The 288,358-nt window shown below is 40.7% G+C and overlaps 3 protein-coding genes across 10 annotated transcripts; 2 read left to right on the top strand and 1 right to left on the bottom strand.

Moving 5' to 3' along the window:
* The first annotated feature begins 78,701 nt into the window (after positions 1-78,701).
* Positions 78,702-82,877, top strand: NEUROD1 (neuronal differentiation 1). Its single transcript, XM_073306070.1, has 2 exons — positions 78,702-78,810; positions 80,147-82,877. Exon 2 carries the CDS (start codon positions 80,157-80,159, stop codon positions 81,222-81,224), a length of 1,068 nt encoding a protein of 355 aa, XP_073162171.1. The 5' UTR covers positions 78,702-78,810; positions 80,147-80,156; the 3' UTR covers positions 81,225-82,877.
* Positions 82,878-92,219: 9,342 nt separating this feature from the next.
* CERKL (CERK like autophagy regulator) lies at positions 92,220-189,772 on the top strand. Of its 8 annotated transcripts, none has more exons than XM_073306063.1 (13): positions 92,220-92,696; positions 136,368-136,472; positions 148,969-149,100; positions 164,720-164,783; positions 172,400-172,542; positions 178,497-178,571; positions 179,862-180,039; positions 180,335-180,403; positions 180,792-180,820; positions 180,904-181,012; positions 184,568-184,664; positions 187,459-187,634; positions 189,065-189,772. In XM_073306063.1, exons 1-13 carry the CDS (start codon positions 92,336-92,338, stop codon positions 189,144-189,146), a joined length of 1,620 nt encoding a protein of 539 aa, XP_073162164.1. In that variant the 5' UTR covers positions 92,220-92,335; the 3' UTR covers positions 189,147-189,772. The 8 variants fall into 8 exon arrangements, with proteins under 8 accessions (XP_073162164.1, XP_073162162.1, XP_073162169.1 ...); XM_073306061.1 differs by having other exon boundaries at positions 136,368-136,607; positions 189,065-189,771; XM_073306067.1 differs by lacking the exon at positions 92,220-92,696 and adding an exon at positions 122,394-122,470 and having other exon boundaries at positions 136,368-136,607; positions 189,065-189,771.
* Positions 189,773-192,908: 3,136 nt separating this feature from the next.
* On the bottom strand, positions 192,909-248,599 carry ITGA4 (integrin subunit alpha 4). Its single transcript, XM_073306060.1, is given in 29 exon segments — positions 192,909-193,637; positions 193,640-193,682; positions 194,737-194,856; positions 195,184-195,282; positions 196,691-196,810; positions 197,654-197,779; positions 198,990-199,097; positions 200,642-200,732; positions 202,193-202,282; positions 202,647-202,726; positions 205,571-205,669; positions 208,893-209,043; positions 212,678-212,754; positions 215,185-215,334; positions 218,596-218,750; positions 223,406-223,560; positions 223,947-223,992; positions 225,662-225,752; positions 226,845-226,939; positions 230,344-230,455; positions 232,043-232,180; positions 232,276-232,338; positions 232,692-232,777; positions 236,698-236,827; positions 237,452-237,519; positions 239,203-239,332; positions 239,439-239,545; positions 247,449-247,570; positions 248,114-248,599. Coding segments are annotated over 29 exon segments (3,096 nt in total). The 5' UTR covers positions 248,299-248,599; the 3' UTR covers positions 192,909-193,578.
* Positions 248,600-288,358: the final 39,759 nt, after the last annotated feature.

Here is a 288,358-nt window from a genome sequence, read left to right as displayed (position 1 = left end):
TTGCTATTTTAACAAATACAAACAGCGCAGTCTCAAACTAGAATACGCTAAGTGGTATGAATAGAAGTCACATCACCAGAAAATGCATTACCAAACATCCATCCCATACAGCATGATTAACTCAGTAGGTTAATTTCTGATGCAGAGTCAGGATTTCCTGGCACACATTCCAAAGCCAACAGTGGGATGACACACCAGAGCAAACCCATGCAATACCTCATGGCATGTATCTACAGCATATACATTAGTAAATAATTTGTGATTATGCATGACAGTCATCTGATAAGAGCTTTATTTTTAGACCATGACGTTTTTTGTTGTTGGTTGTGTTTCATTTTGTTTTGTAAGTACGACATCCCTACTCTTCATTAAGAAAGTCTATTTTTGGCTCACAAATTTCCCCAAGGCATAACCAAACAGTGGCCCAGCAAATAGGTTAATATTTTTTAAAATATGCAACAAGTTTGAACATTGGTTCTTACCTAATTATGTTCTCTATTATTGCTGCTGGATTTCTGCTGCTGTTCCCACAAGGTAATTAAGCTGCTACAGCATATAATTCCTAAATCCTCCAAGAAAAATGAGGAAACTAAAGCTGTAAGCATAATGTGCTACATACTGTAAGAAAAATATCTGTTTCTTGGCAACTAGAAAAACAATTCATTTCAATTACCTGATTCCAACTAGTCCACATCTGCTGTTAAAACGCTAATGACAAAATATTTGAGTGCTTTGAACTACTAATAATGATATTGCACAAAGCACAGATTAGATTGCTTGGAAAAAAAGTTTAAATAATAGAGTGCACCGTCCATTTTTAACCATTTCTAAAATATTTGATTCAGTAGTTTTGCTTCCTGTCCACTTTATACCAATCTCATGTCATTGTTGCATCATATTTGCTTGCACTATAGTAGTATCTCTTACTTCAGAATTACAATGTAAAAAATAATCATACATTAGGTAGAACTCCCCATTGAAAAGTATGTAGCGTTCTTATTAAAGATAGTTGGTGCAATATAAGCCATAGATAGCAATAGGGTTAGAGGTGTTATCTAAGACTTGTCTGTGTAAGGGGACTGTTGTCCCCTTACTAACATTCAGTGGGGATGTTTTAGTTGCTAGCTCCCAGTACTAAAAGGGGAAGGGTTGATGGGGAATCAGGACCCGGAGACTGACAGCCCCCAGGAAAAATGGGGAGAGGCCAATGCTCCAGGTCAGCCTGAATGTCAGGGCAGGCAGGCTAATCAGGGAGTCAGGAGGCCAGGGAGGTCCTGTCCTCCCTGTGAGCTGGATTTGCCTGGGTCAGACAGAGTGGTAATTAATTAAGGAGAAAGCAGGGGCCCAAGCTAAGCTGGGGAGCAGAGCTGTGCCAGATCCAGAGAAAGCAGATCCTGTCCTGGGAGCAGAGTTGCAACCAGAGCCAGAGGAGCCAGAAAAGCAGCCCAGGAAGCAGGTCAGTGCTGGGAGTCACAGAAGCAGCCTGCCCAGCAGACCTGTCCTGGGAGCAGAGCTATAGCAACCGGAGCCAGAGAGGCCAGAGAAGCAGCCGAGGGAGCTGGAGGCAGAGCAGCAGCCATGCTGAGGTAGAGTGCAGCTGGAGCTAAGACAGAGTGGAGCTGGACCTGGACCTGGGGCTGGAGCACTCCGGAGCCGGGTGTCGTGAGCAGCTGGGGAGAGCGAGGGGGGACCCTGGGCAGTAGGCCCAACACAGGGAGATGCCTCAGCCAGAAGGCTCTGCAGGCCAGATTCGAAGGGGGACTGGTAACCTTGACAGGGCAGGAGCAATGCTGGGAAGAAGGGCCCTGCCACCTAGAGCCTGTGGCCACCACCAGAGCAAGTGTCCAACCCACAGCATCCCTGCAGCACAGCCAGGTCTGAGAAGAAGGCCTGGGATTTACAAGGAACAGACTCTGAACTGCCCTGACATTCCAGAGACAGTGTTTGTGATGTTCCCTGCCACAGAGCGGAGTGATGTGTTTCCTTTAACCTTTCCCATTTTTCCTTATTCTTTTTAAAATTAATTGTTGAATAAATAACTTGCATTTGCTTTAACTTGTATGTAATGGTCAGTGGGTCAGAGAAGTGCCCAGTGCAGACAGAGTACCCCGGAGTGGGGACACCTTAGCCCCTGTCCTAGGTGACCACAGCAGGGTTGGGGGTCGAGCCCCCCAGGAATCCTGGGCCCAGCCTTGTTGGGGTTCCAGACAGGAGAGTGGAAGGGGAGTCCTCAAGGGCAGGGAGGCCACTGGGTAAAGGAAGTGGGAGCGAGGACTCAGATCCTTTCACTAGCCCACTTCACCGGGTAGTGCAGAAGCCAGGAAAGTTCCCCACAAGAGCAGGACTATTACCCCCTAGGCTGAACTGTGGGACTGTGCAGATGTAAGCCCCACGAAGACCCTTCTGGCATGAACAAAAAGGTAGCTAGTGCACATTAACCTATTGGACTACGTTAACGTGCACTAGGTGGTTTTGAATTCGTGATTGCATGATCTACATAGGTCATTTAGATCACACCCCCATGGTCCAGGCTGCAGCACTGTGTAGACAAGCCCTTAAAAACTTGGTATTCTAGATGAATTCTGACTTTGGTAAATACAGTCTGTCTCACCGTCAATGGTTTTCTTTGCATGAGTAAGGATTATTCATGTGAATAAGCGCTATGAGTCAGGGTTGCAAGATTGGCCCCTGGCAATTTCAAATGGAGACTATGTTCTTGTGCGCTTCTTTCCTAAACTCTGTGTCATGCTGCTGTGCACTGTTACACCATCTGATATGTTTCATCCAGAGGTGGCTGCAGCCCAGCGATGGGCAAACAATGTGATCTTTATATTTGCATATCAGGTTAAGGAGCAAGATCAAGCTTTTATTGATAAAGTCTTTTGGGCTTCTCAGGGTAAGCATAAATATTGTGAGTATTTCATAGACAAAGTCCAAAGCATGAACATACAAAGTTCTGCCTTCCTGATTTATTTCAGAATGAAAAAGCATGAGGAGTCGCTACGGAGGAGTATTGGAGAACCCAATGACTCACTCAGAATTGCCAGCCTTGAGAGATCAAAATGCATGAGTCAACCCCCAAAAACCATGGAATTTTTTTTAAAAAAAGATTATATTGTGGGTTTGGTCTGTCTTTCAATGTCTGAACTCCCCCTGCCTCTGTGTGTGTGTGTGTGTGTGTGTCCATTAGCGTTACCCACTCTCCCAGACTCATTGGGTAAGGTGATTTTAGCCCCCACTGCAGGACCTCTCACCCCCACATCTGCCCATCCCCTGGCCAGCAATTAATCCTGTCTCCCATCCCCCCATCACTTCAACCCTCACCCAGCCCCTGTCACCAGCAGTTCAATACCATCCCTCCCTAGTCCACCTGGGGCTGCTCAGCCACTCTCTCAGGCCTAGGTGGGGGCTGCAGTAGCATCCTTTCCAGGCTAGGAGGCAGCTCCTGAGGTTCTTCTCCCCCTGCTACTCCTTCTCAGGCCAGGTGTTGCAGGGAGGGGGGCAGAGGAGAAGAGGCATGGTCCTGGCTTGTTGCTCACAGGAGGGGTGGCTGGAGGAAAGAGGAATTAGGTGGCAGCAGAAGGGACCTCTACATGTAAGAGGTGCAGTACACAGGAAACAGAATGGCATGCCCTTTCAGTCACCTATAGTAACTACACACATCTCAGTGCATTATTAGTGAAAAAGAACAAGAATTTAAATTGCTAATAACAAGGCCTCATCATAGAGAGCCAAGTTTGCAGCCTGCCTCTTAACTCTGAACATGAATATTTAATGTGTGCTTTCAGGTATGGACTCAAGTAGGACACATTAAACTGCTTTAGCAACTCCCATTTATTTGGAGCACACCAGCGAGAAGAGTTTGCAGAGTCTCAGTCATTCCTATATTCCATATTTCTTTCTAGCAGATTTTGATCCTTAAAGAGATAGATACTATTTATCACTGCAGTACTGTGCATGTAAAGGGACAACTCTATCAACTACCGTACATGAACTGCACCTGCAAATACTGAATGTACAGAAAAAAACTAGAGTCTACTTTCTCAAAATGTTCCTAACGAGTTCAAAAACAAGCTTCTGCAAATATAATCTCTAGGTGTATTTTGCAAAGGACATACTATATTGCTATTTTTTAAAAACAGCAAAACACTGTTCAGTTTGCATACATTCTTTGTTTACTAATGGAAATCTAAGTTTAATGTAAATCCTGTGCACTGAAGAAACTGATCACCATAAAATTCAAGTCTCCAAAGCTATACAAAGAGGATACTTAACCTTGGATAATAGTCTTTCTTGGGATCTTTCATTCCCATCCTCCACTTGTAATAAAATTAATATTTTGCTTTTTTATAAGATCTCAAAGTGTTTCATGAATACCAACTTAACGCTCAATTCCTTTGTAAAGTAGGTAAATACCCTACGCATTCTGCAGATGGATAAACAGAGGCACAAAAAGGTTAAGTGTTTCATCCAGGAGCAGTCAACAGAAGAGCTAGGAACAGAACCAAAGAGTCCTAGTGCCCAGATTCCCGGTCCAACCATTAGACCATACTCTTCTATTAATCCAGGTCCCCTGGATCCACCTCTCCTATTGCTAAAACACAATGTAAGTGTCACTGTGACTAGTGACATCATGGGGATTTCACAGAACACTCAGGGAGTTCCCACTTTCCTTGTTCTCCACCTTTGAAGCACTCCATGCCCACTCTGTCTCTAGGCATGGGGGGGCAGGGGAGAAAATCTCCATTATTTTCCTGCATTCCAATTCCCCTCCTATGCTCCTGCTACACATCATAGTCACTCTCAATGTGTCTGCGAAGAAAGGAATGGGATTCATGTCTTGGACCATAGCAACACTACTTGATTAGTTGGAGAGTAATACTGAGTAATGCACATTACTGTCTGTGCAGCTCTCAAACTTTGCTAGCCTTGGGAGCAAAACACCACTACCAAGAATCCATGCTAGGTTCTTGCACATCAGGACAGAACTTTACCACTGGGCTGGCCTGTGCATAGAAGTCATGGCTTTTGTAGTATATATCATACAAGATACAAACATTCATTAGTACCTTTAATATAACCATGTTTTCTACCTTGCCTGTTTTGGAGCAGTAGATGGAATTAACACATAGGTAAAGATGTATAATTTAACACTAATGAATACCATAACAAAGCTTCTCTCCTCTCCTGTTGATCAATTTCTCTTACTTTTGTCAAATGACAGATAATAACACTAGGGAAATTAAACACTGAAACCTGCAGAAACTCTGGGGACAGTATTTGTTTAAAAGCCTGCTGAACTCTGGAAGTTATGACAAAGTGCATTGTGTAAGGAAGTCCTGTAACCCAAACAGATAATATTCTGGTTAATATCATGTTAAGCCTTTACTTGCCTGAAACATCAGTTATTATTAGACTGCGCAGCAGAGTATCTACAGTACAGAACTTTTTGTTCATTTCAGCACTACAGAAACCAAAAGAAAGTCCAATAAGTTATAGATTCAGTCAAACATCAAATAGCTTTTTTAAAAAAAGGATAAAATTCTAAAAGAGGATTACTTATGTTTACTTCACCTTTGAAGAAGTATTGTTGCTCTACACCACATTGCTCCAGTCCTAATCAAATGTAGCTAATGGGTCCATACCCAAGAAAGAAATCTGGAAGTCACATGAGAGGAAGAACTGTGCAATGTATTAGTCAGGAAAATGGAGCTGATGATGCCCTTTTGCTCTCCAGCATTGTGGAAGATTTCAATGTATATTTGTTTTATTGCACTAACTGAAAAATTCATTACGGTTAAAGAATAACTGTTAAGAACCCTGCTCAAGAGTTTCTGATAAGCAATAACACAAGAGGGCGTATTGCAAAAGGGAGTTTAGATTCAGACCAAATGCATACTACTGCTGTTTGCAGGAAGTTGCTGGACTTGTTTCCAAATAGGATAGCATTACCTCAGGAACCCAAATATGACCTGCAGATCAAGAGATATGAACTAATGAAGTGCAGCTGTAACAAGGGTAGTTTTGCTTGTACATTTGGCAGGCAGTCACATTAATTTGTAAATTAGGCAGTAAAGAAATGTAACAATATTTTCAAAGTCCACCGTACTGCTTTTGAGGTTTTGTGGAACAAATATGTGTGCGTCTGACCTGGAAATATACTTGGTTACTAAATGACAGGCATTATTCCATATGTCATTTCAAATAACTACTCAAACTACAAATAAAGATGCCACAAAGACAAAGAGCTACATTTAAAAGTTGGTTTCAGAGTAGCAGCCGTGTTAGTCTGTATTCGCAAAAAGAAAAGGAGGACTTGTGGCACCTTAGAGACTAACCAATTTATTTGAGCATGAGCTTTGCTCAAATAAATTAGTCTCTAAGGTGCCACAAGTCCTCCTTTTCTTTTTATTTAAAAGTTGCTTTCAAATCCCCAAACAAATGTTACTACATAGACATAGGGCATAGCTTGCTTTGAACAAGTTGTGCAACAACATATCTGGTAAATACTTGGAGGTTATTTCTCAGTGCTGTACTACATCAATAGTTTGCATTTACTAAAGTTAAACTTACACATTGCTATGAAAAACATGGTAACGGAAGATTATTCTGCCCACCAGTCTAATTTCACAGCAATAGCTGTTACAGCTGTAGCCAACTGAAAGACTTGAATTCAGCATAGTTTTCTATCTAGACCAAGGGCCAATGAAGATATAGGATGTACAAAATACCACCCCTTTTCACACTCTGCATCGTAACCTCCTAGCTATTAGAAAGAAATTATTATATGCAGCTCGAAGGAAATAAGACCCGATCCAATGTCCATTGAAATGAATGGGACTCTTCCAACTGACTTGAACAGGAATAGGATTGGAATCTAAGGGGATGTCTACACTCTGAGCTGGAGGTGTAATTTCCAGCTTGGGTAGACATATGCGCACTAGCTTTCATCAAGCGGGTGCACTAAACATAGCAGTGTAGAGCGGGTGCTGGGATAGACTAGCTGCCTGAGTCAGTATCTAGGTTTCCAGGCAGGATTTTGTATTTGGGGAGTGTCCTGCATGCCGCCCCCTGCATGGTTGAGGCTACACTGCTATTTTTAGAATGCTAGCTCAAAGCTAGCACGCAGACATTCACCCCATCTGGAGATTACACCTCCAGCTTGAAGTGCAGATGTACCCTCAAAGTACAAGGACATTCTTTTCCATAAAAAGAAAAGGAGGACGTGTGGCACCTTAGAGGCAAACCAATTTATTTGAGTATAAGCTTTCATGAGCTACAGCTCACTTCATCGGAGGCTCACGGAAGCTCATGCTGAAATAAATTGGTTAGTCTCTAAGGTGCCACAAGTCCTCCTTTTCTTTTTGCGGATACAGACTAACCTGGCTACTACTCTGAAACCTGTCATTATGCAAGGCACGTCTTTTCTGTAGTAGTCCATATTAGTATCATTGCACTCAGTGCATCAACTGATGTTTACTAGGATAAAACACAACTTCTGTAGCAGGATTCTAGCAATGTATTACTGTATGTAAAATTCCTGACATGCCCAGGCACTTTTTACTGTCTGGGCCTTAGTCCAGTGTGGAAGCACACAGGCTATCCAGTATCAGATGGGGGGTGCCATTTTGAACAATGCACCACTTCACCCCCAATGACATGACCTCGTATACATGCTGCATACAAGGTCACGCTGGCGGGGGCAGGGCAGGGCAATCTTGAAAATGGCATCCCCTGTGTGGCATGACCTCACCCACACCATGTGTATGAGGTGGCAGCGGTGGGGGCAGGGTTAGGCAGGCAGGCCTGCGTCGTTCCCAGAAGTGCCGGAATATCTGGCCCTGGGAACATGTGAGTGGCCACCCTATTTCCTTGTGTTCCATCAGTTTGTCTGCATCCATCTGTTGCCTCTTGTCTTATACTTAGGTTGAAAGCTCCTAGGGGCAGGGACTGTCTTTTTGGTCTATGTCTACAGCACCTAGTGTAATGAGTTCCTGGTCCAGGACAAGGGCTCTACGGTAGTGCAAATAATTATAATTATTTGTATTTCTGCTTATCCTGATAAATATCTTCCTAAAGAATAAGTAACATCTCTTTCCTTAGCTGTAGATTTTTAAGCCATCTTTTTTAGCATTTTCTCAGCAGACTATGAACAAAGTTGCAAAAGCTACAAAGCTGAGGAAATTGGCTGATGTGATTACAGAGCCATTGGCCATTATCTCTGAAAACGCGTGGCGATCCGAGGCGGTCCCAGATGATTGGAAAAAGGGAATTATAGTGTCCATCTTTAAAAAAGGGAAGAAGGAGAACCTGGGGAACTACAAACCAGTCAGCCTCACCTCAGTCCCTGGAAAAATCATGAGCAGGTCCTCAAGGAAACCATTTTAAAGCACTTAGAGGAGAGGAAAGTGATCAGGAACAGTCAACATGGATTCACCAAGGGCAAGTCATGCCTGACCAACCTGATTGCCTTCTATGATGAGATAACTGGCTCTGTGGATATGGGGAAAGCAGTGGACGTGATATATCTTGACTTTAGCAAAGCTTTTGATATGATCTCCCAGAGTATTCTTGCCAGTAAGTTTAAAAAGTATGGATTGGATGAATGGACGATAAGGTGGATAGAAAGCTGGCTAGATTGTCAGGTTCAACGGGTAGTGATCAATGGCTCAATGTCTAGTTGGCAGCTGTTATCAAGCGGAGTGTCCTAGGGGTCGGTGCTGGGGCCGGTTTTGTTCACATCTTTATTAATGATCTGGATGATGGGATGGATTGCACCCTCAGGAAGTTTGCAGATGACACTAAGCTGGGGGGAGAGGTAGATATGCTGGAGGGTAGGAATAGGGTAGGAACCAGTTTGCCTGGTTTATTTGTTGAAAACAGACAAAACCAATGAGCTTCTATGAGTCCTTGTCCCCAGCATCAGAATTTGGTCTATGCTTGCAAACCTGGCCCAGTGAAACTGGAGAGGAGCTTGAAACAAATTGTCTGATCTCAGCACCCAAGTACAGACCATGATTTAGATTCAGCTCTGGCTCATCTCTACACAACACCAGACCTGTTTCCATTTTGATTTGGGTGATGACAGTGCTGCTGAGCTCAAGCTATGACCAAATAAAGCCCAGAACATCTCCAAGTTGTGGATCTAGAAAGCTACAGCTGTAACATTGCGTAGTTATATTTCAGATCACACAAATTCCCTTAGCATAGTGCCTGTATAGTTGGCTACTGTTAAACTTTTCATAATAAAACTATAAGCACTAGGCTCACGGCCAATGTTCTGCTCGTTCCAATACAGTATTTTCAATGGACAAAATACCAGGGCGAAAGTCCCATTGACATCAGTAGGTATGGCACCTCCTTACAGAATTTTTTTTTAACTAATGTTCAGGCTAAGCTCGTCTGCTCTAGGAAAGTTTTACAAAGATTACCCGAGATGCCAACACAGGTTCAGCTGCACCTCTGAACAGCCCCAGTGTAGATGCCTCCTCATCTCTGCCAGATGTTTTCAGCAGCATGTCAATTCGACTTAAGGAACTTAAGTGGTTTTTTTCGTATGTTCTTATATTTTTTTGCTAAGAGCCGAGATACAAAGATGAAGTAGTTAAAAGTTCTTAACTAAACAAACTTCCTCGTTATTATGGGCAGTTATCTATCATACGCTATACACTAGCTCCCGAGAAAGAAGCAGTTTATTCATTTTAAGCCATGTTGATGACAAAGGTTTTTGTCCCTCGTGAAGAAAGAAGAAGTACTGAAATCTGTTCTAAAAGTAGGAAGTTCATGAATTAATAAACTCGATAAGCTAAGTTTGAACTAAAAGCCTAGAGGGTCATATGAACTGTTCTATACATTGCAAGCTCTTGGCAGCAGTGGCTTGTCTTATACATCTCTAAAGCACCGCGCACACCTCCTGCTGTCTGGTACGGTATACATAATAAAAATAAATACTGCCAAGACTATTTTTCAGTATTTGGAACAGGTTCACTTCACTTTATTACTCTCCGTGAAACTGATGACAAGTTTGTAGTGAAAATGCACGGTTTTCACATCTACATTTAGAGGGCCTGAACCCCTTTCTAAGACTGGCTTTTAATATCCATATCTACGTTATAATTTAGGTATTTCAAAATTTGACAAATTTCAAATTTTTCTCAGAAGTATCATGGCTTATTTTGACTTATAGAGAGAAAGTAGTGGAAGAGGGAGAGATATAGTCAAGAGAGAGAGACAGACATCGATATAATATGGAACATACATTACTACAAGAGGAAAGACTGTCAGTATCTCTATATTATGAATGGGATATGCCATAAATTGTGTGATAAGTTTAATTTTTACATGGTTCCCACTACAAGCCATGATACCAAGTCAGGAAGCAGCCATGCCTTCTGGCTTCATCTCTAGAAGGAGCATGTGGATTGAAACTGGGTGTTGTACCCCTAAGATCCACAATTTGAGGTCCAGCCAGGACAAAGATGGAGAGGAAGTGCTGAAAAAAACAGGGCCTGCCAGATCTTTCTGCTCAATGAGAGCAGTGAGTGCCTCAAAGGAAAACCATTGTCTGCTGTTCTGGGGTGTCTTTCATGCAGTATGACCAGTTGCTGGAGGATTCTGGGTGCTGGCCCAGAAGAGATGCAAGCTAACTGTGCAATCAGATGATATCTTTTAACTAGGCAGGGTCAGGGTGCCTATGACAGTGGAAGCTCTTGATGTAGGTAGTGGAAGCTCTTGATGCATTGCTAGTAGTGGGTTCCTCTCTTGATCCTACTATTTCAAACTCCTCTTCCTCACTTAGTCACTGGCATTTATAGGAGAGGAGGCACTCACATCAATAGCTCCCACCCACATGGGCCCTCTAATGTGCTTTACTCGTACAGTCTTATTGCTAGCAACACACTTCTCAGCGGCATGTGCCTGTAAGGAATTTTCAGCCCCAACAGAAATATAAACGCAAAGCATTGTAGTTAATTTGCCTATATTGAAATAATAATGGATACAGTGTGTTATCTGCATCACCTTCTACATGGAATAGATTTAAATGTCCAGTACTGCTGAAACCTGGCTCAGTGATACAGTTCACTATGTACACTGAATAGGTGTTAAGCGAGCCTATTTAAATATCACCACTCCTGTTGGTCTATATCAGTGAGGCCTGAAGCAGAGTGCTCCAAGAGTTATGCAACAGCTTAATTAATGTCGGTATGTTTTGCTCAATAGCCCTTGAGCACATTCCTTTCATTCTTTGGCTTTATGTTTTTTAAATTGCAATTAAAAATCACTTTACTGGGAGCCCAAGGAAGTTAAAAGCCACCTTGTTCAGCCTTCTGTCATTTAAGGATGCTTTTGTGATTAAATGAACCTCAGCCAAACCTGACGCATATTCAAGAGCCTAACAGAATTCAACAGCTAAGTGTTGTTCTCTATAGCACCCTTCATAGCCAAGATAGCAAATCAATCAACAAATAATGATTTACAACCGTAATTATGCTCTCGACAACAGCTTAGACACAGTCACAACAGTCATTTCTGACCCAAGTGGCACCCATCTTGCAGGAAAGCAACCCCATTTGTGACCTTGGCAATAAGAGAGCCCAATGTAAGACTGTAAACCTATTAAACTAGCATTATGGATTGCAATGCAGAGACTAAGGCCTTGTCTACGTAACAGAGTTAAGTTGACTTAAGTTACGTTGACGACCATGTGCCACTTTAATTACATTGGTTGTGCACGTCCACCCAATGCTTCTTGTGTCGATGTACCACGGCCACAGTTGTTGCTCTTGCACTGACAGAGAGAGAATTGCATCAGGGGTAGCTATCCCACTGTGCAACTCGCTACCCTCTGCTACTGGGAAATCTGGGAATGGATTGCAGTGCATCATGGGGTTGTGCTCACTGTCCCATTATGCAGTCCTTTCCGTCCCATCATTCGATGGTCTTCCGACTTCATTTCATGCCATTTTTCAACAGCCGCTCTAAACTGTGTGCCTGCCATCTCTGCCTGAAAGCATGGATCTTGAACTGCTGTCTGGTGAAGAGTGTTATGAACACAGTGTGGCTGGTTCTGCAGTATTTCATGAGCTGGGAAACAGAAAGTAAATCTGTGGTGCCCTCCCTGCTGTGTGCAATGGAAAGAAATAATTCAAGATTGCTGCTAGCATTTACAGAGCAGCTGCACACGGTGGACCATTGGTACTGGGCTCAGGAAACAAGCACTGAGTGGCAGAATCACATTATGATGCATGTATGGGATGATGAGCAGTGGCTGCAGAACTTTTGGATGTGCAAAGCCACCTTTCTAGAACTGTGGGCAGAGCTTGCCACTGCCCTGCAGCACAAGGACACCAGAATGAGAGCTGCCCTCACAGTGGAAAAGTGAGTGGCAATCACTGTGTGGAAGCTGGCAATGCCAGACTGCTACCGGTCAGTTGCAAATCAGTCTGGCATTGGAAAATCTACCGTGGGGATTCCAGTGATGCAAGTGTTAAATGCCATTAATCACTTCCTGCTATAAAGAACTGTGACTCTGGGTAACGTGCAGGAAATAATTGATGGCTTTGCAGCAATGGGATTCCCTAACTGTGGCAGGGCGATAGATGGCATTCATATCCCAATTTTGGCTCCAGAACCACTTGCGACAGAATACATCAACCGGAAGGGCTACTTCTCCATGGTCTTGCAGGTGCTGGTGGATCACCATGGTCATTTCACTGACTTCAATGTGGATTAGTCAGGGAAAATTCATGATGCATGAATGATGGATTGTATAGAAAGGTGCATGCTGGGACTTTATTTCCAGACCAGAGGATTCCAATGGGGGATGTGTAAATGCCCATAGTGATCCTGAGAGACCCTGCCTCCCTCTTGCTCCTGTGGATCATGAAGCCGGGAACCTAGACAGGAGCAAGGAGCACTTCAACAACAGGCTCAGTAGTTGTGAATGTGCCTTTGGCAAATTGAAAGGTTGCTGGTGCTGCCTTTTTGGCAAGTTAGACCTCAATGAGGAAAATATTCCAATGTTCATAGCGGCCTGCTGTACTCTGTATAACATTTGCGAAGCGAAGGGGGAAAAGTTTCCCTAGGGGTGGAAAACTGAGATGGATCATCTGGCTGCTGATTTTGAGCAGCCAGATACCAGGGCAATTAGAGGGACTCAGTGGGGCGGGGGGGGGGGGGGGGAGGGGGCTATAGAATCAGTGAGGGCTCTGAAGGAGCATTTTGACAAACAGCACCAGTAATATGTCTTTATCTGATGCATTCGGTCAGGCAATGTATACTGGCTGCCTTAAATGACCCCAGAAATGTTTGCTTCCTGAGCTTTAATTGTACTGAGCAAATGCTCTTGCCTATAGCCACTTTGTTTGAATTTTATCAGCACTACCATGTGGATGACACAAATAAAGATTAATTTTGTTTCAATTAAAGGATAAAACACTATTTTTTCTTTTCTTTCTTTCTTTTTTTTTTTTGGCAAACAGAGGTCATGGCTATGAGGAACAATCTCTCGGTTTAGGCTCTCACAGCTGTGTGTAACTCCAGCTTTTATCATGAAACCAGTCTCTAGGGGTGGATTGCAAGGGGAGGATAGCAAGGGGAACATGTGAGGAATGTGTTTGGAGAGTTTGGGGAGGACATGGAACAGCATTCTGTATTAGCTGCAGGGGGGATCCTGCATGCATGTACTCAAAAACACTTAACTGATTTAGGGCCACAAATTCCATTGAAAGCCAGAGTTAAGGTTAAACTTAAAAGAAATCCAAACAAGTAAAGATACAACAATGCACAGATAGGGCATCTAGACAACTTTAATGCTCCTGTAGTGACATCAGGCAATAACCATATGATTAAGGCATTTTAGTATTTGTGGGCCCAGACTGAACTGTTGTTTTGGGGTTTCTTAAACTGTAAAATAAGGCAAAGTTATAATAAAACAAATAATACATTGTACATTATTTATTCAAGATCAGGTTAATATTCAAATAACATGGTTAAAGATTCTGACTTGCTGGCTGGGGACCCTTCCTCCTCTGAGTACACTATAAGGGGTGACCAAATGTCTAATTTTTAAAGACACATTAGGTTTTTGTTTGTTCATCTGGGGCATTGTTTGTTCAGTTGCTTGGGTGCCCTCACTATGTATTTCCATATCTTAAAATGTTTGGAATTCTTTAACCATAACTCTGAATTTCCTCGGTTTATAATATTTGAGTTTTAGGATTATTGCAGCATCTCTATAAAGTATTTTCCTCTCAACTACTGATGTATATACTCAACCTTAATTTCAGTTTAACACAGTTCTTGTCTGGGAATCTCTCTGTTATTTTTAATTTAAAGTTTCATGCATGTACACCAAACAAGAACCAAGAGGCATTATAAAGGTAATATTTTTAACAATTTAAGGATGTGAAATATCAGCTTCTTTTATATATTAAGTTTTATGGGTAAATATACCCATATGCTCTGGCTGCTTTGTGCCATTCTGGAGCAAAGAAAAATAGGTGGAGCATACTGGCCAGCTTAGCTGAGTTTACAGCTGCTTTGCATTTTGAGACCTGTGTAAAGTAGCAGAGTGTGCACCAAAGTTTCCCCCTCCCTTTTCCTAATTTCTCCTATTTATTGCACCTCACTGCATTCCCCTGTACACACATCCCAGTTTCTCCCTTTCTCCTGCTCTTTGAATTCTCTGCTCTCTCTCTTGCTCTCTAACACACACACACACAGTTTTGCCCGTCCTCTTATCTCTCTCCTCCACCTACCCCATGTTTCCTCCATTTTCCCTCCCTGTTGAGTAGATATTGTGCAGAGGGCAGTTTCTGAGCAGAAATATTTAGCTTTAATAGTAATTTTTGCCATCATTTTTCTTAATGGAATGTTTGTCAGAAGCTGATATGTAAGTGCAAAAACTGCTCACTTTCAAAATGGCTTCCATCTCCCCTTTTTCTCAGAGGGACACAGATTCTGAGTCAAAGCACACTCTTAAAATGTTCACCACCTCTCAGGATTTCTGAAAAGAGTGAAACCTGTGGCCTCAATCCTATTAAGAGCAAAATGGCTACCTAACTGCTCAGGATAAGCTAAGACCTCAGTCCCTTGAGAACAATGGGAGATGGCAGCCATTTTGAAAGAGGTTAATTCTATGTGGTATTCTCTAACACAGAACATTATTGACCAACCTCTACCGAAAGGAGATACTTTCAGTTATGAGGAATAATGGGGTAAAATAATTATCCTTCCCAACAAATTATCATTCCTCAAGTGTAGCCTATGCACAAGATTTCAATGAATGTTAAGCATAGGGGAAGTTTGGAGAATCTGTGTTATTTTGTTCAGATAATTTAGGACAAAGAAAAAGACTTACCCTGGTTGCTATATTTCTTAAAGGACCTATTCTTAAATTAATTTTAACTTTAATTAAAGTTCTGAGAAATTGTAAGTTCTCAGAAAATTCATTCTATACGCAGAGAGTAAGTACTGTAATTTTGGAGAGGATACACAATTCTCTTCATATGTAACAAAGTGATTGGATCCCTTCATTAAGCACAACATTCAGCTCATCCGAAGCTATGGAACTGCGAAGAGCACTTCCGTATTATCTCAATTCATATGAAGCAGCTACCTTCCACTGTTTTCTAAGTAGACACTCATGTGCCTCTGAGTTTTTATTATTAATATATTGCGGCAGTTTCCAATCAAGGATCACGGCCCCATTGTGCCAGACACTGAACAAACAAGTAACAAAGGTGACAGTCCCTGCAACAATTTCCACATCAGATGAAACAGTCAATCAGGGTGGAAGTGGGTGAGATAAAGAAACATTAAGATTAACATTTGGATGATGAAACAACATTAAGAGAAACAAAGTTTAGCAGAGAAGCAGCACAGCTCACTGCTTGCTTAACCTTTACACTGAAAGAAAATTCTTTTCCTATATTCTCAATATATCTTTCAGCCAGAGTTTTCCAAGCTTCACTAGTTATTTCAGTTTGGGGTCTACAACATAAGTATTTTCTTCCCTAGATTTTCCTTTACATGCTGCACATTGACATGTGATTGTTGCCCATACCTATTAAAATGTTGGCCTTGCTTCATATGTTCATTATTTGTATTTATGGGAAAATGAGACTTTAAAAAACATCCAATCTGAAAGGGTAAGTACAAAAACTCCTAAGATGTGCTCTCCCTTAATTTTTAATTTATTAGCATTAGAGATATACAGGTTTTCTTCCCAATTACTAGAGAGAACAAAAATTGGAGACAGTAAAAAGGCCAGTATGTTCTAACCAAAGCTCCAGTCAGTTTAGTGAATGGTACATTATGCTTCCAAAAATTGCTTATTCAACATCTGTTTTCTTTAGGAAAAGTAATTACTAGCACATAGAACATGTCATGGCACCATTTTACACTGACCTCAAGCTAAAAAAGAGTGGGCTCATCCCTCACTAGAAGCAGTAGCCAATTCAAGCCTGCTCTTGTTAGAATCATTCACTACAGTGAGGCTTTCATGTTTCTTTGAATTCAGACATTACACAAAATTCAATATTAACCTGGAAAACAGGAAGTAAAAACTGAGATGAGCCGGCTCTGTTTCTTGTCATTTTCACTCTGTGGTTTTAAGGCTTTTTTTTTTTTTTTTTTTATCAAGTAAGAGCAGATTCTTCTGTGACTTTACTGGCAGTAACTTCCCAAAAAAGAAATGATGGCTGATAGTCAAATTAGGAATGCGTTTGGATCTTAACATGTCTACTGCTTCTGAAGAGGCTAATGCTTTAAAACACACATCACCCACAGCAATGCAATTATTTAAATTATGAAGAGCCACCGTTGCTCTCCAGAGAAGAAAGTAGCTACAATTAATGCTTTTCAGTACTCTAGTTCTCTCTTCTAAGAGGCCAACACATAAGATATATGTGACTGTCTGGGTGGTGGAAGGGCTGTGAGGCTGTAGACACTGGCCTTTCAGTAGGTCAATCCAACCACAAAGAAAAGCTCAGACCTCCCTGAACAAGCCAAAGAGTCAATAGTAAAATCAAAATGCAGCTCCATAGCTTGGACCTTAACAGGAGACATCAAATAAATCAATCAGATCCTTAACTTCTATGCAGCACAGCTGACAGCTCCACATCTTAGGCCCATCAGTGTACCCCTTCTTTACCTCCAACTCCACCTCACTCCCTCCTCTTTATTCTCCCTCTCCGCTACAAAAAAACATCCATCCTCAGTCAGTCAAGGGAAGGTAGCAGGGTGCAGTGGTCAGAAAGTTCAAAGATTATGTTGAGCTGGAAAGGATTCAAAAAATTCATTCTCTTTTGAAATACATACACACAAGATGGTTAAACAGATACCGTTTTATGGGAACAAAATATGAGAATGTGACACTGTTTGCAAAATTCAGGTAATTCTCTCTCTTTTTTTTAAGTGACAAAATTAAATAAGGGCCCAAGCAAAGACCCTGAATCCAGACAAGCCCTTCAGATGTTGGGACAGAGGAGACTCAGAATCACAACTCTGAGCCTAATTTCAGTTAGTCCTATCTCTATCTATCATGAGATGAAAAACTTTAGAAGGTTCAAACTCCAGATGTGGATCTGATTTTTAAAACCTATATGCTATCTATATTCAAAACAAATTCCTGGCCACTCATTTTTTAATTTTAAAATGGTAATAAATGGGATAAAGAAATAGACCAGAGCTTCACGTTTTCACAGAGATATTGGACTAAAGTGTAAAAAACATTTAAGAAATTATGACTAATATTTGTCACCTTTATAAAAGGCCCCATCCCCAGTGTGCAGGGCAGGGTCCAAGACCAGCTTGAACAGAAACACTAAAAACTCTCACAGTGTTGAAAAAGTATAGCTTACAGGCCTCCTCTCCTCCATGCACATGCCAGGTAAAGCCTGAGAGCAGAAATGGGCCTTCTCCTGTGCTCCTAATGGAACAAGTTCAGGCTGTGGTGAACCAGTTTCAAAGCTGCCAGTCTTTTTCCTGCCTCCAGACATTCAGAACTACAGACTGTTAAAACAGTGTCTCAGATTATATCAATTGTAGTGGTAGGAACACATGGGTAGGGAGGCAGTTACAGACAGGAACCAAGCCCTTTACAGCTTTATAGATGTCAACACCAGGAATTATACCTGGAAATAAATAGGATGCCAGTGCCATCTTTGGAAATATGATATAAGCTATTTTCTGTGGTTAACCAAGGGGTGGGGAGCAGCATTCTACTCCAACCATAGTCCCCATGTGGTCTTTTAGTGTAGCCTGACATGTTTTCTGCCATTTAGCAACCCAGTCTAGAGAATTTGAGGGCATCACTTTTAACTTTGTTGTTGTTGTGATTAACGCAATGGCTTTTCTCATCTTGTTCTTAGTACAGGTGTCCATCATTATGTTTCTTCAAGAAGTGAAATCTTAAAATGAAAGGTAACAGCAGGATTAAAAATTAGAAGAAGTTCTGTTTAAAGCAGGGATCTGGAAATCAGGACTATTTCATGCTTTGACTTTGAGATACTTGCAGATTATCTTCTATGCCTCAGTTTACCCACATGTAAAATGGGGAAAAATATGTATTTACCTCTCAAAAGGTTTGTGAAGCTTAATCAATGAATGTTAGTATAAAGGGCACTGATACTCAGGGATTAAATATTTGGAGTTTTGAGTGAGAAATACAGTTTAGACAGTAAAAGATATTAAAAGATAGCAGTGTAATAAGAAAAAACAAGTCTGACAAAAAGGAACTGAAGTATGAAACACTGTGGGAGAGACAGAGAGAGAGAGAAAGAGAGAAACAGGTGAACTGTAATAAAAATTGGAAGGGCTGCAGTTGACAGGCTTAAGGGAAAGGACAGAAAACAGAACTCAGGAAATAGCAGGGAGGGACAGAATAAAAGTCTGTGGAATGATACTTCACAGCAAATGAATGAGCTTTTTATATCTGTACACACACCATTAGGAAGGGGCTGATTTTAACCATTTAAAACCAGGTTTGTCCACAACTTGTGGATGTTGAGAATTTGGTTAAAACTGGCCAATTTCTTTAAAGCTAGTCACCGGAAATAGAAGGTTGTTTAGGTTTGCGTAGAAGACTCTTCCCCTGCTGCATGTAGATCAACTACATGTTGAATTGTTGTAGCCATGTCAGTCCCAGGATATTAGAGAGACAAGGTGGGCGAGGTAATATCTTTTCTTGGACCAACTTCTGTTGGTGAAAGAGACAAGCTTTCGAGCTTACACAGAGCTCCTCTGTGTAAACTTGAAAGCTTGTCTTTCTCACCAACAGAAATTGGTCCAATAAAAGATAATATCTTACACAGCTTGTCTCTCTAACTTTATGTAGAGTAATTTTCACTAGTCTCTGAAACTTCCTCATAAATTTGCATTGATCTACCCAATACTTTCCTTACAATGGAACAGAAACTATTACACTACCCACTTCTAAATAAGATTAAAATTTTCAGTAAACTAAATACAAAGTCCAAGTGAAACTAAGGGCTTGTCTACACTGGCACTTAACAGCACTGCAACTTTCTTGCTCAGGGGTGTGAAAAAACACCCCCCCTGAGCACAGCAAGTTTCAGCACTGTAAAGTGCCAGTGTAGACAGTGCCCCAGTGCTGGGAGCTATTCCCCTCGTGGAGGTGGTTTTTTTATAGCGCTGGGAGACCTCTCTCCCAGTGCCATGCCGTGACTACACAGCCAGCACTTTAACATTGCAAATGAAGACATGGCCTTATTATTTTTAAAGGAGGCTAATTCCACTTCAGTTTGTTAACCCCCCTTTTTCCCCTTCTCTCAGGCAGAAGAACAAGTGGAAGATAATTTTTTTTTTTTAAGATTTAAATAAAACGAACATTGTGGTTTCCCCTCTGCTCCGTTCTTGGTCTATTCTTAATTATCAGTTGCCGTGTTTGTACTGAAATGTCTCTTCAAGCATGTACTAATGCTTAATTTAGAAATGTTATGTTGACTTGAAAACAATAAGGAAACAAAGCAATGTATACAAAGAAGGACTTGCAGAGAAGGTGGGCACTGGAGAATGGATGGCTCAAGGGACTGGGGCTACTGCACACCAGAACTCTACACTGCTAGCTTACTGGTTGGAATCCCAGGTCAGCAGTGAGTGAGTGTAATTACTGTTCAACAGCTGTACAGCAGATTCTGAAATTTGAGTTGGGGATTTTAGCCTGGTTCCTATCAGATTGGAATCTGCAACATCAGTGGTGAGAACAAAACCTGGATGGGAATAGAGATTCAACTGCTCTCCGGTCCCTCCAGGACAGAATTGAAGCATACTAGTGAGTCAAGATCAAGGAGCTAGTTCTGCTGCCGCTGCTCACTTATTTGCTGGAGAAAGGACACTGTTGTCAGGCTGACACCTTTCATTGGCACAAAATAATGTAACTTTTTACATTATTGGAGAGAAGTTTAAAATTCATGACCCTGGAAGAGAAATCCATCTACAGGTTTTTTATAATTGTCTCTCACCTGCATGAAGAAGGGATATCCCTTTGCTTGAGCCTACAAAGAAGTCTCATTCCTTAGTTTGTGACATCCGCTATTTCTATAGCAACAGACTGTGATATAAACAGAGGATTATAACCTTCAATGAAGGATCAAGAAGAGGAAGAAATAAGACTTGCAAGGAAGAAATGCCTGCAACAAAAGCAGAGAATATGGACAGTTACTAATATGATAAATGGCTTTTTAAAATAAGTGTTGTCTCTTGCTCCCAGCATGAGTCCTATAGCAAGAATTCCTCTTTAATAAGGGACTGTAGTTCAAAAAATAGAAAATCATGCCTCATTTGTGCTGGCGACATAATAGAATCAGAGTTTAATTTCTCGTTCAATTATTAACAGATGGCATCACTGACACTTGGGACAGAGCATGGCATTGCATTGCCTTCACTCCATTAGTGCCTCTGCTACAGGCAAAAACATCTTGAGATCAGGTCTTGGCAGGTAAATGAAAAAGGAATTGTTTTCAAACTACATTAGTTCTAGAAAATATTCCATACACATTCTGTTCCAGGTATGGGATTTTAAACAATAATTTTAAAAGAATACCCTGGTTCACCACTGAGGACCTTTAATTCTGAATTTCCTGTTTTCCTCCATTCAGTGTTTTAACAGTATCACAATCAAAACTGATCCTTAAGGAAGACCACAGACACATAGTACAATTTTAAAGAGCCTTTTGCATTGTGGGCTAGATTCACCGTTACCTTTTACCTGTGCAGTCATCTGCACAAGTACAGACTATAAAATTCTGAGTTGGAGTGGAAGCAATTTACTCCCCTTTGCACTGGTGTGCGTGACTACAGAAAGGACAGGGTAATGGTGAATCAAACCCTCTGAGCTCAATGACTTATTTCTGCTTCTACCTGTCCATTTCCACCCCATTTCCCACAGCTAGGTCACCCAGCTCATTTGGCCTGTGAGGAAGCCAGGTAAGCAAAGACTCTGGAACGAAGAAGCCAGTCACAGGGTATCTGCCTTCATAGATCCCAGCCAGAGTATGTAAGATTTCCTCCCTGCATCACTCCAGTTTACCCTGTCCACAACACAAGCTTCCAAACAGGCTGAAGAAAGTCACAGATGACAGGAGCGAAACCACTCTGGGTAGGAGTAAGGAGCAATCTAGCAAGGCTAGAGGTGTGGCCCAGTTGGCAAGAAAATCTAAGAAGTGACAAAGGAAGGAGTGGGAAGCTGAGTTAGTGGCTAGTATGGTGAGGAACAGACAAAGCAGGTCACATGAAAATCTCTGAGCTCCTAACTGTATCAAATCCAGAAGAGTGCTGGGAGAGAGCAGGCAGGCAGAAGTCAAAGTTAGGGTCAGAGGTCCAGAACCATAGAGCAAGGAGGTCAGGAAAGCCTACAGTTGCATCTGAGGTATGGAGAAGGAGATGTAAAGGTTGTAAAGATGTAAACTACAGAGGTACAAAAAGGGGGTCAGTTGTTGTGAGCAGACTTACACAATCACCAGATATGATTAGGTGATTAGGCTAGCCAGGTGAATGATGCCTAAGGTACCAGATGTGGAGGAAAAGACAAGAGTCTTCTGATGCCTAAAAAAAGAACCACTTGCCTTCAAAACAGAGATTGACTTGAAGGGATCTTTGCATGTATTATACTTGACAAGCCTCAGGTCACAGAGTTTTCTTTACCCCATTCAGGATGTTTAGCTAAGAATTATATTGTGCCTCATTATTAACCTGTATCACTCCCACGCCTGGAGCACCTTCTCTTTTCTAAAAGCTCTATTGAAAGGTCTCTTTTCAGTACACATACACAGAAGTTGTTTTTGGAACTTGCCCTATGCAATCTCAAATGCGACTCACCTGCTGCACTTGTTTTGGAGTTCATGAGGGGAAGCAGATATGCTGGGAGAACAAATGAAGCCAGACAGCAAAAGCAGCCAGCACTGACAGACTGCAGAAGTCCATGGAAGTTAACGTTGACATTTGCCTGGAGTTACTCTTTTTATTATTTGTAAAACTGATCCAACTCTTTCATCATAAATAAGGCAGTAAGTTCAAACATGAACCAATTTACTGTACAACCATTTGAAGGACTTGCAGTATTCATCTGCCCCTATATTAAAGGCCAAGTCCCACTGCCAACAGAAAAGAACTGAAAGAACTTTATGTTCCAATTCATTCTCCAAGAAGTAAAACCTGCCACAGTATCTAATCTCCCTCCTCCTCCATACACTACCCTACCCCTGCCGAGCATTCTTTTTCCACACCCCAGATATGAAAACAGATAGCAAAGTCTACAACATGCTGTTTCCTGATAGTGAGTCATTGCTCTGAGTCAGCCTTTGTGTTCTAGGGAACCTGGAAGTCTTTGAAATACATTGTTGATTTTGGCAAAATTATTTCTCATTGCTTTGAGGGAGAAACGATTTACACGCATCATGTTAGTTCTGACGTTACCTTTGAGATGAACAGGGTAAAAGGATGGCCTAGGATTTTCTTGTACTGAACATACTGCTTAGGAAAAATGGAATCTCTGTTCTGTGCACAATTGCGTCAAAAGGCAATACCTGATTAGCAAGGGTCTCCACAGAACAGTTGCACTGAGGGTTCATATGGCAGCACATATCCCACCTTTCCATCTGTACTATGTCCATGGCAGAGAACGGTGCCTCTCCTGACTGCTATTTATGACCTCTGACACAGTTCCTACAGTACTAACTGACCCCATCTGTTCTCCCTCCTTCCACATCTTGAGAGAAGAGAGACTTCCGACTCCTGAGTTGTTCAGTCTGCTTCACCACATTAACAGCCAAATCCAAATGATAGTTACAGTTAAACAAACAGGATCACATCCAATCCTATTCTAAGTGAGCGCTCCTCCAGTTGCAGGAGGAAATGTAGTTGTTTAGCACCTCTGAAAAATCAGGCCATTTCCACATAGATGCCTTTATATTTATTTTGGAGCCTAACCTCAAAGGAGCCGTATTTGACAATGTTGTCTTTAGCCCATAGCTGACAGGTTGGCACACGTTTGCTTAGTCAGGACATTAATGAAGCAATCTCTGGTGTATCAAACTTTCAGAGTTCATGTATTTTCCTTGGCTTGCCCTCTCTTCCCCCAAGGTCGGACTGCTATCTTTATAGAGAAGAATTTCCTTCTTTCTTGGCAGAGGAAGGTATCAATGTTTTTGTTAGCTTGCTTAACATTACATCAGCTGCTCATAACAAACATTCATACATGTTACCTACCTCTGCAACCGTATCCATATTACAACATCTTTAATTCATTACCTCTTAATATGATTTTTAATTTCCACCTGCAATTATGAATACATCAGACTTCTTTTGAACCCTCATTGTTTTTCCAAGTACATCCCCTCCCTCCATGTATGTTTGGATAAACACCTTTGCTCAAGCCAGGCTGATTAGCATTTTAATTAATTTCTCCCTCTAGAACTTCTCTCTCTGATTTCCTTTCTGAACTCACTTTTTTTTTTATGAACAGGTACATTAGAATAGAATAAGAATATATGGGGTGTGATACAGCATGGCCAGAGGGCGGCAACAGGAGCATGTTAGAAGGGAGCCTTATTCCCTGCAGAGGGAAGAAAGTTTGATATAGATTAATTAAAGCACCTGAAGCCAGTCACCTGATAAAACCCCCCTGCTCCAATCAGACAAGGGAAGGAGTCGAAGCAGAGCGGGTGGGTGTTGGAGTAGAGAGCAGTTTGGAGGAGTCGAAGCAGAGCGGGTGGGTGTTGGAGTAGAGAGCAGTTTGGAGGAGTCGAAGCAGAGCGGGTGGGTGTTGGAGCACAGAGCAGTTTGGAGGGAAGCAGAGGAGAGTTTGGAGAAGTGCTGTGGTGGGCTAAGAAGACCAAGGCCCTTGGTAAAGGGACACCTGGTTTATGCAGAGGGAGGGCAGGAAGCCCTACAAGCTGAAGGACAGGAGAGGGAAGTAGTCCAGGGGAAGGAACCACTAGTTCAAGCGGTTTACTGCCATCCCTAGGGCCCCTGGGCTGGGACCTGGAGTAGAGGGTGGGCCTGGGTCCCTCCCTCTCCACTTCCCTCCTCTAGGACACTAGTGGGGCAGTTAATACCCCAATTCAGGGGCGAGAAACGGTGCCCTGAACCCTCCTCAAGAAGAGAAAGCGTGAGACCCATCAAAGTAGTGCCGGCAATTTGCCACAGGGGGAAATGGTATCTTAAAGTTTGTCTAAAGCTTTTCTTTAAAAAACCTTTAAAAAAATCTTTTAAAGATTGTCTTTGTTTTTTATTGACATTTTCCAGGTAAAAGGGGGAGGGAGGAAAAACCAGAACCTGAAACATGCCAATAAAAATGAGAACTCAAAACCTTGAAAGATGAAAATATCCTTAAAAAGCTTTAAAAAAAGGTTTACCTGAGTGAGTGTTCAGAAACACTAAGACCTTATCACTATTACCAGTGTATCACTTGTTTCAAGTACAGCTAACATAAGCCCTGATCCTGAAAAGAAGTACATACGCGCTTAACATTGCGCACTGTGGATAGTGTAATTTACTCAAGACTACTCATAGTACATTCAACTTAAAAAGCTCATACAGAGGTGCAGGAATACACACCATGATGGCAACACTCAGTATTAGGCTATGTCTTCACTGACAAAGGTGTGGTTTTTCCATGAGGTAACTAATTCATGTTAGGTATTCCTCTGTAAAATCAGAGAGGAAACAATGCACCTGTAGTTTTACTGTGAGGTAAACTAAGTGGGGGGTATAGTGCCTACCTCACCTTGCTACCTTGTAGTAAAAACTACAAGTTTCTAGTCAGGATTTTACTGCAAGATAACTATTACATGTTTGTTACCTCACTGTAAGCCCCTCCCTGCCCCCACACACCTTTGTGTCAATGAAGACAAAGGCTTATCTACTATTTTCACATGATAACAGCAGTTGTGCTAGCTTGCTGTTCGCTCCCATACGCTCACAGTGTGCCTAGCGTCCCATGATGCTTACAATCACTGCTGACATCACGGGAGAGTCCTGTGCATGCATGTGTCACACAACCTTCCCTAATCACCCATTATACTAGCAATCACTGCAATCAGCTGGCATATCTCCTCCCCTCCCAAGATACAGTGTGAGAGCTGCTATCACCAGTTCTGTGACTGCAGTCACTCCCAACAGCATTGAAAGGAAAAGGTCGATGTGTGCTGCACATCAGAGCAGCCCAGCCCATGTGTCTGCCCAGTAAATAGCAGCCTGCTATATTAACTCCTCCTGAGAAGCAGTCCTACTGGCAACTCACATGCTCACCTGTAAGTTCTTAGTGAGATCAGACTAAGAAATACAGAAGCCATTTAAAGCTGGACCTTACTGAATTTCAGGGCCTGCAAACAGATTCCAATGGGGAAAAATAATTCACCAGCATGCTGTGAACTGATCTTTGAAGGCTCGCTCAACTCAACTGTTTACCTGCCCAAGAAGTGTGCGGTTTTCAGATAAATCACTGCATGGGTGATCTGATTATTACATATGTGATCTGTTCTGTTAACATTGTTCCAGACCTCAGAATTATTGACCCTGAGGAGGTAAACAACAACTTGTGACTGACTCATCTCCTGGCTGTTATCAGGCAGCTGCGAGTGAGGATTTCTCTGATGGAGGTAACAATATTAATTGCAATTTAAACACTTACCTCCTAATGAGAATCTGTGTCATTCTTGTGTCCTGGGGAGTTTTTCCACTGGAAAAGGAAAAGGGCAGAAGAGGAAAAATACATAAATACATACTGATCTTTCAGATCAGTTAACCCAGTTGCTGCAAGTCAGCATAGCTCCATTAAGGGGTATGTCTACACTGAAAATGCTGCAGCTGAACTGCTGTAGCACTTCAGCATAGACACTACGTACGCCAACAGGAGGAGTTCTCCCTTCAGTGTAGGTAATCCACCTCCCCGAGAGGCAGTAGCAAGGTCGATGGAAGAATTCTTCTATTGACCTAGCACTGTCTACACCAGGGGTTAGGTTGGTGTAGCTGGATCTCTCGGAGGTGTGGATTTTTCATAGCCCTGAGATATGGTCTCACTAGGAACTAATGTTGGTATAACTACGTCTCCCGTTGACATAGCGATCGGCTCCGGGGAGGTGGAGTCCCTATGCCGACGGGAGAAGCTCTCCCTTTGGCATAGATAGGGTCTTCACTAAGTGCTGCTGTGCTGTGCTGTGCAGTGCTATAAGTGTAGACAAGCCCTGAGAGATGTAGCTATGCTGATGTAAGTTCCCAGTGTAGACCAGCCCTAAGTCACTGATTTACACGAGCTGTAGCCCTTTAAATTTGTCTCAGGGAATGTGAAAACACCATAGTCATTTTTGTTATCTGGGTTTTAGATCCATTCTAAGGCTGTTTAAAGACTGGAATAGGACATAATAATAGAGAGGACTCGAAGAAAAACCCTGTGCTTGTCAAGCTCACCTAGCTTGGGGAGGGTGGGATGGGTAGAACAGCAGGCCAATATTTCATGCAATTTAAGTCTACCTGAGGCCCTACGTATTTTATTTCACACAAGGACCTGTAAAACCCAGGTCAAATATCTGACCTGCTTGGTATTGTTCCGTGACCTGAAAAGCGTGTTCAGAATCTCTCTTTTGTTTAACATATAGAGTGTATGTTTGTAATTGTTATTTACAAAAATAACCCGCCAAATGTGAGTTGGGTACAATGTAATGCAGTGTTGCTTTATAGACTCTGCACACAATCTAAAACAATGGCTTAGGGAGGCAGAGTTTGCACCTGTCAATTAATCTCATTCATCTGTTAGAGCCTATAACCCACTAACAACCCGCACCAGCTGCCTTTCCTCCTTCCCCCTCCCCACTTCCTTTTCCCCCTATGATTGCAGGGATGTTAACAGGCGACTTCACCTTGAATGGTCCCTTGAAATATGGGTTAACTACTTATGCTAAGCAATTTGTTTCACCTTGTATTTAGCTGTGACATTCTGAGTACTTTCCCAAACCTGAGGAGCTCTGTGTAGCCCAAAAGCTTGTTTCTCTCACCAACAGAAGTTGGTCCAATAAAAGATATTACCTCACCCACCTTCTCTCTCTAATAGCCTGGGATTGACACAGCTACAACACTGAATAAAGCCTAGTGGTGACATTTTTAATGTCAGTTTATGGTTGGGACGAGAAGAGAAGGGGGACATTGGGAATTGCTTCAGGAATGGAGATACAGACAGAGGAAAAGAGGAGACACTCAAGGGCAAGGAAAGGAAACAAAAAACCAGAGAAAGGAAGATTGGGATGGAAGACTGAGCAGAAAGTAGTAGTCCTGCATGGGAACTTATTTTCAAACTAAGGGTATGTCTATATGCAGGGCCGGATTAAGACCTTCAAGCACTGAAAAGATTATGGTGCCCCCCATATGTAATTCAAAATAAAAACAATACTATACCATAAAATTTTATTTTTCAAAATGACACAAAACTTACATGTATGCTGAAATTAAAATAGCTTCTTTCTAGATTTTCTGATTGCAAAATTCTGGATAAGTTCATCGAAGCTGACTCGACGCAGCATGTCCGCTTCCATATACAATAGGGAAAGTGAATCAAGTCTGTCCTGACACATTGTTGTTCTCTGAGGGTTTTTTATTCTTTTCAGCTGAGAAAAAGAGTGTTTTCTGCGGAGCAGTTAGTAATCATCAATGTTAGAAAAATATGTAGTGCGATCTCTGCATTTGTAAATACACATTGTATTCCTTCTTTCAGTATTGTGTCATGAAGATCAATGTGACTGATCCATTAAACAATCCCTGTTCCATTAAGCTTTGTGTGCATATAACAGTGGAACTGCCCTACTTCTCCACAGAGATTCATGTTCAAGTCAACTAGCTTTTGGGAATCTTGTGAATATTGTTAGTCAGATAAGTCCATGTCGTTTAGAAAAGAAAATCTACTTGATACTACTTTGTACACTTCACCTCTCCTCTTCATATGAGCTTCAAGTGTATCAATTATAGCGTAGTAAGTAGATATGCAAAATTTGTCTCCAGGATTCGATGCTGTTTCTGTTGCACTGCTATCATTTGCTTGTTTTTTCCTGATTCGCTTGTGGGACTGGACTTCTTTGTAGTTAGTATCAGGCAAGTTATCTTTTGATATGTCTTCAAATCATTCAAAATCATTCCTCAAAGTGTGTAAGTGGTCTGCTAATGATTAACAGAGATCTGCACATGTTTTCAAATCCAATTCTTTTTCTTGGAAAGCTTGACTTGTGTGGTAAAAGTGTTGTAAAATTTCATTCCACATGAATACAAACTCTAGTGCTTGCATCTTGTTTGCAATGTTTTCTGCCTCTCGTATAGTTTCTCCCTTTTGTGATTGGTCTTCAGCTATACTTTCTAATGCACCCACAATCTTTGATTAGGACTCCAGAATTGCACTTTTTGCCACTGCATTGCCTCCCAGCAAGTATTAGAAAGAGATTGCAACACATGATCATTGCCCAAATATGTTTTAAGAACTGCTTTTTTTGAAATATCAAATCAATTTTTTTAAAAAAAAAACTTTTTTTTTTGGTGACCCTTGCTTTGCTGGTGCCCTAAGCACGTGCTTAGTCTGCCTACTGGGTAATCCAGCCCTGCTACACTGGTTGAGTTACATCGCCGGCAGCTACAGCGCCACTCAGAGACCACCAAAGGAAAACCGCTGTTGTATATTTACACTGTCAGCTGCCTGCGCACTAGTGTGTTCACACTTGCAGCAGTATTCGGAGCAGTGCACTCTGGGCAGCCATCCCACAGAGCATCTCTTCCTCTTCTGCTGCTAAGAGCTGTGGGAAGGTGGAGGGGGTCACGAGGCATCCTGAGTCCTGTCCCAATGCCCCGTGATGTATTGCTTCGCATCCCAGCAATGCCTGTGCTTCCGTCTGCATTTGGCGCCATCTTTCAACAGTTTGTGTACTGCGCGCTCTGCCTCTTCGGCCTGCAGAAATGGATCCCGAACTGTTGACCAGTATGTTGCTCGCTCTCACTAACACATCACGAGCAGCAGTGGAGTTATTCCTTAAACTACAAAGGCAAGAGGAGCGTGACATTGATCTAGCCATGCATAGTAGCTACAACATGAGATTGCTTGTGGCATTCAAGGAAGTGCTGACCACAGTGGAATGTGGGCTTTTGGGCTCGGGAAACAAGCACTGAGCAGTGGGATCACATCGTCATGCACATCTGGGATGACAAGCAGTGGCTGCAGAACTTTTGGATGAGGAAAACCACATTCATGGGACTGTGTGATGAGCTCACCCCAGCCCTGTGGCACAAGGACACGAGAATGAGAGCTTCCCTGTCATTGGAGAAGCATATGGCAATTGCACGGTGGAAGCTGGCTACTCCAGACTGCTACCGATCAGTCGCTAACCAGTTCTGAGTGGGAAAGTCGACCGTTGGACTCATGTTGACGGAAGTGTGCAGGGCCATTAATTGCAACCTGCTCCAAAAGACCATAACTCTGGGCAACGTGCGTGACATTGTGGATGGCTTTGCAAAAATGGGATTCCCTAACTGCAGAGGGGTGATAGACGGCAGGCATATTCTAATTCTGGCACCAGACCACCTAGCCGCCGAGTACATTAATCGAAAGGGGTATTTCTCTGTGGTTTTCCAGGTGTTTGTGGATTACTGTGGGCGTTTCACAGACATTAACGCAGGCTGGTCCGGAAAGGTGCATGACACACGCATCTTTCAGACCACTGACCTGTTCAGGAAGCTGCAAGCAGGGACCTTCTTCCCAGACCAGAAGATCACCGTAGGGGAAGTCAAAATGCCCATTGTGATCCCAGGAGACCCTGCCTACCCCTTAATGCCGTGGCTTATGAAGCCATACATGGGGCACCTTGACAGCATCAAGGAGTGGTTCAACAACAGGCTGAGCGAGTGCAGAATGACTGTTGAGTGTGCTTTTGGCCATTTAAAGGCCCGCTGGCGCAGCCTATATGGGAGGCTGGTCCTGGCCGATGACAATATTCCTATGCTTATAGCCATGTGCTGTACGCTCCATAATATTTGTGACAGGAAGGGTGAAAACTTCACTCAGTGCTGGACCGCTGAGGCTCGGTGCCTGGAGGCTGAATTTGAACAGCCAGAGACCAGGCTATTAGAGGGGCACAGCATGGGGCCATAAGGATCAGGGATGCCTTGAGGCAGCAATTTGAAGCTGAAAGCCACTAATTGTTGCTATGCACAGGAGTGCAGTGTTTGTAATCCTAGGAGGTGATTGGGTTTGGTGCAGACGACGCACTATGAAGGTTTAAGAAAATTGCCTGTTGCTTTGCTCTCTATTAATGAAATAAGATTGCTTTCAAACCAAAACAATTTGTTTATTAAAAAACAACCACCAGAGGAGAGAGACAAATTAAAAAAAACACATCGGCACTGTGGGGAATGCGGGAAAGGAAGGTCCCAAGAAGAGGTGAGGTCCCTGGATGGTTAAAGATTTGAGTATGTTCAAGTATTGTATGCAACCTTGTCCTCTGGAGTACAGTGCAGCAGGTACTGGGTTAAACTGCAGCGGGACGGGTGTTGAGTGCAGTGGGTACTGGAAGTCCGCAGGGCTGGACTGTGATGGGGCAGGAGTGGAATGCAGCTGGTACAGACTGGAGCCAGAAAGTTGATAAGAGTGTGCTGGCGCTGTCTGGGGGGGTGCATGGGAAAGAGTTTTGCAGCAGCGGCAATGCAGGGGGGGGCAGGTGCCGAGCTGCTCGTTTTGCTGTGCTAGTAGAGCCGCTCCACCAATTCTTTTTTTTCGGCCGCGGAGTGCACCATGACCCCAGGCAGACAGTCCTCTGTAGTTCTTCATGGCTGCTTTCTAATTCTGTGCAGCCGTTCAGATGGCAATAACGAAAAGGGAGGTTTTGAAGCCAAAATGCAACATTTTACAGAATCACTATTGTTTGCAACACCCATGTCACTGATTTAAAACACAGCCACTATTCAGATACTTGTCACTAACTGGCTGACCCCAGGCAAGCATACATGAGCCCCAAGACCCCCAAAATGGTGAGTAACTGCAGGGTCAGGGGAAATCAGTGTTCCAGGACCATACTGTACACTGGGCACGTGACTCTTGGGAGTGCCGGTGCTATGGGAGGGGGGCCTTATAATCATTCCTATTCCCACATTTTCCACTGGCTGTGTTCATTATGGAAGGTATCTCACTGCTGAGGGTGAGTAGGGAATCAAGGGAGGGTCTTCTCCAGGACTGCGGCTTCAGCCCTGGCCCTTATGCGGCTCGCCTGTGTGCAGCAATGGTCCCCCCCCACCCAGTGACGGCAGAGTGGCATGGGAAAGTTACCGTTAATGGGGCAAGAAACAAAGCAGTTCTGCTAAAGAACCTGCTTCAGTGGATTGCCCAGTATGTCCATGCAAGTTTCCTGGAGATCTGAAGCAGATTCCCGTGACATGAGGGAGTCAATCAGCAGCCTGTTCAGCCACTCAGACTAGGCATGTGGTGGTACGCACATCATACAGACACAAGCCTGCTTTCTGAAACCCTCCTGCCCCTAACAACTCGCTTCAGCAATTCCCAAAATCAAATCCACTTATCAGGGGCCTCCTCTCCTGTTTGCACTTCTTCAAGATCCAACAGCTGTGACTGGCTAGCTTCCTCCAGGGCAGAGAAGAGATCCTGGCTGCATGCATCTCTGACCTCCAAGTCGTCCTCTGCCTCTGGGTCCCTCTCCCCCTCCACATCCTGGTCCAAGATTTCCTCCTCCTGGCTCGGTCCACTTTCCACGGGCACGCAAGCCACTGAAGTATCCACAGTGGCCTTCGCATTGGAGGTGGGGTCGCCGCCGAGTATCGTATCCAGCTCTTTGTAGAACTGGCAGCTCATGGGCGCAGCACCGGAGCGGTGGTTTGCTTCCCGCACCTTGTGGTAGGCGTTCCGCAACTCCTTAAGTTTGACCCTGTACTGCAGTGTGTCCCAATTGTGGCTCCTTTCTGTCATGCATTGTGAAATCTGTCCATAGGTATCATAATTCTTGTGGCTGGAGCGCAGCTGGGACTGGACAGACTCATCTTCCCAAATGCTGATGAGGTCCAGCAGCTCGGCATTGCTCCAAGCGGGGGATCGCCTGGTGTGTGGAAGAGGCCTGGTCACCTGGAAAGATGGGCTGAGACCACTGCATGCATCACCGAGCAAACAGGAAGGGGACTTTCAAAATTCCCAAGGAATTTAAGGGATGGGGCTCACGGTTGGTCAGCTGAGGGCAGGGCAGTAGAGTTCAAACCAATGACCAGAGAGGCGAGAACAGGCATTGTGGGACACCTCCTGGAGGCCAATTGCAGCGCTGTAATCGAGCAGGGTGTCTACACTGGCACCGTGGTGCTGTACCCCTGGCACAGAAAGCCTCTCGTCAGGGAGGTTTTTTTATAGCGCTGCAATTGTGCAGTTTCTGCGCACTCAGTGGCTTGGCAGTGTGTGCACCTGGGGAGTTACACGGCAGAAAGCTGCTTTACGGTGCAGAAACTTACCAGTATAAACAAGGCCTAAGTGACACTGAATGTGAAAACATGGGGTTATGGTAAATAAACAATGATAAATAAACATGGTAAATATACAGTGATAACTAAATGTTTAGCTACCATTTAAAGACCTGATTCTACTCTTGATTTTTGTGACTACCTCCCACATCATGGGTAGGAGTTTCATGTACTTAGGGGAGTATTTCACCCTAATCTTACATCACAGCCCTAATTAAAAATGGAATCCAGCCCCTTCCAACAGATGAATTTGCTACCTCTGAGCTGGACCAACCCCAGTAGTGGCTAGCATTGCTGTACATAGAGCAGAGTGAAGGAAATCACTTGTGTGACAGATTTAGCCTCGATCAGCTCATAAAGTTTTCCTGAGCAAGTGGCAATTTCTTTGCATTTATCAGTTATTCAAAATCATTTGACTTTAATAGATCTTTCTTAAACAGATGATTAACTGGAAACACTTAGGGTGGGAGTCAGATTTCGCTATTTGTGCTGTATTGGTAAGTTGTGAATGGTCAGATTGGTATGGTTTCTGTTCCCTTATTGGATAAACATTTTGATGCAAATACTCAGAATTACAAATTTGCCTTGAGTCTTGAAATTCTGGGACCATTTGTACGACTAAACCTTGATCACTCACATTTTCAGCATGTGCATGTATCCCTCCAACACATCAAGGATCTACATCCTATCCTGAAGGACGACCCATCACTCTCACAGATCTTGGGACACAGGCCAGTTCTTGCTTACAGACAGCCCCTGAACCTGAAGCAAATACTCACCAGCAACCACACAACAGAACCACTAACCCAGGAACCTATCCTTGCAACAAAGCCCATTGCCAACTGTGTCCACATATCTATGCAGGCCTAATCACATCAGCCACACTATCAGAGGCTCGTTCACCTGCACATCTACCAATGTGATATATGCCATCATGTGCCAGCAATGCCCCTCTGCCATGTACATTGGTCAGACTGGACAGTCTCTACGTAAAAGAATAAACGGACACAAATCAGACGTCAAGGATTATAACATTCAAAAACCAGTCGGAGAACACTTCAATCTCTTTGGTCACTCGATTACAGACCTAAAAGTGGCAATTCTTCAACAAAAAAACTTCAAAAACAGACTCCAACGAGAGACTGCTGAATTGGAATTAATTTGCAAATTGGATACAATTAACTTAGGCTTGAATAAAGACTGGGAGTGGATGTGTCATTAAACAAAGTAAAACTATTTCCCTCCCCCCCTACCCTCCCGCTGTTCCTCAGATGTTCTTGTCAACTGCTGGAAATGGCCCACCTTGATTATCACTACAAAAGGTTTTTTCCCCCCTGCTCTCCTGCTGGTAATAGCTCACCTTAAGTGATCACTCTCCTTACAGTCTGTATGGTAACACCCATTGTTTCATGTTCTCTGTGTATATAAATCTCCCCACTGTATTTTCCACTGAATGCATCCGATGGAGTGAGCTGTAGCTCACGAAAGCTTATGCTCAAATAAATTTGTTAGTCTCTAAGGTGCCACAAGTCCTCCTTTTCTTTTTATTAATGGCAATCTTTTCCTCAGTATTAGCCCAGCTCTAGTTTCATTTCCCTATACCTACTTAAATACATGCCTTGATTTATATTTTTTTACATCCCCCGAATAATCCTGGAGACCAGTGACAAAATGATCTGAATAACTTGGGTATTGTGACAAAGCTCGGTCCTTGTCTCAGTGGGTCCTGCGTTTCCTGGCAGGTTTCGCTAGCCTCACAGGCTCACTGTGACCCTCCATGTAGCCCTTCTCTCTCTAGAGGCAAGGGTCACAGCCTACTGAGCCATTTTCCATCATAAGCCAGCAAGGGAGGTGAGGAGAAGCCACCCTCCCTCACACAGTCTCTGTTGTCTCCCAGACTCAGTGATTAATTGGGGATGGGAGTGGGGAGCCCAGGCCCGCCCTCTACCCTGGGCTCCAGCCCAGGGATCCTAATAGTAGCAGCTATGGTAGCTGACTTTTCGGAAATAGGACGTGTACAATTCCCTGGGCCACTTCCCCACAGCAGCCCCCTTCACTGTTACCTCAAGGCCTTCTTCCTTGCATCTGATATGGTTTGTACTGCTTAGTTCCTCCAACAACACAGCTTCTTCCTACAGCTCCTGACACAAGTGCCTAACTGACTAACTGGGAGGCTTTTAACTAGTTTCAGCAAGCCCCTAATTGGCTTCAGGTGTCCCAATCAACCTAGATATCTTCCCTACCTTCTGGCAAAATCTAAATTGGCCCCAGGTGTCTAAATAAACCTGGAGCAGCTGCCATTTACTTATCCTGGTTTCAGAGTAACAGCCGTGTTAGTCTGTATTCGCAAAAAGAAAAGGAGTACTTGTGGCAGCTTAGAGACTAACCAATTTATTTGAGCATAAGCTTTCGTGAGCTACAGCTCACTTCAACAGATGCATACTGTGGAAAATACAGAAGATGTTTTTATACACACAAACCATGAAAAAATGGGTGCTTATCACTACAAAAGGTTTTCTCTTTCCCCCCCCACACCCTACTCTCCTGCTGGTAATAGCTTATCTAAAGTGATCACTCTCCTTACAATGTGTATGATAATCAAGGTGGGCCATTTCCACCACAAATCCAGGGTTTAACAAGAATGTCTGAGGAACAGTGGGGGGGGAGGAATAAGCAAGGGGAAATAGGTTACTGTTTATAATGACTCAACCGTTCCCAGTCTCTATTCAAGCCTAAATTAATTGCATCCAATCTGTAAATTAATTCCAATTCAGCAGTCTCTCGTTGGAGTCTGTTCCTGGGTTAGTGGTTCTGTTGTGTGGTATGTGGTTCCTGGTGAGTATTTGCTTCAGGTTGGGGGGCTGTCTGTCGGCAAGGACTGGCCTGTTTCCCAAGATTTGTGAGAGTGTTGGGTCATCCTTCAGGATAGGTTGTAGATCCTTGATAATGCGTTGGAGGGGTTTTAGTTGGGGGTTGAAGGTGACGGCTAGTGGCGTTCTGTTATTTTCTTTGTTGGGCCTGTCCTGTAGAAGGTGACTTCTGGGTACTCTTCTGGCTCTGTCAATCTGTTTCTTCACTTCAGCAGGTGGGTATTGTAGTTGTAAGAATGCTTGATAGAGATCTTGTAGGTGTTTGTCTCCGTCTGAGGGGTTGGAGCAAATGCGGTTGTATCGCAGAGCTTGGCTGTAGACAATGGATCGTGTGGTGTGGTCAGGGTGAAAGCTGGAGGCATGTAGGTAGGAATAGCGGTCAGTAGGTTTCCGGTATAGGGTGGTGTTTATGTGACCATCGTTTATTAGCACTGTAGTGTCCAGGAAGTGGATCTCTTGTGTGGACTGGACCAGGCTGAGGTTGATGGTGGGATGGAAATTGTTGAAATCATGGTGGAATTCCTCAAGGGCTTCTTTTCCATGGGTCCAGATGATGAAGATGTCATCAATATAGCGCAAGTAGAATAGGGGCAAGTGATGCTGCTTTTTCACAATTTCAGCCCGTGCACATCAGCGGAAGCACTCTATGTAGAAGTCCAGTCTGCTGTCTCAACCTTCAGGAGGAGTCCACCTAGATTCCTTCTTTTTGTAGTATTGGTAGGGAGGTCTCTGTGGATTAGTATGTTGTTCAGAGGTGTGTTGGAAATATTCCTTGAGACAATATATACCTTCAAATCAGCGGCACTGCTTTGGGTACCCGCATGGCCCCACAGTATGACAACATTTTTATGGCTGCCTTAGAACGCTTCCTCAGCTCTCATACCATGTATGTATACCGGAAACCTACTGACCGCTATTCCTACCTACATGCTTCTAGCTTTCACCTTGACCACACCACACGATCCATTGTCTACAGCCAAGCTCTGCGATACAACCGCATTTGCTCCAACCCCTCAGACGGAGACAAACACCTACAAGATCTCTATCAAGCATTCTTACAACTACAATACCCACCTGCGGAAGTGAAGAAACAGATTGATAGAGCCTGAAGAGTTCCCAGAAGTCACTTACTACAGGACAGGCCTAACAAAGAAAATAACAGAACGCCACTAGCCGTCACCTTCAGCCCCCAACTAAAACCCCTCCAACGCATTATCAAGGATCTACAACCTATCCTGAAGGATGACCCAACACTCTCACAAATCTTGGGAGACAGGCCAGTCCTTGCCTACAGACAGTCCCCCAACCTGAAGCGAATACTCACCAGCAACCACATACCACACAACAGAACCACTAACCCAGGAACCTATCCTTGCAACAAAGCCCATTGCCAACTATGCCCACATATCTATTCAGGGGACACCATCACAGGGCCTAATAACATCAGCCACACTATCAAAGGCTCATTCACCTGCACATCCACCAATGTGATATATGCCATCATGTGCCAGCAATGCCCCTCTGCCATGTACATTGGGCAAACTGGACAGTCTCTACGTAAAAGAATAAATGGACACAAATCAGATGTCAAGAATTATAACATTCAAAAACCAGTCGTAGAACACTTCAATCTCTCTGGCCACTCGATTTCTGATCTCAAAGTGACTATCCTTCAACAAAAAAAATTCGAAAACAGACTCCAACGAGAGAATGATTCGAAAACAGACTCCAACAAGAGACTGCTGAATTGGAATTAATTTGCAAATTGGATACAATTAATTTAGGCTTGAATAGAGACTGGGAATGGTTGAGTCATTATAAAAAGTAACCTATTTCCCCTTGCTTATTCCTTCCCCCCCCCCACTGTTCCTCAGACATTCTTGTTAAACCCTGGATTTGTGCTGGAAATGGCCCACCTTGATTATCATACACATTGTAAGGAGAGTGTTCACTTTAGATAAGCTATTACCAGCAGGAGAGTGGGGAGGTGGGGGGAAGAGAAAACCTTTTGTAGTGATAAACACCCATTTTTTCATGGTTTGTGTGTATAAAAACATCTTCTGTATTTTCCACAGTATGCATCCGATGAAGTGAGCTGTAGCTCACGAAAGCTTATGCTCAAATAAATTGGTTAGTCTCTAAGGTTAGTCTCCTTTTCTTTTTACTTATCCTGGTAACAGAGATTTGTTTAGCCTGGGGCTAATATATCTGTCTCCAACTACTTTTCTTTAGCCATCTGGCCTTGCCCCGTCACACTATTTACTGGAAACTTCCTCTTTTCCTTTGGATACCATCCACAGGATTCAAAAGTTAAATCAGGCACATCTTGCTAATTAGGACATTTTCCCAACTTCTGAGGTTCTATCAACAGGCTTCCAGTGTGCCAACCAGGAAAGTTTGACGTAATCAAGTACCTATGGTGTGTTTCTGATATGCTTAGCGTTATCTGCTTCTTCGTGCCAAAAATCAGAATGCAACTTTTAAGGCCACATCCTCAGCTCGCTGGAAGTCAATAGAGCTGTGCCCACATACTCAACTGAGCTTATATGCTTAATTCATTGTGTGAAGGTCAATCCTTACAACAGAAAAGCATTCCTCAGCCGCACTGTTCAAGAGTTTCATGTTCTTAAAAAAAGAAATGTGAACAGAAATGAAAGACCTACTCCCATTTGTTCAGAACTTACTTTCCCTTTATTGTGCATTTGTTACATACTATTGTTAACAAACAATAGAGATGTTTATAAGGAAAAGACTTTTTGATATATTTTTATCACAAAGGGTCACATGAAAACAACACCATTCATTTCAATTCCATCATAACCTACACTTCCGTACCACACCCCCAAAAGAAGTGAAATCTATTTGAGCAACTCCCCCTATCCTCCCTTATCCCCTTTCTCTCACTCACTCCCACTCCCCTCCCACCCCTCACCCCCAGAGCTGGAAAAATAATCTTACTGTAATATATGCAAAACACAACCAAAATGAAATAACTACTTATAGTTGATGTAACGGGTTGGTCTAATGGACCAGGAAGTCCCTTCCAACCCTATTATCTATGATGAACTGTACATTTTATTGACCAGGGAATATACAGTAGTGTAATTAGCTTTCACTTAAACAATTACGTGGCTGTCATTTCCCATCTAAAGGCAGGAAACAGCACAAGAGGGAAGGCATGTTGGAATTAACAGGAATGGCTCACTGTATGGAGAACCGTTAACCCTACAAGGGCATGTTTCAAACATTGCAAACAGTCTGATCAAGACACCACATCAGCCAGGGGACTGCTACATTTCTAACTTCATTAACATTGTCAAAGATATTTATCAAAGCCAGAGTTCCTGCTTAGAGTGGGCCCAGGAAATAACGGCTCAGCCCCCATTCCTCAGCACTCACACTAACCACCCACTCCTGTACACCAGGATCGCACCACTACACATGGGACTGTCAATTCAGTTTTTAGGAAGGGGTCAGAAAGATCATTCTTTGCCCTCTCCACCCCAACTTAAATCACTCATGTAGTATGGGGGGGGCTGGCTGGAGAAAGAAGATTGGTATCAACAGCCCGCTCTGCTCCGCCAAAAGCACAACCTAGGGCCTATGCATCAAGCTGGGGTTGTGGGGCCATATGCTCCAATGGGTGGGGGGTGCATTTTCAGCTTTTTCTCTGAGATAGAGTCAGAGCCAGCACTAGGCATAAGCAGACTAAGCAATTGCTTAGGGCCCCGAGCAGCTCAAGGGGGCCCCCTATTAATTATTAGTATGTGTTGTGGGGGCCCCCAAAATATTCCTGTGTAGGGCCCCCAATGGGCTAGCACCTGCACTGTACAGACTTCAGAATAGCCAACAACATAAGTACTTGATACAGCCCTGCTGTCCTGTCCCACTGTTACAAGTCAATAGAACTTCTCTCAAGGATAATTAATAAAGAGGGATAAATGCAGTAAATTAACCTAGGAGCTATTGGCCCGATTTTCAGAGATGCTATTTATGTGTTACTAGTTTGTACAGTGTAAAATTTTCAAAAAGAGCTTAAGTAACTGAGGAGTCTATGTCCTAATGTCCTAGGATTTCAGCTCCTAAAACACTTAAGTGCTTTTAAAAATGGCCCTAATCCCCGTGTGGCATCATCAGGCACTACTGCAACAGGAATAATAACGTTGCTGAGCCACAGTTGCCATTTACTTCAGTCATCTGTAAACGGGGTAATAATGCTACCTCCTTCACATGGCATTGAGACTAGTAACTAGCAGAGCTGGGCAAACCCTTTTTCCACTAAAAACATGCAGATCGTGTTGAATGAAACATTTAATGAATGTGTGTCAATTTCAGCATATAGTTTAGGCCCAAGAAAAGGGAAAAATTCAGGCATGTAAAAGTGAACTTTTCCAACATTTTCAAAATGTCCCAGTTCTCTAGGTTCGATTCCCAGGAGGAGAAAGGCTCTTTTCACAACACAGAAGAGGAGGTGGTGCCAGCCCCCTTGTACCCTAGACCAGTGGTTCTCACAAGAAATTTTTTGGTGTCCTCAGAGTGCGGCCACCAACTCTTGCTGGTGGTCGCTCTGACAATTTCTCCTAAAATACTTAAATAACTTTAGGAAAAGCAAATAAATATGCACATATACACATCCAAATCATTGTAATTTATTTATGTTGGGAATTTTTTGCCGACTCAGTAATAAAAACAATGTACAGTTGTCTCCATTCTTTACTGGATCTAAATAGAACAGAAACAAAATAAGGCGCTTTGCACATTCTTGTCTATTTTGTTGTTGTTTCTTTTGCTTTTTTGCCTGCTTTTTAAAAAAAAAAAAACTTGCTAGCCAGTAAGGCGGCTGCTGCTGTAAAAACTGATATATGTATATTTGTATGTATCACTTTTCACAGCAGACTTACTAGCTAGCTGGGAGGCAATGAAAAGTGATATTAACAAATATCGCTTTTCACAGCAGACTCACACAGCCCTGGCAAGCCAGGGGACAAATTAAGCCATGGATGGAGAGGTAGGTAGGGAGGCAGTGGGGGCCATGGGTGATGGAGGGAGGAGGGGTGAGCCCGGGCTGGAGCCCAAAGCCCCCGGGCTGGGGAATGGAGCCTGACGCCCTGCAGCCAGAGCCTGGCACCTGCCACCCCAGGGCTGAAGCTGGAAGCTCAAGCCCCACCACCCCTGGGAAAGTGAGGAACTCACACGAGCTACCTGCTCCTCTGGCATTTGTGGCTGCAGAGGAGGGCAGGGCCCAACCCCTGCTGGCAGCCCCAGGGAAAGGGCCACTTCTCCCCTCCCTGCCACCACTACCCAGAAGGCTGTGGCCATAAGAAAAGCCTCTGGTGGCCGCATTTGAGAAACACTGCCTAAAGCCCAGTGGCTTGGACCTCATTGGGGGAGGGTGGGTGTAAGAACCTAGGGTTCAAGACCCTGCTTCTGAGCAGGGATTTGAACTTGTTCTCTCACATGCCAGGTGAGCTCCTCAACCACAGACTTATTGGATACCACCACCTTCTCCTCAGTTTTGTGAATCTAGCTTTCACTTTATTCACTTTATTTTAAAATGGTTACAAATGCCACCAACATAAACAAAATGTTTCACCCAAAACATTTTTTCCAACTTCTCAATTCACTGCAAATTGCAAAAAATAAATAAAAAAATAGGTTTGGGGTTTTTTTTTATTTCTTTTGAAAAACTAGTGAACCAAAAGAATCACAGCTTTAGTAAATATTTACAGTGCTTTAAAAACTTACAGAGTAAGCTTTTGATCTAGTTGAGAATCAGCTGCTCCTAATTCCCCCATTTTAAAGTATCTGTCCAAATTCTCAGACGCTTTAATTTAGGATAGCAGATTTACTCCAGCTGAGGAGCACAATCGCTAGCAATGAAAGTTGTTATGATGCTGCACGGGATTTATGTTTTCAAGTGAAAATAAACCACCCTCTGAAGTTAATTTAATGCTCCCGAAAAAGATTCTGGTTTGTCTGTCCTGGAGTCTGAAGTCCTCTGTTTGTTCACTGAATGGATACAGCACAGGAAGTACAATGCAAACTTCCTTACATTATCCCACATCATACCTCAACCTTTATGTTGACATACTACATTATGGTTAGAGCAGGTTACTACAAACTCACAGCCTGCAGACCATCTGCGGCCCACGAGCCTCCCCAATGTGGCCCGCGGGGCTCTAGCAGTTTTGGGGCCAGCTCTGTCCCTTGCCCCCACCTGCTGCCCGTGGGTGCTCGCCCCTCCCCAGGCGATTTACAATGGCCCAGTGCCCTGGCAGCGCAGCAGAGCTGAGTGGCGCCTGCCTGCTCACTCCACATGTCTGCCGGCCCCGGGGCAGGGGGGGAGGCTGTGCCTCCGCGTGCTGCCCCCCCCCCGTCTCGAGCACCCCTGTGGCCAATGGGAAGCTGCGGGGGCGGTGCCTCGGGGCAGCAGCGTGCAGAGGCCCCCCCAGCCCGCCCTGCCTTGGAGCCCCAGGTAAGCGCCACACCTTCTGGCCTCCTCCCAGAGCCTGTACCCCCACCCCCACCCCTTCCCACACCTCCCCTCCCATCCCCAAACTCCCTCCCAGAGCCTGCACCTCCTTCCCCTTCCCACATACCACCTCCCACCCCCAAACTCCATCCCAGAGCCTACACCCTCACACCCTGCCCCAGCCCAGTCTCCACCCAGCACCCAAACTCCATCCCGGAGCCTGCATTCCTCCTCCCACCCAGAGCCTGCAACTCCACCCCCTCCTCCTGCACCCCCACGCCCTGCCCCAGCCCAGAGTCTCCACCCAGCACCCAAACTCCATCCCAGATCCTGCACCCCAGACCCTGTCCTCCACCCAAACTGTCTCCCAGAGCCCAACCTCCCAGCCCTTCTGCACCCGAACTCCCTCCCAGAGCCTGCACCCTAATCCCCTACCCCAGACCAGCCTTGGGCGGGTGGGGGATGGAGTTTGGGGGGGCAGAGTTTTAGGGGGCATGAGTGACATTATTGGCCCGCTGGGAGGATTTGACGACTGGCACTAGCCCTACGGTAAATTGAGTTTGAGACTCGTGGGTTAGAGATGATTTTGCTCTCCACTTGTATTCAGATTTTAGGGCTTTGCTAAAACTGCCAAGAAGGGGTGTTAATTATAAAAGTAGTTTTTTTATGCTAATATTTGTCTTCTAGGACAGCAACAGAGATCACCAACAGCTAATGAACTTTTAAGAAACAAAAGTGTTTTCAGGTAATAGTACTTAGTGATAGAGAGCATTCAAAACAATAAATCAAAACCATCAGAATAAAATACATGACACAAATTTAGCTGCATTACAGGGAATGTCTATGGGTGTATCAGGATGTATGACTAAGTAGCAAGATACAAGAAATGGCAAGTATAGAGGCTATAATACAAGCACTGAGCACCATTGTTTTTAAACTAAATGTTTATCAAAATTTTCCATGAGTAACCTCTTGCTCTTTAAGTACCATTGTTTATATTCTTTGATACAGATTATAAATACATCCAGTTTATTTAGCTCTTCCAGGGGTTTCAGTGAAAGGGATGATGTTTGTTCTTACTATATAAGAATGATGAGTTGTAGAAGGGGTGAAATAGATTTTTTTCTGAATGTGCAAGATGTATCTATATGCTGTTATAACTCTACTTGTTCAAGGGAAAAGTTTCAGTCTGCTCTTAAACCTGCAGTAACACTCCTGGAGCTATTTCGACTAGACTTTTTCCCTTTTATTCCCTCTAGCATATAATACATGGATTATATATTTTTCATTTTTATAACACATTTACCCTTGTGCTCAAGTGGGCACAACTGCATTTAAGACAATGTGGTTGTGCAAAATTCACTTCATAGACAACAGTAGCGTTACATCTGTACTGAATTTAGCTCAGTGTATGTTTTTTTTCAGGAAAGTAGACTGAACTATAGAAAAATGTCTTGTCTAAGGTCATTCAACAAGGCAAAGTAAGAAACAGAACTCATGAGTCCTGATGATCAGTCTTCTTTTCCAACTACTGCAACACACTCAAGTAAATAAAAGAAATCTTGATTTTAATGTGTGAGGAAATTGGAGAGAAAAGTTCTAGGCAAGAGGACACAAGAAAACAGACTCCTGTTCTATTTGGAGCCCACACATTCACTGTTTGACTAACTTCTTAGTCATACATCCAGAAACACCCATAGACACTCCCTGGAATGTAGCTAGATTTGTGTCATGATTTTGGTACAACATGGAAGGGAAATTCATCATCATGAGGTTGTCCTGAAATTTATAATCTTGATTTCTGAAAGAAAACACTATTCTGACAAACCTGTGGCAGCTATCATGCTTTGTACTTATCAAGAACATCGTTTGGATCCCCAAGAGAGGGAATACAGCCCCTTCCCTGCCTTCCCATACTGATGAATTCACCTGCAATTCATGCATCAAATTCATCCCCAGCATGATTCCATTCAAATTTAGAAAGTTATTTCAAGGATAAATTTTCCCCATGGGCCTTTCTCATTTATCATAAGATAAAAATCAAACAGACATTTTAAAAAAAACATATTGTATAAAGAATAAGCCATAGTGGAACAAAACTAAATTAACTCATAGTGTTTTAAACTGGAGAGATAAGAAGTTCTGAAAAAGGGAAGATGAAAGGCAGCTTTCTTTTCACTCAAGAAGCTACTAGCCCATCTTCCATGTTTTTAAGGAGCATAGGAGGATGGAATTTACTGTGACATATATAGTCTTCCCTTACCTTTAAGGGATTAGGAAAAAAATGTTTTTATCTTGTTTCCTCTCTTCACAAATATTCCATTATTTATTCTCAGATACTATGATCACAACTTTACAAAACTCAGTGTTCAAGTTTATTTGGGCATGATGAAACCTCTTTTGGATTAGTTTTCCATGGGCTGGCACTCCAAGACTTTTGAGTTGAGTTTCAGCTTCATGGTAGACACAATTATTGCACCTTCAGCTTCTTTCTTATATACTGTTCTCCAAAAAGTCAGAGTGCATTTTGGTCTCTCTCTTTGATCTCTCTTCTCAAAATGCTTCCCTGACCAACCTGGCATACAGCAGAGTAAATCAATGGTGCCATTCAATCACAGCTGATCAAATGAGGTCAGATCTTCAAAGACCTTCAGAATTCTTGAACACTGATAAAAGATTGCTGTACCAGATGTTCCTTGATGTGCTATAACATGCTTGTCTTGTAGGAGACTATTACTAGATAATTATGTGGAGAAACTAGAAAGAGGATATAGAAAAGCTATGCAGAAATATAACTAACTATCCGCAACTCCACAGCCCAATGGATGAATAGAGCATCCAAAGAATCAAATTATACTTTGGAAAAAAGTGGAAATGTACCATATTTACATTTCTGACACAATCAGTTGATAACTCTACTGCCAAATGATTAATTATTCTACCTAGAGCATTCTGTGTTACCCATAAAGTGCTGCAATACAGTATACCTACCCAACAGCCTTAAAGGATGAACCCTTTCAAAGCAAAGACACTCTACCTCAGCCTCACTACTACTTTATGGATGAAAAACACTTGCCTGATAAATACTACAGAGACATATTATGATGAAAGCAGATCTAAGCTGCTTTTTCTCCAGTGAGGCATTTCTAACAAGAACAGGTTTCAGAGTAGCAGTCGTGTTAGAGTATATATATATATATATATATATATATATATATATATATATATATATATATATATATATATATAATTAGAGGAACCTTCCAAACCAGAGCCAAGCCTCTGTTCTTGTGAACCACTGACAGCACCATTCTAGTAAAATGAACCAATAGATGCTCCTTCTTCCCCATTGTGGCTGTTGGAAATTATCTGGGTTTCTCAGTTAGTCACTTAGGACAGGTGGACTTTTGTTATGCTTATTAATTATACCATCAGGGTATATACAGCAAACAGCTAACTGTGAGGGAAGAAAAGGAAATGTGAAAGAAGAGCCCTGACAAATGAATGGGGTAAATCTATTTTAGCCTGTTCATTTGATTGTTGGTTTGTTTTAAGTAAGAGAAAGTGAGAGAAATAACAGCTTAACTGTGTGAAATGTGCAGGCTCTTCAAACATCATGGGTCACTGTGTCTCGCATGCCTCTACTTACCAACATGTAATGTCCCCTCTTGCTGCTCTGAGCAGTGCCTGGCGTCTGCTGGACACTGATGTCCACTAATATATTTGCAATTAACTGTGTAGTGAATTATTTCCTCTCTTTAAAAATAGCTTTCTGTCCCCCTGCTGTTACAGTAATGATCATGTCACTGTAATATGAATACATTATTGGGATGAATGTATAGAAACTGCTAGAAAGTGAGTGAAGCAAAAAGTGAATTTGTCTAACTCCTTCAGTTGTTTTATTCTTCTTATCCCACACAATAATACCCTATCATAGAATGGCTTATTAACCACAGACCACAAGGTTAATAAGTACATCAACAAAACAAATGTACTAAATTAAAACAATGCATTAACATTCATTAGTATTTCACTGTTGATTCCAAAACATGCTGCTGTTGCATTATTATGAGGCGATAATTGTCATGTCCGAAGATAGGGCCATATGGCTCAGCAAAGTCCTCTGGGAGAGTCTTCCATGAACAAGGATTCTGAAGGAAATGCCCAAATGCAAGAGAGCTTTTGTCACCACATCCAGCTCATCTTAAAGACTCAACTACTTTTCAAAATATATATTTTTAATATGGAAAAAGTCAGCAATAAGAAATCAGCTATGAAATAATGGGATTTCTCCCAGGTCATAAAATTCAGTCTTTGCCAGATCAGGTCCTACTAGCCCAGCAAAGAAGAATATCCTGTAGCTTCTTGAAGGAAGCTTATACACTGAGTAGATTTTAATGCCTGCAGGTAATCAGCCACACTGATTTACGTTTCAGATAAAATGCAGTGCTTCTCTGCCTGACCCTATCTCCCTTAATGACAGCTGCCCCCTGTTAAGGTTTAAATTGGAGCCTCCCCAGCTAAAATCATGAGCTGCTACAATTTAAAATAAAAAGCCAAGGTTCTGTAAAAATTCATATCTTCTGTGGCTCAACACAGAGGGAGACTTGCATCACACACTCCCAGAGGGTTACACCATAACTTGTTCTTTTCCTTTAAGTCCCTTTTAAAAACCTATTTCAAGTCTGCCTTATAGCTCTAATCAAAACAATATTAATGTTTAAAATATTTTAATGGAAAAGATGTATATGCTAGCCTCCCAATCTTCCTATCTCTTTTCTTCTCTCTGTTAACTCTTCTTTGGTTGCTCTGGTCTTTACTTACGCTCTGTACCCATGAGGAATCAAAATGAAATGAAAGTAACTCTATATGGGATCAGGGTTCTGTGCTGATAGCTGCAGGATAGGGGCTTTGGATTAAAAGATGTTCTAGAATCTAATTTTCCCCTCCTGTTCTGTGACATGCCAAGCACATCTCTGGACCTATATAAGTAATAATAAGAAACTCACCAACATTAGTGAAAAAACTAGCAGAGAGTGAACATTTGCACACAGTTAAATGCATTTAAATGCATTTGACTAGTACTGATCTGCATTCCTGTTTCAGATATTTGTTCTTTTTCCTTGTCCCATCACAGCTGTTCCCTCTGCCTGAACCCTCAGCAAAGCCAGGCGCCTGCTTGTTTGGAGTGACCTCCAAGTCAACATGACTTCAAGAAACCCTGGGATGCCTTTATCTCTGGCTGACTCATGTGTGCAATGGATTTTTATTAAATTGCTGACATGTTTACAGTTTATGATTTTGAAACAAAGCTTAGATTACACTGCTGCCTTTGTATTTCTACATATCTCTGTAAATTAACTTGAAATTACCTAAGGCGTTTCACTCCCCCCCCCCAATTGTACACACTCTTTGTCTAGCTCTATTACCCTAGTTCTAGCTGGAGTTTTGTATTTAATGGGCATTTTTTGATGCACTGGTTTTGAACATGTTTGCATAATCTGGTTTCTACGGTACGTTTCTATTCACCATCTGCTTGACTGAAAAATATATTTTTCAGTTAACAGACAAAGCCTGGTAGTGTTTCACCTTTTGTTTCCTTCCAGATGCAGTCTTGCAAACACAAGAGGGACCACATGCAGCTGTCAGAGGAGTAGGACAGAAACTTTTATTAAACCCTCTACTCACCTAAGAAGTAGATCAGCCCCACCTGTATGTTCTCAGTGGACCTAGATCCAGAAAACCTCCCTTCAGGGTGTGGAAAGAAGGGGAGAGCTGCAATTCTGGGTCACGTTTCTTGGGGATGGCCCTTGAGGTTCTGTAGAAAGACTGGTCTTTCGGTGGGATGGGACTGTCTGCTCTCCATGGCATTGCTTTTACACAAGAGAACATTGTAAATATTAACATTAGATATACTGTTTTGAAAACAATCCTTCTGGCTAATAATATCCAAGGTCAGAACCAACCTCTAGGTGGTCAGAAACTTTCCAGAAAGGCTTGGATGAGAACAGTGTTACGGATGATGCATAACAAGATGTCTGGTTTTGGATCTTTGTAAACCACAGCTCTCAGGAGGAAAAGCTTCTGTTTTTCACAGCTGCATGAGGCAGTGGAAAGGTCATGCCTGTAAGATCATATGTTAATGAGAAAAGCTGAAAGTAGGATATAGATAGCTAAGCCTAAACCCAGTAGAGATGCCTAACACTAAAAATTAAGCACCTGCCATTACGCTTCATCACCAAGCGTTGGGTGCACCTGAAGATGATAGCAATCTACTGCAGTGATCATTTCACAGCAGCCTGGCAACACAAGATCAACAGCTAGCCGAGCTATACAAAATATTTTCTGAAGACAGCGTGGGGTGGCAAGATACTGTAGATACCAAAGGCCTGCAAAACAGATTGTTCTCTACACTCCACCTTTTCCTCCCATTCATTAGTGAGACTAGATTGCCATCCACTGGGGCCTGGCAACTTGCTGCTGTCTTAGTAGAGTTTGGCAACTCAGCAAGTTAATGCCATGAGTATCAGGCAGGATCACATACTTATGCAAAAGAAGAAAACAAAGCTGTTCACTGACGATGCTCTCAAAGAAATCAGCTCTGATAGTAAGGGATAATTATGGTGCCTGAAGAGCTTCACTCATCACATATGCTTGCCTGGAGACTGGTCTCTGGGAGTCTTGCTCTTAATTTTAATGGGAGTCAAATCTGGCACACAGAGGGTAGTCAGTTTATACAATACCAATACAATGAAGAAAGTGCTATGTGCTGTGTCCTCAAGCACTCTCTTTCTCTCTCTTCCTCAGAGTTTCCTGCCCTGTAGTGACACAGATACACACCTGATCCATATTACCAGTGCACAGAAAGACGCAGTGTCAAGTTCTCAAAAGTACTCCTTTTCAAAAATGACCTGTGCCTACACACATTTTTGTACTGCTTTAGCTCTCTTCAGAAATAAATGTAGTTAAAGCAGCGCAATCCTCTTTGTTAAACGGGTACGCACTGCTACTCACACCCTGGTAGTCCAAACTGCAGGGCAGCGTGGACATAGCCTTAGTCTCACTATGGGGCAAGACCTTAGGCACCTAGGCCTTTGAGGATCTGGGCCCTAAGTGTTTAAGTGATTTTTGAAAATGGGTCTTGGGAGTTTTTGAACATTTTATCCATAATCTAAAGAACATCATAAAACTAAAATGCCAGATCATGTTCTGTTTCTTTATATCCAAGTTCTGCTACGAAAAATAAATCAACCACAATCCGTTACCTGTCCTCTTTTAACTGAGGGACTACATTTGCTTCAGTAGTGGAATAAATGTAATGCTCGATCTCTTAATGATTAACTTACAGTAGTTTACCAGCAGAATAAAAAGCGCAGAAATGGAATTTTTCAGACCTTTCCCACATCTGAAAAAAATGTAAAGAAAACAGTGACAAAGGAATGCTTCATGCTGGATGGGACATCAGGGAGATAACCCTACACTCAGAACAGATCTACCTCAAATAAATTGGTGGAATTTTACTCTTGTCTTGCTTAGTGTGAATGGAGAAAGCATATGTCACACAAAGGAAAACTTGTTGTTTGTCACACAAATCTTTCTGAATGTGAAATCTCACAAGGGTATCAAACTAGGTGCAATTAGCCAATAAAATATGACAAATCTGACACTATTACATAATAAAGACAGTGCCTGTGGATTAACTCAAAGGCTAGGCCATCAGCTACTATGTTGTATTATTACATGCTGATACATAGCCTGGTGGATTTAGGGAAATTTAGAAAACTCTTTTCAATTTTTAAAAAATAGATGTAGTTTAAAAAAAAACCCCTCAAACTACAAGTAATCTCATATATTCTTCCATCCTAAAAAAAAAATGGCTTGTGACAGACTTGTAACATGGAATCACAGGGAAAACATCTATAAGAATTATATTCATGTTTCATGGTGTGGCAACAGCTGGATCTGAGCAGCTGAAGAGAATATTCATAGGAGGCCCAGGAGAAGCAAAACAAAACCCACTTTGGGGCTTTTGGCTTGTTTACAGGGTTCAGCCTAAAGAACACCAACCAGAAGGGTATCTCACCATATTCTCTTATGCAATTTAGCAGCCTTTTTAAAAAATCCACTCGTATATCACATCCCTTGATTACTGGTCAGCAGAATGCTGTTTGTTATCTAATCAGAGTAGCCCTGTCCCTTTTCAAAGATCAGGCTAGGCTCAGTTGCACCTGATTGTCTCAACTAAGGGGGAAACTCCCAGCAGGGACTCTAAGACCCCTGCTGGCAGTCAACTCACACTGCTGTTAGGCTCTGCAAGGCCTTGTCCTAAGGACAGCACGGAAGAAGGTGTGATGGGGCTGCAGGGCCCCTCTGGGATAGCCAGCATACCCCGCTACACATGCTTACTGATTTTTAAATACATCTTAATCCATGAAAAGTGTTAGTGCCCTACAGTTGCAGCTCTCATAGTGTCTGCTCAAAGCCACGTATCTCGGACACTGGCTGCTGCAATGTGGGGGCGAGGGTGGAAATCCCCTGCTTCAGTAAATCTGGATTTTAAGTTAAACATATTTTTTTTCTAACTGCAGCTAAGTCTCATGATTTTTTAAAGCCATAGTCACGGAGGAAATTGCTTAGTGAAAATCCCTGTCTTCCTAAAAAAGACAATTTCTCATTTAGGTAAGGACTGCTACCAAGGGTCTGCAAGCAAGGATGGAGTGATAAGGGAGGGACATAAAGCTCTCTTTAAAAGACCAAGCTATGCCTCAGTAGCAGTAACCTGCTCTACAGCCGTATCACCTCAGGTTGTGATCAACTCTTGCAAGCTACGCAGAGTTGGATTTGGTCAGTAGTTGGAAGGCAGTTTTGGTGCTCAGAAAGTGGCATTCTCCCTAGTCAGTGCCACCCAATGCTAGCCTGAGACTCTGGGCTGCTCTCTTTCTTTAAGATGAAAGATAAAACTGAACTCCTGACCACTTGTGGTTGTTAAGGTCACTTTTTCTAAAGGAAGCCTCTAATGTTGCATACTTGGTCGTTTGCATGTGCAGAGGGAATGTTCTGTGAAAACAAAAATTCTATTACTCGCATGTGTAAAATCTAGTATGTTCCAAATTCTTTGTACAAGTGATTGTGGCCACACAGAGGGATTATGTTGAAATCTCTTTACAACTTTGGTCTTTTTCCTGTAAGTGTGGCAGTTGGCCCTGGCACCATGTTCAAATTCAGTGTGGAAAGTTCCTGGCACATTCTGCATACCTGAAACGCCTCAAGCTAGAGACTTTTCATGAGAGGAAAATCCTGCCACATTCCTCTGTGGAAAGTGTTGGATACAGTGGAACCCCTAAGGTTCTGCTATGCATTGTGGGGCTAATGCGGGGGGCCTCTGTAGTGGGTCTACACTATGTGCCACGTGCTAGTGCTGTAGAGGAGCTGTGTGTGCCCTATTGAGTGAATCCAGGATAATACAGATCAACAGTCCAGATTCCTAACTGCACTGAAGGCTTCCCAATAGGTTTTCAAGCGTGGCGGGTGGAGGGATTCCAGACTCCACCGATGTCCCCAGGGCTCAGCCTATTTACTTAAGCTCTATGTGCTGAGGATAGTCATAGTCCCCTCCAGTTATTTTCTGCTGCATACATTACCTGTGTAGTGTTAACAGTTGCCATATTCCACTCCAGAGGTGGCTGCCTTTAAGTGAGAGTTCAAGGTATCTGGATATATAATTGTATCTTGGAATTTGACCAATGGTCCGTCTCCAACAGGCTGTCTCCCATGTCGCTAGTAAACCCAAGTAGCCCCAAGTTCCCAGTACAATATATTTTTATCTTTAAGTATGACCTCCACTACACATAATTTGTGTGTCCTTTAAGTAACGGTCTAAGACATGTTTCACTTATATATCATTTGTCAAGTGCTCAAGATCAGGCTCATGGATATGCAGGCTAAGAGGAACAATTGGATATATATCATAGGCTCCAATCTTGGCTCTTAATCAATAAGCTCTTTGGCTCCAGTCCTTCAAAGGTTCATGCAAATGTTTAACTTTAAGCATAAGAGTAGTTTCATGGAAGTGAATGAGACTATTCATGCTTAAAGTTAAGCAGGCATGTATGTCTGAAGGATCAGGGCCTTAGGGCTTGTGTACACACAGAAGTTCCATGGCTTTAATTTAAATTGGTTTAGTTAAACTAAAGTAATTTTTATGTTTGGAGTCTCATATCAATTTAAAACTGTTTGTATCCATTTTGCTTTCATTTGTAAATTTATTATTTAAAACCACTCAAACTGAAATAAGAGTTGTCACACAGCTTTTTGCACTGATTTAACTAAATCAATTTTTAAACCAATTTAAGTTAAACTGGGGCAATTTTCTCAAGTAGACAAGGCCAATAATGAAAACCTCTTTTCAGTGTGCCCAGATTCTGCACCCGGCTAAACATCCTGAAAGATCACTCTTCTTCTGAGAGGCCCAGGGGAAAAACCACAGGTGCTATAATCCTTTGGCTCAAAGGGCTGAATTCAGGGTCAAGTGGAAGTCTGATCTCAAATTATTTGCTTTGGGGGGTTAAAATCAAACATACATTAAAGGAATACAGTCTCCTGAGTTTAATAGATGGAGGCAATTACAGCAAGAAAGTTATGAAAGTAAATTAAGAAAAACAAACAGTGTTGACTCTTGAAGAATGCCTACATTGCCAGTAACTGTTCAAAAAGTGATTAGACTGCAAAGGCACTTGACACATCCACTGGTCTTTTTGAAGCCTGACTAAGTGGAATATGCTCTATTTTCTCTCATTAGCAATTTGTTTATGAATGCCCACTTCTGTGGTTATTAGATCCCCCTTTGTTAGAGGCTAAATGTACCTCCTTTCTTTTCAAAATCCAAAGACCACCAATGTAAAAGCAGCCTCTGTAAAGCAGCAGGATGTTACAAGATGCTCACTTTCATCCACTGAGACCAATGAAATGTGAAGATCAAATGTTAAAAGGCATTAAAAACATACATCTAAACCCAAAATTGATCTTGCCATACGTTTGAGGCTTTCACCACATGGCACCACCAAGTAAGAACGTATTTTACTGTATAGAGGAGGAGATAATTTTCCCATATCATTATAGCCCTTCCGTCGTTTCTCCACGAACAGCTGGTGGCACATAACCATCACTCACAATTTGTTATGCTCCTTCATCTACCTTTTTCAATTTGCACACGTTCATTAAATTTTCTATCATACAAATTTCTTGTTTGCTTTAAGGCTGTGACCTGATCATTTTCCATGAAGCCTGTAACTGCAATCTTGTTCTAGCTCCTGTTTACTGCATGCAAACTGTTAATTCTTTGGTTCTTTAACTTTAAAAACTAGATAGAATTCACTAGATCAATAGATAATAAGGTAGATTTAAATGGAAATCTTTGGGGACTCAATTTAAATATAACGTTATGCAGGCATGTATGTACTATTTATTTATTTTCTGTACCAGTACTAGAGATTTGCACTTAACAAATAATATTAATTCTTAGGAGAGATGACTTTGTTTTTAGGAAGGAAATAAAAATGTATTGTTTGCAGGGAGTTGGAAGTGAGGCCAGTTATGGTGGAGCCAAAGAGACAGCTGCTATTCATGACATTCTCTCCCCCGATGCAGAGCACACCCCAAAATTGCAATACAAACAGGGAAGAGTTAATGCTCACTGAGCCATCATTATCATTTGTGTGTCCACTTCCAGCCCATGAAAGTTCTATTGGATGGTCTGGGAGACAACAGCCACTGAGGGAGTGCCTAGCAGCACACCTTCAATGGAGCCATTTTGACATGGGGTCAGGAGACCTGAAAGACCTTACAGCAGAGCAGAGGTACAAGGCCTCAACATAGAAAATCCTTGGCTGCTATAGTTCCCCTGGGATCTGTGGGTCTGGGGATGAACCGCTTGGAACTACTAGGAAGAATGGGGGCAGCATTTGTCTCAGTCTGCAACAATAGGGACACCATTTGATTACATGTTATGCATGGAACTCTACACCATATGAACCTGATCTGTATACTATAGAGAGATGTTTATGAAAGATTGTGATTTGGAGATGCTCCCTCATAAGGGACTGTGTTTGAATGTGAGAATTTGGAGACATGCCCTGGAGGTGGAGGTTGGAACCACCACAAACACTCCAGTTTTTGTTATTAAAGTTTTATTCCTTTCTCATTCCCTGGTTTGCTGTTTAATGAACCCCAAGATTGTTATACTTACCATGTTTACTTAGACAAATCTCCCATTAACTTCAGTGGCTGTTGGGAATAGCTGTAGCTGATTTCTACCACAGGAAAAAGGACTGGATATAATCTTATATGTATGTTATATATTGACACATTGTAGTCCTAATCACTGGATGGCAAGCTTACATTTGAAATGATTTACTGCAGTGGTGCTTGCATCTTTTGTAATACATAACTAGGATTTTTTTAAATGTGTTGAAACACATCTCCAGGCTCTTCAATAATTTCTAATTCCAATTCACTTTAAGTCTTAAAAAAAACAAACAGGGACAGCAAATGTGTTACTTGCACCACAAAATACAGTGTAACATCTAGAAAGGGAGAAAGCAAACCAAAAATAAAATCACAAGAGAAAAAAGACCTTAGAGAAATATAAACATTAACTGCAGCGCCACCAAGTGTCAAAAATAAAAATATCACATATCTAAATTCCTTAGGAAGATCAATATTTTGGGGCACATTTTTCAATTTTTGACACCTACATTCATATTTAGGCATCTAAATAAAAATGCCTTTTTTCAGAGGTGCTTGATGTAGATGCCAAAGTCTGAAAATCATGGCCTTTATGCCTAACCAAGACAATATAAATATTTTAAAGAAGAGTATAAATAGCAACATGTAAGAGAATACAGTTTGGGAGAATTTGGGATTGTTTGGACTTTAGCAAAACCACAAGGACTTGTATTGGTTCATATCTTGAATTGGTAACATTAGTACTTCCATCTCTGGATGGGTAACTGTGGATATAAACAATACTTTTTTTTAATCATTTGTTGGGAGCACCTTTTAAATTTGCTATTAACATGAACAATCGCAACTACTAGCTGGAATTCTCACCAAATTCTCTAAATGTTGCTACCATCTCCCCTCATCTGCATGGAAAGAAGTCCTCATTTGCCTGTCAGTGAGCGCAATCCTACAGTGGAAATCTAATCCAGACATGTCCAGGAAGACAAGGAATGCACACTCAACAAAGTGAATGAAAGAACTAAACACTTCCACATTTAGAAACCAAACTCTGATATCTGGGAGAGGAAAGAGCTAATGTGTGTGAATAGGGATAAAATGTTCTTTTCTAAATATGACCTCAAGTTCCGACATGAATTAAGTGACACCAATGGGCATTGGTGCCACCAACAGTATTGACATAAGGAAAGAAGCATGAAAAAGACAAGGAATAATGAAAAGTTCAGAACTAAAGATGTGTGATAAAGTTCTCCACTCAATCACTTTACTTTTGGCACATCCCATTCACCTTTCTTCATCTCTACAGCACTATTTAGGGCATGATCCAATGATAATTAATGTCAATATTTTAAAAACTGGTGCCTCAAGTTAAACTCGCAGGGTGGCCTTTTAAAAAGTGCACAGCGCTAGACTATCTCTGCCCCCGCTAACATCTGTGGTAAAAAAACTCTCATTAACTTTCATGGGAGCAGAGTTAGGCCACTGCTGACAGCTTTTAAAATTCCCAACTGCAAATCCTTAGTTTAATGTCGATATATGAACCCAGGAGACCCATTTTAGGGACCCATTTTCAAAAATGTTGGCCTACTTGATTTCAAGGAGGGTTGGTTCAGCCATTTTGGTTATAATCAAGTCCGTGTGCGCCCCACAGTAACCTGGACCTAGATGCTGGTAAGATGAGGCCTCCTGTATTCAATAATACAGGAGACTACAAATCCTGTGTCAGCTTCATGTAAATTTAAAAGAGAAGGGAGTCGTTGAACTATTAAAATCAAGAGGGTGATCAGTACAGTATTCTGCGTTATTTAATCTCATATTACAGTCAGTGTACTATACTTTGCCTCACATTTTCAGTTTACAGAGTGTGCCAGAATTTTGTCCTGAAAATGAATACTTGCATGTGAGGGGGAAGCTGGCAGTGGTAGTTGGCATCCAGGAAGGCATGAGAGGTGATATGAAATTGTCACCCAGAAATCCATTCATCATTATTATTACTGCTGATTTGTATTATGGTAGCATGTGTGAGCCCAGGTCAAAGATTAGGAACCCACAGTGCTAGTACAAAAACAGAACAAAAAGATGGTACCTGCTTCGAAAAGCTCACATTGTAGGTATAAGATGAGAGGCAACCAGCGAATACCACAAACAGTGGGGGGGGACACAAAGTGCCAATGAGATGCGGGTGACAAGCAAAAAGAAAAGGAGGACTAGTGGCACCTTAGAGACTAACCAATTTATTTGAGCATAGGCTTTTGTGAGCTACAGCTCACTTCATTGGAAGCATTTCCACTGAATGCATCCAATGACGTGAGCTGTAGCTCACGAAAGCTTATGCTCAAATAAATTGGTTAGTCTCTAAGGTGCCACTAGTCCTCCTTTTCTTTTTGCGAATACAGACTAACATGGCTGCTACTCTGAAAAGGGTGACAAACAGCACACCAGCTGCCTCGCTCTTGTCAAGGATTTTGTAGGCATCACAACAGAGAAGAGTTTAAGGGAGGACAAGGCGGTGGCTTTGTGGAGAGTTCCTTCCATGTATGGAGGAGAGAGTACAAGTGTGCTTGACAGGGAGGGAATTCATGTTTCTCTCTCAGCCTCCTGCATAGGAGCGGAGGAGATGTTATTACATTTGGAGAGAGGGCTTGAACTCCTAAATCCTTACCTCAGCTACTCTTGAGAGCAACCAACTGCCCCTGGTTCAAGTCTTCAGCACTGTTCAAAGAACAGGGGACATGCGCAGTAGCTGAATGTTTCTGCTAAAGTGGCTTCAGTGAACTAATTAACAAGATGCCGTTTGAACGGACATCACTAGGGTTAGAGCCAGCACCCCGGTGAGACTAAGGGAGGTAGCTCATCCCTCTCGCAGCTATTGCTTCAGGCTGCCTGGAGACTCTGGGAAACAATCGTGTGGTGCTTTGCACTCACTTTACATTTGGAAGGTTAACTTCACAATCAGAAAGGGTAACAACATTTTTTTAAAATGACTCTGGAACCCGCTCGGTAGCAATGGGTTGATTCTGTGGAAAAGTCTGTGGCCATAAGATCACAGGATATTCTGGGCACTACTTTAAAACTTTCCAGAGCAGGGACCTAGTCTTTTTACTTTCCTGACTGTCTAATAAATAATAGTCATGAAGGAGAGAAACCTGAGATTTTTCTGATTAGCCCTACTACACAGAACTATCCTGTTAAAACAGGGAGATGAGGTAATGGAAAATTCACATATTCTTGCTCAAACCATTGGATTGCTTCACATTGCAGCAGCTGGTACTGCAGTGGCAACAACTAAAGGGTGCTATTTTGTGGGAGATCTTCCTCTGCTGGCAATAGTCTATGACAATGGAGTTTTACTACAAAATTATACACCTTTCCCATCACTCATTAAAGGTCTCCAATGTATATGCCCTATATGTGGGTCTTGAAAACTCCAGTCTCTGGCCAGATGTTGACATATCTGGAGGTTCCCTTGGGGCCCTGGATCACACAAGACAGGCATGCTAATTGGTCTCTACAGCAGCTCCAAGGGAGTTACTTACATGCTTCTCCCTTGTCAACATCTGTCAGGAACTACACATTAATAACTCTGCCATCTTTTCTCAGGTGAAGGAAGAAAAAGGTGATGATGATTGACAGCCTTTATATTGTCAAACAATGTGAGAGTCTTAGTTCCCCGCTATTAGGTTTAGTGTGTGCAGGTAGAAGAAAGATGAGATGGGTATAAAAATTGTACACACACACAGGGTAAAACCAAAAGAGGGACTTCCTGCTCCCCAACACAGCCTCTGCCAGAAGTGCTTCTTGAGCACAGATTAAAATCTGTAGAGCAAATGAGGAGTCACAGCCAGCTCAGGATAAAGCGAACAGCCTCATGCTTCACATTCCTGCAATGGTCAAGTGCTGCAGTTCCCACACCTGCTTGCTCCTTGTTCTATGGTATTTTCGCTAATGCCGGTGCACTAGGTAGTTTATAGAATGTGGTTTTACCTAGTATTTTTCATATTGATACTAAAACACGTTACAAATCAGTGAGTTATTAGATATTAGGGAGCAAACCGTGGCTGGTGTAAGCCATGGCTACATTTACACCAACTGAGGATCTGGCCCTGCAGTAAGGGTTTCATTGATTTCAATTATCTTTAAATCAGACCTTAATTGTTCAGGCAAATGCATTATATGTAGAACAATAGCTCAGACACAACCTTAGAAATTAAAATGTCATTCACTCCGAGTCAGACTATAATAGGCCCTGATAAAGTGGTTCTCACTCCCAGTCTTCAGAAGATCCAGGGGTTTTTTAACCCACAAGTTACAGGGGGAAAAAAGCTCTGAACAGTTGACAGCTATTGAGAGAATGAATCTCTGCTTAGTGGCTCATCTAAAGAATAAAATGTCTCCCAGCACAAACCCTCCTTTGGGGTGCAATACAGATACAGCCTTGCCTTTCAGAACAAAGGTAACATTTTCAAAAGCACCTAGGTCCTATTTTCAAAAGTGAGTTTTTCACTTAGGTGCCTGAGTCCTGATGACTTCTCGTGAGACTTTTGCACCTAAGTACCTAACTGTGAAAATAAAACTTAAGCTCCTAGGTCACTTGGGTGATTTTGAAAATTTTACCCTAATTCGTATGTAATTAGAGTTCACAGCCTTTTACCACAGAGATGAGATTACAACATGCTAAGCCATTTTGGACTCACTATTTCTCGGATGTAATCTGTATACACACAGTAGTCATGCCCACTTCATTGAAATGAAGCCCTTTGGTGGACACCCATGATCTAGATCACACAGCACCCAATAGCATTATTTTTGCAGGTGGGCTCCGAAGCATTTGCATGGATCATTGTTGTTTTTCCACTGTTAGTTTTCTTGCCTTCGCCTTTGCTTTCCTTACCACTGGCTGCTGATTTGCATAAGAAAAAGACTTGTTCATCCTGGTTTTCTCTTTGTCATTGTACACATTATGGTCCCTATCCAGAAACCCTTACTCATATCACTAGTTCCACTGAGGACAATGGATTTAGCCACCTGATTAAGGACCGCAGGATCAAGCCCTATGTTTGTTGATCGTTAATTATTGATTGTGCATTGGAATGTAGGCAGGTAGGTTAATAACAAGGAACATGATTAGAAAATCACCACACACGAAGTCTTGACATGTGCACCTAAAACTCCATGGATTTATTTATTTTACATATAGAGTATTCAATACTGCAACATCTTGACACCACACACACACACAATTATAAACACCAATTTGTACCTTTCACACTGGGTAACAATGCCAACCCACCCCCCATTTAGCTAAAACCCACCAGGAAGGAAAATCAGAGAAGTAAGAAGTTAGTTTAGATTCATCTGGCAAAGAATTGGCCAAAACATCCAGAGTTACAAACGTAAGGATAACAAAACTAAAGAGTCTGGGAAAAGAAATAAACTCTCATGCTGCAAAGCGTATGTCAATCTCTGAATAATGGGGCTTACGGGAAAAATGCCTACTGTAGGGTTTCTTGCATCTTCCTCTGAAGCACCTGGTGTTGGCCACTCTCAGAGACAGAAATCTTGCCAGGATGGATCACTGGTCTGGCATGGTATGGCAATTCCTATGTTCCTATACTGTGAATTTTAGGAGGTTAGGCGCTTGCTTTGTTGACTGCCCCCCAAAAGAGTTTTACAGTCAAGAACCCTTCACTGTAAATGCCTTGTCTCCAGTCCCCCTACTCAGAAGAGCTGACACAGATGCCTCTGCCAAGCTTATTGTGGGGCATATGTGCATTTCTTTAGTTCCAGTGAAAGGGAAGAAATAGCCCTTTTCTATATGATGAGATGAAGGCATAGAGACATCAAAAAAAAAAAAAAAAGCTTGCAAGTCTGAGGGCTGGCTTTTCCTTCTCTCCTGCCTTATCCATAGAACTGAAATCAACAATTTCTTAGCAACTTTTCTTCCTGGACATCATAAGCCAGCTCCTCAGCTGGTATAAGTCAATGTACCTTCACTCAGCTCATTGGAGCCTTGTTGGTTTATATCCGCTGAGGATTGGCCTCAGGTTTACAGGATAAAGAATGATATAGCAGTTCTGGGTTCAAATTCATTGGCTCTGTGATAGTCCTTGAAAAGAGATAAAGAAATGCAGTAAAATCCTAAAGCTGACAAACTTTCTGAAACCTTTATTTCTAAAAAGATACATCTCCCCTCTGAGTCTTACAGGGAGACCTTCTATTAAGCGCAGCTACAAGAGTACAGGCCCAGCAGCTCAGGCTGATTTCTAGCAGTAATTTTTTAGCTGTCCTGAAGGTGGAGCTACTTGCTTAGCTAACTTGTAACCTCCACCCCCACTGTTTACCTGCCTGGCTGGAATCAGGAGGATTTCCAGCAGGTCCTCAGAATTGTGTAAAAATGTACATGAAGTATTAGCTAGGAATCAAAGCTATTAGTTCAGTGCAATAATGAGAAAATTCTAAATACTAATGAAATTGGTTTGTTCAGTGCCGGATGATTTTTCGGAGGCAGGAGAGATTTATAATTATTAGCTCTAGTGCTCAAAGTGGGAGTACACAAGCTACAAATTTCACTAGTATTTTATATGGACTAGTATTTATATGAACGTCAAGCAGAAGTGAAGCAGCACATGTTCAATTTGTTATAATATTTTTGATTACCAAAGGCCTTGAAAACAAGAAACTAAGTTCACCAGGGAAGATATAAACTTATTTAATGCAGTTCTCAAAACACTGGTAGGAAAAACTCAAAATGTGGTATTCAAACATGAACAAAAACATCCCAAGTTAGTCTACAGAGGGATTCATGATATTTTAGACTGATTTTTCATAAATTCAGATGGATTAGCTTGGTGCATTAAGAACTATTCAATGCAGCTAAAGTTATTCATTGAGTTAAAATTCAAGGACAAGACAAATGATTAAACATTGCATCTCAGGAGCTTTCTTGTAAAATAAAGCTTTAACAAACAAACTAAGCTGGCAGCAAAGTATTTAATGACTTAAGTATAAACTGTGGAATGAAAACAGGAATGGACTTAAAATTGTCATCTATGAAAAGTAGCTATGCAAACTATGCAGGATAGCACTATACATAAGACTGGGTGAACACTAAAAAAACCCAACATTCAAATAAAAACTGCAAATTTATTTTAACAGTATTCACAACCTTCTTAATTATCTTTCTGTGTACATTCATCTGAGTGATTTTATTGTTGTTGCTGTTGCTCGCAAAGAATACTAGTGGAAAGAGAAAGTATTGTGAATATTCACATGAATATATTTTTACCCTGTTAGCGACTTATGCAAGCTCTTTCCAAATTATGATATATTCAGCCATCCCATCAGGAAACAGAACAAATACCATTGTGGCATAGATGCCCTGTCATACAGTATGAACTACAAAGAGTAAATCACAAAGAAATGTTGAATAGTTCATGAGCAATCAATAAGCGAAATGTATTTCCATAAATATTCAATCATTTCAATAGCAAACAAAAATAATAAAAATTGCAAACAACTTCACAGGCCTTATTTGCAAGCAGGAGAAGCGATTAAATTTGTCAAGTAAATTGTTTGCTTTGTATAGTTCACTTAGCTTTAGTTAAGAGGTATTTCCTAAAGTCATTTCTTTCATCTTTGATAAATCAGTTTAAACATGAGGGAGACAAGGTACATGAAGCAATATCTTTCATTGGACTGACTTCTGTTGGTGGAAGGGACAAGCTTTTTAGCTTCATAGAGTTCTTCCTCAGGTCTGGACAAGGTAACCAGAGTGTGAGAGCTAAATATAAGGCGGGACAGACACCTACTTTGTCTCTCTCATATCTTGGGGCCAATAGGACTACAACACAGCAAAAAAAATTTTTTTGAACAAAGAAAAGCAGGACAAGAAGGGATTAACACTTTTTAAACAAAGCCAGAAGAAAAGAGGAAATAATAATCTTGTGGTAGAGAGAACAGGAGTTCTTGTAACCCCTTAGAAACTAACAAATTTATTTGAGCATAAGCTTTTGTGGGCTACAGCTCACTTCATCCGATGCATAGAATGGAACACATAGTAAGAAGATATACATACATACAGAGATCATGAAAAGGTGGAGTAAGGCTAATTAATTAAGATGAGCTATTATCAGCAGGAGAAAAAAAACTTTTGTAGTGATAATCAAGGTGGGACATTTCCAGCAGTTGACAAGAAGGTGTGAGGATACTTAACTTAAGGAAATAGATTCAATATGTGTAATGACCCAGCTACTCCCAGTCTCTATTCAAACCCAAGTTAATGGTATCTAGTTTGCACATTAATTCAAGCTCAGCAGTTTCTCGTTGGAGTCTGTTGGCGTGGCTAATGTGATTAGGTCCTATGATGGGGTCACTTGAATAAATATGTGAACAGAGTTGGCATTGGGCTTTGTTGCAAGGATAGGTTGCTGGGTTAGTGTTTTTGTTCTGTGGTGTGTGGTTGCTGGAGAGTATTTGCTTCAGGTTGGGGGGCTGTCTGTAAGCGAGGACTGGTCTGTCTCCCAAGATCTGTGAGAGTGAGGGATCATTTTTCAGGATAGGTTGTGGATCTTTGATGATGCTCTGGAGAGATTTTAGTTGGGGGCTAAAGATGTCATCTATGTAGTGCAAGTAGAGTAGGGGCGTTAGGGGATGAGAACTAAGGAATGTGTGGAATGTTGGTGTCTCCCAGCTATCTTTGAGACACCACTGACTTCCTGAGGAAACTACAATTCATTGGTGATCTTCCAGAAAACACCATCCTGGCCACTATGGATGTAGAAGCCCTCTACACCAACATTCCACACAAAGATGGACTACGAGCTATCAGGAACAGTAACCCCAATAATGTCACAGCAAACCTGGTGGCTGACCTTTGTGACTCTGTCATCACCCACAACTATTTCACATTTGGGGACAATATATACCTTCAAGTCAGCGGCACTGCTATGGGTACCCGCATGGCCCCACAGTATGACAACATTTTTATGGCTGACTTAGAAAACAACGCTTCCTTAGCTTTCGTCCCCTAACACCCCTACTCTATTTGCACTACATTGATGACATCTTCATCATCTGGACCCATGGAAAAGAAGCCCTTGAGGAATTCCACCATGATTTCAACAATTTCCATCTCACCATCAACCTCAGCCTGGACCAATCCACACAAGCGGTCCATTTCCTGGACACTACTGTGCTAATAAGCGATGGTCACATAAACACCACCCTATACCGGAAACCTACAGACTGCTATACTTACCTACATGCCTCTAGCTTCCATCCAGGACACACCACATGATACATTGTCTACAGCCAAACTCTAAGATACAACCGCATTTGCTCCAACCCCTCAGACAGAGACAAACCGCTACAAGATCTCTATCAAGCGTTCTTACAACTACAATACCCACCTGCTGAAGTGAAGAAACAGATTGACAGAGCCAGAAGAGTTCCCAGAAATCACCTACTACAGGACAGGCCCAACAAAGAAAGTAACAGAATGCCACTAGCTGTCACCTTCAGCCCCCAACTAAAACCTCTCCAGCTCATCATCAAGGATCTACAACCTATCCTGAAGGACGATCCCTCACTCTCTCAGATCTTGGGAGACAGGCCAGTCCTCACTTACAAACAGCCCCCCAACCTGAAGCAAACCAGCAACCACGCACCACACAACAAAAACACTAACCCAGCAACCTATCCTTGCAACAAAGCCCGATGCCAAATCTGTCCACATATTTATTCAAGTGACACCATCATAGGACCTAATCACATTAACCACACCATCAGAGACTCGTTCACCTGTACATCTACCAATGTGATATATGCCATCATGTGCCAGCAATGCCCCTCTGCCATGTACATTGACCAAACCGGACAGTCTCTACGCAAAAGAATAAATGGACACAAAACTTCCATCAGGAATCATAACATTCAAAAACCAGTAGGAGAACACTTCAACCTCTCTGGCCACTCAGTAACAGATTTAAAGGTGGCAATTTTGCAACAGAAAAGCTTCAAAAACAGACTCCAACGAGAAACTGCTGCGCTTGAATTAATATGCAAACTAGATACCATTAACTTGGGTTTGAATAGAGACTGGGAGTGGCTGGGTCATTACACATATTGAATCTATTTCCTTAAGTTAAGTATCCTCACACCATCTTGTCAACTACTGGAAATGTCCCACCTTGATTATCACTACAAAAGTTTTTTTTCTCCTGCTGATAATAGCTCATCTTAATTAATTGGTCTCTTACTCCACCTTTTCATGTTCTCTGTATGTGTGTGTATCTTCTTACTTTATGTTCCATTCTATGCATCCGATGAAGTGAGCTGTAGCCCACGAAAGCTTATGCTCAAATAAATTTGTTAGTCTCTAAGGGGCCACAAATACTCCTGTTCTTTGAGGATACAGACTAACATGGCTGCTACTCTGAAACTTGTGGTAGAAAGACAATCTAAACCAATGACAAGATAAAATATAAGAAATGGACAACAGATGGACCAACTGGAGAACACATGGCTTCTGTAATTAACCTTGATACTTAGTGATGATGATTAACAATCCTTACCTATCACTTATTCCAAAACAAGAAATGCAGACTTTATGGGCCTTGTCAAAAACCTGCTGAAAGCAAAGACAAGAATCCCATTGGCTTCAGTGAGCTTTGGATCAAATTCAAGCCCTTTGAAAATGTATTTAATTTCAAGAAAAGTTACAGTATTTGAAGAAAGCAATCTCTTCCTCCCCATATAACCTTTAAAAATCACATGTGCTAGTTATCCTCTGCCACTAAAACCTGAAAGGTTTTAAAATTCTGCTGTCCACCTCTTATGGCCATTGGATTTGATTTGATACTATTCAGAAACTTGCAGAAGTGATCCTGTTGTGCTAAGAATGAGAGTAAAGCCAAGAGAAGCTTATGTTTTATTATTTTTAATATTTGCTAGAGCTAGTAAAAATAGCAAAAATTCTTCTTAAAAATGTTCATTGAAAAATTCTTGCCATTTTCCACTGAAATTTCAAAAATGTGCATCAGTGTTATACCGAACAACTGCATTTATTCAGTCATGGGACAGAAATACACCATGTCACCTGTGTGTCCAGTCAAACAGCTCACATTTTGAATGTTAATACTCAAAAGAACTGTTCAAAAATGAGTTACAGGCCAATAAATGTTCACAGAAATTATCAAATGCATCACTTTGATAAAGGAAAACATTTGAGAAAAATCACAGCTTGCATGTAGATAATCAGTGAAACAAAAAGAAGGCAAAATTCACTAGATAAGTTATTCTTTACAAATTATTCACCATTATATTAGGCATTGAAATGGCAGATGAAACATTCTCTGGAGATAAATGTAATCCATCATCATGGCCTATTGAATTCTTTTCTATTTTCCAACAAGTTCATACATTCAAAACTTGTTTTCGAATCCGAATTCTCCTGTTCCTAAGGCCTACATTAGGAGGTTGGTTCCTAAGGATAACAATGGTTCCTAAGGATAACCATTCAATTCCATCTTCTATTACGCATGGTCATCTGGAAGACATGCAATGGGGGTGGACTTTGGAGGTGGAGGATGAAAACTCTAGACTTGTTCAGGGGTTTCTTGGTAATAAATGGCAGGGTGGCCTATTCCATGTCTGATATTTGGCAGCAGCTGGAGCTCAGAGGTGAACCCAGCTATGTAGATATAAGCACGACTAGTAATAGGAGTTTCAAGAGAGCCTGTCCAGGACTCAGATCATTTGTATGAATCAGTCAGGCAGTTATTCATGCTCCTAATCCTTATTGACAGTAGACACTCCGTACACCTGCATGGAATTGTCAAATTCTGGCTCACCCTGCATACTGTTTGCCTGACCATGCATACATCAGTAGATGTTTTGGTCAGAGACTGCAAAGGAAACATCTGTATGGCTTCTCTGTTTTTTTACTATTATTATTTAATTACAGTTGTCTCTTTATTATGCATTAATTTATGGTATTTATTAGTTAGTTTCCCAGTGTATTCCTTTCAGCACTTATAAATGCTTTACATGATCTGTGGATTAGTAGTTGAGTGTTCAAGTAGCTCTTTGGGGCAGAGACTATCTGTGATTCTGGATTTCTACAGCACCTAGATCAAGGGGGTCCTAGTCCATGACTAGGACTCAAAGGTGTTATGATATAATCATCATCATAAACCATATGAACATACCCATGGATATGGATATTATTTCACTCCCGAGTATGTCTTTTTTTCTGTTCTTCCTCAGTGTTTTTATTTCCCCTCCATGCTGTATATTTACTCTTTCTAGAGCATAACTTAGGGCCTTCTCATTCCTCAGAAACTAGCAGAGTTTATGGGATGGGAAGGAGGATGGGGAGAGTGCCATCCTGACTTCACAGAAGCTCCTCCATAGGGTCTGTGCAGGGAATGGGTTCTGTATTGGGATGGTGATGAAGGGATAGCTGCTCTCTGTATTATCCCTACTCCAAACTCATTGGGTTCTGACAGGAGCAGTATTAACTTATCCGTTAACATTCCTACTGTTACCCAGTATGGTGTCAAACACCCCAAAATGGGTATTCTGCGAACAGTGATCACTGGCAGATTGGAGACAGAGGGGACTGTAGGGAAGCGCAGAGGTACAGGATCTCTGCATGAATGGCTCAAGATCCACACAGATCCTAAGAGATCCAGTCATTTTGGAGAGGAAAGCTTCTGCCATTTCAGAGGGGTGAAGCCAAAATCCACAAGGAAAGAAAAAGGAAACGGCATGAGTGAGAAATGACAGTCCCATAAGTAGATTACACTTGCATGGGGAATGGCAGGGAGCTAAGTGACAAAGACAGGAGCCCATTCATGACACATGAATACAGCAGCATTTTGATAGGGCCGTTCTAGATCTGAAACAAAATTATATATATGAAAATTCAGTAGGAAAAGGTATCATTTTGCTGTATTACTTGCTGCTTTACAGGTGCCAGATCTTGACATAGGGCTCATCTTTCTGCTTTTGAAGAGAACAAGGATTGATTACTGTGTGCAACTCTGCCATTCCATTGGAGGCTATTCCCACTCAGTATCACAGGATAGGTCACGTAAGCAGCAACACAACCAGGCAGAGGAGGGAGCTGTCTTCTGATGATGGGAGTAGCCACTTTCCTCTGCTTATAACGTAGACACAGATAATCACCTATTGGTCAATCACTGGTGGCAAGATGCCAGGCTTCCTCTGTTCAAACTGGTGTATTTACATGTGGCGCTGCACAGTCAGAATCACAGTACATAGCTGCTCCAGCTACATAACACACACAGGAGCTAATAGGCTCAGTTGTCCTGTTTCTTGCACAACTATTACACTTGAAAAAGAGGTGCACATTGCTCTCAATGGCACTGAAAATCCCATAGCTAAGGGCCTGTCCATACTAGAGTTTTGTCTAGATCAGGAAAAATGGTCAAGTTAAGGATGGATTTAGTTAACACAAGCTATCTAGCCTGGCCTAAACCCAACTACGTCGCCTGGTGTACACCTGGATCAGCTAACTTGTATCAAAATACGATTTACCCTGTCTACAAAAGAGTTTTCAAACGTGTTTGTTCAACTGTGTTAGCTAGCTAGCTGTGTTTTAAAAGCACATGACTCATGTCCAACCAGAACTAACTAACACAGCTCAAACTTTTTTGAATTCTTGCAGTCAATAGTTCATGTGACAAAGTGCTCATGCATGACCTATGGGATAAGATCAATGCACAGTCAACCTGTGGAACTCTTTTCTGGAGGATGTCATGAAGGCCAAGACTATAGCAGGGTTTAACAAAGAACTAGGTAAGTTCATGGTGGATAGGTCCATCAATGGCAATTAGCCAGGATGGGCAGGGATGGTGTCCCTAGCCTCTGTTTGCCAGAAGCTGGGAATGAGCAACAGGGAGTGAATCACTTGATGATTACCTGTTCTGTTCATTCCCTCTGGCGCACCTAGCATTGGCCACATTCGGAAGTCAGGATACTGGGCTAGATGGACCTTTTGTCTGATTCACTATGGCTGTTCTTATGATTACTTGCTTCAATTATTCAAATAATTTCAAATCACAAATAAATTCAAGGAAAATGTACACTGCCTGTGGACATACTGCAAAAGAAAAACAGGCATATAATTACTTTTTTAACTAATTATATGTCCAGCTCTAACTGACATGATTATTGCCAAGGGATCATAATCAAAGAAATTACATTTTGAGATATAAACTTGAGCCTCTTGAAGAATTACAAATTTCACAGTGAAGAGGGGCTTCAGCATTTTGAGTTTCCCAAAACTAGGAATGCAGATTCAAAACAATAATTGACAGACATATTGAATTATAGGAGGTCTCAGGAATAGTGAAGTTAGAATCAGTGAGATTTCTCCCTCTTAAACATACGGATAAACAGAAAACTGTATAATCTGCTTTAATTACACATATCTCCCAATTTGTCTTGTTTTTTTTTCCTTATGCCAGTGCAGAGAGAAAGATCATTTGTTCTTACAAGACAGAATTTTCTATTGATCTTGTTTATACTCATTCTTTGTTTAGAAGAAGTCCTTCTGAAATATTAAAAAGCAACTAAGAAATTTAAAATAAGATGATGCTTTGCCTGGCAAGGCTCCAGATGAATTTCCAAGGAAACATTTGCATTTTCCCTTCATTGCTAAATTTGTGGATCATGTCAATCAGTAAATATGAGGTGGAAACAGAGGAACTAGGATTGTGCACTTTGGACTAGGACTGTACAATTTAAAAGGTATATTTTGTGACTGCATTATCGGTTTCAGAGTACCCCAGTGTGCAATGTTAAGAGATACTGGGCCTGTTTCTCACTTCTCTTGCCATTTGTTGGTTGCTTTTTTGCAACATGTCAAAGAGGTTTAGCAAAAAACAACAGAATTAAATGATAAAATAGAGCTATAAGAATGCAAAAATAATGGGCCTTGTTCTCTACTGCTTTGCACAATACCCAGGCCACACACATATAACAGAACCTACAGGAGCAATATGTAGGGTCCTGGAAAATGGCACGAGTTGATGATACCACAAAGGTAACTGACCTTCCTTTCTACATGGGCTGAACAAAACTAGGATATGGGGCCTGATTCGAAGTTAATTAAAGGCTATGGGAGTCTCTGTTGACTTCAGTGGTCTTTGGATCAGATCCAGGAAGAGCCTCACCCATGCATGGACTCGAGAAATGATTCTCTAAGTAGCAACCACCCTTACTGTTGTTTGTGACAAGAGGTGCTGTTTGATATCTAAAGTGTACCCAATACCACATCTTTCAAATATTTTATACCCATTTGGACACTCGTTCCTTGATGAAGATGTTTGGAGAGAACATCAGTGTGGTGAGAAAGAGTACAGCATGCATCAGTACAGGGTTCTGATTAAAAGAAGATTCACAGCTGGGATGGATGATTTTTGATAGCGGTCAGCAAGTGGATTGCTTTTTGTGCCAACACTTCTAAAGAGCTGTTAAAAACAAAACACGCTTTACACTACACCGTCTCATAGTGGTTCCTAAATTGACTGTGAAATGCCACTGGGTAACGCAGGTGGTGGAGATTGGGAGAGAAAAGGAAGGGAAGATCACTCAAAACAATTGTATTGAACATAATGTATGATGTACCCCTTCAAAATTTACACCTTGTAGCCAAATTCACTCACTGCTAGGCATCCTGTCATGGCATAGCAGTTCTTTCACCGCTAGCCATCCCTTACCAACAGTTGCTCCAGAGCAGTGGTGCTATCTCTGACAGGAACTCTCAGAGCAGGTCACTGTCTCAAGTCCATGCCTTCTAGGGTCACAATAGTCCAAACTAATAGTCTCAAAAACACCTTTAACACAAAGATGTGGAGCTCTTCCTCAGCCTGTCTTCAGATCAGCCTGCTGGCCCCCTGCTGTGCTCAATAACTCTTATGATAGGCCTGTACTCCCCCTTCCTTGGGGCTGGTAGGAGAACCGGGTCCCACCCTTTTTTCTGGATTTCAACCCAGGGCCCTTTACTAAAAAGGTATGTCTGCTCCTGTACCTGTGTTGTAATTTCTCTAGGCTACTTCTTACCCAGCCTCTTAAGTTCTCCTCTGAGTCTCTCCATCTTTTCCCTGATTAATCAGGGTCTCTCCTGGGCCTCAGTGCCTGAAAAGCTTTCCTAGCTTCCTGCCAGGCTTTATCACGACTTAAAGATGGTTCTTATTCCCATTACTGCTACCACCATCTGCTCTTTATGGGGAAGTGCCTGATTCTCTTCAGTTGGGGCTCATTCTATAAGCAGGTTGGCTTCATGCAAACACCCTATTACATACCTATCTTGCTTAGAAAGAAACAGCTTGAAGTGGGCTGATTCTACAAGGATAGGAGTTTTCTTTATTGGACTGTGATAGACAAAGAATTTTCCATGATGTCCAGCTCACTGCAGAATGCTTGAAATACAGACTGAGCTGAGTCAGAGAGGTAAAAACAAAGCTGCATTATATAAGATATAATTATGATTGGAATATCTTCTTTCATTCCAATGGATCATTGATTTAACAGTCTTTGTTTTATTATCAATGGATACCTACAACAGCCACATTTTGAATGTGATTTAGAATAATTTTGTATGTACTATCACAGTGTTCTGATAACAGTTTCAATATCATTTTGATGGGGGAACTCAAACAGAGCTAATATTTTTGCTCAGAATTCAGCAGAACATTCAGTTTGTGAGTGAATGGAAAGGGTATTGTAAGTATTTTCAGACTTTAATTATTTTCTGAGGAGGGAAAACAAAAGCAGTCCCTTTAAAGACAACACTAAGGAGATTTCTATTTAGAGGATATGTAATAACTCATATTGAGACTGCATTTTAATCTCACCAAAGCTTTAGATAATCTGCTGGCACCTGCGTTTGTTCCTCTTCCATCCCATTATAGTCCTTAGACTTAAGGACAAAGGTCTGACCTTGCAGGCTTTACCCATGGCAGTGGCCCTATTGAAGTCAGCAAGATTGTTGACATGAGCAAGGCAAGCAGGATTTGGCCCTGAAAGTGTCACCTATGAGGAAGTGGTCCCAGTGTCCCCGTCAATTTATCTCCCCTGAGACATTTTGCTCTTCTTTTGAGTGCCACTTTCTGTACAGTGTTTCCTGTGATTTGCTTTGGAAATGTGGCAGCGATTACTAGAGGAAAGTAGGGCCTGTGGTATCAGTAGACAATATAGTGCACGTATAGTATAGTTACACATGGGTCCTGCATAAACAAGACCAAAACTGGCTTAGTAAATCAGATGAATATGTATTAGCTAGGATCATACCTCAGGTACCTCAAGAGATCATCTAGTCCAACCCCCTGCTCAAAGCAGGACCAATCCCAAATTTTTGCCTCAGATCCCTAAATGGCCCCCTCAAGGATTAAACTCACAACCTGGGTTTAGCAGGCCAATGCTCAAACCACTGAGCTATCCCTCCCCCCATGATTATTAAAGAATTATCGGAGAGCTTTCTCTAGGAAGTGGCTATTGTATTCCACATCATTCTCTATATAGTGTCTATATACTATATAATCTAGGTTACTAGATAGCTTTATAGGCTGTAAACTCTTTGGGGTAGGGGCTAGCTATCATGATGGGTAAACAGGGGGCCTAGCAGGATGGAGCACCTTCTCTGTTGGGGCCTCTAGGCTCTACTGAAATACAAATAAGTAATAATAATTGCATAACCCCAAGTCCAGTCCATGAAGTCTGGAGGAAGGGGAGAGAAACAGAAAAAATATATCTTTGTGTGTATAGTTTGTAATGGGTGGGGGGCGAGATTTGGTGGACACAATGCTGGGCACTGTACAGGAGCACAAAAAGGCAGATGGTGGGAGGGAAAGAGATTCTTTATGTCCTACACTTTTAATAATATAGGTTTGCTTCCTTAAAAACTGAGCCGCATAATTTTGAAAAGGTTAAAATAACGTCACATTTATCTAATGCTTTAATGCTTTAATGCATGATTCCCTTTTGAGAGTGTGCACCTAGGAAGAATGGTGCGTCATTAAGGAAAGGAAAGAGGCTTGCAGCGGACAGAAAGCAATTTCCCGTAGCAGGTGCATATAGCAGGTGGTACACAGTGTACCTGCAACGAAAAGGTAGATTTAGCCTAAGATTTTATTTAATATGGAAACCTTATTGCATCCTGAGCCACTACTGGGGATGTGCCAAGAAATCGTGTCTGCAGCATGATTTATTACGTGAAAATACCACCGAACTAATCAGTGGAGTTACTAATTAATACAAATCTGCATTTTTGCATAAGCAATTAGTGCAAAGAGAGTGCAATGAAAGAGGAAGTTTGACTCGTTTAATCTCAGTGCCTATTCAAGCGGAAAGACCCACCAGGGCAAGGCACTGGGATCTACATTTGGATTTTTTTCTCTTTTGATTAGTTAAAGGAACTAAAAGGTCAAATTATCAATATTTAATTCAAATGGAAATGCGTTTGTTAAAATGGAAAGAAAAGACTTTATTTAAACAAGGTGAGACTCTGGGGGTAAATGCCGGGATCAAAAATAATTAGATTTTTCGGTTACAACAGCGTCTAAATCCCGTCTGATAAGAATCCTAGTTCCTAATAATAGAGGTGGTTTGACACCGATAGCACAGATTTGTTGACAGTCCTTAAACTGTAGCCCAGGCGGTTGCTGGCCTAACGATACCATCTAGATATTTGTTTTAGTGGCACACACTTCTGTGATTTGTTTGGGAGTTTTTTAATCAAGTAGAATGATATTTTAAATCTATTGTGATTTCATAATTGTATGTACTTGACCAGAGGAGTCACTTAGCAAGCTGATAATTAAACCTTGGTCGTGATGTATTTTCCATTAACTAAATAGAAGTTTACATTTATAAAATTAAAAAGAAACTACCACATTTAGGCCATTGAAATTAAAACACTCCCTCCGAGGGGGCAAAAACCTACCAGAAAAGAATTTAGAATTTGTATTAATCTCTAGCACAGCCCTGAACACATTCTAAAATAGTATATTATAAGATATTAACAGATTCCAGTATGAGCAATACGTGTATATTTGTAAAATCCATAAGTCTATTTAAATGATATGCAAGAAAAGCTGCCTGTGTCTGAACCAGAAATAGTACAACCCCATTTGGTTTGGACAGTTTGCACTGCGATTGCTTGTGTCGTACTTTCCCTTGTAGTAATCTGCAGTCGTTTGAAGGAAATAAGATGGGGGCCGGTGATTTAACTGAAACGGGGAATTAAAATTGCTCCTCTCTTTAAAAGTTAATGCGCAACAGCGGAGAAGAAAAGCTATTTGAGATATGTAAACAGCGGAGGAGGGTGGAGGTGATGTCCGGTGGCCTAGACCGGGTAATGGACACTGGGAGCTGGCCTTGGTGCTGATTCGCTCCCCGTTTGCCCCCGGCGATTTTTGCTATCAAATTCATTGGCTGGCTACACAGCTGTCCAGAATGTAAACTAACAGGGACTATTTCAATTTTGCTCCCAGCCTAGGAAGATTAAAAATCCCAACCCGTTTATCGAACGGGTTTTGCTGGGAGATCGGCCTTTGTCTGTTACCTGGCTCTGGGTTCCCATTCGGGCTGCAATCTGCTTCCGAACCCTACTGTAAACAGGTGTGAGACCTTTTGATCAAACCACTGCAAATATGGGGACGCTTCCAAATGCCTAACCCACATACAAAGCTCGCCTAAGTCTTTTTTAATGAGCTGTAAGTGGCGACATCCACCAAAGACTGGGAATGGCGGGATTCTATATTGGCGACTTTTTATTTTAAATACTCGTGTTCTATCCTTGTTTGATTCCGTTCATTGTTTGGGAAGACAGCAGAAAATGTAAATAACAGACACAGGAGAGACAGGCAAACCGGGCTGTTGATACAGTAAATCATTCACTAAATTACAAGCAAGGCTTCCTCTCTACAGTAGCTTAAAGCTATTTGGGGTGGGGGGTGGGAATCCTTTTTTCTTCGTTCTCGCAGGTGCAATATGAATCAATTATCTTAATTAAGATAATGCAGCAAACCCAGGAGATTTACTTGGGACGGATTTTTCACTCTGGACAACTCTAAGGCATTTTAATAGCATTTCCACGCCTTCCTCGCCTCCTCTCCTCGATCAGCAACACACACTTCCCTGTAGTTTACGATAGCATTTGCTCTGGTACATTTGATTTGTCTTTCTTAAAAAAAAAAAAAAAAAAAAAAAAGCCCCAGTATGACCGAATCTGTAAATCTTTCGCCCCGATTGTCGGCTCTGTGTTAGCTGTTAATTTAGCAGCTCAGCTGAGTCCAGAAATGGGAGCGGGGAAAGAGGGAACTAATGTTAGAGACCTGCAGCTTTCTGGACGTTAGGAATTGTTTTTGTTTTAAGGAAGGAAAGACACTTCCTTTGGGGAAAGTCACAGCAGTGCAGAGAAGCAGACGAGCATTGCTCAGAAGTCCAGTCCTGCCCCATTGTTTTCCCAGCCCGTTTACCCTTTGCCCTGCCGCTCCCCCTAGCCCCGTTTTCTCCCCACCCCACCCCGCCACCCCCACATTGCGTGACCCTCAGCCGGTAATTCTTCCTTCTGCTCCTGCTGCCGAAGTAACCGTTAGGCCAGGAGCAGGCGCCAGCAGATGAGCTGCAAGCGGGCAGCAGAGGGGAGCAGATTTGGGGGCAGTGAGCCGTGAAAGGGGCTTTTGTTTACAACGCGTGCGGTTCGCGTGCCGCTCTGCGAACAGGAGCCCCCAAGCCCGGGGGGAGGGAGGGGGAGAGAGAGAGAGAGAGAGAGAGAGAGAGAGAGAGAGAGAAAGAAAGAAAGAAAGAAAGAAAGAAAGAAAGAAAGAAAGAAAGAAAGAAAGAAAGAAAGAAAGAAAGAAAGAAAGAAAGAAGCCTGAATGGAAGCAAGGGGAAGCTGAGTCAGAAGCCAGATGGAGAAGGAGGAGGCTGAAAGTCAGGAAAAAGGGAGATGCTTAAACATGATCAAACATACAGGTTAGGAGGAAAGGAGAGAGATCGGAATTCCAGAGATGCAGAGCCAAAGCGTGAGAGTCAGAAGCAAGTTAGGGAGAAAGAAGATAAAGCAGAATGGATGGGAGCGAGGGCTAGATACGAATAGAGTCCGAGAAGCAGAGGGGAAGACCTAACCAGAGAGTGAGTAGCAGACAGGGTGAATTTGAAACAGTCTACAGAGAAAGCTCCCTCATTCTCTGATCATCCTGCCTGTTGGCCCTTGCCGTCAATCTCTCTCCAACTGCACCAAGAAACATATTCTGTACCTGCAACCTCCACCTTCTTCTCCTCACCGAACTTGTCTCCTGTCCCTAATTTAGAAATCAGAAACGGCCAGTCCTCCGTATCAGACCCAGTTATCGTTGGATAATTTTGGCGAACTAGCGAGTTCAGTGAGTTCAGTTTTCCCATATAAACCGGGAATGTGTAAAATATTCAAATAGATATGTGCGTAAAAATATGCTTGCTGCTTATTGCAGACTTCACCTGATTACAGTTTTCTACTGTTTATTATTGGGTTTTTCACGTAGCCACTGTATCCATGTTTTGATCTTTTGTCATTCTAGTGTATCTCAAAGTTGTACATTTTAATGCTGAAGAAATATAAGATGTAATCAAAATACAATTTAAAACATTTCAGAAGCTGAAATAAAAATTATATCTAACTATTCCTAACCTCGTCCCCGCCACTTGAAACCAGTCCATTTAAAGAGTGCAAAAGTGTAATTTGCATTATATTAGTAGGTTGAGAGGAGAATGCATCCAGTTTGACTATTTGTCCCGTCCGATCGTTAAAGTGGACCTAAAAGTACAATGGCAAAAACAACAACTTCCAAGCCAAAACCGACAACATTCTGTCGATCTGAGGGTATTTCTGCCTGAGTAAGAGAGATGGAAACCGGAGACAAACAACACAAAGTAAAAGGGTTTAGATTAGTAGGCAGACAGTTCTATTGCATCTTTGCTTCCCACAGAACAGGTTAGCTGAACAGCTATTTGTGATTTTATATTCAGATGTGCAAAGAGACGCATCACCTTTCCATAGAAAGCGAACATAATGGTATGTAATATGAGAAAAAATTAAAATAGAAACATGTCCAGATCCAGACTGGGTCCCTTCATCGTAGTTAAAATAACGAGTACTGTCCGTTATTAAATACCAGATACATTTTACACGTTACCAAAGTTTAACTTGAAACAAACCAACACACAGTAACTAGATAATGGGCAGATATCCTTAATCGAGAACTAAGATCAAGATAAAAAAGTCTCAGTCTGGTGTTTTATGTTTACCTCTAAGCCTGAGGGATACGTAGGGTCATCAATGTGACGAAAATACTTTAAAAATAACACCACCTGAAAATAATAACAACAAATATGTTTCAAATCTGTTCCTGAAAGGCAAAGTTATTAGTTTCACATTTAAAGCCGCATGAAGCCAAAACAAATGATTTTCTTTCTTTCTTTCCCTGTCGTGATTAAATCCTTGGATAATGTGTACCAGTCATAAAGCTCCACTTGTTACCGTGCAAGTCAGGATAGTTCCTTGTTAAAATGCATCCCTATGAAACTTGGCAATGTTTGCGAACTCAAGAGATCTGTTTAAAGACTTTTAGAGTAATTGTCTATAAATGGTGTTTTAAAATACAGTGTTGACAATTGATTTTTAAAGAAGGGGATTAATTTCGAGCAGAAATGGGAGGAAAGTATGCCTCACAAACTCCAACCCATAGAAAGAGCTGTTCGATTCTGTTAAGATTACCAGCTATCAAGACTCGACATCTTCATCAACGCACAGCACCTTAATTCTTCATCTTGAATCGTAATTTAAATGTAAAGATCTATACATATTAACTCTTAGCCCTCCGTTGAAGTGGATGCATTAATAAAGGGGTCTGAAAAGTAGAGCACAGCACGCTGCTCTTGTTTTCACTTCATATTACAGATTTGCACTTGAGCTACTGAACAGTGAGAAGGCACCTAACATTGCTTTCAAACTAGAACTAAACAGCTCATCATTCTTCCCCAAATAACCAATAAAGCAAGAACCATTCTGATAAAGTATTAATAAAAACGCTCACTGGTCCCTAAGTATAACATTTACTTTACCTACATCTTTAAAAGATGTTCATTTTCTGGTGACAAAGTGTACAACCCGACCTAGCACGTGGCCTTTTATATAGATAAAAAGATATATGCCTGGATGATAACCGAAGGCAATGACACTCCAATAGTGAAATATATCATCAAAATGTGCGTTTGTTTGTGTGAATCTGTGGGGGGGTGTGAACAAGCGCACAGGACTGGATGAAAAGTGCCTGAAAAGAATTTCTGGTCTTCAGGAAATCAAGTTTTGAGCTGTTTAGGTGAGTGTGACATTGCAATAATTGACATTTCATGTCTACAAGATCTTTAAAAGTTGCTCAACTGTGTTTCCAGTGAGGAAAACAAATATACTAAGGAGGGAAAATGCTAAAAGGTGCCTTCACTGGGAAAGTGGAGAAACTGCAAACGCCCACTCTCGGGGCAGAGGTGAGGAGTGGGGTTGAAGGCACCAGACTAGGAGATAGTAACAATTACCGTGAAAAGAGGATATGTACATGCTGAAACCTCAGTGGATCTGTCCCCCGTCCCTGCTAACCAACTCTACTGGAAATTTCTTCTCTTCAAAAACAAACAAACAAAAAAAAAAACCCAAAAACACACAAATCCCAGAGCAACAACAGCAGCGCCAGGAAAGTGCTCCCCTTCCCAGCGGCGAAAGGGTTAATCTCTCCCGCGGGTACAAACAGGTCCGCAGAGTCTCTCACTGGCGACAGATGGCCACTTTCTTTTGGCCACAAAGGGCTGGAATCGAGAGCTCCGCTGAATACAAAATGGGCAGGTCACGTGAGCAGCCCGGACCCTTTGCCTGACGTGGACTACCATATGGCGCGTGCCGGGGAAAGCAGAGAGAGGAGGGGAAAGAGGAGGGAGGAGGGGTTTACCAGGCAGCACCAGGGGCGCAGGCGCTGTAGGCTATTAACAGCGAGCGCCTAGATCCCCTCTACCCCGCCTCTCCTTTAGCGTCGCTGGCCCCGCTATATAACCTGCGCGTCCTGCACCCAGCCCCTAGAAAAAAGAGAAAACACCCTCACACAGGAGAGCTCTCCAGGAGTAACAGGGTTATGAGACCATCACTGCAAAGGACACGCTAAAAAAAAGAAGGTAATTATAACCCCCGATTTTCTCCTCCGAAACAGAATTGCAGTACAGATACCTGCAGCTGTATCGAGCTACAATGTGTGGGTGTTTAATGTAGTTTTTTAATCTGCCTACAACGGAACCAGTGTAATGCCCCAGTAGCTCAGTGTGTTTCATTCTAAAACATTATTTCCCCAGATTGCGATTATGGGAACCTGGGGTTTAAAAAAAACAACCCCGATTAATTTTTTCACATATTTAGTTGGTATTCCTCCTCTTCCTCAAGCCCCAGGGTAAATTTGGCCTGACTATCATTGTTTTCTGTCTATTTTGTAATTTACCACTTATATTTTTGAGGGGTAGTGGGGCTAGAGGTAATACGGGGAGTTAATTGCACAATGGACTTGATGGTCAAAAGGTTTGAATGAGAAGGGTATTATTTCCCATAAGCAGAGCGGGTTGTTGGGAGAAGACGTTGGAAGAAATACAGCTGCAGTTTATGGTAAAGCTGCTGTAGTGTAAATCGGGCTTGGAGGTTCGTTTAGGTAAGTGGTGAAGAGTTTGGAGAGGAGAGAGAGAAAAGCGCGCAGGAACTGCAAGAGCTGCTACCTGTTACAGTGTCGGAGATACCCGAGGCTTCAGAAGCCACTCACAGCACTGCACTCATTCAATTGTTGCACTGACGCCCTTGCGTTCACCTCGGCAGAGACTTGGCCAGCATGGAACGCTGCCGTTCTGCGAATGATGCTCGGTCTCATCTCTTTGTGAAAGGGCTCAGCAGAACTTTGAGAATCCTGAAATGAAAGGAACCAGTAGTTTTCAGGCGGACAGTTTTTTAGAGAGAGTGTCACACCTGATCCCCCATCTGGAGAGCTGAGCCTTGCTTGGCTCTGAACAGTTCTGGAGATTGCATTCTGGCTATAGTACCGGGGGGGGGGGGGGGAATTGCAGCTACTATAGGGAGGCGGTGGGAGGAAAAGGAGAGCAAGAAAATGAATAAAACCTGTGGTTACTGGACCTTTGTTTACAACTTTTTCCCCGTAGAATCTGCAAACGTTCACAAAACTGCTTCATGTACTCCGATTGTGTCAGTCACATTTTCTTCTGCATAATCCATTTATATTCCCCGCTAATATTAGCAAGTTACATAATGGCATTGGAACATAAACACATCAATTATAAGCGAGAAGCGCAGGCACAATTAAAAGTTTAATTTCTTATTTTGGGGGAAACATAATGCCTTTGTACACCCCCACACACATTTTGTATATATGGAAAGAGAGAGGGACGGCTGTGGGAGGAGGGTTGTGTTTCTTCTGTTTAAAGTGTTTCTTCTCTTTTCGTCCCCTCTTAAATGCAGGACTTCAAAAATGACCAAATCGTACAGCGAGAGCGGGCTGATGGGGGAGCCCCAGGGTCCCCCGAGCTGGACCGATGAGTGCCTCAGCTCTCAGGACGAGGAACACGAGGTGGACAAGAAAGAGGAGGATCTCGAAGCCATGCAAGCCGAGACCGAAGAGGACTCGCTGAGAAATGGCGAGGAGGAGGATGAAGACGACGACTTAGAGGAAGAGGAGGAAGAAGAGGAAGAGGAAGAAGACGATGATCAAAAGCCCAAAAGACGGGGTCCCAAGAAGAAGAAGATGACTAAGGCGCGCATGGAGAGGTTCAAGCTGAGGCGCATGAAGGCTAATGCCCGGGAGCGGAACCGCATGCACGGGCTGAACGCGGCTCTGGACAACCTGCGCAAGGTGGTGCCCTGTTACTCCAAGACGCAGAAGCTCTCCAAGATCGAGACCCTGCGCTTGGCCAAGAACTATATCTGGGCGCTCTCCGAGATCCTGCGCTCCGGCAAGAGCCCGGACCTCGTTTCATTTGTACAGACCCTGTGCAAGGGCTTGTCCCAACCCACTACCAACTTAGTAGCCGGCTGCCTCCAGCTCAACCCCAGGACTTTCCTTCCCGAGCAGAACCAAGACATGCCGCCCCACATGCAGCCGGCCAGTGCTTCCTTCCCAGTACATCCTTATGCCTACCAGTCCCCGGGTCTTCCCAGTCCGCCCTATGGCACCATGGACAGCTCCCATATCTTCCACGTGAAGCCTCCGCACTCGTTTGGGGCTACTCTGGAGCCATTTTTTGAAAGCACCCTCACTGATTGCACCAGCCCTTCCTTTGACGGACCCCTCAGCCCGCCCCTCAGCATCAATGGGAACTTCTCTTTCAAACATGAACCTTCCAACGAGTTCGATAAAAATTATGCCTTTACCATGCACTATCCCGCAGCTACTCTGGCAGGAGCCTCAGGCCACGGATCAATCTTCTCTGGCTCTGCCTCTCGCTGTGAGATCCCCATGGACAACATTATGCCCTATGAGAGCCATTCCCATCACGAACGAGTCATGAGTGCCCAGCTCAATGCCATCTTTCACGATTAACCCTTCAAAGCGCATCAGCGTCACCACAGAGAAGGAAACAAATCGACTGTATGTACAGTGACTGACTTGTTTACAAAGGGCAGCCCTTTGGGTACCACTGCTGCGAAGTGCAAATACTCCAAGATTCAAGTGATATATGTATTTATTGTCGTTTCTGCCTTTAGGTGAAACCGGGATGCAAAGTTCCTGTTCACCTTCTGTATTATTTTCTAATAGCTCTTGAAAACTACACTGTAAATGTGGTGTAGGGGGTATTCAGATCGTTTTAATTATCTGATCGGGATAACAAAATCACAAGCAATAATTAGGATCTATGCAATTTTTAAACTAGTAATGGGCCAATTACAAAATATATATAAATCTATATTTTTCAACCAACATTTTACTACTTGTTACCTTTCCCATGCTGAATTTATTTTGTTGTGATTTTGTACAGAATTTTTAATGACTTTTTATAACGTGGATTTCCTATTTTAAACCATGCAGCTTCATCAATTTTTATACATATCGGAAAAGTAGAATTATATCTAATTTATACAAAATAATTTAACTAATTTAAACCAGCAGAAAAGTGCTTAGAAAAGTTATGTTGCCTTAGCACTTCTTTCTTTTCAAATCGCTAACAAAATGCACAGTCCTGGCAATTTCTTTCCCATGAATTTATGTCCCCCCCTTACAATTAGAACCAGATCTCTAATTCTTGAGAGGATATAAGAACGAGATACTTATTTTCTATTAAAACATGTCAATTCAACACATTACTTGCACAAACTTATATATAAATATTATAAGCAAATGCCAACACCCTTCTAGAATCAAAAGCTGCTTGACTATCACATACAATTTGCACTGTTTCTTTTAAGTCTTTGAACCCCTTTGCATTCCGTAATTTTGAAGAGAATTTGAAAATATTAATGTTTCCAGACAATATAAATGCATGATTTTATACATATTCACACAATCGGTGGTTTGTCACATACTCCTATTATGAATTGGAGCCTAAAACTAATCCGGATGTTAACGTTGGGCTATATATACCTATTGTAGTCAATTAGTACAGTAGCTTAAAACAAATTCAAACCATTTAACCCGTAATTAGAACATTAGCTATTGCATGTACAATGCAGTCCAGAATAAGTGCTGTCTGAAATGTAATGCTGGTTCAACTGGAATCAATCTGTACTGTAATTTTGTTTGTAATCCTGTATATTATGCCTGTAATGCACACTGGGATTTTAGAAACATTCATCCATTTGCAACAACATAGTATTGGACATTTGATCGAATGTTGCATTTCTCTTAATATGTTATTTTTTTCTTAGTGTAAGTAATTCCTATGGGATTATTGTTTTACTTGGATAGCTCATGAAAGGTGCAACATTTATTATTTGTAGAATAAAACGGACTCAAAAGCAAAGTCCTGGATTCTTTCTTTGTTTTTATTTTTTGTTTTGTTTACTGTAAAACTACACTGTTTTGTATTGCTTGTCTAATTTGTTTAATTTCAAAGGACATAAATAGAAATATAGTATAATTTTTTGGGTAATATGAAGATGTCTGAATTTGAGTTTTTAACTTCGGGTTGCTGGTTTTGACTTTTGTGTACTCTTTGTGACTGATGTGACCCTTCGCATTAAAAAAAAAAAGACAGAAGTGTTAACATTTGTGGGCTACCAAGAACTCGCAAAATTTGCCTCTACTCTCCATTTTTTAATCCTTGTCACAACACAGCAGGGTTGAGAGTTGGAGTAGATTTCTTTAAACCTCAGAAAGCATCTTCATGTCTCCATCTTCCCTTGGTTTTTAATACTTGCAGATTTTCCTGGTGCTCAGTGAGAGCCCTGAGGGAAAGTATACATCTTAGCCATTATTTTCAAATAGAAAGTGATTCAGCAATCACTAATGTAGTTAAAGTGAACCAGTCATTAAAGGATTAATTCTGACTCATTAAGGATTCCCTAAGTGGTACATAAAAAGCGAGTTATCCAAAGTTGTTTGCCCACAATATGGGAAGAATTGACCATTTATGGTCCAACTATTTGTTCATTAGAATGTGCTTCTCCACAAGGGGCTTTTCCCGGCAGCAGGTACTAGCCTACGATTGGCTCCCATGGGCCCCACCTCTTATGGTCATACCTCTCTTGAGCCATTGGGCAGGCTCTTCTTGAGTTTGGCCCCAGCTCAGAAGTCTCTAGAACTAATTGCTCGCTCCACTCTGGAAAGTCTTGGCTCTCACCTCCGCCAGAGAGGTGGTGGCTAAGAATGAAGTATCTGGAGAATACTATTTTGGCACCATCCCTTCGCCCCAACCCTCAGCAGTGTTTCATTATTCTCCTTAGCAGCCGCACAGTTGTTGTTTTACTCTAACCAAGGCCATGATCCTGACACGACCAGTTCACCAGGCACTGTTCTCCTTCTTTCGAGACATGAAACATATGGTCCTTTAATTCTTAATCTTCAGTGGCCTCCTGGGGCTGTAGAAATCTACAGACATAAATTGCCGGAGAAACCTGAATAATCTAATGACCATAAACAATCTAGAAATGAAATTATCAACAGGTTTATCACAGACTGGTGCAAATGAAATGAGTGACCATTTAAATGTCTCCTTGAAACACATTGTACAAAAGTCCTTCATCACAAGTGGGAGATACTTTATAAAGTGCCTTAAAATGAATCCCAAATGAATGAGCTTTCTTCTGAATGAGTGAAACTTGGCAGGTCTGATCATATTATTATCTCCTATTTCAAAAGGTGCTTTATGGTAAAAACAAAAATCAAAGAACCAAATATTTATATTTGCAATGTGTTTATTGCCAGTCTTTTGGCCTAAAAACAAACACACTGAAAGTTAATTGCCAGGCGAGCTGATTCACTTTGCAGCAACTCAAATTCATTTGGCTGTAGTTGGATAAAGTGTGTTGCTCTGCAGTCTAGAAACTGTTGCTGAGTGAAAAAGAAAAACAATCATTAGAGAACAACTTTTCAAGTACTCCATTGCTCTTTCCTAGACAGAAAAGATAGCTAAATATACTTCTGAATAACCTAAGGGGAAACACTGAATGACAATTTCTAAGACAAAATTTAAAAAAATCTGACCTAGGTTTGCATGCCTCTTGATTATATGTCTTCTTCTTAAACATAAGGATTCTTCTAGTCAGTCAAGGGGCAACTCACTTACCACCATCTTTTATTCAAAGGCAGGCACAGATGTTCCTTCTGCAGGGGAGATTTTAATTTATGAAAATTATATTGTTTATGCATGAATGCACTCTGCATAACACACAGTATTTCCATGCGATGAGAGAAATACCACAGAACCAGTGCCAATTTCAGGAACATATTCTGCAAATTTAGTCGCTTAAATGTTTAATGAATATTTGGAAGGGATTTTCAAACCACAAGAAACCTTTTTAATTACCTTCTCTTTTTTGCAGTTATTAATAAAATTCAATTCCTCTAACCAATGCAATTTACTTTAAAGGTCTGACTATGCTTTTGAATATTTGTTACCACGGTACTTCAAAAGAAATAATAATTAATAGAACAAACAAACTAATAAAGAAAATAAATTATATATTTTGGTAGATACTCCATTTTACACTTTTTCTTGTGAGTTTTGTTGTTTCTATTAGTGTTTCCCCACTACCATCACCACCCTCAGGCAAGACCAATATATTTTGAGTTATTTTTTCATGGTGCCTTTTCTTATGTTGGTATAATATTTTTTTTCACACTGGAAATCATAATAGGCCAAATCCTGAAGTTCTTATTCAGGGTCTGATTGTTGTACCCCATCAGAGAGTGTTTAAAGAGAAAAAAGTACCTGCACAGTTCTCCTCAAAGATATCACAAAGCTGGTGGGGCTACCCACCATCCTTATGTGGAGTAAGAGGAAAGCATGATTCTCCAGCACATATGGATCCCAAGTAATCAGCAGGTGGTTGGGACCATCTGCACAGGGCCCCTGTGCTTTCATTCCAGCTCTGTGCACTGGTGGCCCTTTCCCTATCTCAGTAACATAGCTCCCTTAGAACAGAATGTTTGGCAGTTGGCAGCTGCCCAAGAAGCCACACTTAAAAGGAGATCACCATCATTCAGGGGGCTTAGTAGAATAGTCTTTTCACCATGATCTTCTTAGGGCTGGTGTGTGGATGGTATTCATGGCCTGACCACTCTTTCCTCATCCCCATCCACTTCTTGCTTTCTCTTCCTGCATGGACCTATGAACCCATCAAAAGCACTCCATAGGCTCTGGGATAAGTAGGATCACTGCTGCAGAGGTGGCTGAGCCCCCTCATTGTGCTTGGGAAGGATGTGATAGATGGGTGAAGGATTATAATTGGGAACCTCAGATTTAATCAATACTTACTTCATTGACTTCAAACAGTTGAGTAAACCACTAAATGATAACAATGTATGATCTCAGAGGCTAGTAACAGGGCAATAAATATTCTAAACTCAATCTTGGCATAAATGTACCAGCCATTAAAACAAAGCTTTTTTAATTAAAAAGAAAAACAACTTTCAATCACCCAACACAAGTTTAATGTAAAATAAGTTAGAGTTGGTGAACTCCTAGCCTATATATTGCTTTCACTGTTCTAAAAATAAAGGATTTGAAGTGCCTCAGATACTAAATTTTGAAAAGAGGGGGACTTTTGTTAGGATAGTATATAACTGCCATAAGGAACCCTACCAAACAATTTAAATAATTATAGAGCCAAATGCTGCTTATCTTATTTATGCAGTCCTTACTCATTCCTTATTCAGGAAAAACTCACGGAAAACAAATCTGCCATAGTGGGAATTTTGCACGACAGAGTCTGGAAAAGAACTGCAGAATTTGGTCCTTGTGTTTTTTATTTAAAAAAGTATAAATATGTTTAGTTTTTAGCTATCAAGCTGGGTTGTCTTAAAAGGTTAAAATGTAGATTTAAAAATGGTCTAAATACATTATTTAGCTAACAGACATATTACAAAGAGCTTAAGATACATTAATGTGGCTTGAAATGATGGGTTGAAGAACTGTTCTGTATAAATGTGTACATAAGTGTTTTTTAAATAATTAAAATACATATTTAACAAACTGTCAGAAGCAAGGCAATTGAAAATTAAGGCTGATGTTGCTCTTTAAGCATTTCTTTTATGTATTTAGGTTGCCTATGGGGTGTGTTAAGCATAGAATATCAGTCCTGATTTGCAATTTCCTGGCCTGAACCAGTTTGCATCACAGACTTAATTGCATGTAAGATAAAATAAAGTATAAGTCATTGTGGTCTACATTCTGGTGAGAGCAGGACAAAAACCAGAATTCTGATTATAGTGTTATTGTACATTTTTAACATAACATGTCAAACTTAATGCAAAGAAGAAATAAAATGCCACTCTGGCCCATGCATCCTTTTTTCATCTTACTTCATCCATATTATATCTTCTTTTGTTTGTCTTGTTTTCACCAATCTTCCAACTCTCTCACTTTTCAAAATTACTTTTGCTTTGTATTGCCTTCCAGTTGCCCTTGTAACTGTTCAATCTTCCCCATTTCTTCTTGTTTTTCTCTTTGCAGCCATTTTCATTCTTTGCCTTTTTTCAAGTTTCCTTTGTCCTTCAGAGCTTCAAACTCTCTCTCTCTCTCTCTCCTTGCCCCCCTCCCTCTTCCTTGATCTACCTTTCCTGTGATAGGACACCAATAAAGCTCACCAATAAAGCTCACCCACAGAAAAGGTTTCTACTGCTAGAGTTCTCAATAGTATTTCATGCTATATCAATCTTAGAATTTTAGAAAAAGCTGAAGCTGATGTTTGATATTTCTGATTTAAAATCAAAACAGAAAAAATTAAAGTGTCTGGGTTGAAACAATATTGAAAACTGTAGGTACACGGACTACTTTAGACTTTAGGTTCTTCTCTAGAGTAAACTTTCTTGAGGGTACATACTTAAAAAAAAGGGTGATGCTCCAGGTTTAAAAATCCACAGCATAGTACGGACTTTACACACTGGGCCTACTATTGTAACAAAGAGTGGTCATAGCCAGAAAAATGTGCAAGCCAGTGATGTGCTTCCAATGTCTAAATCCAGGGTCTTCCAGAAATTAATCTCTCTTAGCTTCTGATACAGTCCAGCAGCCAGCAGTTTTCAATTTCACTCTCCAGTCACAACCTGGTAATCAACACTTATTGATTCCTAACAGCACTTTCAATCCTCTCCTAGTTCTGATTTTTCTTCCCTGAGTCCAGCATCTGACAATCCCTCACCAGTCAAAAACTGGTCATCCAGATTATCCTCAGAGCTGACCATCATCTCTGTGGCCCTTTTCTACTTACAAACTTCTTGCTGGGAGAGGACATGTGATATGAACTTCTCCATCTCTTGATGGTTGTTCCTCCTCCATTCTTTCCCCCAAACTGCTGCTATCCCTTAATGTTCTTCCCCTCTTCTCCTACCAGGAAGTTGTCCCAACTTTTTTCTTCCCTCACTTGGCAAAGTTCTTCAGGGAAAATGTTTCTGGCCCTTTTCCTGCTCTCTCACATGAGTACAGCAAAAGAGACAGAGCTTCCTACAGCAGGGAAGGGGTAGCTCTGGTGGAAGAAGGGTTGTCAGCTTTCCCTGTTTCCTGCTACTCCTCTTCTCTCCTTGTTAGCGTCTTCTCTGGTTTTGCCTCTCCTATTACCAGCTGCTACCATCTCCTGCCCTTTCTGCTGCTTTGCTCCATGTGTGAGTAGCAGGGGAAATGAAACCAATCTGATTCAGTTCCAATGGTCCTACGTATTACAAGTACAACAGAGAAGCAATAATAGGTGACTACTGAGTTTCAAACATAACGGATAACTTATGTAAAATATAGCACAAATCTATTTTTAAAGGACATCATTCAACAATGTTTTATTCATGGTGCAACATCATACTCAGTACAAAATCATACATTTGAATCACAGTGCATGATCTTTTGCACAATTATTGCTGAAATAAGGGGCAAAGTGTGTCCTCCATTTACTTGATGGAAGTGCATTGTGGGACATTAGATACAATAACTGATAACAGATCATCTTTAAAGTGATGTACATTCCTTAATATAAAGACTGCCAGTCTTTTTAAACATAGAAAATAACCAACATTTTAACATGAGGCTCCCGTGTAGCCCCTCTAAAGCCCTTCCAGGCAGCAGGAAAAAGTCATCTGAAGATTTTTTCACCAAATCCATCTGTGGTTATGTTCTGCAACTTACCTCCTTATCTATCCGCATTGCTCTAGGCTTCCCTACTCTCATTGGTTTATTGTCACAATACTAGCATGCCTATTTGCAATAGGAGGACACACATGACAAGTTACAGAATCTTTGAGCAACTTGCAACAGTATTCTTACTACCTTATCCATATTTCTGGTAGCAGTGAGCAGCATGTCTCCCACATGTTGCTGACCATGCCACAATCAGAAATAGCCATGGGCCTCACCTCCACACCTAGGACATCCTGGGAGATCTGCAGAAAGCCAAGACTATACTGTGGAGACCTTGTACCTTTGTATTCAGTCTGGAGCCTGGTGGCTTCCCTCCATTATGGACGTAACCAAGCTGTGGCTGTCTCTTGGATCTCCAGGAGAGGAGGTCTTGGTGGAAGATGTAATTTGGTATTACCTTTTCCCTGGACTCTCCAGCATGCCTCTCCTCCCCAGCAAGATGGGGATGACATGTCCTGCTCAGTCTCAGACCCCTCTCTCAACTCAGATCCCAAATCTGCAGAGAGACTTTTGTGCTATCCAGAGAAGCAGGAACAGGAATATGTAGGCAACTGAGGTCCCTTCTACCAAGGAGAGGAGAGATCCAAATGGGGAGGCTTAGAAGATCGATCCAGACCATAGCTAAAATCTACTGAAAGGCAGATCTATATCAGTGCCAGGTGGAAATGATTATAGTCAGTATGTATAGAAAAACTCTTCAGTTGTGACAGCTAATCTATGAATTGATATTATACATCTGAATTTAAAAATATTTTTATACACCAAATTAATTAAGTATATTGGAAATCCATGTATTATGCATAGAATAACAGTTGTCTTGGGAGAAAATACCAGCCTAGAATTTACTCAAAGGTTTTGATAATGGAGTATTTATTAATGGCAGCAGAGGCCAATAACATCTAACGTTTCCTCTAAGGATTTCCTCTGCTACATACATTACGTATATATTTAATTTTATTCTTTTATGTTTTTAATCTATTTAGTTAAAAATATTAAGTTATTGATTTACTATCACCTTAAAGTAAAATTAATACAAGGCTATTACAACTTTCACTGATGTCAGTTGAAGGGTATTACAAGTCTCTTGGGAACTGTAATACTCTTTCACTGATGTCAGTAAAAACTGTAATACCATTCCACGGACACAAAGGAGTTATCAGAAATAAACTGGCATTTATTATTTGAGATATACTGTGTAGGCTAATAAGTGGTTCCAGAGGCAAATAAAGATTGCTGAAGCAGTTAATATAGAGCATAGAGCCTGAAAGTTGATGTACCTATTCTTATTTTTATCATATATTGTACTTTACCTTCTAGTTAATCATTTAACTTTCCTTCTAAGTGACATCAGTGAAAATACATTAAAGCTCTCATTGCTGTCAAATAACTGATACAGGTTTTATTGGTTCATCTACTGTTATAGTTGTCAGAATAATACTCTGGAAAGTATATTTGGTCTGCAGTTTTTTATCCTGCTATACCAACTTCTGGCATGAGTTCTGTTTAAACAAAAGACAGATATCTCCAAATTTTCTACATAATGTCAACCTTTTGCATTTTATTTTGTTATTTCGCAAAGTATATAGATTCAAACAGAGAAGATCCACATGGAAAAAATATTTGGTACAACTTACCAAATAAAAAAGAAGTCAGAATAGGTCCCTTATTGCTAAGAGTTTTAAGCAAGCAGAAGTTTTATATGATTAGATATTTGTCCCTTGTAAAATAATCATTGTTTAAACAAACTTTTAATTATTTGTTATAAAATATGGTAATATACTACTGTATTTTTATTTTTATTTATTTTTTATATTATAATTATATATATAATTTTATATTATAATATTTATTATATTTATTTTTTTCAAATTTCATGTACAAGTACTGCACTTAAAATATTTTTCACAGAAAGGTTGACATGATGATCCTATAACAGCAGAATAGTGGTCACTGGTGGAGAACTTGCTGTTTATCATTCTTGACCTGTAATTCTTTTGCTAAAATCTCTATCTGTACTTTTTATGTAAACAAAATATGTTAAAGCCAAATTGTGCCATCAGATATGCACACACAAGTCACAATCTGAAACAATTATACATTAATCTTCAGACAGACAAGCATTGACATATTTTCTCTTTTATTAAGAAAGTGCTGATATGACAGGTCTATTATTACATTGTCATGTATGATGGCAATCCTGAGAAAAATAATAATAATAACCATACTGTGTTCTGACAATTGTGATTGTATTCTAATTATCCATGAAGGGACAAATGAAATCTAATTTCCCAGTCCCACAATTTCCTATTTTTGGTAACACTGGTGCATGCCTGATGGGAGCCCTACCATTGATAAGGCTTCTGTGGATGCCAGGGTTTTCACATCATAATTTTGGTGTGCTCCAAGCAGCTTTAGGGAACAAGGATGAAATCCTGGCCCCATTGAAATCAATGGCAAAATCCGTATTGACTGCACAAGGGCCAGAATTTCACTCATTTCAAATGACTCCACCACCTTGTTTACGTTACTCCAGCATATTGCTATCAATGGTGGTGTTGAATTGGTGTAGAAATGGTGGGAAATGTTTGCCTAAAAGACAGCCCTTCAGATCTATGTTTGGTGGCTGACACTCAGTCGATCCTAGAGAAAACTAGTTTTGAGTATAACTTTTTGTTCATAAAAGTTGTAACAAAAGGGTCATCAGGAACTGTTCTGAACATCATGTGAGCTGGTCAGCCAGCATAATTGGTATTACATAGTAATAATGTTTTGCAATTGCACAGGGCCCTTTTTGTGAGAATCTCTCTGCAAACATTTGCTTATCTCCTCTTCATACAGCATTGCTAAGTCCAGCCATTCAAAAATCACGAGTCAGCTCTCCCAAATCATAAGAGTGTCTTAACAAACCATGATTTGTGTGTGTGTCTCTCCCCTCAGAAAGGTATTTTAAAATGAACCCAAATCCACCCAGATTTGAATCTTTACACTGCACGCTGATCACCTGTGTAAGCTTTTCTCTGCAGCCATGAGGGCCAGAAACTTTTTTAAAAATGAAAACCCACATTCTTACGTATCGCATGACCCCAGGAGCTAGGTCTTTAATACAAACTACAAATATTGCCAGGCTTGAGAAAAAATTCTGAGAGCTGTTTGCTATTTATTTATTTAGGAAAACAAGCTTACAAATTCCCTGCCATGTAACTACCAGAAACAAAACAGACCTTCCAAGCCCTAAACTTTTGTTTAGAGAGACATTATACACGACCATAATCATCAGACCTTTCGGTGCAACCGGGTGTTACCATATTACAACATGTCGTTCCTAGTGATTTTAGTAAGTGGAGTGAAATCTCCACGCAGAGGTAAAAGAGCGAGAGCATCAGCAACACTTGTAACAGGGGTGCGAGGGGCTGAGGCTCAGGGATGATCCTGCTCCCATTGACTTCTGCGTGCCTCTCCAAACAACCTGGGCAAGCTCACAGCAAAGGGCCTGATCCTCGTAAAGGCACCTCAGGCTTCGCATGCGCTACGGCCAAGGGACCCCTGCCCCACGCCGCCAGCAGCGGTCAGTGGGGGCGGCATCCAGCCCTTTCCTCCTTCAAGGAGGCGGGCCTGTAGCGAAGGCTGCGCGGCAGCCACCCAGCGGAGTAATGATTCCGACAGGCTCCACCCGCCATTCCGCGCGCGACCCTACGGGCGGCCGCTAACGGGCACGGCTGGAGGGCGCGCGCGCGCGCGCGCCCGCCTCCCTCCGCCGCCGGCCGGCTCGCGCCCTCTCACAGGATGGGCGGGGGAGAGGAGCCGCTGCCTTGGCAGCAGCCGGGACGCGGAGAGTCTCTCGCCTCAACTTGGCTTGGAGGGTGGCGCCGCCATGCTGGGGGCCGAGACCCCTTTCCCCCGCCCCAGGAGAGAAGCTTGGCCCGAGCTTGTGGAGGACCCTTCGCCGCCGGGGAGCGGGGCGGAAGACTCGGCTGGGCAGGGGATTGCCGCCACCACCTCTTCCTCCTCCTCCTCCTCCTCCTCCTCCTCGATGGCGCAACGGTGGGGGGAGGGGGAGGAGAGGCGGGGGGCGCCCCCCCTGGACAGAGACCCCCCGCGCGGTGGGGAGGCGGCCGGGGGCGAGGAGGAGCCGCTCCTTAGGGGCATCTTCCAGATCGGGAAGAGGAGCTGCGACGTGGTGCTCAGCGCCAGGCAGCTCAGGTGGAGCCCCATCCAGCCCGAGAGCCGCGGGGGTGAGTGAGGGGAGCAGGCTGGGGGGAGAGGGGGCAAGAGGGGCCGGACCCTGCTGCTGCTGCTGCTGCTGCTTCAATGCACCCCCACCAGCCTTCAATGTGCTGTCAAGGAGAAGGTGGTTCGGGGCTGGCATATTCCCCTCGCCAACCAAAACTGACGGATAAGTCTCCAACTTGTTACCGGAAATGATCCGGCCCCAAGCACCATCCCACCCTGATGGCGCATGGGGGACTGTGCATCGCCCCTGGTTTGCTCCTTTAGTTGGTCTTGTTTTGAACACTTGCTAAATTGATTGAGGACAGTTCAGGCAGGGAGGGATCAGGGCCGCCTGCAAGCCCTACAAGGGGCTGAGCAGCCACAGGGCAGAGAGCAGCAGCGGGAGGAGGTAGTTGCCAGAGTATGTTGGCTACATACATATTAAGTTACTATAACAACTAAGTCATCACTAAAGTACCACTTGCCCCTTCTGGAGAGTGCCAAACCTTTGTGTTCAGTTTTTGGACCAGTATCACTTTATGCTTCTGTGGCTATTTCCTTTTTTGCCAGACCACAAATTTTACCGATGAAAGGAGGACAGTTTGCATCAGATGAAATTTTCAGAACTGCTGAATTTCGAGTAGAAGAGGGCTTTTTGCTGTGGTTCCATCTTACAAATCAGTTTATGGAAATTGAAAGCTTACTTAAAATATGATTACAGTAAATGAGTTAAAAGAGATAATTACTGGCATCACTCTCCACTTTAAATCTGTGCCAGCAATAAAAGAGGGGAATTTAATTAAATAAGGTTATCAAGATCTCAAACCTAAAACCAAGTATCTCTGGGCAGTTTTTCATTTTTATTATAGTATATAAACACTATGGAAACATGAAATAGTGTGTCTTACAGCTTTTAGCCATAGGCAGAATAGTAAAAAGATTTTTATTGATTCTGCAGCATCAGTTTTTTGCACGGCTTTCGAGCTGTGCTCCGGCTCTGCTCCAGCTCCAGGCAAAAACCTGCAGCTCCACTGCTCTGGAGCTGCTCTGCGCTCCAGCTCCAGGCTCTGCTCCAAAGCCCTGTTTTTTTGCCTTTTAATCTAAATGACAGCTGTATATATGTTATATAGTAATTTCTTGTGAGATGTGTCTAAGTTTTAGGGTGAGGTTTGTTGATCAAATCCTGCTCCACCTACTCAGCTGAGTAGTTCTTCATATTTTGAATGTGAGTAAAGCAAACAGGATTTAGCTCAATGTCTTTATCTCAGGGTTTTGTGTCAAACTCCTTGATATTTATTACGGTGCAATTGGAAAGGCAACAGCAAAAGAAATTAAGCTCCAGCAAGTTGTCCTGATAAAACAGTCTTCAATGAGCAAAGCTGTTGATTGAGTAAAACAAAATTTGTTTTACAAAAGATTTTACAAAGGGAATTTTTTCAAATATCTGCATGTTCTTAATTCAGAGTTACAGATAAGTATTTGTTTTTCCAGCAACCTGCCTCTTTCAGCAATTGCTAAATCAATCTCTGCTCACATCTTCTCCAGGGTGTCCGTAGTGGGACTCCACTGTACTTATCTTTTAGAGCTGGGTCTCCAGCAGAAGGCAAATGGTATGTTTAATAAATGCAGAGAGGTGCTTATTGTATGAGAGAAATGGCACAAAATCCATACTACTATGATCAGATTATTGCTGTGGCATAACCAACTCATGCATACCTAAAAGCTATACCAAAGGAATTTTGTGTTCAGCTGTAAAAAGGAACTTTGAGATATGGTAATGCCACCAAACAATCCTGTTTCTCAGGGTTCCCCCAATCACAACAGCGCAAAACTGTATGATACTCCTGGGGCATATGACTGTGCACATATGTAGTCCAACATGTCAGGCTGCATCTCAGGACTCTTCAAAGTTGTCTGGCCTCTGTTTATTCACCAAATCATCACCATCTGAACATGGTGCCCTTGTGAGTACTGACTTCACTACATTGGTGGACAGACCCCCTCTGTGTTTGTATTGGAGTTCCCTTTGTCTGCTATCAGCCTTTGCTGATGCTGGTGATGAACACATCTGCCGTGTGATGGGGAGCTCATCTGGGTCCCCTCTGAACTCAAGATTTGTGGTCCTCAAGGATCTCCTATCTTCATATCCATGTCAGAGAGCTAAGGGCTGTCTGCCTCATCTGTCAGGCTTTCCTATTTCGTGTCTAGGGAAAAAGCCTGTTTGTTCTTACAGACAACACTGTGGTGATGTGTGTTTTACCTCAACAGGCAGTGGGGAGCTCACTCTTTTCTGCTTTATCAGGAAGCAATTCACCGATGGAACTTTAACTGAACTTGTAGTGTGAGTCTCAAAGCCTCTTACCGTCCAAGGGTGCAGAATGAGCCGGTGGACCACCTAAGTAGATAATTTCCAAGCTACCATGAGCGGTCTCTCCACCTGGATGTAGCCAGATGAATTTCCAGCAGTGGGGGACTCCCCAGATAGACCTGTTTGCAAAGAAAGCTGTCAGGAAATGCCAACAGTTCTGCTCCCTACAAAGCCACAGTCCTGGTTCCATCACAGATACTTTCCTGCTGCCCTGGACAAACAAGCTGTACTACACTTTTCCCCCAGTCCCACTCCTACACAGAGTGCTGCTAAAGATCAAACAGGACCAGGCCTAAGTTATATTAATAGCCCCAGCGTGGCCTCCCCTTTATTGGATCTGTCATTGGCAGCTCCAGTTTCACTCCCATTGCACTCAGACTTGATCTCCTAAGATCATGGTTGACTGCTCCATCCAAACCTACGGGCCCTTCATTTAGCAGCTCTTGGTCAGAACAAGTTTTCCGTGCATTATTAAATAGTGGAAAGCCCACTATCAGAGCTGTTTACATGTCAAAATAGAGGCACTTTCCTATTTGGTCATGTCAGTTTGGGGTCTCCAGTGCAGTTCTCTATCCAGGATATACTGGATAATCTCTTGCACCTAAAACAGGTCTGTCAAGGTCCAATTGGCAGCAGTATCAGCTTTCCAGCCACATGTGGATAACAGTTCTATATTTTCTAATGACTTGAAGGGCTGGAAAGATTTTACTTTAAAATAAGGGAACCTATAACCCTGGCACTTGAATCTAGTTTTGTCCAAGCTCAAGGGCCATTGTTTGAGGCTCTAGTTCCTTACTTCACCTACTGCCAAAGGTGGCTTTTCTAATAGGTAGCACTTCAGCCAGAAGAGTGGCTGAATTGCGTGCTCTGACATCTGAACCACCTTGTACAATTTTTTTTTTAAGGATAAGGCGTACTTGCGGCCTCATCTGAGATTTCTCTCTAAAGTAGTATCTGACTGTCATATTAAAGAGTTAATTTATTTACCTATGTTTTACCCCAAACCACATGCCAATAAAGAGGAGTAACATCTGCAAATTGTACGCATTAGAAGAGAGCTGGCTTTCTACATAGACAGAACTAGTTTCATTTGTTAACCCAACTGTTTGTGGCCGTAGCAAACAGAATGAAACGTCTCATGATCTGTTCACAAATAATTTTGTCTTGTATAGCTTTCTGCATGTGTTTGTTATGATCTGGCAGGCATTTCCCCACTAGGCAAACTGACGCCATGTTCCGCAGGATCACAAGCAGCCTCAATGGTGTTTTTTGTGTAAGTTCTTATCCAGGACATTTGGAAAGTGGCAACCTGGTCTTCAGTTTATACCTTCTCGTCCCATTATGCTTCTGCTGAGTACTCCAGAGAGAATGCTAAATTTGAATGAGTTTTACTCCAGTCTGTGTACTTCAATGAACTCCAATCCCTCCTCCTTCATTACAGCTTGTAAGTCACAAAGAGTGGAATGCACACATGCAATCACTCGAAGAAGAAAAAATGGTTACTAACCTTTTGTAACTGCTGATCTTTAATATGTGTTGCACATGTCCATTCCATGACTTGCTGTCCTACTCCAGAGCTGTCTGTCAAGAAGGGACTGAGGGAACTTGGGGGCAGCTGGGCCTTCTGTATTGGCACTCAGTGGCACGCATCAGCAGAAGGCTCTGGAGCTGCCTTGATTGGTACCACTGAGGGGAAAATGTCTAGCAATTCTGCATGTGGGCACACGGACACAAAGAGTCAAATGGACATGTGCAACACATCTTGACAAATAACAGTTAGAAAAGGTTAGTGACTTTTTTTTTTCCCAGCAGATGTGCACTTCATTTCACTTTAGGGTTGGTTGATCTTTTCCTTTTGTTTTAGATCTCCATGAACATGGCCAGGAAATCCTCTAGTATTTTCAGTTATGGAGTTCTTTCCAGGTGGATTTGAGAGAGGCTGCTCTGCTAGCTCTCTTTGGATCCAGGCCTTTGCTGCAGCATAAAAGGTTTTTCAGTGGCGTTTCACCCCCTCATAACCAGGCTCTTTATGGTAATCTTACTTTAGGCCACCTATTAAGTTACCCATTTGCCTTTGGAGCCTAAATTTACTGCTAAGTATCCTTTGTGTTTGAACTCATCCTGCCACTCTACATTTGTTTGAGGAAAGCAGTTTTTCTGCTATCAGTCACCTCAGCCCAGAGAGTCAAAGTACTTACAGTTCTGACTTATGATAACTCTGTACCTCATGTTCCACATGGTAAAGTAGTTCTCCAAGTATGTTCCAGTTTTCTCCCCAGTGTGGTCCCAGCCGTCTGCCTTAGCTAGGAAATCTTACTGACCAACTTCTGTTATAAACAGAAGACCAGATAAGAGGCCCAGTGGCATTTCCTGGACATCCATTGAAAACATAGTCTTCCTTTCCTGAAGTGAAGGGAGCTTTCCATGTTAGCCCTGGGGTTGCTGTCCTCAGGAGGTGGTCAGCTCTCCTCAGTAGGCTTCCATTGGTCTGTTTCTAAGAACATAATAATGGCCATATTGGGTCAGACCAATTAACCAGAAAGCCCACTATCCTGTCTTCTGACACTGGCCAGTGCCAGATGCTTCAGGGCAATTTCAAGTGATCCGTGACCTACCTTGTACAGTTTCAACTTCTGGCAGTTGGAGGTTTAGGGATATCTGGAGGATGGGGTTGTGTCTCTGGCCATCTTGGCTTCTCCTCTCCTGTCACTTTAGCCTAGCCTTTCTTAGCTTCTCTATAGTTACTCTGTGTCCTTGGTTACTGCTAGTCAGACCCATTTTTCCATACTGATAGGCATAACAGAAAATCAGATTTCTTACCTTGTCAGTTGTTTTTAGTGATATAACAGTACCAGAATGGACACCCTCTCAGGATGTTGCAGTGGGAAATTGGCTCTGACAAAGTGACTGATCAGGATAGTGTGGTCTAACCATAATTTTTCCCCAGTTCTGGAAATTGTCTGTTGGTGGAGGAGGTAGAATGAGGTGCCCAGACCCTGCCCTGGTTGGCTGTTACTTTCCTGACTGAGAGAGAAAAGGAGGGCTCACCTATGTGTCAATACTGGTGTTACCACATCAGGGAAAATAATTGATGAAGAAAGGGGAAAAAACTTATTTTTCCAATGCTGATCAATATATAACCTGAGATAGTATAGCTGCTCATGCCTGAGCAGCACTTCAAAATCATAGAAAAGAAAGAAAACTAATTGAAGAATAGATTTAAAAATTCGCGGTGCGGGGCTATTTGAAAACTTTGAAGATTTATAATACTTTTTCCCAACAAAACCTAACAAACAGCTAAAGTGAAATTTAATACTTATGAAAGATACTGGATTAACAGCACTGGAAATGGGAGTCACTTGCATATTAGAATAGCTACAGCACCAGGAATGGCAAGCTTTCCCGGGCTGTTCTCCCAATATATCTTTTCCTTATCCTGGGAAGACTCTTTGTAGTTGAAAGGACTTTATTCTTGATGTCACTTTCATTCTTGGGCCCCTGTCTTGAGACTGCCAACAAGAATTTCAATTTGTGGCAATTTTGGTATTGGTTTAGGATGCAGATGCTTGTCACCTAGGAAATGGACAAAGATTGCCAACTGATTCAACATTGGCCATGGGTCTAAAACTTTCAGTATCTGTAGATGTGGGGGCTTCTGATAACTAAAGATAATTTTGGCATGTTTCTTCATTCTTGAAGACCTCTGGGCACATCTAAAAATGTGTGGAATCAAATAATTTATATTAGCATGTAACTAAGGTACCTGGAGAGCTCAAAGCAAATCTTTTTTATAATACTGAACAATATGTTTTTGTAGAAAGTTTTAAAAAACTGTAGAGGAATGTTTTTAAAAGCATAATAAGAAAAAAAAGAGATATCAAAACAACAACAAAAGAGTAAGTCCTTAGTAATAAATGACTTAGAATTAATTCCAAGTACATAATAGTCTGCTGCCAAAGCTATTTAGGAACAGATGTGGGTGAAATAGATACCAGTAGTCTGTTCGGGATATTAAGGTAAGACATCTGTCAGTCTATTGGGTAGTCAAGAATAATGGAAATAGGAATAACACCAAAAATGGCCTATAACAAAATGTGAATTATTGAAGTTATTAGTTGATTAGTTATTATTTTGATTTTGGCTGCTAATATAAAGAGAACATTTTCTTTAATATTTGAACTAGTGGGTTATCTGGTGTCCAAATACAAATGTGATAATATATTCAAGTGGTGGACATAAAAATGAGTAATACTAGATACATCTGACAAAGTCAGCTTTGTATTACATGGTTTAATTTTCATTTTTAAAATTATCTGAATATCTTTAGCAGTTTCACACATTCTAAACTTTAAAGACTCAGCTATTTCCTGAGAGAAACAAAACAGGATTTTATATTAGTATGTCTTCTCTATATCCTTTTTGTTTAATAATGTATAAATATTCATCTGCTTCTTTCTGCACATGAACATTAATTTGTGAGACTATTTTTATAAGATGGAATGTGCTGATAAATTATAAGACAAATGTTCATCTTTTGTTATCTTTTGCCACTTTCAGACATTACTTCTTTTATTTCTTAAGTGTAGGAGCAGAAATTGAGTAGAATTAATAAACTTTGAGTGCATGCTGGTGCTTGTGTCTAGTTTGTGCATACATTAAATTTTTCTGCATACAGGCGCGAGAGAGAAAAGTGAAAAAATATAAATACAAATTTCTGTATTGGACCCTGGTCCTGCAAACATACATGTGCTTAAGTTAGTGAGTTGGGAATATTCATGCTTTAAATTTAAGTGCTTTAAGTTTTAAATTTAAGCATGTGATAAGGGCATGCAAGGTTGGGGTCCGAGTGCTATTTGGGTTTCAAACAGTAGTGTCCTCATAATAGTTGTATTTCAAACAATGCAAGGGAAATCTAATTTGTAGGAATTTTTTCAAAACATAGAAATAGTTCTATTGGACTTAGGTTTAAAACAACTCCTCCTCCCCACCTCCAAATGCCTCCCTTTTTGTTTTTATGAAATTTAAATCTTGGACAAATATTAAATTGACTGTTTTTCTGCACTAAGGAATTATTAGACTTAAATATCTGTAAGCCTTGTAAATAGAAAGATACTCTCATTGTAACGCTGTAATTGAAGTCATGACTTGCCACTGGCACTTCCTTTGTGAGTGTTTGTGTGTGCATATAAGGGTGGAGAATATCAGTCATGAGTATGTGGAGAGCCAGAATGTGAGTTCAATGTTGGATAACAGTCTCTACGTGAAAGAGTAAATGTACACAAATCAGATGTCAAGAATTATAACATTCATAAACCAGTCGGAGAACACTTCAGTCTCTCTGGTCACGTGATTACAGACATGAAAGTCGCTATTTTACAACAAAAAAACTTCAAATCCAGACTCCAGCGAGAAACTGCTGAATTGGAATTCATTTGCAAATTGGATACAATTAACTTAGGCTTGACTAGAGGCTGGGAGTGGCTTAGTCATTATGCAAGGTAGCCTATTTCACCTTGTTTTTTCCTATCCCGCCCCCCAGATGTTCTTGTTAAACCCTGGATTTGTACTGGAAATGGCCCACCTTGATTATCATACACAATGTAAGGAGAGTGGTCACTTTGGATAAGCTATTACCAGCAGGAGAGTGAGTTTGTGTGTGTGTGGGCGGGGGGAGTGGGTGAGAAAACCTGGATTTGTGTTGGAAATGGCCCAACTTGATCATCATACACATTGTAAGGAGAGTGATCACTTTAGATAAGTTATTACCAGCAGGAGAGTGGGGTGGGAGGAGGTATTTTTTCATGCTTTGTGTGTATATAATAAGATCTTATTTTATTTTATATAATAAAATCATGGAGCAGGTCCTCAAAGAATCAATCCTGAAGCACTTGCATGAGAGGAAAGTGATCAGGAACAGCCAGCATGGATTCACCAAGGGAAGGTCATGCCTGACTAATCTAATCGCCTTTTATGATGAGATTACTGGTTCTGTGGATGAAGGGAAAGCAGTGGATGTATTGTTTCTAGACTTTAGCAAAGCTTTTGACACGGTCTCCCATAGTATTCTTGTCACCAAGTTAAGGAAGTATGGGCTGGATGAATGCACTATAAGGTGGGTAGAAAGCTGGCTAGATTGTCGGGCTCAACGGGTAGTGATCAATGGCTCCATGTCTAGTTGGCAGCCGGTATCAAGTGGTGTGCCCCAAGGGTCGGTCCTGGGGCCGGTTTTATTCAATATCTTCATAAATGATCTGGAGGATGGTGTGGATTGCACTCTCAGCAAATTTGCGGATGATACTAAACTGGGAGGAGTGGTAGATACGCTGGAGGGGAGGGATAGGATACAGAAGGACCTAGACCAATTGGAAGATTGGGCCAAAAGGAATCTGATGAGGTTCAATAAGGATAAGTGCAGGGTCCTGCACTTAGGACGGAAGAACCCAATGCACAGCTACAGACTAGGGACCGAATGGCTAGGCAGCAGTTCTGCGGAAAAGGACCTAGGGGTGACAGTGGACGAGAAGCTGGATATGAGTCAGCAGTGTGCCCTTGTTGCCAAGAAGGCCAATGGCATTTTGGGATGTATAAGTAGGGGCATAGCGAGCAGATCGAGGGACGTGATCGTTCCCCTCTATTCGACATTGGTGAGGCCTCATCTGGAGTACTGTGTCCAGTTTTGGGCCCCACACTTCAAGAAGGATTTGGATAAATTGGAGAGAGTCCAGCGAAGGGCAACGAAAATGATTAGGGGACTGGAACACATGAGTTATGAGGAGAGGCTGAGGGAGCTGGGATTGTTTAGCCTGCAGAAGAGAAGAATGAGGGGGGATTTGATAGCTGCTTTCAACTACCTGAAAGGGGGTTCCGAAGAGGATGGCTCTAGACTGTTCTCAATGGTAGCAGATGACAGAACGAGGAGTAATGGTCTCAAGTTGCAGTGGGGGAGGTTTAGATTGGATATTAGGAAAAACTTTTTCACTAAGAGGGTGGTGAAACACTGGAATGAGTTACCTAGGGAGGTGGTAGAATCTCCTTCCTTAGAGGTTTTTAAGGTCAGGCTTGACAAAGCCCTGGCTGGGATGATTTAACTGGGAATTGGTCCTGCTTTGAGCAGGGGGTTGGACTAGATGACCTTTGGGGTCCCTTCCAACCCTGATATTCTATGATTCTATGATCTTCTACACTTTCCACAGTATGCATCCGATGAAGTGAACTGTAGCTCACGAAAGCTTATGCTCAAATAAATTAGTTAGTCTCTAAGGTGCCACAAGTACTCCTTTTCTTTTTGCGAATACAGACTAACACGGCTGTTACTCTGAAACCTGCTTTGTACAGAGTGTGTTTTGGCACTTCAGTGTTTGTCAAAATATGTTTATCAGCATTTCAAAACTGTTTGAAGAAATCCTGCGTGAAACCCTGATTGTACTGAAGTTAATGGCAAAATTGTGACTTAGAATCATAGAATATCAGGGTTGGAAGGGACCTCAGGAAGTCATCTAATCCAAACCCCTGCTCAAAGCAGGACCAATCCCCAATTTTTGCCCCAGATCCCTAAATGGCCCCCTCAAGGATTGAACTCACAACCCTGGGTTTAGCAGGCCATTGTTCAAATCACTGAGCTATCCTGTATGCATGCATGCATTCACGCACACACTCACTCAACCATCCACCCACCCTCTGATGCTCTCTTGGTTGAACTGTGGCCCTTACTGGAATGGCATAGGATCAAGGACATAGGCAATACCAGTCTGCATAGATAAACTCAAATGTTGCAGTAGAAGTTGCTATTTTACTTGTAAGTGAGAAAGCTTTGCTCTTTTTTTTCCAAATATTTTTTTCTTTATTATGCTACCAAAGCCGACAACTTCAAATAGTTGGAGCTTAGTCCTCTCATTCTGATTTTTCCACTCTGCCATGCCAAGAATCAGAACGGAGGTGCTCTGCACTGTGGTCAGATTGTCCTGTGCACTAATTGTTTCTGGGACTAATCAGAGTTTCCAACTCATTATTTCCTAGGAGTGGAGAAGTTGCTTTCATTGGTGGAACAGATAATGGAGTTCAGTCCCATGGAATCTCCTGATCTTGGGAGATGCACTGGAAGCCAGGGCCATCTTCATGGAGGGTCTGTGCTTCCACATAGCTTCCCAGCCCCTTGCTCACTAATACAGTATAGCAGTACCTTTCTACCTTCCAGTACCGCTGAACCATCATCTCTGCGTGCGTGCATGAGAGAAGAGTGTTTCACTGTATGATGTTGTTATGATGTAAGTTAATGCTGATGGGGTCAGCAAATAGCTTATAACTGAAATCCTGATTTACTTGAGGGAAAGGGGGAACAATGCAGCTATCCATGGTCCTACCTTCACCCTGCCAGGTGTGCTTTTGCTTGCTCTTTTCACTGAAATGAGGGGAGCTCAGATTGTGGCCAGCATGTGTTACATAGTAAGTATCATAAAGCATTTTTAAAAATGTTACTTTGTGCCTTACATCAGAGGGTCTGAAACAGACTTACAGTCAATTAGTTAAACTCCATTGCATCCCTTTGAGATGAATAAGTATTAGATTATTTTTACAGGTAGATAAATTGAGGGGGGAAAAAAGAGATAGTTTCACTTCAATTGCTGCAAACTAATGGTTTTGTCTATTAATTTTGGAGGAGAATCCTTCTGACAAATGCTAATCAATCTTTCATTATTTTCATTATTTAAAAGAACCTGTGGGCCAAAATTTACCTTCCATTATATTAATTACATCTCCATTGAGTTCAACAGTGTCTTGCCTGAAGTCTTATAGCTAACAAATAGGTTCTAATCCTGACTCCATCACAGAAGCTGTAAATTAAGGTCATTGGTAACTCTAATGATGAAGTCAGTTAGATTCACATGAATGGATTTGTTTCTTAGCTATTTCCAAATATTTCTGAATGGCCATATCATTCTGTGCTGGGGATTTTAGTTTTTAGGATTATTGAAGGCCTGGACCTTCTGTGTGCCTACACCTTAACTTTTACTGTCAGTTACGCTTTATGTCACTTTCATTCTGACCAGGTTACTGATTTGAGCTGTGATATTTTTCAGACTTACTTCTATAGTGATAAGTCTGTTCTTCACATGTAAAATGAAAAATTGCTGAGTATGTGTTTTTGTATATTTTCTTTTTTAACTCTATTTTTTCCCCTCCAAATACCTCCAAAAAACTTCTGTGCTGACCAATCTGCATTTTTTCATTTGGTAAATTCCCATTATAAATATTCAGATTGAGTAGTTTGAGTGTACTGTATGAAACAACAGTAACAAGAATGACTGGGAAACTGTGCATCTGTTTTTGTTGGGTTCATTGTGTTCACCCTTAAGATAATCTTCCTGTCAATATAGGCATGTTTTATTTGTTAACAATGTGCATTACAGAACAGGAAATAATAACGAAGTATGTTTGCGCTAGAAAACAAGAGAAGTAATCTATAGACATAGAAGAAATCTTGTTTGCTGTTTCATTGACGTAAATTGTAGTGGTTGCAACTTTTGTCATTGTCTTTTGGAAGACAGACTTTATTTTTATTAACCACAGTCCTTTAAAAATATTTTTATCCACACCAGAAGTATTTACAAACAAAAATAAATATCTGAAAATTCTGTGAACTCTGAATAATATGCATTCTTGTGTTCTTATTAAGCTGTATTTTAACCTTGATGGGTCATACAACGTATATTTTTCTCTCTTAACCTGCTGGCCCCCATTTCTACGACTTATGTGCTTTTTTTTTGTCTGCACATACTGTTGCAACATAACACGTTGAGTATTTGATACATATATTACCATAAGGAGCTGCTATTATTTTAGACACCAACTGATTTCATGAGTGTGTCAGATTTCTTTCACATATGCCTATGTTTTTGTGCAGATGACCCCAAAGAACATCTGTTAGTTTTGTAGTGGTATCTGCTGTTTCCTTTTAGAATTTGACCTTTTTGTCAGTTGTCAGTGGGACTCTTACAGAATTTCATTATGAGGTCCTTTCTAAATTGATTTCTGTTCTACAGATATTAACTGTCAAAGTTCCGAGTTAATTGTGTTCTGGCATATCATGACAGTGAGTGTAAGTGTGAAGAAGATTATAAATGAAACTTTAAAAAATCCTCTCAGGATTGCTGTATTTTGCAGTGCAGCTCTGTTATTTAAAATAAGTGAATAAAACATTGTTTTTTAACTGGTATCTCTATATCTTTACTAGTCAGGTAGTGTATTTACATCCCCTAATACAGTGGTTCTCAGCCTTTTTCATACTGTGACATGTTACAAGAGAAGAAAGTTTTGGAACCCCTTTCTTAATGGTTTTGGGACCCTCTCCCATTTAACCATAAAAAATGAGAGGATTGTTGAGACCCTTCAGGATGAGAACTTATGCCCTAATATTTCTCTTAGAGTGGAATTCCTTTCATCCACATACTGCCTGAATAATTGGGATTTACATGGATAATGTGTAGGAGAGCTGGAGGCAGCAATATCCATACTCCCAACTTTCTGACTGGTTACAGGGCCTTTAGCTTTATGTTGTGGATCCTGAGGCCTCTTCTCTTGTCTGCTCTAAATGTTTCTCAATATGTAAAACTGAAGTGGGGCTCGCTCTCTGACACACAGAAAATGTTCAGCCAAACTTGGTCTTTCAGCAGTGCAAAGGGACTTTTTCAGGCCCTCTTCACAAGGTTGAGTTTTTCCCAAAGAACAAGGAACTTTTACTACATACAACTGAAAGAGAGAAAACGTGGATTTGTTGATAACATGGTGTTTGATCTGAAAACCATTTAAAGTTTCAGTTGAAATGAATAAGATCTCCATCCTGCAAAGACTTGAGCATGTGGTGGGTTTTTTTTTTTTTTTAAGACACAGCCTGTAGTCCCTTAGTTTTCAATAGGGCTACCCTCAGCATGTAGTTAAATGCACAGAAGTCTTTGCAGGACCAGGGTCTAATACAGCCCTGTTCAATGCATTGAAAAGATATTTAGCCTATCTGTTGTATCTGCTGGTGTTTCTATAGCTTTATTCAGTAGTAAATGTTATGAACTAGCATGTAGTTATTTTAAATTTAGAAGTGTCTTGCATTATGTAGTTGTTTATCAAGTTAAAAGGAAACTACTAATTTTTTTCTCTCCCAGTTTAATACTTTTCAGTAGTGATGTCACATTAGTAGAGCATGTTTTTATGTAACATCCAAAATTCTGTTATGACTTTCAAATTTCAAACATTTTGAAATGTCTTTGCTAATCTTTATATTGTATTCTGCTAATTCAAAATAGCAGATTGAAATGCACTGCTTCCAGTGAATATGGAAAACTTTGACTGTTCCCTGCAGTGACTCAAAATAATAACTCTGTGTTTCCTGGCACAGTGTTATAAAATAGTAAATCTTCAGTCAACCATGAGAAACATACCTCATAAAACTGGAAGTTGTACAGCAGTCAATATATCAGTTAACTCATGAGGCTAAATTAGTAAATAGTCTGTCTTCCTGAGTATTGAAAGGAGTTACTCACTGACATCAGCTATGGCTCTGGTATGGTATGAAACAGTAGTATTTAGGTCCTATACTTTGCTTGTTTCTCATGGAAGAATAAGATTTTCTGCATTGATATGAACTTTACACTATTCTATGATTTGACAAGATACCAGATACAGTGCAATGCTTTATGTGTGTTTGTGTTGCTATTGCCAATTTGAGTAGACAAGTCCTGACTTTTTTCCTCCAAAGTCTTCAAGTCATGAAGTTGGAACTTCGTAGACATATTATTGACAGCCAGAACGTTGGAACGCAGCTACATGGTTTTGAATCAAATGATGTTAAATCATATATTTGTCATCATATTTCTGCATTTCTTTCTGAACCATCACTGGAACAACTTACCACTGTCTTTCTCATAAAATAATCCATCTTTCAGACTGAAAGATGTATGCATTGCAGCCATGTGAGTCTCATCAGTGCCCTTGGGCTTGTATAAATCCCCAACTACAATAGTCTCACAAGAGCATTCCTCTAAGAGAATATTGACATCCCCAGGAACAAGCAGACTCGCTGACTCCAATGCCACCACAGAGTGAAATTCTGTAATAGCTAAAGTAGAGAGCCTGGTGAAAACGGATAGTATTATACCAATCCCATTTTAACTCCATTCTTGAGTTTTCTGGATGCAGGGCCTGCAGCAGAGCTAGTCTCTGGGCAACATAACAAGCACAGGTGGCTTATGGTAGTCTGCCTGATCTGCTACACTGTCTGATTGGTTGGAGGAGTCAGCAGAACAGCTCTTAAGTCCAGCAGCAGCAGTTCAGTGGCTGCTCAGATTGTCACCCGCAACTGTGATAGCTCCTGTGCCTGTCTTGCCTTATTCCAGGTAACCCGTTTCTGACCCTTGGCTCAGATTCCTGACCTCTGACTTCAGCTCTGACCCTTGGCTCTGGCCTCTGAGGGTAGTCTACATGGCAAAGAAAAATCCTTGGCTGGCTGGTGCCAACCAACTCAGGTTCTCGAGGCTCGGGCTGTTTTATTGCTGCGTAGGCCTCTGGACTTGGGCTGAAGCCTGGGCTCTAGAACCATCCAAGTTGGGAGGGTCCCTGAGCCCAGAAGTCTACACAACAATGGAACAATCCCATAGCCTGAGCCCAGAGAGCCCAAGTTGGTTGGTACGGGCCAGGTGACTGTTTTTCTTTGCTGTGTAGACATACCCTGACTCTAGTTCTGACCCTGGGCTCTGACTCCTCACTCTGGCTCTTACTCTGGTCTTCAGTTTCTGGCTACTAACTCCTGCTCTGACCAATATGTCTGACTCCTCCTCCAACCATTAGATATGACTGCCCACATCCTGGTCATGTGACACTGACCTTGATATAATTACATTCAAATGTGGAATGCAGGCAGTTCTAGTTTAGCATCTGTGATCTCACAGACATCTGTCTGTAATGTAAGGTGTGTGTGTGTGTATATATATATATATATATATATATATATATATATATATATATATATATATATGGAGAACACAATGTGGTAGGGTGACAGTTTTTTCAATATGATTTTTGGCAGGGATGCATTATTCACGAGTGGCAAAGATATGAGTTACATATATCTTTCCAATTGAGTGAGTATTCATAACCTTTTTGCAACCCTGCAACATGATCTGTTCTGCATATGCCACCTATTTAACAGAGTTTTATAAAACTTTAAAGATTTTTTTTCTTTTTTATTTGGACTTTTTTATATACAGTTGCTTATGAAGCCTGGTGTCTTAGTTACTTTGGGTTTGATACTGTATAGTGCAGAACACTTGAGCCACATATGCTCCAGAGCTTTGCTAATTTTAATGCTTTGGATCAAGTCCAGAATGTTCAATACCTTGCAGGATTGAGTCTCATGAACCAAATTGTTACAGTGCTCAGAGTGAGCCATAAAAACCATTAAAGCCATCCTAAAATACCTTTTATACACTCAGAACAGGTCACAATTTCAAAGGCTCTCCTGGGACTTCCTAAACTAGGAGTGAGTGCCAGGTCCCTTTGGAAAATTGAGAATAACCTCTTTCCAGTAGTACAAAGGTCCTGTTTCTAGCCCTGCAAGATCACGAAGTAACACTATAAATTGAGAAAGTGTGTATATGTAGAAGACCTCAGAACTGGTGTAGGACTGAATCTTGCTGATCAGTGGACTTGGGTTGGGGATAACTTTGGGAGAAATGTGGAAAGTTTCGGAGGAGAGAAGCAGGGACCAATTCTATGGCAGTATTTTTTTTTTAATATTGTTTTCTTTTTAATTATTCAGTCCCACTTTTTGAAGCTGTTTGAGTTTAGAATGTAAGAATATGTTCTTGGGTGAGGGAGAAAAAGGTGCATATAAATATACTTGCCACATGGTTCTGCTGTTTATCACATGGAAATCATGTGTGTGTGTTGCAATTCCTAAACAAATAAGGAAGTTTATAAACAGAATTTGATCCCTGACTGATATTCCTGGCTTTTGTCTATTTAGGCTACATAAATAGCTAGTTACTTAAATGGCTTTCAGTATGAAATTAGTTGTCACTGTTAGTTTATTTGAACTGTGACCATATATCTTTTCTGTCAGTTCATATACTCAAGTGAGTGTAGGAAAGCGTGCTTAGCTAGGTTTTGTAAAGCTCTGGAAATGCAAAGCAACAGATGTTATGCTCAGCACAATTGCAAGTATCCTGGAAACAAATCTTTATAGAGTACAGACTGATTCTTAGAAAAACAAAAATTTGCCATACAAATGACAAAGTTAAAGGTATCGTCAGTAAAAACTTATGACTGAATATAATGCTGTTTTGCAATATTGTACCTGAATGCGAACTTTTAAAAACATAAACATATAGTTATAAAAACTTTAAAAGGAATGCGTAGAGTTCTATGGAAAAAAAGACTTTATTGTATTTAAGATAGGGTTATTGTAGGTTTTTTCCATTTATGTTAATTGTTGTGATGTAGCAGAAATGGAAAAAATATACATAATGAAAATTCTTTTTTTTTTAAATGAACTTGTGGGGAAATGAGCTTGTGTATAGGCTTTATTTACTATATTATTGCAACTTTGTAGAAAATTATTTGCATGAGTAGATATGATGTCTCTGGATGATGTTGCTTTTAAAAACTTAGGTAAAAAACACATCCTGCCCCTTTGAACATATTGAGGAAACTGCATGACAGAACCAGATTACCATTCTACTTTTCCATCTTTTTAAAGTGACTTGTGCTTGTAATAGCTAGAAATTTAAGTCAACTCTTCAATAACAGAATAAATGAAAAATGTAGTGGTCTTTTGTTGTATACTTCAGAGTGAGGTCTTTCTCTATTCCATTTCCAGAAAAACAGCATTTGCCCAGCCCTTCCTCTAGAGGAGACAAAGGGCAACCCCCTCAACCTCAAGCTGGGGGTCTTTGTCTGGGCTGTCAGAAAAAATTGTAGTGTCTTCTTTAAGAATTCCCCCTCCCTTGGAAGGGAGTTGATGGGGTGGGGGAATTAAGGCATCCCCTGAAGAAGCTGATACAGCCTTCCCTAATGTCTGTTACAGCAAGGAGCTGAATCCCTTTCCCCAGCCCCTTAGCCCTCATATGAGGAAAGGGTGGTGGGGTCTCAGCAATGGGCTGGGGACCAGATGTGGAGGGCTTTGGGGCTGACAGCAGCCCTCCACTAGGTGGAAGTGATTCAGGAAGGAATCATGACGTGCACTCTGTGAATTGTTTCTGACTAGTTCCCAGATGAGTTAATACAGTTGCAGCCCTATGAAGGGCCAAAAACCAATACCTGTAAGATCCCACTAGAAACATGCCTGCTGGATGATGATTCCCTGTTTACAGTCCCTATTTTGAGACTTGTCAGAAACTTTTTAAATACATTTAGTGTATGCCATGTTAATTTTAAATTCTAATTTTTTTTAATCAAAATTTTGTCCGGTAGCAAGTCAATTGATTTACAAAAGTCTAACTGTATTTCATTAATACTATTGCTTTTATCAAACTTGTGATCTCATCGCAAAAAGATATCAAGTTAGGCTAACAGGTTTTATGTTTACTGGCATTATTTAAGTTACCCTCCTTTTATTCTTTACTAATGAAGAATTCTTTACTATTCTTTACTTTACTGTAATGGCTGTTTCATTACTTTGCCCAGAGTTGATGTCAGGGTTAAAGGCCTATAACTACCTGGGTCATCCCATTTACCCTTTTAAAGAATTGACACAACTATAGCTTTCTTTTGGAACTTCCCCACTGTTCCAAGAGTTTCGGAAAATAAACATTAATGGTCTAGCAAGCTCCTCTGCCAGCTCTTTTTTAAAACTTTTAGATGCAGTTAGCTGGACCTGCTGATTTAAAAATGTCCAACATCAGTAGCTGCTGTTTAATATCCTCCTGTGTTACTATTGGAATGGAGAGTATTTCATCATCATCATGATATGACATCATCTGTTTTCCCCCATACAGAACAGCAGTATTTGTTGAGCACGTCTGCCTTTTCTGCATTATTATTGACAATTCTACATTTTCCATCTAGTGATAGACCAATAACATTGTTAGGATATTTTTTATCTTAATATAGTAGAAAAGCTCCTTATTGTCCTTGACTCTGCTGGCAATAGATTTCTAGTTGTGGCAGGGTGGATTTGATTTAAATCATTAGTCAGGAAGACTCGATATAATCATGGATTTCTACATAAAGGTGCATTCTTGTTGGTTGTTATAACCTTAATACATATTCTTCACAACTCAGAGATAGATGTAGGTTTCATTTTTAGAAGGTACACCCTATACCTTTTTTTAAGTGATTTGTTTTGAAAACTTTTCAGATTAGTTTTACAGCTATATCAGAAAATGAATGATTGTTTGGTTATTTCATTTACCAAACAGATAGTTCACCTCCCATTGACTTCATAAATATCTCCAATTCAACAGGTTAATCATTAATATTTGGAGGATTTTCTTGCCATGCTGTATTAGGAGGAGAACATCACCTGACAGACATTTAAATTATTTTATTTACCTCAGACAACAATGTTATGTATTCTGGATTTTTTTCTTCAACAGCAAACATATAATATTTTAACAAAACAAGCATATGAATTTTTGAATTGAGTTAAACGTTCAAGTTTTTTAAAATCAGGTTTATTTTTGTTAAATTTGTTTTGAACTAAAATAGTTAAATGAAATATTAAAAAAAAAAATTAAATCGACTGTGTCAGCCAGGTCAACGTGAGAAACTTAAAATATTGACTTCTGCAGCTAACTCAGTCGTCTTTACCTTCATTTTCCTGTTTGTTCATAATCTGGAAAAGAAAAACAAGCTTTCTTGCTTTTTCAGGTCCCAAACAATTTCTCAATTTGGAATGAGTTAGTCCAAAGGAAGAAAATATTCTTCCTACACTGGCAGAAGAAGCTACTGCTGTTAAAAGTGAGATTATCACTTCAAAAGTCTCTGAATCCAAGTGCTTAAATGACTTCCACCAGTTCACTGGTGTGGCTTTCTTTAAAACCTCTTAAGCAAACATATATTTCTTGAATGGTTCACCCTTAGCTCTGAAGTTTGTTATAGTTGGCATTAGGGAGGGATGGTTGCTGGATGTCCATGTCATAGCCAACTCCTCTTCTTCAGCAGTCCGGTTCAAACCTTCGTACCGAGTATTGAGAATATTTTCGAGAATATTTTCAAGAAAATGAGCTGGAAATAGTGCTTGTCCCATCTGTTTTTTTTTAATGCTTGTAATTTAACTCTGTCATTGCATATTTCTCTTTTGAAGATCTCTCTCAGTTCCTTTCAAATTTCAGCAGCATCAGCAATAAAACAGCTGTTTCCCTGCATGTTGTTCAAGGCTACAGAAACAGGCTGTAGGGTACTCAGCATGTATTCAACATTTCTCTTAAGCCCAACGTTGAGAACTTTGGCTGTGACGGTGCCATCTATTTTTTCATGATTTTGTTTGCAAACTGTCATCTGATTTGATCACTATACCAAGAACTGACCTAAATAGTCAACCATTGCACATCTTGTAGGAGAGTTAGCTTGGTTCCTCCCACTTTTTTCAGAGCAGCTGCTGCAAAGTGGTTCTTACAGAAATACTTCGAGGAGAGGAAGGTGATCAGGAACAGTCAACATGGATTCACCAAGGGCAAGTCATGCCTGACCAACCTGATTGCCTTCTATGATGAGATAACTGGCTCTGTGGATATGGGGAAAGCAGTGGACATGATATATCTTATCTTTAGCAAAGCTTTTGATATTGTCTCCCATAGTATTCTTGCAAGCAAGTTTAAAAAGTATGGATTGGATGAATGGACTATAAGGTTGATAGACAGCTGGCTAGATTGTCGGGCTCAATGGGTAGTGATCAATAGCTCGATGTTTAGTTGGCACTAAAGCGGAGTGTCCCAGTGGTTTTGTTCAACACGTTTATTAATGATCTGGACGATGGGATGGATTGCACCCTCAGCAAGTTCGCAAATGACACTAAGCTGGGGAGAGGGTAGATACGCTGGAGGGCAGGGATAGGGTCCAGAGTGACTTAGACAAATTGGAGGATTGGGCCAAAAGAAATCTGATGAGGTTCAACAAGGACAAAGTGCGGAGTCCTGCACTTAGGACGGAAGAATCCCATGCACTGCTACAGGCTGGGGGATGACTGGCTAAGCAGCAGTTCTTCAGAAAAGGACCTGGGGATTACAGTGGATGAGAAGCTGAATATGAGTCAGCAGTGTGCCCTTGTTGCCAAGAAGGTGAACGTTTATATTGAGTTGCATTAGTAGGAGCATTGCCAGCAGATCAAAGGAAGTGATTATTCCCCTCTATTAGGCGCTGGTGAGGCCACATCTGGAGTACTGTGTCCAGTTTTGTCCATGATGAGGCGGCTGGGGCACATGACTTACAAGGAGCGGCTGAGGGAACTGGGCTTGTTTAGTTTGCAGAAGGAGAAGAGTGAGGGGAGGATTTGATAGCAGTCTTCAACTACCTGAAAGGGGGTTCCAAAGAGGATGGAGCTTGGCTGTTCTCAGTGGTGGCAGATAACAGAACAAGGAGCAATGGTCTCAAGTTGCAGTGGGGGAGGTTTAGGTTGGATATTAGGAAAAACTATTTTACTAGGAGGGGGTGAAGCACTGGAATGGGTTACCTAGGGAGGTGGTGGAATCTCCATTCTTAGAGGTTTTTAAGGCCCGGCTTGACAAAGCCCTGGCTGGGATGATTTAGTTGGTGTTGGTCCTACTTTGAGGAGGGGGTTGGACTAGATGTCCTCCTGAGGTCTCTTCCAATCCTAATCTTCTATGATTCTAAGTATTTTGCGATTTCAACAACATTAGCCTTTATTTCTGGAACACTGAAGTCTTTGTCTAGGAGGTGCATCACTTTTGATTTAGGAAGTTGTAATTTATAATATTAAAGAATTCAGAGTATGTTTTTGTACAGGCAGCATGAGACATCCTGCATATGTCACTCAGATTGAAGTTCACCATAATCTCTCAGCCTTTTTCCTACACATTTATAGATAGGTACTTGAGGAGTTAGTCACCCTGTTCCTTGGTGTGATTTGGGGAAGAAGACACCAGCTAGTACCTCATTTTGTGCTTTATCTGTTAGGACCTTGATCCATTAGCATTCAAGATAATTTTTTCTGAGCAGTCAGTGATTCAAACAGGTTATGGCATTTTTGGCTTAGAGTGCCACTTGATCTTTCCTAAATAGGTTATAACCGTTGATTTTAACATTCCTGTCATGCATATTCAACCAGGTTTCAGCAATCCCAACTACATCAAATTTATGCTCCTAAATCAGCAATTCCAATGCTCTCTGTTACCTAGGTTCCTAGCATTTGTGTTTAGGCAATTAAAGAATTTCTTCTCTTCATATCCTTTGGTTTCTCGATTTAATTTTATTCTCAACGTCATGATTTTGTGCTAAATGAATGCTCGTTTTTTCCTTCTTTTCACCCTCCCCTCTTATTAGTTTAATGTTCTCCAGACTATTGTAGCCAGCCTGTGCCCAGGATGATTAGTTCCTCTTCTGTTAAGATGGAGGCTATCCCATCTGTAAACAGCTTCCATCCCCATAGAGCAGTGTTTCCCAAACTTGGGACGCTGCTTGTTCAGGGAAAGCCCAAGGCGAGCCAGGCCAGTTTGTTTACCTGCCACATCCGCAGGTTCGGCCGATTGAGGCTCCCACTGACTGTGGTTCGCTGTACCCGGCGAATGGGGGCTGTGGGAAGCGGCAGCCAGTACGTCCCTTGGCCTGGCTTGTCGTCTTGTCTCTCATGGCTACAAACTACCAGGCCTCCTCTCTCATTTCCTCTCTCTCTGATTCCTTTGTGGTCCCTTCCCTTTTCTCTTAAATCTGGGGTAGTGTTGCTTCCTGAATTTTGGTTGTTCAAAAACTCATCAGCTTCTCTGATGCTGTGTGTTGTCTGCACTTGCCCTTCCAATCCAAGAATCTTTTCTTCAAGCACAGCCACCAACTTACACTCTATGTATTAAAAAGTCCCTTCTGGCTTCAGACAGGAAAGAGTACATGGCACATCTGTCACAGGTCACAGACACAGTTACTTTGCTAGCCATTACATTACTGAGTGTAAAACTGTTCCTAGAAGAAAAGCCTTCCATACTGGCTTTCCAAACTACCTCTGAAACTCTCCTGCTTGTTGCTCATTCTCTGTGTGCTGTGACCTTTCACACCTTCTGCCCCCAAGCCTACTTTTTATGCCAGGGCTTTTTAGGGGGTCCTCAAAGAACAGCATATGTTCTCAATAATTGTGCCAAGGGAATTTTTCCAGCTGGATCTGGACCTTTCAGAGCCACTTGTTGCCACTCTGGCCCTTTTACTTGGCATTAAGTGGCCTGAGCAGGGTGAGAACCTCACCCTATACAAATAATCAGCAGTTCTCCTTTGAGCGATTGTGCACGTATATATTCCATTGTAGGTGTGTATGCACCCAATGCAGTGGAGTCAGAGACTTCTGCCAGCAGTATCGGAAGGTGGTGCATGTGCCCTGCTGTCCTTGTGCACAGAGCTGAGGGGTAATGGGGCATGTGTGCCACCTCCCTTTCAGTTCCTCCTTACCATCTGTAGCAAGAGTTGGGTATCAGTTTTATTATACAACCAGCATTTTTCTAACTATTTAGTACCTAGTTCTATAGTGTACAAATTTTCATTGTTATAGTATAGCTAACCCTGGCTGTCTGTGAAAATGTAGAGGTCCCCAGGGGTTTAAGCAGTGTTCGACTTGCAGGCTGTAATGCCTGTAAGTAATAAATACTTTAATTTATTTTGCTTGGGAGAGGAACATGTCAGGGATAAACGTCCCATATGTACCTCTTTCCCAGCAAGAACAAAACAATCAAGGGAATTCTGCCTTAGGGAGCATTGCTTTTAAAGATGATGTGCCCTCTTCAGAGCAAGACCCCAGTCATGAGAGAATGGAGAGCTCTTCTACTAAAAGTGCTTCTCCAACACCTTCAGGCTCTAAACCAATGACTGGAAAAAGAAGATGCTCTTTTTCTTCTCTTGCAGCGACTTTGAAGCTGAAGAAGTTTCCTTGTGACACAGAGAGGTTGATGAAGTCTGATACTGTGATCCACAAACAGGGCAAATAGAGTAAAAGACATAAGTCCTCTGGTACTGAGTCAAAATCTAGGCATAAGTGTCAGCATTCACCAGTACCATGTGAGGTGGCACCATCAACTCTGGCCCCAGCAGGTCCATCGAGGTCAGTGCCTTCAACTTTAAAATCATCTACAATATTTTCGGTGAAGCAGACACCTTTGTCGTAATCCACTCTGGTATCATTGGGACCAGTGCAACGGGTACTATCTACCAAGAACTTACCTCCAATCTCAGTACCATCGACGCCACAAGCATATTTTGCAGCAAAAGACTTGTATACCTTTCTTTCCCAAATTCACTGATCATCATTTCAGGTATCAGTGATAGGTTTTAGCACTACACTGGCACCATCAGAGCCACTGGTGCAGTTGTTACAGCAGGTGGCATTTTGTCCTCCCCAACAAGGGCTATCTGTGTCTACACTGGTACTGTTAGAGCCAACCTCGATGCAGTCGGTACCACCAGTGCAGGAACATGCATCGCTGCGGTAATCGAGACCACCACTGACGCTGGCTGGAACAGCTCCTTGCTTTCCTGAAGAGAGCTATATCTCTTCTTCTCATTCTGAGCAAGACAGCCTGTTTCACTCTACATGTCTAGGCATATTGCATGAACTCATGGGTTGGGGCAAGAGTATTAACCACCTAAGGACATTCCCTTATTTTGTCCGCCACCTTGGGCAAAGCAGAGACTTGACTACCCGCTTTGGCCATACTGGACGCTTTGGACTGCTATTGGTCCTTCCAGATCTCTATCTGCAATGCAATTTAAAAGGAAGTCTCAATCTCCTTCCCAGCAAGGAAAGACCCTATACCTGTGCAATTGTGAGCCGTCCCCAACTTTGGGGGTTGCTGAAGAAGAGGGAGGAAATCTTGAATCAGCCCCCACACATATTCTTATTCTTCTCTGATGAAACCATTACTTCTGAATCTTCCTCGCCTCCCCTAAGGACATGCAAGATCTTATAAAGCAGGTTGCCACATCTTTAGGAATACAAGCAGAAGTTGTGCAGGATAATCTGTACAAGGTGCAAGGTATTTTACAGACTCCAGCCCTCTGGAAGAGTACCTTTTCAATTAATGATCCTTCTTAGATCTGGCCAAAACTCTTTGGCAGACTCCAGCTTCCAATCACCTGCTGTCAAACCTGTGGATGATAGGCATTATATAGTTCCTCAGCAGGAATTTGATTATTTTTTCATTCACTCTGTTCCAGACTCTTCTGTAGTCATTGCAGCTAGTGAACGCTTGAGTCAATCTCAATTCAAGGCTACCTCACAGGATAAGGACCATAAAAGACTAGATCATTATGGCAGGAAAATTTACCACCGCAAGCCTACAAATGAGGATTGTAAATTACCAAACTCTGCTGTTCAAATGTTTGTTAATTGGACTGTCATAGCAAAATTTGCTGACAAGTAGACAGAGGACTGTAGGGACCATTGGCAACAGTGGCTGAGGGACGTCTTACAGCTTGTACATCTAAAATAGCTATTGATTCATCCTGTAGTGCCTGATGCTCCATTGCCATAGTGACTTCAATGAGGCATTCTTCCTGAATGCAGGCCTCTGGCATTCCCAAAAGAACTGCAAAACACAGTTGAAGGTTTTTGAAGGATGTCATAAATATAAAGGGAAGGGTAAACCCCTTTGAAATCCCTGCTGGCCAGGGGAAAGCTCCTCTCACCTGTAAAGGGTTAAGAAGCTAAAGGTAACCTCGCTGGCACCTGACCAAAATGACCAATGAGGAGACAAGATACTTTCAAAAGCTGGGAGGAGGGAGAGAAACAAAGGGTCTGTGTGTCTGTAGTCTTCTTTGTCGGGGATAGACCAGGAATGGAGTCTTAGAACTTTTAGTAAGTAATCTAGCTAGGTATGTGTTAGATTATGATTTCTTTAAATGGCTGAGAAAAGAATTGTGCTGAATAGAATAACTATTTCTGTCTGTGTATCTTTTTTGTAACTTAAGGTTTTGCCTAGAGGGGTTCTCTATGTTTTTGAATCTAATTACCCTGTAAGATATCTACCATCCTGATTTTACAGGGGGGATTTCTTCATTTCTATTTACTTCTATTTTTATTAAAAGTCTTCTTGTAAGAAACTGAATGCTTTTTCATTGTTCTCAGATCCAAGGGTTTGGGTCTGTGGTCACCTATGCAAATTGGTGAGGCTTTTTATCCAACATTTCCCAGGAAAGGGGGGCTGCAAGTGTTGGGAGGATTATTCATTGTTCTTAAGATCCAAGGGTCCGGGTCTGTAGTCACCTAGGCAAATTGGTGAGGCTTTTTACCAAACCTTGTCCAGGAAGTGGGGTGCAAGGTTTTGGGAAGTATTTTGGGGGGAAGGACGCGTCCAAACAGCTCTTCCCCAGTAACCAGTATTAGTTTGGTGGTGGTAGCGGCCAGTCCAAGGACAACGGGTGGAATATTTTGTACCTTGGGGAAGTTTTGACCTAAGCTGGTAAAGATAAGCTTAGGAGGTTTTTCATGCGGGTCCCCACATCTGTACCCTAGAGTTCAGAGTGGGGGAGGAACCTTGACAAAGGATCTAAATTGTTCTCAGAAAAGACCAATGATATGATGCATATGTTAAAACTCTCATGTGACTCTGCACTCACTGGGAATCTATACTCTCATGACAAAGAGGAGGCAATTCAAACCTCAGATGCACTTCTTTTTATCAGCCCAGACTTCCAGGATTCTTCCAAGAAGAGATCCAAGCCTCCCATATGTCAGCCTTCAGCTGCATTGGCTGCTGGGTCCTCTCACCAGACTTCCACTACAACAAGAGAATCATTTTGATGTTACCATTGAGGACAGTGTACCAGTCAGGGCAGATCTCCTTTTAGAAACCACCTGTCTCTCTCTCTTTTACAGTGCATGGAGTGAGATGACATCAGACAAGGGGTTCCTCAGCAATGTGAAGGAAGCAAATGTCATCCAATTTACTTCCCTTTCTTACCCCAACCACCATCCCCCTCCCTGTTTAGAGTCCCGTCTCACAAGATTTTATTACTTCAGGAAGTATATTCTCCTCTAGAATTCGGAGCTGTAGCGGAAGTTCCATAACACTCAGGGAAAGGCTTTTATTCTTGTTACTTTCTGATTCCCCTAAAAGAGGTGTGTTAAGACCCAGTCTGGATTTGAGAAAACTGAACAGATTTATCAAGAAACTCAAATTCAGGATGGTCATCTTTTTGTCTGTTATTTCATCCCTAGAGATAGGTTCTCTTCCCTTTTATTAGCAGGATGTTTACTATCATATAACTATATATCCTGGCCACAGAAAACATCTGTAGTTTATATGAGAACACACACTACCAGTACATAGTGCTATGTTTTGGTCTATCCTCTGCCTTGAGGTTCTTCACCAAATGTATTACAGTGGTCATGGCCCATCTCTGGCATTTAAATGTATCCTTGCCTGAATGACTGGTTGCCCTGATGAAAATCAAAGGAGCACGTTCAGAACTGCATTGGTCAGATCTTACAACTATTCTCTCATCTGGGGCTGAAACTGAATGTGGAGACATCCATCCCAGCAAATACATTTTATTGGTACAGATCTTGATGCCTCGATACCCCTCACTTACTTTCTGAAGGACAGGTTTCTGTCAGTACTCACCCTTTCAAAATCCTCAAGTCCAGGCCAAGAGGAACAGCATGTGCTTGCCTCCAGCTTCCAGAGCATATGGCCTAGTGCACATACATGACTCAGCAAGCCAGACTTCACATCAGGTGTTTGAAGGCCTGGCTTCACTACATATACCAGACATACTGGGCACGCTGATTTGCATACTTGCATGAGTGCTTTTCTCCGTGGACTAGCTGATGAACCCTCCAAAGTGTAGTGTATGAAAACATAGAATCAAATGCCTTTGGCATTAAGAATGGGGTGAAACGGGGCGTGGGGAGAAGGGGGTGTCTTAACCCCTGTGCTCTTTAACATCTACTTTTCATTCCTGCTTCTTCCTGCATTTAAGGGCAGCAGTGATGGCATTTATCTTCGAACCAGACAAGATGGAGGCTTGTTCAACATCACAAGATTTAGAGCGAAAACCAAGGTGAAGGAGCTGGTTCTGAGAGATTTCTCTCTCTACTGCATCTACCTTATCCTTGATATGGCCTTTGCTAGTCTCCCTGTCTTCCTTCCAGTGGGCTGATAAGTAAATGAGTGGAAACATCCCAAGATGGGTTTGTGACTCCCTGAATTGATGACTGACTTCCTGAGGGATTCAGTCAGCATGCCTATTCCTGATCCATGGGATAATAGTTTTTTCTTGTCTGTCTTTCTCACGCAGTATGACACTGTTTCTGCCATTTCTCTCCTCTTCTCTCCCCCCACCCCCCATGTCAGTGGAATTCTGAACAGGTGCATGGGTCTGCCCATGTAGATGCAATTACAGGATTAGGGACTAAGACTGTAAATAAACAAAAGAGAGAGAAGCAGATTGCTTAATAGGAATGGTAGTGTTGATTACTGAGGTATTACCATGTGCAAGGATGTATGTCAATAGTTATGAGAACTACTTTTTGGTTTAGTTATTTTGTTTTTAACCAGCTGACATATATTCATGTGCGTGTTGGGCATGGTCAGATATGTTTGGCTTTCCTGTGGGAAGTCCTTAGTATATTACAGGGTCAACTTTTTTATATTTTATATTGTAACCCATTGGGACATATGGTATTTATTACCACCAATTTTCATTCATTCAACATCTGCTTACTTCTTCCATCCTTATCTGAACATGACTAAAAATGTTTTTTCTTGTTGTTTGTTAAACCATTGTTTAGAGTTGTCAATAAATTTTACCGGTATTCTATATGTAGCTATTGTAATCGGAATTATAAAAGGAAAATGCAATATTTACACAATTTATTTTATCGTAAATGGATTGCAAGTATATTGAACAGTTCTGCTGCTGAACAAGATAAACATAGATGCTTAGCCTGATGCACAGGTGGACATCATGGTGTTGAGCATCATGCAGTGAAACACATGGCACAACACAACATGAGGCAAAGAGCACACAGTTTGAGCTAGAATTCATTTTATGGATACCTTGCAGATTTGTGCATGTCCATTTTTTGTGTTCCATGTAGTTTTATATTGAAAGTTTATAGTAGCATAAGCTACTCTAAAGGAGTTGTCTTATCTTAGTCAAGATACATACTTTATTATGTAAGCCTCTTCTGTATCAATATTTTAATAATTTATCTTTGTATAACAACATTTTGTCTATTTTCATAATTGGTTTCCTGTATACAGTAGTTTACAATCAGTGCTGAAAGGAAACTTGCATCCATCTGGAAGCAATAAACTTTTCTAAGAGACTGCACTGTGTTACTTAATCCTGTGATTTCTTACTGTGAGTGAAATTAGGGTTTGCTTCAGTTGTGTCACATCATATTGATGTCAAATTTGTTTGAAAAAGCTTTGACAAAGGTATTGAGCTACTGCAGACATTTTAAAATAATGAAATGAAACTCCAAAGATTGCATTTTCCTTTTATTACTTGTGGCATAAACATCATTGTAAAATAGTAAAGAATACAATAAAAATGTTACAAAACTAATAAAATACTCATATTTTGTAAATTGTTATCTTTATGTGAAAGACAAATGGTTGCCTTGCGTTTTAGGGTCAAGTAAATGGCACATATATTGCAATATTGTTCCACCTCAGGTTATTTCTAGTATTCCCATATACTTTGTATCATGTCTTTTCTCCTCAAGTGTTATATACATAATGCAGACATTTCTAAGATTAAGAATAAAAATAACAATATATAGCAGTGTATGTTACATGGATTAATCCAGTTTTACCATAAAATAGGCTTAATTTTTCTTTTCCCCACCCTTTCTTGGAAATGCATTGTAAGACAAAGTAGTATGGGGCTAGACTAATTTCCTGTAGGCATAGGGGTGTGATTTATTTTCTGCCTGTTCCCATTGGTGTAGCTGTGCTGGAGTAGAGAAAGGGAAGGAGATTTACTCCTGTGAGAGAATGCTAAAGGCACTATTGCCTACCCCAGGTGTTCTGTTGGGGAGCGATGCTTTAAAATTTGTCTGGAGTTGCATCTGAGTGCTGCTGGTGGAGGTTGCCCTCAGCGAGGTGCTGAATCAGCACATCTTCCAGACAGCCTGAATCCATCATCAACTTGATCAGTCCTACCCACTTTGGGGTTTGTGCTGACTGATGCTAGCCTCTGCTAGAGTGTGGTTATGGATGGCTTGTGCCTCTCTGCCCCTGCTCCAGGCAGATTTACAGCTGGCAGGATCCCACATCAAAGCTGGTACATCACTTGCAGTTAATCTGATTTGATATATGAATGTCTAAAGATGTTTTGATGTTTCACTAATGTCTCAGATTATTAAAGTAAATATGTCATTATTTAACAGATGCGGAAATACGTATGTGTATAATATGTTAAATCTCCCAATGGGACATAAGCACATACTGAACTTCAAACATGTTCTTAAATGCTTTCATGATTAGGGATGCTTTCTTGCATTGGGACATAAGTGAATTGCCTGATGCCACTCAGTAAAACAGTGGCAGAGCTGTGAAGAGCTCAGAATCTTCAGTGCCAGTCTTCTGTTTTGAATATTAGACCAAACAATCAAACTAACAATAAAATCATGTGTTATGTACATTGTCCTGTCATTGAAGATTGTATCCTTTTTGAATTATTCAGCATTACTTTATTTTTCATTTAATATTCTTTTATGTATTAATTATAATCAGTTTTAACAACTAAGCAAAAAGACTTCTTGTGGTGGGATGTTACCATGCCAGAGTTTTCTTTCTGTGACTTTCGTAATTTTTATTTAAGTTATTTTAAAGGGCTTAAAGGGAAACATAGACTTTTTTTTCTACCTTGGAAGATTTCACATCTGTCTACTCAGAATATTGTACATTGTTACTTATAGTGCAACTTAAGTCCTATTTGATTTAATTTTCTTAAAAGAAAATAAAAAGGATTTTCATAAACGTGAGTAAAGTGCTAATAATAGTCGTAGTGAATTCCTTGCTCCTGCTTGGCCCTTTCATGTTGCGTAAAAGGGCTGAAGTGATGTAAAGGGGCCCTAAAAACCTTGGATCCAGACATGGGAGGATTCCCAGGAACTGTGGAAGATGGACATAAGGCTGCTTTCCGAGGACCCCTTTGTAAGTCCTGCAGTAGGGGGTGTACTGGAAATGAGGCTGGGATGAGGGGAGAGAAATGTGCTGGTAGGGCTGCAACCCACAGCACTGTGGAGATTCCAGGCAGTGCTGGAACTTGTAGAGCAGCCCACGGGAGGCTGCCATAACTTAGGCTGTTGGGCTGCCTACGTTATGTCAGGAGCGCCAAAGCAGACCAAGATCAGGAGGGCACAAAGATGTCTTAGATCCCCTCCCCCAGGGCTGTGAGTTCTGTGCTGGGAAAAAGTGAGAATTCAGAAATTGCCAAGATAAGTTTGTTATGGAATTTTATGTGCAGTGCAACAAATTTAATATCTAATGACCTGGATGGCAGATATTATTAATAGAAACCACATTTTAAAAATGGTAAATATTTTAAAATCTGTTCTGAAGCAGAACATTTAACAGGCCCAGAACTATACTTGCATTGTTGTAAATTATTCATTTAATACCCAATTCTGCTGCTTTATGTGCCAGTTTATATTTTAAATATACACCTATTGTACTGCATATACAAAATTTGGCAACATATTGTAAGCCATAGAAATAATGTTAGGGGAGAAATGAATATTTTAATTTAGAACTATATTTTCTTTGCTAGTTCTAATTGTATTATTTTCATAATTTCTGTAGAGCTCATCACTGTGTCTGAGTGCCTCGCATTCATTAATGAATTAAACTCCACAGCATCTTTGTGAGGTAAAGAAAAAATTAACTCAATTTTACATAGAGAAACTGAGGCAGAGAGTTGTTAAGTAACTTGCTTAAAATCACACAAGGAATTTATAGCAGAGGACGGAATAGAACCCACATCTCAGGACTCCCAAATCCTATGCTTTAACTACAAGATTATTTTTCCTCTATATTTTCCCTTCTTTTGTGCTTGATATTTGTAAATTGAATTACAGAAAGAAATTCTGTAACAATGTAGCATTGCACTTTTTATACCATGTCAGGAGATAATGCACATATGGTTTAAGAACTGTTCAGTAAATGCTTTATTTTAATATTACTGTTAAAATATACATAGCAACAGCCTGCTAAATTCTTTGTCACAAATATTCTTAATTTTCAACAGGATTATTTTATTTTTTGTATATGTTTTGATCTTTTTGGCTCTAAAAACATAGTTTGTTTTTTTGAAAAACCAAGTTTAACCTTATTAACAAATATTAAATTTTGGGTTTCTATTTACAATTAAATTGTATTCAAATTTATTAGTCCCTTACCCCACAGTTTTATCTCTGTGTGTGGTGTATTCAAACAGAATTTTGTATTAGGAGATTAGATCATCCTAAATAGCAAAAAATTGTAGGATAACCCCATTGCTTGAAAATCTAGTACAGTTTAAGTAGGTGTATAAAATGCATTGTTAAAAATTCATATATCAGGCTGGCTTATTTTTCATGCTGTATTTGAAAAAGTGGACATGTGCAGAAACTGCGAGTACAATTAGCGTCAAGCAGCTAAATCCAGCTCTAATCCTGTTTACGCTCTACATCAGACAGATGTGCCAAGATTGATTTAGACAAGCCCTTGGCTTATAGTAATATATATATATATATTTAAAAGCTCCATACGTTATTCTATTTTTGTTAGACCTTTGCTAAATGTTAAGTGTTGTTAGTTTTGCTACTAAATACTGTAACCTACTTTATGCTGGTCTCTTTTCTGCTATCATGGTGACATGACAACTTGGCTGGAGAGATTATCTTTATTCCTTGTAATTAAATTGACTTTTTTTTTCAGAAGATACAACAATAGGAAGTGGGCGCTGAATTAAATAAATAGCATGATATCTAATAGATGTATACTTAAATCCCTTGCAAGAGCAGATGGTACCCAGTATCTTTCTAAGTAATGTGAGAGGACAGTTAATGTTCTGAAACAGCTAGCAATAACGAACATGATACTAATGAACCAATAGTTCTTAAATGGAAAGAAAAACTGCAGGTCTAAACCAAGATTATAAGTCTGTTTAATGTGAATTTGGTTTCTAGATCACATCTGAAATGTTTTTGTTTGATCGATAATGCAAATGAAGTTTTTATAAGTTCCATGATCATAGTTGTATCTTATATATCTCTATTTTTTCATTCTATGAAAAACATCATTCTTCTTACCAAACAACTGCAAATGTGAGGCTATTCAACCCACCTAGAAGATTTGTATGCTTAATTCCTATTAATTTTAGTGGGAAATGGGTATCCAAATCTGTTAGGTATCTTTGAAAATCTCAGCCTAAATATATATCAAGTAGATTTTTAAAGTGTGGCCTAGAGTATGTCCTTTCCAATGTTTCTGAAGTTTAAATTTTGACTCTCCCAAGAAAGTCTTTTTGGGGGCTCTAATCTGCATATAAAATGCATGTATTTGGCTTATTAGAGAGTACTATATTTTCTTTATGAAAAAGAGAAGGTTAGTGTTCATATGAGCAGCCGAGGAATTTGACACATCTAGGGCAGTGTTTCCCAAACTTGGGACACCACTTGTTCAGGGAAAGCCCCTGGCGGGGCCGGCCTGTTTGTTTACCTGCTGTATCCGCAGGTTCAGCCAATTGTGGCTCCCACTGGCCGCGGTTCGCTGTGCTCGGCCAGTGGGAGGCATGATCGGCCGACCCTGCGGACGCAGCAGGTAAACAAACTGTCCGGGCCCGCCAGGGGCTTTCCCTGAACAAGTGGTGTCCCAAGTTTGGTAGACACTGATCTAGAGTAAGTGGAGGGTAAATAGGACTAATTTAAAACTGACAATGTCAGGTTTAAAATATTACTGTTAAAGAAATGTTCTTACCTACATTATAAATTTCTTGCATTTTGAAAATTAAGGATTTTTAAAATCAAATTTGCATTTCATTATTTTTTGGTTTTTTTTTTTTTTTACCTTTTTGCAATTTACTCTTCTTATTCAATGGAAATATTCATTTTCACTTTTGTTTGCATTCTGAATTTCAGATTCTCATGCACTATTACGGGGTAGCCAAACAGCAACTTACAGAGCCCCCCACAGCCCCTCCATTCTCTGCCTACCAGACTGGGGGGAGAGCTCAGAGCGTTTGCCCTGCAGTGGGGTGGTGGGGCTAGGGGCTTCTGTTAGAGATGACTGGTGCCTGCTGGGAGTGGGGGCAACAATTTAAAGGTTCGGCCCACCAACAGCTTGAGTCATGCCCCCCAGACACGCTCCCTTTACCCTCAGCAGCCCCTCCCTGCAGCTCCCAGGTGTTAGCTCTTCCTGGAGATGCAGCGACAAACAGCTGGGAGCAGCAGGGAGGGGACGCTGCTTCAGCTCCACAGGAAGAGGCAGCAGCAAAAGCAGCGGCTCTCGCTGCAGCTCCCACCTGTTTTGTGCTGCCTCTCCCCATGGCCACAGATCCCAGCTTGCTGACTCCAGCAGCTGCCTTGCAAGGATGGGGCCCAGTGACACCATGTGACTGAGCAGGGCCCATAGGTGCAGACTCTATGCGTGCTCCGGAGCTGGAGCACCCACGGAGAAAAATGAGTGGGTGCTCTGCACCCACCAGCAGCCAAGCTCCCCTCACCCTCACCCCACCTCCTCCTCCTCCCCTGAGAGCACTGCGTCCCCGCTCTTCTGCCTACCTCCCAGCGCTTCCCACCTGGCTGCCACCAAACAGCTGTTTGGCAGTGTTAGCATGCTCCAGGAGGGAGGGGGAGGAGCAGGAGCATGGTGCACTTGGGGGAGGAGGCGGGGAAGAAGTGGGGCCCGGGCGGGGATTTGGGGAAGGAGTTGGAATAGGGGCAGGGAGGGGGCAGAGTTGGGACGGGGACTTTGGGGAAGAGGGTGGGCAGAGGCGGGGCCTCATGGAAGGAGTGGAGTGGAAGGGGCTGGGGGCAGACATGGGGTCAAGCACCCATGGGAAAGAGGGGAAGTCAGCACCTATGGCAGGGCCAGCACACCCTGGCAAAAATTTGGTGGGGCATGTGACCTCATGTGCCTCCCCCCCCCCAGGTGTTGCTTCTGGCTTCTGCCCAGTGGAAGAGAGGTCTCAGGGCTTCAGTTCCACAGGGCATGCCTGCTGGGGCTCAGAACTTCAGCAGGAGCCCTGGCAGGCACTTCTGACAGGGATGAAGCCCCTAGCCCTGGCAAGTATGTCCCAGCTCTCGAACTTGTAAAGATTGTCGCATACGGCTCGGAGGGTCAGTAAGTTTGGCCATCCCTGTGCTATTACAATGTAGCAATATTTGTGTTACTTGCAGCATAGGGGAATAGTTTAATTTAAACAAACCATTTGCATTAGAAATTATTTCTTTAAAGAGAATAAATAATGAACACATTCTTATTCCACTGGGTGTTAAACACATTGTTAGCAAATACATATGTGGTAGACACAGTATATAACATATTAATAAGTATTAGCTGTATGATATATATATATGGATGATATTAATGTATTTGGATGTTGGTAAGTTATGTTAACTGAAAGTATTATGGACTTCCCACAGTTCTGTTCGCCCATGGCAAGCATTCTACGACACTTTGCAAAGCTGAATTCAACTTTGGCATTCGAAAATTAGGAAACTTGTCAAAGCAAAGATGCATGTTTACTTTGTACCAAGTACAGTTAGCAAGTATTTTCATTGCTCATCAGTACCTTAGAATGTAATATTCAAAACAAGTTATGGGAAAGTACAGGGAAAGAACCAAGAACAAAGGTGGTACAAAATAGTGAGCTAAACTTCAGAGTTTTGTAACTTGTAAAATCATATGATAAATACTGCTTGCTGAAATGCATATCTATCCGCAGCAGTTCTGCGGAAAAGGACCTAGGGGTGACAGTGGATGAGAAGCTGGATATGAGTCAGCAGTGTGCCCTTGTTGCCAAGAAGGCCAATGGCATTTTGGGATGTATAAGTAGGGGCATAACGAGCAGATCGAGGGACGTGATCGTTCCCCTCTACTCGACATTGGTGAGGCCTCATCTGGAGTACTGTGTCCAGTTTTGGGCCCCACACTACAAGAAGGATGTGGATAAATTGGAGAGAGTCCAGCGAAGGGCAACAAAAATGATTAGGGGTCTAGAACACATGACTTATGAGGAGAGGCTGAGGGAGCTGGGATTGTTTAGTCTGAAGAAGAGAAGAATGAGGGGGGATTTGATAGCTGCTTTCAACTACCTGAAAGGGAGTTCCAAAGAGGATGGCTCTAGACTGTTCTCAATGGTAGCAGATGACAGAACGAGGAGTAATGGTCTCAAGTTGCAGTGGGGGAGATTTAGATTGGATATTAGGAAAAACTTTTTCACTATGAGGGTGGTGAAACACTGGAATGCGTTACCTAGGGAGGTGGTAGAATCTCCTTCCTTAGAGGTTTTTAAGGTCAGGCTTGACAAAGCCCTGGCTGGGATGATTTAACTGGGAATTGGTCCTGCTTCGAGCAGGGGGTTGGACTAGATGACCTTCTGGGGTCCCTTCCAACCCTGATATTCTATGAAAATCCAGAGGTTCCTAAAGGGAAACTTGCAGGTGCCAAGCCTATTGGGCTTGCTAAGTATCACAGTTGGCAACCAGAGGGATGTAACCTGGAGATGTGGTTGGATAGTGAGGTCCCACCCCAGAGAGCAGGGGCGGCAACGTCCTGCCAGTTGATAGGGGTGTGTGCTTTGGGGACTAGAAAAGGATTTTGGAAGGGGCACTTACCTCGGGGTGTGACAGAAAATATCTGTCAAGGTTCCTCCCCCACTCTGAACTCTAGGGTACAGATGTGGGGACCTGCATGAAAAACCTCCTAAGCTTATCTTTACCAGCTTAGGTCAAAACTTCCCCAAGGTACAAAATATTCCACCCGTTGTCCTTGGACTGGCCGCTACCACCACCAAACTAATACTGGTTACTGGGGAAGAGCTGTTTGGACGCGTCCTTCCCCCCAAAATACTTCCCAAAACCTTGCACCCCACTTCCTGGACAAGGTTTGGTAAAAAGCCTCACCAATTTGCCTAGGTGACTACAGACCCAGACCCTTGGATCTTAAGAACAATGAACAATCCTCCCAACACTTGCACCCCCCCTTTCCTGGGAAATGTTGGATAAAAAGCCTCACCAATTTGCATAGGTGACCACAGACCCAAACCCTTGGATCTGAGAACAATGAAAAAGCATTCAGTTTTTTACAAGAAGACTTTTAATAAAAGATAGAAGTAAATAGAAATAAAGAAATCCCCCCTGTAAAATCAGGATGGTAGATATCTTACAGGGTAATTAGATTCAAAAACATAGAGAACCCCTCTAGGCAAAACCTTAAGTTACAAAAAAGATACACAGACAGAAATAGTTATTCTATTCAGCACAATTCTTTTCTCAGCCATTTAAAGAAATCATAATCTAACACATACCTAGCTAGATTACTTACTAAAAGTTCTAAGACTCCATTCCTGTTCTGTCCCTGGCAAAAGCAGCATACAGACAGACACAGACCCTTTGTTTCTCTCCCTCCTCCCAGCTTTTGAAAGTATCTTGTCTCCTCATTGGTCATTTTGGTCAGGTGCCAGCGAGGTTACCTTTAGCTTCTTAACCCTTTACAGGTGAGAGGAGCTTTCCCCTGGCCAGGAGGGATTTCAAAGGGGTTTACCCTTCCCTTTATATTTATGACAATATCCATTAACTTTAGGTGCCTGATTTGAGACAGCTAGGACCTTATACTACAAAGGACTTAGCATTATGTAACATGTTCAGATCATAGTTCCTATTGACTTCAATTGCAGCTGTGAGTGGTCAGCACTTGTGCAAATCAGACTCCAGGATCTCAAGTTGGGGACCCAGAAAATGAGGAAGAGTTTGGTTTAGTGATTTGTCTAGCATCACAAAGGAACGGTATAGCAGAGGTAGGAATACAATCCAGTTCTCCAGGGCAGTATTCAGCTACCTTAAGCATAAAATTAATAATTCTGTTTCTGCAGTCCTCTGCCTTATTCACTACGTGTCTTCCAACTGCTGTAACAAATGAGACAAGGGTATCACAGAAAGTAGCCTCACTAATTATTCAACTCATTCATCCTCCCAGTCTACTCCAGCAACGGTCTGTTCCGCATTCAGACCAGGTGGTGTCCTTCACCCTGTAGGCATGGGGAGCATAGGAAAAACAGTGATGTTACTCTCAATTTTGCAGTGTGCAGGAGTGTAGAGGAGCAATTGCAGGGAAAGTCCTGCTCAGTCCTGGGCTAGAGTGTTCTCAGTGCAGATGGACTCTTCAGATTAATTTAGCTGCCAAACTTTTAACAAATCTCTACTGAGCCTCTGTGAACTGTTTTTTTCCCCCCAAAGGCTTAAAACTTGGCTAAATCTGCATGTTTTTGAACAAGAACAGGCTCAGCTGACACAGAGGCAAACTCCCTGGCAAATATCAAGTCCCTGTATCCAAGAGTGGAGGTAGTAGAGCTTCTCAGTGGAACAGTTGTATGAATTTGTTTTTAACCTGGACAAAACAACATATTTCCCCCTAATCTCATTCTCAGAAATGTATGAACTGTTTTAACTGGAACCTACAAAACAAACAAACAAAAACCAGTTTGAGGCAGGCATTTAATGTGGAAAATTTCAGTCTTAATTTAAATTTAACAAAGTTTTAAACACTCCAAACTGATCTTTATAATGGGAAGGATAGGACAACCGTAAGTATAGGCGGTGGTACCTGCTCTGCCTATAATAAAATCTGCATGGATATTGGTAATCAGCAGGCAAGGACACTCACCAACTTCTATGATGTAAGAGCTGTGGACAGGTCTTGCCCCTGCCTTTTTCTGCTAGTGTCACCTCCCCATCAGATTCATAAGTCTTGCAAGGTTCTTGTGCATCTATTCGATACCAGCAGAATACAGAACTTGGGGGTGTGAGAGATTTTGATCTCAGAATGTTTTTAACTCCCTCTGAAATCTGGTGGTTTTGCAGGCATCAGTCCACTATTCCTACCAATATTCTTAAAATTCAGCAGAGCCCTTTCTATGTATAGTATGCACAATGAGGTACTAGTATATTGCTTGGAAACTTATGAGATAACATTAATCTCCTGCTCATCCACACTCCTGCATAGTCATGTAAGGTGTGTTGGGGTTTGTGTGTGTGTGAGTGCTCAATCCCCTCTTCTGGAGACACATGGCTACTTTCTTCTGACAAGGGTTCAGAGGGTTCCTCTCTTCTCTCAGCTGTCTCTTCCTCCTCACAGTTTACCTCTGGGAACCCAGGAACATATTCCTCTTGCATTTCCATCCTTTTAAGGTTATATTCCCTTTCCACTTCCCTTTCTTGGGCTGTTGCTTTTCTGCTTCTAGCTTCTTCTCTTGACCTTCATGCTTTTGGTCTTCCAACTCTAGTGTTCTCTGGTTGGCCTCCTCGTGCTGTTCTTTTCTTCCCTTCTTTATAAGACTCTCTCTACTATTTCCAGTTTTCTGGTCTTCTCTGCTATTTCCAGCTTTTGGACCTCTATCTTGGTCAAGTCAAGGTCCAGGGCTGCCTTGCTGGACGCTGTGTCAGGCTGGTTTTCTAAACCTACGCCTCCCTCAGTCTCGGGCTCTTTTGCTGGATCAGTCAGATCTCCTTGGAACTTATCACATTCCATGAGTAGAGATTTCATTCCTTCCACATCTTTCTCTGTAGCATTCAAGCCACGTTCTGTGCACAGTTTTCCCAGCTGCTTTCTAATATGTTTAGCATATGTCTCCTGATTTTCTTTTGTTTTTATTTCCCTTACCCAAAATAAACAAATTGGAAACAGTTATTTTCTATCTTCTCACTTTTGCATCTGGGTCTGTATTATCTCTAGAGTATGACCCTTAGTTAACCAGCAAGTGGAGAGCCTGCCAACTATGCCACTGTGCTGCTTCGTGCGAGTATCCAGGGTTGTGAGGCACCTTGCTACCACCTGTCATTAGAGAGAAGCCGCCTTTTCTGTGCCTGCTGTGGGTCACTTCCATCAGCCATGGACAACACAAGCATTCCCCTCTCAGCCTACTCAGGCTCTGGTCTTTCTGCAGATTAGCAATAGGCACGCTCCAACTCCCGAATCTTCAAAGTGTCCAAACCTGGTCCACTGGACACTTAGATAATTCACAAATTCCCTGCTCCCAAAGGAACAGTGCATACCAGTTTGTCAGTTACACCTCAGATCATCATACAACACTTAGATATGTTTGTGGCACTCTACCCGTAAGCAACCCTGGAAACCCATATTCACCACTGTCATATAATTGATATGTTTCATACAAAGCATGCCATGTAAGATATATGAAAAGCCATGATCTGCTGAAACCTATTGTTCTGTCCAAATGTGTATAGCGTTAGTGTGTATCAAGTTGAAATTTTGCCGTATGGTTGTTACTGAAGTATGTTGTAAGTTTGCTAATGGCATTCAAAGAAAGCAAACCACTCACAGGAGGGTATGACCGAATGTACTCAATGGCCATTAACAAGCAGGGGAGTTGTAATCAAGGGATTTATAATTCCAGGACAGTTGTGCAAGCACCACACAATGGGAACTGCTTGACCCCATTGCACAAGACCACACCAGGGGGCCTACTTAACCGAGAGAATCAGGGAAGCCTGTCAGGACATGTCGAGACAAGTGACTTCTAGGCACAGGGACTAAGGATGTAAAAGAGAGAACAGTGGCTGCATGTTTTGGCCTCACTTCCCCCCCCCCATTAAAGACCTGAAAACATGTCCGGAAGGGGGAAGGTGGTCCCCAGGCAAGAGGAGAATTCTAGCCTTGGTACTGAAGATCTATTAGCTGCCTGTGCAATCTATCCGGGTGAGACACTGCTTGATTCAAATCCTGTTAAATTTATAGAACTTAGATTGTGCATTTATTTTTTTCTTTAGTAACCATTTCTATCCTTTATGCCTACCACTTATAATCACTTAAAGTCTATCTTTTTGTAGTTCATAAACTTGTTTTATGTTTTACCTAAAACAGTGTGTTTTGGTTGAAATGCTTGGGAAATCTGCTCAGAAACAAAAACTGGTGCATGTCCTCTCCACATTGAGGGAAGGGCGAACTGGGTTATAAACATATACTGCTCAGGCTTCTGACCAGGACAGGATGGTATAGCACTGGAGAGCAGAGCTGGGGGGAATTGGCTGGAGCCTCACTATTATTAGTTCATGAATGGCTGGGAGAAGCATTCATGTAACTCAGCTGGGTGTGTCCCTGCCTGTGGATGTCTGTATGCATGCAGTACCTACTAGAGGTTTGCAACTTGTCACAACAGCATAGTGTAAGAGGGAGCCCTGGTTGGTAATCCAGAGGGCTCAGTGGTACCCCAGTTCCAGGTTGCACCCTGGGAAAACCCATCATAATGTTTATAATGAAAACAAGCAAAAGTTTATTTAATGAAGAGGAAAAATTGAAACGATAGCAAGTAGAAGTATTGGAAACATGGTTACATATAAAATAAAAACATACATATTCTAGAACCTGGACTTTCTTAACTAGTTACTGTTATGTCTTATAGGGCAAAGTTAACCCCAAATCCTCCAACATATTACAGCCAGGCTTGGCTGTGATCTTCCATTCATGAGAAGCATGCTTGTCACCTTCTGGTGACCTACCTTAACTTGCATACCTCTGGTAGACAAATTCAGACTGGAAATAAGGTGTAAATTTTTAACAGTGAGAGTAATTAGCCAACAGAACAATTTATCAAGGGTCATGCTGGATTCTCTGTCACTGACAATTTTAAAATCGATGTGAGATGTTTTTTCTATAAGATGTACTCTAGGATAGTTGAAAAACAACTGAACGTGAGCTCTCAGTGCAGTGTTGTAGCAAAAGGGCTAATGTGATCCTTGGATATATAAACAGGTTAGTAGAAGTAGGGAGGTGACTTATCTCTGAATATGGTCTTGGTGAGATCAGTGTTGGAATATTATGTACCGTTCTGGTATTCACATTTTGAAAAGGATGTTGATAAATTGGAGAGGTGCAGAAAAGAGCTACAAAAATTATTCGAAGGCTGAAGAAAATGCCTTGCAGTGAGACTTGAAGAGTTCTATCTGTTTAGCTTATTGAAAAGATTGAGAAGAGACGAGATTACAGTGTAAAAGTTCCTTCATGGGGTGAAAATACTGGGTTCTAAAGGGCTTTGTAATGCAATGAAGAAAGGCATAACCACAATCAGTGGCTCGAAGCTGAAGCCAGACAAACTTAAATTAGAAATTAGGTACAAATGTTTAACAGTGAGGTTGATTAACTACTGGATCAAATGACCAAGGGAAGGAGTGGATTCGCCATCTATTGATGTCTTCAAATCAAGACTGGAAAATATGCTTCAGCCAAACAAGCTATGCATCAGTCAGACATAAGTTATTGGGCTCAATATGATAACTAGGTGAAAATTAATGGCCTGTGATATGTAGGCAATCAGATTAGATGATATGATGGTCCCTTCTGGCATTAACTGTAGGACTAACTCTAGCTTGTTTGGATAGAAAGGTTGTCTCCGTTGTGAAACAGATACTTGATTATTCCTCCTTGTGGTTTTCTTTATCAATACAGTCCTTGTAGTCAGCCAGAGATGAACTTAGATGTATTGCTAATGTTCACCATTCCATTAGGTGATCCAGAGCCAAGCAGAGTCAGAGAATCTGAGACAAATGTTTCCTCATAACATAAATTCTTCCCAAATTGTTTTTAGATTATCTTCTAAAAATAAGGCTTGCAATTCAGTGGATTGATGAACTTTCTGGTGCCATCCCATTAAACTGTGAGAACAATTGAGACAAGTTACTTTCCTTTTCAAAGTGGGGTATCTCTTCTGAAGTCCTTGCTCAAACCTTAAGGGTTATATAAAAAAAAAGTTTTTTCTTCTGCAATCCTAGGAAAGTAAGATTTGAAACCACCTCCAGAAAAAAAATTCCTTTTGCAATTTCTCCCCCTGTGCTTCAAGATTGCTAGTGGCAACTAACTATTCATTCAACAGAATCTTTTATGGGGTTTGCTAAAGAGGAAGGCACAAAGTATTTCTTGGGGATTTAAAGAGCTTTCTGAAGTAAGGGCTTTCCCTCTCCCCCGCCCAACCCCCCAGGAAGGGGGGAACATTGGAGTTGTGATTAAACAGAGGATACAGAAACTCTTTCCCTAGGGTATAGGATAATCTCTCGCATGTCATTGCAACCCAAACTCAGTTTGGTTTTGAGGAATCTACTCTCTCTACTTTCTGATATGAGAGCAGGAGGGGATAGGCCTGCATATGCTTTAAATGGGTCAATGGTACTTCTCAAAGAGGTATTTCAAGGTGGCATCCTCAAGATCAGTTTTCATAAACATGCATCCCAGAGACTGGTCTGGCATCCAAAGATACATAAGAAACTTCTTTGTAACCTTGATATAGTGCTCCCAATCCATTGCCAGTCTCCAGGGACTGTGGGTTTGAATTGCCACTAGAATTTGAGGCTGTTTTGTTCCAAGCCAAACTTAACTGAAAATTTAAATAGAAGTTAATAATACCAGTGACCCAGTTCTAGTTTAGTTTATTTGGTGTGTTTCTGTGTGTGTGTGTGTGGTGGGGGGATGTTTGCTTTCTCTGATCTAATATTTTCTAGTATTCTCATCTAGTACCGTTCTCATTTCTGAAGATCATGCAGTTATACCAAATGAGAAAATAAAGCTGGCATACTGATGGCTGCTACTAAGACCATGCAGTGATTTAATGGACACAGAGAGCTTGTTTTATGAGATTGAATTAAGGGATAGAGAGATTTACAGAATGGAGGGATTTACAATTTTTGTATATACAACTTTCTCTAATTTCTAAATGTAAAAAAGGAGGCTCAAGACCTATAAAACAATGCTAATTTCTTACAACAGGATATTAAACTTGAATTCTAGAATATTGGGAAAAGAACACAACCAGTGATTTATGAAACTGATGCACAAGAAGTCAACATTTTAAGATGTCGACCAAACAATTAAAATATAAAACATAGCATATATAAAATATAAGGTTTCTATCAGTGTGAGATATGGGTTAATTCATACTGTTAATATAGTTTTCTTTCTTTTAACAGGTCATTCCAATATGAACGTACCCTGTAAAGAGGAATCTGTTGAAATGAAAGATATATTTTCTGTAAAATTGAAACGTCGTCGTTTTGCAGGACAGAAGAAAGGCGGTATGTTGTTAGGTATCACAGTTTTTGTATGCCTGAAAAAAGAAAATAAACTAAAGGACTCTGCCATCAGTTTTAATAATTTAAGTGAAGACCACTGCCATTCCTGGTTTAGATGTTTGAAGGAAATTTTGAATGGTAAGCACTTTTTCAAAGATAACTCATTTCTAACTTCATCACAGTTTTATTACGGGACTAGTTTTGTAATATGTATGTATTCTGTATGTAATGTTGAATGTGGGTTACTGTAGTCTTAGAACAGCTTATTGTTTGGAAAGTAAAAGGTAAATATTTCAGTATAAAGGACACAAAGATTACAGTTGTTGAAACCTTTTGCTCAGTAAGGAAATTTATAAACTTGCTTATTGCAATTTAATGTAAAATTTAAGAGGAAGAATAATAGTAAAATATCTACATTTAAAAAGTAAACAGATTAATTGTGGAAATGTGCTTTAGTCATAATATTTCTACAGCAGTTTATGGTAAAGTATGAGAGCAATTTGATGAATTAATAAAGAATAGGGCTGTCAGGTGTTTAAAAAGAATTAATTGCAATTAATCACACGATTAATCATGCTATTTAACAATAATAAAATACCATTTCTTTAAATATTTTTGGATGTTTTCTACATTTTCAAATACATTAATTTCAGTTACAATAGAGAATACAAAGTGTACAGTGCTTACTTTACATTTATTCTTGACTACAAATATTTGCTCTGTTAAAAAAAAAATAAAAAGTATTTTTCAATTCACCTAATAAAGAGATAGCACTAAAGTACTTGTATCATGATAGTTGAACTTACAAATGTAGAATTATGTACCAAAAATAAAACAATGTAAAACTTTAGAGCCTACAAGTCAGTCCTACTTCTTTTTCAGCCAATCGCTCGGACAAATAAGTTGGTTTACATTTGCGGGAAACCATGCTGCCTGCTTCTTGTTTACAATGTCACCTGAAAGTGAGAACAGTTGTCCGCATGGCATTGTTGTAGCCAGTCGCAGGATATTTGTGCCAGATACACTAAAGATTCATATGTCCCTTCATGCTTCAACTGCCATTCCAGAGGACATGCGTCCATGCTGTTGACAGTTTCTACTTGATAACAATCCAAAGCAGTGTGAACCGACACATGTGAACCGACACATGTGAACCGACACATGTGAACCGGCACATTTTAATTATCTGAGTCAGATGCCACCAGCAAAAGGTTGATTATCTTTTTTGGTGGTTTGGATTCTGTAGTTTCCGCATGGGAGTTTTGCTCTTTTAAGACTTCTGAAAGAATGCTCCACACCTTGTCCCTTTAAGATTTTGGAAAGCACTTCAGATTCTTAAACCATTGGTCGAGTACTGTAGCTATTTTTAGAAATCTCATGTTGGTACCTTCTTTGTTTTTTGTCATATCTGCAGTGAAAGTGTTCTTAAAACGAACAACATGTGCTGGGTCAATCATCTGTGACAGCTATAACACAAAATATATGTTAGAATGTGGGTAAAACAGAGTAGGAGACATACAATTCTCCCACAAGGTGTTCAGTCACAAACGTAATTAATGCATTTTTTTAATGTGTGTCATTATCATGGAAGTATGTCCTCTGGAATGGTGGCTGAAGCATGAAGGGGCATATGGATGTTTAGCTTATCTGTCAAGTAAATACCTTGCAATACCAGCTACAAAAGTGCCATGCGAACGCCTGTTCTCACTTTCAGGTGACATTGTAAATAAGAAGTGGACAGCATTATCTCCCGTAAATGTAAAATAACTTGTTTATCTGAGCAATTGGCTGAACAAGAAGTAGGACTGAGTGGACTTGTAGGAGCTAAAGTTTTACATTGTTTTGTTTTTGAGTGCAGTTATGTAACAAAAAATAACCACATTTGTAAATTGCACTTTCACGATAAAGAGATTGCACTACAGTACTTCTATGAGGTGAATTGAAAAATACTATTTCTTTTGTTTATCATTTTACAATGCAAATATTTGTAATAAAAATAATATAAAGTGAACACTGTACACTTGTATTCTGTGTTGTAACTGAAATCAGTTATTTGAAAATGTAGAAAATATTTAATACATTTCAGTTGGTGTTCTATTATTGTTTCACAGTGCGATTAAAAAGGCGATTAATCATGATTAATTTTTTTGAGCTAATATGTGAGTTAACTGCTATTAATTAACAGCCCTAATAAAGAATGTTTTCTGCTCAGGTCTTCACATTTTTATTTGATCAGCAGGAGTATTTCCAGTGGAGTGGAGGAGACAGAAGCAAGATGATAGGGGACTCAGGAGAGAGCTAGATGAGATGAATCCTGGGTAAAATGTTCTAAAATGCTTAGCTCCTACATTACTCTTGAAAATAGGACTTAAATTCCCATTGACTTTCAATGAGACTTAGGGTATGTCTATATTGCAACTGAAAGCGAGCCTCCCAGTCTGTACCTGGCACGTGGCAAACAGAAACAAAAGAGTCATCAGATTTATAAGTTGTCTCGAGCTAACTTGTCCCAGGGCTATAAGCCTGAGAATGCCCCTTCTGGCTTCAGGTTGGAGCTCGGGCTCTGAAACTTGGCAATGGGGTAGGGAGTGACCTTAGACTCCAGGTCAATGAGATTTTACTTTCCACAAGAGAGAGTCCAAACAATAATAGGTCTCCCCAACCAGCTAAAAGATTACCCATCAGACACCATATGTACATATGATGGTTGCAGGCCCATAAGAAGTACTCTCCTAGTTTAAATGATGGGAAGATCCTCTTCAGATGTGCAATGAACTCCCCCCCCAACACATACACCTTTTTTTTTTTTCACCTTTACCTACCAAGATTGTGGTGACAGATGCTTCCATTCAAGGATGGGGGATTTATGTAAATCACTTTCGGATTTGGGGCCTGTGATCCTCTCAAGAAGCTCACCTGCATATATATGTCCTAGAGCTTAGTGCCACTGATCTGACATGAAAGCATTCCTTCCTCTTTCAAGATCCAATATGCAACTGTTGAGAGAGAGTACCACAACTATCCATTATGTGAACAGGCATGGGGAAGCAAGATCATCTCCACTCTGTCAGGAAGCTACAAGGGATTGGTGCATTCTGAATTAAATCACACCAATGTGCTGCATTTCACTTTAAAACACCTTGGCAGATCAACTTGGCAGGCTATTCTCCAGCAACCATGAGAACATACTTTGGTAGTGGGGATTCCCAGAAAGTAGACCTGGTTTAGTCTATGCCACTGTTTCAGATAATTTAAATATGTTTCTCCATACCAGGAAGGTCAAAGATTTTATTCTTTTTATCACCACAGTTTTTTTCTTTACATGCTGCTTTTAAACTTTCGGCCAAAATCTGTGCAGGTGCAAATTGGAAAACTACATTAAAGACAATGGATCTGTGTCAGTTTTCACCAACAGAGAATTTGATCCAATAATTTTTTACAAGTTCTATAAAAAGAATGCTAAATTGGGGGAAAAGCAATATTTCTCAGTATTTTGGGGAGGGAGTAAAAAAAAAAGACTACTTTGTAGAAAATCCTTATTAACCTCATTAGACTTCAGTAGAGTAACAATAATAATAAACTTTGCAGTATTTAACTTTATGGGAATTTGACTGCAATTTAATATGAACCTCTTTGTAGGTGTTCAAAGCAGGTCATTGATTTTTTTGTGATGGCTACATGCTGAAAAAAACAGATATAAGAAGCAAATAAGTATTAAATATAAATGCATTTTAAGCATCATCTAAAGTGCAAAATGAAAGCGCCTACCAACAGAAAGAGAGAGAATCTCTTATGCCATTTTTATTATGGTCTTTCTTCTTCTTGCTATTTATTTTTTTGATTCTTAAGCTTCATGTTTTCTCACCATACTTCTGCTCTTGTGTGATGGTGTAGAATTTATCCTAATGTTTTATAGGTGGTATGTGTGTTTGGAAAAGAATAGTTAAATATTTTCAGAGTAAAAAGCAATATATATATATTTTAGTAACTAAACTAATGTTTTCCCAGTGAGAGAGAAGCACTGGAAAAGAAATAGGTTTAATTCAATAATGAAAAGAGCATTATAGTGGCTTTCACTGATGATATACAGTGTGTAATTTAAAGAATTGTCAATTCCATGCACTTCTGCTAGGTTAACAAGAACAAATTATTATATAGTGAGACTTAATCCTTTTATTTTCTTTCTATGATAGATAATTATATCAAATGTAGGAAAACTATATTACTAGTGAAAACAAGAAAAACTCCACTCTGTGATAGTTTTTCTCCATCTCTTTTTTTGAAAAATGCAGAATATAATGAGTTTGTGACAAAGAAGCCTATATCTGACTGATCTCCAAAATTATATCTCTGTGGTCACAGCCTATTAATAGTAAATGAGTTTTACTTAGTCTATAACAATTAAGACTGTTTTTCTTTCTATCAAACTGCTGCTGAACCATAGTCTCAGAAGCTGGAATCCTGAATCCAAAGCTTTCCATATTTTAATGTGACCATTCTTTTAATAAATGGTAATTCATGACCTTCTCCTGTTTCAATTATGTTAAAGACACTAAGACAGGAGACAAGTCCCTCACTCTGTCAAGAATAGAGATGGCGAGGAAATTTTTAACAAAACAATTTTTCACTGGAAAATGCCGGTTTGTCAAAACCAAACTTTTTGCAGAAGCACATTGATTTTAATCTAAAAGGTGTGTTGGGTAGAGAGAGAGAGAGACCTGTCCCCCCCAGAATAGCCAATAGCAAAGCAATCTAGTGGTTAGGGCACTCACCTGACACATGGGGGAGACAGGTTCAAGTCCGTGCCTAAACTACCAGGCTAAAAAGTCTCTCTCCCTTTCTTGTCAAATTAGTATTTAATTTATACCCAGCAGGACAGCTCCAACAGGAGAGATTGAGAGAGACCCATCCCAGAAAAGCCAATAGCCTGGTGGTTACAACATTCACCTGCGATGTGGATGATCCAGCTTCCAGTCCTTGCTCTGAATCAAGAAGAGCAGAAATTAGAATTTGGGACTGTCACATCAGATGAATGCCCTAACCACTAGGCAACTGGCTGCTTTGGGTGGTTTCTCTTTGGAAATATTGAAACATCTTAGTTTGTTCCTGATGCAGAACTGGAAAAAATGTCTAAAATATCAGTCTTTGCAGGACAGGAATGCTGTTTCCCACCCAGCTGTTATCAAAAGCAGATACCAGTGAAGGCAAAATAATAAATCTATTACTATTTCTGCTTGCATTCTCCTCTAAATTTTCTGAATAGGAGTATTTGAGGTGTTTCTCATCTTCCCTCTTCCTCAAAGGTCAGGCAGGGGCTTTACCCCTAAACATCTATATATGCAAAAGTGCCAAGATTCCGGCAGATCTCTGAATACTCATAAGCACAGGCTACTTTATGGAGAGCAGCATGTGCCTGTGCTTTCCTCTTTGAGTTCCCTGCATTCATCAGGAGCTGTGATGCCATATGTTCCCCAGTGGCAGCTGCACTATCCCTACTCAGGTTGCTTTGGGTTCAGCTAGATGTAACCCCCTTGTGGCTTTTCAGTTGGAACCCCCCCGGATCTTAGAAAAGTATTATGTGCAATGTGGCTATTTCCAGCTCTTTTGTCAGTCCCATTCCCTCTGCAGACCTGTAACTGTGTAATGTTTAGGTGTCAGGGGAGAATACACATTATCTCTCTAACCCTCTGGGTATGGGGAATCTGCAGCCCCCGGAGTACCAAAGAAAGTCTGTGTAGTTCATATGTCATTTTAAAAACAAATAAAAACAAAACAAAAATACCCATACCACAAATTTTCTTGTTTCAATTTTGCAAGTACAAATTCACTTTTGAAGGCAAATCAAAGAAATAAAAGACAACCCCTCCCCATAACTATATCTAGAAAATCAACAGTGACAATTCAGTATTATTAAAGTGACATGATATACATATATGGAAGAAATGCAGGTACTTCAGCAGCAGAATTTGTAGAATAAGGCAAAGAGCATAATTTGAGATTAAAAAAAAACAACAAGTTATCAGTATGTCAAACATAGGAGGGAAGAATTTTCAATGGAATATGGATTTTCTAGTTTTTATACTTTTTAGTAATTAAGAGGGTTCCTTAGAAATTTCTTCCACCTTCTGCTGGGAATAGGATAGAAACTTTTTTTTAAAAATTGTTTAGGGGTAAAATTTTCAGAATTGCCTAAGTCCCATTCACTTTCAATAACATTCAGGCTCTTAAGTCATAGTAGGTACTTTGGAAAATTTTACCCTGATCAGCCATGAGTGTTCATGGCCTTGACCCACAGCTTGTTTTCAAAGCAACATTATGAAAGACATCTTTACAAAAGCAACTCATTGGAAATTTCTCAAAAGTTTTGTTTTCACTTTTTACAGTGACAGAAAAATCTGCAAAGTTTTGTGCTTTTTAAAAAAATTATTACAGATTATATGTGCATCTCTCATTGCATTGCATCTAAAACATAGATGATGTTTCAGGTGAATTATTGCATTATTTACATGGGTGATTTTTTATTATACCTAGGCTGGAGCAGATGAAAAGCAGGTGGGTTACCAAAGTGACTGCATGTGTACATGTGAGCAGCTATCGTAAACATGTATTTTTATTGGGCAAAGTAGGTAAATATTAATTAAGGATGCGTTCCTAATAATCTAAAATAGAAGTAATTACTGATTTATGTATCTTATATGGAAAAAGTCAAGATTTTGTTGTTTTTGTTTAATTAAACTACAAAAAGTTTTTAGTATGGGTGAATTGACATGAATTCTATTTTGAAGGCAGTTCTGATGAAGACCTCGTGAAAACCTTTGCTGAAATGCAAAATAAACATTATTTTCATTTTGCTTTTTTGTGGGTTGTTTTCTATATTAATGTTCCTGGTATGTGGTATTCTCCACCTCACCAGCCCCTTTATCCTCTTTCTGGGTAGTATTCTCTATAGCAGAATTTCTCAACAGTCAGTCCATGGCCCGGCACCGATCCACAAGCTGTCCCTGACACAGTTTAGGAACCCAGCAAGCCAGTCCCTGGTATCAAAAAGATTGAGAAACACTGCTCTATAGCTTCCAATTTGTGTGTAATCACATATGTTCCAAGAGTATCTACTCTGTAGAGAGTGCAGCTTTCTGAGAACTTCAGTTCCAACTCTATCTTGTCTATGTTACAATGCTCAGCCTTTTCATAGCTGAACACCTATATGTAGTTATTTAGACCTCTGTTTTATAACATATTTTCATTTTTTCTGTAGTGCCCCAAATGAAGAATAAGTACATAACTTATTTTATGTCTTCTGAATTAGACTCAACATTTTCAGAAAGATGACTTTTTTGCTTTTATTCATACGGGTACATACAAAGAAATAAGCCTTTCTTTCAATAAAGTGTTATTTAAGAGAATACGGTCTTTAGTACAAATTAGTGTATGTTTGTTAGTAGGAAACAACCAAAAGACCCAGAAGAGAGATGTAACAATACTCAGCAATGTTTTTATCTGCAATAATTTAGATTTGATATGACTCTAAATAGACATTTGTAGACATTCAATAAAAGTATATTAGAAAGCCTTTAACTTTTTGGCCCTGAGCATTTAAATGCATTTATTTATTTTATTTTATTTTATTTATTTATTTATTTTTCTTCAGTGGGTAGTAATCTAAAATTTAGCTTGAAACTAAAAGATATAGTAGCTGTTAAAATATAATACATTCTTATATTATGTACTGCTTTGCAGCACACCTCGCACACTAAGATTTAATGTTAATGTCTGCAGCTTCATGCATGAAGTTTTAATTATACTATTAATGTTAAACATTAACTTTGGTTAGTGTAACATTAACTGTGGCGTATCCATAGTTACGCTAACAAATCTTTGTTTCACATTATTAGTTTTTCTTATGCGTAACATACTTGACGTTGCTTATTGTATAAAATAGTTATAAATGTACATGACACTGACATGATTCCAAGCTCTTAACTTTTGTAACATAAACCTACTGCCATAAAGCTAAGTACTGAAAACAGCACAGATGTGTGCCTGAGAGTAGCGTCTCTCCTGCCCTATGAGCCTTTGTTTTCCAAACACCCTGATTAACCCCCACCCTTCATGGTTCATTGATTCACTGATAGATCAAGTTTAAACTAGTGCATATTAGCACATGTGTTAGTACCAGAGGAACAGTTGGCCATTCTGTTTTAGATTGCTAGTCCACTTCAGATGGAGGAGCTACGGTAAACAATATAACAGAATATCAGTTTGTGAGGATACCCGAGGGCTGAAGGACTGAAGTCAGCTTCAAATTAGTAGTAAATCTTATTTATTGTATATGTTGGGAATAAGAGTTACCAATAATTATTTATTAATTTCAAGAGATTTTCTGAAGATTTCAATTCATAATTTGTTTTTGTACAAAATTTTTCATTAAAGGTGAAATTGTTTTTTGACGAATACGTTATTCAGAAGTCCAGGCCCGTTTGCTGCATTTTAACACTTGCTATGGGATGGGAAACTTTTTTTTCCCCACTGTTCCCCTGAACCAGTGTTTATTGTCATGATCACCTTCCAGTCATGTTTATTGGTAACCATTTAGTACACGCAAAATCATATAATCAGCGTAGTATATTTTTTCATGCTGAAATATTGAACAATCAATTGCATGTGACTGGTCAATTTAAGTCAATGATGGTTGCTTTTTTATATATAAAGTTTTGTTTTTTTAGCTCTTTTTGTTTTTCCTAAACCAGCTAAGTTGTTAATATTTAAAAAGCAGAAATTTTGTATACAACACAACATTATTGTGATTTATTCTTTTTATTAACAGCTCTCTCCTGTCAATGAATCACATTAGGATCCATATAATATCTCCAATCTATTTATCAATAATAGTTCACTTTTTAAAGAAAAGAATAATCCAGATTTAAATGATAGACCAATTTGTTAATTTTTAGAATTGCAATTTAGATTCTTTATAGGGCGAAAAAATTGCACTCATGAATTTGTGGTAAAATGATGAAACTTTCAGATGTAAGTCTCCTAAAATTTACCATTTTAAGATTTTAAAATGTGCCGTATACCTATCCTTATTTGAATGCCCAGATTCCTTTAATACTTTGCATAGTCCTTTTTGGGCACAGGCATCTTGGAAAACTTAAAACTTTAATTTTTTTATGTTAAAGTTTAAGTGGGGTAGCAATATTCTATCTCTTTTATGCCTCTCTCTCTCTCACCCTTTCTCCTGATCCTGGGCAGGTAGTGAAATTATAACTCCATTCTTTGTGTATGTCTTATCCGTACAGTTCTCCAACACCTCAAAGTTCTCCACCTTTTCACATATTCTGTACAAACCCCTGACTCTTCTCTCCCCAGTTTGTTCATAGTAAGATTTGTTTGTTCATGTAGTTTAAATATATATTTTACAAACAAATTAGACAACATACAATTAAAATGGTGATATGGTGTAAAGTTTAAACAGTTATTTTCCCCCCCAAGTTGGTTGAAGCCAGCTTACTTCACCACAGGTAAAAATACTGGAAACATAGGAATCCTACCTCTGCTACAGGCTTACATGATTTCTCTCTTTATACTTTAGACAAAGTAATAATTCATGAAAATGAATTTTTGTCCCACTTTTGTTCTAATTAATTATATTATATTTTTACATTTTTAAGTCTGATTACTTCTTTATAGTCTATCTACTTGAAAAATATTAAGATAGTATCGGAGGTCACTGTAATTCTACAGTAAACTACTTGAGTTAACAGTCTGATAGTAGCAACTATGAAGTGTAACAGCCTGATAACCTTTTGTTTTCCGCTGTTTTGCTTATTTATATCACTATGATAATGACATTATTATGGTGGTTCAGCAATATATTTTTACATTGCTTTCCTTGTTTTGCTTTCTCATAGTCTAAAAAATTAGTTAATATAAAATAAAAATAATTAGTAATCATTAACATTATTGAGTACACATATTACTCAATATTGAAACATCATAAAAGCATATACCTTGGTTATAGCAAATGCTATAAATGTCAGTTTCAGCAGCTGAACCCAAAATGACACAGACTGTCTTCTGGATGAAATATGGCTTGTCTTTTGAGTGGATTTTACCAGGAGTTTTTTAAGTATTCTGTTTGAAGTACAGATATTCAGGGAAGGAAGGACATACACCTGGAAGAAGGGAGCAGGCCATTAGTATCCTCTCTGTGAAGATATTTGTTTCTGTAGGAGAATCATGCCTTCAACTGATATCTCTTGAGGATTCATCTACTGCAAGAGTGCTAGCTATTCTTTGAGGATCCGTGATATTGGAAGAGGAAAAGAGCCCAGCATCAGGTTCCCTTGAGAATTCTATGGAAATGTATCTGGATGAGTCATGCAAATTTATAATTGAATTGTTCGGAAGTTTTTTCCAACACATTTGTTTTTTGTCTGATGCTCTCTTAGATAATACCATAAAACCAAGGATTGTTCTTCCAGGATGTAAAGATATACATGATCTAAATACCCAGGATGAGCCATACCTGATGGTTCTTTTTCGAGTAGTGTCTCTAAGGATGCCCGCTTCAGGTTCACATCTGCCCTTGTGCCTTTAATCAGAGATAGTTGGTAGCAGTGTCCATTCAGGCATGAAGGCAGTAAATTTCTAGTTCAAGAGACCTCTCTAACCAGCAGTTGGGACCAAAAGACACATCCTGGCCTATTCAAGGAAGGAGTAGAAAGGCTCTAGAAGTAACTCTGTCCAGCCTCCTTCTGCTTGACGAGCTATCACCATAATGTGAGGAATCTGAAAAACAAGGAAACTAAATGCCAAAAATATACAGATCTTCTGGGGTGGGGGAACTCTAATTAGTCTTTAAGTTAAAGCATAATTTCTCAAGAATCTCTGAAGCCGATTCTCAAATGTACATATGACCAAAATTTCTAAAACAAGTATAACACTCAAAGAAGATTCAGTTCTCTCAAGTATTTTTGCTTCGTGTTCCTATTGTGCCTATTCTAGTTGCATATCATCCTGGCGGTCCTCAGTATGTTAAGGGATAATTATCAAAAGTGATTCACTCTGCCAGACTGTTGCAATGATGAATGAAGAGCAGATCAGATCATTTATTGTAAATTTGTACAGTAAACATGCTGAGTCTCTGTCATATTAGTCTCTCTAGTTTTGTATGGGTTCTCATTGTGGATTAACTAGTTTTAAAGTTACTGTAGGCTTTTATGGAAGAAGGGATTTGTGATTAACATTTGCTTCCTCTAGCATCAGGTTATTTTGTTGTGTCCTTAATTTTGATGCTCCTAGCTAATCTTGACAAGATTATATATCAACATTTGAAGAACTGGGCTAGATTTTCTATACTTCCTTTCAGTTTTCAGTGAATATGAAAATATACAGTAAACATTCTTTAATACTTTTAGTCCTTTAATTTACATTCTTCAAAACAAATGGGTTAGTCGTGCTATTTTTATTCCTAGAGTTTTCCAAGGTTTTGATACTTGGAAAAGTTAATTGTCTTCAACGCAAAAATATCTTTTTTTTCCTTGATATTGAAATAGCTTTATTATTAGTATTTGTTGAATCTCTTAGAGTATGGTATAGGCACCTTTTAAAATTCAAATGTTCAGATGGGTGTTCAGATGTTTTGTGTTATTCCTTTTCAATCTTCAAAGTAAGGTGAGTGAAGAAAGGGCAGGGATCCTAATCAGCAATTGCAAGATGTATCTGGCTTTAGGGATTGAACTATGTCCCATTTAGGGTGAGAAGTAAAATTTTAGTTATGTCTCTTTCTGGCTTTGGAGATAATTTTTTCACTTAGTACAAATGAGCATAAGGCATTTTCATATTGAAAGTGTTATGTTCAGCAGCTCTGGTAGTATTAATGCTGTTCCCTCACAACCTTCTTGAACCCTTATGCAAGCTTACAGATAAATAACAAACTGTACTACATGTTTTCTGAATTTACACTTGAAGGCAGTACTGCACAGAGCACATATATGTATGTAGGTATTTCTATTAGAGAGCACGCATGTACAGATATTAATTTACTTTAGTATTCATTATGAATTTGTTCAAATCATACATTGTAGAGAATTACCAAAGAAACAGTTACTCTATGGAGCAGTCCTCGGTTTTTACAGCTCAAAATCAGACTCACTGTTACTGGCACATAATGATGTAGGTGGTGGTGACTAACTTGTTCCGACTGGTTATTCTTAGCTGTAGACTAATAAGCAGGTCAGAGCTTCAGTGGCCCCAGGATTAAGGGTCAGATTAAAATAATGAGCACACTCATTCAAGAAGACAGTAAGGGCCTCTAGGTTTATTATAACTACTACCCTCAAACCAAGTCAAAAACACTTTATTAATATGTTTAGTTTTTTAAAAAACATAAAGCTTTCCCAGTAATCTCAAGGATGTTTGCTTAAAAAGTTTGATTCACCTGTAAAAATATCCAAATGCTATTTGTCTTGAAACCTTTTGTGCTTTTTTTTTTTAGGCTTTCCAAATAGACCAAAGTCCCTAAAAGTATTTGTTAACCCAAACAGTCATAAAAGAGAAGCTACTCATGTTTATTACGAACAAGTTGCACCTCTCTTTAAGCTTGCTGACATCAAAACTGACGTCACAGGTAAGTTGCTTTTAGAACATGATTTAATCCTTTTTTTAAAACGGATACTTAAGCAACCAAGACAACCTGAATTTACTGATAATCCTTATTGGCTTTATGTACAAGTAGTGCATTGAGAATTGAATTAAATGTAATATTACTCATTTGGTTTTATTTCATTTCACTGCTTTAGTTTTAGCAATTCCATTATTTATTGATTATATTTTATTTTGTATAGTTTTTCTACTTTAGGAATAATTTTACACTTTGTGTGGGTTTTTTTTACATCGCAGTTTGATTATTAAAAAAGGAAAGCTTGAATCTCACATAGGTCTGATGTATGTTTCTTATTTGTGGACTCTTCTTGAGTTATTAAACTTCCTGTATAATCTTTTCCTTTCACAAGGCTGTTCTTGCTTTAACTCAAATCCTTGCTATTTGGATCAAACCTGATCAGCAGAACAGATGTAAATTTGCTGGGAATTTACAAAGCTATGTAAGGTTTCTGATGATGATTTAAACTTCATGCCATTGAAGTTTCTGATGATGATTTAAACTACTACATTAGAGATTGCGTGAACCATGATATTATCTGAAACCACAAAATAATGTAGGAGTTTATGGTCTGGCTTTCCCAAGTTGTGATGGTTGTGTTTTTTATTCATGGATGTAAATGTAAAATAATAATAATAATAATAATAATAATCCATTCCTCCTTTTGGCTGTTTTTATTCCCATGCGGAAGGTACTAACCCCTTTTTGTAGTCAATGGAGCAAATCCAGTTCCCTTCTCTGTAGCCTCACAAGTGTGGGAGGTTAGGGGAGAAAGAGATTCCACATAGCATGGAACACTGTTTATGTATGAATCACCTCTGCAATAAAGTACTGTACATGGAGTGGGAGGCATGCTGCTCTGTGGATCTTCCCATTCTTCCTTCCCCATAAGAGATTTTAGATGCATTGAGGTAAAATAGCTTCTGCTGAGTGTTCCTGCAAGCACTTTATTGTGTGGGGAAGAGGATTCCTTCCCCAGTCCCCTGAATTTCTCTCCAGTCTCTAGCCTGGTTGAACTGGCTGCACCCTGGGATCTTAATCTTAGCTAAAGTGTTGATTACTTTTCCAGCACAAATTTAATTTCTGTACTGTAGTAACTTTTTCCAAAATTGTTTTCAAGCATACACTAATGCTGCAAAAGCTGCATTATTACATTTCCATATTCCTGCCAGTCCTGCCCAGTGGATAGACACCCACTGATGAGCAGGTTGTATTTGCTTGAAGGCCAAAAAGTTTGTTTTATTATTTTTACTTTTCAAATGTTTCCTCAAATATTTGGGGGTAAATTTAGGTCATTTTTGGTGTTGTGCAAGATATTGCACATAAGTCTAAACAAATAAAAAGATTTTATGACGTTTTTTCTCTTGCCCTGCATTATATCCTACATCAGATAGGCATGAAAAGTGCCTTTTCTGCCTTGAGGAAAATTACTCCATTCAGGGTATCAGTGTTCTTTAGATGAAGTCAAGGAAAGAATGATTTATAGTTTCAGCCATTAGTTCCAAGAGGCCACAGGGGAGAAAAAGCCGTTATTTGGCAAGATATTGCCATTAGATCTGGCTGTATCCCAGAGGGGTAAGCATCTCCAAATCCTAGGAGTTTTCAGAATTATAGGGTTTCTTGGATGTAGTCAGATCACTTGTCTGCACTGGGGTGCTTGCTGGACTTGTCTAGTCAAATCGCCTGACCCAGCATTCTCCAGAGACTTGATAGAAGCCCTGTTGGATGATGTGAAACAGTCATCTGTGCAGAGCCTCAATTATTTCTGCCAGGGGACTTGTCAGACTAGTTCCTTCAAATATGTTCTATGGAATTATCTTCCCCTCAGCAGAGTGTGGATAAGTGTGTTGATACAATTAGGAACCCAGGGTCTGGCTCAAGCTCTCTTTCTCAAAGGATCTAGGATGTATACAGTTGCTGCTGGATCCAAATTTAATGTGGTGGACTTCTTAGCTCTGATAAGCTGATTTCATCCCACACTGCTGCAATTCCACATCCCGGCGAGCCTGATTCATAATATAGGAAAAAATCTGGTGCTTCAGGTGTCTCCTTGTACAGATCCATAATATATTTTTGTGTAAGTATTGTAGATTGAGGCCCTATGATCCTCTGCCTTCTGCATCGGTGGTCTCTTAGTGAAAGGTAGTGAAAAGAGGCATAGGTGTCCTCCTCCCGGGAAGTCTCCTCCAAAGAAGATGAAGGATCCTGTGGAGATTCTTTAGCCTCCTCCACCTGAGTCCTCTAGATAGGAGGTACTACCTGATCTAGAATCGGATGCACTCTCAGGAAGAGGAGAAACCAGTCATAGTGACCCCTCTGCTTCATCCCTTGCTGTAGTTGTCTTAAAGCTTTCTCTTCTTTTCCAGCTGACACAAAGACTTCCAGGACAGAGTGGATGGAATAGCTTGTAGCTTTACCCAGTTAGATGCATAAATTATCTGATGTCTTGGAGCTACAAGAGAAAGTAGCACTCCAAATCAATGAAGGTTTGCTGAAACTGGTTAAATTAATTTGTAACCACCCTGTATTGCAGGGGTCGGCAACCTTTCAGAAGTGGTGTGCTGAGTCTTCATTTATTCACTCTAATTTACGGTTTCACGTGCCGGTAATACATTTTAACATTTTTAGAAGGTCTCTCTTTATAAATCTATATTATAGAACTAATCTATTGTTGTATGTAAAGTAAACAAGGTTTTCAAAATGTTTAAGAACCTTCATTTAAAATTAAATTAAAATGCAGATATTATCAGTTTAGTGCAGTGGTTCTTAATCTAGGGTGCAAGATGCCCTTTCTGGGGGTGCGAGACATGCAAGATGTTTTTAGAAGGTAAATCATGAAAAACACAAATTAAGCACAGGCACATAAGTGCAACTACTTTGTTTCATCAAACCTATGTATTTATTAACATTATACATTTTTAACGATTACTGTAATATACAAAGTTTTCAAGTTTTTAAGCTAATTGTAGTGTAATTTTTGATAAGGGCTGCAGAGCGCTGGGCCCAGGCCAGGAGCAGAGCCCTGGGCTGGCTGCCGGTACCTCAAGCTGGCAGGAGGGCTGAGCAGGGCCAGAGGCTGGCAAAGGGCTGGGTGGCTGGAACCCCAGGCCGGGCGGCTGGAAGCCCAGACCAGCAGCGAGGTGAGCTGGGCTGGCCGCTGTTATCCCAGGCCAGCAGCAGGCTGGCAAGGGGCTGGTGGCTGGAACCCCAGACTGTCAGTGGGCTCAGCTGGGTAGCGGACAGAACCCCAGGCTGGCAGTGGTTCACCCGGCTCCTGCCAGCCAGGGGGTTCCATTCACTTCGCCCGTCAGCGGGCTGAGTGGGGCTGGCCGACAGAACTGCCGCCGGTCTGGGTTTCTGGCCACTGGCTCCTGCCAGCCAGGGTCCCAGCCACCGGCCGCGCTCAGCCTGCTGCTGGCCAGGGGTTCTGTTCACTCAGGCCGGCAGCAGGCTGAGCAGGTCCGGCGGCCAGGACCCCAGCTGGCAGCAGTGTGCCAGTAAAAATTGGCTCGTGTGCCGCCGGTTGCCGACCCCTGTTGTACTGGATCTAGGAAGTTTGATTCTTTATACTAAGTCTCTAAAAAATTATTTGAATATTTTTTCAGGATACCAGTACTTCTAAATCCATCTACAAATATGTTTTCTATAAAGTAGAGAGGAACTAAGAATTGTTAGTGAGAGAAGTATTTATTATTTGTATAGCATCCAAGGTTCCAATCAGCATCTCGGCCCCATTGTAGAGGTTCTGTGCACTTATTAAAAAAATGGTCTTTGCCCCAAAGAGTTCAATCTAGGTTACACCCTTGAGCTATGGAATGTAAGTCTTGAGAGAATTGCACCTGCTTCCTAATTGCCAGTTATTGCTCAATAAGTTTACTTTTTGACTATGTACTTGATTTCTGTAGCATGGCTGTGTGGAAACAATATATTTGGGAAGTTTTGCCCTTGACTTTATTAAGACCAGGATTTCACCTGAATTAGTTTAGTTTTTTCCTTTTTCTACTGACTGTCACATATGTCTGGAGGGCTAGGGAAAACATAGCTTTCTCACTTGTCTCTTACCTACTTTTCCATAAAAACAGGTTGTCATACCTGTTGTAGTTCCTTTTCAGACAACCTTTGACTATATCTAACTTCTGTCCTGAGACACGTGCTAGGGATGCAGAAATAAAGTTTCTAGACACCATTAATGACTGCTTCTTGCAGTGGCTAGTCCTGGAATTCTAGATTTAGTCCTAAGTGGAGCACAGGATCTGGTCCAAGAGTTGGATATAGATGAACCACTAGGTAATAGTAACCATAATATAATTAAACTTAATATCTTGTGGGGCAGGGAGGGGGGAAATACCAAAGAAGCCCACCAAAGTAGCATTTAACTTCAGAAAGGGTAACTAAAGAAAAATGAGGAAGCTAGTTAAACAGAAATTAAAAGGAACAGTCACAAAGGTGAAATGCCTGCAAGCTGCATGGAAACCACAACAGAGGCTCAAATTAAATGTTTATCCCAAATTTAAAAATTAGTAAGAGGATCAAAGAATGCCACCATGGCTAAAGAACAGAGTAAAAAGGTGGTTAGGGGAAAAAAGGCATCCTTTAAAAATTTGAAGTCAGGTCCTACCAAGGAAGATAAAAAGGAGCATAAACTCTGGCAAGTGAAGTGTAAAAGTATAATTAGGCAGGCCAAAAAAAGAATTTGAAGAGCAACTAGCAAAAGACTCAAAAACTAACTGCAGTTTTTTTAAAGTACAGCAGAAGCAGGAAGTCTGCCAAACAATCAGTGAGGCCACTGGATAATTGAGGTGCTAAAGAAGCACTCAGGGAAGACAAAGCCATTGCAAAGAAGCTAAATGAATTCTGTGCATCAGTCTTCGGGTATGTCTACACTACGAAATTAGGTTGAATTTATAGAAGTCGTTTTTTTAGAAATCGGTTTTATATATTCGAGTGTGTGTGTCCCCACAGAAAATGCTCTAAGTGCATTAAGTGCATTAACTCGGTGGAGTGCTTTCACAGTACCGAGGCTAGAGTCGACTTCCAGAGCGTTGCACTGAGGGTAGCTATCCCACAGTTCCCGCAGTCTCCGCTGCCCATTGGAATTCTGGGTTGAGATCCCAATGCCTGATGGGGCTAAAACATTGTCACGGGTGGTTCTGGGTACATATCGTCAGGCCCCCGTTCCCTCCCTCCTTCCGTGAAAGCAAGGGCAGACAATCGTTTTGCGCCTTTTTTCCTGAGTTACCTGTGCAGACGCCATACCATGGCAAGCATGGAGCCCGCTCAGGTAACCGTCACCATATGTCTCCTGGGTGATGGCAGACGTGGTACTGCATTGCTACACAGTAGCAGCAACCCCTTGCCTTGTGGCAGCAGACGGTGCAATAGGACTGGTAGCCGTCCTCGTCATGTCCGAGGTGCTCCTGGCCACGTCGGCCAGGAGCCCCTGGGCAGACATGGGCGCAGGGACTAAATTTGGAGTGACTTGATCAAGTCATTCTCTTTAGTCTTGCAGTCAGTCCTATTGAACCATCTTATGGTGAGCAGGCAAGAGATGAGGATTGCTAGCAGTCGTATTGTACCATCTTCTGCCGAGTAGCCCTGAGATGTGGATGGCATGCAGTCCTTCTGCACCGTCTGCTGCCAGCCAAAGATGTAAAAGATAGATGGAGTGGATCAAAACAAGAAATAGACCAGATTTGTTTTGTACTCATTGCTTCCCCCCCCCCATCTAGGGGACTCATTCCTCTAGGTCACACTGCAGTCACTCACAGAGAAGGTGCAGCGAGGTAAATCTAGCCATGTGTCAATCAGAGGCCAGACTAACCTCCGTGTTCCAATAAGAACAATAACTTAGGTGCACCATTTCTTACTGGAACCCTCCGTGAAGTCCTGCCTGAAATACTCCTTGATGTAAAGCCATCCCCTTTGTTGATTTTAGCTCCCTGAAGCCAACCCTGTAAGCCGTGTCATCAGTCGCCCCTCCCTCCATCAGAACCATGGCAGACAATCGTTCTGCGCCTTTTTTCTGTGCGGACACCATACCAAGGCAAGCATGGAGGCCGCTCAGCTCACTTTGGCAATTAGGAGCACATTAAATACCACACGCATTATCCAGCAGTATATGCAGCACCAGAACCTGGCAGAGCGATACCGGGCGAGTAGGCGACGTCAGCGCGGTCGCGTGAGTGATCAGGACATGGACACAGATTTCTCTGAAAGCATGGGCCCTGCCAATGTATGCATCATGGTGCTAATGGGGCAGGTTCATGCTGTGGAACGCCGATTCTGGGCTCAGGAAACAAGCACAGACTGGTGGGACCACATAGTGTTGCAGGTCTGGGATGATTCCCAGTGGCTGCGAAACTTTCGCATGCGTAAGGGCACTTTCATGGAACTTTGTGACTTGCTTTCCCCTGCCCTGAAGCGCATGAATACCAAGATGAGAGCAGCCCTCACAGTTGAGAAGCGAGTGGCGATAGCCCTGTGGAAGCTTGCAACGTCAGACAGCTACCGGTCAGTTGGGAATCAATTTGGAGTGGGCAAATCTACTGTGGGGGCTGCTGTGATGTAAGTAGCCCACGCAATCAAAGATCTGCTGATATCAAGGGTAGTGACCCTGGGAAATGTGCAGGTCATAGTAGATGGCTTTGCTGCAATGGGATTCCCTAACTGGGTGGGGCCATAGACGGAACCCATATCCCTATCTTGGCACCGGAGCACCAAGCCTGCGAGTACATAAACCGCAAGGGGTACTTTTCAATAGTGCTGCAAGCTCTGGTGGATCACAAGGGACATTTCACCAACATCAATGTGGGATGGCCAGGAAAGGTACATGACGCTCGCATCTTCAGGAACTCTGGTCTGTTTCAAAAGCTGCAGGAAGGGACTTTATTCCCAGACCAGAAAATAACTGTTGGGGATGTTGAAATGCCTATATGTATCCTTGGGGACCCAGCCTACCCCTTAATGCCATGGCTCATGAAGCTGTACACAGGCAGCCTGGACAGTAGTCAGGAGCTGTTCAACTACAGGCTGAGCAAGTGCAGAATGGTGGTAGAATGTGCATTTGGACGTTTAAAGGCATGCTGGCGCAGTTTACTGACTTGCTTAGACCTCAGCGAAACCAATATTCCCATTGTTATTACTGCTTGCTGTGTGCTCCACAATATCTGTGAGAGTAAGGGGGAGACGTTTATGGCGGGGTGGGAGGTTGAGGCAAATTGCCTCACACCAGGGCAGTTAGAAGAGCACAGGAGGGCGCGGTACGCACCAGAGAAGCTTTGAAAACCAGTTTCATGACTGGCCAGGCTACGGTGTGAAAGTTCTTTGTTTCTCCTTGATGAAACCCGCCGCCCCTTGGTTCTCTCTACTTCCCTGTAAGTTAACCACCCTGCCCTCCTCCCTTTGATCACCGCTTGCAGAGGCAATAAAGTCATTGTTGCTTCACATCCATGCATTCTTTATTCATTCATCACACAAATAGGGGGATGACTACCAAGGTAGCCCAGGAGGGGTGGTGGAGGAGGGAAGGAAAATGCCACACAACACTTTAAAAGTTTACAACTTTAAAATTTATTGGATGCCAGCCTTCTTTTTTTTGGGCAATCCTCTGTGGCGGAGTGGCTGGTTGGCTGGAGGCCCCCCCACCGCGTTCTTGGGCGTCTGGGTGTGGAGGCTATGGAACTTGGGGAGGAGGGCGGTTGGTTACACAGGGGCTGTAGTGGCAGTCTGTGCTCCAGCTGCCTTTGCTGCAGCTCAACCATACACTGGAGCATACTGGTTTGATCCTCCAGCAGCCTCAGCATTGAATCCTGCCTCCTCTCATCACGCTGCCGCCACATTTGAGCTTCAGCCCTGTCTTCAGCCAGCCACTTGCTCTCTTCAGCCCGCCACCTCTCCTCCCGGTCATTTTGTGCTTTCCTGCACTCTGACATTATTTGCCTCCACGCATTCTTCTGTGTTCTGTCAGTGTGGGAGGACAGCATGAGCTCAGAGAACATTTCATCATGAGTGCGTTTTTTTTCTTTCTAATCTTCACTAGCCTCTGGGAAGGAGAAGATCCTGTGATCATTGACACACATGCAGCTGGTGGAGGAAAAAAAAAGGGACAGCGGTATTTAAAAAGACACATTTTATAAAACAGTGGCTACACTCTTTCAGGGTAAACCTTGCTGTTAACATTACATACATAGCACATTTGCTTTCGTTACAAGGTCGCATTTTGCCTCCCCCCACCGCGTGGCTACCCCCTCAATCCTCCCCCTTCCCTGTGGCTAACAGCGGGGAACATTTCTGTTTAGCCACAGGCAAACAGCCCAGCAGGAATGGGCTCCTCTGAGTGTCCCCTGAAGGAAAGTTCTCTATTTCAACCAGGTGACCATGAATGATATCTCACTCTCCTGAGGATAACACAGAGAGATAAAGAACGGATGTTGTTTGAATGCCAGCAAACATACACTGCAATGCTTTGTTGTACAATGATTCCCGAGTACCTGTTACTGGCCTGGAGTGGTAAAGTGTCCTACCATGAAGGACGCAATAAGGCTGCCCTCCCCAGAAACCTTTTGCAAAGGCTTTGGGAGTACATCCAGGAAAGCCATGAATGCCAGGGCAAATTAATCCTTTCACATGCTTGCTTTTAAACCATGTATAGTATTTTAAAAGGTACACTCACCGGAGGTCCCTTCTCCACCTGCCGGGTCCAGGAGGCAGCCTTGGGTGGGTTCGGGGGGTACTGGCTCCAGGTCCAGGGTGAGAAACAGTTCCTGGCTGTCGGGAAAAGCGGCTTCTCCGCTTGCTTGCTGTGAGCTATCTACAACCTCATCATCATCATCTTCTTCGTCCCCAAAACCTGCTTCCGTGTTGCCTCCATCTCCATTGAAGGAGTCAAACAACACGGCTGGGGTAGTGGTGGCTGAATCCCCTAAAATGGCATGCAGCTCATCATAGAAGCGGCATGTTTGGGGCTCTGACCCGGAGCGGCGGTTCGCCTCTCTGGTTTTCTGGTAGGCTTGCCTCAGCTCCTTAAGTTTCACGCGGCACTGCTTCGGATCCCTGTTATGGCCTCTGTCCTTCATGCCCTGGGAGATTTTGACAAAGGTTTTGGCATTTCAAAAACTGGAACTGAGTTCTGATAGCACAGATTCCTCTCCCCATACAGCGATCAGATCCCGTACCTCCCGTTCAGTCCATGCTGGAGCTCTTTTGCGATTCTGGGACTTCATCATGGTCACCTCTGCTGATGAGCTCTGCATGGTCACCTGCAGCTTACCACGCTGGCCAAACAGGAAATGAGATTCAAAAGTTCGCAGTTCTTTTCCTGTCTACCTGGCCAGTGCATCTGAGTTGAGAGTGCTGTCCAGAGCGGTCACAATGGAGCACTCTGGGATAGCTCCCGGAGGCCAATACCGTCGAATTGTGTCCACAGTACCCCAAATTCGACCCGGCAAGGCCGATTTAAGCGCTAATCCACTTGTCAGGGGTGGAAAATGATTTTAAGAGCCCTTTAAGTCGAAATAAAGGGCTTCATCGTGTGGACGGATGCAGGTTTACATCGATTTAACGCTGCTAAATTCGACCTAAAGTCCTAGTGTAGACCAGGGCGAATTGCAGAGGATGTGAGGGAGATTCCCACAACTGAACCATTCTTTTTAGGTGACAGATCTGAGAAACTGTCCCAGATGGAGGTGTTAATAAAGGAGATTTTGGAACAAATTGATAAATTAAACAGTAATAAGTCATCAGGACCAGATGATATTTATCTAAGAGTTCTGAAGGAACTCAAATATAAAATTGCAGAACCACTATCTGTGGTATATGCAAAAAGAAAAGGAGGACTTGTGGCACCTTAGAGACTAACAAATTTATTTAAGCATAAGCTTCCGTGAGCTACAGCTCACTTCATCGGAGCATCTGATTAAGTGAGCAGTAGCTCACGAAAGCTTATGCTTAAATAAATTGGTTAGTCTCTAAGGTGCCACAAGTCCTCCTTTTCTTTTTGCGAATACAGACTAACACGGCTGCTACTCTGAAACCTATCACTTAAATCAGCTTCTGTAGTAGATGACTGGATGCCAATTTTTAAAAAAGCTCCAGAGGTGATCCAGGCAATTATAGGCTAGTAAGCATAGCTTCAGAGGAACTACAACAGTAGACAAATTCCTGTTATTCCCCCAAAATAGTTGTCAGTCATGTTTCCTGTTTGTTCCCTCCTCAGATGTCTTCTAAGATATTACTATTAAGAGCCCAATATGTGTGGTGTTGAAAGTCCAGGCATGGAAGGACAATTCTAATCCTATTTACATGTAAATTTGATTCAGCACAAATAGTGCTATAAAGGAATTTGATTCCTGACAGGAAAGGAGATGTTTTATTTCTTCCACAGTAGGGAGATACAGAAACTTAACTGGATTTATTTCATTTCAGAAGGAATCATATGGATAGTGTAGAGAAGTCACTGCTACAGGGAGTAAAAATCCATCAATCTGATCGGCCATTTTTTCTGCCTATTTGTTCTAGAAGGGAGAGAGAGAAACCCAGAATCTGTGCTGTCAGTCAGAAGAGAGCAAATTTACAGGCAGGTGGGATTAAAAAGTTTCATACTCCAAACAATTTTATATTTTCAGATGTTAATTCTTTTTAATATGTCACTATTAATATGTTTCATACCTTATGCACATGTAAAAGGACAGGTTACTGCACCAAAGAGCTTACAATTTAAGCCCAAACCTGCTCCTATTAAAGTTAATGAAAACAGGATCACTCCCCAGATTAGACAAAATACAGACAGATGGCCTTATCAGGCAGTGGTTACTCATGTGAGTAGTCCCATGATTTCACTGAGATTGCACATGCAAGACTGATAGGAGCAGGCTGAAAAGTTAGGCAAAAGAATATAATAGAAGAATAATGTGGTTCTGTTTGTGTATGATGTTAGTGCCAATATTTGTATATGTTTTAAAAATAATGTTTGTAATATAAGTTCAACTAAAGAAATAGGAGGTGAGACATGGAAACACACATAGATGAATAGAAACTAATTTTCTTGTATACTGGTAATGAGTCAGTTAACAATAGCATTTTGACTTTTCTTTGTTTCAAATTTTAAGGAAAAAATCTCCAGCTTTATATAAGTTTTATCATTTAACATTTGTATAATCTATAACAGATATACTGAAATACCAAGGTATGACAATAATAAAGAGTCACTGTGAATATTTTTAATCATTTAATGTGCACAAGTAAGACTAACCATCTTTCATTTAGCTGGTTTCTGCCTCAGTTGCTTTTTTAAAAAATGCAAATAAATGGAGGGTATGTTTTAACTTTTTAAAAGGATAATATTATCATTTGTCTGTTAACACTGTTTGTGCAGTAGCTAATGGAGTTCTTTCTATAAACCAAATAACCTGCCAATAGCTAAGTTTATATAAAAACTTTTGTAGATAGTTAATAGGAAATTAAACTAAGCATCGTTGTAATGACATTAACCACCTGTTTCTCTTACTAACAAAAATAGTTTTAAATTATTTTCTGATTTTTTTATTATATAAAATGCTGTCTGAACTAACTAAAAACATATTCAACATATTATTCTGAAGGCAGTTCTACTTTGGCAATATCCAGGGCATTGCAAGGTTTATTAGTTGCCTAACACTCCTCCTACAGGTAAACTGGGAAAATTACATGACAATTCTATAAATGTTAGTATAGAAATACACATTTATTTGTACATTTAAAACAGTTTTAATTGGGAATGAATAAAAGCTTTGGTAGTGTTCACTTGTACTCTTTTCAGAAGTTTAGGTACCTCACTAATAGCAATGTTAATGTCCTTTCAAATAATGACTTTGGATTTTGTCAGGCAGTAAGGTTATATGCCACAGTTCACAAACATACTGTAATATTGGGTACTTAGAATAAACATTTTTTTCTGAAATCTTCAAAGAATCCTCTATCCTAAGAATTCAGTTTGAATTCATTGTAAATTAACAGCTACATACATTCATCTTTAAAACTTAAAATGCATTGTTCAAAAGTGTCATACAGTGAACATGAACTTCTGAAGTGACATAAGAATGTGGCTAGTTAGTACAGTAAAAATCATAATATTTTTATATATCTTTTGTTTTCTCTCCCACCCCCAAACAATACAAAATATTTTAATAATCTTTTCAGAATGGTTGTAGAGAGTTCTGATGTATAGAACAGAATACAGGAAAGTAGCTGGCAATACCTATAACTGTAGGTATTCAACATTTTTGCTATTGGAAAACGATAATACAAAACTTTCCTCAAAAATTTGGATATTTTATGCCTTGCTATTTATAATACTAATATTAAATTAGTGTTTTTCTTCCATATATTATAGCACACCAGAGATTACCTTTAATTCTAATTTCTGTAGTAATATATTTTATATAGTAATACTACTATATGTTATATAGTAATGTATTTTTAGGAATCTGTGTGTGCGTGTGAGAGAGAGAGAGAGATACTAACCTCTTTGCTACTATATCACACACATGCTTGAGAATGTGATATAGGTAAATGAGTAAATTGCAATGTAACATATACCACTGCTCATTATCTTACTCTTTTCTTTATCAGCCTTTTCTGGGAAAGGTTAGTATTATAGTGTCAAATCATTTAAAATTGATACATTGTTATAACGTTTAGGTGCAGAGCAAACTGTAAAATAACACATTGGTAGGACTTGTATAAAATTACATAGTAAGAAACCTATGTACTGAGAGTCAGAGCCAGCGCTAGGCATAAGCAGACTAAGCAATTGCTTAGGGCCTCAAGCAGCTCAAGCCCCTTTTACTTGCAATGACAAGTATGTGTTGGGGGCGGGGGAAAAATATTCCTACTTAGGGCCCCCAGAGGGTAGTTGAGAGTCCAATACAACTGAAAACTTGCACTTGTTATTGATTGTAAAGTAAATAAAGTTTGTCCAAGGACTTTAGCTTTTTTTCTTCAAGTATTAGCACCAGTTAATCTGTTGCTCTACATTAGCAGTTGTAATCCTATTGGGTTTAGTCTGTGGCTAAGGACCCAGTATTTATACATGTCATGCTGAACTGTCCCACATATTGAAAGGCCAAAACGATTTGCTCACTGTCTTTTTTTGCTTTTATCTTAGTTGTAGGGGTTGTTCTTGAACCCTTAGTTTCTTGTTGGCTACTTGAGTTATGGGGCTCTGCTAGCTATGAATATGTGCTTTAAAATAGGAGCTGAATGTTGGGGAGCCGTCAGGCATCAAATCTAGGTTTTGCTGCATGATCCAGTGATTAGTTTGCTCAGATGCACTCTTAGTAAAGTTCACCGAAGAAGAGCACTATCACATGACAGCTAATGAGTTCAGAGGCATGTGTAGTTTCCTTATGAACAGTGTTCCACAGCTTTTGGTTCTTGATAGTGATTAGGTATTCTTTTCTTGGTACACTGCATCTTTAAATCTTAAACCACTTCCATAAGTGGTTTGATTAAGCTTTTAGGTATCTTGGAAATTCTCCTCTTTATGCATCATCACGAGAGTTGAGACCGGCAGGGTTTACATATTGTTCCCTGATTTGAACCCTAGAGGGGGGAAAAGAGAACTGTGTTCTTAGAAAGGGACACTAGCGCTGAAATTCACTTCCCTCACTGGTTCAACAATAAACAAAATTTCTCATTCTTCAGCGTGTGCTTCATGGTCTTTTTATTCATCCATATGTTTGACTGAAAGAGGTGGCTTCAATGTATTGAGTCGTGTGTGCTGTGTGTGTTTTGTGTAAGCTCTTTGTGAGTTGATTTCCTTGTGAATGGATGTATATTACACTAAGAAGCCTCTGAGTACATTTTAACAAATCAAAAGAAAAAAAAAAAGAAAAAAATCTAATTTAGCATAGCAAGCATACCATTTTTATTTTTTCCCAGTACTGTCATAATAAGTTGTTTAAAAGTTGCAATGTTCATTTAAAAAATTCTGGTGTAGCCCATTATCAACCATATGGTTGCAGAGGAGGATTTTTTTTATCACCATGAAATACTAATGATATGTTTTAGCCTTTTTTACATCCTCACATCAAAAGCAATGTATTTGCAAACTGTGTTATGTTAGTCACTTTTATTTTTTATGTACTATAGCTGTTGTTGAGGGGATTTAAATTCCCACCTGGAAGAACAAAGAAGCTGAATGCACCAGTGCCTTAATATTAAGCTTTTCATCCACCTAAGAATACTTCTTGTGAAGCTAATATTGTAAACAATGCTAGAAAACTGTTTGTGGTCATGTAACAATATATATGCTTCAGCAGCAAAATTGTAATTCACTAACTTTGATTTCAAGATAGCATACTGCTTCAAATTCTCCCCTGGTATGCTAACCTAGTTTATAGTTACAGGAACTTATTACTGTGGAAATTCATTAGCAATGCTGAATGATAGTTCTCTGAAGATGTTCATTCTGTTGTCGTAACTATTATGAAAAATGTATTGTAATATGTAATTAATGACTGCAAATTACATCGCTTTCTATATCTCTTTCAAATTAAATAAATATTGACGAGTACAAATATTAAATATACTTATTAGTTCGAAGCTTTCCATTCGTGTCAGCAGCATCTGAGTGGTCAATAGAAATATTACAATTATAATGTTGGGGTAGATAATACTGTGGATATGGAATCATTATTTTAGACACCAAAACTAATAATTTTAGCAATATCCAGAAACACTGAAGAAAAAGCTTGAACTGTACTAGCACCAGGGACAGACAAGCATGAAAGATTAATGTAATCTTGCATATCATGATGCACATTCTTACACAAAAAATCCATCTGCAAGTGTCATGTCAGTCAGCAGAAATCTTTGATGGGTGGATGCAGCTGGGCTGTCTCTTCTGGCAAAGCTGCCCTGGAAAATGCTAAATGTGGTTATGATTCTTTGTGCCATCTGTAGTATACTAGTTTATCCTGTCTTCATTGGCATTTTCAGTACTACACAGGGCATCAACAATCACAGAGACAGCAATATAGAGTGACAGATTCATTTCCTCCAGAGGCTACCAGACTCTGGTGTATACTTGTGCCACCTTGCTCTTCGTGTTATATTCTGTCGTCACTGGTATTTGATTTTATTTCATATTTCTATGTTTAACTCAGATTCTTAGTTAAGCAGCTTGCATATTCTAACATGGTCAATTGAATGTGGTTAGTATTTAGATAATTTACTTCTATCTGATGATAGACTTGAACTTTTCCGATAATATGCCAAATGTGCCATTACAGAAACTTGTATTTTTGACCTGTGAACAAATATTGCTCATCCTATGAATCTGAAAACACCAGCTTTAAATTAGAAACTGGCTATGTATTAGACACCACCAAATAATTTATGTAATAGAGTATGATTTTGACTTTTTTGTTTGTTTATAAAGTTGTTAAACTTTCAAGCCATTTAATACTTTTAATGCATTTAATGATCAAAATATAAGCAAAAATAAATTCTGACTTATTACTTTATTTTCATAGAGTGATAAAAAAAAGTTGTTTGAAGTTAGTTCTTAAAACTTTCAGTATTTTAATTATTAAAATATCTTTCATAGTAACTGAATATGAAGGACATGCTCTCTCATTGCTAAAGGAATGTGAACTCCATGCATTTGATGGGTAAGTTTGGTATTAGTTTTGCTTTATACTATGAGGTATCTAATAATAATCACGTAGGGCTTGTCTAAACAAGGACTTAGTTCACAACAAGCTGGGGTGTAAATCTACCCTGTACTAGCCTATTGTCCCATGGACCCTGCTGCCATGCACTAAAAGTTCCCTAGAGTGCTTTGAACTACCCCCTTTGAAAGCTCCCGTAGGTACAATTTTAGTTAATTTATAGAATGCCTGCTGGTAAAATTTTAGGTTGTATTAAATTTATTACCCCGTTTTCAGGTACATATTTGGACCAAACAGATTAGTTCTGTTCTAAAACTTGGCGCCTGTAGTGTGATTATTTCTTTTGTTTTCAAAAATTACCTTTAGTAATTTTAAATTTCATATTCTTTATTGATAATTGAATAGATAGTAATCCATAACTCTCTTATGCAGGCCTAACTCCCCCCCCCCTCCCCCGGCCGCCCAAAATAAACATTAAAGGCTTCTCAGATCATTTTCTCTTAAATGTCAACCTTCTGTATTTGCAAGAATGACAGAACTGCTGTGCTTTAAACTCATAGATTTTTTCATACAAATGGTTCCTAATGTGAAGTTTGATACTTTTCTCTTTAAAAAATGTTCAACTTGAACATTTTTTCCTTAAAACTCCTAAAAAGTGACTCAAATTAAGTTTAATCAAAGAATGGAAATATGTTTTCTTACAATATTAATAGAAATTATATGGACCCAATCCTGTCAACTTTGAAGTCAGTAGTACTGTTTTTGACATGAGCGGGAACAGGATCAGGCCCTGTGTAAATACTGTAGTGCTATATAGCATGGAAGTCTAATGGCTATTTTTACAGCCTTATTTTGAATTTGTATTTTCTTTTACTTTTTCCAGTGATCCATACAAGAAGGTTTAAATTATGCCTTGTAAACCTCAAGAGTACTTCCAGAACAATTCTACCTCTCTTACGTAATATTAGACAGTCACTTGCAAAGATAGTATTTATATTTTCACCTTCTGGTACATTGGCTTCCTAACCCACAAAGGGAGTCTCTTCTAATTTGTGGCTGAGGCATGTTGGTGTGACGCAGCTTGTTCTACCTATACAAGACTTCCGTTTTCTGTCAAATTTTGCCCCTTCATGAGATTTTGTTTTTCTTAATGGAAGGATTTTAAAATGTATGGGAAGACAAAAACTAAAAACATATGAATTGCTAAACCCTCTAAATTTTAAAAGTGTATCTGAAAATTACTTCAAAGGTCTATTTTTACATTTTGTAATCTCTTTAACCAAAAATTGGATTAGAAAAGGTAACTTCTGTGGCTTGGTGGGAGGGAGGCAGAGACAGGCAAAATGGCAGCCTATGGAATCATAAGAATTTCACTCTCTTCCCATGGATCTGTAGCTCAGCAATTATATTATCTTCGGTTACATTTTTTTCCCTTTTGTAGGTAAGTGAGATGTGCAGACAGGCAGTTCTGGTGGCTGGCTAGCAACTACCACCTTGCATCCACTTCAGCTATGGTGATAGCAATGCAAAATCTAAATCAAGACAGGGAAAAGGCACTATGTTGTGTTTCTTGCCAGAGTTCTTTGTGCACTGTGTCTAAGGATCATCTTTTTGCTCACTCAGAATGGCTGCACCTTCCATCATTAGGAAAGAAAGCAGCAGCCCTTGATTCACCAGGGGCAGTCCCCAGCAATTCCCCAACAAAACCTATTCCCAATACCTAAAGCAAAGGAGAGGCAATGTTCCTAGTGAGAGCAGGGAACTGAAGAAACTGTAGCTAATAACCCTGGGAAACTAGGGAGAGGATTCTGGACCTTGAGCCAAAAGGAATATTGTCTTGAGGAATCTACTCTCCAGAATTATCTTCCTGAGCAAGACAGGGCAGATAGATATAAGTCCCAGCAGCTGGATTTAGCTTTTGGACAGCTAGAGTTACGTTTGTTTTCAGCCTTGCAAGATGAGTGATTCTTTCCCTTTTGGTACTTGGATTTCGGCTTACATTTAAATCAGCTTTAACCAGGACATCTCCACCCCACCCTAGGGCTTGGTAGAGTGCTCAATTTCTCACACTAATGCCAAACCTTAGTACTGATATGGTGATCATGCCCCTGGTGATGCTGCTAGTCCTAGCCTGCTGTACATCCTTAGCTTTGTTTTCTTATATCCAGTCTGAACTATGATAGAAACATGGAAAATGCATGCAAGTCTTTTCTCCCTAATCCAGAGCTTAAAATGTCATTTTTGAGAGAAAATGTTCAGGTTAGACAGGTGTCAATGGAAACTGGTAAGAAGAATATTGCACTTGATGATTGTTTGTTTGTTCCCATTGGAGGCCTTCACATAGTCCCATAGAGTAGCTCAATAGAATCTAATTCTAGTCTAAACAAAGTGGTTCTTGATGATTTCTATTAAAATAACAAAAATTTGTTTTCCTTGTCTGTCTCCTTAGGCTATGCAGTGTAGTTGTAGCCATGTGGATTCCAGGATATGACCTCCCTCACCTTGTCCTTAGGCTGTGAGTTCCTCCCAGCAGGCTGACCTTCCTGAATGTCCAGAAAGTGCCCAGCAACCAGGGGCTTTTACTATAAACAAACAAAAAATACAGACATGAATTTGCTGAATCTAATGTGGGGGTGAGAACCCACTTACAGGGTTCACATTAAAGTGCTTGTAGGAGTTCTGGCTTTATATCATCCTATGGAAGATTAAGGCAGTAATGAATGCAACATAAGCCTTCAAAACTTGATATCTAACAACAACAAAAAGTAAGATCAGACAAAAAACCAAGGACTGCCATTAGCACTTAGAAAAGAACTATGCGCCAACCTTTTGTGTCATGGAGATTTAATGGTTTTTATGTGGGCAATTTTTAGCCAGAACTTCCTTTCTTGTTTGATGGGGCTGAGGTGGCTCCTGGTTTAACAATAAATAAGTAAGAAAAAACTATAGGAGATGAGGAAAAGTGTCAACGTTCAGAGAATACAACTTCAGTATTTATAGTAGGATATATTTTGTTTTCCAAAGAGTTTACCATTATAAAACTGGCTGAATTTTTGGATATAGTTGCAAGAATACAACAGAAGATACATACATGCATGCAGACGTTTAACGTCCTCTGAACAAACTTTTACATCAATTTTATTCTTAAAAATTTTCCTAACATTGTTTGGAGCTTGCTAACGCCCATAGTTTTATTATTAAATTATGTTTATCTGGGGAAACTTCTATTAACATTCACATACATTGCTTTGTAAAACTGCTTAATAGCTGTTTAAGAAACAGAAAAAAGACACTAGCCACAGCAGTACTTTTACAGACAAAAGCATTCTCCTCTATATCCACAGCAGGTGGGAGTTTAATTACCTACTACAGAAACAATGATTAAGTACCTTCATGCAAAGGATTGCTGGTAGTAGGGTTTTATGCCTTGGTATATCCCTCAAATGTTTTCACAGAGTCAGGATTAGCTCTCTTGAAATGGGTTTTAGCCTTGTTTTATTATATTTCTGGCAATTAATAAACACTGACACACATTTATGGCTTGATCCTGTAACGTCCTGTTCTGTCCCTCATCCAGCAAAGAACTTAAGCAAGAGTTTAATTTTATCCATATGAGTAATCCAATGGCGAGAATATTCAGCACCTTATTTAAACTATCTTGCATAGCTGATTTATACATAAGAGTTGTTAGATAGTTATTCACATATAATATTTAATTTTCCTCTGAAGTACAAAGGAATATACATTGGAGAGAGCAGAAATAAAGGGTATTACTGTTGTATTTAGATTTTAGAATAGCCAATGAAGCAGTGAAGTTTTGATCTCTTTCCAGATATGACTATACAGTTATAGTTCTGTTATGCTTCTGAAGCCACACTCTTTTTTGTATTTTCAGTTATATCTTATATCTGCCACTTGTGGTGTCCATAAAAATGCATAGAGCAAAATTTTGAGCTCAGCTGTCCTGACGTACGTCTAGCGTACATAGTCTTCAATGAAGTTATTTAGGATTTACATCAATATATATGAAAGCAGAATTTAACTCAGTGTTTTGGCTTTAAGGCAAGCCTTACTAAACATAACTCAAAGTTACTGCCATTTAGTCCCTGCACTTGCTACTAAATCACAGTAAGGCTTCCAAAGGTTCACACAGACCTGGAGCCAGTGACCAAATAATTGATATTCTAGCTTTATCGGCTAGAGTCCCCATGGCAAACCTTCTGTTACGAGCACATGGACCACCTTCAATGTCATGGCATAAAGCTCTTTTCCAGGCCCCATCCCTTTCCAGTCCCTGAATGTTTTAGCCCTCCATTCTAAAGCTGCAGCCAGCTTCTTTGAGAGGCAAAGATGTTTCAGTTCATGTCACGAGACTCTTGCCCACCAGTTTTTGACACTCAAATTATTTACCACTTTACTTGAAGCAGTAGAATGCCTCCTCTACTTACCTGCCGCATCCATATGCAGGTACATCGAATAACACTCAAATCAGTGACCTGAAGAATATTTAGGCCTATGATACCACAAGATATACCAAAGTAGTGTGAAACAGAATGTGGCAAATGCATTATGAGAAAAATTCTTTCCTGAACTAAATAAGATGAACTGCTAAATGTCTTTGTGCCATCTGGCCCAAAGCAGAAGCTTGCCCCTTATATTCCAGCACCTGTTTGCCCAGCAAGTTTTGAGAGTATTTAAAAATCGAATTTATTTTTCATTATTTATATTATTTATTTTCTTTTTGAATTGTGCCCAGTTTGGATTATAAACATAGATTTAACAGTTAGGCTTTCATTTGTAGTCTGTCTGGTCAATTTTATTTTCTAGTTCCTATGTGTAACTTTAAGTGAGTGTTAATGTGTTTTGCAATGACCAGATTTGGTGATCCTTTTTATGTTGATTAGTATCTTGCTTCTCAAACAATCTCATTGAGACTATATGGGATTGCCTGCAGGAGCCAAGGTACTACAGCATGTGAGTAAGGGTGGCAGAATCTGGCACAGTACTAACAGTGGAGTCTTTCTTAAAATAGGTAATACTGACTTGTCACAGGATAGCCTTAATAATAAAGAATAACACATAGAAATCATGTCATTGTGAAGAATATGGGGAGTGCCTGTAATAATTCATGACTATTATATATTCTGTTTGTCTGATTGCTCTTGTGTTGTTTCCTATGTGTGTACGAGGGGTTATTTTAAAGGGCTGCACATACACAGAAAGAGGTGCACTCAGAGAGATCAAGAAAAAGATCAGAGTGCAGTTAGCTCTATAACTGTGACAGTCATGTTGAAAAGAAGAAACCAATGCCTTGTAACATTTATAGATTCATAGATATTTAGGTCAGAAGGGACCATTATGATCATCTAGTCTGACCTCCTGCACAACGCAGGCCACAGAATTTCACCCACCACTCCTGCAAAAAACCTCACACCTATATCTGTGCTATTGAAGTCCTCAAATCATAGTTTAAAGACTTCAAGGAGCAGAGAATCCTCCAGCAAGTGATCCGTGCCCCATGCTACAGAGTAAGGCGAAAAACCTCCAGGGCCTCTTCCAATCTGCCCTGGATGAAAATTCCTTCCCGACCCCAAATATGGCGATCAGCCAAACCCTGAGCATATGGGCAAGATTCATCAGCCAGATACTACAGAAAATTCTTTCCTTGGTAACTGGGATCCCACCCCATCTAATATCCCATCACAGGCCATTGGGCCTATTTACCATGAATATTTAATTACCAAAACCATGTTATCCCATCATACCATCTCCTCCATAAACTTATCGAGTTTAATCTTAAAGCCAGATAGATCTTTTGCCCCCACTGCTTCCCTTGGAAGGCTATTCCAAAACTTCACTCCTCTGATGGTTAGAAACCTTCGTCTAATTTCTAGTCTAAATTTCCTGGTGGCCAGTTTATATCCATTTGTTCTTGTGTCCACATTGATACTGAGCTTAAATAATTCCTCTCCCTCTCCAGTATTTCTCCCTCTGATATATTTATAGAGAGCAATCATATCTCCCCTCAACCTTCTTTCAGTTAGGCTAAACAAGCCAAGCTCCTTGAGTCTCCTTTCATAAGACAAGTTTTCCATTCCTCGGATCATCCTAATAGCCCTTCTCTGTACCTGATCCAGTTTGAATTCATCCTTCTTAAACGTGGGAGACCAGAACTGCACACGGTATTCCAGGTGAGGTCTCACCAGTGCCTTGTATAACGATACTAAAACCTCCTTATCCCTACTGGAAATACCTCTCCTGATGCACCCCAAGAGCGCATTAGCTTTTTTCACGGCCATATCACATTGGCAGCTCATAGTCATCCTATGATCAACCAATACTCCAAGGTCCTTTTCCTCCTCCGTTACTTCTAATTGATGTGTCCCCAGCTTATAACTAAAATTCTTGTTGTTAATCCCTAAATGCATAACCTTACACTTCTCACTATTAAATTTCATCCTGTTACTATTACTCCAGTTTACAAGGTCATCCAGATCCTCCTGTAGGATATTTCTGTCCTTCTCTAAATTGGCAGTACCTCCCAGCTTTGTATCATCCACAAACTTTATTAGCACGCTCCCACATTTGTGCCAAGGTCAGTAATAAAAAGATTAAATAAGATTGGTCCCAAAACCGATCCTTGAGGAACTCCACTGGTAACCTCCCTCCAGCCTGACAGTTCACCTTTCAGTAGGACCCATTGTAGTCTCCCCTTTAACCAATTCCTTATCCACCTTTCAATTTTCCTATTGATCCCCCATCTTATCCAATATAACTAATAATTCCCCATGTGGCACAGTATCAAACGCCTTACTGAAATCTAGGTAAATTAGATCCACTGCGTTTCCTTTGTCTAAAAAATCTGTTACTTTCTCAAAGAAGGAGATCAGGTTGGTTTGGCACGATCTACCTTTTGTAAAACCATGTTGTATTTTGTCCCATTTACCATTGACTTCAATGTCCTTAACTACCTTCTCCTTCAAAATAGTATTTACACATCAATTATTATTATTATTAGCACCACTGTAAATTAAGATACCTTATCTATAAATTATTTTAACGCCTTCTGAGTTTTCAATAAATTATTGAAAATAAGCAGTATTTTATAATTTTGGATTACATTAGTATGTTATCAAAAAGAAAAGGAGTGCTTGTGGCACCTTAGACTAACAAATTTATTTAATTTAATTAGTATGTTACGTATGCTAGCATCAACAAAACAAGAATGATATGCTTCTTGCCACTGAAAGAAATAAAAAGAGTGCAGGTGAGATAGAGTACTAACATATTCAGATTTCCCATGTTTATTAACCTACCTGTCCTACTTCAGATTTAGAGCTGTCTAGTTACTGAACTTGGGAAGTGATGTTTCTCTTAGTCTTTATGATCTGCACACTCTGTGTGTGTATGTATTTCTCTATATGTAACTACAATTCAAATACCTAGAAATTATTTTGTTTTTAAAACCTATTTAGAATATAAGTATTTGAATTGTCCTTGTGTAGATATTTATTGTGTTACAATTGTCTTTCATTTATGGATCAACTATGATATATGAAACAAAAGTATTTATCTTGTAATGCTGAGCCTCATAGTTGATTTTTTTTTTTTTACAGGGTGGTTTGTGTTGGTGGCGATGGGTCTACCAGTGAGATAGCTCATGGTCTACTACTTAGAGCTCAGATGGATGCTGGGAGAGATACAGATTACATTCTTTCACCTGTCAAAGCACCACTTCCTCTTGGCATTATACCAGCAGGTGAGAACAGAAGATACAGATTCATTTAAGTACCTTTCTTAAGTCTCTCTGATATATTATAGACTCTAAGGCCAGAAGGGACCACTGTGCTCATCTAATCTGATCTTCTGTATAACACGGGCTATAGGACTTCCTTGAATTAATTCCTGTTTGAACGAGAGCATATCTTCTGGAAAAATTATCTTGATTTTAAAATTTCCAGTGATGGAGGATCCACCACATCCTTTAATAAATTGTTCCAGTGGTTAATTACTCTCACTGTTCAAAATTTGCCTATCATTTCCAGTCTGAATTATACTGTTTCAGCTACTAGTATAAATAATAAATAAATCTTATTTAGATTAATTCACAGTAATGGCACAATCAGTTCCTTACCTGTGGGAGGATCCCCCGGGAGAGGAAATTTTAGTTCTCCGCCTGCTCCACCTCCCCATTCTCAAGTTCCATGGGAGGAGCAAGTTTCATCTCCATGCCTTCATGGAAATGGTGCCATCCTTGTGGATGTCCCTGGTGTCCTCCTACTTCCTTCCACCAGTTTCTTTGGCAGCATCTCCATTGGAGCAGGCTTCCAGGAGCTCCCCTTTGTTGCATGAATAGTAGAATCTCAGAGTTATGAACACCTCAGAATGGAGGTTGTTCATAACTCTGAAATGTTTGTAAATCTGAACAAAATGTTAAAGTTGTTCTTTCAAAAGTTTACAACCGAACATTGACGTAATACAGCATTGAAACTTTACAGAAGAAAAATGCTGCTTTTAACTATCTGTGCTTGTTTCATTTTAAATTTTCTTCGTCAAATCTTTTTTTAAGACCCTCACATCTTTTTTTTTTTTTTTAAGTAATTTATGTTTAACACAGTACTGAACTGCATTTGCCTTTTTTGGGGGTGTGTGTGTCGTGTCTCTGCTGCCGCCTGATTGCATATTTCTAGTTCCTAATGAGGTGTGTCATTGACTGGTCAATTCATAATTCTGGTATTTGTAACTCTGAGATTCTACTGTACTCTGGACTAGGCAGAGAGATTTCCACAGAGTCCAGAGAAAGGGATGATACTGCAGAGGTGATTGAGAAACCCCCATGGGGAAAGAGGGATATCTATGCATGGAGAGTCCCTTCTGTTTGTGGATTTAGGGGGCTGGGGGGGCAGGCTGATTGGACTTCATATTTGTAACTGCATTTTTCATGTATCCTTTATGACCAGTAAGGAAAAAAATGGAGATATGTCTTTTCTGTAAAGCTAATGGCCATTCATACCGTACTTTTTTAATCATTTCCCATAAGAAATATTGAAGTAAGTGCATGGGTTGCCTTTGGAATGATTTCAGCTATCCATATTCCTCTCCTTTTTAAATAAATCATGGTAGTCCTTTGCAAGTAGTATTAAAGAACTTCAACTTGCTTTTGCTTTTACAAACTGTAAATAACAGCAAAAACATTTTCAAAATGCAGTATTTAAAATAAGCAATAATTAGTAGAAAAATATGATGGATTATATTAGATATGATTTAAAGTACACAAAAACAAGGGAATGGTTTAGTGAGAGACCACACAATGATCTCAGCTACATGAAGCAAAATAATGTTAGGCCAGCATTCTGTCCTTCACATGTCATTTGAGTTGCTGCGAATGTGGTGGTGGTGTTATGAGATGGAATCTCTCCAACTTTTTACTTCATGCAATTTGGATGAGCTTAGGTTACTGTTCCTCTTCATTAGTACTTATTCTCTTGAGTTTATTAATAAGGAGTTGTACATCACAACCAAGAAAGATAGGTGCACCCAAAGGAATGTGGATTTAGAATATGTTTGGGAGTAAGTTGAACTGTAGGATGATTAAACTAATATAAATAATGAGAATATAATACATGCCTTTTAAGAGAGAGTTTTATATTTTTCTTAATCATATTTTGGTTAAGTATTATGTCATGCTGATTATATGTACTTCATAAATTACCGGTTTTGGATAAAGTAGTATATTTGTGTGTATTTAAAAGATATAGCTATAGATCATTAAGTAATTTTATAAATAAATTCACTGCACAAAATACCATGCTTTTCTGGTTGAGATGACTAAGAATAGAAGGTATTTTAGAGAGTATATTATTTACACGGATTAGAGTTCATTTTCTGCCCCTTAGAGTTGGTATAAGATTTAGAGTGCTAAGCAGCAGTTTTCAAGTTTCAGCATACTTGATGAGAGAGGACTGCTTTTGGAGCAGTTAGCCTCCTGGAGAGAGAGACCCAGAGGGAGTGTGTTTTTACTAAAATACTTCAAGTCAGTAGACCAAGCTGCTGTATTGTGGTCAAAATCAAATGGATCAGATGTAGGGAAGCCTGCAGTTGTACTGCTGGTCATTAGCAATAGTGTTTGTTGCTATGGGAACTACTGCTAAGGCACTGTACAAAGGGATTCAGATAGAGGGGGGAAAACTGGAAGAACATAAAAATAAAAAAGCAATCCAGTTGTTATAAAATAAGAGACAATCTATACACTGATGATTCTGATCCTTATCATCCTAAATAGTTAACTTAAATAAATTTGTGCTTTCCAATTAATTGGACAATAAAAATATTACCGAGGGACTGTTAATTTCTATGATATTTCAGGCAAAGAATGAAAGTGTTAGTGCAGTTTTCATGAGAATTTTAGATATGCTTGACTAGGAAGTCATTACATCACATTTATCTGTTTGGATGTGGGAGACATTAACAGCTTTATGAATATTCATGTTGTCTGGTTAATTACATTAATTGTTTTGCAGAAGTGCATGTACTTCCAAGAACAGGGTTGTTGTTTTTTATTTTTTTTACAATTTCTGCCTGGTACTCCATCATGCTTGAGATGAACTATTACACTTTTGTCATAACTCTGATGCTTTGAAGAGGGGAGAGTGAGAAGTAGCTTATTGTCAGAGAAAGAAGGGAAAATTCTAACTAGAATTTTATTTTTCTGGATAAAAAAATCTGTTGTAATTTTTTAAAATATATTTTGTGATAGTTCTGTAGAATAGTGCCAAAAGTTGAATCTTTTTAAAAACAAATAGTTTATTATGAGTGGTACCTAAATATTGAAGGCTAAATAATGATTGCACTCTGTAGCTTATGGGTTCATGGCATTCATTTTCTCCCTCTCCCTAAAGTGACAAGGTGCAGAGGCACCACACAGTCTCTGGTAAATGTAGGGTAAATAACATCTCACACCAGAAAGGAAGGAGGACATAATTTGGGAAATTAATAAATAGCTTAAAAAGGCAAGCAAGTATACTTTTAATATTTTGCCTATATATTGTCTGCCTGTTTACCTGTGTTATCTGTAGGCTTTTTGCAGTACATTGTATGTCTGTGTAATCCTGGTATGATGGGATCCTGATGCTTTATTGGGGTTGCTGGGCACTACCATCATATATATGTTAAATAATACAAGTTTGGTTGGGAGAAAAATGTTGTAGCATATAAGTGGATGTGTTCTAGATCTGTTCTTAATGGTACTGGTGGACAGGATCTTTTCTGAGCACAAGTCCCAAATTATGTCCCTTTTTTTTTTTTTAAATGTCCACAAGTATTTTGCCTCCTTACATGAGACGAAAAAAAGGTGGATTGTTGTCTTGTCTTCAAGTGAAAATGTGCATGTTCACGGCTTCTAGTCTAGTACATAGTATATAGATTTAAGAGGAGGGTCCAGTGCTTGGGGCCTATTTGTTTAGTAAGGACCTGATCAAACTCTCACTGAAGTCAATGGGAAGATTGCTGTTGACGTCAGTCAGGTCCTAGCCGTTCATAAATTCGCTTCAGGCTGCAGTAGCAAGTTGCTTCTGCTTAAATCAGGCAACCCCAACAGTGCAAAACAGACTGGTCCTGATCTATCAACTGTATTTCACCCTATGCAATGTCTTTATTGGCTTGATCCCTAAAGACAGCAAGTGGAAATTTTTCAAAAACATAGCACCCCTATTGCAGTCAATAGAAAGCAAAATTATTTTTGAACAGTTTCTAATAATCCAATTTGTGTGGTTTTGGGGATTTTTGTACGCATACCTGTTTTTTCTCCTACTGTAATTCTGGAGAGGGAATTTTGCATTTAAAACCCCTAGTAAGTCATTAGTATCAGTACGCAAACTTTCCCATCTTTTAAGTACTGATGGAGTTGGGATTCACGCAAGCACTTACATAACAGGTATTAGGCTTGCAAAAACAGTTTTGTTTTAAGATTGGAAAATGATTCTAACCAAACCATTTTGAACAACTTCATTTATGAAATGTCATGCAATGGTTCAGACCCTGTGCTTCAAACTCCAGAGATTACATGTTATAATGGCCTTTAAAACATAAAATGGTATTGAACATGCATTTGAGATTCTTTGCCAAAGATAAATTTTGAGGTCAATGCTGATTAGTTAATTTTCTAACCAAAAATGTTTCAAGTGCTATACATTATAGTATTACAGACACTGAATTAAAAAGCCCACAGAATTGTATCTTATAGGGAAATTTTTTTTAGAAATGATAATTTTGCTTTGTATTTTGACATCTATTGTACAACCACTAAAGGAAGGGAAAATCAAATAACATGGAGAAAATACTTGTTCTGTCAACTGAATGATGGATTTATAAATTGTAGATGGAATTTATGAAATTGTTTTCTGTGTCTAGTTGTAATGTCCTATTAGTGTGCTGCATAGCAAGTTGATAGTATTTCTTTTGAACCTGTCCGTTTCCATTTTCACCTCAAAGTACTTCATAACACTAATTTAACATTTTTTTTGGTTTTAGAAGAGAGAATGCAATTGAATAAAAAGGTTAATTGTATAACAATTTCTTTAGCAAAGAAGAGATGAATGAGTCAGATTAAATTTTTAATTCTTTAGAAAAAATACAGCTTCTTTAGAATTCTTAAAGTTTGGACAATATTCTCTATAGAATTTCTATTGCATTCACACACCCTGATTGTTTCCATGAGGTGCATTGCAAAACTGAAGATGTAAATTTCAAAGGTGGTTCTACACGCAGCATCTTGTTAGATGCATTCAATTCTTTCCTTCCTGTGGTGTAAATCCTGGGGTCATTACTCAGAGCCTCATCCTCCCAGGTACTGAGGGCTTCCCATGACTGGCTGAGTACTCTCAACTCCTGTTGAACTTCATGTGAGATGAGTTCACTGGAAATACTAAGCATTTTGTGGGACTGACCTCCCAGTTCTTAATCAATCCTTACTCAAGAAAACTATTACAAAAAGCAGTACGAGTTTCACTGAATAAGAACCTCAGGATTTGGTATTAGCTATATATTTGGATGCATAGCGCCTCCCAAGTTTTGTAATTCCTCCCTTCAGTAGGACATCGGAGATATCGATGTTTCTTTGTTGCAAACATGTACCTTTCATTTTAGTGCAAAATATTGCTTTTAAGTTGTTTACTTTCTTAGTATTAGGGTGTGTAGTTTTTTTGTTAGTAGATTTTCTTGTGTTCGCATGTGATTTTCTGATAGCCAAGTTAAGTGCTGTGAAATTTAAGGTGGCCTCAGGTTTCCAAAATTTTTCATTGCTGCCACAAAGTGTTACCTACTTTTAAATACCCTTTTCAAAGATCCACACTCCTTTGCCTAGCTTTTTTTTTTTTGTAGGCCCAAATTGTGTTTATTGCTAATGGACTTGAAGTGAGGATTGTTATTTTTTGCGTACATAGGAAGGCAGTAATCAATAGGCAGAGGATGATGCATAGTTTACAATTGCAACATAACTTCTATTTACAAGTTACTTTATATAGTAGACCAGGCTAAAGAGTCTTGCCCTGTAGAGTAGAAAGTTTATTCAAAGGAATCCAGTTACAAATTCAACCAAATTCTTCTTCCTCAAAAGTCTATATTGAGTGAAACATCGTTTTATTTATTTTGTTTTGTATTCTCCAGTCTATCATTCAGTACCATTCTTATAACAATTGTTTGTATTAATTTTTACAGGTTCCACTAATGTTTTGGCTCATACTCTTCATGGAATCAACCATGCAGTAACTGCAACATTACATATTATAATGGGTAATTCATAAATGTGTTATCAGAAGCTTTCAGATAATTAAAAGACATATTACTTAAAAAATTGAATACATGTTCATAAAGGAAGAGTGCTTGCCTAACAAATCAATGATACTTTGTTGTGTCAGGGTGAAGTTTATATCATAAAATAGTTTGGTTTGAAAGGGACCTCTCCTATGAGATCTAATCCACTGTGTATTGTAACAAAGTTGATTCTCTAAACTGTTCTTGATAAACTATTCTTGGGTATCTAGTATGACTATTAGTAGCTGCATCGATGAGAGTTCACCACATTCCATGGCAGATGGTGTCATTGATTAACTGGTTTATACTGCTTTTCTTTTAATTTAGTAAGTTAGGAAAAGCCAGAGTTGAACAGGCAACCTTTAACTCTGTCCCTTATGTATGTGCATTATGATACACAATTCACTGGCCTGATCATACTTTTTTAAAATTCAGGATGCCTGCCTAATAATAGTAGGAAAAATGGGTGGTACTCAGTGATTGAAGCAATTTTTATCCTCATCTTTCGGTGTGGGTTCAAGGCATACCAACAATTTCTGGATGGAAGTAGTTGTTTACTCCACAACATGGCATCATTCACCATCCAACGTGCACAATAAATGGGGCAGAATTTCTAAGTATATGAAAAATAATATGTGATTATGCTATTCAATATTATGTGTATTCAAAAGGGACAGAGTTAAGGTTGCCAGTGGAATCTTAACTTTGACTTTTCCTGAATTTTGAATATTTCACTTTGCATCATTAATGTTCCTTTTCAAGGCAGATTTTTGTATGGAACTGTATTGACTTTCTTGAAAAGAAAAATGGGGGGAAAAAACCCTGTTCCATCAAGTGTAACTGCTTGCTAGACCTTAGCTGAATGCTTTATTGGTTAATATGTCAATCGATGCAAGAGCACTTGTTCCATTTCAAATATTAATATTGAACATGCCCCGGTACATTAGATTGGAAATTTCACTTCACTTTCTTTTTCACATATGCACAAATCCAATGGAAACCTGAGAGAGAGAGAGTTTATTAATGATGATTTTCATTCAGTTTTTATAGGTTCCCATGTCTCGAACATAGGCAGCTAGTTTTATCAGATAGAAACCAGCATGTATGTTTGAAGTATGTTTTAAATTCCTTATAACTTGGCCAATGAAAACCCAGTTTTCACCTGACCATCAAATCATGCATCTCTTATGTAAGGGACTTTGTGTAGGTAAGTTTAGGTTGCAAACTAATGGAATATTTGCAGCTTTGATGTCTGCTGTAATATTTCAGGACATATACAACCAGTGGACATCTGCACTTTCAGTAGTCCAAGCAAGCTTCTTCGTTTTGGGTTCTCAGCTATGTTTGGTTTTGGTGCAAGAACTCTGGCTTTGGCAGAAAAGCATCGCTGGATGCCCTCCAACCAGCGGAGAGATTTTGCTGTAATTAAAACACTGGCAAGTCTAAAGTATGCTGGTTTATTTTCAATATTTTTATTTTCCTCATTAAAATGTAATGTTATTACCCTCAGTTTTACCAGATGTTAAATATATATTAATATATTTCTTAATGTTTATAAAAATGAGACTGCAGGCAGACACTTTTCAGGTTTTACCATTGACTTCCTTGCAATGTCACCATTTAATTAGGAGAAGCTTCTGTATATTCAGCATCATCATCTTAAAATTATTTTAACCTTGATAAAAGCAGATTTAGCAGTCAGAATATTGGTTTATGTGGAATGAATGTCAATATTTTTCTAGGCCAGAGGAATGTGAGTTATCATTTCTACCTCTGAAAAATTCGCTGCAGGGCTCCCAGGAGAATGTTACGTAAGTAAACCTGACTTAAACAATCCTGTATCTATACAAGTATGTATCGTTGAAGATAAAATTAGAACAAAATGAAATATTGTTTTGATGCAATATTATAACAAGGCAAAATGGAACTTTTTCTTTTAAGATTGATTTAGTTAACTATTAATTTTTCCCTTATATAAAGTATTCATTAACCTTGCTCTGTTGTTTTACTTTTGATGTTAGCAGTACAGAGGACCTGTCAGACAAGCGCTACTCCATTTTTGTTCACTTTTTTCCAGTGTCAGAGATCTAATTTATTCTTAAACTGTAACATTAAACATTGTTCAATTACTTTAAAAATTTTATTTCTTTACATTCTTTATTATTTTAATTGTTTTATGTGACACATTTTTATTTTTAGAACGAAGAAAGAGAGACTTAAAAAATCTGGTGAGTTTCAAATTAAATTGTCCTGAAAAGTGAACTGTGTTTGGTTAAACTAATGTAATACCAAATTACTCTGTTTTATTTAGACAGCAAGGTTCAGTGGCACACAACCCAAGATTACTTCCTGAATGTGAGCATTATGGCAATCCCATGTCTATGTTCAATGGCACCAAGAGGCTTGGCACCTAATACCAGGTCAGTACGGGTTTAAAGAATTAGAGTAATGTCTATAAATTCTGACATCTTATTCTAAAACCTTGGCTTTTCCTGGAATGCCTGCCTGTGTCTCGGGCAGTCTAGACCCTCTTGTAGTGGGGGGAGGATGGACTGCACTTGACTCCATAATCTCAAGAATTGTAATCAGTTTTTGGATCAAGTCATCTAACTAGAATAATCATTGGATAATTACTGTGATTAAATTAGTTGACAAGACTGACTTAAGTAGTAGTCATCAAGTAATCATCTGTCTCAGGTTTCTTGATAGGAGGAAAAGTGGGTCATGGATTTCTCATAAAAATTCCTCTTGAACTGGAATTCTTCAGTTGGGAAAGTCATGTTGATTTTTTTTTCCCCTACCATAAAGAATTTTAAATGCTTATTTTGTCATTTTGACAAATTCAGGAAACACAATTTTTACTAATCCCTCTAAATTAAAAAGGCATCTCTCATAGTTTCAGGGGAACTGCGTAGTGTTGGTGATTGGTTACGAAAGTTAGATCTTTTCACCTTTAGCTAACTAATCTGAATATAATCCCAGATTGAAATGTTGAAAATATTTATCATCTGATAGCTAGCAAAGTATGAAAAGTGGTAACTGTGAATAGTGAGTTCATAATCAACTGTGTCCCAGCCATTAGCCCATTTTAGTCAGAAGAACTGGACAAATAGCCATTGCATTCGTCAGTCATGCAGTCAGTTTGCCTTTACCTTGTGCCTGTTTTTTCTGCAGTTTCCCAACTGTAGGGGATGTTTTGGTTTCACATACCACACCAGATCTCATGCAACTTTCATTGGCTTTTGGCAAAAGGCTACTCACCACTAGGTATAATAACTTGCTTTGTTCGCTTCAGCCCCTCTTGCCTGCCTTGTAAGCAATTTAAATAGATATTCTTCAGAAAAGCAAATTCACCAATCCATATGTACTCTTGGGATATGGCTCCTCTGTGGGAGATAGTTTTACTGAAAAGTTTTCATACCAGAACAGTCTTCCTAGAGAGGGAAATGTAAGGCATCATAGCCTGGATTATTATTATTATTATTATTTATTTGTTTATTAAGAGAAAAAGTATGTACTTGAAGATAGTATGTTGATGTTCTATACTGTTTAGAAATCTATTCTGTCAGCATGTTCACTCTCAGTGCAGTTTTCCAGGCAATAGAAAAGGTTCTGTGTAGATTTTAGGAAGAAGGTCTTTCAACTTTCCTCTCTCATCCTCTCTAATCTATCCCCTGTCTTTCAATGGTTGCAGATCTAATGACACCTCCCAGGCACTGTTTAGAACCCAAGTGCAGATGAATTTGTTTGTTCCCCTCCGCCCTCTCCCCCCCAGCATCTCAGATAACAGTGTACTACTGTGTCTTCGACACAGCCTGAATTCCAGCTGTCAGCACTGTTCTTCTAACAAGATGGCCAAGGAGAAGCACTCAGCTAGATAAAGAGAGGGGTGCTTTCCCTGCAGGTGCCTCTTGCAGCACAGTGAACAGCAGCAGCGCTGCACAGGGTGGAAGATCAAATGCTGCACCAATTGCAGCAGGAATGTGAGCCATTTGTGAAGCACTTGGCCACCACTGCAACCTCGCCTACTGTCTTCACTCCAACTGTCATGTTTCCCCCCGAGAGCCTGTTCATTTGCATCTTACAAGACATTTTGATCAGACTGAATACATTGGGTCTGACTGACCACTGTTCGTGTTAATCCAGTTTTACAGCTACTAGTCTAAAGCCTCAAAAGTGACTATGATTTTGGATCCCTCGGTATTTGGGTGCCCTGCTTGAGACACCCTAAAGGGGTTGGTTTTTAGAGTGTAGGTGCTCGGCACTTTCTAAAAATCATCCCCCTTGAAAGTATCTCAGTGGCACACAAAAATGGAAGCATTCAAAATCACTAGTCACTTCTGAAAATGTGGGCCATAATGACTAAATAAGATATTGTTGCACAAAATTATATGCCTGCCTGGCAGAATATGTGGGTTTCTTGATCATAAAATAGTGAGCTAGAGAGAACTTTTCAAACACCTCCTTTACCTTGCATCCCATCTCAGAAAACCTCTGCAACATCAGATGACTCCACAACAAAAAAAGATTGTCCCAAACTAAGAGTTGCCACTGTAGAGGATACTCTGCAGAATGTTGAGGTCCACAGGGATGTAGCAATGCAGAATTCAGTGTGTGCAAAGGCAAAGTCCCCAGCAGGGGATAAAGCCCATTCAGAAAGATTTATGGCAGCATTTTAGGAAGACAGTATCTTAAATTGTAACTTTCAGATTGAACATTGGCATCCACTTCTTAGCAGACACTATACAATGAAATTATCATCCTCATAGATGCTGCCTCTGTCCATCATGTCCTCAAGCTGATAGGATCTCAAGTCTTTGCTGTTCTCCTCCAAGTTTTTCCTTCCTTTCATTTAACTCTTGATTGTAAACTCCAGTAATACTGTCAGAATGTTGGTGTCTTGTGTATGAGATTAGAATAGTCTCATTAACATCTGTCAATTGCTCTAAGAGGTGAATTTATCAGTCAAGGTTCCTTACTTTCATATCGCAGATTGTTATCATAGTTTTCTGTGTTAAACAGTTTTTATTCATTGTTCCTGTTGATGTTTCATTTTGTGGGCTGCTGTACATAACAGACCCCTCTACTGAAGGATGTCTTTGGCACCAAAACTTGTGTGTACCATAAAATCCCTGTCCCGAGGAGTTTACAATCTAATGCAAGTATTAAGGGCCAAATGCCCAGATGGTGTAAATCAAGATAATTCCATTAATAGAAATACATCGATTTATGCATGATGTTGTTTTGTGAAAGGACAGTCTTTATATCATCTTTTAAGTAAGCAAACATGTACAAATATTAATTTGATGGCAGTATTCTACAACTAGATTTACTTTTAATTGATTTTTATATGAAATTCATCAGCTTTTTATGTGAAATGACTTTAGATTAATGTTAATAATGTTAGATTAATGTTAATTAATGTTAATTTCATAATTTAAGTATAGTGGATTCCTATCTACATTGTTTTTTTCCTGAAGCTGACTGTAATCAACAAATTAACTGAAAAATTTCGAAGCTTTTTAATGTTCACTGTATTGCTGTTATTCCTTGGTTTAGGATTCTATTTACCATTTATTTCATTTAATCTATAGATTTCCCCTTTTGCCACAGTTAACTAAAGTGATTTGAATTAAATTTAAACATTTGTATATATAAAGCAGTAGAACAATTAAACTTAATCTGTAATTCTCTCATGATAGTTTATTAGACTGTATCTCTAATTTCATGTGAAGTAAGCATCAGAATAAGAAGCTCTCAAGAGTAAGCTGATTCTTATGTATAATTGTTGGGAAAGTATTTGATTCATAACTAAATAAAAATCACTGAAGTATATTGAAAAGTTCTGAATAAATTTAGTAAAGTTAATCTTGTTTTATATTGATTTTTAAACCAATTTAAAATGATTGTGAATTTAGTTTAAGGACTTAAGACCTTTGAATGTAACATTAGTTTAATCAAAACGTACTTTTCAGGTTGAATAATGGTAGCATGGCTCTTATTGTTGTTCGAAACACTTCTCGGGCAGAGTTTATAAAACATCTGAAAAGATATGCCAGTGTAAAAAATCAGGTACAGTTAATCCTATTTTTTTTTTGTGTGATTATAAAAGAGCTACTAATCATGAAGGTAGACATGCTACAGGAGTTAACATTAGTGTCCTCATAAGGAGACTTAGTTTTCCTGTCAGAATGCATTAGCCCCCTTTTATCTGATTTTTGAAAATCTCTAATCAGACTACTACCGATTAGCCTGTTTCAGCCCATCTGTTATGGTTTAGTTTATATGTGGTTTACACCAGCAGTTGCACAAAAGTGTAAAGCTCCTAAACTAAAATAAGGACAGAGAAATTTTGTGTTTAAATTTAGTGTACTGAGATTAAGGGCACATACTGGGGACCAGATGCTACTCTTCAGAAGAAACAAATTTTGGCAAATCACTGCATGCTATGATGGCTGCAGTAGTTTTAGCAGATTATGCCCTTTGATTTTCATAGACCCCAGTTCCTGGATATGAATGGACTGTAGGAGAGGTTTCCAGATCTGCCCTTTAAAAACACATGGTCAATATTCCACTTTTTCTTTAGCTGCATCACAGAAATTAGAGTTAAGTGGTGCTTTTGTTTCTTCTATCAGCGTGCCTCACTGTTGCTTCAAAATACTTAGTGCAAACCGAAGTAAATGTATACTTTCATGTTATACTGATCATCTTCCAAATGAGTCATATTATTATGTAAAATTAGTGATAGGCAAGTTTAGGTTTGGTTCAAATAATCGTTCAGAATTTAGGACCTTTTGAAGAGGTGTCCTTCCTTTGTGCTGGATGTCATCCCTGGGAGATGCCTAGTTCCATATTGTGGTGGCAGCACCAATATGCCTCAGAAAAGGCTTTAGCCTTTCTCATTCTGTCAGCTAGCACTTGTGAAAGGAAACGTGGACCCACTTTATAATCTACATGAACCTTTACTATGCCTATAACTCACCTCATTTGGGTCAGGGTTACTGGTTATGATGGACAAGCTGGAAAAACACAGCATAACTTTCAAATCCTTGAGTAAGTCTGCAGAGTTGAAAAATACACCACTTTGCTTGTAAAGTGAGCAAATGTATCTGGAAATAATTGCATGACAATAAAAATGGAATCCTGTGATACCATTTCTGTTGAGTCACTTTTCAAAGTAAAATAGCACATTAAATTATGAACACTGGCTTGAATATAAACAATACATTTCATGAGATCAAAGCCAGAGTCAAGATTTTAGTTTGTTCTGTCCAGGAAACAAGTTGCCCATAAAATGTACATGACTGAAAAAATTGCATGACAAATGGGTAGTTAATGTCTCTTGCTTTATCTACATTGATATTTACTAGTGTGTTTTCTGTATCCATAGTGCACCAACATGAACACCATTAAACTGGAACCTTTTTTGGTAATGCTCTAATGCATTACTTAGCGCTCATATAATGCTTTGTATCTGTGAATCGGATATTGTACTTTACTGGGATTAATTTCCAAACTGGAAAACATTAAATTAGGCTTGAATAAAGACTGGGAGTGGATGAGTCATTACACTAACTAAAAGCTATTTCCCCATGCTAATTTCCCCCTACTGTTACTCACACCTTCTTGTCAACTGTTTGAAATGGGCCATCCTGATTATCACTACAAAAGTTTTTTTTCTCCTGCTGATAATAGCCCACCTTAATCAATTAGTCTCGTTAGAGTAGGTATGGCAACCCGCATTTTTTTCATGGTGTGTGTGTGTGTATATGTGTGTGTATATATATATCTTCCTACTATATTTTCCACTGCATGCATCTGATAAAGTGGGCTTTAGCCCACAAAAGCTTATGCTCAAATACATTTGTTAGTCTCTAAGGTGCCAGAAGTACTCCTTGTTCTTTTTTCTTTCCCAAGTTTCCCAGTTTCATGCTGCCTCATACCTGAAAATCAGCAAGACACCTTGTTTGCTGCTCCTGTTCTCTAAAACTTATCCTACTTAGATCAGCTAGTTTTTCTGTCTATGAAGTCTGTCTCTCTGTGTGTGTATGGTTCAGGAAGTAAAAATGTTAAAGAAAGCAAGTTTATATGTGAATTTTAGTAATATAGTAATCCATTGAAGCTTAAAACTCTGAACAATGCTTGTCTTTGTCTGAGGCATTGTTCGATCAGAGTGCATTGGCTTTATGCTACTCAGTTGGGGAAGAACAATTAATTGTAGCCTAAAAGTCTCCTACTGAAATCAGCACTCTTCAGCAAATTCTGGCTTCTCTGTGGGAGATATCTCAGTCTCCCTTATCCTTCTTCCCTGTTTTTTGTAATTTCTTAGTGAGTACTTTCCCAAGAAAGATCCACTTCTAGGCAACTCCAGATGCTTCTCTGCCTCAGCCATTGCCATTCTGTACCAAAATAAAAAAAAAAAATTGCTCAGATGATAGTCTCTTGATCTAAATTACCATGAAATGTTCAGAAGATGTATGTCTGATGGTTTAGGATTAACTAAATTTAACTTGTTTTTACATACTTTTCATATTAATCTAAAACCATGGGAATAATAGAAATTGAGGGCCAACAACATGGTAGGTTCTTCATAACATAGAGGAAGCCACAGTACTTCACCTAATGATCTTTATGTTTAAATAGTCTAAATATTAAGCTGGGAAATAAAACTGTGCTCTACGTACTCCACATAAATAGCTGTTTTGAAATTCTTGTACCTGGGAAGATTTATTGTAGGAAATATTCTTCATTCAGTTTAAGTCTGAGGTTCTAGTGTATTTAAGGAGAAAAAGTAAGCTTTTAATTTCACAGTTTTAACCTATTTTGAGTTACCTCTTTAACTAATACACATTTGTGTTTGTTTTAGTTTAATTTTCCCTTTGTTGAGACCTATGCAGTTCAGGAAGTAAAAGTTCAACCAAGAACTGAAATTGGGTATGATACTGAAGAAAATGTGTATTTGCATGCTACTTCTGCAGAAGGGAATTATCCTTGGAATATAGATGGAGATTTAATGGAAGGAGCATCAGAGGTTCACGTTCGGTAAGGCTAAGCATAGTAACATTGGATTTGATGAACTAGACTATTGGCCCATCACATGTGATATCCAGCCTGCAGGCGTAGTCAGGCAAAACACCTGCTAGACTTGGCCAATTGTACTGTTATCTCTTTCTTGTGTACAAGAGATAACATTCCCCCAAAAAGTTGACTTTAGGAAAATTTGTTGCTAAAACTGTCAGACAGGTCTATATTCTGCCATTATTTAAAATGGTTCTAAAAAAGAATGTAATAGTATAATACATCAATGTATCAGTGCATATCTTAGAAAATGTGCTTCTGCAATTTCATTTTTCAACTACTGAGGATTGCACCAATTATGAGAGGGCAGAATCAAGCACACCATGGACTTTGCATGTTTATCTTTGCATGTTAAAGTTGTATATTCAGTTAATACTGTGGCAATACAGGTCCCTGTGTTGTTGAGGACCGAAGGGTCCTCTGCATAAGTGTTGACAGCTTAGTATATTGTCCAAGAAAAAAAATAGTTTCTGGGTAGAATAGAATTTCTATCAATCTCAAGGCTGTAAATAATAGAATTTTTGGATGGAATTGTTTTATTGAACTCAAACATTTTATAAAAGTTTGTATTTTACAAAATCTAAAAAACTGGGACTAGTGTGAGTTGGGTGTTTAAGAGATTATCACAAATTTGCCACATTATTCCCATATAAGTACTGTATAGGGAATGTTGCAAATGTTCATATTTTACTCCTGCTCACTCTGTAATCCCCGTATCACAAAAAGGGGTGCTGATGTTGCTCAAAGTGAGCTATGTTTAGCCTGGAGAGAAGAAGGTTGTCATTACACTAAGTTCATAATGCAGTGGGCCTTATTTCAGGTTGAAAAGAGGGCCTTTTTTGAAGGTTCAAGATGAACTCCCTACCAGCCAGGCTCTGAATTCTGAGATCAGACTTAAGTTTGCTGCTTGGAAGTACCCACCGTGCCTTTTGTGTATTTGCAGAGTTAACCAAATATGTAGTGCCATACAACAGAACTTGTTTGATTGTGAAGAGTTAGTGCTATTTGAGGATGGTTAAGGAATGGAAATACATGAACACACACAGTTGAACAATCCCTGGAGTGGAAAAGGGAGTTGGCTTATTCTCCAATAATAACACTGTGGCCAGCCAGAAACATGGAGCTGATGGTGGGAGGCTCACTATAACACAGGGTGCGGATGTGGAGGGAATGAAAGAGGGACCATGATATCCCTTTCCAACCCAAACCTCCAAATTAAAAAGATTCTCTCTCCGAAGTTTTTAGTAATCCAAAGAAGAGACTGGAAGTAAGCATACTCCAGCTTAATTTTATTCCATATAATGTATTATATAAATTTGTCCTCAAAGAAAATGTTACATGAAAACTACGATAGAGTTAATAAGTTACTTTATTTTTATTTCTTCACTTCGTAGGGTGCACCCACAACTTATTAATCTTTATGGAGTGAGCATTGATGAACTGGATGATTCCAAAGCAATGTGCACTTGTCTGTAGAAGAAATTTATGAAGAAATGTGTTTCATGGTGCAGGTTCGACATAAGACTCATTTTCATCTTTAAACAGCTATTTAAGGCCCATTCCTTCACCCACTGAAGTCCAAGGACCAAGACTGAAATTAGGATGTTTATATAGAACTAACAATATTACAAAGATTTTTATCAAGTAAAATAATTGTAATTATCAAACAAAATGTTTATAGTTTTAACCTTAAAAAACCCCTGAAAATAAATACATTAACAAATATACTTATTTGTAGGTTTTATATATTTGGTAAAAAAGTGATTACTAGAATTTCAGCAGGAAAATGTAAAGTTTTTTTTTAAACAGGGGCTGAGTTCAATTTGGGGTCTGATTTGGTTACCCTTAATTGTATCTAGTCATATTTTACTTCACTAGTAACCCTAATTCATATCGCTAGAACTAGTCATAAAGTACTACTTTACTGTGAGTTGGGGTGGGCATAATTTGGCTTCTGTCAGGTCCTTCAATTTCCAGATAATCTCTGACCTTTAAATGAGATGATGTAAAAATTTGCTTGCTTTCAGCATGCTACAAGTTAGGTCTTAAACTACTTTTCCTTTTACAAAGGGTATTCACTTAGAATGTAACATTTGTTCAAACTTACTTAAAGTAAACTTTAAATATTTTCTATAAGATTAAAGTTTAAAACTATCAGTAAAAAGCATTAATTTTTGCTAGAATAAGGCAGAAATGCTGAGTAAGATTTCTAATTTTAGATTTTGAGTGATACTTTCATAGTACACATATTTTAAGTAGAAAGTAGGTATGTAAACAGATTAATTTTATAAATTACATGGTAAATGCAATAATTATGCATGACACTGGTACAGATTAGGATTCCAACCTTCATGGGAATTGAATTTTTCATGGAACTGTGGTTATCCCCTGCATTGCGATTGGTGGGAACTAACATCTTGACAGATTTGTCAGCCTGCTTGACCTGCAGGACGAGAAGAAGCTTAGATGTGTGTGCGTGCTCTTGTTCATTAGGTTAAAGATATGAGGCATCCCAACCAGGGCTGAGGGAGGAACACTGCATTTCCCTGTGACTAAACCACAGCCGTTGTTGCCCACTGGTCTTTAAGGCCTCAATTCATTAAGCATTTAAGTCACGGGGATTTCACTATGTGCTTAAATCTTTGCTGAACTGGGGCCCAAGTATTTAAATGGGATTAATGAGGACTACAGGAACACACTAGAAGTTTGGTTCATATTTTTAATAAGCATTACACCTCAACCTTAAATCAAACAATTAGCATGGATATTTTCTTTCTTCCTCCACTCCCTTCACAAGTAGCACTAGCAAATGGTTATTCATCTTCAAAAAAAACCCATAGAACCAAATTCTGTCTTCATACTCACATTTAACGTCAATGGAACTGCAGGGAAGGCACCTGTGGGCATAATTTGGCCTGCAGTAACCGGCCAAATAATCTGCAGTATAGTGGATTACAAAGTAAATCCCGTGGACCAAATTCTGCTCTCCATTACAATGGTGTAAAACGAAAGTCACTAGTTACTTGAATGGCACTACTCCAGATTTGTGCCACTATAACTGAGCAATTTGATGCTATATACTTAATCCAGAAGCATTAAAGTACTGTGTTTGAGTGGTGAAAACTGAATTTCTTCTTTGATTCTTTAAAGATATCCCATCTTTATAAATCATTATTATATATTTAACTGTATTTTATTACCTCTGCAAATTATCAACAAAATAATTAAATTTGCAAAAAACTAGTGTACATAGTTATTATAAAATTCAATTGAATGACCATTTATTAATAAACATGCTATCATCAGGAAATCCTACATTCACATTTTTCATTTACTTATTTAGATTAAACCTCAACGTTTGTTAAATTAATTGAATTTTGCGTGTATATCTCAGAGAAATACCCGATCAATGTTTACATACTAATAGCATAGTTTGAATAGCAATGTGCAATTTCCAAGTAACACTTGTGCATTTAGTTACTCACTAAAGCAATTCCAAAAAAATCCTTTGTAATCTCATTTCCTTGCATTGTTTGTATTAAAGCAATTTTAATGCTGCTTTCAGTATTTGAGGTACAGTTCTCACAACACACTATATTAGATTATCTGTTTGAATACGTTTTGATTAAAGTGCAATAATTCACTTGGCTCTAGACTCTTCAATTCCTTTTTAGGATATAAATTTTGCAAATAGTTTAGTTTTTCAGGATGAAATATTTCACTCATAGCACATTTTGTTCTAAAAATCATCTTTCTATATGTACACATTTGTTCTTAATATAATGCTGAATATTTTAGAACAGAAAGCCAATGCCTTGAGATGAGATCTGTTTTTCAGAAGCGTGGAAGCCCCCATGACACCAACTGAAGTAAACGAAAACTACAGGTACTTGGCCCTCTATGGAAAATCATGCTCTGTTACCTTTGGATTCTTTAGCCTAGGTCAAAACGCCACTTTGGAAAAATGTATATAACTCGATTAGCAAAGTAACTGGTTAAAGGCAATCTTTGTTGCTATTAACTCGAGCTTTATTACCAAGTGATGTTGCATAATCAGTTTGTGTGATGTCCACACTTACTACATAAAAAAAAAAGATGCTGGAACTAAATTTTCTAGTAGCAGTCCAGAAAGACAGCAGAGAAAGGACAAAAAGCCCTAGGCCATAGTATGTGTTGACATATTAAGTTTAAGATGAGTTTAGCACTTGGATGAGATGGTGCATAGACCAGAGAGTGAAATCCTTTCCCACCTAGAACAGGTATCAGTGTACTAAAAGTAGGTGGCATTGCTAGTATCTCTCTAAGAACCTGAAGGGATCACCTGTAACAGCAATTCAATCCCCACATAAATTCAGTTCTTTCCTTTCTACTGACACTTGAGTGCCAGTTGCAATGGTGGCATGAAGCTGAAAACATATCCACTAAGAACTGAACTTAGATATCCCAACTATTTTATTATACAGGTTTCAGAGGGTAGCCACTTTTGGGCTGGAGTTGCACATCTAAGGATGGAATTTAGCCCTATGGAGTTAGGGTTTTTTTTAAACTTTTCATCAGAGCCTCTTCTGTCTGCTACTGGAAGTGTCCTTAAATACTACAATGCTGAGCATTATAGCAACGCTTGCAAATAATAATTGTTCAGGAAAACACATGAATGTCTTTCACTCCAAAACCTCATGCTCTTGGTGTTTGTTTGAGGAGAAAGAGTGAGAAACAGTATTAACTGTATGCTCCTGTCCTTATCAGCTAGTACTATGTTAAGGATGGTTGATACTGATGGCCTCAAATGTTTGACTCGTTCTCAAGGTAACCCTCAATGTGATGCATCCTTGACAGGACATTGAGTTTTCAGTGCTTATCAGCACAAAAAACCTTTCCACGCACCTCAATTAATGGTAAGATTTTATGCTGCCCCTCTTAGAGGCTCAGCACAGAACTCCCAGCCCCAGGAAGGGGAAGGTAGTGTGGTTTTAAAGCCACCTTTGCATCCTCCCAGTCCTCGACTGCTCTGGAACTGGAGTAGCCCCTGGCATAATTTAGACAGCCCAGGAGGTCTGTCTAAATTACAGGTTTCAGAGTAGCAGCCATGTTAGTCTGTATCTGCAAAAAGAAAAGGAGTACTTGTGGCACCTTAGAGACTAACAAATTTATTTTGAGCATAAGCTTTCGTGAGCTACAGCTCACTTCATCGGAGCTGTAGCTCACAAAAGCTTATGCTCAAAATAAATTTGTTAGTCTCTAAGGTGCCACAAGTACTCCTTTTCTTTTTGTCTAAATTACAGCAGCCTCCCAGGCTGTCTTACGGACTACAACACTACCCAAGACCTCCATAGCGCTGTAGTTATGTGCCTTAGTCCAGAGCCTGCAGGAGTGTTCAAAAGACCTTGTGGCTGTCTTCTACAATGCATGCATTGGAGGCCTCATCCCTTGACCACTTCAGGCCTTTTACCCAGTGTAAAGGTGCCACAGTGGGATGAGGATCTCATCTTAGTCTCTAGTTAAAAATGAAATGAAAGTTGAAAGCTAAGTGAGTGATGATTCACTCCAAGGCCAACCATTGAGATCTTATTACCCAAAAATGGTTGATAATCCTGTACTACGTTCCAAGAACTCTTCTTCGGGTAAGTAATTCTTCATTTTATCTGCTTAGTGTTCTTGTATGCATTTGAAGAGATGGATACTTCTGGTATTTCAGATATTACTATTACAGTTTCTTTATTTGAGGATCCGATTGTCATTTGCATTTTAGTAAGATGATGCTACATTTAGGTGTAATCCTCCACAGATCAGCAAAATGAAATGTATATTCTAACACGAAGAGTAAACAACAGACTCGTTATCAGTTTTCTCTCATCAGCGTTCATCATGTAAGTCACTGAGCCTGAAATTCATCATTTGAAAGAAGCCTTTAATTGTCATCTTGGTCCTCCTTATTGCCATTTACAAAGTTCCAACTTCCTCTTTGGGCTGCTCTTGTGGGATAGGTTGATAACGTCTTTTAAAGAAGCCAGACTGAAAAAAAATTTCAAAATCAATTGGTGTCTGTCAGCAAATTCTTAATTCGTCAGATTTAATAAAATCCACTTACTTTGAACAGTATAAAAGATTAAGATGACGTGCTGGCATATGTAATTAAGTATCAGCTTGTTACTCTGTTTTGGGAGTAACAGTGATGTTACTATTAAAATGACTGCCCTATTGATCTGAACTAATTTTTAAAAATGTAGACTTTTTTCTAATTGGTACATAATATAGCAAAAGACAGCATTACTAAAAATTACTTTACATCTATGGGGCTAATCCTTTCCCTTCATTCACAATATCAGCAAATGGGCTGTGAACTGTGGAAGTCCAGAGATCAAAATCTTCCCACCCAGGATATGGAACGATGATGAAATCCCAGCATTTGTTACACTTCTGAACTCTTCTGCGGGAATAATGACTAGTGGAGTCACATTCACAGATGTCTAATCCCCGCTTCCCTTACTATGGCAGAAAAGAAATTCCTTTGGCAAGCAAGGGGTACACCAAGTGAACAATACCTTACCCCATCAGAACTTTTCTGGACCTTGTATGGCTACTAACAGTGGGGAGCAAGATTTGGCCCTAGTGTTCATATACAAGAACTTAGAATTTAAAACAGTTAATGCTGGCAAGCAACAAGACCATTTTCACCTTTTCTGTTAGGAATATTGTAGACCATTCTGTTGTGTGTCCATCAGAATAGCAAAAACATGAAGCAGCAGCCTAAAAAAATTATGTTTGACTTCTGGAGGGAAATTATGCAAATCTGGCCCATAAATATGGGGGAAAACTTGGAGTACAGAATTAAAGATTGCGAAGAGGTAAGTTAATGTCAATAAGTACTTTTACTGAGATAGGGAAAACATGGGGTAAAAAGGACAAATGAAGAAAAAACTTTAAAAGAGGTTTTTGGAAAAAGGGAATTAATCATATCAGGATTTGTTATTCTTTAGTACAGATCATAATAAAGCATATTATTCCTGTTTTTAAAGGATTTAATGAAAATAGCAGAGAAATATTGATAAAGGAAAAAAAATCCTACCTTCCAGAGTAACAGCACTATAAGCAAAAACAATAAAATGCCAAATACTGAACCTATCCCAATAATCAGCATGGTAACATGATGTTTTGGCTTTTGGTTATGTAGTCCTTCCAAAAAGACCTATATGAAGTAGGGGAACATTAAAGTATGAATATTAGTATGTTTAGAATAGACAATGTATTCAATTAAAATATAACTTAATGAAGTAATTATTATTATTGCATTCATTAAATATCTACATATGTTATATATTCCCATAAATGGTATCTTGTCTCCGCTTCAGATGATGACCAAAAAAAAATCTATTTGCCTAACTAACTGCAATTTAATTCCAATTATGTACATATCTAATTGTGCATAATTTTATCATTTCAGGTTCTATTTTTCTTGAATATATTTTTTTTAGGGGGGAGGGCTAACCAACTTGTGTACTTAAAGAATTCTTACATGTGCCACTTGCTTTTCCTTGTGTAGTTCAATGACTTTTGGATTTTTTTCTGGTGATGCTGTAGCACTTATTTCAAACTCAAGTGATGATGCCTCATCCTGTTTTAAAAAAAAGATAGGCCAAGTTGCATAAATACAGTAATACTTTGAGGTCATCAGATAAAAGATGATATAATACTATAAACAGTGAGTTAAATGTTGATGTGTAGGTGCCCTAGTCTACAAAAGAACTGAGTGACAGAGCCAGGAACAGAACTGTACTCCAGTAACTCAAAAGGACTATGTATTTATAAATTTAGACAAGTTAACTTGGAACTATGGCACTACTGCTAATCAAAGCTAAATATTTTAAAGGACAGAGTCACTGACAAAGTTGTAGATACATTTTTGGGGGACAAACAGAGTTCAGATTTCTATTTTAAAGGCTTTCTTCTCATTTCCATTTGTCCAAGAGCTGCCCCATTCCTGGAACTTACATCTAATACCCACCAAATTAATGAAACCACTGTTTGTGCCATAATCAGAATGTTCCCTGCAACACTCCATTGAAGGCTGTATTCCTAGTGGTGATCACTTCAACCAAGAGAGTTTCTGAGATCCAGGCATTAATGGCTGACCTGCTGTATAGGGTATTCCTTAAAGATAGAGGGTTTTTGTCCACACCCTAAGTTACTTTTTATCAAAGGCAGTATCTGATTTATTATTATGCAAATATGGCAATTCAGCTGTATTTTCTATAAGTCCCATTCATTATCAAGAATTGTCTAGGTGTTAAAATGGCTCTTAGTTATTATCTAAACAGCATTAAACCATTCTGTAAATCACCTAAAGTGTTCATAGCACAGACAGACAAATTCAGATACTAATTGTGTTTAGAATAACGAGACAACAGTCATTCACCCTTTAACCAATTTACAGTATGTATGACCAAGAAATGTCATGCTAGAAGAGACCAATGATCCATTCACTTCAGTATCTTTCCTCTGCTTGTTTATGACAAAAAAAAAAACTATGATGTGCCTGCCTGCAATTATATGCCAATAGCTGTCTGGTTTATCATATCCTGCTAGTGAGTGTTGTAATCAAATTATCAACAGTGCAGGAATATTAAACCAAAAATTATCACCGTTTTATAGTACTATAAGCTTGAAGTGAAAGGTATATCTTGGAGCTTGCTTTTTGGTTGTGATATGCCAACTAAGCCACAGCATCTGTCACTTTGAGAGGTTTGCACCACGTGTTAGAGTACAGCAACCCTCTTACATTTAAATACCTCTCTTTGTAGTGTTCTTCAGTATTTGAACTAAAACGCGTATTTATACTCAATAATATTAACTTGGATTTAACAATACTTGATTTATATATTAAATGAATATTGTGCAATTTATTTCTGTCAACTAGAAATATAGCGCAGTGTTCACAAGAGGGTGCTGCAAATCCATGTGATGCCATTAAAAAGCAAATAACCTTTTAAAATTATCTGATTAAAGATTTATATACAATTTACCATTTCTAAAACTGAAGGAGTAGCTTCCAGTTGCATCTGGACAATTGCTTCTTTTCCACTTTCCATGTTTCCAAATTTACACAGTATTCGTAAACACAAATGATCTTCTTTCATGCAGTACTTGGAAGGAAAAAAAGCAAAAACACAACACTGAACTTTAGTAGCATGGTTTATTTTTTCTTGTTAATATCAAGGCCCCTGGCATCTAGTGAAAAAGGTGGGTTTTTTTTGCCTGAATAGGTCAAGATGCATGGCTACCTACAATAAATTACTGTCAATGAATGTTCCAGAAACTGGGTGGCAGAAGAGCTACACGCATGGCCTCATAATCACCTGACTATGTCAGGTTTTCAAAACACCATGTGGCCACAACTGGGGGGAAGTGGGGAATTTTCCAGAGAGCTAATTTCCTATATAAGCATCTAAATGAGAGTTGAGCAATTCTGAAAACATGGCTATAAGTAAATTGTTGCTACAGCAGGTTTTGTTTTCCATTGATCCAGTTATTAAGAATCATAAAGGCACTTTCAAACTTGTACATCAATCATACTGTAGATTTTTGATTTTGCTTTAAGAGTTAGTATTCAAAAATGAACTAGTAGCACTAGCCTCATTCAGGACTAGTACAAACAAGCCCTATACAAACTTCCTCACATAAGACGGCCATTACATCTCAGTTCTGACCTGCAATAATTCTGATACTCCAGCCTTCTCTTGAGCAATATGAGGTGGTTCTGTCATTTGTATGAGTAGGAGCTAAACTGAAAATATTTAATCCCTTTTGCTTATGACCAAAAACATTGTATAATAAGGTATAGTCTTTTAAAAAGTATAATTTCCCACTGACTTCTAAAATCAATCCTGAAAAGTATGTGTAACGCATAATATGAAGTACGCAGTTTATTTCGAGGGTTAAGTAAATTGGGACTGAACAAACCAAAACAAACAAAAAAAGACCCTTACCAGTCGCCTCTGAGTAGGCTTTGAAAAGAAAATGATGAGATCCTTTAATATGTTCATGTGTCCATTTTTTTCTGGTAAAGCACAGTCTCTTGTATAATTATCATAAAAACATTCTCCATCAGTTGTCTGGAAATAACAACAGCACAATCATTCCTGGGTTTTAAACATTTCCAGATACTGCTTAGAAGACATTTCTGTACATGCAGAAACTCAAAGAAAATTTCTGTATTTGAAAAGGATTTCTCTAGAGTATGACAGAAATGCACTGTTGGTATAGTGGGCACAATTCTAGCCCAGTTTATTTAACCAGAACTACCTGCTTACCTCTTACATGTCCTCAGAATTGTACTGAAAGTTTCTGGTGTGAGCCATACTCAGCCAGAGAGAGGTGTGATGGAAAAATAAATACGGGAAATTATTAAGACCCCACCCATTCCCTTTTTGGGGAAAATGTAATTACATTAATTAATAGGTCAACAGAACTGCAGGCTACAATGCATTCTAACAGAGTCAAAAGAACAGCAAAAATCTGTAGAGCGGAGACTGTGTATTGTGGGTTCTGTACAGCAGCAAACATGCTGTCTGGTATCAAATAATTAGCAGGTCTGATGGTGAGTAGAATCTAAAACCAAAACTGACATGGTTTATTGGACAGGATTATGGAACGCAGGAATTCACACTCCCCTCTTTAAAAAAAAAAAAAAAAAAAAATACTGCATTTTACTCCTTACAAGAAATTTTCAGTGCTGTAACACTGAATCCAGAAATAGGGAAAATAGATTGAAACACTCCTTAAAATTTAGAAACTGGCCCAATACTGAGCTCCATGCAGGTGGAAACTCTAACTTCAATGAGGCTCCAATCAGAGTCTAATATACTAGCTAGTATATTTCAGTAAATTAAATACTGAATATGTACTAAATCTAAATGTAACAAGTATTCACAATTTCACTGTAAGTGGGCACAGTATAAGGAAGGATCCCCAGGCTATTTGACTCCCTTTGTAGAATACCTCAGCTTATTTTAATTCAGCATTTCTACTTCTCTGCTAATTCAGCATCAATAGCCATGAAAATTTCTGAAATGAGTGCATGGTTGGTTGATTTACATTCATTTATAATTGGTTGATACACTAAAATAAGAGGAATTAAAATATTTAGGCAAAATTAATACGTTTCACACTAATTGTTACAGTCAAGTTTCACATACAATATAGCTGAATAAGAAAAATTTAGACGTGCCTTTTCAAGCACTGTTGTACTCCATCTGATTCTGTGCTTTCATGTACTACATACAGAGGAGAATGTAAAATCATAGTAAAACAAAACAAACATACCTGGATATCCAGAATGTTAAACAGCTTTTCATCTCTTGGTGCAAAAGAATTAGGAACCATTATCTCCAAATCTATAGCAGGAGCCATGCTCGGTCCAGCACTGATAACCTTGGGAGAAACCGTGCTACAGTAATTGAAACTTCCATTTGCATACACTAATCAGGAAATGAATACACACAATTCACACATTTACAGCATCAATGGCAGCAATGGAGGCTTCCCAGTGCTGGCTTGACAATAAAACTTGACCGAGCTAGAGGGACGCACCTCAAGAGATGAGAGTGCAGTTCATTTTCTAGCCCTATTGACTCTTTGATCTCTCTCTTAACTCTGCTCATAAAGTGCCATTGGGGTAATGGTAGCTTTGCGGTATGACACTAGTCTGTTATGACCTGAACTGAGGTCATATTTCACTACTTCACTATTCAAAGGGGTCTAAGGGAGCTAAATGCCCAACTTTCATTGACTTTTAATCCACCAATCTGTGCTGGATATGAACCTAGAGAGACCCTGTTACTAATCCCCAGAGCCAGCTAGTCCCCTCATGCTCTTCATGCAGTACTTGCTGTATACCAGCTCCTTGTGCAGCACTTGTGTTCTGTGAACAGATATGTAGTACAAATCACAAATATTTTTACAGCTGACTCCCCTGTTCAGTAAATATGTACTGTCTAAGAAAACCCATTGAAAACTGTAAGCCAGGGTGAAGGAGGATATTATCCAAGGCTCAAATGAGAGTTAGGTACCCAGCTCCCATTGACTTTGAATGGAAGTTGAGCACCTAGCTCCCCTTTGTGTCTTTTAAAATTCCTCCCTCCCACCCCCATCATCCAGGTCTATTGCAAATCAGTGAAACTCCCATGCATGTCTGGGTCAAATTCTGACCTCTGATGCGAAACAAATGAGCAGCAAAAGTTTCCTCACCTTCAGCACTCCATAAAGGTGACAGTCAAAGGTGCTTAACAGATGCTGGCTGTGGTTAGCAGGGGCATGGAATGAATGCGCTTGCCATAAAGAAGTGACAGGAAGAGAAGCAAAGACTATAGGAGGCTATGAAAGTGTTCAAAGGGAATTAAGTGAGATAGGTTCTTTTTAACATGGCTTGCACCCTTTAAGGGAACTCCAACTTCAATTAGTGACTGATCCAGCTGCTATTAAAGTCAATAGCAGTGTTTCTAGTGATCTGTAAGGGGCATAGATCATGCTTTTCAAGCACACTTTACTAGATCCATGGTGGCTTCATGGACAGAGAGAACCCAAGCTTAAAATTTGTAAGGGCACCATCTGGTGAGCTAAGCACACTCCCTATAGATGTTAATAGCTATTATTGTTGATGGAAATTTAGTGCTACAGGTGTATTTTGCTCAAAATTTTGAAAGCACTGGCGGGAAGCATATACTGATTGGTACATCCACAAATATAGGCTGGGAATTGGATGCCAAGAATCAAGGGAGCTGCTTCTGTTAACAGCTACACACAGAAGTTCTCACCAATCCCAGGATTTATGTATTTGTTTCTATATTAAGCACTTTACAAGATCAATGCTTTCCCAGTAAGTTACAAGGTGAGGTGGAAGTGCTTTTTGTCTTATCAGTTGCTAAGAATTAACTTTTAAAAAAAGAGGAATGGTTTCTATAAAGAATAGCTCTTACATGGAAAATGAAGTTGATCTTCTCCTCCATACAATTAATTGATGAATTTTTCTCACTGGGTCCGTAAACAAATGAAGCTGGTAATACAAATCTACAGTAATTAAAAAAATAATTACAATAGGACAAAATTAGCACTATTTAGTATGCAATGTTAATATGAGCATTATCCTGTCTAGGCCAGACTGTCCTCTATGCAGGTCATTACAGAGAACTGGAAAGTCTGAATTAGCACTTACCTTAGCCCTGCAGTAGCGAAGGTCCAGGATAAAGCCTGCTTTAATTTAGGCAGACATCTCCATGTATTGAGTGGGCACAATGTGGTAGTGATGACTCATCCTCCTCCAACCCTACCCACTGATCCCCAACTCAGAGAGGGGCTTTTATAAAGGAGGGGAGAAATTAGGACAAAGGGGCTACTCATCTCTTAAATCTCTGACTCATTTACCTCCACCCCCATTATCAGTGGGATTTCAGTCCCCACCACCTTCAGAGAAAGACTTGTCACAAGTATGGTTCAGTGATTAGGTTATGAGGAATTAAGGATTTATTTCCAACTTTGCCACTGATTCTGAGAGATCGACAAGTAACATCAACCTTGGGCTTCAGTTTCCCCAAAGACTTAGGAGATCTTCAAACGAAAAATGCTGGAGCTAAAATGTTAATATTCCTGTACTGGCTGCAATGATTGATATGGTGGCAAGGGAAGCGGTGGGAGAGTGGAGTGAAGATAGTGGAAGCAGTTGCTGCCCCTTCCCATCGTTAGTTTGAAAGAAGTATCCTGCTATACAAAGTAGAGTTCAAATATGCTGAGCCTGCCACTCTGAAGCAGTCTCTCTATAAGCCCTTACTTATACCAAGTGTCCTTTACATTTGCCATCACCTGATGACTGTGACAGTCAAAGGAAAGGATCCTTAAAAAGTATCCCTGGGCATTCCTTCTACATGACTGCAATCCAGTGATTACATTACAGTGGGGCTGGGCAAACCAAGGCCCGGTTTAGAGGGGCCTGTCTGCCCAGAACAAGGTAGATCTATTCATAGGCAAATTTATGACAGGCAGTATCACCAGCCGGGACAAGCTGAACAGCAAACAGTCAATATAGTTGAGTATAAAAGACCACGTGTTTGACTCGGGCAGTGGACAATTACACACAAAAGCATAAGGCGGAGCAACCACCAAAAGGGAATTTGATAGGCTAAAGGATTAAAATATAGGTTTTGTTCACCTTTGCAGAAAACAGGATTAAATGAGAGAAAAGCAGGAACAAATAATACTACTGTGTTATAGAAGAGCAAAGAATCAGTCCTCGGGTATTAAATCCCTGACCTCTTGGGATTTTTCCCCCATTTTAGAGGGACAAACTGAAGCACAAAGTCTGCAGCAGAACCTGGAATAAAATCTAGATCTTCTCACTCCCAGTACTGCAATTTTTCACTAGGCCATGCTTCCTCTCTGAAGATCATGGGAGTTCAGCCGAGGTATGTGTTCCTTAATAATGGATAAACAATCCTATGCATATGGATATGCAGAGCAACCATTAACTTACTTACCCATGGACATTTAGCTCGACCTCATGTTTCAGAGGTATGACTAAAGTTATGGAGTTATCCAACAGCAGGTCTTTATCCTCTTCATTTTCACTGTAGAAGTAAATGGGGGCGGGAGGGGTGGAGGAAGCTGTGTTAGAATGCATCATACACAATGTGTTATCTCTAGAAATAACTAATTACATAAAACATACACCTAGTAGCTTATTTAAATAACTTTTTTGTAACTGTCCATGTGCCAGTACGAAATCATTTTTATGACAATATTAGCAGAATTCTCATTATTTAAATAGCAATTATCTACTTTTTTGTGGTTTCAGTTTCTCTATATTTTATGTAATAAATGAGCTTTCTTGCAGTTGTGCTTCATTAAGCCTTTGCTGTGCTCCCTATTCTGTTTTCCAAAGCTAGGGATATTTTTCATCAAACGCAGCAATTTTTATCAAGCAAGATTTACCAGGTAGCATTAACTGTGATGCTGAGGTCATCTTCTGCCCTGGTAAGTGAGCTTACATCCAAGAGAAAACTAAAATCCATCTGTAGAACAAATGAAACATTGTTTGTGCTAAATGATTGGGTGTGTCTTAACAAATGTTTAAGATGAAATGTTACATCATTAAACTAATTTGAAATTTCCCTCTTTCTTAAACGTTTAACTTTTGTGAAAAATTCTAGAGTGCACTGAATTATATTTTGCACAAGTTCAGCCCCCAGTTCATTAGGACATAATGCTTTTGTTTTAATCTCAGTCAACCCAATCACTTTCCTACAAAACTTTTGTAGGAAAGGTTAAGGTACAGAAAATGTATTGTGCTATCGAAGTAGTTCCAGCTCTGGATTGAATGCATGGTCACAGTATACCCTAAAAACACTTCCACCCAAAGTGGGATAGAGGATTTGGTGCTTCCTTTATTTCCTCTAACATGCACTCCCCTATAGCAGCAGTTCTCAACCGGGGTCTGTGGCCTGCTGGAGGTCTGTGGCCTGCTGGAGGTCTGCAAATAGGTTTCAGGGGGTCTGCCGAGCCCCACTGCCCTGGAGCCCTGCTGCTTGGGGCTGAAGAACACTAAAGCCGCAGAAAACAACTGTTTTTCTGCATGTAAAAGCCTGAGCAACTGAGCTCAGGCAACTGCCCTGCTTGCTGCCAGCCTTGGCTTGTATATGCAGAAAAACAGTTGACACACATGTTTCAGAGTAACAGCCGTGTTAGTCTGTATTCGCAAAAAGAAAAGGAGTACTTGTGGCACCTTAGAGACTAACCAATTTATTTGAGCATGAGCTTTTTTTCATGCATCCGATGAAGTGAGCTGTAGCTCACGAAAGCTCATGCTCAAATAAATTGGTTAGTCTCTAAGGTGCCACAAGTACTCCTTTTCTAGTTGACACACAGGTGGGCCTTGGAAAGCAAAAGTTTGAGAACCCTTGCCCTATATGATCTGCTTCCTGAAGGATACTCTGTCCTGCTTGGCCAATTGCAGCAGAACTTTCAGGCTGCAATTTTGAGAAGCACTCAGCATTAATCTAACTCTGCTCCCATTTAAGTTCCCAGGACAACTCCCAGATGCTTCAGTGGGTGCAGAGGTAGGCCAATGCTGAGCTCTTTTGAAAATCCCAACCTAAGGATGAGATTCTGTCCTTTCCTTTATCCTCTGTACAGCAGGTTAAAGGATTCTAAAATGCCACAATCCAGCGAGGTCCCTGGTACAAGGACTGAGTAAGACACCTCCAGACCCCTTGTAAGCCCTAGTGTAGGAGAGACCGTTCTGTTGCCTTGCTCCCAGAACACAGTACTGCAGAGATTCTACGCCCAGAGGCAGCTGGTGACGGCCATAACTAAATTATACTGGGGGCCACTCCAGTTCTTGGAGCAGCCCAAAACCAAGACTATGCAAAAACAGATTATAGCCACCTTTAGTCCCTGCTCATCCTGGGCTGCAGGCTCTGTGCAAGAGGCACAGCACAGCCTCAGTCTTTAAAAGTACCCCAGACTTAAATGAACAGTGCTTTAAATGAACTGAAATGAATGAAGATTCTGAGACATATGAAATCCAACATTTGTGCTAACGAGAGAACACATGTTAAAGGAAACAAACACCCTTTTGGAACCTTTAGGTTTGAAGATTAGTAAAGAAGTGAGAGAGTTGTCATAGTGGCCCCCGGTACTCCCTCATGTAGAATATGCCTAAAGCTGCCCCTGAGCAGAACAGACTTAATCTTGAAATGATTTCTACCTAAAAAACTCTAAGCTCTTCAGGGCAGGGACTGTGTTGTCTGTCTCAAATACCTGGCATGCTGCTGATGCTAAATAAAAAATAAGGTAGTGACCACTTTTCCCCCACAGAATAGCCCTTACAGGCCTATTTACAGAAAGGCTCTAACATCTGTGTGCAGATGAAGATTCCAACCCTTACAGCCAGAAACAAGTCAACTAAACCCTAGTTAGCAGGCAAGGAGTTACTCAGAAAGAAAAACGTGGTGCCAACGATGTTGGCAGAAGCACAGAAGGTGTAGTGAATTCAGCACAAGAGGCATACTGACTAAATAAACTACTTTGTCTCTAAGCTTCTAAACACAAATACCCCTCATGCTCTTTGTAACTGAAAACGGAGATGCTCTTGAATCTTTGGATTAAATAAATCGTTTTCTGATTGTTAAAATCCTTTTTTTAAACACATGGCAACGTCACATCAATATCAGTTAAAAGAATAAAACTAGAAAAGTAACATTTCAATGACTTCCTTGGTACAGTTCACCATAAAGGGAGCAAGATTACAGTATGTATGGTATGCCTGTTCTTGACACATTACTTATTACAATTTGATTTGAATGCATTGTTTCCAATAAACTATAGAAGGCTAATTTCTTATAAAGGAATGAAGGGTTTTTATTATAATGATTTTAAAGAAAACCACTGGCATACCTACAAAGTGTCGATTTAGGTGCAATACACACATTCTGTTGTGTATATCTTGTCCTTGGAGACTCAGTGTGATATTTAGCTTTGACTTGTTAACAGAAACTCAGACCCTCCCATAAATGCAATAATGCGGATAGTGTCCTCAATGAAGTAAAGCAAAATGAAATGGGATGCCATGCGAAATCTGACAAAATGTTAACTCTTAATAAACTATTCCTAGACCTGTGCCCATTCAAAACTATGATTATGAGAAGCTCAGGTTCTCAATTATCATGATGGTGAATATGGTAGAGAGAGGAAGAAGGTGAGCAATAATTTATTTGTTGAACATTGTCATTCTAGCTTTAGCAGACATTATGTAGAGTGTGTAATATAAAGTTTCCCCTTCCAAGTCATACATTTTAAGCATTTACTCATAAAACAAGATGTAGTTTTAAAGATTAACAATTTCAGATTTATTTTACCTTTGACAGATGATCTACATATAAATACCCAACACTGCAGTAAAGTCTCATTGCATGAGCTTCATTATCGGCTATTTTACAATGTATCTGTGTTTCTTCCTAAAATTAAAGAATGAAAAAACAGTAACACTTAAGTGATGAATCTAATGACCATTTAGCAAAGTTATTTCAGAAATTTCAAGCTACGTATATGCCATAAAATTTCACTTGGAGTATTTACTACTTCAGCGAACATCAGTGGGAATTTACAAAATATTTCTGCTGCTACTAGTTGACTAGTCCAATGAGTCCATATTGCTCAATTCCTTGCACCCAATCAAATTACCTCTTCATATTCTGTTTGTTAATGAGTTGACTTTGCAAGTAGACTGTCAACCTATTTAAGTCTAAAATTACCCTCTCAAAGATAAGAAGTCCAGTATAAACATCTTAGAAGTAAATTCTTTAATAAAAAAAAATTTAGAGGGAAAGAATTTGTCTCCTTCGCAAGATTATAATTAGCCTCCAGCTTTCTTAAAAAAAAAAGCAGCAGCTCCTGATCCAATAGGTGCACTGTACCTCCTGAGAACAGCTGACAGGATCAGTCCCCGCAGGTTTTTAAAAACAGGAGAACAGGATAGACAAATATCTATCAGGGATGGTTTATATATACTTAATCCTGCCTCGATGTGGAGGGATGCACTAGCCCAGTGGTTTTCAACCCTTTTTCATTTGCAGACCCCTGAGAATTTTGACTGGTGGTGTGGACTCCTTTGGAAATCTTAGACATCATCTGCTGACCCCAGGGGGTAGTGGACCGCAGGTTGAAAGCTACTGTTCTGTGATAATGATAACCTTTCGCTGATATAGTTTGTGGACCCAAGGTTGAAAACCACTGGACCAGATTATCTCTTGAAGTCCCTTCCCAGCCCTATATTTCTATGATACTATGAGTAGGGACTTACCCAATTAAAGGTCCATTTTATTTCATGGTCATGGAATTTTAAAAATCATCACTTGCACCATTTCAGATATTTAAATCTGAAATTTCATGGTGTTGGTTCCGACCCAAAAGAAGGTTGTGGGAGGATCGCAAGGCTATTGTAAGGGGGTTGCAGTATTGCCACCCTTACTTCTGCACTGCTGCTGATGGGAGGCACTGCCTTCAGAGCTGGGCAGCAAGCAGCACAGATGTGAGGGTCACATGGTATGGGGGCTGTCATCATTTTTTGGGGAGGCAGGGCTGGCCTTACGGGTGGGTGACCATCCAGGGCTGTGTGGTCAAGGGGAGCTCTGGTCCCCCGCAAACACACGCAGCTGGTCCAAGGCCCCTTCAACTCCCACGTGCTGAGCCTAGAGCCAGAGGGAGCAGGGCTGGGGGCAAGGGTTCTTGGAACCTTTGTAGAAGTGTCACCAGTGCTGGAACGGGGGGTTGGGGGCGTGCCCCCCACTTTTTAACATAGGCATAGTTTTGGGGTTGGGGCAGCACTGCCCTCCAAACTGCAAGCCTTGGGCAGACACGGAATGGTGCCACCAGGGGCTCTGCGCCTGCCCAAGGAGTGCAGTTTTGGGGGGGCAATACCGTCTCCTGCCCTACAAACTTCGTTCATGTTAAAAAGTCCCCTGGCCCTCCTGGTTCCAGGGCTGCTGGCTGGGGTGCTCCAGCTGGGGGCTCCAACTGTACACCAGGGTCAAGGTGCTAGTCCTGGCGGGGCTGGGGAGGGATAGGACTTCTTCTCTTGCAGGGGCCACTCCCGTGGCCGGGTCAAACCCACCTCTAGGACCCTTCTCCAGCAGCAAGAATCTCTGTGGCTGCTCACTGTGCAATGATCCCTCCCCCCATGGCTGGAGAGCAATGGGGGCAGGAAGTGGGCCAAGGCTGTGGAGCTTTCTGCAGTTGGGGGATGTTCCTAAAGGTGGGTCTGACCCAGCCCTGGGAGTGGCCATTGCAGGTGAAGAGGAAGTCCCTTCCCTCCCCAACCCCGCCAGGGCTAGGAGCCAGGAGCCCAGCACATGGTAGGGCAGGGGTGGGCAAGCTTTTTGACCTGAGGGCCACATCTGGGTGGGGAAATTGTATGCAGGGCCATGAATGTAGAGCTGGGGCAGGGGGTTGGGGGTGCGGGAGGGAGTGTGCGAGTGCATGAAGGGGCTCAGGGCAGGGGGTTCGGGTGCTGGGGGGGTGCAGCAGGAGGTTAGGGTGCAGGGCACAGGAGGGGTTCAGGGTGCGGGCTCTGGCCCAGAACCGCTTACTTCGAGTGGCTCCGGGGTGGCAGCGGCGTGCAGCGGGGCTAAGGCAGGCTCCCTGCCTGCCCTGGACTTACGCTGCTCCCAGAAGTGGCCAGCATGTCCGGCAGTGGCTCCTGGGGATGGGGCGGGGCAAGTGGCTCTGCCGCGCGCTTCCCTTGCCTGTGGGTACCACCCCCGAAGTTCCCATTGGCCGTGGTTCCCTGTTCCCAGCCAATGGGAGCTGCAGGGGGTGGTGCCTGCAGGTGAGGGCAGCGCACAGAGCCCTCTCCTGCCCCCCACCACTCCCCCAGGGGCTGCAGGATGTGGTGCCGGCCACTTCTGGGAGTGGCGTGGGGCCAGGGCAGGCAGGGAGCCTGCATTAGCCCCACTGCGCCACGGGGCTGGCAATCCTGCGGGCCGGACTGAAAGCCCTGATGGGCCGGATCCAGCCCGCGGGCCATCGTTTGCCCTCCCCTGTAGTAGGGGTCCCTCCCCTGTAGTAGGGCGCCCCCAGCCCTGTCCCTCCCTAGCAGATTTCATGGAGGAGACCAGATTTTTCACAGCCATGAATTTAGCAGGGTTTTAATCTATGAGGGAGATTAAATACTAGTATTTCCAAATACATTTAGAAGTCATTACTGTTGTTCATTTACTGCAATACTTTACTATTAAATAAAAAATGCGGCCAACTTGATTAAACTGTGCCCACTCTGTGGATGGATTAACTAAAGTTTTAAGCAGAAAATCTGGAGTGTTGTCAGCTTTCTCTACATAGAGGTTTTCTGTCAACTCTACCCCATGGGTCTGAGCTCAAGTGGGTAACTTGAGCCTCCACTTGTGCCACAGCATCCACACACCTATATTTAGCGTGCTTGTGTTAACCCCACTAGCATGAGTCTGTCTACCGCGGCTGAGAAGCTTGCTCTAAGCTATAGTGTAGACATAGCTGTACAGTCTGTCCAGGTAATGTGAGAACGGTCAAGGGATTATGACCTGAGTCTGTCTACCGCGGCTGAGAAGCTTGCTCTAAGCTGTAGTGTAGACAGAGCTGTACAGTCTGTCCAGGTAATGTGAGAACGGTCAAGGGATTATGACGACCTAGAATTTCAATTCTTACCTGTTCTAGAACTCTGACAAAATAAAGACCTTTAGGGAGTTGGATGTGGAGGGCAGTTTCATATGCATCATCTCCAGCATTGCTTAGTGATATATTCAAGAGTAAAGTCTTCATACTTCCAACTGAAAGATATGTTTTCTTTTCATGAAGTCTATAAAAATAAGGAATATATTTAAAATGTTATACTGTATGAGAAAACCAGTGACATGTATGGCATGTACAGAGACAAGTGACCTCAGTAAAAAGGAGAGCGTCTGGAGAAAGGAAAGAAAAAAAAAAAGCGAAACCCTTTCTTTGATTTCAGTGTAGTAAGGTATTTGCAGAAGCCCAACTGGAGGTTGTTGGTGAAATAGGTATTTGGCTCATTCTTCTAGCTGAAGGCAACTCAATCTTCCACTATTTCAACAGTAGTCAATCCACCATAATGTTTCATTTGCATTGCACTTTTTAGGCTCTGAGTCAATGGAGTGCTAGTTCAGAGATGCATGACTAAGTAAGGAATGGTGCTTACTCTTCTGCTAGGTCTTGTCCCAGACAGAGATGTTGAAGAATGTCCTCCTGCTTCAGCATCTCTAAGGGGAAGTTACTCCTGTGCAGAGGAGCCACATGAGGCTTACGCAACCACTTAAGCCCTCAAGTTAAGGCTTGGCAGGCCCTCTGCACAGAGGAGAATGTCACCCAGAACGGAGAACATTAGAATGAGGGTGGATATATTGACTGAATTTATTAAGGAACATTCCAACAGGGCAATAAATATGTACATCAATTGTAATGTTTATGTATGGTTGAGAGTTTCTGGTCTCACTAGTTTGGGTTTTTCCTCTGCCTGCTATTGAGATCTGTACTGTTAATTTTTAAACACAGGGAAATGTTTATGATTAAAGCCTTGCATTTATATCCCTATGTGCCACATAAGGCTGCAGTCTTCAGCTTTCAATTGAGGTATGGGACTGAGTTCATGTGAAACAGGATGACAGGAAGGTGAGTGAACATGCTATTTTATGTTCTACCCAGTGTTCTATAATCATTTTACAAATGAAGGTACCTAAGAGGTTCTAAAAGTAAACTTCAGTTTGACATTAAAGTTTAATTAAGACTTGTAGAAGAGCTGCCTAGAAATAGGCATTTATCAAATATTCTGGCTTGAAACCAAACATTAGTCACTGAACACCTTTGGGAAAGAAGTTGGCACTTAGACAAGCAACAGAAGGTGAAAGCACTGCATAAGCAGCTAGGTTCCAAGACAACATCAAATTAAAGAGAAACACAGTGTTAACATTTCAGTCGCTGGATTTCTACTTCACTTTACCTTTTTAAGTTATTTTACCACATTTACATAATTGCTATTCTACTCTTTTCTGGTATACATATACACTTGATTCATTAACAAGGTGCCCGCCAGCTTAGTTCATAAGTACCATAAAGCACCAGGTGCACATCTGGGAGTGTGACAAAGCTGAACTAGAGCTTTTCCCTGGTAATCATATTTCATTCTTCATTAAAACCATGTATAATGCATATCTGAAATGTATAGAGCAGACCAGAATCTAAGCAATAGAAACAGAACAAGGTCATGCATACATGCTGAACCATAACCCAAGAAGTAAAGGATAAGACTCAAGTGAAGTATTTCAGTGACCACCCCTGTACATTTCCATTCATTGAGGAGATACTTTTTTTTTTTTTTTTTTAAAAGGCATTTGCTTTGCTGTTCCTGGATAATGAATGTACTCTGTCTAGACAGAATAAATTAATGCTTCACAGCTAACCAGTTTTTAATCAAGATACTAAGGCAAAAAGTAATTTAAGGTGATATTTCACACTTTATCAAGATATGTAGCCTATTTATTTTGGTTGAAAAAGATGGTACAAATTCTTGTGCTCTATTTCCTTCCTCTAAAATTTAATAGTATTTATAAACCTGCTTAACTTCTATTAATGCTAGTGAAAATACTCCAAATCCTTTACATTAGAAAAATGCAAAATTTTTCAAGCAGTACTATCTTAAAGCCTAAGAAAATGGTTGAGGGAAGGAGAAGAATCTTGCTCTGAAATCCATGAAGGCTCAAAAACTTGTGCCCAGAATCACGTAAGAGTCATTAATCAAAATAACATGATTATAGTATTATTTATCTACCATTTTAAGATGTTTTACAAGATGAAACTAGCAGCTCAATTCATTAGGACCTCTAAAAATCTGACTATTCATAAAACAAAACTACGTTTAATCAGGCAGCTAGTTTCACGTTGTATCAGGGATATGCAGAAGATAAAATTTCTCAGCCCTCAGGGTTTGCAAGGAGACACTGAAGCCAGGTTCTAATCATGAAACACAATGAAACTGATAGGCAGCAGGTTTAAAACAAAAACAAACAAAAGGAAGTACTTCTTCACAACACACACAGTCAATCTGTGGAACTCATTGCCAAGGGATGTTGTGAAGGCCAAAAGTATTACTGCGTTCAAAAAAGAATTAGATAAGTTGATGGAGGATAGGTCCATTGATGGCTATTATCCAAGATGTATGCAGTGTTGGTATAGTCATGTCAGTCCCAGGATATTAGAGACAAAATGGGTGAGGTAATATCTTTTATTGGACCAAATACTGTTGGTGAGAGAGATGGTCATGGATTCAGTCCCATGCTGCGTGTCCCCCTAAGTGTGTGATTGCCTGATGCTGGGACTGGACAACAGGGATGGATCATGCAATAATTGCCCTGTTCTGTTCATTCCCTCTGAAGTTTCTGGCATTGGTCACTGTGTGAAGACAGGATACTGGGTTAGGTGAACTATTGGTCTGACCCAGTATGGCCATTTTTATGTTCTTATACTTGGGGAAAGGAGAAGGGAGATGGCATGAACAGATCTTTTAAAATCTTACCCAAAAAAGAATTTAAATCACATTGGGTAGGAATGCTGTCACGTGAATTGAAAACTAGCTGAAGGACTATAAAGGGTAATGATAGTATCTCACAGAGGACGAGTGTTAAGTTCTGCAGAGATCCAGTCTAAATGAACTGTCATGACATTTAAATAAAATTAATAGTCTAGCATGATAATGAAATTTAAGGATGATAGCAAATTGGAAGGAGCTGCAAACACCTGTGTGGACCAAGAAATAATACAGAGTACCTAAAGAGATTAGGAACATGGGTAAAAAGTTATAAAATGAAATTCATCTTGGAAAATGCAAGCTAGTATATCTAGGGGAAAAGAATCCAAACCACACATAATGCCCAACCATCTCGTGCCTCGATCATTAGTGTTAAACTGCACAGCGAATATTCGTAAGTAGTTCTTTTTCCTTATTTCATAATCGAAATAGTAAATACAGCAATCTGCTAGCACAAAAATGAAGTATTTCCTTTTGTACACTGCAAGTATGGTACTGTCATAACAGCAATGGAAAAGTTTAATTCTTGTCAGTTAAAAGGGGTCTAACTTTTGGATGTGCGGCGAGTTACATGTATCTCAGTACATCTGAATTAGAAATTCAGAAATTTTTCTTTTATGAACAAAATCCTTTTTTGGGAATAATATCTTATGCGTATAATTGAAAAAGAACTGTTCTTATGTATAAAATACATTACTGTTATACTTCCTGAAAGGTTGTTTGTTTAATTATCTTTAATTGGAAACCAATTTCTTCTATTCATGTAATGTTTGCTTAGCGAACTCAGCCTACTTTTGCAAATTAATTTTACCGAGATAGCAAGGAAAACTAAATTAGATAAATAAAGCCCTACTCAATCTCATTCAGCAGACAGAAGTCATATTGTACTTACTTTGAAAATGCAAGTTTTCCAGAAACTTTCAAGTCAGCAGAACAGTTTTCTCTGGAACAAAATCTTGCAAAAACCATCTGTAAAGAGACGATAAAAGTGGAAATATTTCAAAACAGTATGAACACAGTAACAGGTACAACATAATTCTAAGGCATGTATCACCATGTTATTATCTAAGCACCATGAGTGCCCAATAGCCCTTGCTACTGAAGGAGGAGCTTAATCAGGTGGTGACTTGCCATTTCTCTGGCCACATGCAGTGTACATAGGTTAACAGACAAAGCATTCTGTCTCATCCTAAGTGTCTCATTCTTGGGCCAACAGAGATACGATCAGCCAATTCTAAAAGGTAGAATCATAGAATATCAGGGTTGGAAGAGACCTCAGGAGGTCATCTAGTCCAACCCCCTGCTCAAAGCAGGACCAATCTCCAATTAAATCATCCCAGCCAGGGCTTTGTCAAGCCTAACCTTAAAAACTTCTAAGGAAGGAGATTCTACCACCTCCCTAGGTAACGCATTCCAGTGTTTCACCACCCTCCTAGTGAAAAAGTTTTTCCTAATATCCAACCTAAATCTCCCCCACTGCAACTTGAGACCATTACTCCTTGTTCTGTCATCTTCTACCACTGAGAACAGTCTAGAGCCATCCTCTTTGGAACCCCCTTTCAGGTAGTTGAAAGCAGCTATCAAATCCCCCCTCATTCTTCTCTTCTGTAGACTAAACATCCCCAGTTCCCTCAGCCTCTCCTCATAACTCATGTGTTCCAGCCCCCTAATAATTTTTGTTGCCCTCCGCTGGACTCTTTCCAATTTTTCCACATCCTTCTTGTAGTGTGGGGCCCAAAACTGGACACAGTACTCCAGACGAGGCCTCACCAATGTCGAATAGAGGGGAACGATCACATCCCTCGATCTGCTGGCAATGCCCCTACTTATACATCCCAAAATGCCATTGGCCTTCTTGGCAACAAGGGCACACTGTTGAATCATATCCAGCTTCTCGTCCACTGTAACCCCTAGGTCCTTTTCTCAGAACTGCTGCCGAGCCATTCGGTCCCTAGTCTGTAGCTGTGCATGGGATTCTTCCGTCCTAAGTGCAGGACTCTGCACTTGTCCTTGTTGAACCTCATCAGATTTCTTTTGACCCAATCCTCTAATTTGTCTAGGTCCCTCTGTATCCCTACCCTCCAGCGTATCTACCTCTCCTCCCAGTTTAGTGTCGTCTGCAAATTTGCTGAGGGTGCAATCCACACCATCCTCCAGATCATGTATGAAGATATTGAACAAAACCGGCCCCAGGACTGACCCTTGGGGCACTGCACTTGATACCAACTAGACATGGAGCCATTAATCACTACCCGTTGAGCCCGACAATCTAGCCAGCTTTCTATCCACCTTATAGTCCATTCATCCAGCCCATACTTCTTTAACTTGCTGGCAAGAATACCGTGGGAGACAGTGTCAAAAGCTTTGCTAAAGTCAAGGAACAACACGTCCACTGCTTTCCTTTCATCCACAGAACCAGTTATCTCGTTATAAAAGGCAATTAGATTAATCAGGCATGACTTGCCCTTGGTGAATTCATGCTGACTGTTCCTGATCACTTTCCTACATGCAAGGACAAAGCATTTTAGGGGACTGAAGTTCCTGGGATCGTTCTGCAGTCTCCTAGCATAGGGCAGCAGCTAGCCAGGCTACATGGTTTATCTCAATACAGATTGCCTATGTGATATTAGGTTTCTCTGACAGTAGTGATGTGCGTTGGTTGAGTTAGAAGAAACCTGTAGGAGTCTCAAAATTCTGGCTGTCAAATTTATTTTGAATTTGTGAAACTTATGACTGGTGAGGAGTCAGAATAATGTTATTTAATTATACCAATTACAAATCATAAGAACACTTTGACTTTTGCTCCTGGGGGAGGGAGAAGGGGTAGGAAATAGCTTTGTTATGGTACTGTAATGTATGGTTTTTCCAATCACTGTGCTTGAAAACTTGGGAGTAGCTCCAGATAATAAATACTTCATCAACGTTGTTGAAATAATGGGAGTATAAATATAAGCAGTGTACTGGGTATCTAACACATGCAGTTCATACTGGGATTTGACTCAGCAGATCATGTGAAACTAGAAGACTGTTAAGAAAATGTCTAGTACTAATACCTAAAGCAATAATAGAATATAATTAATAAGAGATACATTACATACTTCAGTATAATCCTGTGCTACTTCATATGTACTATTAGAGTAAAAAATATAAAATACAAACTAGACGTATGTTCTGGAAGCAATACATCCTTTAGACAAAACTTAGCATTCTAGTTTTAGCCTACTGGTTTATTTAACGAACTCAAGGCATTTTTAATGTCCCAGTCACCATGAGATCTAGACACCAATTCAGAAAATGCATTCCTTAGTTATACTTCACTGTGTTAAATTTGCTTTAAATAATGATTTACAATGTGTATGCATTTTGTTGAAGTTGAGACAAAAATATCCATATCTTAACCTTGTTTTTTATAGTGTCTTTTTCTTTCCTCTGCTGAAGAACTGGTTCAAGTGGTGGGAATTCTTCCACACTTCTTTTCCTTAGAACATGATGCCCAAGACGATAAGTTGCTTCAAGGTGTATAGGAGTCAGGATATCCCTTACATCTTTCTATTAAAATTGGAAACCTAATGAGTTAATCATATAAAACAGACATGTATATAAAGAAAACACTGCAAGTTTAGCTCTATTTTCACATATATAATCACTTCCCAAACCACAGAAATGAAATCTTCTTCCTTCAATATACTTTTTTCTTCCCTATTTCTCCATGACTTCTGTGCTAATTTTCAGTAACAATTATGACAGCAGTCAATTCCTAACTGAATAGTGTATTTTATGATTAAACAACAATTGTTAATTGAAAGTTTATTTGGTTGAAGACCCAACAGAAGTTTCTTTGTCACCAGGTTGATTGTTTTATTTTAAAATATTTATGGTCACAGTTTAGTAATTTTGCATCTTACAAGTAAGGGTAGGTGAGACAGAAGGGCAATGGACAAATGGGACAAACCCAGACAGGCACAGTGGATCAGGTATTTCTGTGAAGTCTAAAAAGGCTCTGCTAGTACACATAAATAGTATATGGAGCTGGGACGGAGAGAGGGGTTTATATTTTGTACTCTGCATTAAGATGATTAAACTGCTCAATAAATCATAATTTCAACATTAAACTCTGACCGTGTAGGAATGCTACAAACCAAAGCCCAAATCCCAAGTTATGCACTTGTGAAAACTGAACAGCTTGAAACACTGAGTTTTACAATAGCAAACTTGATTAAATTATTCCCTAGGTATATGAGATAGACAGCCACTGATTGTCCCTCCACATGTCCACTGCTTTAATTCTTATCTACAAGCTTGCTTTGACCAAATCACATGTTATCTAATTCACAATAATTTTCTACAAGGTCTTCTCTGCATCTGGTGTATATTACTTTCATTGTATTAATTAGCTGTTAATTATTCTTTACTCAAAATATATAAAATGTACATGCTTTGCCGTAAGGACTGTACTTTAGTTAACTTTAACAGCTTCTTACGGGTATTGAAGACTAAGGCCTGGTCTACGCTGGGGGCAGGGTGGAAATCAATCTAAGTTACGCAACTTCAGCTATGTGACATAGCTGAAGTCGACATACTCAGATCTACTCACTGCGGTGAGTCGACTGCTGACGCTCCCCCATCGACTCCGCCTACACCTCTGGCTCCAGTGGAGTACCGGATTCAATGGGAGAGCTCTCGGCGGTAGATTTATCGCGTCTAGACTAGACACGATAAATTAACCACCGCTGGATTGACCGCTGCCCACCGAACCAGCGGGTAGTATAGACAAGCCCTCAGGTGATGCGGGGCAGTCTTAATATTACTACTAAATTTAAAAGAAAATGGAGTTATATGGGAAAAGTTTACATGAGCTCAATTATATATAATCACAAATTAAATGACAAAATAAGCGTGCATGGTACTATACCATGTATAGTTTATCAGCAGAATTTCCATTACTTGTTTTAACTGAAATGTGGCAACTGTGAAAAGTTTTAATATAAATCTTAAATCACCTTTAGGCTTCTCTATGTTAACCTGAGGATAAAACAACATCACAGCACTTCACAAAACCAGACAATGCATACGTATCCAGAGCATATTGTATTCCGTAGACTAAGAGTCCTGTGACGTCATGTCACATGTGTGCTATTACCAATGGACTAGAGTACGCCACTCTTATGTACACTGAATAGGACCAGATCCACTGAATTCAACAGATCTACCTGAGAAATAAAGAACTATTCAGTGTTAGTAAGGTTGGCAGAATCTGGACCAATGCAAAGGTAGGACTAAACATTAATATATAGTTATCAATGTTGCACCACCCACAAAATTCCCATGTAGATCTTGCCTAAAGAAACCTTTATCTTCATGCAATTATATATAGAAAATAAACTATTCTAAATGCAGATCTGCAATACACCACTGGGCAACCAGGCTTTTGGCTGGTGGGCACAGCCCTTTCTCTGGGCTTTGGGACCAGCCAGATGATCAGCTGATGATTACCACTAGTCTCACTAAGCTTGGCCTAGTCTTGATTTATGTATCACCACCTGAGCACTAATCTGTGCTTCTGCTCACTCCTGCCTAAAGACCTGGGTCCAGAAGCCTTATAAGCTACCACATGGATCTATACAGGCAACCTCTGATCTCCTGGTGATGTGGCTCCCACTTCCTATGGAGGCGTATGGACCCGTTACTGTACAGTTATTCCCTGAGGCTGCTATGGTTCTGTCAGGAGAACCCTCACCTATGGAGAATTCTCCTTTGATAGGCTGCTCTTTCCCAGAAGGTGGAAGAATGGGAGAGATCAGCCAATTAGATTCTGCAAGTGTTGATGCACAGCCTAGTGCTCCCTTTCTTTCCCCCTTACTAAGAGTAGTAGGAGTGCTGTATGCTGCAGCAGCTAGGAAGCAGCTACTCCTATTGCCATCCATGCAAAATTATTTACATATGTAAATCATACAAATTATTTAAATTTAGGCAAACATTAGGTAGATATTGAAAGCTGAGTCAGGATACACCAACATATGTATATTAAAAGGAAAAAACAAAATCAATGTGGACATTAGTGGGTCAAATTTATCCTGTGTGTAACTCCGCTGGTATCACCACGGATGAGTTTGGCCAAGTTAGTTAATAATTAAAGTTCAATTTGAAAATGTTACCAAAAAAATTAAAAATGTGTAAACAAAAATATTAGGCCAAAATCAAACTGGAGAGTGGCCCACAAAATTTTACCAGAACACCCCTAAATCCCAGTCTGCCTTAATACACTATTTCAGTAACTTGTTGAGTCAGCTCAGCACTACTGATAAGACGTGGACATATATGATTCTCTTGCACCTGTAGTCAATCTATGCAATATCTTCTCAGTAGCCACAAAGTTTGCCATCTGTCTCTCTCTCTCTCTTCCCGACAATAGGGTCAAATTGGCAAAAAATAAATTACCAAGATTTTTTTAAATCCTACTAGCATCCCAAATATAGGAACTATATTCTCCTAGTGGAGACATCTGCATAATGTTAATAGGTACACATTCCTGCCGAGATTAATAATACTGGCACACACTTAGAAAAGTCAAGAGAGTCATGTTGACTTATCTCTTAAGCAGCAAAGGGTGGAGAGGCAGGGTTGTGGGGGGAAATTCAACATTTACTTACTGGACAAGATTATGATCTGCTAGGACAGACATTTTTAATTTCTGTGAGGGTAACATAAATAGGAGACTATGTAAAACCTTTTTTTAAAGTAGGTAGATACCCCTTACACATATGACAATATTACTGTATGAAACAAAGTAGATACTAAAGATTACATTACCTTCAAAAATGCTGGATGACTTTTGCAGGTAACATTGCTGTTGTAAATCTGCATACTTCCTGAGACCATATCTGATGTTCCATTAGAAGAAAAGTAAAATCTTGCAGGAATGTTTGTTTTTCTGCTTACATCTACACTTAGGTCATAAAGCAGCACTGCAAGATTAAAAAGCAAGTAAGTAAAAGCTTTTTACAAAATATCTTTGAAACATGTTTATTTTCACTAATTTATGATAGGAGTTATACCTCATCACTTACAAATGGAGTCTGCTGGATACATAATGTCTGTCTCAAAATGCTCTAGAAAGCATCAAGTTAAATGTATTTTTGAACCCTTGGGAATATACACAAAGCTGTAATTTAAAAGGAAAAAATAACTTCACAATTTTAAAAGAAAACTTATGCATGCAGATACATAACGTGTTCTCTTAAATTTATTATTTCCCTTCTGACTCACAGAGCCAAACCTGTCCCTGATATGAGCGCATGGCTCCACTGAAATCAATGGAGTTGCATGCATTTACACCACGGCTGATTTTGGTGCATTGTTTTTATATTTAGATAAATATAGCTAGAATCTGACTGAGAAAACCCAGTGTCAGTTAATCACAGAACTGACATTAAAATTTCAGCAAACAGTCAACAAGAATAGATTCAGTGACTGAAATTTAATTTAAAATAAATACAAAAATCTGGAAGATCCTAAATCACAAACAGAACACTGTGGATAATCAAATCACAAGCAAATTTTAGAACACCATTGTTTTAATATTTCACAGTTTCACTTCTGTCGTGACTTGAGTTTATGTATTCTGGGTTTTGTGTACCTCCTCCTCCTCCTGTTGCCATTACTATTACCTAAGGCCTGAATTCAACAAGGGTACGTAAGCCAGTGCTTAACTTTTAAGCATGCTGAATCGGGGACTGCTGCAGACAAACACAAACCTCCGGGAATCTGAACTCCAAACCTTTCAATTCACTCTTGAAGTTATTAGTAGTTATGCTTACAATACTTATATAGTCTACTAGTCGAGACACAAACTGTTTTAATTTTTAAAGCATTTCAGTTCACTTAATATAGTAACTGTATTCTTGTCAAACAACTCTTTCCAATAAAAAAAGAAATATGCATGCTATCTAATCAAATCTGAAAAGGAAAAAAGCTGTTTCAGATAGGGTCATCATGTGAATTCTTGATCCCCTGGAGACTTTTCAAAACAATTATACATATTTAAAGAATCAGTATTATTTATGTAGCTCCTTTCTTATTTTTTCTACCATTTTACATGTTACAACACAATTAAATGGTTTAATCATATAACGAAAGGATTTGTGTAGTAAAACTAAAAGTGTACCCAACTCAAACTCCATAAAAGCGATTCCCTGTTCTGCGCTTCTGAAAGCTGCTTCTTTCTCTCTCTCTCTGCCTAATGAGCAGAGCAATGCAATCAGTCCTCAAAGGTGGCAGCATCTCATACTGCATTTTCTCCATAGCCATACAGAAGGTTTTAATAGGCAACATTTCTGTACGATCCTGACCAGGAATGCCTTGGTTGAGGCTGCTTCCAGAGGACCAACAGTGTTACTGCTGGTCAGCCAGTATAGGTCTTCACTGAGTATTGATATTTGTCCTTCACTAATTTCCTACCTGCCTGCAATGTGACAATCCAGGATTAAATCAAACTGGCCTTGGGCATGGCAATTTGCACACAAATCTGGTGGTAGGTTTTGTGGGTCCCTATACAAGGTGAGACACAGGGTCGCAGATGCACTATGTGAATGAAGGAAGGCTAGGAAAGTAAATGTAGCACTTTTTCATGCTAGACCACGAAGCATGTTTTGGCAGATGGGAAGGACTTTGGATTGGAGCCCTTGTCATTATGAAGCAGTGACAGGTACAAAGTTTAGCAATTCAAAGTTCTACCCTCACCCCCATTACACTGCTTTGCCTTTGTACTTCTTTCTGAACTTTAACACAGACAATTCTGCTGTGTCCTTTAACCTAGCTGGCCCTACTAAGGATTTACAAAGTTGCTTAAACTCAGGAGGAGTATGATGGCTCAGAGGTGGGGCATAGAAAGTTTGGAATTCATTTCAAAATACCATAATAAATAATCAATTCAAATAAATAATGTAACTTTCCCTGAACACTCAAATTCTCATTGAGAATAGAAAAATAAAACAAATGTAGAGTCTCTAGACCATCCTGTTATGCAGATAAGTCATTTTCTCCCCGCCCGCCCCCAAAATTAAAAATTTTGATTTTTTTTGGAAACTTTATAGGTTTTTTAACCTCCCATATCATGTTGATTAAGGGTAAAAATTCAGGCATATTAATAGGAAACTAGTTACAACCTTAACTACAGGGTTGACCCTCCGATATAATGTGTGCAACTTCTTTCAGTAGTAATGTAGCTAATAAAATATTCATAGATTTTGAAGCCAGAAGGGACCATTATAATGATCTAATCTGATCTCCTGCATAAAACAGGTCAAAGAACCTCATCCAATAATTTCTGCTTCAAGCCTATAGCCTCTGCTTGAGGTATAGCATATCTTTTAGAAAAACATCCAGCCCTGATTTTAAGACTTCAAGCAATAGAGAATTTACCACATCACTGAGTAAGTTGTTTCAATATCCTCGCTATTGCAAAACAGGGCCTTATTTCTTGTCTGAATTTGTCTAGCTTCAGCTTCCAACCACTGGATCTTTTTCTGCAGATTAAAAAGCCATTTACTATCAGAAATCTATTCCCCATGCCAGGACTAGTAAACCAGATCAAGCCACCACTTAGATATCCTAAACTGATTGAGCTTCTTTAGCAGGGGTGAGAAAACTATTGCCCGCGGGCCACATCCGGCCCACCAGCTGATTTAAGCCAGCACTTTGGCCCCCAACCCCACTCCCCAGCGGGAGCTCGGTTGGGGGCCACTCTGTGAGTGCGAGCTGCGGCTTCTGGAAGCAGTGGCATGTCCCCCCTCTGGCTCCTACATTTAAGGGCAGCCAGGGGACTCTGCACACTGCCCTGTCTGCAGGCGCTGCCCCCGTGTAGGAGCCGGAGGGGGGACATGCCACTGCTTTCAGGAGCTGCTTGAGGTAAGTGCCACCTGGAGCCTACACCCCTGAGCCTCTCCCATGCCCCAAATCCCTGCCCCAGCCCAATCCCCCTCCTGCCCTCCGAACTCCTCAGTCCCAGCCCGGAGCATCTTCCTGCATCCCAATCCCCCATCTCCAGCTCCACCCCAGAACCCGCACACCCAGCCAAAGCCCTCACCCCCCCACCTCAACCCTCTGCCCCAGACCAGAGCCCCTCTTTTCTGGCCCCACCGCAGAGCCCGCACCCCCAGCCAGAGCCCTCACCCCCTCCTGAACCCCAACCCCAATTTTGTGAGCATTCATGACCCACCATACAATTTCCATATCCAGATGTGGCCCTCGGGCCAAAAAGTTTGCCCACCCCTGTCCTTTAGTCTTTCACTCTAAGGCTTTTTCTTATCTGAAGCTTTCCAATTTGTGAACATCCTTTTTGAAATGATGGGCCAGACTTGGACACAGTATTCCAATTATGATCTCATAAATAGTGTATTCAGATGTAGTATCTTCCTAATCCTACTTGGTATTCTCCTGATTATACATCCAAAGATCACATTCACCCTTTTTGCTACAGTATTGAATGAGGAAGCTCATGTTCAACTGGTTCTCTGCCATAACTCTCAAGTCCTTTTCAGAGTTATTGCTTTCCAGGACAGGATCCTCCATCTTATAAGTATGACCTATATTCTTTCTTCTTACATGTATGAACTTGCATTTGGCATCTTAACCAAGTGATCTACGTCAGTCTGTATAATCAATCTGTCCCCATCGTTATTTATTGCTCCACCAACTTTTTTGTTATAAGAAAATTGTATGAGCGATAATTTTGTATTTTCATCCGTATCATTGATAAATATATTTATCTGAGAATAGAACCTTGTGGGACTTCACTAGAAAACCCTCCATGTAATGACTATTTCCAATTTACAATTGCTTTTTGTGATCTATCAGTAAACCAATTTTTAATTCATTAATATGGGATGCATTGATTTTGTAGAGTGCTATATTTTATCAGAATGTCATGAAGCACTAAGTCAAATGTCTTAAAGAAGTTTAAGTATGTTGTTTCAACACAATTATCCTTATCAACCATCCTTATACTCTTATAAAAATAGAAGTCTAACTATTTTTGATAAAACTGTCCTGACTGGTGTTACTTTTGTTAGTTCAAGTCCACTGGAACTTCCCCATTGTTCCGAAATCTGTTAAACATCAACATTAATGGTTCAGAGAGCTCCCTGGCCAATTCTTTTTATACTCTTTGGGTGCAAATTATCTGGTCCTACTGATTTACAAATGTTTAATTTTAATACTTGCTGTTTTATATCCTTCCCAGTTGATGGTGGAACAAAAAGTATTTCATTATCACTGTAAGACATGAATACATGCTCATTCTTTCCAAATACAGAACAGAAATATTTATTGAAATTCTGCTTTTTCTGCATCACGTTTACTAATTTACCATTCTTGTCTAGTACTGGACCTATACCATTGTTTGGATTTCTTTTGTTCCATATATATTTAAAGCATTATTGTTTATTCTCCTTAATCCTAGTGCCATAGCTTTTTAGTGATTTTTCATAGTGATACCTACTGTGTTCAGGTTGATGGATTACTTTATAAACACTGTATTTGTTTATATTCCAAATGGTAAAATATTCTACAGCATGGAAACTGATCCATGTACTCAATACAAAATATTTATCTAGTAGCTTACCAACATAACCGGGGACATCTTGTCCTTTATAGGTAAAGCAAAGCATTAAATTCACACACACAGCAGGTTGGCCATTTTCCACACATTCCAAATTAGTTCGATTTACAGCATTAGGGTGTTTTAAAGACGCTTCAACAACCACCACTGGTCTTGTTCTAAGAATACAAAACAGTTTATGGTCACAAAATGCTTCAGCATTAATTTATAATTACCTCTGCACACACTTGTTATTTTCAAATATAATGTTTATGGTAGTAGATAAGTCTTATCCTATACACTGCAAGAATAAAAATAGAGTTTTACATGTTGAATTTGAGGGTTTTATTGCTCCAAGAAGTTTCTGGATGTCATTTTCCTTTTGCTCAGAGGTGTTTACTTAAATACATCAGTGTAGAATAAAATTCTAGTGCTTAATGACTGAAGTTCAAAACACCATAAAGAGCATTAAGAGGTCATGAGCACATTGCACATTTTTTAATTGAATCTCATAATTTACAATTAAGTCCAACTGTCTGTAAGCACTGAAATGTATCAGCCTCACCTCAGCAGCACGGCAGAATCACTGAGAAAGGCACCAACTGCTACATCTGTACAAAAAACCAAAGATCGATGCGCATCATTAGTCAAAAAGAATCACTTCTCAGGCATAAGTACCTTACTGCACATTTACCTTGTGGACTGTATTAAAACACGACTTGCTCATTAGTAATTAGAGGGGATATGCTAATATATATACAGCAAGATACTTTATCATTGATATTTCCAATGCAGATTCTTCACTAAGTATCTGTTTACTTTCTGTTAAAGCTTCACGTTAATGTTCCTGCCATTGCTAATGCTAAGGATGCAACTCAAAGTCCACTACAAGTATATTTTCCTGAAGCTGAAGAACAATTCAGCTAAAATAAGAGGCATTTACATCTTTTTCTCTAACCCAGAATTATTATTAGAATTATTATTCTCGTTAAAATTAAATGTAAAGTGTTCACATGACAGAGTAAAGGTACAATGTGAAGTCATTCTGTGAGCCTTAGTCTAAGGGTAAAATTTTCAAATGTGGCTAAATGACATAGGAGCCTAAGTCCCATTGACTTGCAAGGAGAGTTAGGCTCCTAAATGCGTAAGTCTCTTTTCAAAATGGAACTTGGGCGCTTATGAAAATTTAATCCTGGCTCTCAAGAAAGGTCTTTTATTTGAAGGTAGTGAATGAACAAAGTAGAGGGCACCAAAGCATTAGAACTTACGTCTATGATAGATGTATTCACCTGAACCATTTATCTATATATGGGGTTCTCAAACTGGGAGGCACAAGGTTATCACATGGGGGGTCGTGAGCTGTCAACCTCCTCCCCCAAACCCCACTTTGCCTCCAGCATTTATAATAGTGTTAAATACAAAAAAAGTGTTTTAATTTATAAGGGGGGGGGGTCGCACTCATAAGTTTGCTGTGTGAAAGGGGTCACCAATACAAAAGTTTGAGAAACACTGATCTAGATACTGCTATGTCTCTCTCTAGCCATGGAGTTTCTGCTTCTATGCAGTAAAACTTTCCCTAAGGACTCTCTGGCATAAAGGGACTCTAAAACAATTGAAGAGCTTTTCCTCCAAAGAGCCTTTCTCAAGCTTAAGCACAGGGGCCATGGCTGAGCCAACAGGGGCATGTCAGCACTGGGGTCACCCATATGTCACCTTGCGGACGCTGCCATAACTTAAGCCTCCAGGGAGCTGCTCCAGTCCCCTGGGCCACAAGTTCTGTGCTGCACCTTTTACTCCTGGTCATTTCCTTTACTACCTTTGTTGATTATCAAGACTTTGCCAGTACAAACATTAAATCCCCTTTCCTAATTTATTTCGTAATTCCATAATTCAATGACGGACATCGGTCACCTGCATATTGAAAATGGTGATGTAATAAATGTCAGATTGTGACATCACTGGATGAAGTACTACAGTCAGTACTACAAACAGATATTATGGTTATTTTCTCTTCTACTGTACCACAAACTTAGTTTTAAGCCTGAGATTCGTAACTAATAGGAAATTAATCTGCCACAGAAAAACTGCCTCTTGCCCTCAGCTTTACTGCTGTTTTATCTTCCAAAACTGTTATGATGATGACCTGTCCCTCACAGTTTTTGCTCCTTCATTTATGTTAGAAATGCTGAGTAGCATGGTTGGTTTGTTTCCCACCAACTTACATTTAATTTCATTTATACTATTTTAAACAGGAAGAATAGAAATGACTGTTTAATTCACCTGGATAACCATTGTTATCTGCATCAATGCCACTTGATATGGATTGTCCAAACATGCTTAAAGTGTTGCTGATTCTGTGTCCTTGTATTCTCTGAAAAATAAAGGACTGACCAAAATGAAAATGAGCTTTTCCAAACATTCTAAGTAATATTTATTTTAGGTGGTAACCAATGGGAAACTGTAGCACAACCACCCTGACCCTTATCCTAATCATTTCTTGATTTCGATTTAATTAAGTTTGAATCCAATATTGGCTCCTTTGTTGCAAATATTATATCCCATAATCCATGCCTGAGAACTACAGTGTATTCAGCTATTTCTGTTACATTGAGTTAAAGCAGATTTCTCCACTGGATCTATATAGTTGTTATAAGAAGGCTATGGCCCTTCAAATGAGGGACCTAAATCCCACCTTCTTGAGAGGAATCGCCAAATAGAAGGCAGCAAAGAGGCAGGATTTCCCATCTCTGTTCACTGAATAGACCTGAGCAAACATTTTGCGACTCCCAGACACATACAGTAGATAAATAGGATGGGTCATCCAAATATGCATGGTGAGCATGAACCCGGACGTGTCATCCAAATATGCATGGTGAGCATGAACCCAGAACTGTCATATATGATTGCAGTGGAAGTGCTAATAAAACCAACCTCTGCTGAACATAGAACTCTGGGAATATGTATGTGCAAAAATGGCCAAGACTGAGATCAAAATAAAAACCACATACTAAGTGAAAGGTCAGAAATTCAAAAACTCAAATATATTCAGTTGTCCCTTAGGCAAGACAAGAGAAACACACTATGGCCAGCTCGACTCTACAGCCTATTGTCGCATAACTACCTCATGCAGGGGTGTGAAAAATCTACACCCCCAAGCGACGTAGTTACACTGACCTAACTCCTGGTGTAGACAGCGGTATGTCAACGGGAGAGCTTCTCCCGTTGTCATAACTACCATGTCCCGTGGAGGGGGATTAGCTACGCCGACGGGAGAAGTTCTCCCATCAGCATAGGAGCATCTTCACGTAAGTGCTACAGCAGCGCAGCTGTGCTCAAGCAGCATTTTAAGTGTAGACCTGTGTGACGCTGACAATCTGCTCCAATGAAATTTAAATGTAATCATTTTAAAGACTTTACTGGGCAATTTTTTTTTTTTAAAAAGAGAGTATCAAGAAAGCCATACCTGCGAGAAGGATGAAGATATCCCATCCTTCCTGCCATTATATATATAAATTGCTCCTTCGAGATTATTTTCCTGGGGAGCCCCAATGGCAACATCTGTAGAAAGATTTTATTTTAATACAGGGAAATGATATGTAATCAGTAAACAAGAAAAATGTTTTTATACAGTTTTCTCATTTTGAATGTGTTTATATTTCATGTCTGGGAGATAGTATAGGTTGATAAGTTTATATTTAAGGAGTCAAATATTGCTTTTAAAAGTTTATAAAATGCCTTGCAGACCAGCAGATGTGAAGTATGAATGTTCCAAATTTTATAACCTATTCAGCAAGAGCACAGGAAGCAGACTGGATTGGTCCTGTAACACATGAAGATCCATTTATAGCTGTAATTTATGTGTAAAATATTTACAAATGCTGTAATCAGAGAAGCTGTAATAGACGCCTGCATGGAGGCTCAATGGGCTGTGCACAAGTACATGGTTCACGCTAGTAAGTTTGATTTCAGGGCCCCATTTTTTTGTAATGCTTCAGAATGAAGGCTCGCTCTTGTCTTTTTTTTAGTATACACCATTTTTCCAAGAGGAAATAGAGGGGCTCACGGAAATATCTGACGTTTGAAAAGGGGCTTCGGGGTGTAAATAAAGAGCTGTATCAATAGTACCGCTTGTGTGTGGTTTCTGCCCTGTTTTACACTAACAGTTTAGCCTGAATGCCTGTCTAGACATGGTTATTTGGAGGCACAGTAACTTTGGTGACAACAGATGGAACGGGGACTCAGTCTAAGTGTGAAGGGAACAGCCCTTCAGCTGTGAGGGGTTTGTCTGCACAGTGCATTAGTTCATGCTAAAGAGGGGTAAATTCTGGTGTTCACTAGTTGGCCACGTGGAGCTTGCTAGTGCACACTAAAAGTTCCACATTCATGTTGTCCAGTTTCAAACAGTGCTTTCATCAAAGTCAATGCAATTGCGCCAAATTACAGAGAGGTTAAATTTGATTTTTAAACTGTAATAAGGGGTGATAGCCAAAATGATCAATGGCCCTTCCCTTAAAAAGAAAAGATCTCCTCCCACTGCTAAAACTATGATAATTTTGCTGCCCTCTGTTGTTCCCACAACGATTAAAGCTGTAAGGCACATGCCATACACTATTACTTTGTCTAAAACAAGTAAATTTTCCTTATTTCTAAACGTCCTTAACATCTCATTAACATACGTGTTTGGGCATATAACAGGGAAATTAACTGGCTTTAAACAAAGTAATATGTTGAATGCCTACATTATTTAATTCCAGTGGGGAGTGCAAATGCAAAAGAATAGCAATAGACTAGTTCCTAAATCACAAACATAGTTGGTCAAATAGCCAGAGCAAATGATCCTAAAAGAAAGATACAGAGTACATTAGTTCAAAATGCACCAAGGGAAATTAACAGATTTTTGGCTTCACTCATAAACAAATTGATTCTTTGCAAAGTGTAATAATATAAGTGGAACCAAACCAAAAAAAACTCAAGAAAGAAAAGTCTCTGCTGACTAGGTTCAGTCGAATAGTTCTCTGATTTAATCCGGTACCATACTTCAGTGGTTAAAATGTTACAGCTCTCTACTGATTAGATGAAAATATGACAGACGCTTGTGCTATCTAATTAAGACTAAACATACATTCTTTGGGGTAAACTCATTCACTAATGTACCTCCAACTGACTTCACTAATTGATTCATAGGGTTTAAAACTACTGAAAAAAAAAAACCCAGCTCTTTCATATACTTTTTCCTTGCACTCCCTATAGACAAATGGACTCTTTCATCATTCAAGATTTCTATTTTTCTGCCATGTCTGTTTTTCTTTTACAGGAAATATCTCCTCCACTTTCTCCCTCCTCAGTTTTAAGTTGCCTTGCCTCCGCCTCCACTGTCTCATCTCCCCTAACTCTCTTATCATACCCCTTCTAGGTCATATTCCCTATTATGTTATCTGTTCTATGCTATATTACCTATTACACCTTTTGATTGTACAACTCTTTCCACTTAGCACATTGTGGGCACGACTGGAATTACAAATTATAACTATTTGCACGATGATGATCTCTACATACACCACACACTTCTGGCCTATCTTTAAATTATGTCAATTTGACATACCATATTTTACCCATCATCATCATCATTTAATCACATAAAGGTAGAAGTCAGTTTCTAAACAGAGTAAGAAGTTTTCTCTGTCCTAACAGCTTGCATATAAAACAAAGATAAGACCGGACGAAATGCAGCTATGAAGATTATTGGTAAGGGAGGAAGAAAGCACAGGAGGAAAGATTCTTGAAACAAGAGAGAGGGTGCTCAGGAGATGAGAAGATGGTGACTGTTCCAAGACTAGGGGGCTGCGTGACAGAGAGTGTACAGCCAAGAATGTGGGATAACAGGAACAGTAAGAAGAGTGCACCAAGATGAGTGTAGGGAGTGAAGGGTGAATAAAAGGAGATAAATTCAAAGTTGCAGGTGCAGGGTGAATCTGATGTGGTAAAAGGACACCTAGTACATTAAAGGTTGCCTGTTCTTGGGCCTGGGCATGATTAGCTTCTTCTACATAGATTAACCTTTGAGCAAGAAAGAAAACCCTGTGGCTGAGCTGATAAAGGGGATCCAAGAAACCAGCAGAGAACTCCTGAGAGGTACTTCCTCTGCCCTCACACGTAGGGTGTCGGCTTGCCTGCCTTCTCTGCTGATAGAGAGCAGCGGTCTACACTCTACTTGCTAGAGTGGAAACACTAAGTGCTCCTGTTCCATAAAAAGCCATGAGTGCTGTCACTTGGCCCACTCTCCTCACTTTCCTCTGGGGTTCCCATCCCGTTTTGTTTAGCTAACTGCAGCTCCTCACACCCAAACCAAATGTTTGAAAGCCACTTCTTAAGCTAGTTCATGGGCTGAAGGAGGGGAGAAAGATTTCTTTAACGGTGATATTTTAGACAGAAGAGAAGTAAGAGAGGGCCATGATAACTATTGTAGCTCATAGACTGTCTGTGGTAGACCCTTTAATTGCAATTTTCAGAAGAGCTTGCATGTTGGTGTTTCTTTTTAATGTGAACACAGTGCTCTTTAGAGGAGTTGGCATGACAACCCTAGAGACTGAATTTCTCTATCCTCCAAGCAGGTCTAGTACAGGCAACAGCAGGGTAAACTTTGCAACCTTGTCTCACCAACATGAGGGAGGGACTTCATCTAAAGGTGAGAGGGTAATTCAACTTCCATATCCATTCAGTCCTTGGCCTCTCTGCTGAGACAGGTTGACACGATTTGGACACATACCCACTACAACCTGGTCTAACATTATTATTTCACACAGGAGAAGAGTTATCAGATGGTAATGACTCTGGACCTGGAGTAAATCAGAACACAGGTGTAGAATGAAAGGCCCTTTCATCCATTAACAATCTCCTGAACCATTCACTCCTCATATTTATATTACATTACTGTCATGATTTACAAATATACTCATTAATACCTTCAAAACCATCATTATCAATGTCTCCTAGATTAGCTATGGATTCTCCAAACCTCGCTGCATAGAAGTCACTCCCAGCTAGTTCTATCTCCAATTCTAGCATCTCCGCTCCCTAAAGGAAAATAAAAACAAATGTATCTTAAAAAAGGGATTTCCAGTGACATGTGTTGTTGACCTTTTCAGTGCATAATCTATCAAAGAAAGTAAATATGCTATCTCAGAATACACCTTTCTGAATCATAAGGCTGATATGTTATATGAATTGCACAGGTAAAGGGAGCTTAAAGTGTGGCTCTGTGCTGAAAAATTAACATGTAAAATTGGCTTGATCCTTGTATGTTTTCAAAATCACGTTTGCACATTTCAGTAAAAAAGTTTTTAACTACTTTTTACTCTTGGTAGCCCTGAACAGTCACCACAACTCAGAGAGAGGGAACTGGATTCTCTTCTTGTGAATCATCAACAGAATTGTTTACTACAAACAACTGGCTCTTGAGCCCAGTTTCACTTTAATATACCAGGGCAATTTTCATAATGCAAGGCAGGTAGCCAGAAAAAAAAAAATCTCACTCCTCAAATTGACCACATTGGTTATGAAAATCACTAAAAATAATATATACAGGACCCTGTAATGTTAATAGAGTCGCTTTTCATACTGGAGTTGTTCCTTAAAAAGGGGGAAACGATTTGTTGTAACAAAACGATTTGGTGAACATCTGCGTGCGATAACAAGCCTACATCAAAACAGCACACAGATCACTGCAATGCCACAAAGAACATCATGATAAAAGGGAGTGCCATCTTCCCATCTCCCATTCCATCTTGGTTCACTCCCTATTTCATAGACTTAATATCATCTTTGGACAGCAGGAAGCACCTTTGGAAGAATCAAGGTATAACCAAGCCCTTCATGAAGACAATAATTGTGGTAAGAAAAGAATAATGGCAGATGCATATGTGAGAGAGAAAATAAAAATTCTAAAAATAAAATTAACGAATTAAAACTAAGCAGATGAAAATGGAAAAAGTGATTACATTTTAACCTCTGATTAAAAAGCAAAGAAAAAACAAATACCAATATATGATAACTCCAGTTATTTTCATTTACCAAAATATGGGGAATAAAGAGATCTACCATTCTCCTTCCTGAATGCTACTAGTGACTACACATCTTTCACTCAGCTGCAAGTTGTTTGAGTTTGAAGCATCACCTATTCTGTTCACAAACTGTTCCCTTTTTTTGGTGGTTAAAAGAATGGCTTTCAACAAACTAAAATATCTGTTTTTCAAATTATAAGCAATATGATTGCAGAATGCATGCAAATAGACTTCAGTAACATACTAACTAACATATCAAGTTATGAAATCATGCTGATCTTTCTTCTACTTTAACACTTTCTCTTATGAACACCAGATTTACAGTAGATGTGGCTAGCACTTGATACATTCATATGCAAAATCATACTCCTGTTCTACCATATTCCCTGATACTAGCATAAAGTAGGTTTCAGTTAAGATCCCAGGTTTGCATGGTGGTATTTTAGCAGAATACATAGTTCTACTGTAAATCATGCAGTTCAAATGCATCATCTCAGAGTTCCTGTAACAAAGCAGAAAACACTGCTATTCGGTTTGTAGGACCAGAATTACTTTAAATAGTCAGAATTACTATTAATTTTAAAAAAGAAAACACACTTACAGAACCTGAGTTGATGTAAACATAAACCCTTCCTTCTTCTCTGACTTTACTTTGCATTGGAGCGCCAACCAGTAAGTCTGAGAGGCCATCGGTATTCAGATCCACTGCGCAAACAGCAGCTCCAAAATAAGAACCAAGCTGTGCACACATACACACAAAAAGTGAACAGTCATCAAATCTTTAAGTCAACACACAAGAAGTTATAATATGTACCAAATAACATGAAAGGTTACCTTTTTACCCTTTAGTTCAGACAGAATATTTAATCCCCTTGTCCCAATGCTAAAAATGTATGCCTAAAATAAGAAGAGAACATAGGAGAAATTCAACTCTTTGCATTTACGGTTTGTCAGTAAGAAAAATGAAATACTAAATATGCTGTAGAGGAAAGACAAATCCCAAAAGGCACCAAGACAACACACAATTCAAAATAAAATACAGTCATGCATCATCTCCTGCCCTATCCTTTCTTAGCACCACTGAACAAGCAAGACCCTCTTTCACACTGCATTTCCTTTCATTCCTTCTCACAAACTCAGAGAAGCTCCATCCAATACTCTGTGCTCCCTGGACCACAGAAATCCACTCTCTTAGCTTTCCATTGCAACAATCCAAAGAGGAAACGTTACAACAACAAAGCACCTCTTACTTTACCAGTCTGCTCCTGTTGGGGAGCTCCTCCAATTACTTCTGTACTAGCTGGTGTCAGAAAGTGGCCAGCTCCAACAGCATATCCTGTAAATGAAATAGAGTCATAACTGAATACAGTAAATATGATTACAGGAACCATGAATATAATTTTAGAGGTGCTCTCTATGGCATACTGTCAACAATCCAGTAAACTATGGTCTGTTACTTTTCATACAACATACGCCTCACTCAGATGAGCTCTGAAAGAATCAAGTGCAATTTCATGCAGGTAAATAATAAAATGTTTAGAAAGGTAAGTTTTCATAAGATAAACAAGATGGTCAATAAAAATAAGGTTTACTCCCAATTGCTAGAATTCGCATTAAAAATGTCAGAAACACGTATCACATTAAAGATGCCAAACACACCTCCATTTTCCAACTATTTGCCATTTTAAAAATTAGTTTTAAAATGGAAATCCATCTTATTTAACAACACAGATTCATGAGTCATTTTCAAATAGGTCTCTGTTGTAACAACAAATTAATGCAAACACTCACATAAGAAAATTCAAAGAGGAAACTACATCATTCAAACCAATCACCAGATTTGTTATTTCAAATGTGGTTGGTTTCTATTGTATTGCAATTAAAAAAAAGCACAATACTGTTACTAATACTGATTATTCTTTTGTTTGTTTGTTTTTTGGGACGAGCACCTTTTTTAAACAACTTGGATATTAGATTTGGCTAGCTGACAAGAAAATATTGTTGGCAACAATCAGGCAGTTGGATCCAGAGGGGCAGACTTTTACATCTCTGCAGGGCCCTCCTGACTAATGGGGCTATACAGGGATATAAAAGTCCACCCACAGACAACCTATTTGAAGATTGGGGCCTTATTTTTTTAGCTATGCATAACTGGTCATTTGTATTCCTCTCAAAGTGCAATATGGGACACAACTGGCTGAGCTCAAACAGAGAAGTCATTTAGTTTATTCATATTCTGCTCCCCTTGTAATTACAGAACTCTCATCAGCTTTCCTTGAAAGTAGGGAGTACAATATCATAGAGGAGAATTGTGCCTTAAATCTTTAACCTGCCAAGATGACTGTGTGGAACTCAGGTTCCCATTATGCCAGCATTTTCTTTTCATGTTTTAAGCTATAAGGGGTGAACAAGACCATTTATCATTTAAAGGTCAACCCCCAGTTTCTACTTATTCAACAAAAAATTAAGCTTAAGTAGATGAACCTTAATTTTCATGCTCTGACCTTTACTTTCAAGTTATTTTGTTTTTGTCCAAGTGCAAAAACATTCATTTTTAATTATTTTTTGGTAACTACAGGTCCCAGGTTTCTGCCCTGTTCTGAAGATTGTTTTCATACAACATATGAAAAATAATGTGAAGTTTATGCCTTTATTATTCAAGGCTCTGCACCTAAGCAAACCATTTCTGAGGCTGGGACACAGTTCATCTGGGTTTTGCTCTTTCTACTGCTAGAACACTTCTGAAAATCTCAGGAGAAAACCCTGACAAAATGCTGCAAGTCACAAATAAGTTGATTAACAACTTCCTCATTCATTCACATTGACAAGAGGGAAGCAGTCAAATGGAAACTGGAATTAAGCTGAATCAAAAGGTGTACATTTTAGGGGAGCCAAGGCAGTTTTATTCCAAGATTTCCCTAACCTAGCTCCTGGTCTAATTTCCTTTTAAGTCAGTGGGAGTTTACTGATATTTAACGGGAGACGCATTGGGTTCTTAGTAATGGATGGGTGACGGATTTCTATCTCCAGACCTAAAGCACACAGGGAATGAAAGAAGTGGCAGTCATGAATTCAATAGCCCTGAAACTGAAGAGGGAATAGGAGCCAACATGGAAACATCCGTCGCTTCTCAGAAGCTCCCTCACCAGAGCAGTATGTATTTGGGACTCCCAAATGGTTAAACCCATGAAGGAATGTGGTTTGGGGACAGGTACTAGACATGGCTTCATCCCTCAGCAGTTCTGTCAGAAATTTCCCTTGGAAGTAAATACTCCCTTGTGCCATTTTTCTCCAGACAGATGGGGCTACGGCTATAGGAGGGGGAAGCAACAGCACAACTTCCTGAGGAGTTATGCTGCTGGGGGAACTGGAGAGCAATGCAAAGGGGCAGAGCCTCCACACCGATGTTCTAAGATCTCCAGAATGTCCCCTATCCAACTGGAGGCCTACAAACCCTTAACCTTGCCTGGAGGAGCAATGTCCCATGTAAATGTACCCTTCTTGCAAGAGTGTATGATGTCAGTGCTTATCAGTTAGATTTCCCGTCAGGCCTCAGTTCATCAAACCACCTAAGCATGGACATAACTTTAAACACATGAGCACTCCCATTATCTTCACAGGTTTTTCCTACCTAAGTCACATCTTACATTTAAACACGAGTCAACCCACTGAAGCATACATGCAAGTGCTTTGCTGGATCACCTTAATTATGAGTTCTCAAGACTACATATATATCTGCAAAGGGGCATTTCTGCCATCCCTCTCATCATCCATCTTCTGTAAGAACTCTGTTTCTCATTCTGAAAACACCTCCCCATTAGGCTTACCCTACAAGAAGTATGGAAATAGAAAGACCAAGTGCAATTACAAATTCATACGGGACTTTATAAATTAACTCATTAAGATGCATGTCTAGAATGTATTCATATACATACCTAAGTTCAGATCATTTATACTGTACCAACTTCTTTCAAAATGGTAATCATTGAAAATAACTTAAAACCACCAAAAATGTTGAGACCACATCCTGTTTTTATTATTGTATTTAGCGCTACCCAAGTACACTAAGGAAATTCTAGCAAAAGTTATTTATTCACTGACTTCTCTTTCCCAATGTATTCTCTTTCTCAGGGGGCGGCTACTGAAACCCCTCTCTTCCCTCCAGCTTGAAATCAAACCCTACAACACCCATTTCTCATGTTCTTCTCCTGTAAAACTCCAGACTGCCATAATCTCCACATCGGCTATTAAGAAAACAATAACTCTATAAAGCAGAGACCAATCATTGATCACTGCCAGAAGAAAAGACAGTGAAAGCATAGAGATTAATTACAATAGTCTGCTTTGAATTGTATGCTGGTCACAAAATATACTTTCCTCAGTTGGTAATACTATTATTATTTATGTGCTGACAATATGCTTAGCACTGTAAAAATATACAAAATGACTTCAGAATCAGCCCTGAAGAAACTGAAATCTAAAAGACAGAAATAGAGACGATCGGACACACTGGGAAGCCCAGGGCAAGGAATAAATTGTGACTCAGCTAGCATGGCATGAAGGGACACAACTGGAGAAGCAGTGCAGCGGGAGACTCTCAGATAGTGGGCGGGATGGGATGTATTGGGGTGGGGAGTGGGCAGACCTTCTCTGCTGCCCCAACTGGCCGGCCAGGACAGCTGCACCAGTGCATTGGGAAATGGGTGTGCTGTGCAGTACAGAGACCTACTGCAGTTTACTCCTTCCCTGGAGCAGCAGGAGGAAGCCTGTAACTGTTTGAGTCACAATCACCCTCCCAGCTGTCCATGGGGAAGGCCAATAACACACAACCCTTTATTCTAGGTTCATGGCAAAGCCATGATTGAGCCTGTTATTAAATATCTTTAAATATTGCATGAAATCTGCTTACAGTAGTGCTGAGTGAAGTCTACACACCATTTACTATCAAAGTCCTTACAAACAGAGCAGTCTCAAGTGTACAGTGTGAACGGTCTCTCTTTTAAATCAAACAAGACTAGAAATTATTGTAAATGAAGATAAAGCAACTCAGAAATAAATGTTTGAGGTAATTCAGATGAGACGAATGTAGAGGAACACAGAATAAAAGTGAGATTTTAAAAAGATTAACACCATGCTCAGAATTACAAGACAGGTCTGCAATATTGCCATTCTGGGGTGTAACAAAGAAGACATTTCAACCCAGTTGCATAGACCAGGGAATCAGCTAAACAGATGAATAAAAAATATTTTAAATACCTAAGTAACTTCCAAATTTTACTTGATTCCTCACATCTGTATAAGCTTGAAAGGTATTTGCAGTGGTATTGTACACAAAGACAGAACCAGTCCAATAATATGATCCCGGGGATCCCATTATAATTAAATCCTGGAGGAAAAAAAGCGTTGTTTATGTATTAAACTCTTAAAGATAAGCATGATGAGTCAAATTCATTCCTGGTATAACTCCCCTGAAGTCAATGGAATTACACTGGAGATGTTTTTGGCTCAATATCAGTGCATTAAAATCAGAACACATATAGAATGTTTTTCACTTTTAAAATATGGTTATTATTTCCCTACTAAAAGCTTTGAGCGGTGAGCAATTTAAAGAAAACCACAAACAAGGTATCTTTCCCCCTCAGCAGAATATTTTAGAAATCATATTTTCAGGTAGAACATAAAAATGTACACTGTAGTGCATTGCTCTTTAGATACAGAATGTAAGCTTTATTAGTGTTTAATATTGCTTTCAATAGGTTATTCTGAATGGAATAATAAAAAATATGTTCTATTATATTCTTCACTTCCTTCCAAAATAAAAAGGAATTTTGGATTTAAAATAGAGTGCCGTGATAAATTATGTTTTGGCATTTTGAAAATTATTATATACCTAAAACTCTTATCTTTAATAAATTTCATTTAAAAAAGATGAAATATCATGACTATGCACAAATGTATGATGTTCTCCAGGAAATAATTAAATAGAAAACTGATTTTTTTTAATACACACCTTAAAGTAAAAACTAGACATCCCAGCCTGACATGACCCATGGTTTTCTCCAAACTTTCGCACATGATCTGAATATAAAAGCAAAAATGATTTAAAGTCTTCAATCATCTTGAAAAATAGAGAGTTTCAGAATTCCTCTGCAGCTCTCTGAAATGAAAGTAAGGATAAATAAAAAGAACTGGTTTCTACTATTGGAAAGCGTACATGGACTTCAACTTCATAATACCAGAATAATAAGGAATTGAGAAAACAGTCCCATTCCAAATGCATCACTTGATTGGAGCTAGGTTTTGTAGCATGGTTTTAGCTATTCTAAAAAGGTGACAAACTCCTGTAAAATAGATCAGTCCATGAAAACAGCATGTCAAAGTGAAAAGTCACTATACACATTGCTTGAATAACAAATGCTAGTAAGTTTAACACTCCTCTTCCCACCCCATTTACAACTCCAGCTATACTTTTGATGGAAATAACTACTTTAATTGGAGTTCTCATGATGCCTATGCCATGCGTCTCTGCTAGGAATCCTCTACATGTACAGTTTAGAGCTGTAATAATCACACTATTGCTCGTATCTATGGTCATGCATGGCTTCTTTTGCCTTCTCCTGCTGCTCCATTAGATTTTTGGAAGAGCTCCACTGGATCTTGTTCCCACTTTCCATCTCTCATTTCTGAGCCTTCCTTTCCCATGTTTTTAATCTCAGTCCCCTACGTCTGTCTGTCTTTCCTCTGCAAGGCTCCTTATATCCATGCTCTTCCAACTCCAATTTCTTACTTTTCTTTACTAACCCTTTCCCTTCAGTCTCTCCTTCATTTCACTCCCATGTACACTCACCCATCATTTACCCGCCTCCTACTCCCTTCACCCAGTAACCATGGGAGGTGGAAGGATGATCCAGCCGGTGGCTGTCTTTGGAGCCAGGGGAGGGATGCTGGAAGGAGTTTCTTCATCATTCTCTGTGGGAAGGCCAGATTATCTGCTCTCCCTCCCTCAACTGGGATAAGATCACTAAATATTTTGACATATTGTTCCCTCCGGTTTGGGGAAAGTACCACAGGAGCTGGGGATTCCCTGGTAGGTTGCTGGGGGCACTGAGGCCATGATTTCCATCTTGGGTCCCCATCCTGCTCTCACTCGTTCCCCTGTAGATTGCACAGAGGCACTGTCAGAGGCATCTTCCTGCAGGCTACAAGTTGGGTGAGAGATTAGGCCTGGCAGGCGTTAGTCTCAGGAATGGGGCAGTAGGCAGCACTGGCTGCTACTGGGAACAGTGTGTCTGATGCTCAGGAAGAGGGAACAGCAGCCAGTTGAGGATGCTGTTTCTAGTCAACTCGGACATCGTGCGGCATACGCCTAGCAGGTGGATGGAGCAAAGAGATGAACTGAGCCTGCACTGGCCTATTTATAAAGAAAATATGCCCTGCAGGGGACCAACCCATTGAGTAAAATACTGGTTGCCCTTTTCAGCTGTTGAATCAACATTACTTCAAAGTGACCAAAATTTCACCAGAAAGTTTGGTCTGTAGGCCAGATTTCTGCCTTCAGAACCCATGCTGCAGGCCCTGAATAGCAGAAAGCCTACCCAGGGCAGGTGGGAGGAAGGGGCAGACAAGAAACAAAACAGTTTAAGGTGTCCACAACCCCCAGCTCATTTTTTTTTCCCAGGGGCATATCTGTTCTTTTATTTCCTCAAATCAAGTAGGATGTTATCTTATCAAGCCCTAGAAATCACCAAACTCTCTGCTTACCTTTATAGCATGGACTTATTCTTTTACTTAGCTGTGTTCGAAAATCAGGAGGAATTTCATAACAAACGCCATTAGGGAGTTTGTGTTCATTTTTTATGTAATATATATTTTTCCACCTATGTCCACATGCCTGTATTTATAAAGAAAAAACAAACAAACATGAGATGTGATAGGAAAATGTAGAAGTTGTGACAGTAGTATGACAAAAGGCATACAGTACTTAACGCAACACATACAACAATGGTTCCATTTTCCCTTGGCTGCCTTGACAAGCTGACACCCAGCCACTGATTATCTCTCTCTTCAAAACAGGTCTTTCCACAATAGTCTCCTGCTGGATTGCCTGGAGCAAAGAAACCAAACCAAAACAAAAAGCTATGACAATCAGCTTGAACACAGGAAATATACTAAAGTTCTATGGACTTCCTTATTATACAACTTGGTTACTAGATGATTATATTAAACAGTGTAAGTTCAGCAGAATTTATACAGATGTGTTTTGTATAGGAAGTTCCATGTACAGATATTTAGCATGGTTCATATTTTTCAGAAAGAAAGGTATTGTGCCATACATATAATATATCCAGATGCAAACACAGCATATTAGGTGTGAACAGAACTTATTAGTCATTGAGCTCTGATTGTGTGATCATCTCTGTTGAAACTGAGAAAATCAGGAAGCTGGCACATGGTCCATCAGGGAAATCCGCTGGCGGGCCAGGCCGGTTTGTTTACCTGCAGCGTCCGCAGGTTCAGCCGATTGCAGCGTCCACTGGCTGCGGTTCGCCGCTCCAGGCCAATGGGGGCTGCAGGAAGCGGCGTGGGCCAAGGGATATGCTGGCCACCACTTCCAACAGCTCCCATTGGCCTGGAACAGGGAACCGTGGCCGGGGGGGCTGCCATCGGCCGACCTGCGGATGCTGCAGGTAAACAAACCGTCCCAGCCCGCCAGTGGATTTCCCTGACGGGCTGCATGCCAAAGATTGCCGATCCCTGCTCTATTTGATGCAGCGCTTAGAAATCAGCTCTACTAGGTATTCCTGTTCTGGTAAAATAAAATGTCTATAACTACAATCTTTATTTTGAAGGTAAAACCATTATGGATCAAACTTCTGTGTTCTGAGTACTCTTTATACAGAATGAAAACAATTATTTAAAGGTGGTTGCTAGTTTGCTTCTCTTTAAATGTCAGAGATCACTTTTTACACATGGAAGGACTTTGAGAAATTCTGCAAATAAATATTTGGCAAATTCTTGTTTCCTCTCAACAAGTTAGTGTGTGTGGAAAGAATAATTTTATGTAGACAGGACTACAATTTAAAAAAAATTATATTCTGCTTGAAAGGCTCAGTTACATTTGGAAACACATTTTTATAAAGGTCTCTCTTACGTATTTACTTACAAGAGCACGACAGAATACAGTACTCAGTGTTTTAGTCCAATATCTTCAGACAGCATTTTGCTGCTCAACTTACCAAAACTACCAAAATCCACCAACACAACACAGAATCTTTCTGTCACATATAAATTAGCCAGCAGAGGGCTCCTATACTGATCAGAGAATACAACAGAAACATACTGTATATTGACATTAATGGAGTGGCAAATGGGCTTGCATCGGAGCCGACATTTATTTGTAACATACTGGTGTAAGGGCTATTAAATTCGAACAAATGCATACTGAGTTCTAAGTGTCTGCTAAATTTCTTGAAAAGAAAGTCTCCCTATATTGACTTGATGTACTGCCTCCTCTTATTCAAATTATAGCCTTTTCATGTACTACAGAGGAAACAAGAATTGTCTCAGAATAATCAATGTATATTTTTATTACAAATGAAAGGAGTGGGGGAAGGCTAGCCTCTCAGATTATCTCATGTTCTTGGCGGTTTTTCTTGAACAGCAAATAAGACTAGATTGTTATGTGGTCTGAGATGGGGAGGTTTCACTTGTATCTTCTCCTATCTCAGTGCTCCCTCCCATTTTTAGGTGTCCCTAAGAACTTCAGAAGCAGTGAGAAAGAGCACTTTCCTCTTCTCCCATCCATTGTATTCTCCCTTACCCACTTGGTTATTTTCCCTTCTCCTTGACTCTACACTTTGGCCTTCTGCTCTTCCACCATCTCCTGTTTCCGCTGAAGCTTTTCTCTTGTTTTCTACTCTTCTCCTGCTCTCCACTCTTTCTCAAGATTCATTGTTGTTCCCCTTTATCTAATAGTAGGGTTTCTAGCATTGTTTTAAGGAAGGAATAGTATGAAGCTCTTGTGGGCATAAGGATGGGTTAAGGGAGTGTGGGTTTAATACCATGGATATAATGATGAGCGCGGGCATGATATTATCCATGTTTAATCCAGTGAGAAGATAGTCTGCACAGTCTGCATCAGTTTACAAACAACAAAGAGCAGCATTGCTGAAAGCACCAGAGAGGAAATTGCAGCTTAACTGCCTCAGGGGAAAGGGGCATGCCTTGCTCTTGTAAAGTCACTGTGAAATAAAAAGTGCAGCCTGTGTAAATGGCACAGATGAAAGAAATATCTCTGTGTCAGCCCCACTACATGACACTCCATGGAAACGACATAGTCAAATATAAGTCATACAGACCCCTGCCTTATGCAGCCCCTACAAATCATCAAGCCTTGGATTAATACATCTATTCCAATACATCCAGTCAACATTATATGCTGAGGATCAAAGCAGGAGACCCCAAAATATTAATGCACATGGAGGGAAAAGATATACAGTTGTGTACTATAATTAGGAGTAAACAAGTCACTCAAATAACTGAGCCTCTTTTAATTGTTTTATATACTTATTTCAAACTATTCAGTGATTTGTTATTATTCACAGTAAATAATTCTTGGTCTTAAAATTGTACAGTAGCAATTCACTTCATCTGTTCAACATCTGAAAAGTGAGGTGGCATGGATAATGTTGACTGGAGATAAGTCACATGGGATTGTTTCCATTCTCCCAACTGGATGAGTGTAAGTCTTAGAATCAGACTGTTAGTGCAAATACTTGCATTTGAGTTTGAAGTTTGCTTTCCACAAATGTCCTTTAATATTTCTGTGAACACTTCCCTCTCCCTTGCCTGCCCCAGGTAATCTCATTAACTAAAATATTCAGAGAACGAGGAAAGAAGAGGGGAGTGAACACAGGTGATAAAAATTCTTTACTCCCCCCAAGGAAATATTTGCAGAAAGTTGTTGAAATATTCCCTTGTCTTCAACTGTAATCCTTCACGTGGGGGAGCTACAGGGCAACTTGTTTCTAGCCTGATTATGGTAAGGGCCTAAGGGAAAAAATTGTGGGTGGCAGCTCTGGTCCCTACCTCAAGAAGCTGTGGAAGACTTCTGTGTAAGCTTATAACTACTTATAATAAGCTTATAATAGCTTTTCTTTTGTTTAACGCTAAACAGCATGAATGGCTCACTGCTTTTGTGAACTCTGACTTGATTCCTCTCAGTGTTATTGGCATATTGATCATACTCAATTCTTACTTTGAGAGAAATTGAATATACAAGATATCATTGACTAAAAACTTGAATATTATATTTTGAATCCCTCTACAATATACAATCATCCTAACTTGGTGGGGGAGGGAGCTGGACTCAGTGGAAGTTAAAAGTATGTAGCATGTCACAGGATTAAGGCCCTGATAGGTCTTCTACGACATTACTCTAAAACAATATACCCTGAATCTTTACTCTTTGTATTTTTGCACACATCTAAGCACTAAAAAACCTCTCATGTGCAATCACTATTCAATCATTATAAAAGCCCAGTTTGTGTATAAATTTATAGAGTAGAATACTTGATTTTATTGACAAACCAAAAACACAGTAAATTAAGTATGAATGCAGCATTTCATGAAATTCAGAATTTAACATAAACTAGAGAAGAGATTCACTGAACTCCACTGCCCTTTGTATTCAATGGACTAGATGCTCAGCTATGGGTAAAATACGCTGAGTGCAGCTGAGGGGAAGTACCTTCATGGCCCATCCGTCATGGGGCCAGTGGAAACAAGTCCAGCATAATTTAGAGCAGCTTTAGGCTTTTCTAAGGTATGCCTGGCTGCCCATGAGCCCAAGGGGCAGATCTGGCAGCTGAGGTCACAGAAGCACAAGACTGCTCTGGATAAGTTTCCTACACTGGAAGCCTTTGGGATCTCATAGCTCTGACCAACCAAAAATTTCCTAATAGAGGGAGACTCAGCAGCTAGCTGGTTAAACCACTCGTAAAGCTGCTTTGCCACATCAGATTGTTTACGAGAACGCTTAATAGGGCCAAGGATCTATCCCAAAAGCTTGTAATACTCAGTACCTTTGTTTTAGACAAAGAAGAGCAGTAAGAATCCTCCTGTAACTTTTTCAGTGTATCCGCAATATCTGTGATTCATAAATTAGAAGACATGGGTTCTCTGAAAAAGTGTTTTTTTCATTGCATGAGTAGGGACTTCAAATCTTACTAAGGTTACACTCATTAAAATGGCTATTCCTCCTCCTATTGAAATAACTAATGTTTAAAGCAAACCACCACCAGTGCTAAAAGGTCAGAACCAGAATATGTCATATGAAAAATACTAACTAGGAAAAACAAGTTCAGTCATAGAAAGATACTGTATCTACAAAAATGTCCATGCTAGAAAATAGCTACCTAAATAAGTTAGACTTAATTGTCCTTTGTCTACCTTTGTCCCCCTGTCTAATGGTCACAGATATATAAAAGGGAAGATGGAATTGAGGAGGGTAATCAGTCTAGGCCGAGCTGTGTCTTATTTAACTTCCTTCCTTCCTTCCCCCATTCCCCTCCAACATGGCTGTTTATAACTTGTTTATTTTATGGCAGAACTGTTCTTTTTTATATAACTTGGATTTTTTTTAACATGAGAATTGTTTTAGAACCAGTTTAATGTTAAGGGGAAATGGTCCAGTTTAAAACAAACAAACAAACAAACAAACAGCACACTATGAGTGCTAAGTTAGCCCTGGTCTACACTACACAGTTAGGTTGACATAAAGCAGCTTATATCTACTTAATTATGTCAGTGTATACACTACAGCCTTGCTCTTGCCCATGTAAGTACCCTACTACACCTACATAATATCTACCTCCACGAGAGGCATAGGCTTATGTTGGTGTAGTTAGGGTGATGCAGAGTCCAGGTAGATACTGTGTTACCTACATGGGCTCTTGGCTATCATGGCTCCAAATTGACAAGAAAGTCCTCCCACCGAGGTCCCAGCTCCCCACTCCCAACTGCCTCCGTGCCTGGAGCTGGACTGCATCGAGGCTCCTGGCTCCCACTGGAGCATACAACCAAGAGCGGCTCCTGCAGGGACCAAACAGTGGGTGCGGAGAGGGGGGAAGAGGTGCAAGCCAGTCTTCCAGCAGGAGCTGCGAGCGGAGCTGAGAGACCGGGCTCTCAGCTCCCCACATTGCCCCTCTTAAGTCAGTGAAAGAGCTCCTGCTGAGGACACGCACCAACCACCACCGACTTTAGGAGGGTAGCGTGGACATAAACCACCACACTAATGACTACAGTGGCTGTAAGTTGACCTAATATAGGTCGACTTAAGTTTTTAGTGTAGACATGCCCATGAACGTTTATATTTACCATTGTCATCAATAGCAAAGTGGCATGTGGAGAGTCCTGTTTATATTGTGACATAAGCATTCAATGAAGTGCAGTACAAGACAGAAAACATCAGTGTGTATCTCCTGCAGCCTCTACATCTGCTGGCAGAAGTCCCCCAAATCCATTTAAGAATAGCCTTTGCAAGTTTAAACCTGTAATTGCTCAGCTACACCCCAGGTTCAATTCAGAAACTTGTCAACTGTCAAGAAAATCAGTAGCAATTGTGTTTAACACAATCAAGGATTCATTCTTCCTTGCTTCTTCTTCATTGACAAAACTAGTAAAAGCAAAATCAAGAAATCCTGCAGAGGCAACAAACACTAAACAGCATGTAGAAGGTAATACCCATTTAAGCCACGCTGCCAGTGGCTCTGAGCATTTTCCATTCTTTCAGTGAATTACAGGAGTGCATTAGAGCAGCTACATAGGTAGTAGTAGGTTTTCCTAGCTAACTATCAATGTGGCATAATGTAGGTGCCTGCTCACTATATCTAGAAAGAGCACCTGAAGCAGGGATTTCATTTTGCTGTTACTACCACCAGATCTTAGAAATTCTTTACATATTTCTTTGTCTACCTGACTTGGCTTCATGTGTCCCTTCAGTCTACTGCATAGAGTCACAAAGTCAAATCAGGATTGACACATAAATGAAGAGGACTGATCCAAAAAGAGAAATGTAACAACCACAGCCAAAACTAAGACTCTGACTTCCTAAGTTTACTCAGGTTCTGAAACCTTAATCTATGTTAATTTAGAGAGGCATATTCTTGATTACTTATTGTATTTTTACTCCATCCAGTTTCACTGCCAAACTTCCCAGAAAGAGAATCGCTTGTAGACAGATATATTCACAGATTCCAAGACCAGAAGGAACCATTGTGATCATCTAGTCTATATAACACAGGCCACAGAACTTCTCCAAAACAATTACTAGAGCATAGCTTTTAGGAAAACATCCAATTTTGATTTAAAAATAGTTAGTGATGGAGAACACACCACAAACCTTGGTAAATTGTTCCAGTGCTAATTACCCACCCCATTCAAAATGTACGCCTTATTTCCTGTCTGAATTTGTCTTGGCTCAACTTCTATCCATTGGATCATTGTGGAGTAGGTTTTGTTGTCCAAATAAAAACTCATTCTCTTTCCTCTCACCCTCTCAAATATCAACCTATTTAGCTAGATTGGCCTATCAACACAGTAATGGAGCACCCCACCGCCCCCGATTTAAAAAACTGTTTTTCTCTGCATGTATGGAAATAGGTTTGGTTAATTAATCTATTGTTTTGGGGATAGTGGGATGATATTGGTTTATGTGTAGGAATAATAAAGGGAAAGCTAAGTTAAAGCAAAGAGCATTTATTTTTTGACAGTAGGTAATGTGTTGTGGGAGCGAGTTCCATAGTCCAGCGCCTTTGAAAGTTGTCTCCTGTGCTCCCAAACCTTCTGTATTGGCTGAGTTTCATGGTTTCAGTGGATCACAATGGACATGGGAGAGAAAATATTTCAGATAGCTCAGTCTCATGCACGGCTCTGATTACAGGATACAGACATGGACCTGGACTCTGTAGTCAAGGAGGAGAAGGGCAGAGCAGAGGGGTGATGTGTTCATAGCAACCTGTGTTCTTTAACAGACAGACTGCTGCATTTTGCACAAAAATCATATACTTGGAGCAGGATACATATAGTTGCATGTATGCCACTAGCAATCCATCTGAAAAAACATTCCAGTTACTTCATCATGGGTTGGGAACTGAAATGTTTTAGAGAGAAACTCCAGAGCATACTTTAGAAACTTTTTTTCTTTTCCTCACTGACTTTAATTAGTTGCCCTCAGTTCAGAAGATTGAACTACTTTCGGGGGGGGGGGTGCGGGGTGGAGAGGGGAATAACAGAGGTTTAATGTAAATTCTTACAAGCCTTTGGAATCATAGATGCTGAAAGCAAAATATGGAAAGAAAAATAAATATGAAGATGGGAACTGTCATTTCAATTTAGGCTTAATTCTTCTTTTTAAATCTAATTTTATTGTACTCCTTTCTTTTGGTAAGAAAGACGGCTTTTTAAAAATCTAGATTTTTTTAGGATTTCTATCTTAAATAATTTAATCTAAATTTATAAAAGCATTGATCTTTTATATTAGTGAATGGTAAATATAAATGCTAATTTATGAAATATCAAAGTGATACATAAAAATGTGAAATGAGCATATAGAGGACATCTCTAGGTTCTTGTATTATTGCAAGTAGTGGTATAAGTTGAAGGAGGCTTGTTTAGTCAGATCAAAATTGGGCTATGTTGTACAGTTTTGCAATGATAAATAGCCATTAAGATGGTTTGAAAATATTTGCAAAATAGTGGAGGGAGGAACATTTATTGAGACAATCCAATATTTCTCCATGCTTCGGGAAAAATTCTATTAGTTGTTTATTTTGTCAGTTATAAATGTTGAAGAATCAAGGGAACATAAATGTGCACTTTGCTTCTTCTAAATAAGAAGGCTGTAGTGGCTGGCTAGCTTCTGTATTCAACTATAAGTGGCAAGCAAGCTTGGAGTTCTTCACTGAAGTTGTAACATCATCTTCAGGTGCAAACACGATTCAACTCACCCAGCTGGAGCTGTTCACAAGTCCCACTGGGGTTGCTTCCGATCCTGCATCTGAAAATTGCACCTGGATTGACCACAGAGCTATTTGCCAACCATTTGGCTTTAGGAGCTCCCACAACCAACCTGAAAGTGAGAAGAAAAGAAACTTAAACCCTGCCAACAGGGATGCAAACACTAAAAGGCACACACACACACACACCCCAGAACCTAGGAGAATTAGAGACCAGCTTCATGCTCTTCTGCACCCAGGATGCAAACGTTTGCAATAGGCAACTGTGTCATGGCAAACGAAAAGAAATTGCTTCCCAACTTCCTCGTTTCTTTGCAGCTGGAATGCTGTAAGCAGATGCCCATGTAATGGAGCAGACAAAAAGTTACTGTAACTTTAATCGAATGCAGGCTTGCACGAGCTGGGACAACTTGAATGAGGTTCAGATCTGAAGCCGTCCCTGGAAGAAGTTCTGGGGAAGATCTCACAGTGTGACCCACCGACACTGACAAAGCCTTAGATTAGAAAGCAAGCAGCGGGGCCCCGGCAATCACTGCCAAGTCAGACCAGCAAAACCTGCGATGCCCAGAATGGTGATAGCTGGTTAGGAAAGTTCCCAAAGGCTTCCCAGCAGACAAGAGAGCTGAGAAGTCGCCTGGCGAGCGAGCGTTACTTACCATCTACTAGTGCCATGGCTGTACAGCACAACCGAATAGCCAAATAATGTCCCGTTGAGTCCCTGGAAGACCACGGGGTGCTGTGTGTCCAGGTTGTAGGCGTGGGCAGTCCTCAGGTAAGGGCCCAGGAGAAGGAGCAGCGCAGCCCACACGGGCGCCCCTCTCCGCCTCTCCCAGCCCCGCATGGCTCCTCGCAGAGCGCGGCGAGGCTCACAGTCGCCAGCCCCTGCACTTGGGGGCCGAGCCAGCTCACTTGTAGGTCCCACGCTGTTTCCCTCCCCGCCCTCTTCTCTGCGGCGCGGGCGGCCGGGCGGCCCGAGAAGCTGGAGGCAGGGGCTCCAGCGCCGCAGCTCGCCAGATGTGCAGCCCAGCAGCCCCCGGTGCACAGCGGCGGCTCATGAGGGGCTGGGGAAGGGGCAGAGGGAGCCGCCTGGCCGTGGCCTTATTGGAAACCCTGGGCGGTGGGCGGGCGCAAGCCCCTCACTCAGCTCCCCCCTCAGGCAGCGTTTAAAGCACAGCGGGCAGGTTGGGGGCAGGCTCCGAGCGATATTTCCCACCGAGGGGAGCCCAACCCCATGCAAGGGGTAGAGCAGGGCGGAGCCCAGCCCCCGGCCCGTCGCTGCTAGCCGCGGAGCGGTGCTCCCCTCTTGCCCTGGGGAAGCAGCATTTCTCCCGGGGCTGGGGAGCGCGGGCAGCTTTACCCACCGAGCCCATGTCAAGGCCCCTGCGCCCTCCTGCACGTGCTCCCCGGTCAGAGCCACCCTGCACATGCTCCGAGGCCCCGGGCAGCCCCCCGGCCTCCTCCTCCACGTGCTCCCACACCCCAGCCCCCCACTACCACCCGGCACATGCTCCGAGGCCCCGGGCAGCCCCCCGGCCTCCTCCTCCACGAGCTCCCATGCCCCAGCCCCCCACTACCACCCGGCACATGCTCCGAGGCCCCGGGCAGCCCCCCGGCCTCCTCCTCCACGAGCTCCCACGCCCCAGCCCCCCACTACCACTCTGCACATGCTCCGAGGCCCCGGGCAGCCCCCCGGCCTCCTCCTCCACGTGCTCCCACGCCCCAGCCCCCCACTACCACCCGGCACATGCTCCGAGGCCCCGGGCAGCCCCCCGTCCTCCTCCTCCACGTGCTCCCACGCCCCAGCCCCCCACTACCACCCGGCACATGCTCCGAGGCCCCGGGCAGCCCCCCGTCCTCCTCCTCCACGTGCTCCCACGCCCCAGCCCCCCACTACCACCCTGCACATGCTCCCAGGCCCCAGACAGCCCCCCGTCCTCCTCCTCCACGTGCTCCCACGCCCCAGCCCCCCACTACCACCCGGCACATGCTCCCAGGCCCCAGACAGCCCCCCGTCCTCCTCCTCCACGTGCTCCCACGCCCCAGCCCCCCACTACCACCCTGCACATGCTCCCAGGCCGCCCCCCAGCCTCCTCCTCCACGTGCTCCCACACCCCAGCCCCCCACTACCACCCGGCACATGCTCCGAGGCCCCGGGCAGCCCCCCGTCCTCCTCCTCCAGGTGCTCCCACACCCCAGCCCCCCACTACCACCCGGCACATGCTCCCAGGCCGCCCCCCGGCCTCCTCCTCCACGTGCTCCCACGCCCCAGCCCCCCACTACCACCCTGCACATGCTCCGAGGCCCCGGGCAGCCCCCCGTCCTCCTCCTCCACGAGCTCCCATGCCCCAGCCCCCCACTACCACCCGGCACATGCTCCCAGGCCCCGGGCAGCCCCCTGTCCTCCTCCTCCACGAGCTCCCACGCCCCAGCCCCCCACTACCACCCGGCACATGCTCCCAGGCCTCAGACAGCCCCCCCGTCCTCCTCCTCCACGTGCTCCCACGCCCCAGCCCCCCACTACCACCCGGCACATGCTCCCAGGCCCCAGACAGCCCCCTGTCCTCCTCCTCCACGTGCTCCCACGCCCCAGCCCCCCACTACCACCCGGCACATGCTCCCAGGCCCCAGACAGCCCCCTGTCCTCCTCCTCCACGAGCTCCCACGCCCCAGCCCCCCACTACCACCCGGCACATGCTCCCAGGCCTCAGACAGCCCCCCCGTCCTCCTCCTCCACGTGCTCCCACGCCCCAGCCCCCCACTACCACCCGGCACATGCTCCCAGGCCCCAGACAGCCCCCTGTCCTCCTCCTCCACGTGCTCCCACGCCCCAGCCCCCCACTACCACCCGGCACATGCTCCCAGGCCCCAGACAGCCCCCTGTCCTCCTCCTCCACGAGCTCCCACGCCCCAGCCCCCCACTACCACCCTGCATATGCTCCCAGGCCCCGGGCAGCCCCCCCGTCCTCCTCCTCCACGTGCTCCCACGCCCCAGCCCCCCACTACCACCCTGCACATGCTCCCAGGTCCCAGACAGCCCCCCATCCTCCTCCTCCACGAGCTCCTAGGCCTCCACTACCACCTTGCACATGCTTTCAGGTCAGAGCCACCCTGCACATGCTCCCAGGCCCCAGACAGCCCCCCCTTCTCCACGTGCTCCCAGGCCCCAGACCGCCCCCCCCCCCAGTCCATATGCTCCCATGCCCCCACTACCACCCTGCACAGGCTCAGCCACCCTCCACGTGCTCCCATTGCTGGGGAGATGCTGGCAAATGACAAATGACCTGTGACAAATGTTACCCCGGAGCTGCACACAACTGCCTTGCCCCGCAGCACGAAGGTAACCATCAGGACACAAGGGGAGCAATGAGGAGATGGGGGGGGCAGTGAAATATTTCAGTAGGGGATATACAGGGGGGCTCCCCAAAGAGTTTTTAACTCCCCCCCCCTTTAAACAGAAATTATTGTCCCTCCCCACAAAATGCCAGTTGCCCCGTTCTCTCCTTGCTAGCCTCTGACCCCAGGGGTGCCTGTCAGACAGGCACTGCCAGGGACACTTCTTCCCCCCGGGGCCCAGCAGCACCCATGGAAGATGGAGGAGAATTACAGACAGAAGGGAAGGCTGCAGGAAGTGGGGATGGGGATGGCTGTTGGTAGGCCCCACATTCTAATCCCTCCCTTCATGGAAGCAATGGACCTGGACAGGTAGGAAAGGTGAGAGAGGGGCTCAGAACCTCAAGCAGTGAAAAGAGCCAGGGACCAGAGAGAATCAAAGTGAGCAACAGGAATTGGGGAGTGTGATAAATTAAGGGGGGGGGGGGTAGCTCCTTTTTATGGACACCCAGCCAGCTAGTAGCTATAAAATCCCTCTTTGTAGCTGTTCTCTAATTACTCTACCTGTAAAGGGTTAAAAAGTCTCACTGCTATGCATAGGTAAAAGGAAGTGAGTGGGCACCTGGCCAAAAGAGCCAATGGGAAGGCTAGAGCTTTTTAAAATGGAAACAAGACTTCCTTTTTGTGTCTGCTGTTGTTCTCCCAGGGAGAGGTAGACAGGGCAGAGCTATTCTATAAGAAGTTTAGGCCTGGTATGAAAAATCATCAGTATCATACCTAGAAACTACTAATTTAAAACCCCAGATATGTAAGTAGATCAGGAAATGTCTAGGAAGACACGGTTAGGTTTATTTCTTTATGGCTTGTGGATTCCTCTATGCTAACCCCAGGTGCTTTTGTTTTGCTTGTAACCTTAAAGATGGAGACCTCAAGAAAGCTCTTCTTGATGCTTAATCCTTGTAGTTGGCTTTAAAAAAAAATCTAGCAATAGCTTGAGTTCCCAGATGTGGAGGGGTTGTTTGTTTGTTTATTTTTTGGTTAATAAAATTTACCTTTTTAAAAAGTAGAATAGGATTTTTGTGTCTTAAGAGGTTTGTGCACATGTTGTTTAATTAGCTGGTGGCAACCGCTGATTTCTTTTTTTTTTTTTTAAATTTCTCAGCTCTTCCCTGGAGGGGCTGGGGTGAAGGGCTTGAGGGTACCCCACAGGAAGGAATTCCCAAGTGTGCCTTCCGGAATTCTCAAAGGGGTTCTGCACTTGTGTGGTGGCAGCATCTACCAATCCAAGGTCAGAGAAAAACTGTAACCTTGGGAATTTAATACAAGCCTGGAGTGGTCAGTATTAATTTTTAGAATCTTTGCGGGCCCCCACCTTCTGCACTCGAAGTGCCAGAGTGGGGAATCAGCCTTGACAGGGAGAAATGGGGGCAAGAGGCTGACTCTCCCAGCAGTGGGGAGAGATACCTGGGGCAGAGTGGCTCAGACCAATATGGAGAGGTGGGGCACAGACCCTCCCATCCAAGGAAGGATAGGTGGGAGAAGTAGTTGGGGTCTGGGCCCTGCCTTCTATAAGCAGGTCCTTGGGGAAGCTCTGGGACCAGGACCGTGGGTTCTTCATTTACAGAATTCCATAGGCAAGAGGAACTGCTCCTTCCCTAGTTAGAAGTTTTCCCTGCCTTTTCCCCCAGAACCAATCCAACCCTACTTGTTGCACAGCTTCCAAGGCCTGACTATAAGATGCATGGTCCAAAGCTCAGGATATTGGGAGAAGGAGTAGCAGAAGAGAAAAAAAGAGGTCACAAGCACCAGAGAGGAAAACACTGTCAGAGGTTTTGGCCAGCAGGAGCATCGGGGGATCAGGGAGTGTTGTCAGGAGTAGAAGGGGAAAATGGCACAGACGGATGATAGGGAGCAGAGGCACTTGGAGGTGATTGGGTCAGGAATGGTTGCGGTGTGTTCTGAGGCAGCCCTGGGTAGCAGATCTCTCCTGGGTTGGGTTCTGGTTCTTCTTTGAATAGCTTGGGTCTCAGCAGCTGATGTGGGGAGGACAGGCTGTTGTAATATTTAACAGGTGTAATTTTTAAGGAGATATCCATTATCATATTAATTCTCCTGCCTACTTCAGCCAAGAAGGATTGTATCCTGGAACAATCCCAAAACATGTGAGCTGAGGTGACTTTAGGGAACCCACATCTTCAGTAGCAGTCAGTTTTGGCAAGGTTCATGCCAGTGTGAATGAAATCAGCTTTCTGGTGAAGCAGCTTTAATCATAGATCAATAGCAGAGTTTTTAATGTTTTGCAAGACACTCCCCATTTTCTAGGGTTCCAGGGTATACACAAATCATTGTTCTAGGCCTGCAGGAAATCTAAATTAGGGAGGATCTTATGAGCCAGGAAGTTGTAACAAGCTATAGCTAGTTGTGTGAACATACGGTGCTCTCTCCACATTAACAACAATGCTTGGCACAGCTACTTGGCTGACCTGGCACCTAAAAATTGGATAACATTTCAGAGAAGAGGGACCTCTGACAAATTTGAAAAGATTTGGTCTGACTTTTTAGAAATCTTTGATTTCTAGCAGATGGAAACTGAGATGTTGCTCTCCTTTCCCCTCCCTGATCCATTCCTTCCTTTCCTTTTCCTCGCTTTCCATTCCTTTATTTTTGTCTTTTTTGTTCTCCAGTGATTTTTTGGAAACAAATTATCAAACAACCCTCCCTCACCCCCAAACAAACTGTTGCTCCCTACTTCACGAAGAAAGGGGAGCAAGTAGGAGACACTGAAGGTGGGGAGAAGCAGCCACTTATTTTCCTCTGGCCTCCCAACTTATCCCCTTAAAAAGCCAACCCTATTCCTTTTGCTGCCAAGTTCTCCCCACAACTGTGCATGAAATCATAGTTGCTATGTAGGACAGTATGGCATTAAAGTAAAATGTGGCAGTGTCATGCAAGAGATGTGACACTTGGCAGACCACTCCAAGTATCCACAACTTGTTATGAAGAGTCTTGCTTATTGTGTTTCAATGAGCTAATTACACCCACAAATGCTTGCAATCTCCCTCATTCCAGTAGACTCAGCTGGCTGTCACTAGAGTTCAGAGTGTGTGCATGTAGGCCTTTCCCTACACTCCCATGATAAAACCCCACACACAAAGGAGAAAGAGGACCTAGAAAGCTCTGCTTGGTAAGTCCACTGTTTAGTACCAAATTATCCTTGTTTTATGCAAGTTTGATGTCCCCCCTCACTTCTCTTGTTGAAAATTATTTACATCAGAAATACCGAATAATCAAAGGGAGGTTATAGAAAGACATGTTTACTCTAAAGGAATGAATAGCATAGCATTTGAAGTTTTCAAGTTTTCAAATCGGTTCAAGATGCAACTTGTTTGCAACATCACTGTAATTCAATGGCAGAGTTTTCTTACATAATCCAACAACAAAGTGCATAGCAAGAGCTTCCCACAAGAATTCTAATAACAGGAAACCTTACGTAAACAAGCTACAAATGAAAAAGGGCTTTGGAGGGTCTCCATTTGTAGATGCATGGATGGGGCATGATAGACAAAGAGAGACTCTTAAAAGGGTCAGAGAATTTCAGCAGGGTAATGCACACGAATAATAATAAACCACCATTTTCTTATTTATGAATGACAGAATTCTTCTGTCTTACATCTACTCAGCAAAGTACCTTGTGTGGTGGCTAAATATTTAGAGTGGAATTTCCAAAGCATCTAAAGGAGTAGATCCTTTACTCCTATTAACTTTATATGGCAGATGCATGCCCTTGGGTGCTTTTGAAAATCCTCCCCTTAAATAATACACTCTTTTGCACTTTCTCTGGTGTAAATTAACCTTGTCAGTAAAGCTCTATTTATTATAGTGTACAAAGGTTGCTTTAAAGGAAGTTCTGCCTGGGCATTTCTGAAGGGCTATGTCTCTATCTTTACTATATTGAGCAAGGAAAAGATGGCATGCATCTGACACGCTGTTTATTGGTCTTGGGTCATGAAGTAAGACTGTGAGATGATTTTGTAAGAAAATTCTCAGAGAAATTCTTGCTGTGTGCAAAAGTGAAGGGACCTTTAGACTGTAGCTAGTAGGAAGTAATTTTAGATGCAATCAATGAATGGCCGAGACCATTTTGCATCTGTGCAAGAAGACCTGAGGGTGTGTGCTGATCTCTGAAAAACACACTACAGAATTAGGGACAATTTCTCCTTTCCTTATGGATTTTTGTTCCATGAATGCTGACCCTCTTTCTCTATTATCTGTAACTTAATTTTCTGTTTCTATTATTATGATGTAGTAGCATTAGGTTAAATTATAACCAAAGGACACACTAAGAGTGTTCTTCACTTGCAAATTATCCCAACAGCCAATAGGCTACAATGCATAATTTAATCATATAAAACATTTGTAATATGTATCTTTTCTTGCTTGCTATAACAATAGTTTTATGTTAATCAGCGGTTTTCTAATGACAAAACATTCATGGAAACAAATTGCATGCCTAAGTATTTAAAGTTACTTTTGGTGATTTTGTTATGAAAACTGGACATATAAACTGGATAGTTGCAGTTTTAAATGACATACTTCCAATTCTTGGAAGTACGATATTTTTGGTAAATATGTTCTTTAAGTGTTTAAACAATCCAGACCAAGGGTGAAATTCTGATCCTATGGAAGTCAGTGGGAGTTTTGGTATCAGGAAGGATTTGTTTCCCGTTGGATCATATTGGTAGGAGCCCAGAGGGTTTTTCACCTTTCTCACCTGTCATAAATATAAAGGGAAGGGTAAACCCCTTTAAAATCCCTCCTGGCCAGAGGAAAACTCCTCTCACCTGTAAAGGGTTAAGAAGCTAAAGGTAACCTCGCTGGCACCTGACCAAAATGACCAATGAGGAGACAAGATACTTTCAAAAGCTGGGAGGAGGGAGAGAAACAAAGGGTCTGTGGCTGTCGGTACGCTGCTTTTGCCGGGGATAGACCAGGAATGGAGTCTTAGAACTTTTAGTAAGTAATCTAGCTAGATATGTGTTAGATTATGATTTCTTTAAATGGCTGAGAAATAATAGTCAGAATAGAATGACTATTTCTGTCTGTGTGTCTTTTTTGTAACTTAAGGTTTTGCCTAGAGGGATTCTCTATGTTTTGCATCTAATTACGCTGTAAGGTATCTACCATCCTGATTTTACAGAGGTGATTCCTTTACTTCTAACTACTTCTATTTCTATTAAAAGTCTTCTTGTAAGAAAACTGAATGCTTTTTCATTGTTCTCAGATCCAAGGTCTGTGGTCACCTATGCAAATTGGTGAGGATTTTTACCAAACCTTTCCCAGGAAGTGGGGTGCAAGGGTTGGGAGGATTTTGGGGGGAAAGACGTGTCCAAACTACGTTTCCCAGTAAACCCAGTTAGAGTTTGGTGGTGGCAGTAGATATTCCAAGGACAAAGGATAAAATTAATTTGTACCGTGGGGAAGTTTTAACCTAAGCTGGTAAAAGTAAGCTTAGGAGGTTTTCATGCAGGTCCCCACATCTGTACCCTAGAGTTCAGAGTGGGGGAGGAACCTTGACATCACCATATAGTGGAGACATGCTTTAGGCTAAAAGGAGTAAGAATAGGAACATAATGCTAGGAGGTAATATAGGAATGTGTAGTTTAATTGCAGCTTGCAGCCAGTATCCAATATGGATAAAGGCTAAAAGGGCCAGCTCCCAGAGGTAAATGAGACCCGGGATATGGCTGAGAGACCTTTGTCCGTTAAGGAGAAGGGGAGACCTGATGTCTCTTGAGACTTGGTATCCTCTAACCCCCATGTGAGTTTATGAGAAGGGAGATAGGATTGAGAAATATGTTGAGTCCTAGAGGTTAGTCTGAAGAGGGATTACCCCCATTCACAGATTAGATGGTGGGATCCCTGTAATCCCACACTGTAGTTTGTGAAATCCATTTATTTGTATCTGAATATTGGTGACATTATAGAAGAATTATTGGAAGACTTCTCGATTCATTCTAGGTTTGGGCACTAGCATCTGACCTCCCAGTGATCTGCCTCACGCTATCTATCCCTCTCCTTGCTGGGAATCCTCTACTATGGTGACCCACGAAAAGATACTTAAATCTCCCCAAAGTGAAGGGTTTGTCTACACATGTCTTTTTTTTTTTTTTTTTAAATTTTGAGCTAACTGATTGCCATATAACTTGTGGCAGTTTACCCTGATAAACCACACATACTGCTATCCTGGAACAAAGGCTTGGGGAGTGTCAGTGTTAACCTTTACAAATGTGTTCATTGCCTTGAGTTAATTAGCAATCAGTTAACTTGATGTAAAAAGGTCTAGTGTAGACAGGCCTGAAGTATCAGTAGAGATGGCCCCAAATCCAAACCAAGCTATGTCTACATTACAACGTTCAGTCGACACAAGTTACCTGGGTGTATAGCCGCTGACTTTTGTATAGTGCTCAGGTGCATGCACGCTTAGGTGCTTGGTCAGCCCTGCACGTACCCACTTAGGTCTTCCGTCCATCGAGAACCAGAACTGTTATGTTGTGCTAGCAGCAGAAGGTGAGGAGCAGACCCCAGTGGTTGAGGAGGAGGAGAAGCCATTTGCCCCCCAAGGCTGGTAAGCTGATGGCCACCACACCTGAGAGGAGGAGACGTAGAGTGCTAGTGGTCAGGGAATCCCTTGTGAGGGGAACAGAGGCATCCATCTGCTGACCTGGCTTGATGTCCCAGAAGGTGTGCTGTCTGTCTGGAGCCCAAGTCGGAACAATTGTAGAAAGGTTGCCGAGACTCATCTGTCCCTCTGATCATTATATGCTCATCCATGTGGGCACTAATGATACTGCTAGATCTGACCCTTGAGTGACTAGAGGGCTCTAGGAGGTAGGGTGAAGGGATCAGCAGTGCAGTTGTCCATCCTCCTGGTTGAGGGTAAGGGCCCAGGCAGGGACATGCCCACCCTAGAGATGAATGCATAGCTGTGCAGATGTCAACGGGAGGGCTTCAGATTCCTCAACCATGGGATGCTGTTCTAGAAAGAAGGTCTTTGAGGAAGAGATGGGGTCCATCTGATCAAGAAGGGGAAGAGCATCTTCACACACAGACTCACCAACCCAGTGAGGAGGGTTTAAATTAGATTCAAAGGGGCAGGTGACAAAAGCCCACAGTAAGTATTAAAAAAGATGACCTTAACAGAGGGTTAGATATTGGGGGGCAGAGGAGACATGGAAAATTGCAATAGTCATAGCAAAAACAAGGAAAATAAGTAGGTGCATCTGCTCAACATCTTAGATGTCTATACACAAATGCAAGGAGTATGGGAAATAAACAGGAAGAACTGGAAGTATTAGTTCATAAGCTAAGTTATGACTTAATTGGCATTACAGAGACTAAGTGGGATAAGTCTCCAGACTGGAACATGGGTATAGAGGGGTTGTCATAAATATAAAGGGAAACCACCTTTCTGTATACAGTGCTATAAAATCCCTCCTGGCCAGAGGCAAAACCCTTTCACCTGTAAAAGGTTAAGAAGCTAAGATAACCTCACTGGCACTTGACCCAAAATGACCAATGAGGGGACAAGATACTTTCAAATCTGGAGGGCGGGGGGAGGGAACAAAGGGTTTTGGCTGTCTGTGGGATGCTTTTGCCGGGAACAGATCAGGAATGCAAGCCTTCCAACTCCTCTTAAGTTAGTAAGTAATCTAGCTAGAAAATGTGTTAGATTTTCTTTTGTTTAATGGCTGTTAAAATAAACTGTGCTGGATGGAATGTATATTTCTGTTTTTCTGTCTTTTTGTAACTTAAGGTTTTGCCTAGAGGGATTCTCTGTTTTTGAATCTGATTACCCTGTAAGGTATTTACCATCCTGATTTTACAGAGGTGATTCTTTTACCTTTTTTTTTAAATTAAAATTCTTCTTTTAAGAACCTGATTGATTTTTCATTTTTCTTAAGATCCAAGGATTTAGGTCTGTGTTCACCTGTACCAATTGGTGAGGATTATTATCAAGCCTTCCCCCGGAAAAGGGGTGTAGGGCTTGGGGGGATATTTTGTGGGAAGACGTCTCCAAGTGGTCTCCTTCCCTGTTCTCTATTTAAAACGCTTGGTGGTGGCAGCATACTGTTCAAGGATAAGGCAAAGTTTGTACCTTGAGGAAGTTTTTAACCTAAGCTGGTAAGAATAAGCTTAGGGGGTCTTTTATGCAGGTCCCCACATCTGTACCCTAGAGTTCAGAGTGGGGAAGGAACCTTGACAGGGGTATATCTTGTTCAGGAAGGACAGGTAGGGTAAAAAGGGAGGAGGTGTTGCATTAGACTTCAAGAATGCATTTCTAGAACAAATAATAGAAATATCCAAAACACAAGACCTGGTGGTAATGCGGGACTTAAAACTACCCAGACATCTGTTGGAAAAGTAATATGGCAAAACACTCAATTTCCAATAGGTTATTAGAATATATTGGGGACAACTCTTAGTTACAGAAAGTGGAGGAAGTAACTAGGGGAATAGCCATTTTAAGCTTGATTCTGACAAACAGGAAGAAATCTTAAGGTGGAAAGCAATCTGGGTGAAAGAAATCATGAATAGTGATAGATTTCATGATTTTAAGAAAAGGAAGGGATGAGAGCAGCAAAAAAGTTGTTCAGGAGACCTGGCAGTTTCTTAAGGAAACAATTTGCAGCTGTGCCTTTAATATTATCACAATACAAAGAAAAGGTAAGAGGAATAGTAAGAGGACAAGATGAATGCATCAGGAGCTCCTTAATGACCTGAAAATCAAAAAGGAATCCTACAAAAAGTGGAAACATGGACACATTTCTTAGGAGGAGTACAAAAGAACCGTGCAAGCATGTAGGAACAAAATCAGAGAGGGTAAAGCACAAAACTTAGGAAGGGACATAAAGGCAATAAGAAGAGGTTCTTTAAATACACGTGGAGCAAGAGAAAAACGAAGGAAAGTGTAGGGCCTCTTCTTAGTTGGGAAGAAATTGGGAAGGAGAGCTAATAACTGATGACTTCAAGAAAGCTGAAGTTTTTAACACTTTGCTTCAGTTCTCATTAAAACTGTTGGTTCTGAGCAGGTACTCAATACAGTATTAACAACAAGAAGGAATGAAGCCAAAATAGTAGAAGAACAAATTAAATAGTATTTAGATAAGTTAGATGGAGTCAAATCAGCAGAGCCTGATTAAATTCATCCTAGGGCAGGGGTTCTCAAACTGTGGTCTGTGGACCACCAGTGGTCCGTGAGCTCCATTCAGGTGGTCTGCGGATAGTTCCCTCTAAGGTGTGCGCCTGGGCGACCGCATGCAAGAGAATGAAGGGCCACCCACCTAATTAGTGGAGCTGCCCAGGCTTGGCTCCACTAATTAGGTGCCTGGACCTGGAGAAGATGCACGGTGAGGTGGTGGCCTCGGGGGAAATAAGGGGTAGGTGGGAGGGGGCAGTGGGGTGAGAAAAGGGGGCGGGGAGAATTTGGGATGTGCAGGGCTGCAGCGGCCAGAGAAAGAGATGACTTTCCCCAGCTCCAGGGCTGTGGCTGCCAGGGAGAGACGGCCCTCCTTCCCAGCCTCAGCTCTGTGGCTGCTGTGGCGGGGGAGCGACCCCCCCTCCTTCCCAGCCCCAGCTCAGGGGCTGCTGCAGTGGGGGAGAGAGGGAGAGCCCCCCCTCCCCTTCCTTCCCAGCCCCAGCTCAGAGGATACCATGGCGGGGGAGAGAGGGCACATCCATTGCATTAGAAAGGTAAGACTACTGATATTAAAATATGAGTTGTATGCTTTTATTTGTAGAACAAAAAAAACCAATTATTATTAAGGTATTTTTATGTAGCGCTTTTATCCAAAGCGCTTTACAATAGTTAGCTAATGGTACAAACAACATTTGGAAAAATCATTAAGTGGTCTGCCGAGACCCTCAGCAATTTTCAAGTGGTCCATGGAAAAAAAAAAGTTTGAGAACCACTGTCCTAGGGTACTTAAAGAACTAGCTGAAGCAATCTCGAAACTATTAGCAATTATCTTTGAGATGTTCTGGAGGATGAATAAGGTTCCAGAAGACAGGAGAGAGGCAAATATAGTACCTATCTTTAAAAAGGGGAACAAAGAGGACCCGGAGAGTTATAAACTAGTCAGTCACCAGTAGTGATTCTGTGGGACACAGCCTACCATTTGCTCTGCTGGCCTCCTAAACAGCACTAAAGAAAGATTCAGCTACTGGTTCAGCAGGTGCAGAATGACTGTTGAATGTGCTTTTGGTAGACTGAAGAGATGCTGGTGCTGTTTACTCACTAAACTGCCTTGCTAAGATCCAAACATTCCCCTGGTTATAGTTGCATGTTGTGTATTACATAATATCTGTGAGGCAAAGGGGGGGAAACTCCAAGGCAGAGGGGTGAGGTGGACTGGCTGCTGAACATGAATAGCCAGGCACGAGGGCTGTTAGAAGAACCAGCCATAGAGCTATAAAGCTGAGGAAGGCTTTAAAAGACCATTTTACCAGTCAGCCACGGTAGTATTGTCTAATGCTTTTATGAAAGTGTCTCCTGTGTGTACAGACATTAAATATGAGTGGATCTTTGCCTCCTGCTATGAATTTTGTAATGCTTGGTGTTGTAAACTAATAAAGACACCCTGAGTTTCAAAATAGAATTTTATTGTGTGCAAAGAAACAGGCAACAAAATTAAAGTGCAAACAAACACACAAGGTTAAAAACCTCTCACCAGCATGGTAACAGGGTGAACCAGACTTTAAAACCCCAAGTAAAAGTGGAAGTAAACAGTGAACATTTATATTCATGTATCTAAAACCTAGTACAGCATAATAGGCTGTGGCTACACATATACCACAGTTTGGTTTTCACAGGTTGGTGTATGTGTAGCTATGTTTCTCCTTGTTGTCCCCCAGCATAGAGTGGCAGGGGTAAGGATGAACCTCATGATGCCACCTGGTGTGTTGAGGGTGTAGGGAGCCCTGACCATGGAGTTCTCCAAGGACTGGAAAAGCTGCTGAGTCCAGGGTCTTTGGGCATGTGGGTCAATAATGCTCTGCAACACCTGATTTTTTTTTGTTTGTTTTTTGCTGGAGCAAACCCCTGATGTCCTAGTGCATTTCCCAGTGTCCCTCTCAGTCCTGCAGCAACTGCTGTCTCCATTCTTGGTCTTTCTTCATGGTCGTGTTCATATGGACCCTCCAAGCCCTGTGCTCGCAGCCTGAGGCATAGAGGATTGGAGGATCTCAAAGAACATATTATCCCTAGTCCTTTTCTTTCTCCTCCTGCTCAGAGTGAGACATTCAGCAGGCATGGAGGGGTCATCTCTCAAAGCCGCCCTTCCAGAGGCTGCTGATTAAAACAGACAGATACACCATTAGCTTTATAGTCACAACGGAAAGTGAAAGATAAGTGTTAAAACTCCCTTATATTGTTCCCATAAATACTTGGGGACGTGGCCATCGGTCAATAGATAGTTGATGCAAGCAGGCAAACAAGTGCTTTCACTCAAAGCTTCTACTTTATTTAGTCTCCAGCACTTACATACATCCACAACTGGTCAGTAGAGCACCCCAAATTATGCCCAGATTCATATTTACCCAGGGTCTTGGAGGTCTTGAGTGGATAACTGTAGATGTCCAGTGGCCAGCTTTCTATCTGCAGGGGAATCTGAGAGGTGTTCAAGTGTCCACTGAGCTCAGATTTCTTCCTCTTCTATACCCAATTTGTTAGTATTACATAGCTTGTTCATCCAAAAAAAAAAAAAAAAACCAAAACCCAACAACCTGCTAAGCAGACGTGTGGAGTTTTCCAGTTTATAGTTTTCTATCAGTTGTATTTCACATAGAAAGTCTGGTGATATTTAATTATTGCTATCTTGCAAAACCGCATGCTTCAGAAAAAACTCAAGTCAGGAGGGCACAGGATCGTTGTTTTCTCCTTGTGGTCACTCACTTCCCTCTCCCCTCTTGGTCTGTTAGTTGTGCTAAGGCTGCTACAAAGGCCTCACAGCTGCTTCCAGCAATAAGCATAACAACTGGCATTCCAGTTGCGGGCAGTGGTTTAGGCATGTTACTGGGTTAACGAAATTTCCTCTTTACAACAGGTCACTGATCTGATGTGGATTGTGTAATCAGACTGCCAGACTGCTATTTTTGAATTTATTCCCTAACATTTTCCTTAATTATTTTCTATTAGGTTCTAATTATATGAGTAAAGTAAGCAATGAAAACTCAATGCCTGTGTTTTTTAAACTTTCAGATGAGATGGCCACCACTTTTAAATGGGGAAGAAGGGCTGGAGGGTGGAGGAACCAAGGGAGGGAAATGAGGTTTTGGGCAACAAAAAGGGGAAAAAATATTATAATGAGTAATGCATGTACATACTTATCCAAGCTCCTTTCCCCTTCAGCAGCAGGCTCATCTGCACTCGCCTGATGGTACTGGCTTGACTCTTGGCTCACGGCAAGGTTTGAGTTCCCTGCTGTGTCTCCCCCCTCCTCTTCCTCACTGTTTACAGAAGGGTTCTCAACCTCTGGCCCCTGAGAAGTGTCCACAGGTGTACACAGGGTGCTGGTTGCGTCACAGACATGCATGGCATGCAGTTCATTATAAAAGGGGCAGGTCTATGGGGCAGCACCAGATTTCCTGTGCACTCCCTTGTCTTCAGGTATCCCTGGTGAAGTTCCTTTGCTGACTCTCAGCACTACAGCTCATCCCTGTCATGCGCTCATTTCACCATCCCCTGTGCAATCTGCTCGTAGATACTGATGTTTCTACTCTCCCCATAGGCCCCAGATCATATCAAGTAGCGCTTTGTGTGCAGGGAACTGACATGATCAGCTGCACACAACAAAGGTGCTCACCAAGCTGGGCAATCATAGAATCATATAATATCAGGGTTGGAAGGGACCTCAGGAGGTCATCTAGTACAACCCCTGCTCAAAGCAGGACCAATCCCCAGTTTTTGCGCAATCAGGAAAAGGCATTTCAAAAACAAGCAGAAGGGCTTAAAGGAGAAGGGGCGCTTCTGGTCTCTGTGACCCTCTGGGCAGTGAAGTTCAAAACTGTGACTGGAGTAGTTACTATCATGAGAACCGGGGCATTGTGGGACAGCAGCTGAAGGACTGTTAGGGTTGACACACATACTGCAGTGTCTACACTTGTAGTGTTTGACTTAAGTAGGTCAACCATGGCTCTATGTTTCTTGGGGAGCTGGGGTCATAGCGTTGCTGTAACAGGGTGCTTACATCAATGGCAGACAAGTTTTGGTGTAGACATGCACAGCTAGGTTATCATGAGTTGACTTATGTCAACCAAACTTTGTAGTGTGGACCAGGTCCCAGATACAAATATTCTTCTTCGAGTGCTTGCTCAGATCGATTCCAATTAGGTGTGCGCGTGCCACCTGCACGACTGTCGGATAATTATTACCCTAGCAACACCCCGTGGTTTGGCTATGGAGCCCCTTGGAGTGGCGCCTTCATGGCGCTGGATATATACCCCAGCCAACCCAGTGCCCCCTCAGTTCCTTCTTACCGCCCATGATGGTCGTTGGAACTGTGGAGCTTGGCTTTGCTACTCTCCACTCCCTAGCATTCACCCTACAGTTTGTTCATAGTTTGTTGTTATAGTGTTGTTGTTATAGATTAATAGTTGTAGTTCTAGTTATAGTATAGTAATTTGTAGTAGTGGGGGAGAAAGGGGTTTCCCCTCCTCCCCGTACTTGATGGGCTCATGCCCAAAGCTCCAGGCTTTAAGCCCTGCGGATCCTGCTCCAAGCTTATGCCAATGAGCAACCCCCCACGACTCTTGCCTGAAGTGTGTATGAGGGAATCTCACCAGCCAGAGAAATGCAGGATTTGCAAGAGCATTCGTCCCCAGACTAAGAAGGAGGGGGACTGTCGTTTGAGACAGCTCCTTATGGAGGCAGCTCTTAGTCCTCAGCCTCCAGCGGCGCGGCCAGACCCGGTGCCGAGTGCTTCGGTACGCAGCGCCCCGGCTTCAGCTACAGGAACAGTACTGCGGTCAGACTCTAATAGAGACCTGTGGCACCGAGGTTCCCCGGCACCGCAACCAACATCTTCAGTCCGGCACCGCTCGCACTCGCCTGGTCAGAAGCGGCACCGGAAGCCGGAAAAGGCTGGCCCACCTCAGCAGACACCACCCTTTCCAGATGCGCCTGCAGAACCTCGTTCCGCAGCAGAGCACCCAGGCACACAGGTGACTGCCTTGGCACCGTTGACTCCAGCACCAAGAACAGAGCTATTGAGTCCGATGCGACTGGACTCCACAACTCACAGCATGGTTGAGGTCCAGTTGCCATCTACCCCAGATACCTTTGCGGCAGCAAGGGATCTGATTGCCTTGACCGTATCAGCATCCCATCAACAGACCAAGGCACCGCCACCTATCCGTGTGGCACCATCCAGGGGCAAGCCGACTCTTATTCACCTGCCGGCACTGTCGGTTGAGCCTCGGTACCGTTCCCTGCGTGGGACCTGAACCTGATCCTCTCCAAGCTTGCGGGGGCCCCGTTCAAGCTGTTGGCCACCTCCTATACCTCTCTTGGAAAACGGCTTTCCTCATTGCTATCACGTTGGCAAGGTGTGTATCCGAGCTCGGGGCTCTTACCTCAGAACTGCCATACACGATCTTCCATAAGGACAAGTTGCAGCTACGACCTCACCCAGCCTTTCTTCCCAATGTGGTATTGACCTTTCATATCAAGCAGGACATTTTCCTCTTGGGTTTTTACCCAAAACCGCACGCTACTCATCAGGAACAATGGCTACACTCCCTAGATTTTCGTAGGGGCCTGGCCTTCTACATTGAGTGTACAAAGCCATTCAGGAAAACGACCCAGCTCTTCAATGCGGTGGCAGAACGGATGAAGGGCCTCCTGGTCTCCTCCCAGCGGATCTCTTCTTGGATCACTTCCTGTATCCATGTTTGCTATGATCTGGCCAGTGTTCCGACCCCACCCCTCACCGCTCACTCTAGAAGGGCCCAGGCATCATCGTCAGCTTTCCTGGCTCAGGTCCCAGTCCAGGAGAACTGCAGAGCCACTACTTGGTCTTCAGTACATACTTTTACCTCGCACTATGCCATTGTCCAACAAGCCAGAGACGATGTGGTGTTTGGTAGAGCGGTCCTACAATCCATGGTACTTCACTCCAACCCCACTGCCTAGGTAAGGCTTGGGAGTCACCTAATTGGAATCGATATGAGCAAGCACTCGAAGAAGGAAAGACGGTTAGTCACCTTTGTAACTGTTGTTCTTCGAGATGTGTTGCTCATATCCATTGTAAACCCACACTCCTTCCCCTCTGTCAGAGTAGCCGGCAATAAGGAACTGAGGGGGCTCTGTGTCGGCTGGGGTATATATCCAGCACCATGAAGGCGCCACTCCAGGGGGCTCCACAGCCGACTCACCAGGTGATGCTAGGGTAAAAATTCTCCGATGGCCATGCACGCATACCTAATTGGAATGGATATGAGCAATATATCTCGAAGAACAACAGTTACAAAGGTGAGTAACCATCTTTATGCTATACGTTGATGTGGTTGGTGCCAGAAGTTGAATCTGAACAAAATCTACAATTTTGCAAGATCTCATGATCTTTTTAACGAGCTGAATCAAACAACACGTCAATACCAGGGTGTGTGTGTGTGTATGTGTGTAAAAGGCCCCTGATCTTCAGGTTGTTCGAAGTCTGCATCCGAATTCTGAAACTCAGACCCATTTCTAATCTTTTTTTTCCGTAATATATGAGCAGAAGCAGGTGTTTTCCCCTACCAGCATTTGATTTGTGTGTGAAGAATTAAAGGTATTATACACTGTCAAAACAATGACTGGGATTTAACTATGCAGACTCTTGTTAACTCTAGTGAGAGCAGCAATTGTAAAACCCTGTATATTGCTCTGAAAATTTAGAATCATCTAATGTGACAGCGTCTCTGTAAACAACAGTTGAAAACTTGATTACTCTGAATAATACAGTAAAAGGGCTGTGTCCTGTATCAGAGCCAGTTGGAGCCATGGAGTGATATTTCAGATTATTATAATTCAATGCCTGTTTAGGTTGCCGATCATATTTCATAAGTGGGATGAACACTGGGCCCCCTCTGAAAGTACCCCAGAGTGTTCTGGTTGATAATGTAAAACAACTCTAAAGCCAGCTTAATTGACCACCTGAAGATTTTCCCTGCCTTAGGAGAATCATTGTGTGACACAGGGCCATTGAAGTGGCCCTTCTTCTTCCTGGTAACTATCAAAGGGGCATGGCATCCCTGTGATTCACCAGAACAGCCCTGGAGCCTATGACAGCCAGAATAAACTAGAGCAGGTTTCAAGCTATTCTAATTTATGCTGGGGGTCAGACTCTGTAAATCAGTCCCAGGATCAGGAGAAAGCAAAGGCAGTTTAAAGCCTTTGTCTCTATACAAATGAACCCAATGACCACACCAAGAATGTCTCTTGTGGGTGTGATTTTCTTAGATGAAAAATATGGCCTTGTCCTGTAGCTTTTACTAAGGCAAAATTCCTGTTAGCTTCAAACTTCGCATTGAATTTAAACATTTTGGTTTAGAGAGATATAAAAAAAATCTGCTAAGTCATATTTGTGTTGTGTGTTATAATACACATTGTCAAAGAAATTCTTTTTCAAATGTCTCTGTTCATACTATGTGTTTTATTATAAAATACAAATCTAAAATACTTAATGAATATCACATCTAATACTGTTATTTACAGTCATTTGGTGATACTACAGAATTTTATCTGGCCTTTGTGAAATATGCTACATTTCATATGTGTACAGACAATAAGAGTTTTCTCTATGCAGAAGGAAAACCACCATATGAACTAATCAAATAATTTTGAAATAGGTCATCATGACCCAGTTCTAAAAAGCAGAAAATTCCAAGAGAGGTCAAGTTGAATTCAAGAGAAGGCTGAAAATGACTTATATAGACCTACAGTACTTTTCAAAGAATTTTCATACATTTGCCAGTCCAAATCTTGACCAGCACTTCATTACAGTGCATTTGGCTCATACTACACAATGGAAAATATTGTATTTTTTGTACATCCCTTTCACTAACTTCAGAGCCACCTTAAAGCATGTTAATGCCTCAAGGAGGAAAATTACATTATTTCTACTGGTAAATTGCAAGTTGGCTAACAAATACGAGATAAAATAACCAAGGGATAAATGGGTCAATGGGACTACTCTTGTGAGTAACTGCTCACCAAATGTGAGTAAAGAGCTCACAGTCTTGTAAAACTTCTTAAACACTGTCTAAAGTTTGCATATCTCAAATATTAACTGTAAACACTATTATCATTTTTAATTCATAATATACATTGATTGGAAAGATTTATCTCTGTTGCAACAAGGATTTTTTCTATCCACATAGAGAAATTATATTGTCATACTACTTCAAATTCTGCCATAATTTTCCATTTTTTTTTCTATCACACCTTTAGAATATAGATGTCAGGACCCCAGAATAATTATAATTGTTGTAATGGTTTTATATTACAATGCTTTGTAGCTAGGAATGAATTTGGATGTCTGAATAGCTTTTTGCTGTTGATTTGTTCGTGTATATTTTTGTTAATGGGACCTGTACTTTTAAGAAAAGGTCATTCACTTGTAGAATTTCTGCAGAAGATACTGAGAACATCAGAATGGTCATACAGGGTCAAACCAATGGTCCATCTAGCCCAATATCCTGTCTTCTGACAGTGGCCAATGCCAGGTGCCTCTGAGGGAATGAACAGAACAGGCAGTCATCAAGTGATCCATCCCCTGTTGCCCATTCCCAGCTTCTGGTAGTCAGAGGCTAGGACACCCAGAGCATGTGGTTGCATCCCTGACCATCTTGGCTAATAACCATTGATGGACTTATCCTCCATGAACTTATCTAAATTCTTTTTTGAACTCCATTATAGTTTTGGCCTTCAAAACATCCCCTGGCAATAAATTTCACAGGTTGGCTCTGCGTTGAGAAGAAACCCTGCCTGAGTAAGCACCAGAATGTGAGGACTTAGCTTCATAATATTCTCTTTCAAGAAAACAAGCCTAATTTTTGAAGGTGTAGCAACCTTTTAGCTAACGTGAACATCTTGTTTTTCAAAGCTTTGCCTTATTCCAGAGCAAGATTTCAAACAATATTGCCAAGAAAGAGATAATATACTGTGAGAATTTTGAAGCAGCCTATGAGATTTAGACAGATAATATGTTAATTTTAAAGACTGAAGACCTAGTTAACTAAAGACCAAGTATAACAAGGGAAGCAGCATTGCAAGTTTACCTATTGTGCCCTTCAAGAGATCAGCCGTACAATTTGGGAAGTGCTTGAGTCACCAACTTTGGATCTGTGCATGTGAGGCCTCAGCTGGAGTACCATGTCTAGCTGTTTTAACAAGGATCTGAACAAATTGGAGGCAGTCCAGAGGAGAGCAACAAAAATTAAAAGAGGTTTAGAAAATATGACCTATGAGGAAAAGTTGAAAGAATTGGTTATGTTTTAGTATAGAAAAGTGAAGGCTGAGGGGAGACACAATAGTTTTTAAATATGTAACAGGTTCTCAGAAAGATGGTGGCCATCAATTGTTTTTCCATGTCCACTGAGGGTAGGAAAAGAGGTAATCAGCTTAGTCTGTAGCAAAGGAGATTTAGGTTAGATATTAAGAAAAAAATACTAACTATAAAATTAGTTAAGCTCTGGCATAGGTTACTGAGGGGTGTGTGGAATCCCCATCATAAATTACTGTACTTGTTGCTTTTGACAAGGTGAAGTTTAACAAAAGCCAGAACTGTGGCTTTGTTGTGAGCCCCAAGGAAGGGGCAGCGTATTATTGATGTCCCTAGAATAGGTCTACACTTCGGGGGTGTTACTCTCAGTTTGAGGGGACATACTTGCGCTACCTCTGATTCTGCCAGACCACCGACAATAGAATGTAGGTGTGGGGGTGGGATGGGCTAGCAGCCTTGAGTATGATCGTGTCCGAGATTCCAGGAGTTCTATCCCAATGGCTTATCTACAAGAGGGACAAGATGGGCTCTTGCATTTAGTTATTTACGAAGCCAGTTACTTTGAGTACTATTTTTGCTTATATACTAAGAAAATTAATGACATCACTTGTTAATCACAATGAATTGTGCATCCTATTAGAGTTTCAGCTCTGTTTTGACATTAAAGAAAAACGTCTTCAATTTTATATAACCATTCTTCTGGTGCCAGAATTCTTCCCAGTCTATTCGTCTAGGAAGCTAACCTCAGTCATTTTGAACTAATTTAGAAGGAATGGCTTCTAATACACAAACAGAGAACAACAACTCCGATGTATTCAAAGCCTCTTACTGCAGGCCATATCCTGCCCTGTGATCTGGGCCTGCACTGGCTGGGAGGAGAGTGTTTAGTGAGCTTCTTCCCACAAAACACTTGTGCACTTATGCAGCAGCACAAGTTGATTCCAACCCAGTGCTCAAGAGGTTGCTGTGAGGGGGGGCACTCTGTTATGGCTGCTGGTGCTCTATAGCCTTATAGGAGCATGCTCTACCAGGTAGTGGGTATGATAAGCCACCAGTCCTTTCACTGCACTTGCTAGCTTCTTTGTGGAGCAGAATATCCCTATCAGCCACCCCACAGACTGCCCCTTCCCCCTGTATTCTTATATAGAAGGCTGCCATAAAGCAGCTGTTTACACACGAGCGCTTGGGAGGGCTTCTGGAGATGCTCCAAACCCTAGTGGGAATGTGTCCAAACCAGGCTGAGGCTATGTCTAGGCATGTGCCTCCCTTGTGCATGATCTACATAGTCCTCTTTGAAGAGGGGGGTTACATGCTACACTTCTTTTTACAGCATGGGCCTTAACTAGCCTTATGAACTGGCTATAAACTCAACCAGAGCCCAAGTCTATGCCTCCTAACCCAAGCCCTGCTCCACAGACTTGACCTTGTCCATGAACAGGACCCAGCTCTATCTTAGCCTAGCTCACAAACTGTCAACAACTTCTTTTTATGCTTTCCAAGTGTATGAGTTAGCTTCAGTATTAACCCTAACACTGGCCCATGGACAGTCATAAATGCTAACCAGAGTAAATGATATAATGTAAATCCTGACCTTAAGAGGGGCCCATAAACCAGTTTCAAACTCAGTCTTAGCTCAGGCCCATGACTTGCAATATGTCAACCTTAGCCAAGGCCTACAAGCTGGTCCCAAATCCACAATCCAACCTTAATGTTATATCCAGCCTGGTCTTCCTCATCCTTGTGCATGAACTAGCTTGGGCTCGTAAGCCTGCCCCAATACTGGCTCTGTGCCAGAATGAACCCTCTCCTGAATCCATGAACTTGTGCCATACCCAATCCTGATCGTGCCCCACAAATAGGCCCCCAACCAATATAATAACATAAAATGATCTATTGTGGTTTATTCAGTTCGTGCTTTCGTAACCATTTTGGGTTTCTGATTACGTTTTTCTTTCTGTAATTGTCAGCATATGTTTTATATTTCTCTTTGAATACATTTTCTGGATATGCCCTTTTTTAGAAGTATTATTCTTACCCTTGTGAACAACTGGCTTTGGCTTGGTTCCACAACATTATTACTGTTGACCATTACTTCATCCTCAGGAAGCCAGGGGTAACTATATAGCACAGCTCTCCACACTCAAACCTATGGAGTGCTTAGAATACTTTTCCCCCTGCCATAGCTTTTTTGGATTTGACCCATTGAGATTTAGAATTATAAGAGAAAAGTGTTCTATTGTCATCCATGTTTGCTGAGCACCTTTAAGTGATACACTAAGTAATATGACTAGCATATGTCAAATCTTGTCCTTCCTTCCTTTCTCTCTTCCTCTGACCAGGGGAAAAATTGCATCTGGCCATATATATTTACTAATTAATTTTTTATTGTAAGTATGATACACTATGTTTTTTTTTAATTAGGGAAAGCAAGCTCAAGCAGTGTGCCTTGCACTTGGAGTGAGTATAGAATGCAGCAGCGATGACATGACAGAATTCATTGTCTTTGAACAAATCTTTACAGCCTATCATGTGAATATGTTTCAAACACTTAAAAGGACCAAGTTTACCATTAATTCAAAAGCCCTTAACTTTTCCATTACCACTTTTGTGAGGCAAGTACATATTTTGGCAAGTGAATTTACTGCATACACATAGTAAAAATCCTACTGAAATAAGAATGCTAGGATCAGGGCTTACTACTCAAATACAATAGCCACTTTCAAAGTTTAATATCCCCACCACTTTGTATTTTTATATTACCAGAAGCAATTAGAGCAAATTTTGGATTAACAGTCTTGCTTAATTCCACTTCTAAAATACAAAGGTACAAAAATGCATTTAAAAGATAGGAACTTCCAGTTTTGTCTAATATTTTTTCAGTTTTATTGATCAGACTAATTTTTTTTAACAAAAATGAGTATTGAATTGAAACTTGTCAATTCAGTGATCAACTCTTACAAAGAGTTTTATGCTAAAAATGAAACAGACATGATTAAAATGGCACTTTTGTATGTTGTAATTAATGCTGCATGGGTTATAAGAAAAAGTTATTGGTTATTATATAAGGAAGCATCCTTGTGTACCACAAATAAAGGTTTTCTGCATGTTTTAATATTTAATTGGTAAAAAATATACACATTTGATAAATCCAAGGCAAGCAGAAGAAAATCTTTTCCTAGGATATCAAGAGAGCATAGATACTCTAAGAACAGTTTGACCATGTGACAGACCCAGAGGCTATTTGATATCTGCTAGAACAACTGCCTTTAGAACTCACCAAGCAGCCAGATGTTGTTGCTGGAATCTTCAAAAACTTGGCATCTGGGTCCTGGCATGCCCCAAGAGTGGCCCTGGGTGCCAGCCCCATTGTTGGAATAGATGCACAAGGAAAGGGGAGAGGCAGAAGACTGAGTAGATTCTTGGACTAGCTGTAACATACAACTTGCATGAATCAAATTTTGATTTTTTAACTATAAATGTTAAATATTTTAGGAAAACAGATGTGCTTCAATGTAAATATTTCTTGACAAATGTGCATTGTTGTCATAAATGTATTTTTAAATATAGTTTCCCTTTCAGGTTAATGGAGACATTCTTGTTCCAAGATTCTAGTATGGGTGTAGTAAAGTATAGACCAAACAGTGCCTGCTTTTTGCTGAACTTTTGGTAACAAAAGTGACTTTTATGTGTTTTGAACATTTGTGAAGTTTCCTGACTGAGTCTCATGACATTAGTCTCAATAAAACTGTCTTTGCACTTGAGATACAGGGGGAAATCCTAACTCCATTAAAGTCAAGGGGAGTTTTACCTTTAACTTCAACAGGGCCAGGATTTCACCCACACACTAGGGAGACTATGACACAGAGGCCCATTGCTGGTTCACTACTCTGTGTCAGCAACTCTTGTCAGGCTTGACAAACTTTTCACACCTAACACATTGCTGTCATACTGTTTATCCTACAAGTGTCTTGTAAGGTATCAAATGAAAGCCAGTGAAACACTGGTCACTAATATAATTGTGAAATGTATGTATTAACACTATATGAGGAATTATGGATAGTAACTGATATTCTACTTTAAGTCTATTACCAAATACAGGGAGAAACAGGTTTTCTTCCTCCAGACAGGAGGGAAGGAAGTTATTTTCCTGCCTCTAGTGTAAATTAAGCATTGGGAAACTAGCACACAGGAAGATGCATTTTTGTTTAAGTCAACAGGAAAAGCCAGATTGATGGGGTGCAGAGACATGAAATTAGCATGGGACGGCACTTGAAATTTTCTTGTCACTGGCATCAAAACAATGAGTTAAGGGGAGAGCTAATGAAAAGCAAAATGATATTTTGTTCTCCATTTACCAAGGAGACCACTGGTAGGGCATGAGGGAGTCATAAAAAATCTGGATCCTGATTTGATTGAAAATCAGTAAGCTCTCCAGAAAAAACTTTGAGTTTAAGAAAACTGCTTTAGCCAAAGGATTGTAGTTTGCTAAAGTTATGTTTAGTGCCTTAGTCCCCACGTTATACTTTTGTTTTATTTGTAATCAGTTCTGTTTCCACTACCCTTAGTCAGTATCACTTTAAACTCTGTCTTTGTTAATAAGCTTCTCTTTGTTAGTCTCAGTGCTGAGATAATAGAGTGTGCCTTCTCAATGGCTTCAAGTAAGCTGTGCATACACTGCCTCTTTGGAGGCCACAGACTTGGTAATTACAAGTGTCCAGTGACGAGGGCGTGACATCACAGGGGGATGTGTCTAGGAAGTTCGGGAACTGGGGTACACCAAGTGTTAATCTGCAAGGCAAAGTAAAGTTGGGCAGAGCCCTGAGAAGTTTGTCCGGGCTATGGAACCAGCAAATCTCTCTTTCACTGGGTAAGGGGAGTAACATAGTAACCTACGATTCTAGACACCACAGAAAATTGTCACAGAAGTAGTATATTGCTTGATAGTATTCATCACCATGTATTTTTGACAGGTTTCTACACCCCATTGAGGGCTTATGTCCTGCCTCCCGTTTCCGTTGGTGTCAAAAGTTTGGCGCCGTCAGCCATTTTGAAAAAAAAATGATTATTTTTTATGTTTGAATAGGGGAAATGTTGTGTGCTTGTGCTTTGATACATTTGGTTAATTGTTTAGAGAAAAAGGTTGAAAGAAATGAGAGAGAGGTTGAAAGAATAGAGAGAGAGAGCTTAAAGATTAAAAAAAGAAAGCTTTGGTTAGGTTTATAGGAAAAAAGTAGAGAGAGGTTGTTTGGTTAGGTTTAGTAAGGAGAGAATTTTAAAGGCCTAGTTTGGCATGTTATTAAAGAATAGAAAGAGAACTTAAAGAAAAATAAAGATTTTTGTTTGTAAAGGGTTAGTTTGAAAGAATAGAGGCAAGTTATTAAAGAAAAGAGAGATTTTTGGTGAGGTTGAGTAAGAAGAGGTGTTCTTAAAGGACTAGTTTAGTATGTTATTAAAGAACAAACATTTTTGAGATTAATGTAAAAGGTGTATTAAATATAAGGATATGTTAATAAAAGAGTACTTAAAGAGTTAAATAAGAGAGAAACATATAAAAGAAACTGTTTAGTAAACACATGGTCAAAATATAAAGGTTGGTTAAGAAAGAATTATTTAAACTATTAAATATAAGGGTAGGTTAAGAAAAGAGCATTTTAAAACATTAAATAATAATGAAAAATAGGTTAAAAAAGAACACACATGGCAAAAAAGGGCATTTACTAAAGTAGAGACTGTTTAGTAAGCACATGGTAAAAAGTATAAAGGCAGGTTAATAGAAGAGCATTTAAACTATTAAATACAAGGGTAGGTTAAGAAAAGAGCATTTAAAAAGTTAAAAAAAAGAGAAACCTATAAAGATAGGTTAAAAGAGAGAACAGGGCAAGGAAAGGGAAAAGAAAGCTTCTTTGCAAAGGGCAAAGATAGATAGCATGTAGTTGAGTCAGAAAGAGAGAGATCTTATCCTTTCAACTGTTCCTGGGGAAAGAGGCAACTTCCCAGGTTCACACCCCCTCAGGCTAGTTATCTCCACGTTTGGATTGGACCAATCAGATGCTGTTCTACATAGAGTACATTTTCCTGAACCAATCCTATAGTCCCAAGATTTTTAACCAAGAGCCATCTCCCTCCCTCCCATTTAACTGCCTTATTCTTATCTAAAAAAACCAGACCCCAAGCATCTTTCCTGCCGTGTAGCCCTTTTACATAGGTGCTTTAATAAAGGATAAAACCATAAGCCCTTAGTAACAAACCATTTTAAAAGTTTTCCCCTATGTTTTAGACTAATGTTGGTTGTTTTTTAGTGAGGACAATTTAAAGCTGCAGCAAAGCCCCTGTTAGCAAAACCGCGTCTGTGAGTCAGTCGATCAGAGATAAGAAGGCTGCTTCTTTCCCTACTTTTTAACAAATAGAGGTGAAAGTTATATTAAGTTTTGTAAAGGAATAAACACTTTAAAAGACAAACCTATATGAAGACCCACCCCTTTATTTACAGATGTGTTTCAATAAAGTAGAGCATGCAGAAACACCCCAGGTTTAAAACCACAGGTCCTTAGTAACAGCCAGTTTATATTCCCCTTATTCTGTAAACCAGTGGATCCGAGAGAAGAAGTTAGTTTCTTCCCCCACTTTTTCACAAATAGAGGTGAAAGTTATAAGTCTTGTAAAGGAATAAACACTTCAAAAGACAAGCCTATATGAAGACCAAAGCTCTTTATTTAACATTTTTACTTGTGTGTTTCAATTAAAATAAAAAAAGAGCATGCAGAAACACCCTAGAGTGAAAACCACAGAACCTTAGTAACAGCTAGTTTATATTCCCCTTATTCTGTAATCCAGTGGATCAGAGAGAAGTTTATTTTCCTCCCCATTTTTTAACAAATCCATCCAAAAGTTATATTAAGCTTTCATTTTCTTAGGCCTTTTAGATTTAACTATGAATTTTTCTGTTGCATTATCAGAATGTCTTTGTTTTCAAATGTTTGCAAACCATGTGCTGAGACAGAGGTACAAGCTCCTGTGTTTGTTTTGGGCCCATAGATTTTATTAAAATAATACATCACAGACTGGAGCTGTGACTTTCTCTACGTTTTAAAAACAGATAAAACTAATTAGGCTAGCCAGTGATCCATGCACTATAATCTGCCTTAGCAATGCTCTGGGGGTCAACCCTTCAGAGACGTCTTTCACAGAGACCCTTCACAGAGACGTCTTTCCTAACTTTTTAAATGCTGTTAAAGTTTTAACAAATGGTGAGATTGCATTGAAAGAGACTTTGTGAAAGTTATAACAAGTATTTTATTTCATTTACTGATTGTAAAAGACAAAAACCATGGCTTTGTGACTGCATGAAGCTCAGAGATAGGCTATCTGAAGAACACCCTTACCCCTGGACTTTCCCCCCATACTTTTAACACTTGCTAAATATGCAGTGTTTCATTATATAAAGGGTTTTTTTAACATTTAACATGAAAATACAGCATTGACTGAGATGTAACATAACATGACCTTTTTTTAAGGATATTCTGTATGCAGTGAGGCCTATTTGAAGCATTATGTTCGATTTTTTAAAAAGTTTTACATGAAAAAGCAGTATTGACTGAGCTGTAACAAAGCAAGGCCACTCTTAGGGATATTTTGTAGAAATGTAGTGAACTAAAAAGGCTTAAGATACTAGCCTATCCTTTTAAAAATAGTGTTTTTAAAGTACCAGAACAGCAATTGGGTAAGAATATGAAAACTGGCAATTAACAACAACAACAATTTACAAGACTGTTTTTTAAAGTTTGGATTTATACAAAAAACACAAGAAAAAATTAGCGTATGTAAAAACACTTTGCTGTTTTTTTCCCAGAGATAAGGAGTCAGCCCCCCACACACACCTTTCCCCTCCTCTTCCTACTTCCCCCCACCCCCTTTCTTCTTTTCTAATATTTTTTAAAATCTAAACCAAGGACAAACACATTTTTAAAAAAGCCACAGTCACAGAGATCAGGCCAAGGGGGGTAAGAAAGCTGTCCTGAGTTTTAGGGGGAATGTTGATAACTCTTTCAGTGAAACAGTTTTGTAGGCAGCCATTCTGCGTTTGTTGTTATGCTTTAGCATGGGCAAGAGTTGGTCATTCGGAAGTACTTTCCCACCTTATGAGGTATTATCTCCCCCATCCTACGGCCTTTCAGAAATATTATCAAAAGCAAACTTAAAGATACTTTGTAGCAGGGCCTGCAAAGCAACAGTTACAGTTTTGTTTATCATTATCTTGTCTAAACCCCTAGAGAATATTTTTTTTTGTTTTTATAAAACACTTTTATGCAAACTGTAACCCTAGATGTACAGCCTTAAATAATATGAAACAGTAGATGAGAGACCTGAGACATTATTAAAATCAGAGGGGCTTAGTTACAAATGCAGTGGTCCTGGTTCTGATATTGCTTACAGCAGTTTAACTCCACTGAGTTGACTGGAGTTAATCCTGATTTATACCAGTATATCTAATCAAGCCCATCTTATGTATGGGAAGTGTGGGAGTGTGTAAGAGTATGTCTCTATACAGCAAAATCTGAGCTAGCCTACTCGAGCTAGCTTGAATTAGCTAGCGCAGGTAACAATAACAATTAAGACAGGGCAGTCTGGGCAGTACAAGCCTGGCATGGACCCTGTGTGTTGTACGCGGCTCATTAGCTTGCTCTGAAGATCACGTTGCGCTGTCTCCGCTACTGCTGCTGCCTGCACTAGCTGGATTCACGGTAGCTCAAGTAGGCTAGCTGGTGCCCCGGTTTTGCTGTGTAGACATACCGTAAGAAGGAGAGATTTGGTGAAAGGATGGGGTTTTGTTCACTTCTGAATATGGTAAGGTTAGTGGACATTCAACTGGCTAGTGACTTTGCTATATATGCCGGTAGTAGAATAATTATGAAATCATCTGGTTATCAAAGTAAGACTTCTTGGCTTTGGCAACAGTTTTGTAACTGAGTTACTTTTATTTATTTAGATTCGTTTGAATTTCCTTTTATTTCTCTAGTATACTTTAACAATTACTACACTTGTAATGAATAACACATTTTACCAGTTCAGAAAACTATTTAGCACAATCAGATAATGTGTGACAAGAATATATCCAGTGCAAGGATGTATGTTATTTCTGTTGCGGGGTGGGCGGGGGGGCATTCTCTAGAGCAGTGGTTTTTAAAGGCATTAATACAGTGGTGTTCATATTAGCTGGGACTGGCAATGTCCTTTGGACTTTGGCATTAAGAGAACAATATAAAATCCACTTCTGTCTCTTTCTGAGGATGGCAGCATTAGCTCAGCTGTGCCACTCCATCTGTAGCATTCAGCAGAAGCCGTGAATCCAGCCATATAACTACAATAGAGTCTGATCATCATCCTGATGAAATTACACTGATCTAATTTGCACGCTGTGAAGACATTTGGCACTAGCAGGATCCGAGCCTTGACGTCTTCATTGGAACTAAAAGTACTCTAAGAAGTGACATTACATTTCATACTCTATTCTGCCAGACTGTGGCATTTTCTCCTTTTTAAAGGCATTATTTCAAGAACATTTAATTTTGGTTTTGATATGTCTGCCATTTTGCTATGTAAGAATGTACTGAGCCAGAAAAGCTCAGCTGTAATAAAGTTTGGCACCAACAGCCCACCATATACCTGCACCATCCTGTGCAATTTAATTGGCATTCAGTGGGTTGATAAATGGATTGGCTTAATGAGACAATATACTTGACATATGCAGGACTCTCCTGAGGAATAAGATTCATTTTTGTACTTCATACATCAGCATGCTACAGATACCAACACAGTCACCTCCAGCAGCTGCGCCATAGCCAGTGACATGCCTTCCACTGTGCTGACCAATAACATCGCTACCTCTCCAACACCCCGCTAACTTGGCGTCATTCTCCATAGGGGTCATTTTCCTCCATCTTTTAATTAGTATTTCCCCAATCCACAAAAAATGAACGGAGATGTCTCCACACTTAATGTAAAAGTTTCTGTAATGGTTATATGTACAAGTCATGGGCCAGATCCTCAGCTGCTGTGAATTAGCAGCATAGCTATGTTTACTTCAGTGGAGCTATGCCCATATATACCAGCTGAGGATCTGGCCCCATATTTAGGATGAAGCTCTAAATATAGTCTGCAATTAGGGAATAGATTGGCCCTGTGCATTTTAAAAATAAGGATAAAAATAAACTTATAAGAACTAATAATATTCAGTAAAAAACACAGGAGAGAACATTTGAATTCTTTTTCTTCTTTTGTAATGGATGCATAGTAAATAGAAGGCAAGTTGATATTTTCTTTTGAGGGGTTCAATTTCAAGTATGAATTAGGACTGTGCAAGAAACCTCTGTATTGCCAAAAACCCAAAGTAATAATCTCTTACTATATGTATGTACAGTGCCTAGCACAATGGGACATTGATCTCAGTTGGAACCTCTAGGCACTACTGTAATGTAATTATTATTAATAACAATATTTACTCAATCCTTACTTAGGCGAAGCTGAATTTTGGCTGAGCAAATACTGAGTAAAAAGTGAAGACTGGCAAGGATCTGACCCAATGATTTTCTTTGTATGTTTAAAAAATGAACAAAAACCAAACAGTAAAGTAGTATAATGGTAAATCTTTGAACTCCACCTTCTGAGATGTAATCAGGAATGTAATCAGTGTCCTTTGATGTTTTTCAGAGGCCTTCTTGTTGAGGTTACAGGTCACTTAAGCGTTCTAATTGAACAGCCATCCAGACATATAATCTATCGTGCGTAGACAAGAGATTTAAGGGTTCAGCTTTTTGGTAGCTTACACAGGGCCTGGAAACCAGTTCAAAGAACAAAGACACAAACCCACTTACACAACACTCAAAATGAACTGAATTAAGATAATTTGATATCTTACATTCAAAATTATATATATTTGCCTTAACATTTTTTCAAAATTAACCAGTCAGTATAAAAGCTACTCACCCATCCTTACCATAATAATAATCATGATGGTTTATTTACTCACTCATCAAAAAACAATGTACTCAGCCAGGGTGATTTGGCAAGGAGAATTTTGCAGAGCCAGTGTATATGAACTGGATGGACAATTCATAGACCACTATGTAGAATGCAAACAGGGCCAAATAAAGTTGGAAAATGTGTGAAAATCATGAGAACAAATGTGTGGCCATCACTCAGTGGAAAGCTGGATAATGAACTGGAACCATGGCACTTCTAGGTCGGCCTGCTTCTGATAAATTGTGCTGGGATTTTCAAAAGCGCTTAAGAGATCGATCTACTTGCCGAAGACCTATTGAAAGTCAATGGGAGATAGGTGTTCTGCTCACCTAGTTCCCTTTGAAAATGAAACCTTGCCTTTGTATTCAGGAAATATAGATTTATATCACCAGGACTGGCTACTGCTTTAACCTGGACAAGAATACTAGGCCATGCAAATAGGATTAAGTGTGGCTGCAGCTGGCTGCTGCTGCGCTGTGCTCTGGGCCATTACAGTACCTGCCGCTGGCTTCTTGTCCATGAGGTGGAAGAAGCCCACGTGTCACTGCTTCAGATTTCAACTGGATGCCAGTGTGATGCTTGCAGTTCTGCTCCAAGGAAAGCCTCCTACATGCAAATAAGCCCAAGGAAACTAAAAAATGAAACGGTGTGTGACAGTTTCTAATTACCGCGTAAAAACAACATATGGAAACTTCATTGTCCATTTCATCCCTCAACATGTACTATCAAGTCACATTTCTTTTGCTCAGTCATTCTCTCTGGAGAATTTGGAGCTTTTCCTGTTGTATTATGTGATGGAAAAAAAATACTTGATATGAGCTGAATGAGGCTTTTATTTTCACTATCCAAGCTCATTAATTTCATGGAGCGTTTTAAAATAAAAACTTACTGGTTTTGGTTCAAATTAACTCGTATAATTGCCCAAGCAAAGATCAAGTTTAAATACTCCTCTTTTTTTTTTGAGTATTCAGTCCATTGTCATGAATCATGATCAAAACAGCATAAACATAATTAAAAAAGGGAGAGAGCCACTTTCCAGTTACATGCAGCCGCAGTGAATTCTAACAGGGATAGGACACATTACACCAGGCAGTTTTTTGCTATCTGTTTAAAAATAATGATGAAACCTTTAATATGTAGCTTCTTGCTATGAAGAATTAAATATTAATACCTATTATTTTCAGTTTTTGTGGCTGACAGAGTGTTTGCAGCTAGGTTTCACATTTAAATACTAATAATGTAGACATCAGAGGAAATTTAAAGGCTAAGGTTGGGTCACGGAAGTGAGGCATACATCAAGGTCCCATTTTCTAGAAGCAAAAGCCTCCAAGCTTTTCCTGTTGTACCCTCTGGCCACAGAAGCAGAGTCAGTTAATGAATCAGAAAAAAGCTGGTTACCAGATGTCCTGGCTTATTAACACACACATTGCATTCTGTAATGGCATTCACTGAGCAATCTGTGTAGAGCAGACTCTGGTATGCTTAAAGTACCTCTCTAAAAAGCCCTTCCAACTTTTCTTTTTCTGTGATTGATTTTTAGGGATGGCTATTGTTTAGGTTTGGTTAAGATGCTGTCAAGCATTTTATCTGATTGAGATTTCCCTGTCATTCCAAAGATTCCTGAGGTACCAGGAGAAAACAAAATTATTTTTAGCATTTGCCCATTACACCTTTCCCTGCAGAATTCATAGAAAAGAAGTAAAATAAAACAAAACCATACACTTAGGAGCAAAGCAAAATAAATCAGTTCTCTTAGATTGGTCTCCATTGCTGCTAATTTTAATGCCACCCATTGTTCAGTTCTGCAGTCTAATTTTATGTTAATATCCTGAAAGTTGTCAAATCTTGGCAAAACCTATGCATAAATTACACAGAAAGTAGCTCACAGGAGGGGGAAAGTAATGACTGTCATGGTTAGCCAAACCCATTAATAGTCTGACAAGCAATAACCCAAGAGCTCTGGTCAACTGCTGCAGACATCTGTGAAACTTTTGCAATTAATTTTTTTTTGGAAGAGGTATCAGCTGTGAAATAGCACATAAGTGACTGATTATTATCAGCTCCGCTGGTAAGGGTAGAACCGATGGCCTCCCTCCTTAGACTACAACCTTGTTTTTGTATAAATATCAAACTTATTTTCCTTTCCTTCTAAAGCAGTCAAGCCTTTGGAAAGCGGAATGAGGAGTCAGTCACATGATGTTACCCAGGGTGTGGAGGGAGATCTCATTGTACCAAGACCAGCATATCACTTCATAGAATCATAGAATATCAGGGCTGGAAGGGACCTCAGCAGGTCATCTAGTCCAACCCCCTGCTCAAAGCAGGACTGATCCCCCATTTTTGCCCGAGATCCCTGAATAGCCCCCTCAAGGATTGAACTCACAACCCTGGGTTTAGCAGGCCCTGGCTCTTCTCTCCGAAAACCCCGATTTCATTCTGATGGTGATGGAGATGTTTGAAGGTCTGATCTTAGATTTCTCATGCACCCAAAACTCTCACTGGGACTGGGGCATTGGTAAAATACTATTTAAAGTGGACTAAACAGAAAAAGCCCCGATTTACCATATGTGTTTGTTAAGGCAATATGCACATATGTAAGTGCTTAGCTGAGTCAGGAAGGCATAAGCCCATTGACATGCTCACAAGTATAATTTATTTAAAAATACGAAGCCTGTTAAAAAAATGTGTGCATGTACTAGCCATAGTGGAAAAAAATGACAATGAAATATACGCAGCAGTTAAATGTTATTGCTGATTAATATACTGATTTTCTTAGATTTACCCGAAAACACTATAATAGATGGTGTTTAATTTCACATTTTTCATTTCTTGCAATTTTCCTGTTCCCCCCTCACTCTTGTACTGTGACAATTAACTGATGAAAATGTTGTTAAATAACAGCATAAATCGTGGTTTCAGTGTTCACTCTGATTCAAAGGCCATCTTGGACAAACATATTCTGGACAAATTAAAAAAAAAAAGGGGGACACACAGGATAGCACATAATATGATGCCTATGGGTTGGCAAACAAGTTTGCTGTTGTCTTGGGACACATAATTTTGGGAAATAATGGTCCATTTGGCAGCCTTGCTTGTGTTACCAACCTCACATACTTGGAAATGTAGTGGGCATTACTTTATAAATATATATAATTTTGAATAAAATCACCATGCTATTTTAGAGGAAACCTCACCACAATTCATTTGTTTTAAGTTTATTTCTCACATCATGTAATGTATCCTTTACTCTGTATATTTTATATATTCTGTGATGGTATAAAAATGTTATTTTTGGTCACTCCACTGTTTCACAAGTACAGCTGGTGCAATATTTAAAAATTACTGTCCATGCTATGGCAGGGGGAATGAGCTAAACAAAATGGATTCCAGTGCCTGGCCGGGAAGATGGGTGATCCGTAACCAGAAGGGGTTCTGCAATTGGGGTTCCGCCCCACTCCAAGAAGATGGAAAATAAAATCAGAATAAAATTAATGTTCCTTGAGCTGCAGTCTGTTAGGTAGCAGGTTTTCCCTTCCAGCTCAAGCGGCTTCAGAATGCATAGTGCGCTGTGCCCATTCCCAGCAGGGGACTTCAGAGAAGAAGCCGAACTACTTTGAAGAGTGCACCAGGTACAGTTTAGGGACACTTTCAACAATGCCCCTAGTCAACCCTTACAATGCTAAGCTGAGTATCCTCAATACAGGCAATACCCCAGCAGGAGCTCAGGGAGCCAATGCATTTTCCTTTCCACATCCAGCCGCCTGCTGAGCAATATGAGTAAGAGAGCATGGCCCCTCTTTGTCCACACCAAGGCACTAGCCCCGTTGTGTTCTGTCATTCCCTGAACATAAGGACTGCCATTGTGCCTGACCCCTGCAGTGGGGTTGCCTGGGTGAAGAGGGTTTCCTTGTGCCGTCTCCTTCCCTTGTACACTTCTGCAAGGACCCAGGCACAATCTGGTTCTTAGTCTCCCAGCTGGGCTGATCTTTATGACAAGAAGTTTCTTTCCTTTTCTGCCTTAGGGGTATTCAGAGGAGAATGATCTGAATAGGCCTCTTTTTGTCCTTCATCATAGAACTGAAAAACAGAATTTTCCTCTTTTCGGTTAGACAGTGGCCTACTTAGAGGTAACCCACAGTTACACTTTTTAATACTGAAACGTGGTAATAGTTTAGATCCATACTTTTTTCCCTTGATTTTTTTATTGTTGTTCAGCTTTTCGTGGATAATGCTTATTAGAAAACACAGAATTAACAGAAAAGTAAAACCAGATGGAACATGTGGACAGGCAATCCCCCCTCTCCTATAACTTACATTTTAAGGAATGGGTAAAATTCCTCTAAAGAAAATTCTGTTCCAAAAGTTATAGATGAGAAAAAAGAAGTACTGTAGTCTGTATTTTTTCCAAGCAATGTTCTGTATAACTGAAGCTAGGGAAATCCAGGATTTTAGTATGGCCCAATTGTGAGCCATGCTGTGGTCAAATCCTGCTCGCTTTACTTTTTAGAAGAGTCCCAGTGATTTAAACGGGACTACTTGGGTTAGATTAGTAGAGTTTAGTCCAATAAGTTTTTAAAACCATGTCTGGTTATTGCAGTCATCCAGTGAGTGCTGTAGCAGTGATTCATCAGAGATTTGCCCATGCAGGGCCTGATCCCAAAACCCAGGGCTTTGATCAAGTCAACAGTTAGTCTGGTTTTATGAACACCAAAATAAATGAAAGTTCCTGCTAGTGGTATTTTGGCCTAAATTCAACCCTGATAATACTCTGCCAAAGTCATTGGAATGTATTAGGTATGAATTTGACTTCCTTTTTTTCATTGGTAGTGCTAGAGAAGTATTTAATAACATATGCATCATTTGTTTGTTATAAGTGCTTCACGGTATAAAGGAGACTCGGAAATGTGCCATCAATTGTATTATTCAGAAAAAAGATTCAGTATTCCACAGTGAATTTTTCATGTAACATTCCCCGTGTAGGATGAATTTAAATGGCACAATCTGGACATATCTGACCTAGTGTCAAGGGTCAGCTCTAAAACAAGGCGGAATGATTTGAACCACTCTCAAAAAGAGACTGTCGCACTGCGGCCAACTTACACAAAGGCCTCATTGTTACTGAGCAGTCTACTTTACCAGTAGTCATGTGTGTCACCCCTACTACAACTAATGCAGAGGTTGGCATTTGATTAACCATTTGATGCTGGCCAGTCCCACAGTTTTTGTGCCTAGGTACTGATAATGTGATCAGACACCCCTCCCCTCCATCCGTCTTTCATACAATCCACAGCAAGATCGCTGCCATAGTAGTCCCATTTCACAGTATTTATTCGGAGTATTAGCATAAATCACTATAATTAGGCTTTGAAAAGTAGAAGTGAAGGAGGGGGTTGCTTTTATTTCTTATAGATACAGCCTTTATTAGATATACATGGATGTGATGTACCTGAATACTGAGGATGAAATCCTGTCCGCATTGAAGTCAATGGGAGCCTTGCCACTGACTTCAGTGGGGCCAGGATTTCAACCTGAATGACAGAGATGTTGTGCTATGTGAAGCTGAAGTCAAACCCACGAATACCACTTACCATGGCTGTTGCTTGAGGCCTGATCCAAAGCCCATTGCAGTAAATGGGTAATGTGCGGGGTCTGTGGAGCACCATTTAAAGTGGGGGGTCTATAGAGCCGCTCCCCACGGCTATACTGCTGCCGCCACCCCCTGCCAGACCCTCCATTTGCCCTTTCAGGTGTACCCTTCCCAGCAGCCTGAAGCCACTGGCCCGTGAGTCCATAACTCCCCACCCAGGAGACTCAGACCTCAAGAGAGCTCCCCCTACCATCTCCTGCCAGTAGCCCCTTCCTTCCCCACCCTGCTCCCTACCTTACCTCTCCCTGCTAGCGAGCCTCGCCCTTGGGTTATGGGTCTGTTCCGCTTCCTGGCAAGCCCCAACACAGAGAAGAACCGCCACTGTTTTGGCAGCTGGCAAGCGAGGGCCTGGCGCTAGGCACGCTGCAGGCAGGGGCCATTCTAGTTAATCTTCCCCATGTCCCTACAACTAGTGAATTATCTTTATTCCATGACCACTGTTGGGGAGTAGTGTTGTCATCCTGGTTAAAGGTGCTTTTCTGGGTGTCTTTTTAAATCTACTGGCATTCATAGGGTCAGGCCTCACCATTTATAACAGATCATGTTTGTGCTGGGAGGGGAGGAATCTCTGCATGTCGACATGCTGTATAGGGCTGTTACTGAGGCATGAATTCCCAGCTTCTGATTGGCCTTTGTAACCAGTAGATCATGCAGCTGGCTCCACTATGGCATGGGATTCCAAAGCACATTGGCCCAGTTCACATTTGGCAAAGACAGCCTGATTTGGATTAGTTTTTTATAGGTTTTTATACTGCACACATTACCATAGGCCACAGAGCCGGGGCACCACCTGGACTATGGCCCAATCACTTTTTCACCCAGCCAAATTGGAGCGAGTGGCATTGTGACCTGGCATGCAGAGTCGCAAAGTCACTCCGCTTTGGCCCAGCAACCCCTGGAAGGATGGCTGGGCCAAATTTGCATGAGTGGCACTCTGACCTGGTACATGGGGTCACAGCACCACTATAACTAGAGTGGCTGGTTACAAACACCAATCAGAAGCTGGGAATTCATGCCTCAGTAACAGCCCTATACAGCATGTCGAGATGTAGACATACCTCCCCTCCCAGCATAAACATGATCGGTTATAAATGGTGAGGCCTGACGCTATGAATGCCAGTAGATTTAAAAAGACACACAGAAATGCACCTTTGCCCAGGATGACAACACTCCTCCCCAATGGTGGTCATGGAATAAAGATAATTCACTAGTTGTAAGGACATGGGAAGGGAGAGGTAGGAAAATAAGGTGCTCCACTCTAGCAGAGAGGGCAGAAAAAAGCCTGCGGAATTTCCCTGTGGGTGTCTATGCCAGCTTACTCAAGCTTGTGGGGCTCAGACTAAGGGGCTGTTTAATTGTGGTGTAAACATTCGGGCTGGAGCCCAGGCTCTTGGACTCTGCGAAGCAGAGATGTCTACCCTGCAATAAACAGCCCCTTAGCCCGAGCCATGCCAGGCTTAGTCAGCAGGCGCAGGCCAGCTGTGGGTGTCTAATTGCAGTGAAGACATAAGCTATGTGTCCAGCCACTAGGGTTATGTGATGCCCAGTCCATTGCTGGCCAGCTTGATTGTCTTACTAATAGACTGATGGGAACAGGCCTGCTGACGGGGGGGACAAAGAGGGCAATTGCCCAGGGGCCTCAGTGATTTAAAAGGGTCCAGGGGCCCCTGGCCACAGCACAGCTGAGGCAGGCTTCCTGCCCACCTTCACTCTGGGCCACTCACAGAAGCGGCCAGAACAGCCCTGTGGGGGGAGGGCAGGCGGGGGTCTCTGCATGCTGCCCCTACCCCCAGCACCAACTCTGCAGCTCCCATTGGCCAGGAACTGCAGCCAATGGGAGCTGCAGGGGTGGTGCCTGCTGGCAGTGGCGTGTGGAGACCTCTGGGACCCCGCCTAGGAGCTGCTGCCAGAGGGGTGTGCCAGTCACTTTCGGGAGCTGCCGAAGGTAAGCGCCAGCTCCCTGACCCCCTCCTGTACCCCTGCCCCAGCCTACAGCCTGCACCCAAACTCCCTCCCAGAGCCCTGCTCTGCACCGCCTCCCACACCCAAACTCCCTGCCAGAGCCTGCACCCACACCTCCTCCTGCACCCAAACTCGCTCCCAGAGCCTGCACCCCCTCTCACATCCAAACTCCCTCGCAGAGCCTGCACCCTCTCTTGCATCCAAACTCCCTCTCAGACCCTGCACCCCCTCCCGCACCCCAACTCCCTTCCCCAGCCTGGTGAAAGTGAATGAGTGTGGGGGAGACCGAGTGATGGAGGGAGGGGGGATGGAGCGAGCAGGAGGCAGGGCCCCGGAGAAGGGGTGGGGTAGGAGGCTGGGCAAGGATCTTTGGGTTTAAGCAATTAGACAGTGGCAACCCAACC

Source organism: Lepidochelys kempii, chromosome 11 (assembly GCF_965140265.1).
Source record: "Lepidochelys kempii isolate rLepKem1 chromosome 11, rLepKem1.hap2, whole genome shotgun sequence".
Classification (NCBI taxonomy): domain Eukaryota; kingdom Metazoa; phylum Chordata; order Testudines; family Cheloniidae; genus Lepidochelys; species Lepidochelys kempii.
Note: the sequence above shows the minus strand (reverse complement) of the source record. Positions and strands in the feature narration are given on the sequence as shown.

Bases quoted from the DNA above. Each gene is read 5' to 3' on its own strand.
- CERKL (XM_073306061.1), top strand. From the start codon at position 92,336: ATGCTGGGGGCCGAGACCCCTTTCCCCCGCCCCAGGAGAGAAGCTTGG. The intron at 178,572-179,861 runs GTAATTCATAAA...GTAATATTTCAG, and splicing joins AACATTACATATTATAATGG to GACATATACAACCAGTGGAC. The intron at 180,040-180,334 runs GTATGCTGGTTT...ATATTTTTCTAG, and splicing joins AAAACACTGGCAAGTCTAAA to GCCAGAGGAATGTGAGTTAT.
- NEUROD1 (XM_073306070.1), top strand. From the start codon at position 80,157: ATGACCAAATCGTACAGCGAGAGCGGGCTGATGGGGGAGCCCCAGGGT.